This window comes from Marmota monax, unplaced genomic scaffold (assembly GCF_021218885.2).
Source record: "Marmota monax isolate L192 unplaced genomic scaffold, Marmota_monax_Labrador192_F-V1.1 WCK01_AAM20220418_F8-fsc00015, whole genome shotgun sequence".
Classification (NCBI taxonomy): domain Eukaryota; kingdom Metazoa; phylum Chordata; class Mammalia; order Rodentia; family Sciuridae; genus Marmota; species Marmota monax.
This window is the reverse complement of record NW_026692194.1, coordinates 2,550,934-2,839,291: the sequence shown is the minus strand read 5'-3', so window position 1 is coordinate 2,839,291 and position 288,358 is coordinate 2,550,934.

The window sequence follows — 288,358 nt, the reverse complement described above, 5'->3', positions numbered from 1 at the left end:
AAAATGAAGGGCACTAATGTCTGCCTGTTTTCTCAGGGATGTGGTTTGGGATTTCTTAGTTTATTCAGTTAGGATTTAGAATTTTTTTAAAAAAAATTTTGGTGAAAATTTAGGTTTATTCAAATCTACCCAATGTCTTTATATTTGTATTTTACCAAATATTTTATCAAAATTTAACTCTTCATGGTTCCACTTGGATGTAAATGATTTCCCCAATAATTAATAAGACCCCAAAACTGAGGAAAAGAGAGTGGTAGGTGGTTTTAGTGTCACTCTTTAAAATTTTACTTCACAAAATAAGGAGAAAAGGAAAACTGCCCAACTAATTTTAGATGTTAGTGTAATATAGTTCCACAAGATAATTATAAAAGCATTTCTTAAAATTATGTATGGAAGTCTTTTTGTTTATTTATTTATTTATTTTTGCGGTGCTGGGGATCCAAGCCTAGGACCTCATGCATGAAAGGCAAATGTTCAACACACCCAGCTCTATATATGAAGTCTACAGAAATATTAGCCAATTAATATAAATATGTATTAAAAACAATTCATTGTGATCCAGTAGGTTCATCTCAGAAGTGGATAATGTTTAACATAGGAAAAATTCCATCAATGTAATGTAATACATTAATTGATTAAAAGAGAAAATACCATCAGTATCTCAACTGATGCAGAAAATGCATTTATTAAAGTTCAACCCCATATTTATGATTATTTTAAATAAAAACTCTCCAAAAGTCAATAAAAGGAGAGGAACTTCTGTTTTTAGCTACTGTTGAGAAAGAAGGATTAAAACTACCTTCCCACTTTAAACAATAATAAAATTAATTAAAATATATGAAACGGTGGTTTTCAGACATAGGGAAATAGGCAGCATTTCCCAATAAGCAAGTTCCCTCATTTAACATAGGAAGGGGGAACCCAAATACAGCCCATAATCTCATTGAATTGAAGAGGCAGAAATCATAGTTTTCAGAGACTAAAGCATCTAGACTTTTCACACAGAATACTGGAAAGGAGAGGTTTGAAGAGAGGAAGATCTGCAGAAGTTCCCCTCAGGTCAGCTCTTGTCTAACTCTTGATCCATGTGTGTATATGAGGAAACAAAGTGAGGCTGTGGACAGAGCCACTAGAAAAATACAGGCAGGACAATCTCCAAAGCTCAGACCAGCTGGGAAGAGTTTGTATATCTAACTGAAGTATGGAAAGACCACATCATACACAAGGTATTCAGTAGAATCCACAATAGGGAATTACTCTAGCAAAGGATTAAATTGTCTTGATATTAAAGAGTCATCCATATCTGCTCTATCAAGAGTTCTGAGGCAAGCCTCAAAAATAATTAAATAGATTTGAATTATCTGTACACAAGAACAAAAGACAATATGCTCTTTTAAGAATCAACAAAATTTAGCAACAGCAATGTCTGGAAACCAACCAAAATTTATCTGGGAGTTATTTGTCCAGGAGAAATGAAAACATATGCCCATACAAAAAAGCATGTATTCAGACATTCAATGTACTTTAGCCACAGTGGCCCAAAGTGGAAAAGACAATCCAAACATCCACCAATATGGTGGTGGGATAAACAGAAGGGTAGTGCATCCATATAATGACTAGAATTCAACAATTAAAAATGCAGGCAGTATTGATCCATGTAGCAACAAAGGACAAATTCCAAAATCATTGTGATAAATAAAGGGAGCCAGACACAAAAGAATACATGAAGTTTCATTTAGAGGAAATTCTAAAACAGGCAAAACTACGATAATATAAATCAGATCAGAGGTTTCCAGGGACCAGGAGTTATGGAAATGGATTGAATACAAGGAGGTACAAGATAACTTTTCAGGGTAAGCAAGAAGCTCTATATCACAACTGAGGTGATGGATACATTGCTGTATAGAAGGGCAAATCTTATCAAAGTATATCCTTTAATGATTACTAGGTATGAAAAAGCACAAAAGCATAACCTTTACCCAGAAGAATATCAGTCCATAGAAACAGATCTAGAAATAATGGACATGATAGAACTAGCAAAGATCATAAGCAGCTTTTTATAAATAGAGTATGTATATATATTTAAGGAGGTAGCAGAAACTCAAGAACTATTCTTATTCCATTCAGAATGAACAGAAAGAACATTAGGCAAATGTACCTCATAATAAATTTCTGATAACCAGTGACAAGAGGAAAACAGCCAGAAAAAAAGAGACACATATGTACAGAGAAGAACAAAGAAAGAAATGATAGTAGTCTTGTAAAAGAGAAAAAAAATCAGAAAACAATGAAAAGTACTGAAAGAAAAGAAACCATAAACCTAGAATCTTATACCCTGTAAAAATCTTTCTCATGATTGAAAGGAAAACAAAGTTTAAATAAAGTCAAATCCTATTCATTGCCAGCAGACCTGCACTACAAGAATTATTAAAGGAAGTTCTTCAGGAAAAAGAAAAATGACACCAGACAGAAATTTTTGATCTACACAAAGAGATAAAAGCTCCAGCAATGGTAAATATGTCAGTAAGTCTAAAAGTTATTTTTTCAAAAATTTTAAACTCTTTAAAAAGATAATATACTATTTGAAGCAAAATTATTAACTATGAATTGAGAGATTTTCGCATATGTGTAGGAAAAATCCTATATTTCATTATATGAAAACTAGTGAAAGACAGAAGAAAGACTATGTTGTATAAGAGTCTAACTTTATACTTGAAGTATAGGATTACTTAAAGTTACAATATAATAAGTTAAAGGTATATATCATAACACCTACGGCAACCAATGAGACAACAATAAGAACAAACCCATAAAGAATGGGTAATTATCCAACAGTATGGGTAAGATGAAATGCTTACAAAGCTCAAATAATCCAATAGATGAAGAAAGTATAAAAAAAGCAAAGAGTAAATGGGACAAATACACAAAGACTAATAAGATGATAGATTCTAGTGGAAAGCACCAGTATCTACATTAAATATAAATGATCTAAATCCATCAAATAATAGGTTGTGATTGTCCATTTGGATGAAAAAACAAGACTCAATTATAGATTGCTTCAAAAACTCACTTTAACCTGAGAGGCTACAGGTTGAGATAAATTAATGGAAAAACTGATATCTTTTGAAAACAAAACAAAACAAAAATGCTAACACAGCTAAATTAATATGAGGCAAAGTAGACTTTAAATGGAGTAATATTACCTAGAATAAAGAGGGATATGTCATAATGATAAAGGAATTGACTTATAGGACAAAATATTGAATAGCCTAATGTGTTAGCACCTTAAAATATATACAGAAAAAGAATTCAAAAGAAAAATAGGTAAATCCACAATTACAGTGGGAAATTTAACATTATCAGTAACTGAAAAAAAGAAGCAGATAAGTAAAAACACAGATGTCACCAACTAAATGCTGACATTAGAAAAGAAAACTGTCTTCAAATCAGAAACCTAAACCTTATGCTTAGGCATCTAGAAAAATAAAAGTAAATTAAATCCAAAGCAAGTGGAAGGAAGAAAATAACAAGAAAAAGAAAACTAGTGAAAGACAGAAGAAAGACTATGCTGTAGAAGAGTCTAACTTTGGATGGTAGGCAGATCACGCGACCTACAGAAGGGGCCCAGTGGCCCGCCAGCGTGGTAGACAGACCACCCTAAGTGGAGGGGGGGCCCAGCTACCGCCCACGTGGTAGGCACACCATGCAACCCGGAGAAGAGGCCCAGCGGCCCACCTGCGCAGTAGACAGACCACCCCAGCTGGAGGAGGAGCCCAGCCTCTCGCCTCCCGCCTGCACAGTAGGCAGACCACGGGACCCGGAGAAGGGGCTCAGCGGCCTGCCTGCGCGGTAGACAGACCTCCCCAGTTGGAGGATCCCAGCCTCCCGCCTGTGCAGTAGACAGACCACCCCAACTGGAGGAGGGGCCCTGCCACCCGCCCGTGCGGTCACCTGATCGAGCTCTTGACAAACATAAGGTTTCCCCAACAGCCCCACCTCATCAAACACCTTATGAGAAAAACTGATGGAACTCATCTTGGAAAATCCCACCAACACTTAAAACCCACCAACCGGTTGGCGTGGCTACCAGTGCGGTTCTGCAGTGGATCAGGCACCTGGTTTACATATCAGAGAATAAGAGTACCGAGGCCACAGGTGGAAGCTCAAGTCCTCTCACACTGGCTACCACCACCATCCTGAACCCAGAGACTCAAGCTAGGAATAGACAACACCACCAACTGGAAGAAATGAAAACAGAGTTCTGAGAGACTTTTTTTTCTTTCTTTTTTTCTCTTCTCTCTCTCTTTTCATCCATTCATCCAGTCTCCTCTACCTTCCCCCTCTGGTCCTCACAACCTCAACATATGTGAAACCAAAAATTGTGCATGAAAAAGGTCTTTAACAACTGAATCACCAGAATAATATACTATAGAGGAATTGCATATGCCCCACCTCCCTCCCCCCTTTTTATTTCTTTTCTTTTTTCTCTTATTTTCTTTTTCCTGCTCTCTTTTTTCTCTTCCTTTCCTTGTTATTTGTTTTACTCCCTCTTACTCCCTCTATCCCACTTGCAACCCCCTAAATTTTACTATTCATAAGTAGGGTAATCTTATGAATACAGATAGGAATTTGAATCTACACATTCTTCCATAAATTACCCATCTATTGGTTAGAGCTCTCCAAAGTTACTAAGTTAGATTAACCCCATACCCTCACTCCTTTCCCCCTAAACATAACATCCTACACCTGAAATTCAGTTTTCTTCAAGCTACCAGAAACGGTATGCCTTTCATGAAACTAATGACTGTATTTTTAAATGATAATCGAAACCAACATTTGTAGACATAGAGTCTAGTTATAAATTCAGTAATAAGGAAAATGTGTGCTTAGATGATGTACTATTGATATTGAGAACTGTTAATTGTTAACATTGTCTTTCTCCACAAAAGGGAGGAGTATAAATATATAGGGGGAAAATTCAATAACACAACAGTTTCACAAAGCAGAAAGAAACGTGAACAGTATGAAAAGACAAGGAAAGAAAGGACCACAAGCAATGCAGGTCAACTCAACGTTAGAAGAAGTAATATCTGCAGCAAATGGAATGTCAGATAAAGAATTCAGGATATACATGCTTCAGATGATCTGGAGTCTCAAGGAAGACATTAGACAGCAAAATCAGACAATGAAAGATCACTTTGACAACGAATTACGCAAACAAATCCAAGAAGCAAAAGATCAACCATACAGGGAAATAGAGGTTATAAAAAACAAACAAACAGAAATCCTAGAAATGCAGGATGCAATAAACCAAATTAAAAACTCAAATGAGAGCACTATCAGCAGAGTAGAACACTTAGAAGATAGAACATCAGACAATGAAGACAAAGTATTTCAACTTGAAAAGAACATAGACAGCTCAGCAAGACTGTTAAGAAACCATGAACAGAACATCCAAGAAATATGGGATAACATAAAGAGACCAAACTTAAGAGTTATTGGGATACAGGAAGGTATAGAGGTCCAAACCAAAGGAATGAGCAATCTGTTCAACGAAATAATATGAGAAAACTTCCCAGACTTGAAGAATGAAACAGAATCCCAAATCCTAGAAGTCTACAGGATGCCAAATGTACAAAATCATAAGAGATCCACACCTAGACATATTATAATGAAGATGCCCAACATACAGAATAAGGAGAGAATTTTAAAAGCTACAAGAGAAAGGAAGCAGATTACATTTAGGGCTAAACCAATCAGGATAACAGCTGATCTTTCAACACAGACTCTGAAAGCTAGAAGATCCTGGAACAACATATTTCAAATGCTGAAAGAAAATGGGTTCCAACCAAGAATTGTGTATCAAGTGAAATTAAGCTTCAGGATGGAAAATGAAATTAAAACCTTAAACGATAAACAAAAGTTAAAAAAAATTACAGCTAGAAAACCAGCTCTTCAAAACATCCTCGGCAAAACATTACAGGAAGAGGAAATGGAGAATAACAATGAAAACCAACAGTGGGAGGTAGTACAGTAAAGGGAAAAAAATAATCAAAGAGGAAAAACAAACCATGTTAAGTAACATAAATAAACAAATATGGCTGGAAGTACAATCCATATCTCAATAATAACCCTAAATGTTAATGGCTTAAACTCACCAATCAAGAGACACAGGCTAGTAGAATGGATCAAAAAAAAAAAAAAAAAAAAAAGATCCAACAATATGCTGCCTACAGGAGACGCATTTGATAGGAAAAGACATACATAGACTGAAGGTGAAAGGTTGGGAAAACTCATATCACTCATATGGACCTCGGAAACAAGCAGGAGTGTCCATACTCATATAAAATAAAATAGACTTCAAGCCAAAGTTAATCAAAAGGGATAAAGAAGGACACTACATACTGATTAAGGGAACCATTCACCAACAAGACATAACAATCATAAATATATATGCCCCAAACAATTGTGCAGCTATGTTCATCAAACAAACTCTTCTCAAGTTCAAGAGTCTAATAGACCACCATACAATAATCATGGGAGACTTCAACACACCTATCTCGCCACTGGACAGATCTTCCAAACAAAAGTTGAATAAAGAAACTATAGAACTCAATCATAAAATTAATAACCTAGACTTAATTGACATATACAGAATATACCACCCAACATCAAGCAGTTACACTTTTTTCTCAGCAGCACATGGATCCTTCTCAAACATAGATCATATATTATGTCACAGGGCAACTCTTAGAAATTATAAAGGAGTAGAGATAATACCAGGCATCCTATCTGATCATAATGGAATGAAACTGGAAATCAATGATAAAAGAAGGAATGAGAAATCATGCATCACTTGGAGAATGAACAATAGGTTACTGAATGATCAATGGGTTACAGAAGACATCAAGGAGGAAATTTTAAAATTCTTAGAGATAAATGAAAACACAGACACAACATATCGGAATCTATGGGACACAATGAAAGCAGTTCTAAGAGGAAAATTTATTGCTTGGAGTTCATTCCTTAAAAAAAGAAAAAAAACAACAAATAAATGATCTCACACTTCATCTCAAAACCCTAGAAAAAGAAGAGCAAAGCAACAGCAAAAGTAGTAGAAGGCAAGAAATAATTAAAATTGGAGCTGAAATCAATGAAATTGAAACAAAAGAAACAATTGAAAAAATTGACAAAACTAAAAGTTGGTTCTTTGAAAAAATAAATAAGATCAACAGACCCTTAGCCATGCTAACAAAGAGAAGAAGAGAGAGAACTCAAATTACTAGCATGATGCTGGGAGCCATTAGCCAAGTAGGTATGACAATTTCCTTGCCAGCGTACCCCATGTTGCAGTGACATTGAATGTACGTGACCTTGCTCAAGGACCAAGGCAGATTAGGGTGTTCCCGGTTTTAAGATAATCGTGTTTAGGGCGTTCCTGGTTTAGGTTCCAGGTTTAAGGTTTAAGATTATTCCTGCTGGGAATAGGGCGTATCCTGCTGCCTGAGTTCCCCTTGAGTTCTCACGGGATTTAGACAGTATATTTTGGAGATAGAAGCCCAGTGGAGGTGGATTTGGGCAGAGAACGTGGATTTGGGCAGAGAACGTGGATTTCCCCAGAATGTGATTGTAGACGGCTGGTGTGAGTTCGGGAATAAAGAGTTGCTGTTTGAATCTACAAGGTGTGTGGTGGCTCGTGATTGTGTGCCCAGCCAGACTGCGGCATTTGTGCCCAGCCAGACTGTGGCATTCATGTTGCAGTGACATTGAATGTACGTGACCTTGCTCAAGGACCAAGGCAGATTAGGGTGTTCCCGGTTTTAAGATAATCGTGTTTAGGGCGTTCCTGGTTTAGGTTCCAGGTTTAAGGTTTAAGATTATTCCTGCTGGGAATAGGGCGTATCCTGCTGCCTGAGTTCCCCTTGAGTTCTCACGGGATTTAGACAGTATATTTTGGAGATAGAAGCCCAGTGGAGGTGAATTTGGGAGAGAAGGTGGATTTGGGAAGAGAACGTGGATTTCCCCAGAATGTGATTGTAGACGGCTGGTGTGAGTTCGGGAATAAAGAGTTGCTGTTTGAATCTACAAGCTGTGTGGTGGCTCCTGATTGTGTGCCCAGCCAGACTGCGGCATTTGGCGTCCCGTTCGGGGAACTTCTGAAGCTTAGAGGTAAGTGAAATTTCTCACCCTTGAGGAAGAGAGAAAGAATGGGTGAACATTTCAAAAAACAATGTGTTATTGTTTTGATTTATTTTGTTTTTATTTCAAGTTGCCTGTTCCTAGAACTTTCTCAGGCAAACTGGGGAAAATGGTTGACTCAAGGTTTGAAGTTGTTCGCCTCCGAGCAAGATAAATTGTTAGAGGAAGGAGGCGCCCCAGTGAGACCAAGAACAATTAGGGCATATGTTGATACAATACAAAAATGTAGCCCATGGCTTTTTAAAGACGAGTTATTAAGTATATCAATGGGACCACCATGGTATCCTGTAGAAGGATTTTTCTTCAACAAGAAAGAGATGGCTAGTTCTGTTTACTACATTTGTCTAAGATCTTGGTTTTTACAGACATCTGATTAATTTACAAAGCTAAAGTGTTAAAATATCAACCACTAAATATGAAATCAAGTACTCTTTACTTATTAAGTTCCATAAGGTAATATATTTAAACATTATGTGTGTTTTCATAAATTGGTGAATGGAAAATGTTTAATATTGCTTTGTGTCTGTGTCTTTGCTAAAACAAGGTTACTAAGTGTTAAGATTCTATCATGTGTAATTTATATACAAAGAGTAGAAAAATTTTCAGTTGGGTTTCAATTATAGTATTATAGTATCATAAAAAACATGAAAGTCTTTCATCTTATTAAAGTGGAGTAATTTGTCTAAATCAGAAATTTTATAAGAGTTGTTTCAAAATGTGAATTTATAAAATGGGTTAACGGTTAAAAAAGAAAAAGATTAAAAATGTGGAAATATATTTTAATATAAAAGGTTAAAGGAAAAAGAAATGTTTCTAGATGAGATAATCTCTGTGTGGTAAAGTAAAAAGTTGTAAAATGCCATTTAAAAAGATTTTGAGGAAACTAGACTTACTTTAAAAGCTTGAGAAAGGAAGAAAGAAGAAAAAGGTATTTGTACATGGCAGATTGAGACAAAGCTTCTCAATGGAGTTAAAAAAAAAAAAGCCTTTGGTTGAAGGGCAGCCATGTAAACTAACATTAAAGTGATTTAAACAGAATCTAAGCCTCGTTTAAAAGAGTGAAGTTGTAGGTGGTGAAAAAGTACATTTAAAAGTACAGTATAGATGATAATTGGAAGGCTTTAAAAGGTTAAATTGAAGGTGGTCGAGATACCTTCATGGCGGAAAAAAAGATTGCTTTATTGCATCATTCGAAGCCTAATTAATCTTAAAGGCATTACTTAAAAAAATGGGAAGATAATAGGATAAAAGATATTTAGATAAAGAAGATTAAAAATTTGAAGTGAAAAACTTTAAAGACAGAAGTATAGAAAGTTAAAAAGAAAAAAGATAAACAAGATGTAGAAAGATAAAAAAAATGTAGAAAGACAAGAATTTTAAACCCACAAAATAGGAAACAAGAAAACTAGGAGAGAAAATAAGCAACTAAGGGTAAATATAAAAACCTTAAAAAAAAATTAGAAGATAGAAATAATGGTTGAAAATGTCAAGTAAGGTATTACACAGATAGAAAATGCAAAAAGCTAAGACAACTATTAGATACAGACATATACTTATTAAAGCAAAAAGAGGGAATTGGAAGGGGGTATATATCCCCCAAAGATAAACTTAAAATAACCCTTTTTACTCTAAACTTTTTAAATTTGGATTCATCAGGACTTAGTGCTGCGGAAAGGCATATGTATCCAAAAAATGTACATAAGCCTAAAGTACTTTGGAAAGATATTCTAACAGGACAATGGAAAGGTCCTGACCCAGTGATTGTCTGGAGTCGGGGGTCTGTTTGTGTTTTTCCACAGGGAGAACAGCAGCCCATTTGGATTCCAGAGAGATTAACTAAAACAGTTTCTACAGATCGAAAAGAAGATGATTTGACTCAAATCCATAACAGCTGATATCCAGAACTCCAGCTTGGCCATTCTTACATCTGTGACAGTGATTAACCAGGATGCTTTTTTCAATAGCTATTTTATTATTGCATTTTTCCACATCATAAGGTTCTATTTTTATTTTTTGAGCTCATACAAACCTAGGTTAATGTTTTTCTGATCAGTTTTATTTTTTGACTGTGGAGTTTTTAAACATTGCAATGGAGATTTCACCTAGGTAAAGCTACAAGGCCTTTACTATTTTCTTATGTGTTGTACGTTTGTGTACACTCTTGTGTTTTGTGTTGTATGTCTGTATGTGCGTATGTCCATATTTCTTATATGAGGAGCGCTCATGAAAAAATGGATCCGAATTATTATTATTTTTTTATTCACGTGATTTAAATGGTTTAATTTAAATTATGTAAACAGCTGTTAAGGATTGTTTTTAAAGGTGGTTAACAGATCTGTTTGTTTACTAATTTAAATTAGGTAAAAAGCTGTTAAGCATTGTTTTTAAAGTAGGTTAACAGATCTGTTTGTTTACTTTCACCTTTCCTTTTCATTATATTTAATAATTCTTTTCAGGATAATGTCTTTTTAGCATCATTGCCAGAATTCCTATCTCCATCCCAGTGCCGGTGAAGAACTCAACAAGTAATGCTCAATCAAAGAGTCAACTTACTTTGGGAGGAGACAGATTTTGGGGAGGAAATGGACATATTGATAGATTCCTCTGCTTTGAACTGCTTGCAGAACTTGCCTGGACTATGTAACTATCGTTTGGTGCAGCGAATTGTGGTAATGCTGGCATATCTTTGCTGATGGTGTCACTGGTGATGCAATTTTTATTTCCTTGCCAGCGCACCCCATGTTAATTGTGGTAGTGCTGACATATCTTTGCTGATGGTGTCACCAGTGATGCAATTTTTCCCAAGGAGCCGTCAATTGGCTTGGTGTCGTGGCATTTCTGTATCCTCCTCCCTTCTGCTAGTGATGGTCTAAAATTTGGGGGCCAATGGCTTATGCTGGACCGGTAGTCAGTGACGGGTATGATCCAATTGCAGTGGTATCAACCTAAGACAGGAGGCTGACGCCTAAAGGTCAGTTTTCCGATGACGGGTAAGAACCATATGTTGAATTGGACAACCTACCAGGCACGGTCCATAAGCCACATTAACCTCACTCCCCCACTGGCACCAAGGCCAAATTTGGGGGCCAACAGAGGTGAGGCAAAGAACCTCACCCCCCCACTGGTGCATAGACCTATCCACAAGTATGGCTGTATGCTGGACCGGTAGTCAGTGACGGGTATGATTCAATTGCAGTGGTATCAACCTAAGACAGGAGGCTGACGCCTAAAGGTCAGTTTTCCGATGACGGGTAAGAACCATATGTTGAATTGGACAACCTACCAGGCACGGTCCTTAAGCCACATTGCTTGTTGTTTAATTAATCAGAAGGGGGGAGATGCTGGGAGCCATTAGCCAAGTAGGTATGACAATTTCCTTGCCAGCGTACCCCATGTTGCAGTGACATTGAATGTACGTGACCTTGCTCAAGGACCAAGGCAGATTAGGGTGTTCCCGGTTTTAAGATAATCGTGTTTAGGGCGTTCCTGGTTTAGGTTCCAGGTTTAAGGTTTAAGATTATTCCTGCTGGGAATAGGGCGTATCCTGCTGCCTGAGTTCCCCTTGAGTTCTCACGGGATTTAGACAGTATATTTTGGAGATAGAAGCCCAGTGGAGGTGAATTTGGGAGAGAAGGTGGATTTGGGAAGAGAACGTGGATTTCCCCAGAATGTGATTGTAGACGGCTGGTGTGAGTTCGGGAATAAAGAGTTGCTGTTTGAATCTACAAGCTGTGTGGTGGCTCCTGATTGTGTGCCCAGCCAGACTGCGGCACATACGGGATGAAAAAGGCAATATCACAACAGACACTTCAGAAATACAGAAGATAGAAATTATTTTGAATCCTTATACTCCAATAAAATAGAGGATAGTGAAGGCATCGATAAATTTCTTAACTATCTGCCCAGATTGAGTCAGGAGGATATAGACAACCTAAACAGACCAATATCAATTGAGGAAATAGAAGAAGCCATCAAAAGACTACCAACTAAGAAAAGCCCAGGACCGGATGGGTATACAGCAGAGTTTTACAAAACCTTTAAAGAAGAACTAATACCAATACTTTTCAAGCTATTTCAGAAAATAGAAAAAGAGGGAGAGCTTCCAAATTCATTCTACGAGGCCAACATCACCCTGATTCCTAAAACAGACAAAGACACTTCAAAGAAAGAAAACTACAGACCAATATCTCTAATGAACATAGATGCAAAAATCCTCAATAAAATTCTGGCAAATCGGATACAGAAACATATCAAAAAGATCGTGCATCATGATCAAGTAGGATTCATCCCTGGGATGCAAGTCTGGTTCAATATACGGAAATCAATAAATGTTATTCACCACATCAATAGACTTAAAGATAAGAACCATATGATCATACTCGATAGATGCAGAAAAAGCATTCGACAAAGTACAGCATCCCTTTATGTTCAAAACTCTAGAAAAACTAGGGATAACAGGAATATACCTCAATATTGTAAAAGCTATCTATGCTAAGCCTCAGGCTAGCATCATTCTGAATGGAGAAAAATTGACGGCATTCCCTCTAAAATCTGGAACAAGACAGGGATGCCCTATCTCACCACTTCTGTTCAGCATAGTTATCAAAACATTGGCCAGAGCAATTAGACAGACAAAAGAAATTAAAGGCATAAAAATAGGAAAAGAAGAACTTAAATTATCACTATTTGCAGGTGACATGATTCTATACCTAGCAGACCCAAAAGGGTCTACAAAGAAACTACTAGAGCTAATAAATGAATTCAGCAAAGTGGCAGGATATAAAACCAACATGCATAAATCAAAGGCATTCCTGTATATCAGCGACAAATCTTCAGAAATGGAAATGAGGACAACCACTCCATTCACAATATCCTCAAAAAAAAAAAATAAAATACTTGGGAATCAACCTAACAAAAGAGGTGAAAGACTTATACAATGAAAACTACAGAACCCTAAAGAGAAATAGAAGAAGATCTTAGAAGATGGAAAAATATACCCTGTTCATGGATAGGCAGAACTAATATCATCAAAATGGCAATATTACCCAAAGTTGTCTATAGGTTTAATGCAATGCCAATCAAAATCCCAACAGCATTTCTTGTAGAAATAGAGAAAGCAATCATGAAATTCATATGGAATAATAAAAGACCTAGAAGAGCAAAAGCAATTCTAAGCAGGAAGTGTGAATCAGGCGGTATAGCGATACCAGACTTCAAGCTATACTACAGAGCAATAGTAACAAAAACAGCATGGTACTGGTACCGAAACAGGCAGATGGACCAATGGTACAGAATAGAGGACACAGAGACCAATCCACAAAATTAAAACTATCTTATATTTGATAAAGGTGCTAAAAGCATGCAATGGAGGAAGGATAGCATCTTCAACAAATGGTGCTGGGAAAACTGAAAATCCATATGCAACAAAATGAAACTGAACCCCTTTCTCTCGCCATGCACAAAAGTTAACTCAAAATGGATCAAGGAGCTTGATATCAAATCAGAGACACGGCATCTGATAGGAGAAAAAGTTGGCTCCGATCTACATATTGTGGGGTAAGGCTCCAAATTCCTTAATAGGACACCCATAGCACAAGAGTTAATAACAAGGATCAGCAAATGGGACTTACTCAAACTAAAAAGTTTTTTTCTCAGCAAGAGAAACAATAAGAGAGGTAAATAGGGAGCCTACATCCTGGGAACAAATTTTTACTCCTCACACTTCAGATAGAGCCCTAATATCCAGAGTATATAAAGAACTCAAAAAACTAAACAATAAGGAAACAAATAACCCAATCAACAAATGGGCCAAGGACCTGAACAGACACTTCTCAGAGGAGGACATACAATCAATCAACAAGTACATGAAAAAATGCTCACCATCTCTAGCAGTCAGAGAAATGCAAATCAAAACCACCCTAAGATACCATCTCACTCCAGTAAGATTGGCAGCCATTATGAAGTCAAACAACAACAAGTGCTGGCGAGGATGTGGGGAAAAGGGTACACTTGTACATTGCTGGTGGGACTGCAAATTGGTGCAGCCAATTTGGAAAGCAGTATGGAGATTCCTAGGAAAGCTGGGAATGGAGCCACCATTTGACCCAGCTATTCCCCTTCTCGGTCTATTCCCTAAAGATCTAAAAAGAGCATACTACAGGGACACTGCTACATCGATGTTCATAGCAGCACAATTCACAATAGCAAGACTGTGGAACCAACCCAGATGTCCTTCAATAGATGAATGGATTAAAAAAAATGTGGCATTTATACACAATGGAGTATTACTCTGCACTAAAAAATGACAAAATCATGGAATTTGCAGGGAAATGGATGGCATTAGAGCAGATTATGCTAAGTGAAGCTAGCCAATCCCTAAAAAACAAATGCCAAATGTCTTCTTTGATATAAGGAGAACAAATAAGAACAGAGCAGGGAGGAAGAGCATGAGAAGAAGATTAACATTAAACAGGGACGAGAGGTGGGAGTAAAAGGGAGAGAGAAGGGAAATTGCATGGAAATGGAAGGAGACCCTCATTGTTATACAAAATTACATATAAGAGGTTGTGAGGGGAATGGGAAAATAAACAACAAGGGGGAGAAATGAATTATAGTAGATGGGGTAGAGAGAGAAGATGGGAGGGGAGGGGAGGGGAGGGGAGGGGGGGGATAATAGAGAATAGGAAAGGCATCAGAGTACATCAGACACTAGTATGACAATATGTAAAACAGTGGATGTGTAACCGATGTGATTCTGCATTCTGTATACGGGGTAAAAATGGGAGTTCATAACCCACTGAATCACATATATGAAATACGATATGTCAAGAATTATGCAATGTTTTGAACAACCAATAATAAAAGTGAAAAAAAAAGAGTCTAACTTTGTACTTGAAGTATAGGATTACTTGAAGTTTTTGAAAACAGTTAAAAACAAATAGATGAAAATCAATGAAACAAAAATTTTAATTTTGAAAACATCATTAAAATCGATCAATTGTGAACCTGACTGAACATGGGGGAAAAAAGGAAGGATACAAATCAGCCAATATCATCAAGGACAGAAAGGATATCATTATACATATCACAGACAGAAAATCTGTAAGGAAAGAACACTATGAGCAAGTCAATGCCCATAAACTTGGTATCGTAGATGAAACAGAAGAACGTCACTGAAAAAAGATGCAAATTCCCAAAACTCACTCAAGAAGAAACAGATTTCTTAATAGTCCTTTATCAGTTGAAGGAACTGAAGTCATGAGGAAAAGTCTTCTAAGAAAGAAAAGGTACAGGTGGCTTCACCAGTGAATTCTACTGAGGGAAGAAATATTCCACTTACATACTAAGTTTCCTAGAAATAGGAGTCAGTGGGTTGATTTAGAACCCATTTTAGAGGAACACCATTACTCTGGTAGTAAAACCAGATGAAGGAAAGAAACCCATGGACCAATATGCCTCATGAACATGGAGGAAATATCCTTTACAGAATACTGGTAAATTGAATCCAGCAATATATAAAGGAAGATAAGACATGATGACTAATTTGTCATGAGAATGAGTACTAACATTTGAAAACCATCAGTCAATGTAATCTACCATATCAACACATTGAAGAACAAAAGCCATATGATGACTGGATTGGTGGCACATACCTGCCATCTCAGCTGCTTGGGAGGCTCAGGCAGGAGGATCACAAATTCTACCCAGGCTGAGCAACTTAATGAGCTCTGTCTTAAAACAAAAGAATAAAAAGGGCTGGGGATGTAGCCCAGTGTTAGAGTACCCCAGTGTACTGCAAAAAACAAAACATATCATCAACACAATAGATACAGAAAAAAAACACTTGTCGAAACTCAACATCTACTCATGATAGGTGCAACTTCTTTTTTTTTCTGTGCAACTTTAAAAGTTTAAACTGAATTCATCCTATGGAAATGCAGGGAACTTAGAAGATCAAAAATACTTGTAAAAAGGAAAAAGAAAGATGGAATTTCAATGTTCTATAAAGTAAAGGAAAAGAGAGTATATGAATTGCAATGGATAGATATTTGCACAAGAGAACAAAATAGAAATTCCAGTAGTGGACACACACATAAAAGATCATCTGATTTTTAAGGAAGTAGCTAAGGTAATTTAATGGAGAAATGGATCATCTTTTCAACAAATCCTACGGGAATAATTGGATTTCCATATGCAAAAAAAATAAACTTTGACCCTTACTTCACACCATACACAAAAAGTAAGCCAAAATGGGTCATGTTTCTCGGTGTAACATCAAAAGGCATAAAAGTTGTGGAAGAAAATGTGGGCAACTTCTTTTTATAACTTGAGTTATAAAAAGATTAAATCTAGACAAGGTGTTGAAATCATGAACCATAAAAGACAAAAAATGATCAACTGGGCTTCATAAAAATCAAAATAGTTGTGTATCATGAGTTGAAATGCATTCTGCTACCATGTAGAACTAATTAGAACAAATAAAATATTAAAATAGTATGGAGAAAAAGAAAGCAGGAGAAAGAACAGGGGATATCAGTGAGAGGGCTGCAATTGTAAATAGTGTGATCTGTGAACTATTCACTAAGAAGGTATCATGTGAAAACAGACTTGGAAGATGAATGAGTTAGCCATGTAGATATCTGCAGGAAGAATGACCCACACATGGAAATAACAATAAAAATTTATACACAAGGCAAAGGGTGCCTAGCATATAAGGAATACATTCAAGGAGACCAGTGTGGCTAGAGCAGGGTGAGAAATGCAGAGGTAACTGTGAGATGGTGAAAGAGATCATTGAGGATCCTTGAGGGGAGAGGTAATGGGGACTTTAACCAGGGAAGCTGCAATGTTAGTAGGAACCAGTGGTCAGATGGTGGGTATATTTTTGAAGGCAATAGCTAACAGAATTTCCTGCTCATTCAGAAGTGGGAATGAGAAAAAGATAGGACTGGGCAACTAGGCAACAGGAGAATGGAATTGCCATCTTCTGAGATAGAGAAGAGATACTGATGGGAAAGATCAGGAGTTCCATTTGGAAGGTGAAAGTCAGTGATGTGCATACGACATCCAAATAGAGATGAGTCTGGTTTTCAGAGGAGAAGTCTGGGCTAGAGACATATACTTCTAAGTATTTAAACCCACAATTCAGCATGAGATCACCAAGGGAATGAGCAGAAATAGAGAAGAAGATAAAGAACTGAGCCTCTCTGGGCTTACAGCTAATATTCCATTTCAGTACATAGCTCCCATATTACTTTCATCCCATGATCTGACTTCCATACTTATGTTCTTAGTCAAAGGAAACAAGCCTGAAGGGTTATACCATATACTCTGGACACCACACTGCAAACACTCTTAGCCAACTCCTGCTCTAAATTCTCACTAAATCAAGGGTATTTGCAGCAGTGCAGCTTTATCTGCTGTATCCTCTCTGCCATTTATTGTATTCTGCATACCTTTTGATGTATAATGACTGACAGAGGGGTACAAGAATTGGCACTGGGCCTGCAGCAAAGAAACAAAGGCGGGTTGTCCTTGGGGGCATTAATTGCAAATTTTGAGGTCACAAGTGCCTTTGAAGTGGCTAAGGAAATAAAGATAAAGGTTAGTGGGGGAAAGTAGAAGCTCTTTGATATTAGGAAATGTGCTATAAATACTACCGCAGCCTATGGGAATTATCCAACAATTGTAATCAACAGTGGCTCAAAGATACTGTGAGAGGACACATTCCTAACCTCAGCCATGGCCAAGAACAAATTCCCATAGGGACAATGAAGAGTGGGATGCAGCTAGTGCTACCTAATCCAAACACAAGGAACCTGTCCCTCTACCCTACAGTAGCAGAACATGTGCCTATTAGATTGATTATAAATTAGCCTACCAATTTGCTTTTTGTTATGTTTTCTAATGGGCCAATATGTTACATTTTATATAATCAAATTCATGGATACTTTCTTTTTAAATTTCTTCCATAGTTCTGTAGCTTAAAAACAGTTCTCAATCCAAATTACTTCTAGTGTCTTAAGCATTAGTATTATGCTTAGCAATTGTATAATCTTTGTATTCCGTTAATCAAAAGTTTCCTTTTTGTTTTTGGTGTCCTGCTTGTTAACAGTGACTTCCTCTTTGGCTGTGGGGATGGTCCTTCTGATATGAGGGATTGGTCGAAGTCCTCAACTTAAATGCAGACTCCTCTACCCCATCCAGTCTCACCTTCACCACTGGAACCCAGTTGATCAAAACTCTTCCAGAAACAGAATGACTGATGATATGTTAGCACTGAGGAAGGGCATGTAAGCGACAAAGTTTATATACGCAAATGCCTTTTTAAATTTTTTTTAAAAAAATATTTTAACCAGGGATTGAACCCAGGATTAACCACTGAGGAATATCCCCAGCCCATTTTATTTATTTATTTATTTTTATTTTAAGACATAGTCTTGCTAAGTTGCTTAGGCTGGCTTTGAACTTGCAATCCTCCTTCCTCAGCCTCCTAAATTTCTGGGATTATAGGCATGAGCCACTATGCCTAGCACTCATTCCTCTTGAAGGGGCTGCTGCTCCTCAATATACTGATTGACTCACTTTCCAACCAGTTTCTTCTTCTTTCCTGTGACAGGCATAATTCCTCCAAGGACTTTCTTTTTTTTAATATATTATTTCGGATGTTGATGAATCTTTATTTTATTCATCTATTTAAATGAGACTAATAATAAAAAAATAAAAATAAAAATAAAAAAATAAATGCAGTGCTGAGAATCAAACCCAGGGCCTCACATATGCTAGGCAAGTGCTCTACCACTGAGCTACAACTCAGACCCCTCCTCTAATAAGGACTTTCTGGCTTGTTTGTTCTTCTCAGTGATGTCAGAGTCTCTCTGAATTTCAGGACTGTGAGAAACATACTTTTTTTTTAGGCAATGGATTCACATGTCCATAGCTAGAAATCTTCTGAATGGACCTGCCCCTCCTCTTCTGAAGGGCTCTGGGTAATGACAGAGCATGGAATCCTGGATCTAGCTCCCCATACCCCATAGTGTTATATGGCAGAATAAACTCTAGTCTTTGGGTTTGAAGAACACAACTGCCATCCTCTTCCCTCCCTGATTCAGTGTGTCACCCACAGCAATTTGTATCAACCCTCTGGGTCTTACTGTCCTCACCTGTCAAATGAAGTCAAGGAACTAAATATTTCTGAGGCAATATTTTGTGGTCCTGTGCTCTGGTTCCAGGAGAGAATCATGTCCTCATGCCTTAAGGTATTCATTGTGTGGAATGAATTAACTTTTCTTCTAGGCATCTAGGATGGCACTGATTAAAGTACCAGCCTTGGGAGAATGAGAAAACAGTCACTCAAAACATTCTCTGTGTTCAGTAGTTCACGTAAGTAACCCTAGTTGCAAAATTGAATAATGCTTTGATAAATCAGGCATGGCTACGGTTGTGTATATATCTGTCAATGTCCGTGTGTATCTGTGAGTACCTATTTGTGTATGTGTGTTTTGTAGGTGTTGAGATGGGAGGAAATTGCCTTTGATATAAACCAAATGCAGCCAGGTGGTGAAATCTGCTTCTGTGCTCTCTAGCACAATGAGCTGTGGTCCTAAAGTTCTTCTGGTTTTCCTCCATAGGAAAAACTCCACTGTGGCAGTTCATTCCCACAAAACAGATGTGTGGCCCAAAGTTCTCTTGGACCCTGTACATGAATGAATGTTTCATGACCAAAAGAAATATATCTGTGTGCAGATAAATATGGCCAATGCAGGGTTTGACAAGTTTCTTTACTCCAGATGTCTCGGGCCTTTAGCATGCCAGATTCATTTGCTTATTCACAAAAGGGCTTTAGCAATGCATGCTAAATTTTTAATCTGTGAAACTCTTTCATTAAAGGATACTTTGCCAGACTAATGCTCCAAGACAAAGAATGAAAACCAGTACACCATAGTTCCATGTGAACCATCCTTGGATTGGTTATAGTGTACTGGTTGCTTTTCTTCCTGTAGGTGAGACTGGCCCTGTTTTGTCAATGAGGGTGCACGTGACCTGTCTTTTAAGGCGCACCCCATTCCCCCTTCCAACTAGATTCTGTTATTTAGGTTTGGACAAGTTAAAGGCTCACCTGCTATTTTCTGAAAGAGCTCTTTATCATTTTCTTAAGGGTACAGGCAGAAGACTCACATTCGAGAACACTCCAAGAAGTAATCCCTACCCAAGGACCAAAGCTTTCTCTCACATAATGCTTCTTTCAGCTGTGGATCCTGCTATAAATGTAATCAGTAATACTGACTTTATTGCATTACCCCAAATCCAATAAAAACAATTACAAAAATGATAATAACAATGATAAAATAAGTGGAGTAGGTTGAATACATAAGCACTTCCACGAGCAAATCAAAGCAAAACCTGTAAATAAGCCTTATAAATGCAAAAGCTAGATTCTCATGAATATTGTTTCTCTAGATACTTCCTTGGATTTTAAGAAGTTGATAACTATATTTTAAGGCCAAAATGAAAACACTTTAAAAATGGAATTTTGCCCCTATGTAATAAGTGACAATTCAAACCTTAATGGTCTTAGACTTTTATTCTTTTGGTGGGGGGATACTGGGGAACTGAACTCAGGGGTACTGGACCACTGGGCCACATTCCCAGCCCTATTTTGTATTTTATTTAGAGACAGGGTCTCATTGAGTTGCTTAGTGCCTCACTTTTGCTGAGGCTGGCTTTGAACTCGAGATCCTCCTGCTTCAGTGTCCTGGGTTGCTGGGATTACAGGCATGCGCGTCTGGCTCTTTGAATTTTATTTTTAAAGAGATACTTATAGTTACTTGATCTGTCAACTCAAATTTTACATTTGAAATTATAATAAATTATCAAATTTGTATAGACACACAAATGCTAAGGCTCAAGAAGCAAAGGGTACCAGTAAACAGAAGCATTCAAAAAAAAAAAAATCTAACCCTCCTGCAGCTTCCCTGGACCAAGTCTGAAGGAGACATTAAAAGAGGCCTTTGATGAACAATTGGGGACCCGACCAAGAGGCCCAATTTCAGTTTCAACAAGTCATCAAATACTGTATGAGTCAATTACATAAACATTGGAATTTCCCAACATCTGATTCCAATAGCAGGAGAGCAGCCCAGGTTCACAATGGAGATTTCTCAATAGGCAATGCCGTTTTCCAGGTAATTAAAACTGTTTGTATAGGAGAGTAGATTTATCTTCTGAAACCATTTTAGCACTAGTGCTCTCCTGAGTGGTATCAGTTGACACACTGCATAATCTAGAACAGACTAATTGCCGCATGATTTCTAATTTTTCTGCAGCCATGTAAATGAGCTGAAGTCTGCACAGGTGGAGCCCATTAGAGTGAATGATTTCCCTCTCATGTTGTTATCTTCATTTGCCGTTGTCTTATCAAGTCCAAGTAGGAAATCCGCTGTCATGAAAAGCAGGCGAGGGAACAATGTCTGGCTGAAAAGTCTTGTTTCATTATTTTTTAATTCATACAGTCCTACCTGCTTAATGCAGTTTTCTGATTATCATGCGAGGCAGCCAGTAATGCAGTTTTATTCAAATAAGGAGGCAGGGCTTTAATTTAAACTAAGAAATCATCTCCATTTCTTATCAGGGAACAAGGATTCATGATTCAATAATACATGAATTTAATAATGCATAATGGTAGACTTCACAGGTACTAAATAGCAATACCAGTGTGGGTTAGTATGCTCCATGGGTCGCCATCTGAAACTCCCACTCTGGTTTATCCACATCCCCTCCCTTCATCTCTTCCATTATTTCATTTCAGCAAAAGAGTTGCGCCGTTTGCTTCTGACGCTGCCAAGAGCCCAACTCACAGGCTGCATCTTCACTTTACAGCCGTGTTTAATAGCTGTTAAGCTGCTGGACTTTAGCTTTTGTAAGAATTTCCAAATTGGACCCCAGGGAGATTTGAAAGGACTGGGAGGGAGAGAATTTAAAAAGGGAAGTAAGGAACTTCATTCCCTACTACTAATTGCTTTTTTCCACCAAGGTATCTATCCATCGCCTCATTTTAGTGTGGAAGAAGTCTAGAGTGTATTTGCAATATCCAGGGCTGCATAATTCCTTTATAATTCTATTTGTGTTTCACAGTTCACAGATACCGGAGCCTGACACTGCCATGATAGTTCAGCTCAGCATTCCTTCCTTTTATGGTTTGTGTGATTCTTCTTTTTGCTGTGGATTGCACATCATTCTGCCTGATCTTGAAAGGCAAATGTGCAAAGAATTCCAGGAGTCCCAGCTGAATTACCTGAGTGCTTTGACCCACAGGAAAGCCAAGTCAATCAGACATACATTGCTTTTCATCATCCATTTATTTGTTTTGCATTTTATTCAATTTAGAAAATTAGATAAAGCTGGTCCACTTCATTTTCGACTTCTTTCATCTGAACATAATGGGTTAAGCTTTTTTTAATGAATTTGGAAAATTTTATTTAGGGGGAAATTAAAATGCACATGTGAAATCTTGTTGGCACAAGTACACAAGCAAAAAAAATGTGCTAAGTTTGTAAGAATGATTAATTAAGATTTTAGAGGGTTCTTTTTGTGTGCTACAAAATGTTTCTCAACAAGCACAAATGCATGCTAATTTGGGTGGTCCAAATAAAACTACCTGGCTGGCTTCAGTGATTTTGTGAAACCAATGTGTAATTCGGTCAGTAATACAATGGATCAACTTCATTTTGTGTGTAGTACTACTCTAATTTCATTGCAAGAGGGAGGGTATCTGATATCTTTGTATATCTCACACAATTGTTCATCAAAAAAACATACCTATTGGGTTGGGATTGTGGCTCAGTGATAGAGCACTCGTCTGGCATGTGTGAGGCACTGGGTTCGACGATCTTCAGCATTATATAAAAATAAATAAATAAACAAATAAATAAATAGTATTGTGTTCATCTACAACTAAATTTTTTTTTTTTAAAAAAAACATACCTATTGTCTCTCAGTCATTTCAGGAAATGTTGGCCATTAAAATATAAACAAAACACAGGTTGTTGGGACTAATAAGAACAGAGAAAACACACAGTAGGTTGTACAGCCACCAGCTCATCAGGTTTTAACCTAGTTCTTGTCCTCTTTGATCAAAATAGTGAGTAAATTGGGTAAAGAAAGGCCCAAAGTAATTCTCCATGTTTTTTAAAATCAAATTCATCCTTCTTTCGAGTTTATGGGTTTGCAAACATATGCATGAAAGAAGATTATTCTATATTTACTTTTGTGTCTTTAGAATTTATATCCTGCAAACAGCCTTTAAGGTGAATTATAATAAGCATACACACATATACAATCACACAAGCATTAGGGTAATAAAATAGAAATAATAATAAAAACTAATAGAAGGAGAAATTGTGCCAGCATCAAGGCATCAGATAGATAATTATGATAACTAAGTGTAAAGCTTCCTGAAAGTTAGGTATATCTCTATGGAAGTACTTGAGAAAATAAATATAGTTCACAGTATAGTTCTTTTTGCTGGTCTTTGACCTATTTCTCCTGCTAGGGTGAGGTGGGAGGGAGAGAGGTAATAGGACAGAATACTCGTAAATCAACTCTAATCTCTAATGGCATTTTCCATGCAGAGTCTTTTAGAAGGTCATAGAAAAGATTTTTCACCCTCAACAGAATTTTGCTGCCCATATTACCCCCACTTAAGAAGATTGTATCCTGGGAATTTTTCCCAGGGAGTCAAAATGGGATGTCAAATTCATTATCCTGCACCCTGCTTGGAGCACTAATCCAGATTCCTTAGCTACAGAAACTTGCTTCACAGGTGGTTGCCGAAGTTATAGTATGTTTCTTTATATTTAAAGTTAATCCAGCTCAGTATCAATAGCAAATCCTCTTAAAACATGTACATAGGAGGCCAAGCCAGTATTTTGACATTCCTGGCTGGGAACTATGCCATTAACACCTTCAATTAATCTCCATGCAAGGTCATTTGGCGGCCCAGATTCAAGACCATATGTTAAGATGTTATTAGTTTTCCTGCAATGGGGATGTTTGGCCTGTTACAACTAGAAACAGATGCCCACCAATAGGATCAGAAGGGAACAGTTGCCTTAGTTACAGCACCTCACATCTCACCTGTAACTGGGAAGGGGCAAGGAACTCCCTATCTAATCATGGAGCTGGGAACTTGACAATGTTAGGCCTTTATGAAGTTCATTACGATCAGTGATGAACAACAGGACAGGAAAGAATGAAGATCCATAGAGGAAACTGATCTGCTGGCAAATTTGCATCTTAGGAAATTGCCCAATACACTTTAATAGAGAACAGGATTCTAGTATTTATTCTACAACTCTGTAGGTATGTAACCTAGGAAAATTCACCTTGCCTCCCTGGTCTTCATTTTTTTCATGCCTTATATTGGGAAGGATAAGGTGGCAGAGTGCCAGGATGATGGCGGGGGTATTATCAAATGAAATAATACCTGGAAAATGTGTTTTGAAAATATCACTTTAATTTCAAGGTGTGTTCTATTTTAATGACTGAAAATTTTATAGTTTCTTAGGAGTAGTATACTATTTGAATCTGACCCCATTGCAATAGTTTGAGTTACTTTCCAAATCCCTTAAAATAATCTATTATGGGGATCAAAATCTCTCTCTCTCCCTCCCGCTTCCCTCTCTGGTACTGGGGATTAAATTCAGGGGCACTCAACCACCAATCCACATCCCCAACCCTTTTTTGTATTTTATTTAGAGACAGGGTCTCACTGAGTTGCTTAGGGCCTTGCTAAGTTGCTGAGGTTGCTTTGAACACTTGATCCTCCTGCCTCAGCCTCCAGAGCTGCTGGGATTACAGGCATGTGCCACTGTGCCTGGCTCAAAATCTCTTGATTGATTGTAAATCATTTGTCTAGAAGAACCAAAATCTCTTGATTGATTGTAAATCATTTGTCTAGAAGAACCTCCATTTGAACTGCTTCCATTTTTTTTTTTTTTTTGGTTGGGGAGAGGTAACTGGGAATTGAATCCAGGGGTGTTTAACCCTTGAGCAATATCCCTAGCCCTTTTTACATTTTATTTTGAGGTGGGTCTTGCTATGTTGCTTAGAGCCTTACTAAGTTACTAAGGCTGGCTTTGAACTTGCAATTCTCCTGCCTCAGCCTCCTGAGCCACTGGGATCACAGGTGTGTGTCATCGTGGCTGGCTTGAATTGTTTCCAGATTTTTGATAGATTTAGAGTTCTTTGCAATGCTACTAGAGTGTATGGAATGGAAGAGGACTATTCCCAGGAGGGTGTGTACCCTGGAACCTCCGTAGTGTTCATAAAGGGTCTTCCTTGCCATCTATTGAAGCTGAATTGTAAGAGCCTGCAATATCCACTGAAAGGCCCTTGAAGGGTGGGTTCTCAAACTTCAGTGGGCTTGCATCAGAGTCATTGATGCAATGGGACTGATTAAGCACGAATTCTGGACTCTGCTTCCAGTAGGTCTGGAGTGGGCCAAAGAATTTGAGTTCCTAACAAGCTTCAGGACTAAGCTGAAACTGTGTGTAGGAGACCATGCTTTAAGAAAGTGCTGCCCTTTTCTAGTTATTTTGTAAAATATCAGAAGAGACCAAAGATTCTCAACACAGAGAAATGGTAAGTGTTTGAGGAGTGAAATGAAGATCAAATCCCTGATTTGATCATTACTTGTCTATGTGTATCATATCATTGTGCCACACCCCATTGTACGGACATTATGCATCAATTTTATAAAAATGATGACAGCACTGCCTTATTGTCCTCCCCTGTTCAGTGAAAATTAGATTAGACAGATGTGATTTTCAAAGGTGTTTCAGATCCCAGAGCTTTCCAGAGGCAACTTAGGAATTCTCCTCTCCCTTCTCCACCATGTGTATAACTGTACTTTCATTAGTTACACTTATTGGTGACCTGCATAGGAATTTGTTTGATAAAACTTGCTCTGTGCCTATCCCAAATAAGTTTGAAAACGAAGCCACTAAATTTGAGAATTTCTAAGCTTCCTTTAGACTCTAACCTGCAAACACCCGTGATTTGGTGGCCACAAGGAATCTTGCATGTCTTTCCATCTTGATATTACTAATATCCTGCAGACCCCATTAAATGCTATAGATACTCCAAAAATTCAGAAACCAGCCTCAAGTTTAAGAGCAGCTCAAAGGTAAAGGATGCTTTGCAAGCCTGAGTGACCCAAATGCAACATCATGTGTCATTGCAATAACTTGAACACCAACAGAGCTCTGTGGAAGGAAATGACTCAGATTCGGGAGGGGAGCTGCTGTTTTTCAAGATTTAAGTAGTCTCAGCCAGCCTCTCCCCTGTTACTTTGAAGTTAATTAAGCATTTGCTGCTTCAGGGTCTGCATGCATTTTCTCCTTATTACACTTCTCCTCAGGAGCAAAATAATCCCTTTGGGATTGTCAGTACCACTGACTCACAGGAGGCATAAGAAAGTCAGGGCAGGGGTGCATGCAGCAAAGACAATGGTGGTAGATGGCAAGTAGGCAATACCCTGGTAGACTTCAGTTGTCCTGCAGAACCATAGGGAGGTGTTTGAAATCCTCAGTCATTCTCTGAGAAAATTACTCTTCCTGGATGTGAGGATCTTGTTGCATAGTAATCAGCATTACTGTTATTGATATTATATATCAGTTCCAGGTGCCCTACAAGAATAATGCGTCATAATGCATCATTTTTCTTAATGACATTTCTGTAATTCTCTCCATAACACCTAATGTCAACTTTTCTCCTCCAGAAGAAGAAACTGAGGATCAGAGGGATAAGATGATTTCTTCATGAAGCACCTCAGTTGGAAGTGTTTATAATTGAGATTTAAACACTCGCCCAGGTGAGTCTGGCATTCAAGATCAGCTTGCCGTAATGGTTATCTGTTTCTAAACTGTCTACTGTCCCTCCCCTTCTGTCACAGCAATAGTCCCCATCTCTCCCAAAGTCTGAATATTAACACTGTAAAGACTGGTGACCATATGTCACATTTTGAGATTACTCCCTCAGGCAGGTTTCTTTGAGCTCTGTCCTAATTTCTTTCAGACTTGAGGCCCAGGGTCCTTGGGCTCTGCTGAGCTGTGGCAGTCTTCCCAAGTGAGTGCAGTTGGATCTCGGCTCTGATAGACGACTCTAAGCGAAGACCCAGTTCTTCATAGTCCACGGCACTCAGAAGCAGGAATCAATTAACTTTTAGGACAGGAAAAATAGATCACTTGGATTGCTGAAGCAGGAATAGCTTCTGTAGCAGCTGAGAGAAACGAGTCCAGAGAGTGAACTGCTGCATCTGCGGCTCAGCTCTAAGGGTTTGCTGAGTAGAGAGAGCTTTTAATGACCAAGGCCAGGATGTTTATGGACAGGCCTCACCCATGCAGAACACCCTTCAGAACACCAGGCATTGTTCACGGGACTTGGGGAAAAAAAAAGATGAGCTAGAAAATGCAAAAGTTATTTGTTTGATTCTTGGGGCAATTCTGAAATAGCATTAAAAATGCAAGAGGATGTCCCCTGTGAGCTGTTCCTACATATTTTCAAAATACCTCCTATACGGCTTGAGGAGCAAAAGAGATCTGATAAAGAATGACTGGTGTTGTTCCATGAAGGAACCATAAAAAAAAAAAAATCCTGGAACTTCATTTTAAATTAGTTGTGAGTCATGTTAGCTCTCTGAGGTAGAGAGTGTAAGCAGGGTTTACAAATGTGTTCCTGAATATGCTAAAAACTCTGTTATAAACCTGGCAATAGGCTTGGGAGTCTAAATGCCCGAACCTATCAAGATGCCATGCTGATGGGCTGACACATTCTACCAGATACCCTGGAGACAGATGGCACATTCCAGACAACAGAGAAATCAAGGGCCATTTATATGGCTGTGCTGTAAAATGTGGGCTGCGAGTCTGTGTTTCCATCTTGCTGTAAATCCTGACAAGATGCTCCTGTAATCTAAATTGTGGCCCTAATTCCCAGGCCTAGAAACAAGAATTGTTAAAAAATAATTTTCAAGTATAGAGTTATATAGCATTGCTAGGCCAGGTTTAATTCTTTTTTTTTTTTTTTGGGGGGGGGGGGGGGGACCAGGGATTGAATGAAGGGGCACTCAACCACTGAGCCACATTCCCATGCCTTTTTTGTGCTAAGCAACTCAGGGTCCCACTGAGTTGCTTAGCATCTCAATATTGCTGAGGCTGACTTTGAACCTGTAGTCCTCCTGCCTCAGCCTCCAAAGCTGAAAAGATTACAGGCATGTGCCACCAGGTCCTTCCCAGGCTTAATTTTTAACAATTAAAAATGATCATAGGGGGCTGGGGTTGTGGCTCAATGGTAGAGCACTTGCCTAGCACATGTGAGGCACTGGGTTCAATCCTCAGCACCACATAAAAATAAATAAAATACACCTACAACTAAAACAAATTTTTTTAAATGATCATAGAATGGAAAAGAATCAAGTTGCTCTTTATTGGCAAACATGAAAACATCTCTAAGATATGACATTAAATGAAAAAAACCCTGGTGTATATATATGAAGGTATACTGTTCACATTTTCAGAAAGGTTACATGAGAAACTCTTAGAATGATTACCTGGTAGAGAGGGATGAGAGATAGAGGCCAGGGTAGAGAAAGGAGACTTCTATATTTCTGTCACATATTTTTGTCAACTTTGAATATTTTGCCACTACTTGTATGTATTTTTACTTTTAGTTTTTGAAAGAGAATTGCTCTCTTCTACCATCAGCAGTTCATGATAGGAAAAAAAATAGATATTTTTTCAAATAGTAGAAAGAACATAGTTTATAAGAGTTTGTCCATAAATTTGCAATCAAATTTTAATTAACTAAAGCAAAACAACAAGACTAAAATAAGCTCACCCTATATTGCATACAGTGAAGAACTTAAAAAACATGTATGTAAATGATGGTTCTAAAAATGCTGTGTAAAAAAATAAAAATAAATAAAAGAACTGGCATATTCCCCCAATATCTGCCTCAGTGATGGCGTGTATAGCTCCAATTGTCCTCTCCAAGATGGCGGTGGCTTTGCAGCCTGAAATCAGTGATAGATATGGATAGAAAGCTATGCTGGTGCATGATTTCCATTTGCTGGCCATGATCTGCCTTCCTCCACTGGGAGAGAGAGGTGGCCCCTCATTTACACCAGAGGCAGTGCCACTCACCGGGGAGCCTCCTGAGAAGGATAGTTCCCTTCTAGTGTGTTTATTAAGAGTTCTTACCTTTCCTAGCACATAATGATTGGGGCGGGATGGTGTGTGTGTGTGTGCGCGTGTGTGTATACACACACATGTGCGCTTGCTAATTTCAGGAGAATTCTGCCAGGAAAAAAAAAAAAAGGAGCATCAAAGGATGACAAGGGCTGTGGAGATGCAGAATCAGAGATAAAAGGGATCAAATTTTACTAGCAATCACGGCAAATATCTAACTTGCATAAGTGAAGCCAATTACTGTATTATTGCCTCCTTTTGCACTGTGCACAGTAGGGATGTCACTGGATAATGGTTTGCATGTAGAGTTAATCACTTTGATGCATTTCTGACTGATCCCAGCAAATTATGTTTTGGTTCCACTATATTAAACACAAGAGCCGGGGATTATCATTAATAAATCTAAGGCACAGCATGCATAAATCTTGAATAAATCAAATATCAATTACATAGGCAGTATCTGCTGACATCTGCTTTCATCAAATAATATATTTGAAATAGGTGTTATTCCAATTTGTTGAAGTCAAAGGAATCTTCATACAGAGAGTACAGACCCTGGACCCCAAAGTCCGATGCAGCTGAGCGTTGCTGGAGGCCGCTGTGCGGCACTCAATTTTAATCTGTAAAGATTATGTTGAGATGATCCAGAGATGTAGAGGGAAAGCTGTCTTGCTGTGGCACCGGCTCCTGGCTGATGCCATTTTCATCTGGATGTTTTTCCAGTGAAGCAGGAGAGGCTGAGGTGCAAGAGGAAGAGGACATGCTAAGAACCTGGCTGTGGGTGCAGGAATAGAAAATGGAGGGGGATAGGGCGACCATGGCAGTACCAGAAGGCAAAGTCCATCCTGATCTGAGGAAAGGACCCTTTGCCACAGGAAGACCCCTCAAAACGAGCAGCTATGAGACAGCATCTAGGACTGATTCAGAAGAGATGGAAGTTGGCGAGGGGAAGAGGGTTGGAATTTACTGATCCGCACCAGGCTATGGACAAAACTCCATCTCTTCCCTTAATCCCCACAATCTCCCTTATGAGGGGTATATTCATGTTTATTTTTTTTTGTCACAGGGGTGGGGGTACCAGGAATTAAACTTAGGGGCACTCTGCTGAGACACATCCCCAGCCCTATTTTGTATTTCATTTAGAGACAAGGTCTCACTGAGTTGCTTAGTGCTTCGCCATTGCTGAGGCTGGCTTTAAACTTGCTATCCTCCTGCCTCAGCCTCCTGAGCCGCTGGGGTTACAGGGATGCCCCACCGCACCCAGCACATGTTTGTTCTTCTCATCTGAGGAAACTGAGGTGTGCAAAGTTAAATATCATGTCTAAGCTCCAATGGCACAAGAGGATTTCAATTCGGATCAATTTGATTATGCTACATAGGCCTGGAAGTGGTGGTAGTGGTGTCCGTGGTAGTGGGGTAGGATATAAAAAAAGGGAGAAATACCTGCACAAAGAGGTATTGAGAGTGTGTTCATTTTTAAAAGGCACTACATTCCTTGAAGTTGTGCCTCCAGAGAGTAGGATGTCACTGTCACATCCTGTTCCTTCTGTGCGGCCCACCATCAGCAGGCTAGAACCCACTCTCGGGGGCGTCGTTCATCACTCCTTGGGGACCTTTTAAGGAATCTAGAGTTAAACTCATTCTCAGGGAGGGTGGAGCTGGGTTAGGAAATGTTCCCCAGGGCACTGGCTCATCATGACAGGTAGAAAACGATTGCCTCATCTATACTCCTGGGCAAAGCAGGAGTCGAGACCAGAAATGAAATGAGCCGAAGTCGCACACCTGAAGCAGTCCTGAGGCCACGGCTCAGGGTGGAGATGGTGCTTCAGAGGGGCGGGTGAGGGTTTCACACACTGCTTGTCCCAACCTGAGCAGGTGAACCTAACAAAGAGCCCATTTCTGTTATCATGCTTGGCATCAAAGAAAAGGAAGAAAACCAAGAGGTGGGCTCTCAAATTTGGGCCATCCAAGAACCCCTTAGATTTACTTATTTGAAGCAGAAGTAGGTGAGAGTCAAGTTCACCTCCTATTGGGCCCAGGGACTGTGAGATGTCTCAGATGAAGCGCTGCAAAGCGGCTGAGTAGAAAGAGCTCTCAGAGTTCATCAGGCCGCAGTTCCCCTGCATAGGGAGCTGACCCACAGTGGACCTGCCTGGGCTCCTCGCCACATTTTCCCACTTTCTGCACCAGGCCTTCTGTAGCAGAACCTTCACAGGGATATCGAGAACCTTCCATTGTTGACAGATCAATAAAAACGGATGTGACATCACTGAGAAATGAGCACGTATTTTCAGAGCTGCAAACCTACTTGTATGCATATAATATTATTTTGTATGGTACAGATTCTAGATCATTTAATGTAAAATAGTTTTAGAATTTTAAATCTGACTCGTAGGTTACTTTTCTTGGTATCCACAGGGATTGGAATCTATAGGGATTGGGGGCTCTTTGTGGTTGTCATTGGATTTTCTGTTTGGCATCACAGAGGATTCATATGACCTCATCACGTAGAGCATCTGACTCAGATTGGGTAAATAGCAACATCCTGTTGTGAAAGAGGCTTTCAGGAGGCAAAATTACTTTCGAACAATCATGAAAATCTGGCCGAAAGAGGATTATTAAATGTCAACAGAAAAAAAGCTCAAGTATACCTCTTTTTTTTTCTTTTTTGCTTTCCAACCACACCCCTCAAACAAACACACACACACAGGCACATGCTGCTGATGCATGAACAAGGGAGCCAGAAATCTTGATTTCAATGGTGCCTTTCCATGCAGTTCTATTTTGTTAAATTTGAAGGTGCACATGCTCTGAGCCAACAGGATGGCAGAAGAGAAATAGCAGGGGCAGCCAGAGAGTTTCTAGTTCAATTCAGAGCGAGCTGGCTCAACCTGGAAAGAACGAAAGACCTCTCCTTTTACTTCAGTGCCACAATCCCAGTGGCACTTCCCTGAGCTCAAAGGAAGAGGAACTGTATTCATGAGTTTTTGGTCTACCTTTTCTCATTCACTAGTAGAAAATAAGGTAGGTCCTGGCTTATGAGGCAGTTGCCACTGGCAGATAACAACCAGGAATACTAGAAAGACAACTGAAGGGGCAGAAGATTTTATATAATTGTGGTTATTGATATTAGCTGGAGTTAGAACTACAGATAGGAATCCAATTGGTAAGACTATCACTGAAGAAAATGGATTCTAAGCTCTCTATATAAATATTTCCCATGAGGTAATTTTTACCACTTGTGATTGGCTCTCCTGAGAATCTGACCCTTGAAAAGCAAAATTGAATTTGAATGGTTTTGAACATAGGCTGTGTGTGTTAAGGAGGAGGAATCATGATGGTAACATTGGTAAGACCACTGCTGACTGAAAATACGTGCAAAAAAAAAAAGGAAATTCAAAAGATAGTTTATATTTGTTAAAAAAAATCAATTGATAGTAAAAAAGAATACCCTGGTGTAAAAATGTACATTTGAGAAAGGGAGATGGTTTGAAAAGATAACCAACAGACAAGATTCACTTATACTTTTGTTCATTCACTTAGTAAATATTGTAAAGAATGTTTTTTGCTAGTTTACTTTCTTCCAAGCTAGGAATTGGGGATATAGGATACACAATTCAGAAATACCATCATACAAATAAATATGTCAAGGTTAAGTAACCAAGGTGACACAAATCCTGTCTATTCTTGTACTTAGATGACAGACAGAACAAGTGCTTATATAGAGGGTGTCAAACTGGAGTCTTATTCCCAACTTTCTGGTTTTGCAATCAGCTAACTACTGCATGTGATTTTTGAACAAACTGACTTAACCTCAGTGTTTAGTAATCTTAATCTTAAGAGTTGGACTATGTGGTCCCAGAATGTCAATGATTTGGAAATCCTTTCTTAAGAAGCCTATCAATTCTCATAAGACCTAGGAATTTGTTAATTCGAAAAAAGGAATGAAACTACAGCCACTAATCAAGGCGGGCAGAGTTGGGCACGTTTCTTGGTTGTTTACATCTGTGTCTTGTTACAAGAATCTCTGTGTCACTGTATGTTGTTATGTCTCTATGCAACTCTGAATGTTTGTCTGCTTTGGAAAAGGTCAGAGGATGGCTGTCCCGAAAGCCCCTTTGATCCTCTATGGTCACATCCAATCAGCCTGTAAGGACTTGAGAGTGGAGAGGGTACATCTCTGCTGCTATGTGAATGGGTGTATCCAAGATTCCTGCATGTACATCTCCATCTTGCCATCATTTTCCTAACCATTTTGTTTTTAGATATTACTAACACATTGCCAGATGTCCCAATAGCAAAAGTCATGTTGTTCCAACACACAATCAACAGAAAAATGCATGCACACAGAGTCCACATTTAAAATGTCTGTTTCCCCCGTCGGCAGCATAAATTTCATTTCATCATCTCACCAAAACCTTAATAAGCTTTCAACACAACAAGGTCATTTAGGAATAATTATGTGAGTCTGTGCAAATGAGCCAACAGTTCTGGTGATACACACATAGTACAAGAAAATCCACATTTCATTCACTCCTTTACCTACTGCATGAGCAGGAACCAAATTGGACTTTGGGCTTCCTAACAAATATCCATGACAGAAATTCTGCTCACCTTCCAACATCTCAAGAAATCAACATGGAAGTTTCCATGGTCACAGCTTCATCATGTAGAGAGCAGATCTCTCTCTAGCCTTCCTTTCCTATTCTGTCTGACCCTTATTAGTAACCCCTGGACACTAAATTTCCAGGGATTAGTTAAGAACACTGACCTTGCTTACTTGTTCCTTTAACACCCTCTGAGAAGAAAACATATTAAAAAAAAGTTGAGGGTTCATAGTCTTTGGATATTTTCAAATGTGGCTACATTTCTTCTGGGGCTCTTTGGGAATTGGATGACTTTTCTAACCATCCAGATTAAAACAAGAGAGCTACTTATTTGGCATGGGCCTTGTAGCATCATTGCATTTTATAAAGATGCCATTTGTTACCAGGCTAAACCCAAATAAATGGTACCCTGGCCCAGCTAATTCAATAATAAATGGTATCCATATGTCCACTACATCATTTACTCTCTGCATATTATTATTTATTGGAGTCTTCCTGCAACAAAAACATATGTACAGTATTCTCCAGTCAGGAAGGCATTTTTGGAGCATGTCCTTTTGGCTGTTAGGGAGTAGTCTGACCAAAAATGGGACTCTGGGTCTTCATTACCAACTCCTAAATATGGTCACCATTTAGTTGACATCCTTCACTCTGATTATTAAGAATGATGAGCTATGTAGAAAACCGGTGCTTCCACTTAAATTATTCATTCCAGGCAATATTTCTCAAGACTGAACTAAAGACCATCTGCATTAAAATCATATGTGGAGACCCACTTGTTAAAAAATCCACATCTTTGGACTCCACTTTATACCTATGTAATCAGCATGTCCAGAAAAGGACCAAGCATCTGAATTTTTAAGCAATCTTCCACATGATTCTTGATACCCACTAAAGTTTGAGAAATCCTGCTGTTAGGTAAGTGGAAAACTATAGTTTTTAAACAATCATGGATGCTAGTTAAATATGTAACATGCCTAAAACAGGATAATTGTTGCACAAATGGACAGTCTCACACCCTTGGAAGTTCTTTGCTATTCAGAGTCTAGCTTCTCAATCAGCTCTACTAGCACCAATTAGAGTCTAATAGGAATTTGGAATCTCAAATGCTATCAGAACTATGGGTCAGAATCTGTGTATTTTCACAAGATCCCCAGATTTGTGTACTCATTCAACTTAAACTTTAAGAAGCACCATTCTAAGTGACTTACGCATGCCATTATTGTGTTTGCTCTTTATTTAGCAATCTCACCTTCTTCTTTCCTAGGTCCCCCAAACTTGAGAAAATGCAGCAATGTCAAGCCATAAGACAGGAAGACAAAGAGTAAGATCTAAGGATGAGTTCCTTTATGACAAAGGAGTTAACATATAATAATATGGATGTTTATAGAGGAAAGGGAGCCAAATAAATCTTCTAGCCTCACAACTTTGCCTCCTCCTAGATTTGTGACTAGACACTTCAGAAAGTTAACCGGGTCACTTGAGATCTATCATTACACTGCAGTTCACTATAAAGAATATACTCAACAGTGGATCCACTTGAAGAATATTTGGTTGTTCTGAAAGGTAGTGTATTTCCCCGAAGGAGCTCAAACTAAGTTTATATGATTTTTGTCAACAAATGCCTTCTAGCAGAGGGGATAGGGTGGATCCAGATGATTTTACATTTAAATTACTTCATTCCAGACTCTTTACAGCCTTATGTTTCAAATTTTAAATATCTATACACATATATATGTACACTTATATTTGCTAATGTGTTCCATATAACTAAACAGCACTTATTTTTATGCTTCTCTAAGATTTTTCATATTAAGAAATTTATTAATCAAGAAATAAATCTTGTGACCAAGAGTTCGAAGACAAAGTCTAATGTCTATACTTATAGATTAAAAAAATTGAAAACCTTCTTTAGTGGCACCTGTTTTGGATTCCTTCCCAATCTCTTCATCCATTCATTGGTTCATGAAAAAAATCATTTTTTGATTCCCTGCTGCGTGCTCTAGCAGTCGAGAAAACAGAGGCGAAATTCTGAGTGTGCCCACCTGCAGTCTCCATTCAGAAGTCAAATGATTGTGTTGTCTAACCTTTAAAGGACTATTGGACAATTCCAGGTCTCGGTTTTGTCATTTGTAAACTGAGTGGTATAGTAGAACCTGCCCCGTAGGATTGTCATGAAGAATAATGGGTGAAGATATGTGAGTCACTTGGGATGATGGCTGGCAGGTAGGACATACTATGTGAGTGTGTTTCCATCATCATTGTCGTCAGTTAACAACACTAGTGTTTGCAGAACACAAAGATGAACACAGGACCTCTTTCTGGAAAGGTGCAGTCTGACCCGCCTAGGGAGGAGAGAGCTGGTGTCATGGGGAAAGGTGCCACCAGCTTTGGCTGGGAGAATTGGGTTTGGGTAGCTAAGGGGGAAGTTTCCAGATAGAGAAGAGGAAAAGGGATCCAGGCTGAAGCAAGAGCCCTTGGGGTTAGTACCCCTGAGGTTGTCTTAAATTGGCCTCCATCCCTTCTGTTGAGTTGAAACCTGTGTTTTCTGACTTGCAATGACTCTTGGCCAGAGGTTACAGGCTCTTTAGTCAACTCAACAGTCCTGGTCTCCTGGGCATCCTGGGACAATGCAAAACTCTGAGAGCAGAGCCAGATACCCAGTAAGGGTGGAACATCGAAGACAGGAGGAAGGAGTGTTTTCCTAAGAAGGTCGTGAGCCAGTTGTTTAGAGGATGGACACACCTCCTCCAAGTAAGCAAATGGAAAAAACCAGAACACTTCTTTCTCCTGTATCTGCACACACTACACCACCACCCCCAGCAAAGTGGCTCATCCTCGTGATACTGCCCATCTTCCTACCAGACATTCAGCTCTCTCTGATGATGAGGCCACACAGTAACTTCTATTTGGTTGCCTATGGCTTATGCAATGCAAGGGCTTCTCTGCAGTAGGTTCCTATTCATAATGTCTTGGTCACTACCACCCTGTTCTTCAAGCTCTCCTTTGGGAAACAAAAGAGAACTTTTGCTGGTTTCACTTATGAGAGGAGCTCTTTTGCATGTTGCTGTTTTTATATCCCAATTTTACCTCTTGCTTGATTCATTTAGGTGGAGGAGGAAAATGAGACCTTTGGACCAGGTTGGAAATGGAAGAAAGGGAATGAGTGACAGCAGAAGAACGTCTTCAGCTGTCAAGTCAGTAGCACCCAAACCCACCCTGGAGCCAAGAGGAGTCACTTTGCCTTGACCTCCTCATCCACCCTTTCTCAACCTCTATGTCTCTGATGTCGTAAGTAATCAAGGACAAGGGTGTTGGGAAGCAGCAGGGGCAGGTTATATCCACCAGAGGTTTCCCTCACTGGCATGTTGGACAGGTCCTGGGTTTGGTATAGCCCAGTCTCAGTAAGTCCTGAGCTGGGAAGTGGGAAGTGGCTGGCTGACTGTCGCAGGAGAGGGTCACATATGGAAGAGACTGTCCTTATTAATAAAAATAAACAATGCTGCAGCTGTGATCTTGTTCCCTACTCCACCTGAAACTGCAATCAAGCCTTGTTCTGCGTCTTCTCCAAGCAATTGGAATCCAAGTTACTGAATCACTTCTGAAAACAAACTCAAATTGAGACAGATCAGCCCAGAGCAGAATTCCCTTTGGCATGTCTCCCTGGCAAAACTGTTGAGTGAAGATCAAAAAAAAAAAAAAAAAAAAACTATTGTGGGAACCACTTTTATTGCAAACCTAGGACGTTTTCTTCCCCGTTGCATATGATCAGTGTTGCAAATTATTATTATTTGTTAGACATTTCTGGATTCTCTTCTGCTTACTTTGCTGGTAGATTTTGGTTTGGGTTTAGTCATGAGTATCTCCCTACTTTTTCTTCTGGCTCTTAAGGAAAGTTTCAAATCAAAGCATAAAAAAATATGAGAGTGGGCAAAAAGCCCACTGGTTGCTGTTGAAATACCATGTCTGGGCATATGAGAAACCCGGTTTTCAGTCCAAGGAAGCACCATCTGAGGGACATGCAGTACCACAATATGGCTATATTTTACGCTCCCTTTCCATCCGCCCAGGATAAATTGTGTGTGTCAAGTTTGGCAAGCGTGGGTGAGCTAAATGGAGCTGTTAGCTGTCTTTTCAATATATTTGTCTGTTTCATTGCCTACTCTAGAATGTCTTTGTGATCATTATACAGGGATCATAGATAATAGACCATTTTAAATCTTAATTCAATTAAAACTTAATCCTCGTATGTCAATAGCAGCATCTTATATGGAAGGTTATGATGAAAGCATGTCTTTTGCACATAACATTAAAGCAAAAAGAGCAAGAATTTAAAAAAAAATGACTGAGCATTTCCCAAAACAAGATGCTGACACTGTCTCATGAACTTTTGTCACTGTGATAAAGTTATGGTTATGTGGCAATATTTGCTTATGCAAGTTGACAAAGTCATGTAAGATTTATAAGGGAAAAAAATCACATACATTTATTACCCTCCCATTTAAATCCATTTGCTATTATTGGTTTTTGTTTTATGTGAGAAATTTGACTGCAAAATGCTTTTAAGCATTTTTAATGCCTTTGAAGCATTTTGGGGGATTTTCAATAACTGAGGTACCAAAACAGAATTTCCTAGTTACAACGTACCCAAAGAGACTTGGAAAATATGTTAAAATAGGCACTCCTAGCATTTCTAAGTGATCCCACTGATTTCCTTGACACTGAGAAGGAACAAAATTCAGTTGCTACCAAGTCTTTGTACCTTTACTGAGTCAAAAATTGGCTCAAATCATTATAACTCATGTTGATCCACCCACTTGATTAGATGCCTCACCCTTCATAACCATTAACCTTTTTGAGCCTGAGGTTATTTACACTGACCTACATAAGTCACAGACTTGAATAATAGGTTCCAGGGCTCTCATGACCCAGCTCTAAACCACCATTGCATATTAGAAATGGCCTTGTTTACAAAATGAGTTTATGGTTTCTTTCTTTCTTTTTATTTTCATCCTTTCAGATCAGCAATAAGCCATCAACTTTAAAGCAACCAATAGAGGGCTAAGAGTTTTGGGGAGATCTGTCATTATTGTACATATATCATAGCATCACGAGAGTCACGTTCTTCCCTCTTAACTGAGGCTACAACAGCAGCAAACTTGAGGTCCTCGGTCAACCCACCTCTGTCACAAATGGAGAAATGGCCACTCTCTCCATCCCTACCCCTTGGTTAGGGATGTCAAGTCTGGCACTATTTTGCAGCTTCAGAAAATAGCACAAAAGCTACCAGGAGGGTGGACCAAGTCAGTGGAGGAGACAGAAAGGGCCTTATGAAAAGAGTTCATGGGTTTTTGGTGTCCAAATCCTAGCTACATCATTTTCCAGCTGCAAGATTTCAGACCAAAGGCAAACTTCATTTGATTTATCTAGAATGGATGTACTCACTATGCCTGCCTCAAAGCATTATTGTAAGGATTAAATAGGATTATTTATTTAAACTACAACAAAATAACAACTATATTCAGTTTAACTACTATGATTATTTTTTTAAAAAATGAGATCCCTCCGCAGCTGTAATTTCCACCTGTGTCTGCCCTTGCTGCACAGGCCCTAGTTGGATCACAGACACTCTTCTGATTTCCTGAACCATTAGGATTACAATTCCTCCTTATGAGCACAGAACATAACATTCTTACACAAGGCTTCTTTACTTATCAATTAATTAGGTCCTTCTTCCAAGAGAATCTCTAGGGCTTGCTCAGCAAAGATTCCAAGTTTTGCCTCTGCTAGATCACTCCCTCCTCTAGAGCACATAGCCAGATTTCAAGAACTTTCCATACCATGTTATAATGGTCTGTTTTTATGTCTATTTACCCACTATATTGCCATCTCTCCAAAAATAAATACTGTCTTATAAGCTAATTTTGTTTCTAATGACTAATGATACTCATATCATTGGAGACATTAAATTATTTGTGTTAGGGAAGAATGTAAATAAAGAAAGAGTAACTTCTATTGCATATGCTTCATTTCTTAGCATATTCTTATAGGTGGCTCATGTGCATCTTGATGCCTTGGTCAGAGGTAGTCTGAGAGGTCAAAGTGAAATCAGCCCCTAACTATCATCTACCTATCCCTATCTCCCTCCACCCATGCCATATGTCCCCAGTTATTTTCTCTTCCTTTCTGTCTTTTCTTCCTCCTCTTCTTTTCCTCCTCCTCCTTCCTCTTCTTTTGCATTTATTACAAAACAAATTTTTATTTTATGGATTCTGTAGGAGGCAACTTCCTTAGAATCGTGGAGAAAGTGAGGAAGATGCAAGGAAGTATAGGGCATGGATAATAAGAGACAAGGTATCATTTGCAACTCTTTGGGTCCCAGGATCTCCTATTTTGACCTTGATCAGAGCTCAATGATGGATTGTTTAGGTTTTTACACTTTCAAAAAGAAGGACTTTGATTGGGCAGGGTTGCCACCCTATGGGAAAGAGTTTATCCCAAGATGCTGAATAGGTTTCGAAGCCTTCTGTCTTTGTGTGTGTGTGTGTGTGTGTGTGTGTGTTTTGTCACTTTTACAGAGAGTTTCCATAGAAAGTATAGGTGACTTTGTAGGATGAGATACGGATGGCTTTGGCATACCACACTTCTCACTTTATCACTCACACCTAGGGGAACTTTCCTATATACTATATAATTGCCAGCTGAATGGAGCTACTAAACCCTACAATTTGGTTGGGCTGGGGAATAAGGAGTGTCATTGTCCAAAATGATTTCATACCAATGGTACATCCTAAGCCAGGAAAAGTGGGAGAATACACTATTCTTGGGGGAATAAAGTACATTCTGTGTGTGTGTGTGTGTGTGTGTATAATTGTGTAAAAGAGCTTCATTTGTAGGTGTTCAGCTAGTATCTAATATGCATTTGCTTTTTTCCCAAAGCCAATGGAATTATTTTAGTCATTTCTTCCAACCATATTATAAAATGTGTGCTCATCTGACATCTCAAATCCCAGTTATCTCTTTCTGCAAAATGGCTTCACTATTCTTTCTCCCAAGTTACCTTGAGCTTTCAAGGTCAAAAGAAATACTATAAACAAAGGCACCACCTTAGTTACAGTGACATTTTTCCACTTTCAGAGAGAATGGCAAAAGTGACAAATCAGAATAAGCAAATAAATCTATGTCTTCTCCATGTCTACAATTGGCCAAGTTATTCAAGGAATGTTTAGAACGAGCCGCCCTGGATTTATGTGTCCCTGGAGCACCTCATACATTAACTCTTTTCCTGCCTCTTCCCTGTACCAGTAGAGTCTCCTATTGACCCAAGATTTGGTGAGATTTCCAAGTCTTCTTCGCTTGCTATAGCCAAATTTTTTGAGTCAAATGCTTCCCCTTTTCCCCCCTGATCATTTCAACAATGAAAATATTTTAAAGGTGTATATACTTGAGGTATTTGCACAAGTCTTGGGGTGTATTCACTTGGTAAAGTCACATTTTTACTTTGGGCATTATCTTCAAATGACCATATGCTATAATTTGTCTATATGGTGTCACAGAAATATATGGGCAGTATTGAAAAAAAATCATACAAATAGAAACTGGATTATTTAAAGGATCACACTGCCTTTAGGGTACAATGTATTAGTATATATCTTTTTAATAAATCCTATAATTATCTTCTGAAGAATATGATGCTATTTTTTCTTAAAGGTGTTAATTTGTTAAACATAAACACTTAAAAATCTGCTACAATTCTTTGTAACCCTGTTTTGACATATTTTCATTATATATGAAACCTCAAAGAAATAAGAAAATTAAGAAAGGAGGTGATTCTGTCTTTCTGTCTTCTCTCACATAGAGAGGGACTACCTGCAGCTAGAGGACCAGGCCCCTCAGGTGTGGCTGGGAATTTTGAGTTGAGGGGACTTGTGTTTTTTTTTTTTGTGTGTGTGTGTGTGTGTGTGTGTGTGAAGGAGACAATGTACCAACTTGGTACAAAGGCCTCCTGTATTAAATAAGAGCCCTCCTGAGCTGTAGGATACCTGGTCCTGTTTTTCCTCTCCATTCTGTCCTCTTAGAACTCATGGAAAGCAGACAGCTAAACATTTTAAATAAGTAACTTAAAGAATTATGTGATTTTTTGAGCCTCTGTTTAAAAAAAAATCTATGGATTCTAAAAGCAAATGGTAGATTGCAGTGTAGAGAATTAGCTACTAAATTTCTATTAATTCATAAAAACTAAAATAGAATCCATTAAGAATGGTGGGTATTGGTGCGAAAGGAGATGTAAATTATCCACCATCATGCTTGAAATGCAAAACCTGATCGTGTTTGGCATTGGGCCAGCTCCCATTAAAGTAATTATTTTTAATCATCAGCACTTGGTGACATGAATACTCATATTTGTTGATTTACTGAGAAAAGCACTTTATATTGTAAATAAAAGGATGGAAAAATATACATTTGGATTTTAGAACAAATAACAATTATTATTCTTGCTTTTTAAGGGTCCTTCCATTGACAAAGCCACTTTAAAAAAAAAAAAAAGCCTGTTTGCAGGTGGTTCAGATATGGCCCCATTGTAAATGTCAGTGGGGACAGGTGCGAGTTTATTTTTATGCCCCATTTTCTAATGGCATGGTTGGTTCTATCCTTAAATAAAGATCAGAGAACAGAGGATTTCTGGTGGTTTCTTTAATAGGAACCAAAGGAGACATAGAAAATGGCCATTAAAATGTGCCCTAAGAACAGCCACAAGCACCCTCAGAAACCTTGGACAAATAATTGCTTTTCTTCTAACTCAATTTTACAGCCTTTGCCGGGATTTGAAAAATGAATCACGTTTACCAAAGAGACGGCGGCCAGAAGGCCATTCCAGGCCAGGCAAAGACAGGCATGCAAGAGAATCCAGGAGAAGCCCGGTGAGTGTCAGAGGAGAAAGAAAAGCCACAGTGGAAGGAGCCCAGAAGACGATGCGCCAGGGAAAAGAGTGGCGCTCATCCAACATCACTCGGTGATTTCCATTTTTAAAAATCACTCAAACTTGGGCTGGGGATGCCGCTCAGCGGTAGAGCACTCACCTCGCACTTGTGAGACCCTGGGTTCGATCATAAAAAAATAAATAAACAAAATAAAGATATTGTGTCCATGTATAACTAAAATAAATAAAATAAAATAAAAAAATCCAAAAAAAAATCACTCAAACTTGCTTTAAAATGTACATTTCTAAGTCTCACCCATTCATTTTCTCCCAAAGATCTAGACTCTACTGCCCCAGAATGGGGCGCAAGGATCTGTACATGAACAGGAAGGAGGTCTTCTACCCACCCCTCCCCAGTTCCCTGTGCTTGATTAAAGCAGGTGGTTTCCTTTAGAAAATTCCATGGTAAACTAGGGGAAGCCCCTGAAGGGTTTTGAACAGAGGAACAATCCCTTTGTTGGTCCCCCAGGGCGCAAGGCGGAAGGCAGGTCGACTGGCTATCAAGGTAAGTGAATTATGGCTGTTCTGCGAGGGATGGAGAGGAGCACACACAGTTGAGAGATACCTGGTAGGGAAAATTGAGAGGATGCAATTACTGATTGCGTGTGGGGCCCAAGGAGGAAAGAAAGTCAAAGTTGACCCTAGTCCAGCTGGCTCAGGTGTCTGGGGACACAAAGGAAGGATGCTATAACCGAGGCAGGAATTTGGGCAGGGCTTGCTTTCTTTTGCCTCCTGGGAGAGACAGGATTGGGAAAGACTGGGGGTGGGGGGCGGGGCATGAATGTGCTTGTTGGACAAATATCACTTTTTCAATTGCGAGACAAGCCTGCACGAGGTGTGAGATATGTCTGAAGTTTGGAACGATAATGTGAACTCGAGGACCCAATTTGAGACTCATCAACTTACATTCAATAGATGGATCCATGGGTAAGAAAAAAGTCACTTGGAGAGATTCATAAAGAGGACTGGAAGGAACGCTGGGTTTTACATGAGAAAAGATTCCAAGAAACCCACCATCTGCTTTTGCCTCAGAAGTATTGCCTGCCGCACTTCAATTTTTCTCTTCCTATCTGCTTCCCATTTGTGAGCCCCAGACCAAGCCGAATTATCAGCAATAGGCAGCACCAAGAAAAATCTGCTCATTTTTCTAGGAAGGCAACTTAGTGAAAGTGCTGTTGCATTATTTTCCCAGCCCCTAAAAGTTTCTGGAACCCTTCTCAAAATCTCCATGTCACCCTATCTAAAAATCTTTTTTCCAATTTACCCACTTAAAAAAAAAACTACACATATCATATTTAATGTTTTGAGTGTATTTTTTTCTCTAACCTTTCTGGGCTTTGTTTCTTCTTTTGCATTGCCATTTACTATCAATAATTTTGAAAACTTTCAGCTTTATCTTTAACCATGACAATTAATTATTTTAGACTTTTTTTTACTTCATTAAGCAGATTTTTATGACTTCTATGTGGAAACATGTCCCCAAAATTCTTTTTCACAACACAAATAAATTGCAGATGACTGCCAGTATTTGGAAGTATCACCATAGACTAGTTTTTAAAAATACCATGTTATTGTCCACAAACTAATACAAATATTATTTTTTAAAAAACAAAATATTAGTTTTGAGGAAAAGCATCTTGATTTTATAGACATATAATGCCTCATTAGGAAAACATGTTTGCACAGAAGTGATTGAGAAAGGCAAGCATATGACTTAACCGGAGGATGTTAAGATTGGAAAGAAATTCCACCTGCATTTTCCCATATGTGAAAACAGCATGGTCAGACTCTGGGGAACAGACCTCAGAGACCAAAGGGGGGCCCCTGTTCTTACAGCTCCCACTAAATCCTTAGGATGCTGCCCTCAAATCTATGAAAAATACTGCATTCTTACTCTTTAGTCCCCAGGGGAGCTCCTACGTCTGTGTTAAAGAAGAAAGGGGACTTATGCTTAGCAAAGAACATTAAGCTTACTTTTTATCCTTTCATTTTCAAGTTCTTGGGCAAGAAGCCAGAACACTAATGTTAAAACAGAGAGGGGCAAGTGGGAGGTGGGAGATGGATTTGAAGGGGAGTTTAATTTTACACAGGAAAGACTTGGTCCTGCCCAACTCGACTCTTCTCATAATTTAGTCAACCTCCTTCTATAAGCTAAAGTCACTTTATTTGCTTCCATATCAGTATTCTCTGTTCTGTCTTTAGCCCCATACATACAAATTGATCCTAATTTTTTTCAAGTGTGGAACTGCTTTCTGACTGAAAAATAAATCTAAGGTCACATGTGGATTTTGGGTATAATCCTTTATGTAAATTTTATTTACATGCTCTAAGTGGCAAAAGCACAGTCACACCCTTTTTTTCCACTGACCATGAATTTTGCTTAAAAGCACATAATTTTATTCAGTGCACCCTCTGGTAGAATATAGAAGTTTCTAAATTTGATTTTGCCATATTAAACCATTTTGGTCCCATTCTCATTTTCTCCATCATCACTTGCATTGATTCTGCTGCCTTGGACTTTCTAATCACTTCCTAACTAATTTTCCTGGTTGCTTATTCAGACCTTCCCTGATGATCCCCTGACTGTTGATTTTCTTCATAGCACATTCAACAATCCCTTATTATTGTATTCACTGATCTGGTTACTTGCTGTTTTTTCTATAAGAATGAAAGTTCTATAAGGGCAGGGATTCTTATTTCTTTATTTCTGTGTCTCAACCTATGGTTACAGTAGCCAGAAGCATGTGGGTGCTCAAAAAGTATATAAAGAAAAAATGCTATAGGAGTCTTATTAAGGAAGTTGGGGCCTAATCCCACATGATGGAGATTTGGGCCTACTTTTTCTTCTATTAGACACAGAGTCCCTGGTTTAATTCCTAGGTCCTTGATCCACTTTGAGTTGAGTTTTATGCATGGTGAGAGATAGGGGTTTAATTTCATTTTGTTGCATATGGATTTCCAGTTTTCCCAGGAAGACGCTATCTTTTCTCCAATGCATGTTTTTGGCGCCTTCCCTCACACATCAGTTAGAGCACTAATCTCTAGGGTATATAAAGAACTCAAAAAGCTGAGCACCAAAACAAACAAACAAACAAACAAAAAACACCAAATAACCCAATCAATAAATGGGCCAAAGGCATGAACAGACACTTCTCAGAAGAGGATATACAACCAATTAACAAATATATGAAAAAATGTTCATCATCTCTCACCATTAGAGAAATGCAAATCAAAACTACTCTAAGATATCATCTCACTCCAGTCAGAATGGCAGCTATTATGAAGACAAATAACAATAAGTCTTGGCGAGGATGTGGGGAAAAAGGCACACTCATACACTGCTGGTGGGACTGCAAATTGGTGCAGCCAATATGGAAAGCAGTATGGAGATTCCTTGGAAAACTGGGAATGGAACCACCATTTGACCCAGCTATCCCTCTCCTTGGTCTATACCCAAAGGACTCAAAAACAGCATACTCCAAGGACACAGCCACATCAATGTTTATAGCAGCACAATTCACAATAGCTAAACTGTGGAGCCAATCTAGATGCCCTTCAGTGGATGAATGGATAAAAAAAATGTGGCATATATACACATTGGAATATTATTCAGCAATAAAAGAGAATAAAATCATGACATTTGCAGGAAAATAGATGGTGTTGGAGAAAATAATGCTAAGTGAAGTTAGCCAATCCCCAAAAAACAAATGCCGAATGTTTTCTCTGATATAAGGTGACTGACCCATAGTGGAGTAGGAAGGGGGAGCATAGGAGAAATTGATGAACTCTAGATAGGGCAGAGGTGTGAGAGGGGAAGGGAGAGGGCAGGGGGTTAGCAATGATGGTGGAATGTGATAGACATCACTATCCAAAGTACATGTATGAAGACATGAATTGGTGTGAATATACTTTATATACAGAGATATGAAAAATTGTGCTCTATATGTGTAATAAGAATTGTGATGCATTCTGCTATCATGTATTTAAAAAAATAAAGTCAATTAAAAAAAGAAAAAGAAAAAATGCAAGTTATAAATTTCTGAATTTATAAAATCTTTGGGTATAGTTTTAATTTGTGGAGAAAATTTTCTAGAAATGAGATTTATGATTTAAAATAATTATATTCTTCTCTCTATTTTTTTGAGATTTTTGACATGTACCACCCTCTAGAAATTTTTGGCAATTTTCATCACCCCCCCCCATATTTATTTTAAAGTTATCTTTTAATGTTTATTTCATCAGATAGGTGGGTGAAAATTGTATCTTGATATTGACAGTTTTTGTATTTCTTTGTTGGCTAGTAAAATGCATAAGTTAGTGTGTTAATGTATATGTGATTTTGTTAATTGCCTAAATTTATCCATTTTGGAGAAGATGTTCCATTTAAAGTTTTGAATTTATAAGAGCCTATTATATATTAGGAGGATTTATATATTTCTATTATTAATGTTGCACACATTTTTCTAGGTTACAATGTAACTGTTAAAATTGGTAGTTTTCAAACAAATAAATGTTTACATAGTTAAATATATATCAAACTTTTCCTTTGGGAGTTCTACATTTATATCATTATAGAAAGCACTTTCCTACCCAAAGAGTACATGAATAATTTCTTTTAATATTTTAGTGGTTTAATGTATATATAATAAATTATTATTGAGTTTAAAATTTGGACCTATGGGATTCCCTCTTGAGGAAAAGTTGCTAAGTTTGACATATGTTTATGAATTATATGAATTACTATTCATTATATATTAATGATATATTATATATTTTTAACTCTAAATATAATTTTTGTTATGAAATAGAGATATATTTTCAATTTTTCAACTATATTTACAGAGTACAAAATTGTTTATTGAATAATTCATCCTTGCCTCAGCGACTAAAATATCTTATCATATTAAAAACTTTTATAAAGATTTGGTTCTATTTCTGTATTTTTCATTTGGTTCAACTAGTTTCTTTGGCTCTTCTTACACTGTTTATCATACTGTTTTAATTATTATAGCTTAAGATTATTAATTTATGGAAAATATATTTCTCCTCATTGCCTCTTTTTTTTAAATAAATAATTTTGTCATTCTCAAATATTTATTCATCCAGGTGATCTTTAAATCATGTTTATTAAATTTCACCAAAATCCACCAAGCACTTTGAGAAGAACTGCATTACACTTACAGATTAATAGTGATAATTTGCCTTTTATAACATTGAGGCTTCTCATTGAAATATATAATAATCAAAAGATGTATTGACATTTTCTTTATAATTTCGCTATGATTTTTGAAGTCTTTCATATTTCTTTTTTATTCTAATTTGTTACATATAATGGAAGAATGAATTACAATTCATATTACACATGTAGAGCACAATTTTTCATATCTCTGGTTGTATATAAAGTATAATCACACCATTCGTGTTTTCATACATTTCATATATTTCTTATGCAACACTTATTTAAAAGTTATCCAAAACTTTTCATCTTTTGCCTTTTGCTATTTGAATGAAACATTGACTCTGTTGTCTTTTTTTTTTTATGTGGGAAAACTCTGATTTTAGTACACATATTTTTGAAAATGGCCAACTTTAACTTTATATTCATCCTTACAGATTTTTCCCCCCAAGCTCTCATGATAGGAAAGATCAGAATCTGAAGAGATATAATCTTGCCTCTTCCTTTCCAACCCCACTTCCACTTCACCACAGTTATTCAAACACCTTTGCTTCACACAGATGCAAGAGCTTCCTATTAATCTTCACTCCAATCTACCCTACTGCTCACTCTAATCTACCCCACATATTGCTGACACTTCTAACCACTTGCTATTCAGAAATATCCAGAACGTTCACTTTGACACTTATTTGCTGATTTAGCAAATCCTATTGCGCACCTAGAATGTGACAAGTAATGCCAATGATAAGTAAAATAGATATGACCCTTGCCAGGTGTGCTTTCCATGGAAGAGTGGCAGCTGTTCAACACACCAACCAACAAGTAAGCATACTGTTATAAATAGTAGTGAGTGCTTTAGCGGGAAAGACCAGGTGCCATAAAAAAAAATTCTAGGTCTGAGAAGTTCCTAGAGGATATGACCTGTGGACTGTGACAATCAAGATTCAGAGCATTTGTTCAAAGAAAGAGCAGGAGAGTGTTCCTGAACGGTGGAAAGCAGGTGCAAAGAACCCAAGAAGAAGAGACAGTGGCTCCTCTGAGAAAGCGGAGAGAGGACAGGGTGCCCAGAGCACTGTGAGCCAGGGGAAGCCGGGAAGAGGCTCACTGCCTATTCCAGCTTCATATTGGTTGACTCAAAGACTCGAGCTTTATTCCAAATGCAATGGAAGCAGAGAAGCGAAGGCTCAAGGATGGGATAACACGTTGCAATTTGCATTTCAAAGGCTCCTTTCTGAATTAACTCATTTGATCAATTATAAATTTGTTCTTATTACTTACACCCCATTTTGGTGGTTCTCCAAACTGCGAATGTGCATCAGTTAGGGATTAGTTCTTGTTTGTAAAAGACTCATTGGCTTTTAATCAGCTTCAGGAACTCACTGAACATTTATTGAGCCACCTAATCTTTGCCAAGCATTATGATAGCTATAGGGATATAAATACATAAAAGAAAGAGTCCCTCTGGGAATTCACACCTAAAGGGGGAAGAGAATTAAATATAATTAGAATTTAATGTAATTTAAGACATACTCTAATAGTTACACATAATGTACCGCAGATCCAGAAGGGCCATAACTCTAGTGAGGATAGTGTTGCATGAGAGCTCAGGGATGGGACGGTGATGCCGAAGTTGAATTTTGACAATTAAGGTCCTTAGATGTAAAACCAAGAGCTAAAAGGAAAGCAGTGCAGATCTCTCTGAGGCATGAAGAAGAGAATGACTCATTCAAGGCAATGCTAATCACTTTAGTAAGATAAACTTTAGAGAGAGTAAGAAGAAAGGAAGGAAATTATTCTAAACGTGCAGGTGGGAATATAAATGAGGAAGGACAGTGCATCCTTATCTAGCAGGAAATGGACATCATGAAAGGAGTCTAAGCGGTGACTTGGTTAGATTTGCTTTTATAAAAATGTAAATCTAGTGGTCATGTAGAAATACCAGATCCTAGATGATAAATAGGGATCCAGGAACATGGTGGAGGAGGGGACAGATATAAGCAATGTCAGGTCTGAGGTCAGGTCTTAGGTGAGGGGGTGAAGGTAGAAGAAGGAGTCAGAGAGAGTTCAAAATTAGTGGGGAGTCAATTCAGATGGTCTGGGGAAGGAAAGGATGACTTCACCTGGGAATATGTTGGCTTAAGGTGGGGTTTGGAAAACCAGATAGTAAATATTTCAGGCTTTGTTGACCAGGCAGTCTCTGTCACAACTATTGGACTCTGTCTTTGTTGGGAGAAGACAGCTATAGACCAGATGTAATAGAAATGAATAGTTGAGGCTGCATTCCTCTATAATGGGGGATGCGGAGGTGGATCATATTTGGCCCATGGGTCGAAGTTTGCCAATCCAGATTTAAAATATCTGGGCTACTTCAGATGCAGATGACTACTATGTAGTTACCAAAACAAATCTGAAACTCAAGAGAAGAGCTCAGGTTTTAAGAACAATGGTATCCCAAATTCCAGCTAACAGAGGTAAATTGCTGAGCCTGAAAAGCATATACATATATTTAAACTTAAATCTGAATGCCACTAGGCAGGAAAAGAATGCTCCATTTCACCACAAGCCCCACTACTCTTAATTATATTCTATCTACTGATACACATTTTCCTGTCATGTTATATTATTCCTTATTAACATTTGCATTTTTTTTTTCTTTTTTAACACTGTGCTGGGGCACCTTTTTAATTTTTTTTAATTTGCATTTTGAACACAGCATATTGACAATGTTTGGATTTGTGCATAGAATTGGAAGACAGTCACATTCCAAACTTGAGGAATACCAACATTGCTATGCATGGTGGCGCATGTCTGTAATCCCATTGGTTCAGGAGGCTGAGGCAGGAGGATCACGCGTTCAAAGCCAGACTCGGCAACTTAGCGAGGCTCTAAGTAACCTAGTAAGACCCTGTCTCTAAATAAAATATATTTTCTTAAAAAGGGCTTGGGATGTGGCTCAGGGGTTAAATGCCTCTGGGTTATAAGTGCCTCAGTGGGTGAGGGCTGGGGATGTGGCTCAGTGGTTAAGTGCCCCTGGGTACCAAAAAGACAAAAAAAAAAAAAAAAGAAAAAAAAAAACCCAAAAACAATCAGCATAAAAGGAGAAAGTAGTACCGCAACCTGGAGATGGGGGTGGGGGGATGGGGGAGAGAGCAGTCTTGATTTAAAACAAAAATGGCTTAAAGTGGAATTTTTTTTTCCTACCAAAAATTGGTGAGCAAATAAAATCCTTCACAGCCCAAGTCAAATGCCACCTTCTCATGAAGCCTTTGGCAGCTATCCCAAAGTTTCCATGTATAAGAATCCTAGCCTTCACTGATATACTTGAACCCCTAAAAGTTAACACTTGCCCTTGATAGAATTACTCCCTTACAGCCTCTTATTATATCCAACCCTTGGTTCCCCAATGGGTTTATAAATTCCTTGAGGTCTGGGACTCCTCACACATCAGTGTTGCCCATCAATCTCAATATAGTAGTAAGTGTATAGCTCTCATTCAACAAATAATTATTGATTGGGTATGACTTGCTTTCAAGATAGAATGAGTACTAGGTGGCGCTTTAAGGAAATATCATGTTTGGTTTTATATTTAGGTTTCTGGAACTTCAATTGTTTAGCCAGGTTCTCATCAGTAACCTGCCCATCCTTCCCCCCCTCTTCCTGCCCTCCCCATAAATTCATTTTCCTTCGGCAATCCCCTGTAACCCTAGAATCAATCCATCCCACCACACGCAGAGTTCCTGTAAAGGATTCTGCTTTCTCTTCGATAACTTCTCTTATTTCCTACTCATTTATCCTAATGCATTGTCCTTTTGACCCAAAGAATTATTTAATGGTTTTCACAGGAGATGTGCATAAAAGTAACCTTCCTAGACCTAACCATAATAGTACTTAGTATAGCTTCAACGGCTTCTCAAGAAAGAATGAACCCACTGCTTTTTAAAGAATCCCTGCTAAACAGTTAAGCAAATGGATCTCCACTGGGAAGCTGGGGAGACTGAATCCATGGGTATGGGGTTGGCCAAACATCCCCGAGGAAGTCACTGCCTCAGCTGGGAAGTGTTTCCTGTTGGGCTCCCATCGTTCCTCAGCACCTGGAGTCATTTTTGACTGATTCCACATTAGACACAGATTCAGTGGATAAGGAGTTGGTGCCAAAAGTCTTAGGAAACTTTCAAGAGAGTAATTGCCTCCAGTTATAATGGTGACTTTACCCTTTCCAGGGTATAAAGATGGCCTTTAACTCAGGAGTTCCCTTAGAAGTAGACTTTCATATCTAGTATACATGAAAATTAATGTAGATTACCCTTCTGTAATTGTTGGATGGGCTTCAGATATTTGAATTTGAGAATAGAAATGAATGCCTACCACTTTATGGAGTTAACATGCTGACAAAATACTACCCCAAATTCTATACCATCCAATGGTAAAAACCATCTTCTTGCTTCATAAGGTCCATTTATATAAAACCAAAAACACTGTTAGAACTCAGCATCCCACTTAAGGTTTATCCAAAAGACAGCCTTCCACTCAGTAATTCGCAAATCTAAGATGTAACAAAAGGAAAGACATGTATCAATAAACATAAGACAAACCTTTTGAATAAATGCCATTTAACTCTATGCCCACAGCAGCTGGTAACCTTCTGACATTCTTATCTCCTAAACTTTTTGTTTTCTATCCATCTGTTAAGTATTAAACGATGTCAATTCTGGCCTCACAATTTTAGCTCTACCCCCATCAAACTAGACTAAATAGAAGTAAATTCAATTACTACATTAAGATATATTCTGCCTTACTGAAAAACAAAATATCTCCTTTTTACTTTTAAATCAAAAGGCATGCTTCAGCTATGCCCCTACTGATAACTGTGGCTTCTGAGAAGGAAAACAGAAAAATCAGAGGTACTTAGAAATTTGCCTATTTGGGCTACAACTGCACCATGTGATATCTAAGGCCGCAAACTGAGTTTGTGCTTTGATATAGTTTATAGGTACTCAAGGGGACATCTTGGGAGTAAAAGCTTTGCGATAAGAGAATGTCACTGGTATGGCCATTAAAACATGAGAGCTGATGCCTGTCCCAGGAAAGAGCAGGCAAAGGTGTGTAGAGAGAGGATGGGAAGGATGGATGTCAGCTCCAACCTTATGTAAGAAGATAAGCCCTGCCTGGTATGAGCCAAGGGACCCTGGCTAAAAATTCCTGTCCCATCCCACATAGCCTATCCTGAAACCATCAAAGTCCTCCAACACAAGACATTACCGCATTTAATTCACAGAAATCATTTTAGGAATGAGCTACAACTGCTCATTAGCAATAGCAATCGGCCAAATCCAATTCCTACTATTTGGGGGCTGTTAAGTGGTCCCACACCAAGTAACGATAAAGGCTATACAATCCTACTAACAGGGAACCTGGGGAATTCACTCAGCTGACCACAGGGGTGAGTGCTGGGTAGAGAGGGAATAAATAGCATCTTTAGACTCTCGTTGCTGAAAGGAAGACGAGGAACATTTGTTTCCCATTCAAAATGCAAGACACAGTTTCCTTTTAAGTACTTTTTTTAAAATATAAAAGTGGAGTGGGCATGGCAAAAAAAAAAAAAAAAACAAATCATAGGAGTAGTACATATAAATACCTGAAGTTTGGGAGACACTGACATTCAGGAAAGTGAAGTACCGGAAGATGGCTCAGACTGACCTGTAATTTCCTACCAAATGACCCTGTCACACCTTTCTCTGGGCCAGCCCCAGGCATGTGAGCTGGAAGCTGGAGCTCTTTCTCAGTTATGGGAAAGCCTGAGTTGCCTGTCTCCGAGACCTCATCGTCAGTTCTGGAAACCTTCCGAGTTTTGCCAGAAGAAAAATGACTTCTGTTGTGTCATGGGATTCTGTTGCTGCTGTGGCTTTTCATGACAAGTTCCCATAGCTCCCCGCCGTGGAGGCCACACTATAACGGAATCATCTTGAGTATAAAGGCCTGTGGATGAGAAGCTCCAGCAAAGACTCCCTTTTAGGAGTAGCCTACACTTCTAGGTCATGGACTATGGTTTTCAGGCCCACCGAGGTCACCCTCTACCTGGAACCTTTGGCTGGAGGAGCATGAACCCAAGACAGCCCTCCTTGCTCACAGCAGGCACCCCCTGGGTTTCTGAATCACCAGCCTCCTGATGGTGATCAGAGCACCAAGAAGGGACTAATTTAAAAACCAAACAATGTGGTAATTGCCCCTGGTCACCAGGCTGCCTTGCTTTTGGAGGCCCGCTGTTTCCGATTAGTGGGACCTGGATCTGATGAGGACTAACAAAGTGTAACGAATGATCAAAGTAACAGTTACCACAGCGCAAGTGCCCACTGATTGATCTGGATGACATAATAATGATGACCAATGAGGTGAGGCGGGTGGTGGTCCCCTCCAGGTAAGGACAGGAGGGGCCCTGGACAGGTCAGGACTTCCCTCTGCATAGGGAAAGAAGGTCATAGGGTGGGAGCGGAGGCACGTGGAAAAGAGAAAAGAAGCACTCATGCCCAAAGGTTTGAATGAGAAGAAAATGGGTCACCCACAGGTGACAATGAGGTCCTTGTTCAGGGACAGAGATAAAAGTGACTAGCCCTGGAATATCACAACCCTAGATTGTTACAAAGAAAACTCAGCTTTCTATAAATGATTTGAATAAAAATTCCTTTTATAGTTATTTTTATAGTCATGTTTTCTGAGTGACAGAGGAATTACCTCTTCACAAACCAATAAAAGATAAAAGTAGCTACTCAAATTTCCACCAACAGATAAATGGAGAAGTGAGATGTAGTGGGGTGGGGGGAGGGACGTGCATGTACAGGGGCATATGACTCAGCCCAAAAAGAGAAAAGGAAATCTCAGAAGGCCCACACTATGATATGGATGGACCTTGAGGATACCATGCTAAGTGAAATAAAAGGGGAAATACGATGTGATTGCCCTTCTGTCAGGTCTCTTAAGTAGTCAAATTCATAGAGAAAGAATGTAAGTGCTGGGAGGGAGAGGGAAAATGGGAGTTGTTCTTTAACATGTAGAAAAATGTCAGTTTTGCAAGTTCTGGAAACACAGCAAAGCGAGCATCCAGTCACACGCTGGGTAACTACATTTCAGTCGGCAAAGGGCCACGTCTGGGTCTGTGGTCTCTTAAGATGATAGTGACATTGTAACTGGGCAAGTGGATGATGTCTACACAAGGACAAAATTGCCACGCACCCCGTTTCTCAGAAGGTATCTCCTCCTTAAGAGATAGATGCCTGCACTTAGCATACTGAACTGTATACTTAAAAATAGGTAAAGTGGTAATTTTGTTTTTTACCATGATAAAAAAAAACAGTACAGCCTAATACATTTATTTTAATTATTCAGATAAAAAATACTTTTTCATTAATGCTATACATTTCCTGCAAGTAGTAGGTGCCAAGTCTAACTTGGGAGCTGAAGTATTGTAGAGGGTAGGGGAACAAAAGTCAAAGTGTATTGACATGTGTGATATCATTTGCCCTCAGACAGAATGGCCCCACAGGAGGGGTATCTGTAACTACTGTCTTGTGGGCTTTACACGGCTTTTGTTGTTGGGCTCTTAACTTTCACTTTTTTTTTCCTGTGGATCAAATTTGCCAAGAAAATGTTAGACACATGAATTCAAATTTTGCATTAAATGAGGACAAAGAGATGCCAAAACAGGGACGGGCCAAAATGGTCCTGCTAGAGTTTTGGTGCCTGGTCTTTGACATTTCTAATTTTTCTTTTTGGAAGCCCATGGTGTTGCCCATGACCCACCCACCTTTCTGAAGGTCTGCATGGGCAAAATTGCCAGCTCCAGAGTCGCAGATGAAGGCAGAGGGTGATTACCAACTTGTCTCAAGAATCAAAAGGTAGCAATATTACCAATTCCAAGGGTCATTTCTGATCAAGGGGAAGAGACTCCATTTGTGATGAATGGAGTCCAAGAAAAGACCTACTAGCTTTCCTCCGCATAGAATCAATGTTATGAATATTTTTATTTTTTAGTCTTTAGTGCTATTTTGCTTCTTATTGAACAAGGAAAATATTTTATTTTATCTATTAAAAAAGAAAGCTGGTAATTTTCAAGAAGAGGGCATCTTCTCAAGAACAAGTCTTCGATCTGGGTGGAGAAAGCTGAGATATCTTCTCATCCTTGACCAAATCTGCTCATAGTCTGCAGGCAGAAATTTTCTGTTGAATTTTATATTTTAGAAAGTTTATTTTGAAATCCAACTGAAGCATGCTCCCTCGCTCAGCCTGAAACTTAAGACTTCAAGCATCTCATACCATAGTTTTTTAAGTTCTGCTTCAGCTTCGGTCTTAAGGTGTTTTCCTCAGGCTAATTTCCATCTGGGAAGCTAGAGACACATTGCAGAAGAAGAAATGGAGAAGGAGAGGAAGGAAAGGAATGGACTGCAATGTCACAATCTTATGGCCCCACTCCTACTATCTCACTGAATCTGAGCATGGAGGGAAGGTCAGGTATGAATCCTCACACCAGAACTTGCTAGCTCTGTGATATTGTGCAAGACTCTTCATCTCTCACAGTCTCCTTGACCCTGTCTTTGAAATGGTGATGCCTTCCTGCTTCCTCTGTACTTTTGCCATAAGGATCCACTAATCCATAGCTGTGAAAACACACCACAGAGTGTTAGGTCCCTGCACAAACAGGAGGCGTTTTTGCTGACGACCATTTGGCAGATGCAAAATCTTGTGCTGTTGACACAATTGTCCTTTGCAGCAGTTGCCAATTTGGACTTTGCTGTCAAACACAGGAAAGGTGGGAACATATGCCCCTAAATTCAGTTTTAAAATAGAGCTTAAAAGGTTTTTCACGAAACTTGCTAAAGCTGTAAGCCTGTGTTTTGCATATGTCCTTGTATTTAGTGGCCCATTTTCCTTGAGCACCTTCTCAAGCCTTCCTGACCCCTCGCTGACCCCTCTTTCCACTCCAGCCTTCTTTCAAAACAAACAAACCAATAAGTAAACGCATATAATTCCTCCTTTTAATAATCCAAGGGCCGTTTCCAGGAGATCGGTACATTTTCACAAAAAGGCCATTGTGTGCAAGTAGCCTGTTGCTCTCGAGTCCCTCTGCCTCATCTGGTCTGGGCCACAACACTGATGCTACACCTTAAATCCGGTGATACCAGGCTCACCTGCAGTCACCCAGGTCCCCAGGTCACCCCTGATGTTGCTTCAGGAATTGCCCTGAATAGCCTCTCCCTGTCACACTATTTTTCTGAAGTGTCTTGGAAAACCATTAGCGGTGACAAAATATTTTCCTGAGCTCCCAGATCTTTCTTCCTGGTGACTTTTAAGCCTCTCTGAGACTCCCTGCTCCATCAATGCCCACCATTTGGGGCTACAAGCGTATTCGGCATAATCAGTTTTAATACTTTAACCATTTAAATGGTTAACAGTAGAACTCAGACCCGGTTGCCTCCTCCCTCCCACCCCACCAACTGCTTATGTATCCGAGGTTGTCAGACCAAGATGGAAAAATACCTCTAATTGTTTCCAGACAATACATGCCTCTCTCACTCTGGGTGAGAGTCAGTATACCTTACATTTTCACAAAGGACCTTGGGGAGCTCATGGGAGATTCCTGCAAACCATGCTTCTTTGTGTATGCCAATCCACTGGAAAATAAAACCCAGCTTCAAAATGGATCCTAGCGCTTTCACTTCCCTTTGGTTATTCCTGGGTGAGTAGCCATAGTTGGTTTTATTATTTTTTTTCCCAAGAAACTAAATTTATTTTCAGACCTTAATGGATTCTTATTTTGGTTTTGTAGTCCAGAAAGCAAATACCTTGGCCCACAGGATGTGACAGCTGTTCATTAGAATATGGCAAATGTTGACTCCTTGGCACCCCATTTGGACCTGACAACGAATCTAGGTGGTGTTCTTTTTCTGTCTTGAGGAATGTCTCCCTTTACAAGACTGTCCTCTGTGGATCTGAAATCCCATCACTGAAATATTTATTCATTTATGAATAGAAGGTCTGTTGGTTTTCAGAACTTGTGCAATCAGAATGCAAATACAATTGTTGACAACTCACATCTTAGTGAAACTTAGATGAACCAAATTTCCAAAAGAGCCTTGGAATTAGAACTTGGGGTAGAGAAGGCTAGTGGGATATATTAGTCAGATTTCTGCTACTGTGACAAAATACCTGAGATAAATCAACTTAATAAAGGAAAAAATTATTTTGGCTCATGGCTTTAGAGGTGTCAGTCTATGATCATTTGGCTCCTTTGTGTTTGGTCCTGTGGTAAGGCAGAATATCATGGTACAGAACATATGATAGAGCAAAGCTTCTCACCTCATGCTGTCTGGGAAGGAAAGAGGAAGAGAGACAAAGGAACTAAGGTTCCAATGTCCCCTTTTCAGGGCATACCCCCAATAATCTGACTTTCTCCCATTAGGACCAGCCTCCTAGTAGTTCTACCACCTCCCAATAGAACCACAAGGTTGCAACCAAGTCTTCAAAACAAGGACATTGGAGGATATTTAAGATCTAAATCCTAATAGGAAGGAAGAGAAAGAAGCAGAAAAGGAGGAGTAAACCCTACATCTATTCACACCTGTTATGTGCTAAACGTTTCCTATTCTCTATTTCACATAAACTTTGTGACACTCCAGTGAAGTGAGTATTACTGAACCCATTTTAAAGATGAGGAGACAGTGATGTCAAATGACTGTGGAAATTACTCAGGATCATAAGAAGAGTGTTTACTTTAACACTTTAACCCTGGTGATTTTCCGGTTTTCATACATGCAATTCTAATTCCAAATATTTTTTTTTCTTTCAATCAATCCATACTTCTTGGAGCACACAGTAATTAATTTTTCCATTTTTTAATAATATCAAATTATGAAATCAAAGAATGCTTACCCATGTGCCACATCATCAATCCATCTGGCATGCTCCTGGGAATACTAAGTACAACTTAGGAAACAGCCTGAAAATAAAGACTCAGAGTTCTTAGAGCAAGAAGGAGCCAGATCTTGTTGGTGTTGAATGAGCTTCCTGAGCAGTGTGCATAGACTGGCCCTCAGCTAACAGTTGCCCATTGGTGCCTCTGTAGAAGACACAAGGGTGGTGTGGATATGGCAAGCAGCTCAGGGAACAAGGGAAATGAGCCACCAAGAACTGGAATCCAGAGCTACCAGTCTTCTGTTGTTTTCTTTTGCAGCCCTAGTTGATTTAAGACATACTCATTCATTTCATATATATATATATATATATATATATATATATATATATATATATATATATATATATATATTTAGTTTTAATGTCCTGCTCAAGCAGTGGTTCCCCAAATCAGATACTTGCACCACGGCTCATCCTTGATGAAAATTTCACTGGTCTGCTATGAAAATATGATAAAGTTCCATCTATCATTTCTCAAAATTGACAGTCTTTTTTGTATTTTTTTTCTTTCTATAATTACGCTCCTTTTAAAATAGACAATTGTCCTTTTACATTTTTATTTTAGAAAACGGTGGAGAGAGTACATGGAAACTTGTTTTTCATTAAAACCCTTACATGGAAAAAAAAAAAGAAAAAAAAAAAAACCCTTACATGGAAAAAATGGCAAGCTGTATACATATCACTGTGAGAAGGTTTCTTCAGGACACCCACACATGTGCAAAAAGAAGAATATTCAAGGAAAAGGGAATGTTAAATAAACCATGATGGAGTCACACTATGGAATTAGGTACAGCAGTTTAAAAAAATGAGATAGAGCTGCATTTGTGCAGAAAAAAATTCACCAAGATTAAGGAAAAAAGAAAGAACCCAAATGACAATAAATGTACTGTGTGGTGCATCTACATAAACAACCCGTCCAAAGTAGGTACTGCTATAAAGACTTCCATATGTTTGTAAATACATACAGAAAGATCTGAAAGGAGGCACTGCAAACTGATTGTGGCAGTCCCCTCTTTGGGAGATACTGAGATTAGGTGAATGACACCACAGGCTTTTGCTTTATCTACATTGTTTGGTGTTTTTAAAAAAGGAGACTAGACTCAGCTGCTATATGTGCAATTAGGAAATAAAAGTTTTAAAGTTCCAAACTTTATGTCAGTCTCCACTTATTATGTGTATCATGTGTATTATTATCATTCAGATTTAATTTTACCATTTGGTGAAAGCTAAAATCTTGGTGCCTGCCTTCAAAGATTGAAGGCAAAGACTCAATGAGCACGACAAAGTGTACACAATGTCCCCTTTAATAATTACCACCCTAATAATCATGTATTTTAGAAGGGATTAAAAACTAGTTCAGTATTTTGAGCTCAATGTCATTGCTTTGATTCACATCACGTAAATGAATTAAAGGTTATTTTTTTTTTTGAAACTCAGCGTTGCATGTTTCGTGTATAATAACAGCTTGCAAAACTTGTTTTTCTATTAGCCCTGTTCCTGTAAGGTTTTTACAAAGCATCTAAGATTATTATCCCACATCTTGCATTTGGAGAAATCAAGACATGGATTTTTTAAAAGATGCCTCTGCTGCTCCATCATGACAGCATACCCCTTCAAGTTTGCAGGGAAAAAAATCACAATGAATGCTTGGTGTGACTTTTCCCTCGCCATCCGCTCAATTCCTCAAACCTCTAAAGCAAAGTCTGGCCATCAGCTCTGCCATAGCCTTTTCTGAAAAGGGCCCAATGCCAATTTTCAAACATTTGTCTCTTACATCATCGTCAGCCCTGTACACTAGACTTGGAATCAACATCAAGGTAAGCCTTGGGGAGAGATCAGGTTTGTAGAACTGGAAATTTCAGGCCAATACGGCGGCAGATCCTTGAACATTCAATCCAAAAGCCCGGTTGGGGGCTGGAAAGTTGGGTGGGTGGGGGAACTGATGAATCCATCCCAGAGACCAGCCTGCCTCTGGAGCTGTTCCAGGCCCTGATGCAACCAACAGCCATGGGCTTGGTAAAGAACAACATTGCTGCTTAGTGTGCATCCATCGTTGATGTTAGCCAGACCTGGCCAGGGGCCTGAATTCTGAACACAGATAGACAATTGCTTCCTTTTTCTGCAGCCTTAGATTGTGGATGATTTGGGGGATTATTTCATTCCCTTGGACCACAAACTCCAGAACTCTGTTATATTGTCTCCTAAAAATTAATCAAAATTTCACCCTTTTCTTTCTATTAACAAGTGTAAAACAGATGTTAGCAGAGACTCCAGGTCCCATAAGATCTAGGGAAAATGAGTTCAAATCTACATCCCAAAATCTGACACAGTCAAAGCCCTCATTGAGAGTCCTATAACTTAAATATTAACAGGGATCACTGAGATGCTGCATTCATCTTTGATCCCACGTCTACGTTTGAAACCAAATCTCACCATCTCTGCAGCTCTGAGATCTCTTGCGAGGTATTTAACATCACTTTGCCTTGATTTTCTCTTCTGTGTAACAAATATAATAATAGTATCTCACAGGGTCATTGTAATATTTAGAGGATAAAACGCCTGTGGGGAACTTGGTATAGAATCAAATATAGTAATTGTTTCATTAACAATATATATTCTTGGTGTCATGAGAGGTCCTCGGTAACACAATAGTTGCAACCTCAGTGGCATCAAAATGTTCATCTTGGTTCCTAAACTTCTGACCAAAAAGTCTGATAAGTGAAACTAACATATATCAAAGCCTTAAACAGATAAATTCATAAATATCAAAGCCTCAAATTTAATAGCTTAAGCTCTGTTGGTAGAATTTCTAATTGGTACCAATTAGTTAGTAGTAAGCCTAGTGAGACATGCTCAAAACCATTTCTGGTTTTATTCTACCTTTTCTGACTCCCAGAGGCTACCAGAGAGAGGTGCCACAAGTCCTTTCTTTAAAATCATCAGCTGGAGATTCAGTGGCTGGTACACAGAACTTCCCGGGCAGGTGTGTCTCCTTGACGTCCATCCTTAGATTGAACAGTGCTCTGTGCTTACCCACTGAGAATCATGATTATGACCTTGCCACAGGGTTCTCATGGGAGACCTTGAGAGTCATGTCCTAGTTGGTAATTTTTCCAAGGTAGGCCATATTTTTATACTAAGCATCTAAATATCATGTAATAAGGCAAGGGACTGATATTACCTACTTCTTACATCTAAAAGCAGCAGTTCAAAATGATTTTTCATTTTCCAAGTGGCAAACTCCGGTTAAAAGCCAATCTTGCAACTCTTGCTAACTGTGGTGATATGTCCCCCTGTAGTAGTCAGAGGTTCAATTGAGTCAGATCAATACTTTACCTCCATTAATGTCTTCCTGTGCCTTTTGGATTTCAAACCGTCACATTGTGGAGCAGAAGCCACTTAAATATTTGATAAGGGAATAAGCAGTCTCCGGGTAAATTTAAAATTGCTTCCCCCCAACCTCCTATGTAGTCTCAGGACACATTATTAACTAAGTATAATAACTAATAGCAATAGCACTATTAAACACACATCAGTGAAGAGTATTTTGCATTGAGACTATAACAAGTCTCAATTGTATTTCTCGACCGTGGCTTGTTTAAAATAGAAACTAAAACTGGAAAGAGAAGGAAAGGGTCAGAGGAAATGAATTTATTTTTGGAATTCCAGAAGTATGAGAAACTAAATGACAAAGACAAAATTCATTCTTTGGCCATTAAATATCTTGGGTAAATGATCATCTATGCTGGGAAAACACTGTACGATAATTATTTCAAAGAGTGGACTTGGGACAACCAATGGCCCTCTCATCTTGACAATTACAAATTTAAGATCACTGTCAAAAATAAAAGAAAAAAAAAGAGAGAAGAAAGGAGAAAAGAGAAAGAAAAGCCCCATTGTTGTGAATCATTATCAGAACCACTCATTGCTCCCTGTTCTGGTCCTGGGACAGCTCCACACCATGGGGGGGTGCAAGAAGCAGCTTTTTGGGGGAAGGAGCAGGTACACAGAGCTTGGCTATGGACAATACCCACATGTGTGTACCTAGATCTTCTGTGGTAAGACAGAGGAAAAATAAAGCAAGAAGAGAAGGTAAGAGGTGTGGGAAGGGAGGATTCCACTTCAGAGGACTTTGTTATGGTTTGGATATGAGGTGACCTTCACCATCTTCTACTAATGCAGGAATAATCAGAGACTAAATGATTAGATTATGAGAGCCATAACTTGATTGGTCCATCCTAGATTGAATGGACTGACTGGGTGGTAACTTCAGGCAGGTAGGGAGACGAGGCGGGCACTGAGGCATGCCCTAGATGGGTTGGTCTTCCTGTGGCCCCTTTCTCTCTTCTCTCTCTCCCTCTTTCTCTCTTCTCCTGATCCTGCCAATGAGGGATGCAACTTTCCTCCCCTGGGACCTTCCCCCATGATGTGCTACCTCACCTTGGGCCTAAAGTAGTGGAGTCAGCCATCTATGGACTCAGACCTCCACAACTGTAAGCCCCCGCTGTGATGTTTTGGTCACAGTGACAGAAAATCTGACTGAAACAGACTTCAAGGAACCCCAAATTCTAAATTTCAACTGAGTCTTTTGGGTCTTCATGCAGGTGTTTGATGTTTTGGCTTAGCAGTTGGTGTTAACTTTTAGAGATGGAGACAGGTGGCAGGTGGCCCCAGGCACACTCTTGCCTCCTACCTCATGCAACTTAAGAGCAGGCTGGACATTGGCCCACTGATGTCACATTTCACAGCTTCCAAAACCTTTTCATGCATGATGTCATCGAGTCCTCCCAAGCGCTCCATTTCAAACAAAAGAACAAAAACAGTAAACAATGGGATCCTAGGGGCATCAATGGCATATCCAAAATCATCCGGACAGTAAGACGTGTTGGTTTACTTCATCCAGACAGTTGGAATAGGCTAAGAAGTAAATCAAAATCACCTAAGCAACTGACTAATTATGAGCAGAAGAGAAATTGAGTGAAAAAACTAGCCACCTCATTTTTGGCTTTAGACTAAATCAATCATAGGATATTTTTACTTATTGCTTTATATTAATAAAAATTCTCATATCACGTTTGTACTTATTACTCTATATTAATATAAGAAGTTCTCATGGTAATAAATAAAACATAAATTCAGTTCTTTAAAAAAAAGATCACAATGGGACCATCATAGGAGGAGATGGACCTTGGCCTCTTATTAAAATATTCATGTACAAAATCTGGGAGTTCTTTTCTTGCAGAAAGGTTATGGGCAGAGAGGAATGAGGGACATACAGAGAAACCACAGAAGGGGTGCAGGCAAAGGTCCAGGAACTTGGAAGGATGTCAAATGTGAATGTCAAATTCAAGCCTTAAGCATCCTTGTTCTTGATTTACTAATCTGTCACTTAAGCAAGTGGCATAACCATTACTTTGTTGTTTGTACTCAGTATTTATATCCTAAGATTAACATTATTCAGAAGCGACACACTAGACTGACTCTCAGATCGCCACCTACCTTCTTCTCTCTTGCCCAACAAGGCACAAAAGTGCAGGTTACCCTACAGGGTCCTAAGTAATGCCCAGTCACACCTGGAGAGTGACACCTTGCTCGTGGTCAGGACCATGGAGCTCCTAATGGATCTGAGACCATGAAAAAGAATTATAAAAAGAATTATAGAGGTGGATGCTCCTTCTTATGGGTTTAATGAGTTTAGAGACCTTAGAGAACCAAGTTTAAAGACAAAGATGTCTTATGAAGTACAAGAAGGAATCATATTGCTATTTGAAATAAATCAATCAGCCCTTTAGAGGTAAGAGTTTTTCTTTAGAAACTTTAGAACAAAAATTGACCTTGCTGAGCCAAGTAATGTCATAGACTTTTAAATATTTCCCAAGATCAATGATATATTTTTAAACCACTTTCTTTAAGCAAATCATTCTCATCTTATAATATGGCAGAAGGAAACGTATGGAAGTCATTCCAGTGTGGGTCAAGGATGAGATCATAGTGGAGAATCAAGCAAACTCTTATTTTCATCAAATTGAAGCCTGAATGTCTGGAGAGCCAGGCTCTAAACCGGATGCCTGTGATGTCATTTCCAGAATGGTCATGCCCCACATAACCACCTGTATGCTCTAGTTCAATGTCAGAACCCTCCAAAAAGTATCAAAAACCAGAAACAAAAATACACTTGAGATAAGATGCTTTTAGGATGCTTCTTGCGCTTTGCAATTGATTGAAGAGTTTTAATCTGAGAGATGGGAGCAAGTTTTCTTCTGCAGTCCTATATCCACCCTTCTTCATTCTCTTAAATAGCCATGTTAGTTTTTATGTTTCTTTTCCTTCCCTTTTGTGCTTTTGCTCCTCTGCTTTGCATTTCCTTCTTCTCCATTTTTGTCCTTTTCGTTTCTCCAGTGAACAATTTGCCCTCCTTCTGGTTGGCATTTCTAGCTCTCCATGGAATTTCCAAATTCTTCCTACCCTTGCTCTGTTCTTCACTATCTGGGGTTCAGTCAAAGAGATGACCTTACATCATGTTTGAAGATTCCTCAGTCTGAATGACCACTCCCAGGTGTCTCCATTTTACAGATAGAGAATCCCAACCAAGAGCAGCCCCACTGAGGCCACAGCCAACTCAGCTGAGTGCTGGATTGTCATAAACTGGTGTCCACCTTGCAGAGTCAAAAGCTCTTTCTCACCAGCTGTGATGGAACACACCTCTAATCCCAGTGACTTGGGAGGCTGAGGCAAGAGGGTCGCAGATTCAAAGACAGCCTCAGAAACTTAGTGAGACCCTGTCTCAAAATAAAAACTAAAAAGGACTAGTGATGTGGCTCAGTGGTTGAGCACTGCTGAGTTCTACTACCCCTTCCTCAAAAAAGACTTTCTCTAAACTCCAAGAGCACTTACATTACCATCACTCTGGTGACAACATGGCTTCCATTGCTGGTTTAATAGGGTGCCTGGTATTCACATCCATTCTTGGACCTCGGAAAGGTCAAACAGGCTCCACTGTCTCTTTGGCAATGTTTCAGAACCAAGCAACTTGGAAGAAACATTGCTGTGTTCTTTGAGACTGATGATAGGGCTCCTAGATGGTAAGGATTAAGAATCTTAAACTAATGCAGGGACTGAACAGTACAGCAAAGACTTGGGAAGAAAGGAAGGGATCCCAGAAAAAGAAAAGCAGGTCTCCCCAAGGAGAAGTGAGTTATAAAATTGTGTGTCCTATCCTGAGACACAGAGAACCGAGGAGGGTGGCCAGAGGACCACTAGCCCACCTCTAGCAGTAAGTCAGGTGTACGTCTAACACCACAAAACTGCAATAATTAGGTAGCAATAGCAAATGTTCCCGCTAAACTAAATTCACGTCACCTCATTTCATCCTCAAAATGAAGCAGGGACTAATTTATGAGCCCTGTTTTCTGGAGAGGGAAATTGAACCTTTGTCAACTTGTGTGAAGTCACAGGTAGGGGTCGGAAGAAGCAAGACTGGAAGTAATGCATTGTGGCTCCAGTGTCTCACCTGGCACTCACACATCACTGTCTAACAGTGGTGACGTGAGATAGGTTGAAAGAGGTGCACCTTGGAGCACTTTCTGCTTTGGGCAAGGGTGGATTAGTAAGCTCCAGTGAAGCCACTGGAGACCAGGAGGGAGAGAAATCTCAGCCTCTGCCTGAGTGGGGCTGGATGAGCCATGGGAGAGTCCGCAAAGCCTGGAATCTGGTGGGGTGGGTGTCCCCAAGAAAAACCGTAGCCATGCTGTTACCACCAGCCAAAGAGGCACTCAGGGAAAGAGACTCCACACAAATGGTACGTGGGAACCATCTGACTTTAGGTGACTGATATCATATTGGGGAGCCTTAGTATCTAACTTAGACAGGGACAAGACTCTTAATGTCTTTATTCCTCATTTCTGCATCTGGATGATGTGTCTCTTGTCATCCGGCTTCACTGTGTGCTCAGTGAGGACAGCAGACAGTTTTCTACTTCATTAGCTCCTCCTAAATGAAGAAGGCTAACACTCAGTTACTTATTTAGAGACTAAGTATTCACCCATATTTTAGAAAGAAGATGTCTCTATCCACTTGTGTCTGCCTGCTAGGAACTGGTGCTTGCAAACTAAAGAAGTGGATCTTTTGAAAAAAAGTTCTTTGAAAATTATTCCAGGTGTGTGCATGTAGGTATCTGAAGAAGAACAGAAGTGTGGAGTTCACTGGGCAACTACTATGAGCCAGGCACCATGCCAGCACGCTGGAAATGTCTCCTCTGTCCTCCTTCAATGCTGGATTAGATAAGGAAAATGATTAATATGCACCATGAACAGAGACAAACACTTAAGGGACCCAAATTTACATAATTAATGAATCATGTGCAAGTCCACATCATTCTGGTTCAAAAACCCATCTTTTCCCTATTTCACTAAGAGGCTGCACTGAGAACAACTTTTGTGGGTAAACATTTCTAGCACCCTGAAGTTTCTGTGGCCACTTGCTTTGGGCCTCTCTTGAGTTCTTTTCCAAATTCTAAGCCTACTGTTGAGGTTTCTTTCTGTGGGGCAGAGAGAAGCATACATCCCCAGCTACATGAAATGGATTCACATCTGTGATGAATGAAATAGACACCTGAGGTTAAGTGTCCCCTTTTCCCTATCTGAATAATCGACATTCTTAGGATATATTTGAATGCATGCTCTCCTGCCCTGCAAGGCAGTAAGTTTTTAAGAGGCTTCCTCAGCCTCTTTCCCTTTACTTAAAGAATGCCTACCAACTATCCTTATATCTCCTTCTACCCGTGTGGCTCCAAAGAGGGCTCCAAGCATTCTTCTGAGCCTGGCCCCATGTCATGCTACAGGATATCCTCAACATTTACAGAGGAGGAGAATGGAACTTTCTGTCCATAAAATGATGTCATGGCAATGAAGCTTTCTCTGGGGCCCCTCAGTTTTGACCCCAGGAGTTGCAATAAAAGAAAAAGAAAATTGGGGCAATAAATAAACCAAGGAAAAAAGAGAGCCCTCTCCCCTACTTTCGGGAAAACTCTGAGGAAACATTAAACCACGTTCACTTGTCCCGTTTCTAACGTCTTCACTGAAGAACTGTAGCCAGTGAGCCTAATGGAACTTGGATTTTATGGCCAGCTGTGTCAAAGACGGTGATAGTCTACTTTGAGGTGAGATGCTGCTGGCTAAACTTTCTGTACGTGAACAGTGAGGGGGAAAGGATCCTTAGTAGTAAAGAAGCTCAAGAGGTTGCCAATCCAGCTCTCTACTTTCAAGCAACCAGTGCCCATATTTCCTGTCTCCTTCCTGGCTGGCCTCAGTGCCCCGTGGGCCTCAGCGATGACCTATGTCTAGCTAAAGAAGGTTCAGGCTGATTTCCAGGTAGAGGGCTAGCACTCAGCACACAGTGCTCCTGGCCTTTCTCTCCACAAGGTGCCTCTTCACCTGCCTTTAGGGTTTTCACCTCCTTCAGCTATCTGAGGGCAGTCCTTCCTTCTGAGAGAAGATTCATGGGCCTCTGGGTAGAGATGTGAGTGAAAAGGAGCAGGAGATAGGACCACATTGGTGTGTGAGGCAAAGGCTGCAGGGACTCTGGGGGAGCATTTTGAGGAGCAGTGGCCCCCTGCGGGCACAAGGCATGGGGAAGAAAAAGGCAGAAGGTGAGAGATCTTGGCCTGGTTTCTCACTCACACATTGCATTTGAGAAGTGAGGACTTGATTTATTTTTTTGAAATTACTTCTCATTGCATGGACTGTGTTCTTTCAGCCGTAACACTTCTCCAAGACCAAACCTCACGGGGTGTGACTTCATAAGCATGACGCTGGTGTTTCCAAAACCAGGTCTTTGAGGTGGTGGGCAGTGTGACAGTGCACGTGGAGGGCCCAGAGAGCCAGGAGTGCTGTACCTGAAGTACATAAGGGTCCCATACCACAGCCGCAGCCAACAGCACCAGAGACCTTGGGGGAGACCCATGATCCCAGGGCAACCCGGCATGCTTTCAATCCTTGTCCTTTCAAGAGTGATGCAGGGGTGGGAGAAATCTCTGAGGCAGGGAATGAAAAGAAAAAAAAATATATAGGATGAAGAAAAGTTGTGCTCAGTGAAAACTATTCCAAACAATGTCTCTTTTTACTTATTCTCCTGGGCTCTAGAATTGAGAAGGACTTCAGTTGGTCTACCCCGCCAGACTTTGGCTAGATAAATCTATAGCCACCACATAACAGATGAGCCAGTGGTGAGTGTAACAAGCTGCCAAAGCTCTGTAAAAACCAGGCCCCAGGCCATGCTGCTAAGCACAGTGGTGTGCCCCTCCTCTCACATAGGGTCCTAACCCCTGGCTGCCTTAGGAATCCCCCTGAGCAGCTTTTCCCTATACTGATGCTGGGCCCTACCCTCAGAGATCCTGGTCTCAGGATCTATAGGACACTCTCTAGGAGAATCTAAAGCCAGGCAGGAGGACACTCACCTGACCCTGAAGTCCAGTCTCAAGAGCTATCTCTGAGGAACTATCAGTAAGCATTGTCCCCTCTCTGAAAGCACCCATGGTCTTAAAGGCATGGATGCAGAGGTGAGTGAGGGAGTGGAAGAGGATCGCTGATGAGCTGTCAAGATCTCTATGGGTCAACTCCCCAGGCCACCACTCTGGAAAATGAGAGGGTTGGAAGACCTCTACTGTTCCTTCCAGCCTGCATGTTCTATAACTCTCAGTAACCCTTCTCAGCTCCAGTTTCTTAAAACTTTAGATTTGCATGGCTTCATTTTTCCCCTTTAATCACATTTCCCCCCCTTTTCTCGGTTTCTGCTCCATTTTCTACACCTCATTGAATAGGGCCCTGTATATATGAAAGCCAACAACCCCCCAGCTTGGCCAGGCTGTGGATCACATAAAATGGTATTAGCAGTTAAATCCACCTCTGACGAGCAGCTGTCCCCATTGGTTGGAACAGAAAGTCTAGTCTCTGCAGCAACACTAACAATTTTGTCTCTGGGCTTGCCACTTCCCCACAGCTATCTCACCGATGCTGTGAGCCAGTCTGCCCTGAGAATTTCTTACTTGAGCAGGTTTCCTTCTTTTCTGGAACCCTATTCTTAAAAAGCGCCCTAAAGAAGTTTTGCAGTTCTCACTCTTGTCCGCCCTGACCATGAGAACAGCCATGTGTAGACAGGGTGCTGCCTCTTGGAGTAGCCAAAGCTGTCAGTCCTCCAGGGGCAAAAAGAGAGCAAGGGTCCATGCAAAGGTGGAGACTGTGTCTCTCCTCTGCCACTGTAGTCTCCCAGGCATTGTTCGTTTCATTCTCAGAGCCCCCAGTCCTGAAGGCAACTCCTTCAATCTTCTGCCTCTCTCTCTCCCTGAAGATCAAAACCAATCCAAGATGAGTTGGTGTGTGTGTGGGGGGGGGGGATAAAGACAGAATTAGAATTTTCCTCCTCTATCCTTGTTCCATGTACTTATGTACACACACATACACACACACAATATAATATACATGTAGATCCATACGTACATTAGTGTATAGATACACACACAGTGGTTGGATAGATAGATAGATAGATAGATAGATAGATAGATACTGTACAGATAAGGAATGTATATTGATTTCCAGTGGGAGTGGAGGGCTTCAGGTCCCTAGTACTGCAAGAAGCCACTTCAACTCCCAGTCTGCTTTGGCCAGTGCTCTCTTGATTTAGGATGTGTCAAGATCTCTCCCTCTACTCTTTCTAAAGAAAGTAAATTTCTCATAGCTTCAAAACATAACTGTCACTTGTCAAGAGTTCTCAAAAATACTGATTCAAATATAATGATTCTATCCTAAGGAAGTATAAATGAAGACAAAGATATGCATCATGATGTTATAAGAAAAGAGGAAAAAAAATCTTACTTCCAAAAAGAGTATCCATATAATGGAATATTGTAAAAACCCTTTAAAGTAACATTTTAGGCAATTTTAAGATCATGTTTAATGAAGTGGGAAACTGTTCTTTATGTAACATATGGCAAAATGCTTAGGTTATATAATAACGTTCCAATTTAATAATTCAAGACAAAACCATAGCAAAGAGACTGGAAGGAAATATGTCAACATATATAGTGGCTATTTCTAGATGATGAATTAAGGTTGTTTTTTATCTTCTCCCTTCAAAATCCTTATAATAAACACCCAACCATTTAATAATTAGCAAGTGAAGACCATATATTTCTGTTACATTCCAAAGTGACAGTCTCAGGATTTATCTCTATAAAGAACAAATCCATGCTGGGACAAACCAAGGGCATTGCTACCTCAATCCTGGATAGAAATTACCCAGTGAGTCCCTGTCCCCTTGACAGCCAGCATTTGGTGATTACATACTAAGCAACATGATCCAGAAGCACAGGTCAGGCCTGTCTTACATTCACTTATTTATTCTTTCCAACTTGTCTTTGAGGTAGGCCCTGTTATTAGAACTCATCAACAGGGGGCCGGGGTTGTGGCTCAGTGGTAGAGTGCTTGCCTCACATGTGTGAAGCCCTGGATTCAATCCTCAGAACCACATTAAAAAATAAAATAAAATAAAGGTATTGTGTCCATCTACAACTAAAAAAAATTTTAAAAAAGGACTCATCAATGGATGAAGCACCCACACCTTAGATGCAGATGGGCTTGGTGATAGGCTGCAGAGCCAGGGCTAGGAGCCCACATCCCTCTCCATCACTACACTAGACAGCCAGGTTCCCCAGTCTTTCTCCCAAGGGGAAATCACTTGAAATGACAATCAAGAGTTGCCTCAAAAGTGAAACCAAGCATCAAAGATGAGAGAGAGAATAACGACCAGAGAAAAGCCATCTAACCAGATGAAAGAGGACCGATTTCAGCTGTGCCTGCTCCTATTACCCAGGGCAGGTGCCCACAGATCCCTGTCCTAAGGTGCTATTTGCTGCCCCTTGAAGGATGCTCTGCCTCCTGCCCCCATTACTCAAATAAGGTACTGAGGGACAATTGCTCCTGTCCCAAATAAGTGGAAAGTACTAAAATTAGGAGTTTCCCTTCTGGGATTCTAAGCTCAAAACCACAAGCCAAATCACCCAATGTAGAACAATAACAAAAGAGGTCCCATTACCATTGCCAGCTGGAAGATGCCAGTGGAGCGAGGAGCACCACTTCTTCTCCAGTCAAGACATCCCAGGGTTCCCTGCAGCTCAAATTGACAGAAGCAGGATAGTCTCCTTTCCAGACTTCCCGGATTAATTACTTTATTTTTTCTGGCCCACATTTTGAAGCCTTTCCAGACTGATGAACTAAAGTGGAAATTACAATCCGATCGAGTATGTCCAAAACAGATGCCACATAATCACAATCATATTAATAAAGCTGGCAATAGTGAGTATGAAGCATTGGGTGGTGCGGCGGGGTGGGGGGGAGGCTAACAACTTCCAGAATGTGTCTAACGGATTGAGCACTAGAAACAGGTTTCCCCGAGAAATCTGAAGTTGGCAGCCTCCTACCTAAATTCCAAATCAATCCTTTTCTTTAGTATATATATATTTTACAGTTTAGATGAAAGGAGAGAAAAGGGGAGGGGGGACATTTGCTCAAATCTTTTGGGTCCTCACAACCCTCCAGGTCTTATTGATGCGTGGGCTTATGTCCAGCTGTGCGTGACATAAGTCATCGAAAACTGGCACATCCTTCCATCAGCAAGCACAGCACAGCCACAAGTTTGGCAAGCTGCTCATGTTGCCAGATGCCTTCACTGTTTCTTCAACTATGTATTCAAGGCACTCCACTTTTTTTTTTTTCTTGCTGGAAATACTTTCAAAGAAGAACACAATGTTTTGGGTTGCCTGGCCAAAGTTTAGCTGTACTTTTGCATCTTTGCCAAACTTCCTGTTTTTAGCAAAACAATTTATTATCTTGCTGGTTCTTTAGACCCAAAAGGATTTGCAGTCACAAATAACTACTTAGTTTCCATGTCTTTTCCGAGAAGAATCTCATTCCCTTTCGCATAATTATCTTGTAGATGCTAGAACAGAAACGTATTTAACCTTTGGGAGTGCTACCAAGGTGTAGAAAAGGTTTTAATTATTCAAAACCTTTACAGCCTGAACGTTAAAGAACTGACAATTATTATTTTTTTTGTGTGTGTGTGTGTGTGCAAGGAAAATAATTCTTTTCAGGTGGTTTGGCAAGATCACAGATCTGCCGCATGTGGTATTGTAGAAGCAAGTTTTGGAGTGAGTTTGGGTTTGGAGGCCAAGGTTAGACTAAAGAGATTTGATTAATCAGCAGCAATCAAAGAAAGCATTCAACAAGACACTTTTCTGAATAGTTCATCTCTGATTACTAAGCCACACAGTCACCCTTTTGATACCATCAGAAAACAAAACAAAAACACACTAAGACCCTTCCCTTTCCCCTCCTATCAACAACTAGCCTGACTACCAACCAACCTGTGAATAGATTGAGAAGAAATTTCAATTCTGGACTAGATTGGACTGAGGTGGCCATACACCCTCTTGGTTTTCTTCTAAAAAAGTATCCTAGGCATAAAAAGAACAAATGTCATTTATAGCAACGCACATGTACAAGCACATCCAGTTCTTTAGACAGGCTTCTTCTCCAGAGCCGTGCATTGGTAACAATGTGGCCAATTCTTACAGCTGCTTGGGAGGCTGAGACAGGAGGATCACAATTCAAAGCCAGCCTCAGCAAAAAAGCAAAACACTAAGCAACTCAGTGAGACCCTGTCTCTAAATAAAATACAAAATAGGGCTAGGGATGAGGCTCAGTAGCCTAGTGCTCCTGAATTCAATCCCAAATACACCCCATCCCCCAAAATGCATTTCCAAGATGCTTCAACTCAGATAGACAAACCCAGCCACAATTTCTTCAGGTCTTTCAAAATTACTTCACACCACCTACAAAAAGACCAATGGACTAATATTGTCGATTTCCTGTATTCCCAGGATCTTAGAATTCTTTGATGGTGACTTAGAAACCACTTTGAAAATAGCAGCTTCTTGAAACACAGTGGGTCAAAGGGTAAGACACTTTAGAGGAAATGGTTAATATTAATGAGAGAATGCATTGTGGTCTAACAACAGACCGGCATCAGCACTTTGGGGTGAATGCATCTGACTTAAGCAAGACAGGGCCAATTTCTGTCTTTCTGTTTGTGAACTGTTTTTTGTTTTTCCTGGATTAAGGCAGAGAAAAAGACAGTATCTCTTAGATAAATGGATGGAGAGATAAATAGGTGACACACAGCTGGAGAGACACATGTGGAGATAGAGATGGATCAATAGACTGTGTCTTCTTTCTTTTTCTAACCACCCCTTCTCCTCTTCCATCCCTCCTCCTCTTCCTCTTCTTCCTCTTCTTCATGGATTGATATTTCAGTGATTCTCTTGAACAAAGCCTGACCAAAATAACAAGAAGAAAGACAAGTTAGTCATTCAATAAGGCCAAAGCACATATGTAGGGGAGAGAATTCAAAGGGAAGATTTTCATAAGGAATCATTGCTCAAGTCAAGCCCTCTCAGGCTTTGTAGCTAAGTCTATGGCTACAGAAGTTGCCCCAGAATCTTATAAACTTCTCTAAAGGTGAGAATGTGCCTTTATTAATAACTTTAGGGCATGTGGTTGAAAGAGTTATTTTTAACGTTTAAACATAAACAATATCAATTCTAAATATAAGATCAAAGAAAGGCTGTTTCCATGTGGAGTTGCCAAAGAATAGAAGCATGACTAGAAAGTATGAGTTTCCTTTGAAGGGGATGTTGCTACCAATATTGCTTATTCAGCAGTCTATTAATATTAAAGTAAAGCGAACATACAGCAATGCATATATTCATTATATTCTGCCTGGTGTGAAAAAGGTTTCATTTTCCCAGCCTTTAAAAACAAAACCCAATGTCCTAAACAAAGGCCTTATGGACGCCCTTTTCTAGCTTTTTTTCAAAACGAGCACATTTAAAGTAATGCTTGAAGCCTGTGCTATCAGGATTTATTTCTACAAAGTTAACTCTATTTAATATCCTTGGCTCTAAGTTCAATTTGCTAAATTGTGCTGTTTTTGAAATTTATTGCAAAATTATTGTTCTCTAGGGAAATAATTACCATTCCTCTTACTTCTATGGCTTTGCTTTCTCCTGCATGTGAATTTAAGTAGAGATTTAAAAAGCATCTCTGTTTTGACTAAGTATCTATGAAGGCAGCCCAATTCTGATACTATATTTGAATTTAAGAGAACACTCAGATATCAAATCTTTCTGAATGGGAACAATAGGACATTTAAAATTAGAAAAGAATAGTAAGAAATGATTGCATGTATCTATTTATTTATGTACTGCCTTGTTGCCAAATGGGTTCTCGGCAGCTTAGGAAGATAAACGAAATAGATCCCCATTACAAAAATTAGGTGAACATAAAGCAGAAAAAAAAAACAGGGTAAACATATCAAATGGAAACAGGAATGGATCTGATATAAACTCACAGACTTCTATATACCAGGCTCAAATTTGACTCAGACTTCTTCATTTCAAGGTAAAAATAAAACTTATTCAAGACTATGTGACTCACAAATAGCCTAGGCATTCAGAACTTTATCATTGAAGTTCAAAGCATTTTATAATTATGTGTTGTGATCTAGACAGTGGTTCTAGTCTTTTCCATTGAATGCTGTAGTGGTGAAGGAGAGACCAAGGATGGCCACACTGTGTCTGTTTCAGTGTCTGGGTAATGCATCCTGATTCCCTTTCAGAGAGTTGCTTTTCCTCTGGTTTATGTGAAGGTGCTCTGTCCCTCTCCCTTCCAAACTGACAGTTGGCCCAGTTTGTTCCTCCAAGACATTGAATCATAACTATGCAATAATAGGAGGGAAAAAGGACTGGGGCTAAATTCCTTTCCAATTGTTGAAAAAGTGAATTGTGCTAATGCCCTGGTTCCAGCCCTTCTCAGAGCTTGGTTCTACCACCTTCTCATCCCCGTGTTCTTTGAGCCTTCTAATAATCATTTAATAAATTTCTTTTTGGCTTAAGCTAGTTCCTGTTGCCTATAACCGCAGAACCCTAAGTGAAACACAATTTAGGACTAGGCAGTTTAGATGCAGAGGGGTTCGATGATGTGCCTGGAGCCCATAGGGAATTTGAGGCAAAGTTAAGCGTGAAATCTTGAGAACCTAATGCTCAATTTTTAGCCTTTGAAATCTTATTCACTACAAATTGAATACAAAACAGAAACAATCATTGGTGAAAAGCATTTATGTCCACAGCAATAATCTCTGTCAAATGATATGTATCTTCTGTCTTCATTACAGTTTTTAGAATCTGTTTCTCTTTCCTGTGTAGAACATGAGTGTATTTAGAAAAAGGTTTTGGGAAACTCTACCAGTGTACACTCACTTTCAGCATTATTAGTATTGCAAAATCTGCTCTTTGGCCTAATAAATAATGCCTAATTATAACATTGCTCAACCCAACACATGAATAATGCTTTATATGTTATAATTTTGTGTTGCTAATGAGAATTATTTCTCCCTTTGAAAATCCTGCACTACAGAAAGAGTAATTACCAAGTATCCAGAGGGTCCTAGAGGCCAGGGAGGTATGCTAGGTGATAAAAATTGAAATTAATTAATTTTAAAATAAAGCTCTGGTTTGTGCTTACAAGTATCTATAGCATAAGTACTCCAAACATGGCCAATGTCAAGTTACCAACATGACGTCACTGAACACACAGTAGGCATGCACAATGTATCCCACCCACTTTCTGATCCCTCTTCCCTGAGCCCAGGGAAGGACCTCAAGGGAACCAGAAATCCACTACTCTTTTGGTTTGAGTTCTTCTTTCAGAGGGAGCATTTGAAACTGCAAGGTGATTTCTATCAGTCAACTAATTAATAGGTAATAGCAGTGTCTCTCTCTCTCTCTCTCTCTCTCTCTCTCTCTTCCTACCTCAGACTCTTTGGAGCAAACAGAAGTGATTCATCATGAACAGACTAGCTATATAAAGAGCATTCTTTTGTCTCCATTCCAAAGAAATGTTTCCATTTAAAGACAAAGTGATCTGCTTTATCTATAAACAAAACAAAACAAAACAAAAAAAACAAGTTGAAGAAAATCTTTATTTTTTAAATTATTTTTGTTTTTATTTTTTACAGAGGGGGAAAAAGAGCCACAACTCAAAGGCAAAGTGTACTTAAGTGCAGAGTAAAGTGGGATAATGTCCTAGCGAGGAACATGGGCCCTGTATCCAGTAGTCTGGATTTGAACACGGGCCCAGCTTCTTACCAGATGCATCTACTCTCGGCGAATTAACTGGAATTTCACCACCTCAGTTTGCTCCTCAGCAAAATGAAAATGACAATAGGGTTTCCATGAGGACTTAGATAATGTGAGGCAAGTAATGAACATAGAGTCTGGCTCATGGTATGTTGCTACTGTCATTACCCTTTGGTGGTCCTGTATGGCCTTTCACAAGATCCAGTGTCTGGGTTCCCCTTTTCTAAGATGCAGCAGCTGCTGGGAGAATCCATTCATGCCAGAAGAAGAGTCTGGCAAATGGACTATTTGAAGAAAGCCAGGCCTAGCAGGGTGCTTTTGATGGGCAAAAGGACAAGATGACAGGCGCCCATGAGGCATTCCTCCCCACCTCGTGGGAAAAAGTGCAAGCCTGGAACAGGTGCAGTCGCAGGGCCCCAGGAGGGGATGGCCCAGAGGATGAAACTTCCATTATCAGGGTTTGCCTGAAAACAATCAGAGCTCCCTTTCCAATGGAACTTGTAACTGCTTACTCATCTCAAATAACTGAAAGCATGTCATCACCATTCCTGGCCACAGGAATGAATCCTGCCACAGAGAGGAGATCTGTTTTCTTCCTTAAACTCCTCAGAGTATTCTGCTTCAGTTCCCTATATGGGAAGTAGATATATTAAATACAAAAAAAAAAATGACCATAAAATGAACATTAAGGTTGAGAAATGAGGTCCAAGGATGCCAGGAAATTCAAATGTAAGTGTTCCCCCAGCACCTCTAATTCAGCCCTCTTTGCAGTAAGGCATCCTTTCCGATTTCTGAATCCTCAGTGGAATTCCCATTTCATATGGACTCTAGATCCTTCGGCTAAGCCAGGGGAGGGATGTTTGGAGTCCCTCCCCTCCTTCTCACTTCCCAGGTCGTGAGAAAATCCTGTCTAGGACCCTTCCACCAAGCTCTTGAATGAGGCCAGGCGTGGCAAAGCACTCTCAAGAACCCAGGGGGGCAGCTCAGCCCCAGGAAGCTGGACCAGTTCCCTTCCTCAGCCTCTCCCGGAGAGCCAAGACACACAGCAAATGTATCCATGCAGATATGCAGGATGCATTAGTGGTTCGACACAACTGATGTGCTCAGGCACCTCCGGGGTACATTAGTTGAAGTGGCTACAGCAGCTGGTGGCTTCTCTTCAGGCATAATTTATCTATGGCACTTTGCTTAATGTGCAAAATTAAATTTATGCTGAATCCATGTGTATTATCTACGGTGCATGAGCGGCATGAAATATACCATAAAGCAAATCAGCATAGAGCCATGCTCTTAATTGCTAATGGCTTTCAACACACTTCATTGTGGTCTAACTCAACTTGGAATCTATTCTACATTGAGAATCTTACTCAGATCAAGGTTGAAAGTGTTTATTGCAAGGACCTTTTGGAGAATAGAAGATAAAATGAGTGATGCTTTTAAGTCAATTTTTCTAGAGTATATGTTCTTACATTATCACAGATTCTGCAATTTTCACTAATACTGTGATCAATATTGTTTCTACAAAGAGCAATAGTTTGGGCTGTGGATGTGGCTCAAGCGGTAGGTAATGTGCTCGCCTGGCATGCACGGGGCGCTGGGTTCGATCCTCAGCACCACATAAAAATAAAATAAAGATGTTGTGTCCACCAAAAACTGAAAAATAAATATTTAAAAATTCTCTCTCTCTTTCTCTCTCTCTCTCTGTTTAACAACAACAACAAAAAAGAGCAATAGTTTGCTGGAAAATAATCAAATCAACATTAAAAAAAAATTTAAAGTAGAATAAGGGACATAACCCAAATCTCAATCCTCATTTTGTCACTGCCTGTTTGCAGGCCCTCTCTGGGTGACTATTTTCATATATTAAAACATAGGAATGCAAATAATTGATTTCTGTCCCTAACAAGAAAAAGAAAAGGTCTAAGCAAACAACTGAAGTGGATTTTATAAAAGCAAATCTCTCAAAAGAAGCTTAAAAAAATCTGGTGTAACATGCATTCCAAAACACTGTCATACATCTAAATTTGTAAAATAAAAATTAATTCAAGTTTGAAACCTGATTCCTAAAAGGAATTTAGTTCAGGAATCAAAAAGGAAGAGAATAAGTACATGGGCAAAGGAGAAATTTAAACATGATTATGTCTCCACCAACAATAATTATTCAAAGTGTTTTCCATGTTCCTTATAATTTTAAAGTATGCTTTGTACAACTACAGAGACCATTTCTCATGAAAAGAAAAAGTTATTTGCTCTGCAATTTACATTTGTGCTGGAAAGTACCCATCTGTGGAAATGTCATATTTCTCCCTTGAAAATAATTTGTAACTTTCCTCACCTAAAGGACAGAATAAAAAATAAGAAAACCAGTGACTACATTACCTTTTAGATTTCATCTTTACATGTTTTTCAGTAGTTGACTATTGGCATAAAAATTTAGAAAATCTATTGGCCTTTCGAAGTGCAGATTTTTTTTTTACAAAAAGGAGAAAATTCTGTTAGAAGGAGGCAGAATGGTAATTTTATTTGTTGTTCTTTTTCTTCCTTGTTCTGTTTATTGTATGAAAATAAGGACATTATTCACCAAGGATTTTCATCTGACATTTGAAATGTCTGTTCACTTCTAAAGCCTCTTTATTTTATGTGATTTGTGGTTGAAAACTAAAATGTAGGTATGAATCATTGGCATTCTCACAGTATATACACACGTGCATACATGTGCAAGTATTCTTTTCACTGTCCTATTGAATAATTATCTGAATAAATATGCATTTAGAATGGAACTTTCCCATTGCATCTATTTTTGAATGCATAAGATCCGTAGCTTTACTATTTAGTGCTAATAAATAAATTTCCAGAAGCGAGATATACTACAGGTATCTGGATCACTCTCTGTTTCTGGAAAAGATGAGTTTAGTCACATTACACTCAGAAGGAAGTATTAATTGAGCAATTAGTAGGTACAGGCCTCAAATCTGAAAATAAAACAGAGCTTGGTTGCTGCCCTACAGGAACACACGACTAAATGGTAAAAGTGGATATTTCCACAATGAACTCTAGTACTAGGTAAATAGTAATGTCTTAGGATAGGGTTAGGAGGAAAGTAGGTTATCCTGGGGCTCTGGAAGGTGAGGAGGTTACAGTGGAATGAAAGCTCATCTTGGGAAATGAATAAAACTTTGGCTATATGACAATCTGGGTACCAAGGGAGAAAAGAATTCAGCAGGCAGGGGTAATCACCAAAGAAACTTCTGGAGAAAAGAAGGGAAGACAAAATGTCACAATTGAAATTTTTTGGTGTAACCCAGAGCCCCTAACAGAGGTTGCTCTTGACTGACTTAGAAGAGCTTTAAATACACACACACACACACACACACACACACACATACAAACACGCACACACACACACACAGTCACACACACACAGAAGTTATTTGCCCCTTTTCCAGCTACAAAGACTGACTCATATCTTTCTGGTCACAGGTTTGCTCTGCCGCAAAAGAAAAGAATTTCCTTCCTAATCCACAAAGGTGCTGATCAACTTGTCCTTACCTTCATTATTTTAGAGAGCTTAACTACAAGGGTGGTTAGGGAAAAAAAAAATGAGGACCTTGTCCAGCTCATTTTAAAATTCCAAATGTGATATTTTAATGCTTTTGTTAAGATAGCTCTTTGCTTTCCCCCCCAAAAAAAGAATTTCTCTCTTTTCTCTTTCTATGTCCATCTCTCTCTTTTTCTCTTCCCTCCATCAAGGGCCATGAATTTGAGCTGCAAAATAATAGCAAAAGATGCTTTCTTTTTAAGCGTTTGCATGATATGGATTTTAAAACTCAAGGTTTACTTTCTTAAAACTGAAATTCTTGCTCTCTCCTCTTCTTTGGGGCACAAGGCTTATTGGCCATGTTGCCCCAGGCATGATCTTCCCATATCATTCAACACCAAGACTTTATCAAAAGAGAGGTCAGTAGCCTCTTGGAATCTTTGGGAGATAGGCAGAGCCTGGTAATCATTTCCCACAATGGGGTTATCTGCTATCTGCCAGGGTTGTTTGCCTGAATGATATCTGATCAAACTACCCTGCAGTCTCTGAAAGTACCCAAGGGGGTCTTGCTAACTTCTTTCTCTGCTTTCTATCAATCAGGCCAAGCCAAGATAATATGTGATCCAAATATTTTTTAAGTGTCAACAGAGCTGATGGTGATTGTATCTACATTTAGATAAAATCTCATTTATATCCTCTAACCTAGCTCATTATCCCTGATGGTTCCACTGATTTCTACTGTGTTTGTCCCTAATGTCAGGATCCAGCAGGAGGAACTCCAGCACATTTGCATTCTTTTCCTTCCTCTTGTTTTGACTCAGGCTTATTATTTATGGAAATTCAAGTGATAAGCAAAGGAAACAAACTACCTCACGATTGAACTGGTTCTCTGCATCTCTGACCCAGTACAGGGAAACATAAAGCTCTAATCTCCAAAATGCAAAGTGGTTTTCAAAATCAGAAGCAATGAAATTTCACTAACTTTGCAGGAGAAAATAAAGTATGCCCACACCTAGTAAAACGGAGAGAGTGTCCATAAAGAACGTTATTCTCATACTTCCCATTCAGATGTTCTCATATTGTCTTTCTATAAAATTAAAGAGTGCATTTTATTTTCTTTTTCCTTTGGGTTCATGAACATCCCATGCCCAAATGCCTCCATGTAATATTTGACATTTTCCAGGATCCACTTGACTAAAATCATTCTGTCAAATTCCTTTTCTTTCTGTTCCTGAAACAATGAGGAAGGTTCGGCACGAATCTAGGGCCCAATCCTTCTAAATCTGACCCGAAATGGACGTCTCCGGGCATCGGTCATTTTCCTAGATGATATGGGATTGCCACCAGCCACAAAGCAAGACCTCTGGCTTTCCCACACAGGACCTATCCAGAGATCAGCAGGCACATTCCTGTCTCAACCCTTCATAGCAAATCACCACAGCGCCTTTCATCAAGTTAATTATAGAATGGAGGGGCTGGAAGGGGAGCCCAAGACACCATCTTATCCATTCCCCCAGCTTTCTGGCATGACCACATTTAAATCATCCCAGACAGATGGAAATCTATCCCGTTTTAAAAGGACCTCCAGAGGGGGAGATTCCACAGGCCCAGTCAGTCACCCACTCTGCTGTTTAACAACCCCTGTCAGAGAATTCCTCTTTATCTCTAGTTTAAATCTCGCACACTGCACTTTAAGCCCATTTCTTCTCGTTCTGTATGTCAACCTTCACATACTTGAAGATCATTATTAGGGCAACTTTCCAACTTCTCTTCTCTGGGCTGATCAATCCCTATTCCTTCTACCTCTGCTCATAAATCTAACTTTCTAACTTTTAATCATCTCTGTGACTTTCCATTGAACTTTGGTACCTGCAAAGATTAAGGAGTTACAGGTAGCTGTTTAGGTCTTTGAGGGATCAGTGCTCAAACTTTCTGCTCTCTGGACCCTCTCCACACTCTTAAAAGTGAAGGACCCCAAAGACGTTATGTTTAGGTGGGTTATGTTTGTTAATATTCACTATACTAAAAATGAAGACTGAGAAGTCTTTCAGATTCAGGATAGGCAAGTCTACAGCCTATGATTTAATAGCACAATGATGTCATCACATCTTGCAGCTTCTAGAAGACTCCACTGTATGAGAAAATACAAATGAGCAATTAAGTAACATATTAGCTTTTTGTAAAAGAGTATGGATTCTGAAGACGTCCTGAAGGGTCTCAGGGATCTCCCCATGGGTCCAGGACCACACATCGAGATGTGTTGCTTTATGGGAAGCATGTGCTATTCTCAGAGAAGACGTAGTTACACAGGAAGTTGGCAAGACGTTGAGTCCAGTCTATAACAGCCAACTCAAATCAAATCACATTACACAGAAAATTAAAGCCATTAACTGTCAAAACATCCATTCTATCAACCTTAGAAAATAAGAGAAACTGATTTTGAGAAGAATAAACCAATTGTCATTATTTTTTTTTTAACGAGAATACAAGGTAACATGAAAGAGTTTTGGAAAGACAGAGGTAATTACTGTTGCTTGTGCCTTAATCACAAAAGCAGATTTCCTGACAGGTAAGCCTCTTCATCACACATATAAATCCTTGTGTTTATATTTTGTTGATTTGGGTGCAAATATTGTTTGCTATGAAACAACAGATCTTCTCGAATCTCTCACTTCACCACTGTTTGCACAAATAAAACCAGGCCTGTCTATCAGGTCCTACTCAGGTCTGCCCATCAATTCTTTTTCTTTTTTTTTAGATGGACACAATATCTTTACTTTATTTATTTTATTTATTTTTATGTGGTGCTGAGGATGGAACCCAGTGCCTCACATGTGCAAGGCAAGCTCTCTACCGCTGATCTATAGAACCCCAGCCCTGCCCACCAATTCTTAAAAGACCCTGAAGGAACGGGGCTTTGGGGGCACAGAAATGTCCATGCAAAGTCCTTTTTCCGGCCTCATCCCAAACTAAGCCAGATGCTCAAATGCCTTCCTTTGTCTTTATCTTCCTTTTCCCAGGTTTGTACTGTTTTCTTGTGTACCTGAGATGCTCCTGCTTTTTCTCCAAAGCGTCGGGTTTTTAAATCATTAGCCTAAGTCTTATTTAACCTATTTATAATGAGCTGGGATGCAGCTCAGTGGATGAAGCCCTGGGTTCAATTCACAGTTTCAAAAAAAGAAACAAACAACAAAACATGTTAAAAAGCATTATAGGTCTATCAATCAAGCAGTATTATTATCTACTCTAGATTCAAAGTTCTTCTAGTTACAGTTGCTACAAATCACAGAGGAATAAGTCTTATTTTCTATCTCTAGGGACTTACAGTCTAGTTGGACAAAATAAAATAAAACTCTCATAAAACAAAACCACAGACTATAACTAAATGCTAAACTGCACAGTACCGACTAAGTATTACAGGAGTTGTCAGAAAGAGTATCTTTGTTAAGATGTGAAATGCACTACGTCAGCTAGAAAATGGAAATATTTCAGTTGTGGCAGAGGTGAATTTTGAGATGGAGCTTGAAATGCACTGCTTCTGAAGACTCGCACAGTCGTTCTTACAAGTAGACTTGGCCCTGGTGTTTTTAGGACCTGTGGCTAGAGCACAATGGAGGTCCTACCCGCCTCTGCAACCTGAGGCTTACCTTCATCTCTTTCCATCCCTGGCTCCATTAAAGCCTCACATGTATGAAGAGGGAAACTAGCATCCAATGCAAACTCAGCCCCAAACCATGCTCCACAAAACAGCCACTCTTGCTACTCCCTGGGCCTACCAAAGCACCAAGACACCAGAAGCCTGGTCATCTACGAAGAAGGTGAAAGAAGCATTGAGGAAAAGGCCCAAGTAGGCCCTGGTAGCAGGCTCAGTCCTTCTGAACAGCCACTTACAGATCCCTGGAAACTGAGATGTACCTGAAAAGGGGTGGTCTCGTACAAGCTCCAAGGCAGCATTCCTATTCACCCCTGAGAACCCTCTCCTTGAAGGAAAGGAAGCATCTAGATTGGGCCAAATTGGGGTTTCTAAAGTGTGGAACCCAAAGCAGGAAACCCAGATGCCCAGATCTCACAGAGATAGCTTTAAAATAAAGGAACTCTAGAATAAATTTTTTTTTTCAAAATAAACATTCCTCATATTAAGGTTCTTTCAATAGAACTTCAATTTCTTAAGTCACATGTTTTCCTTCTCTATGAAAGGAAATTTGTATTTTGATTAGCTTTTCAAAGTAAAATATCATAAACTTTATTTTGCATAAACAACTCTGATTTACTTCCTAGTATTTGCACACATAAAAAATTTAAATGTACATTCTTAGGAATTTTCTGATCTATCTAGAGATACAGATCTGGAAAAGTATAGCTTTTCAAGTTAGGTAATATTTTGAATATATGCTAATGTCAAATTAAATACTAATGAAATCCTCCTTTTTTATAAAGTGGATTCTCAATTCTCTTTTTACTTTTTATTGGTAGCTAATCAGCCTCTAAATTAACTATCATGCTCTATTGAATATTTATACATCAGATTTTGTTGATTTCTTGATGGAAGTCAGACTTCTAATCTAGCTTTATTTATTTATTTATTCTTTTTGTATTGATGCATATTAATTATATAGAATGGTGGGCTACATTGTGGTACATTGTCACATGCCTGTAACATTCTTTGATCAAGTTCACTCTTTTTACCTCCCCCTCTTCCCTCCCCCATCTCCTTCCTTTCACCTAAGGGTCTCCCTTCTAATTTCAAAACATTCTTTTTCTTTTTTTTTCCTCACTAGCTTTCACATAAGAGAAAAAAACATAGATGCTTGTCTTTCAGAGTCTTATTTTTGCTTAAAATGAGGCTCTCCATTTCCATCAATTTTCCTGCAAATAACATAATTTCATTCTTCTTTATGTTTGAGTAAATCTCCATTGTGGATGTATACCACATTTTCTTTATTCAGTCCTCTGTCAATAGACACCTAAGCAGGTTCTATAACTTGGCTATTATGAATTATGCTGTGATCAACATGCATGTATTTTTTTAGAAATACATGTTGACTTTAATTCTTTCAAATGAGCACCAAGAAGTGGTATAGCTGGATTGTATGGTAGTTCCATTTTTAGTTTCTTGAGGAACATCTAGCCAGATTTCCATGGCAGCTGTACTAATTTACATTCCCACCACAATGCAGAAGAGTTCCTCCCCACCCATCCTCCCCAGCATTTATTGTTATTTGCATTCTTAATGATTGCCATTCCTACTTGAGTGAGATGGAATCTCAGTGTAGTTTTTATTTGCATTTCCCCAATTAGCCACATTTATTTAAAAACACATTTGTGTGTATGTTTTCCCTCAAGGCATCCTTCATCATTCTGAATTTTTCCTTCATCATTCTGAATTAGTGAGATTCCTTTTTTGTCCCTGGTGGGAAACAAAGAAAGGGATAGTCCAATAGAGGCATGGAATATGGAACCAAGAAAAGATGCATTAGAAGAACATCATTTCATTTTCATGAGTACTACATCATTTCCCATTCTAGCATAAGCAACATTCACAATTGCTTACCAATTTAACTTATTTCTACAGCTTCTCAGGAACATCCCTTAGGAAGAGTACAGTCACAATGTAGTGAAGAACTTCTTCAAAACCTCATTTTCTAAATGGACAAATAACTTGAAGAGACACTTCACTGTATAGATGGCAAATTATACATGAAAAGACGTTGAACACTATTATCCAATAGAGAAATGCAGATAAAACTCCAATGCCATATAAACTATACTCATGTTCAAATGGCTAAGGTGAATACACTGATAATAGCAAATGCTGTTGTGGCTACAGAACAACTGGATCTTTCATGTGTTGCTGGTAAGAATGTAAGATGGCACAGTTACTCTGGAAAATAGTTTGTCCAGTTCTAATGTAGTTAAGCATATACTTACCATATGAACCAGTAACCACGCTTAGGATACTTCTCCCAAGGAAATGAAAATTTGTGCTTATATAAAATCCTATATACAGATGCTCACTGAAATTTTTTTTTTTGTAATAACCAAAAACTAGAAATGGCTCAAAGGTCTTTTGATGAATGAATGGATAAGCAAACAGCAGCACATTTATACAACAGAATGCTACCCAGCAATTAAAAGGACTAAATTATTGATACATGCAACAGCTTAGATGAATCTCAAGGGTTTTATGCTGACTGAAAAACCAGTCTCCAAGAGTTGCATACTGTGTGATTCTATTTAGATAACATTCAGAAAGTGACAAAATTAGGTAATGGAGAATAGATCAGGTCAGGGTTGGAGGGAAGGTATAAGTATAAAGGAAGAAATTTTGGGATGTTCCACCTCCTTCCTGCAAAAATCATTTTATATCCTGATGATAGTGGCTGACAAAGCTACAAAATCTATTGCCAAGAAGAATAGGCACTAAACACTGAATTCATGTCTTTCCCAGGGGGCAGTCATTACTTGATTACTTGATTACTTGCATTTTTATCATGTGTCTGCTTTTCTCTGTGCATTCATTGCCCTGTGGTTCTCAGCACAGCCCTCTGGGGTAGGAAGGGCAGTGTTGGTACACATCATTTATTCAGTGAGTTTAACCATCACCTGGGTGCTTATGGTAATGAGCAGATAGAGAGTCCCCAGGCTCCTAGTGCTTTTATCTGCTACTCTTCTTACCACATTACCTCTCAATGAGACCCCATGAGGGAAAGTGGGACAAGAGGGTGAACCCTGCTGTTTTAGTCAGATTTTTCATTGCTGTGACCAGAAGACCTGACAAGAACAACACAGAGTAGGAAACAGTTCATTTGGGGCTCACAGTTTCAGAGGTCTCAGTCTATAGATGGCCAACGCCATTGCCCAAGATGAAGGAGAACTTCACGGTGGGAGAGCATGAAGGGGGAAAGCAGCTCAGGACATGGCAACGGGTAGTAGAGAGAGAGTCCCACTCACCAGAAACAAAATATAAACCCCAAAGGCACACCCCCAGTGATCTACCTCCTCCAGCCATTCCCTACCTGTCTATAGCTTAGTTAATCCATATTAGTGGATTAATCCACTGATGAGGTTAAAACTTTCCCAATCTAATTGTTTCACCTCTGAACCTTCTTGCATTCTCACACATGAGCTTTTAGGGGACACCCATATTTAAATCATAATACCTGCTTAGAAGAAACATCTTCACATAGTGAGGACAATGATCCTGAGATGGCCTTAACTGAGCCCTCACACTGTGATCAGAGGCTGTCCAATGCTAGGAAGGAACTAATGGGGTTGGAGTTTTCATCTTCGCAACATCAATATATTCTTATTGCCTTTGCATTTATAAAACTTGAGACTTCTTTCTCAAGGGTAAGGACATAAACCCTTGCCAGACTATAAGGGATAGAGTGTACATTGTATTTTTCTGGCTTCAATGCATGTGGTATTTCCGCCCCCCCCCCCCCATTCCTGCCACATCTACCTTAATGTCCAAACAAAAAGCTCTCGAATAGATCTGGGTAGCCTCCAGTAAAGGATGCTTTCTCTTTGTCTATTTAAAGTGCCCTTGCTATTTCAAAAAATTACAATCTATTAATAACAGATGCTTGGAATCATACTTCTATAATATACTGTAATTAACAATGCAAATGTGAAATAAAAATCTCATTATTTATCAGATAGACATGAGCAGGTGATTACGTACTTAGAGGTATAAAATGCATAATGAAAATGCACAGTGCTAATTGTTTCAAAAGGGCTTCTTCTCCTCCTAGGCCACAGATAGAATTTTTAAAGTTAACTAGAAAGTTTCCTTGCTTTTCCTCTGTTCTCTAGTGTTTCCCCATGCATAATATCATTTCTTCTCAATCCATCCAAGCCCAAGTTAAATAATTTAAGCACCTTGTTTAAACTCAAAGCCGACTAAGAAAAAGCACTAGAAAGCCTGCACAAATGATACATTTGTTTTTCCAAAGCATTCCTATAACTCAGGAAAATTAGACAGACCAATTTTATTAACTATTTTTTAAAAAAATTCTATTTGAAAGGAAAGCACTCCTGGATGGAGAGCTTTTATATCAAATTTCAGATCTAAGTAAACTTTTATAGCTGAGCTGTAAAAATAGTCATTTACTGTACAAGCACTGCCAAAATTTTAACTATAACCCTGCCAGTGAATGACTATCATAATCCAACAATAATCATCGTCATTATAATAAATCATCTGAGAGAGAGGCTGCTGCCCTCTCCAAACAAGCATCCCTCAAATGAGGGTGTGTTCCCACGGAGAGAACCCAGATCCACAGCCAGCCAAGTCATGAGGCCCTTCCACCAGCACAATAATGGTACCCTCTTGGAATAGATTCTTCAGGGAGACCACCCTGCCCCCATACAATATCCTTTTTGCATCCAAGATGACCTAAAAATACAATTATCAAAGGCGATTGTGTTACTTCTTAACTGAATTATCTTCCTCTTTGTCCTGTAACACCATAAAGCTTGAGCCCTGAAATAAGAAGCCCCGTGCCCTGTTTAATCTTTGCAAATGTTCTGTGGAAAGGAAGGGAAACTCTCAGAGCCGGCTTAACGCAAACCAGGACTGAATTCTGCTCGTGAGCACTGCTGACTTTTGGGGCAGCCTGACTGGCTTCCTGAGCAAGCCTGTGTTAAGGAACCAGCATCTCAGGCCCACCTGCCCCAGGCCTCTTAGTGCGCTAAACAAATGAAAGGTTTTGTTAAGGAAGGGATGGAGTAGAGATAGATTCCTTTGAGGGACCGGAAATCCAGTGGGAAAAAACCCAGAAAAGATCTTTAAGGTAGCCAGGTGTGTGTCCTTGTGACATAAGCCTGGAATTGCTAATGTAGCAAAGCAGCCCAAATTCGGGCAAATGGGGAGGCAAAGCAGGGAAATCTGCATTCACTGCCACGATAATCATAAATTAGAGACTATTTTGAAGAAATTCCTTTTTTGTTGTTTTTTAGTTTAGTTTAGTTTTGTTTTTGGTACTGGGGATTAAACCATTAAACCCAGGGGCACTCAACCACGGAGCCACATCTTCAGCCCTTTTTATTTTTTTATTGAGACACAGGATCTCACTGAGTTGCTTAGTCCTTGCTGAGTTGCTGAGGTTGGCTCTCAACTCTTGATCCTCCTGCCTTAGCCTCCTGAGCCGCTGGGATTATAGGCAGGCACCACCATGCCTGGCCATGCCTTTACTTCCAAAAATGTATAGAACCGTGGACCATCCTACTGTGTGTGGTCTGGCCATGCAGACATCCCAATGGTCCTTTTCCTGAATATGAAATAGTATTAACATATCCATTGTTTTATATGCTAACAAAGTAACTTTGAAAATTTTTGTAAGTCATCTTTTTTCCTTCTTTAATGACTGAAAAGAATGTTGAGCTAATAAATCTTCTTTAGGGGAGTTACTTTGACATTTAAAAAATATTTCTCTGTTATTATAATGTGAATTGGTAACATTTCCCTGTTGGTATCATATGTAAAACTCAAAAGAGATAACTCTTTCCTTCTATTTATTATTAACAGAATGATTATTCCTTATTTATATCTTCACCTAAAGGTATTTCTATGATGACAATTATTTTCTTAGTTTTTCTCCATTACTGTCTCAGATTGGCAAGTTGGAGAGAAGTAACTAAGCAGGAACGTCCCGGAACTCGCTGGTTCTCTCCTGAGGAAATATCTCCATGCCAAGGTGCCCACTCTCTGCTTGGAGGTTTCCCCAGCACAGGTGGAACCTGTGACTCACTGAATATGAACCCAATAAAGAGGTGAAATGTCCAAGAACCTAAGCCTCTCTCAAAGCTGATGTCCTGATTTCCATCTGTCTGACTTCTGCTTAGTACCTCTTACAATTGGCACTAAATTAAAGCAGAACCAAATAAGGGGGAAGCACTTCTTTTTACCTCTCTTAATTGGGATGTCTGTCAAGCGCTATACAAGTTGTGGACCCAGGGAAACACCACTTTGTGTCTATTTCCCAGTTAGGCAACATTTAAAAAGAGATTTTTAGGATATAATGTTTGAGGTCCTGCTTCCTACAGGAGAATTTGCAAATCAAGACATTTTGTAGACTGGGGACGTGTGATCAGCAGCCATTGGGCTCAAGTGCTTAAACTTTTGAAAACATCCTTGCAGGCTTCATAAAACTCTACATGTCATAGAAGACCTCTGCTCTGGCCCTGCCCCATGCTCACACCTCTCTCTGCCTGCCTCCTGCGTTTTTCCTGTCATATAATACCATTCCAGGATCCTGCCTGCTTTTCACCTGAGGATAAAACACCTCTTCCTCGGAATACTGAGACGTACAGGTTTCATTTTAGAAATTTCTTAGAGAGGGATGGTATTCCATCCTTGACATTCAGAAGTAACTAAAATCCTGAGTGATCTCAAACCTCCATGTGATTTAGCATGTTTAGTGACCAACCCTGGGCCTCTAAGTGCTTAGCAGGCAAACATTAAAGAACAGACAGATAATGCTGTTCACTGGAAAATTAAGTAAGTAAAAATCCAAAATTTTAGAAGAAATCATAAAATAGGAAAAGTTTGCTCTTATTGAAATCAACACGTGTTCAATGTCAAACACAACAAACTCATAATCAATGGTATAAAGTAGAATGATTTCAAAGACTATAAAAATTGTTGAGATTGAATGATGCTTTTGAATAATGCTTGATACAGAGAAAGAATGCAACAGTAAAAAAAGAGTCTCATCTTGGTACCACCAAATGGCAATCTGTGGGAGGTCTGACATTTATTTTTCCAGTGTAGATATTTTAAAAAGATCTTCTCAGAGATCCCTTTAACCTCCAGGTCTACTCTCAGAATATTTTGGAATTTCAATTTTCCTGATATGTGATTTAGAAGTCTCCTAAAATCTAGAGCTATAGTCTGAATGTTTTTATACCCACCCCTAAATCCATATGTTGAAACCTAGACCCCAACGTGGTGGTATTGAGAGATAGAGCCTCCAGGAAGTGAATCAGATTAATGCCTTTAAAAAAGGCCTGATGGAGCCTGTGAACACATTGCTAGAAGGTGCTCTTATCAAAGAAAAGGGTGAGTCTTCACTAGATACCTGCTGGTGCTTTGATCTCAGACTTCCCAGCCTCTAGAATGGTGAGCTGTAGATTTTTGTTGTTTACCAATGAGTCAGTGGAAAGTATTTTGTTACAGCCTCTGCCATGGACTAAGACAGCTAGCTTTCATCTCATTTTCAGTCTACAAGGGAAGTCCCAGACATGAATTAGGCAGTGCAGACACTCTTAGTATAAGAGTTCTGCTATCACAGGGACAGTGGCTTGTCCCCAAAGAGTCTTTGGGCAGGAATAGCTGCTAGATTTGTGAGGCCTAATTAAAAATATGGAGCCCCCTAAAGGTTTAAAGACACGAATTGGTGTGAATATACCATTTATACAACTAGAGATATGAAAAATGTGCTCTGTATGTGTAATAAGAATTGTAATGCATTCTGCTGTCATATATAAATAAAAAAAATAAATTAAAACAAAATATGGAGCCCCTTGTCCAAAACAAAAGTTTTCAAGATGGAGACAAGAGTACTTACAAACAGGGACCCCAGATGGCACAGTTCAGATGCTTTTTGAAGCCAGCCCAGCCTCTGGAGCTTTTAGTGGGAGGAGCCACAAAATGAACTTGGGTAGGGTTTCTCTCTCTCTCTCTCTCTCTCTCTCTCTCTCTCTCTTCCTCCAAGCACACTATCCATCTTACCAAGGATCTCAAACCCTTTATAAAATATTGGGGTCATAAAATCAAAATTCACAGTCACACATTGCCCTTTCCTTTTAAAACTCTTGGCTCTTATCCACCTAGAAGGCAAGGGTTGTCTTTAGGCCCTGACAGGTGAGGGAGCTGAAACACACAAAGATCACATGATATCCCTAATGCCAGATCCTTCAGTTCTAGGGGATGCAACCTAGAACTGGGCATCACAATTCCCAGTTGTCACCAAAGCTGCCTATCCTTCTGTTTAGTAAACCCTGGCACTCGTGGCCTGTAAACATTTTCCTTGCCAAGTCAGTTCTGCTTCATCTTTGGCACCGGTTTTTAACTAGAAAACATATCATCACATGGAGGTGATAATATCAAAAGAAAACCTGGTTATAGAGCTAGATTACTTCCCTTTACACAATAGGATATATCAACGGTTCTATTAATTTTTTTTTTTTTTGTGTGTGTGCCCTAGACATGACACTACCATTAAAAAAAAGGAAAAGCTTCATTTCCAGATGTGCTCTGCAAAAGCCTTATCAAGGGATTTCACTTTTTTTTTTAGGTAGTTCTGTTTTTCTGACTTAATTTTTCTTTGCATTTCTATACACACACAGGCACACACACATACACACGCAGTTCTGGCTCCTCTCAGAGCAAGTAACTAAGCAGAAAACATGATTCTGTATTTACCCAATTTTTCATTTCTTTTTTTCCCTCTTTGCCTCTAGCTGTCAACTGCCATGCTTAAGTTACTTGCAAGTCTTAAATTAAAAACGAGGAAAGCATCAATTTAGGGGTTATTCTAACCTTGTTCACTTTGAATCTCCCTTTCCATGACAATCTATGCAGTTTTCCTGATTCAAAAGCAGCTGTGAATTCTTCTGTGGGTGCAGTTGTATGTGGTTTAGTTGCATGAATGCACAGGTGGTCATGGAGCAAAACCACCCAGCTCCTTCTTCCTGCTACCATTTTTACAGACGTGTATTTTGAAGTGCATTGCCCAGCACTGGTGAATATCAGTGATGGGTGCAAGGGGGTTCCTTAAGTTGTTTTATTTTTGTGCATATTTTAAATTTTCCATAATAAAAACCTAATTTATTTTATTTTATTTTTTTTAATTTTTTATTGTGGGTTGTTCAAAACATTACAAATTTCTTGACATATCATATTCCACACTTTGATTCAAGTGGGTTATGAACTCCCACCTTCACCCCATACACAGATTGCAGAATCACATCAGTTACACATCCATTGATTTACAAATTGCCATACTAGTGTCTGTTGTGCTCCGCTGCCTTTCCCATCCTCCACCCTCCCCCCTCCCCACCTCTCCCCTCCCCTCCCCTCCTCTCTCTCTACCCCCTCCACTGTATAACCCTGAGGGTCTCCTTCCATTACCATGCAATTTCCCTTCTCTCTCCCTTTCCCTCCCACCTCTCATCCCTGTTAAATGTTAATCTTCTTCTCCTGCTCTTCGTCCCTACTCTGATCTTAGTTACTCTCCTTATATCAAAGAAGACATTTGACATTTGTTTTTTAGGGATTGGCTAGCTTCACTTAGCATAATCTGCTCTAATGCCATCCATTTCCCTGTAAATTCTATGATTTTGTCATTTTTTAATGCAGAGTAATACTCCATTGTGTATAAATGCCACATTTTTTTTATCCATTCGTCTATTGAAGGGCATCTAGGTTGGTTCCACAGTCTTGCTATTGTGAACTGTGCTGCTATGAACATCGATGTAGCAGTGTCCCTGTAGCATGCTCTTTTTAGGTCTTTAGGGAATAGACCAAGAAGGGGAATAGCTGGGTCAAATGGTGGCTCCATTCCCAGCTTTCCAAGAAATCTCCATACTGCTTTCCAAATTGGCTGCACCAATCTGCAGTCCCACCAGCAATGTACAAGTGTACCCTTTTCCCCACATCCTCGCCAGCACTTGTTGTTGTTTGACTTCATAATGGCTGCCAATCTTACTGGAGTGAGATGGTATCTTAGGGTGGTTTTGATTTGTATTTCTCTGACAGCTAGAGATGGTGAGCATTTTTTCATGTACTTGTTGATTGACTGTATGTCCTCCTCTGAGAAGTGTCTGTTCAGGTCCTTGGCCCATTTGTTGATTGGGTTGTTTGTTCTCTTATTGTCTAATTTTTTGAGTTCTTTGTATACTCTGGATATTAGGGCTCTATCTGAAGTGTGAGGAGTAAAGATTTGTTCCCAGGATGTAGGCTCCCTATTTACATCTCTTATTGTTTCTTTTGCTGAGAAAAAACTTTTTAGTTTGAGTAAGTCCCATTTGTTGATTCTAGTTATTAACTTTTGTGCTATGGGTGTCCTATTGAGGAATTTGGAGCCCGACCCCACCGAATGTAGATGGTAGCCAACTTTTTCTTCTATCAGACGGCACGTCTCTGATTTGATATCAAGCTCCTTGATCCATTTTGAATTCACTTTTGTGCATGGCGAGAGAAAGGGATTCAGTTTCATTTTGTTGCATATGGATTTCCAGTTTTCCCAGCACCATTTGTTGAAGATGCTATCCTTCCTCCATTGCATGCTTTTAGCCCCTTTATCAAATATAAGATAGTTGTAGTTTTGTGGATTGGTTTCTGTGTCCTCTATTCTGTACCATTGGTCCACCTGCCTGTTTTGGTACCAGTACCATGCTGTTTTTGTTACTATTGCTCTGTAGTATAGTTTGAAGTCTGGTATCGCTATACCGCCTGATTCACACTTCCTGCTTAGCATTGTTTTTGCTATTCTGGGTCTTTTATTTTTCCATATGAATTTCATGATTGCTTTCTCTATTTCTACAAGAAATGCCGTTGGGATTTTGATTGGCATTGCATTAAACCTATAGAGAACTTTTGGTAATATCGCCATTTTGATGATGTTAGTTCTGCCTATCCATGAACAGGGTATATTTTTCCATCTTCTAAGATCTTCTTCTATTTCTCTCTTTAGGGTTCTGTAGTTTTCATTGTATAAGTCTTTCACCTCTTTTGTTAGGTTGATTCCCAAGTATTTTATTTTTTTTGAAGATATTTTGAATGGAGTGGTTGTCCTCATTTCCATTTCAGAGGATTTGTCGCTGATATACAGGAATGCCTTTGATTTATGCGTGTTGATTTTAAATCCTGCCACTTTGCTGAATTCATTTATTAGCTCTAATAGTTTCTTTGTAGAGCCTTTTGGGTCTGCTAGATATAGAATCATATCATCTGCAAATAGTGATAATTTAAGTTCTTCTTTTCCTATTTTTATGCCTTTAATTTCTTTCGTCTGTCTAATTGCTCTGGCCAGTGTTTCGAGAACTATGTTGAAGAGAAGTGGAGAGAGAGGGCATCCCTGTCTTGTTCCAGATTTTAGAGGGAATGCCTTCAGTTTTTCTCCATTCAGAATGATGCTAGCCTGAGGCTTAGCATAGATTGCTTTTACAATATTGAGGTATGTTCCTGTTATCCCTAGTTTTTCTAGAGTTTTGAACATAAAGGGATGCTGTACTTTGTCGAATGCTTTTTCCGCATCTATCGAGATGATCATATGGTTCTTATTTTTAAGTCTATTGATGTGGTGAATAACATTTATTGATTTCCGTATATTGAACCAGCCTTGCATCCCAGGGATGAATCCTACTTGATCATGGTGTACAATTTTTTGATATGTCTTTGTATCCGATTCACCAGAATTTTATTGAGGATTTTTGCATCTAGGTTTATTAGAGATATTGGTCTGTAGTTTTCTTTCTTTGAAGTGTCTTTGTCTGGTTTAGGTATCAGGGTGATGTTGGCCTCATAGAATGAATTTGGAAGTTCTCCCTCCTTTTCTATTTCCTGAAGTAGCTTGAAAAGTATTGGTATTAGTTCTTCTTTAAAGGTTTTGTAAAATTCTGCTGTATACCCATCCGGACCTGGGCTTTTCTTAGTTGGTAGTCTTTTTATGGTTTCTTCTATTTCCTCAATTGATATTGGTCTGTTTAGGTTTTCTATATCCTCCTGACTCAATCTGGGCAGATCATATGACTTAAGAAATTTATCTATGCCTTCACTATCTTCTAATTTATTGGAGTATAAGGATTCAAAATAGTTTTTGATTGTCTTCTGTATTTCTGAAGTGTCTGTTGTGATATTGCCTTTTTCATCCCGTATGCTAGTAATTTGAGTTCTCTCTCTTCTTCTCTTCGCTAGCATCGCTAAGGGTCTGTCGATTTTGTTTATTTTTTCAAAGAACCAACTTTTAGTTTTGTCAATTTTTTCAATTGTTTCTTTTGTTTCGATTTCATTAATTTCAGCTCTGATTTTAATTATTTCTTGCCTTCTACTTCTTTTGCTGTTGTTTTGCTCTTCTTTTTCAAGGATTTTGAGATGAAGTATGAGATCATTTATTTGTTGGTTTTTTCTTTTTTTAAGGAATGAACTCCAAGCAATGAATTTTCCTCTTAGAACTGCTTTCAATGTGTCCCATAGATTCCGATATGTTGTGTCTGTGTTTTCATTTATCTCTAAGAATTTTTTAATTTCCTCCTTGATGTCTTCTATAACCCATTGATCATTCAGTAACCTATTGTTCATTCTCCAAGTGATGTATGCTTTTTCCTTCCTTCTTTTATCGTTGATTTTCAGTTTCATTCCATTATGATCAGATAAGATGCATGGTATTATCTCTACTCCTTTATATTGTCTAAGAGTTGCCCTGTGACATAATATATGATCTATTTTTGAGAAGGATCCATGTGCTGCTGAGAAAAAAGTGTAACTGCTTGATGTTGGGTGGTATACTCTATATATGTCAATTAGGTCTAGGTTATTAATAGTGTTATTGAGTTCTATAGTTTCCTTATTCAACTTTTGTTTGGAAGATCTGTCCAGTGGCGAGAGAGGTGTGTTGAAGTCTCCCATGATTATGGTGTGGTGGTCTATTAGACTCTTGAACTTGAGAAGAGTTTGTTTGACGAACATAGCTGCACCATTGTTTGGGGCATAAATATTTATGATTGTTATGTCTTGTTGGTGTATGGTTCCCTTAAGCAGTATGTAGTGTCCCTCTTTATCTCTTTTGATTAACTTTGGCTTGAAATCTATTTTATTTGATATGAGTATGGACACGCCTGCTTGTTTCCGAAGTCCATATGAGTGATATGATTTTTCCCAACCTTTCACCTTCAGCCTATGTATGTCTTTTCCTATCAAATGCATCTCCTGTAGGCAGCATATTGTTGGGTCTTGTTTTGTGATCCATTCTACTAGCCTGTGTCTCTTAATTGGTGAGTTTAAGCCATTAACATTTAGGGTTATTATTGAGATATGGGTTGTTCTTCCAGCCATATTTGTTTATTTCTGTTACTAAACATGGTTTGTTTTCCTCTTTGATTATTTCCCCCCCCCTTTACTGTCCTACCTCCCACTGTTGGTTTTCATTGTTATTTTCCATTTCCTCTTCCTGTAATCCTTTGGCGAGGATGTTTTGAAGAGATGGTTTTCTAGCTGCGAATTCTTTAAACTTTTGTTTATCGTGGAAGGTTTTAATTTCATTCTCCATCCTGAAGCTTAATTTCGCTGGATACACAATTCTTGGTTGGAACCCATTTTCTTTCAGTGTTTGAAATATGTTATTCCAGGATCTTCTAGCTTTCAGAGTCTGTGTTGAAAGATCAGCTGTTATCCTGATTGGCTTACCCCTAAATGTAATCTGCTTCCTTTCTCTTGTAGCTTTTAAAATTCTCTCCTTATTCTGTATGTTGGGCATCTTCATTATAATGTGTCTAGGTGTGGATCTCTTATGATTTTGCACATTCGGCGTCCTGTAGGCTTCTAGGATTTGGGATTCTGTCTCATTCTTCAAGTCTGGGAAGTTTTCTTGTATTATTTCATTGAATAGACTGCTCATTCCTTTGGTTTGGAGCTCTGTACCTTCCTGTATCCCAATGACTCTTAAGTTTGGTCTCTTAATGTTATCCCATATTTCTTGGATGTTCTGCTCATGGTTTCTTAACAGTCTTGCTGAGCTGTCTATGTTCTTTTCCAGTTGAAATACTTTGTCTTCATTGTCTGATGTTCTATCTTCTAAGTGTTCTACTCTGTTGGTAGTATTCTCCATTGAGTTTTTAAGTTGGTTTATTGCTTCCTGCATTTCTAGGATTTCTGATTGCTTGTTTTTTATAACCTCTATCTCCCTGTATAGTTGATCCTTTGCTTCCTGGATTTGTTTGCGTAATCCGTTGTCGAAGTGATCTTTCATTGTCTGATTTTGCTGTTTAATGTCTTCCTTGATACTCCAGATCATCTGAAGCATGTATATCCTGAATTCTTTATCTGACATTCCATCTGCTGCAGCTGTTACCTCTTCTAAAGTTGCGTTGACCTGCATTGCTTGTGGTCCTTTCTTTCCTTGTCTTTTCATACTGCTTGCGTATCTTTCCTGCAGGTGCGGGCGGCGGCTCTGCTCTCTCCTTATTCCAATTGGGGTGTCGTGGCTACCACGCCAGCAGGTCACTGGGCCTGTTCTGGGGCTGGTGGCGGCTCTGTTCTGCCCCTACTCCAATTGGGGTGACGAGTGTACCACGCCGGCAGGCCACCGGGCCTGATCCGCCGGTCGGTTGCAGGTTTGCCTACCCTGCAGGCGCGGGCGGCAGCTCTACTCTGCCCCTCCTCCAAATGGGGGTGACGCTGTCTGTCACTACTCCAATTAGGGTGGTGTTTGTACCATGCCGGCAGGCTCCTGGGCCTGATCCGCCGGTCTGTTGTAGGTCTGCCTACCTTGAAGGCGCGGGCGGCGGATCTGCCCTGCCCCTCCTACCACGCCTGCGGACCCCTGGGCCTGATCTGCAGGTTGATCACTGGTCTGCTCACCCTGCGGGCACGGGTGGCGTTTCCGCTCCGCCCCCACTCCAATTGGGGTCACGTGACCACCACACCGGCAGGGCCTGATCCGGGCGTGGGAGAAGGATCTGCTCTGCCCCTACTCGAGTTGGGGTGATGTGTGTACCACACTGGCAGGCCACTGGGCCTGACCCGCCAGGCTGTCACAGGTCTGTTTACCTTGCAAGCGCGAAGGGCGGCTCTGCCCTGCCCCTCCTACCACGCCCATGTACTACTGGGTCGTGGGTCTGCCCACCTGGCGGGTGTGGGTGGTGGCTCCGCTCCGCCCCCTCTGCAATTGGGGTCACGCGGTCACCACGCTGGCAAGCCGCTGGGCCTGCTCCGGGGGCTGGCGGCGGCCCGGCTCCTTCCCTCTGGCTCGAGGACAAATTGAGGAGACTCGGGTGACTGAGCCTCACCCCCCTTACCAGGAGACCAACTGCTTATGTCACCGCTGGTATTGATGAAGATCTCTCCTCCACCGCTTTCTGCTGACATCAGATCTCTGCCATGTTGGTATCCTATGCGAATGGCAGCATTTCGTTCCCCTTGCCGGGCAACCCAAGCAACGGGTGAGTCCTGACCGGCCCTCAGCAGGACCCGGACCGAGACGCAGTTTCCGCGGGCTCCTAGCCCCGGTCCAGGGAAGTTCCGGGAGCCGGAACTCGGCCGCTCCGTGCTCAGTGTAAGCTCCTATAAGTGTAAGCTCCAAGAAGCAGTCCCCGCGGGCTCAGTTCCGGGAGCCGGAATTCGGCTGCTTAGTGCTTGGTGTTTGCTCTGATAGTAGCAGGGTCCAAGAAGCAGCCTCCGCAGGCTCCACAGCCCTGAGCCAGGGCGGTTCTGGGACGGTTCCGGGAGCCGGAACTCGGCCGCTCCGTGCTCGGTGTAAGCTCCTATAAGTGTAAGCTCCAAGAAGCAGCCCCCGCGGGCTCAGTTCCGGGAGCCGGAATTCGGCTGCTTAGTGCTTGGTGTATGCTCTGATAGTAGCAGGGTCCAAGAAGCAGCCTCTGCGGGCTCCGCAGCCCTGAGCCAGGGCGGTTCCGGGACGGTTCCGGGAGCCGGAACTCGGCCGCCCCGCGATCGGTGTTCACTCCGATAAGATCAGATTTTAAGAAGCACCCAGGCGCTGAACCCTAGCAATCTGTCTGCAAGCCGCAGGCGAATTGCAGCCTGAAATTACCTGTTCTATGGCTGAATGAGCTGCGGTCAGTCGAAAACAGGTATGGTGACGTCAGTTTACCAACATGGTGGCTGCTGGCCTCCTCTGTGGTCTGACCGGTGTGGAGAACCGAGATGGACCGCTTCCTTCCCCCGTCTCGAACCCAGAATTCAGCCCTGAGTGCGGTGCTTGCGCGGCTGGCAGAAACTGCAGCACTGTAACCCTGCGTCTCTATCCCAGCGCGCGTTGCAGACTCTAGCCGCGGGGCGATTTGCTGAATAAGCAGTTTTACCCTCCGTGCGACAAACCTCTCGCGTTTGAGTCCCCGTAGCCGATCCTCGTGCAATGGAAATCCTTCCTCCAGGTTCCGGCGCACCCCACTATTGCTGGAAATTCCTAACAAGATATCCTTTAGCCGTCCTGACTTGTCATACTCCCACACAGTGAAGCAGCACACGGGGGTAATGCACTCCCCTCGCCGCCATCTTCCTTCAACCCTAAAAACCTAATTTAAAAGAGCAATGCTGATAAAGTAAAGCTCATCATTGTTGCTTTTGATTCCCATATAATAATATGTAATACAGGGAACATAAAACAAGATAGCGGAACAAAGCCTGTAGCCCACCAGGGACTTCAAAATTATTGCATTCCTTTCTCCCTTATTTGTTAGCAAGCAGCGTATCGTGTCACATACCCATGACCCACCTTTTCCTCCCAGACATCATCTTCTCTTCATATAGACCAGCACTCGCAAGCAAGAAGAATTCCACCTAAGTGAAATTTACAAATACTGCTGTAAGACCATCCTCCAAGTTCAAGTCTAAATAAAATATTAAAAAATGACAGGAGGGAGGAGAAGAAAATAATTTTATAGCTCAATTGCTAGCCACACTTTAAGTGAGGTACCTGGCCCATAATATTATAGGTTACTTTCATATTGTCGCCCAAAGTGGTTGTTTAAGACACCCATTGCATTCTCCTTGATAGACATGTGTCTGTGGCTTGGAGATGGGCGGTGGTTAATTTGGGAATGAGCCATTTGTCCTACGGCTCACATTCATGAAAGCTTCCAGTGTGGACTTTTGAGTTTCTCTTCAAATGAACATAAACACATGGTCATTGTATTTCTGTGTGTTTTACAATTATTAGTTTGTTAAATGTAAATATTTGGAATATACCACTGCTTTTTAATCTGTATTTTGAGCATGACTGCTTTCTTAATATACCAAGGATATCAAAAGAAAAACAAACACAAGCAAGTGGCTCTCTCTGCCTCTAAGAAACTCTGTTCAGAGAAAAGAGCTGATTTTCCCCATAAATAGAGGCCACTAACATATTTTCTTCTTTTTGCTTCTATTGCTTCCTCCCGTTATTGGCCATTTTGCTGCTTCCTGAGAGCTGCAGGACTCTTTCAAAACAAGGATCAGGAAACATATGAAGTAAGCAGTGACCACCACGTTATAGTAAAATAAGAAATAAAGACAAACAAAACATGCTTTGGGGAAGTGGAGTAATGCTAGGGAAAAAAAAAATATTCAATTCCTTAGAAGAGCAAATGAGTCCATACTGGCTTTACTATTTCCCAGAAACAGGGCTTTGAGGCTGAGGACACCTCTGTAACTGTGCTTCACCACGTTCTGTGACATGCTCCACCGTGTTCTCCTGCCCCAAGCCCAGTCCTTCAGGACCTCTCCTGAGGTCAAAGCCTGCATCTTTTACAAACCTTCCTCCTCTTCCTTCCTTTTCCCACGGACTGTTTCCTTTGCTTCCCAAGTCTCTGTACTCTTCCTAGTAGTATCAGAGTGAAAATATTCATTTTTTAAAAAAATCTGATTTCTAATCACACAGGTTAGTAGAGAAAGAGCTAAGAATGAAAAATCCATATGCTACCAAATAGTTGCATTCCACTTGTGTTTTTGTTTAATTGTTTTATGTTCCTTCTAATGGCGATCTCTCAGTTATAGTCAGTCTAGCAAGGAAGAACTGGTCAGGACTGCTGGGAAGCCCCATTAGTTCCAAATCTCCCATTGCATACTGCTTTGCAGATCCCAGAAAGGGACAGAAAGGGGCTAAGCAGAAAACATGATTCTGTATTTACAATCCCAGGGGCCCATTCCTAGAACTGCATCCTGGAATGCTCTCAGATGAAGGAGTCATTGGGTTGGGATATGAATAGGAATGAGAAGGCAGCAAGAACAGTCAATCAAGATGGTGCACTTTCTTGTCCATCTGGAAGTGTTGGTTACTAGAAGCGTGCCCAAACCATACCCCCAGCTCTTGGAGTGGGATACTCTGTTTCTTGTGGTGGCTCTGAGAATCAGACACAAACTGAAATTCAAAGGGACTCCAAAGCATGTGACTGGGGCTTCTTGGGTATTGCATATTATCATAAAATGATAATAAACTTTTATAAACATAAAATCACAGTACCATACCATGTTCCTATATTATTTTTATTGGCTGAAAAAATTAAAACTGAAATTCTGAATAAAGCATGTCAGTCCCAAATGCTTCCACGATACCTGCAAATCTTGACCAAAGCCGAAGTCAAGGATGAATTTGCATAATTGACACTGAGTTTTTAAAAAGTAATAATGAAAATCCCCTTCCCTCCTCCACTGCTGAGTTTTGGTCCTCATTACAGATTAGTAGTTTAGTGAGTTGATGTGGAAATGTTCCTTATTATCACAGTTTTATTGCCTACCTCAGTACATCTGTTCCAAAATTCATATAGAAATGGCCAGACACTTCAATAAACCAGTATGTCTTGGAATTTTCATATAGTTCCCACTGCACTAAAATCTGGATGGAAAGCTGGTTCTTTTAAAATTTACAATCACACAGACTGAGCAACATCTGGATAGCTTTGCTCTATTGCTTCTCCTGTTCCTTTAGATTTAGAATCAAGTTATGATGTGCATGAAAGGCCAACAAACCTCGTGTGTGGCAGGTGTGCGTTCAGGCTGACGGAGACCTAATATTTTGTTCGATTCACTTTGATAAAGCTTTTTACAAAACACATGGAATACTGCTTCCGCCCTTAACCAACACAGAGGACAGCAGAGCCAGAGGAAGGGAACTTTTTAAGGAATGGAGAAATGGAATTAGTTATTTAAACTACAGTCCTTGAGGTAATTATCTCTTATTGCTTCCCTGGTTAGTTTGCACAAGAGTCTCGGTGTGTATGTGCAAGCACGCGTGTGTGTTTACACAAGACCAATATCTAACACATGGAGAGAAACATGTAGGGTTCCCAACTACAAGATGCCCTTTCTGATTTGATCAGTCTCTGCCATGCATTCTAGAATTTCCTTTTCGGCTATTTGTATTAATAAAAGACAAAGAGGGGAAGAGAGAATGGGAGAAAAAAAACAGAGGAAAGAAGGAAGGCAGCATGTTTGGAATAGTGTGCAAATACAACTGTGACTAAATACTTAACGGGTGACAACTTCGTGGTTTTCCTATGAATGGTTATAACACTGTCTGTAGAAGCCAATGACATCTCCCCTCTTGTGAGGTATTATTAAAAGTGGTGTTGGAATAGCCTTGCTCTGGTGCTTTGCTTTGGATTTGAGGTAGGTAAAGTGCTCTTTTTGCAAGAATAGTTTAGATCAATCTGAATTTTCGACCTGACCTTCCTCTCACCCCTAATAACTTCCTGGTTCCTTGGTCACAGAGTGATTTATGAGCAAGAACAAAGAATGATGTGTCTATCCCAGCAGCAAGGGGAACTAGGAAACTTATTAAGTGGGGGAAGAGTGCAGAAGGGGAGAAAAGGAAAGGGACCAAAGGAAAAAAAAATGCTAGTTTCAGAAGGAAGCACCTTAGTCTCCAGGTCTCCGTAATGACCTCCTGACTGAAGAAATACAATGTGGAAATCCATTTCATAAAAAATCAATGTTCTAAACAATTGGAAGAGCTCTCCTGATTTTAAATCATGCTGCAACATCTGTGTTCAGAGATCTGATCACCTTTAAAGAGAGGGGCTCCAATAATTTTCAATTGTTCTTTATTGAGAAGGCACCAAGCCCCCATTCTCTCCCAAATGGACACAATCTTAATACTATGAAGCAGACCGATCGTTCTAAATAGCTTCCCCCCACACCCTTGTCTCTTTACGCCTCTTCTTTGTCTCTTCTTAACTTTTTAAGGCAATGCCTCTCCCAGTTTTAAATTTTAAAATGTTTTAAATGCACAATTGCCAGTTAACCTGCCTAACCAACTGAGTCTCTGGTGCCTCTTTTCTTAAAGAAGTCAGCATAACTTTTTTCTCAGATTAATGGTAACAAAAGCATAAGGCTTTCGTTAGGAAAGCCTCCTATGAATGTTTTTATTTAGCACTTGCAAAAAAAAATAATGTAAAATTAATGAATACGGATTTGATTATGTCTAACCTACAATTCCACAAGGAATACACTTTTATATTGAATTCCAGTCTCATTTACAAAGACCTTCCATAATTAAAATGCCTCAATCTTCTTCAAATTAGAAAAGCAAATTGTTACATATCATAAGTAGGTGCTTTCCTGTTTAATGACAGTCGCCCAGATGATTTATGACACACATTATTTTATATCAAAGTACAATGAAATAGGCATTACCAAAGGTAATCTCTGTAATGTCTGGAAAGGGATCAGAAAGCTCAGTGCAACAATGAACGCAGTATTTAAAATGCAAAACCCAAAGACATTATTATGGTTTTGATTTCTTATGGCGCAGCTTCGCCTGATCAGTTATATTACCAGTGCTGCACAAAGGGTGTTTGCGTATGAATGCCGCTAAGATAACAGACGGGAAAAATGAAATATAAAGTCAATTTTCATGCAGAAATTGTTATCAAAGGGATGATAAAGTAAAACTGTATAATCACAAGAAAAAACAATTGATGAAGAACATTCTAAAATAGACCAAGCCAACTATGTCTGATTCCGGCTTTTAAACTCTTGTCCTATTAAAATATGTAATCGAGTGTTAAGATAATGTATAAACAAATCCAACTAGAGCACTGTGTTGATGATTATTTAGACACTGCCCTCCAAGCTCTCTCTCTCTCTGCAAATGGAATAGGAGCGGCAGCTTAAGTGTGCATGTCATGAATGGGAAAGAGTTTTCATTAAGCTTAGACTCCTAACTTAAAAAGAAATAATTGTGAGCTGAAAAACTCACAGTTGCTTTGGTGTATGAGATTCCCACAGCAGGCAACTGGGGAGAAGAAACACACACACACAAACACGCACACATGCATGCACACACACTCAACAAAGTTCTTTAAGCATGCATGAGTGAAGACTCATAACGTTGGGGAGCATCTGACACCTTGAACTCTATTTTTCTAGAATAGGAAGAAAATAAAGAAGTCAGGGATGGTGGTACATGCCTGTGATCTCAGCTATTTGCATGACAGAGGCAGGAGGATGATGAGTTCAAGTCCAGCCTGGGCAACTTAGTGAGACCCTGTCTCAAAGTGAAATTTAAAAAGGGCTGGCAGTGTAGCTCAGTGGTAGAGTACTCGTCTAGCATGCATGAGACCCTGAGTTTCATCCCCAGTATTGCAAAACAAACAAGGAAAAAAGAGCAAATAATGTAAGCACACCCTGAAGTGAGGGGCTACTCATTAGAATAAAGTCCTCCCCACTAGAGTGCTGTTTATCATGCAGTTTACAAGCAGAGTGGTGGCTCTTCCTAATTCTTTTTAAAGACATTTTGCTTGGGGACTCAGAAATTAAGCAGAGAACAGCAGGGAAGGGGTTGACTATTTAATGCTCTGGGTTGTAATTTTTTAATTAGCCATTAGGAAGATGAAGGCAGGTTCAGACAAGGATGAAAAGAAAGACTTGGAAGAAATATGGCTTTCTGAAAAGAGTCCGTGAAGATTACAGGAAAGACCCCGTCTCCAGACAGGTTCCCAGCACAGGACAGGCTGGCCGGCTGCTTTCTTAGGTCCCGTGGGCATATCTAAACCTAGTTGTTTGAAAGCCAGGGTTTAACTGGATTTCCTAAAAGATGTCTTGTCTCAGCCTCAGATTCTTACAACTGAACAAAAAAGGGAAATTATGTTTTTTTTAAAAAATAAAAATGCTTAAAGAACAGATCTTGGGGTTTCCAAGCTCCTGGCTACATACACTTCTACATTTAGGAGACCATTCAAAAGACACAAAGACACTACAGTTTGGTTCCTGAAAACCTTTGCCTATTGCTTATTCTCTAATAACAAGAATGATAGGATAGTGGGGAAAGGCAGAGAAAAAAACCACAAAAGGCACTGGAGACACCAGAAGGTCAAGGGTACATGCCTCTGTAAATAGTGAATTAGATCAAATTAACTTGAAGGCAGACCTGCTGAAAACCCTGAGTAAAGACACATTCCTGGAAGACAGAGAAGAGAAATTGTTATTATTTGTGTACATTTTGAGTGTCGAGAGGGAATTAATAAGAAGAAAAGTGAGGGGGTAAAAGAAAATGGTATTAATGGAGGTGCCTCTGATATTTTTCATACTTGGAAAACTAAAACTGTGAATTCTCTAGTTTTCAATATGCGAATATGCTCCTTCTGTGTTTCTTACGCATTCAGTCACTGAGCTGGGGAAGAGTCACCTTCATCTCTGTCTCATCAGACACTGGGTCTTGTCTGCAGCTCACATGTGACCTTTCTCACCACCTCACTACCTTGGTCCAAACTCCTGTTGTCTCTCTCCTGGACAATTGTCTTGGCATTTCAGATCATTCCCCCAGCCTGCCTCCCATCACCCCTCCATCCAACACCTCCGTCACCGCAGAGGGAATTTTTCTAAAATCTCATCCTATTACATAGAGATTCTGATTTAGTAGGTCAGTGTGAGACTCAGGGAACATAGATTTATTTTTATTGGCTCCTTGTTATGACAATTTTAAACTTAAAGGTAGAAAACACAAAAAATCAGTCCCCTGAAGCCTACTCTCCAAATTCAACAGCCCTCAACATTTCCTTATATCCCATCCACTTTGTTTTTCAATATTCACATCCTCTTTTTTCTTTCTTTCTTTTTTTGCGAGAGTATTTCAAAGTAAATCTCAGATATATTATTTGAAACATATAAAAGTAGTGATGGTTTCTTAATGCAATGAATACTCAATCCATATTTATATTTTCTTAATTGGATGACAACTTTTTTTTTCATTTGGGTTGAATAAGTCAGCTTTCAAAGCTTTTTCTAGATTTTTCTACAGACTCAGCAGACTTCAGTGCCAATGTCCTATGAAATAAAAGTAAAACTCCCCAGCAAGGCACAAAGGGCCCTAGTGAACCTGAACTTGCCTCCCTCTCCAACCTCTTTTCTTTGGGCTCATCCACCCGGCTTGCTTTCTATACTGCAGTCACTCTCTCACCTCTCAGTGTCCCAAACTTTTCAATGCTATTCCTCACTTCTGAGCCTCTGTTTTCCTGTCCCCTTTGCCTGTGATACTTTCTCCTCTGCTTGAAGCATTTTCTTTGTGATGGTTTTTCAACCCCCCATCCAAATATACCTTTTCTTCTGCCCCACTCAACTCTGCTCCTCACATTGAAAATGTCACTTTGGACCAGACTGTCCCCTGAAGTAGCTGGAGATCATGGGCTTTCAATTAAATTGTGATTAAATTATGATATTGCAGTTCGAATTTAAGCACAAAAACTGACTTGGAATATAACAACTTTTAGTTAGGGTGATCATCTAATTTATTATCAAACTTGATAGCTAAAAATGAAGGGGCACAATTAATAATGAGTCAGGACATAAATGTGTGGGATTGTCCTATGATCAGCTGTATGCTCATATGATGAGTCTACTCTTTTGCTGTAGGCTTTCAAAGGGTGAATGAATTCTTTGTAACTGGGAAATCTTCCTTCTCGAGGATTGGCCATCTTCAATGAGGATCAGGCCATACCAACCTGGCTCTGTAGGGAAGAGCCCCATTGCGCATCTCCACAGGACAGGCTGGGGTGACATGATACAGAGCCAAGTCTGTGGTTATAACATTGAAACACACTATCAGATATATATTCTCCCTCCAGAATGGACAGGATGGATTCAATACTCTGAGGCCCTAAAGGATGTTAGAAGTATCCTGCCCTCCTCTTTTGATAGCGATCTACTATTTCTTCATATTGAATATCCAGGTGATATGACAATGAACATTTCCTGTCATCCACAGTCAGTCCTTTTTGCTGGGCCAAGGCCTAATCAAAGAATCCCAGATCCACCTCTGTAATGCTGCTGCTCCGGTAATCAGTTTCTCTATCTCCCATGACACCCCCTTGCACCTGCCCAACCCTTCAACTGGAAGGGACCCAGCTGGAACATGAAGAAAAATGGTCCCTGGTCCCTTGTCTCCACCTATCATGATTCCTCACCCCTCATCCTCCAAAAGCCTCAGTCCCTTCCCCTTCCCGTTGGTGAGATGCTCTGAGTGATCTAAGTTCACGTTTCTTTCTGAAGTGCATCTGCATATCACATAGATCTTTTGGTTGCTTAAAGATCTATTATGACCATCTGTCCTTCACAACTGGACCAAGTCAAAAAACAAGCAGGCAAGGGGAATTCTCTTATAGTGCAAGGGTATAATAAATTATGATGTCTCTTCACAATGGATTCAAATGGTCTAGAATTTGGTCTAAAGCCTGCTGACTGACATGCCATCTAACTAAAAGCAAGTTACAGTTTTGAAATTCTATGTATTAGCTCAAAAATAATGCTTTGGAGTATTGCAGATATTTGTATTTGTCTGTTTCTATTTGTTTTTCTTAAAGGTCTGAATAGGAAAACCTGTAATAATCTTGTGATAGCTTTGAGATGACAAAAATATACCAATGTTCTTTCCTGGCCATTTTAAGAATTTTTGTTTATTTATTTATTTGAGACTGGTTTCAATGGCTACTTCTTAAATAAGCCCTTGTTCATGGGCCCCTCGGACAATCTCCATGGCACTGTACAACTTTACTTAAAAAAAAAAAAATTAACTTTCTGTGGTGGGGAGAGGAGACAGAGGAGGTTGGATGATGGGTTCCAAAGCACAGTTAGATTGAAGGGAAAGTTCTAGAGATCTTCAGTACAGTGGGGAGACTGTAGTTCACAGTCAATATAAGAAAGGAGCTTGAGGACTCTAAACTCCAGTGATGATGAGGGAAAACATTAATTACCCTGATTTGATCAAACAAATTTATACTTGTATCAGATTATCATGCTGTACCTCATAAATATGAACAAGTAAAATAACAAATTGAAAATAAATATTCTTCTTGAAGAAAAAATTAAACATACAAAATAAACCAAGGACTCTAATGAACCCTTATGTATATTTTCTACCTTCAACAATTATCACCTTGTCCATTCTTCTATCATCTGTAGCTCTACTCATTTCCCACTTCCACTTAATTATTATTACGTTTATTTGATAAGAGTTATTGTAATGGAATGTACACATTCTAGTGGTATACTTTTCATAAATGGATACACCCATAGGACCGCTTTTTTAAAAAAAAGTCTAGGAGTGACACTTTCTCCACCTTGGGCCCCAAGAATTACCATTCTTTTTTTTTTTTTTTTTTTGGTACTAGGGATTGAACTCAGGGGCACTTGACCACTGAGCTACATCCCCAGCCCTATTTTATATTTTATTTAGAGACAGAGTCTCATTGAGTTGCTTAGTGCCTTGCTTTTTGCTGAGGCTGACTTTGAACTTGTGATCCTCCTGTCTCAGCCTCCTGAATTGTTGGGATACAGGCGTATGCTACTGCACCCAGCAAGAATTACCATTCTTTATGATTTTCTGTATCATCTTTCAAATACTTTTCTTTTGATGGAATTATACCAAACATACCTTTGTGTATAAACACATTCACACACATATGTATTTTTAATCTAGATTTCATCAGCACATATTTCTTTTTTATAGGTTGGTGTATTTTAATAGCAAACTTACAGGGACAGCACAGAAGACAGACCACATTAAAAACAGGTACTTGCATGTAGGCCAACTCAGAAAAGTATCACTATACTTGGATGGAATCTACTGTATGATAAAAATGCTACAAATACCATTTAGTTGCTGTCAATAGGAAATTTACTTGTTTTTAAAAAACTCCAAATGCTGGTATTGTCCAGAAAAATTTAACAGTTTTATTTATAATTGTTATAATGTTGAACTGCTGAAACATTCAAATGTTCACTGAAACATTCCGACTTGCATTCATGCTTTATATCCCACAATTATATTAAAAATTCACACACAAATGAATATCGAAAGATGGCCAATACTTGATTTCTGTCCCCCATTCTTCCACTCGCGATCATGTGTTTAGGTACCTTTTGAGCACCCGGGGGGGGGAATATAATAATATATTATTAAATGTATATTTATATTTAATATATTATATACTATAATATTATATATTAAATACAATATATTTAATATATTATATATTAATATAATTCAGAACCACCAATAACAGGAAGAAGAAGGAAAAAATATTTTTTTGAGAATGAAGTGTTTCCCGTCAGAGTGAATTCTTAAGTGCATTCTTCACGCATGCATCATGCTAGTTGGATGTCTTTTGGCATAGTTGTTACCCATTTGGCATGGATATAGCAGACAGGTTGGTGTCTTCAAAAAGGCCAATCAGATAGGTCTCACTTGTCTTCCTCAAAGTGCTAACAGCTGCACTCTGCAAACAGATATATTTTGAAGTCCTGGCTGGCACCAGTCACTGGAAGGGGAGTTTGTAAAAGTTCAGTGTTCTTGTGATAAGGTCTGATTTCACCAGGCCTGTAACCACGAGGTTTCTTCACCCCTCCAGTAGAGGGTGCACTCTTGCAAGCGGCTTTTGTAGCCAGTTGTTTCCTGGGTGCTTTACCACCGCTGGATTTGTGGGCAGTCTGCTTTGTATGGGTCATGGTAGAAAGACTTCCTCACTTACCCCTTCTCCTTCAACTGGAGCTCGGCGGTTGCAGGTGCAACCACCAACACATTTCTTTTGGGAGCAACGCAAATTGCTTTTCCTCATTTTAATGGTTATATTTTCTTATCCTACATGAAATTATCATACTGATTAATTATTCCCCTATTTTACATTTAGATTGTCACATACTTTTTGCTCTCACAATGGTGTGCTTGCATCTTTAGGTGCACTTATTATTATTCCTGTAGAGTTGAGTCCCAGCATTGGCTGTAGATCATTTTAGTGCTAAACTATTACTTGTCGTCAATAGAGAGTGTTCAGAGGACTCTTCTATGAGAGTCTTCTATTAGTAGAAGTTTTGTATAATGCGGTATGGATTCATATATCAGAGCGCAGATAAACATTATGTGCTTTGGATGGTGGTACTCTGTTAACAGGGAATCACAAAATGAAAGAAAAATAGAGTCCAGGGGCTGGACTGGACTGGCCAGTTGCCAGCGGTTTCATGGACTGTTGTGTCGGGTACAACCAGGCTCACATACTAAGTTTCACTTGATGAGCAGTAATTGCCCTGGGTTTGTGTAGGGAAAGCTGTGGTCAAGTATTGACCATACATGGTGTTGAAAATGAGATTTCAATTTGAATAATACTTTAGTAACATAAATGTTTTAAATAATGAGAGAGTATCAATAATACCCTTTCTTGGGCCTCTTGAAAGTTTATCCAGTGAAGTGTTTGGGATAGAACCATCTTGTTCCTAAACAGGGGCGCTGTGGAGAAATGGGCATGACTCATAGATGAGTCCTACTTCTAGTTCAACTTCTGAATTTTATTCATCTTTCAATTAGAAATAAATCCATGCTATTTGAAGATCCTGCTCATATTGGTGTTGGCAAGAATAGAGTCTGAAATTGATCTATTTGGGTGACTTGGATGTTAAAAATTGAATGAACCAATGGCCTTGGGGCAGCAGGTGACCTTATCCTCCATGATGTTGCACAGTTGCAATCCGGGAAACCGGCAGGACGATTTGACAGTGTTCAAGACCTCAATGAATGGAAACTATAATAGGAAAAGAAAAGCTCTGGGAAGTATTCTGAAACCTCAGAAGGGCTTTTTGCTGTTGAGATAGATGCTGAACCCTAATGGTAACAGCATTTCATTCTAAGAAAAAGAACTGGAAGACAAATGGACTTGGAAATTTCAAAGTCAGTTCCAGCCAAAGGAAAAAAAAAGCCCCAAATCAAACCAAACAAAACAAAAAACAAACAAACAAAAAAAAACCAAACTGCTACTTGGGGAAAGATGGTACAAGATGACATGCCTCTTCTATTAACCATACATTGATTGCCATGTGCCATTTCAATAGAGGAATCTATTGCATTTACTAGCATAAGTCTGGCCTTATGCTTGAGAAATATTTTGCTACTAAATGTAAAGGGAAGGGCATTTAAAGATTTGGTCTAAGTTAAAGAATTATGTTCTTTTATTTCTGACAAAGAAGGTCATGGCATGCCTCCTTTGATGTTCTGGCCAGGGATCAGAGCACTGTGAAGGTCAACCAAAGCCAGCTCTCTGTGGGAGGGAGGTGAGGAAATTGAAAAATATTTTTAAAAATTATATATATATATATATATATATATATATATATATATATGTGGCACATATGTCTCTTCCCTCTCAAAGTCACTTTTGGGAATGTACACATTAGCCTACATAAGTTTTGCAAGAAAGCTTGGATCCACTAAAGGTTGGCAGGCAATTCTAAATTAGCTCCTCTAGATTCATAGCCTTCTAAATTAGGGGTCAGAGAACTAAGACCAATGGGCCAAATTGAATTCTGCTTGTTTTTGCATGGCTTGTACACTAAGAGTGTTTTTTTCATTTTTAAATGATTAAAAAGAATCTCAAAAGAAGAATGCTATTTCATTCTGTTAAAATTACATGAAGTTCAAATTTCAGCATCCATGCACAAAGTTTGATCAGTACGCAGCCACACTCATTCATTAACATTTTGCCTATGGTCTTTTTGTGCTCTCTGGGCTGACTTGAATGGTTGCTACAGAGACCAACTGGATCCTCAAAGACATAAGTATTTACTAGCTGACCCTTTAGAGAAAAAGTTTATTGACTTGTCCTATTACAACTGGCCCATGAGGAGTGTTGTTATTGCAGGTAAGGAAAAGTGGAATGTGGGGCTTCATGCATGGAACCCATTGTCATATTTCCTTCACCAGGGCTCATAAATGTCAGTCTCTTTATTCCTTTTGCCTCCACTGCATGGTTCTGGAAATGTAGTGATCTGTACTCTTATTCTAACATAACATTAAAATGTCTTTATGTTGGGAACAGTGTATTTTATGGAATTGAATAGTATTAGTGTAGCATACACACTGAATTTCAATATAACAATATGAAAAGTGCACATGTAAGTTTTACTTTTGTATCACATTAATCCTAAGCTACATGATGACAATATTAAACTAATGTGACAAAACGATGCCAGCAAAAGATGTAAAACTGCTCTTATCACAGCAAGTTATTAATGCCTTGCCATGGACTCCGAAGAACAGTGTGACTAAACTTTCCCCGTCTTTTCCAGCCTTGGTTGGAACCACAGGGACAAAAGAGCATAAACCTCCTGGCAACCATCCATGCCAGACTATAACAAGTTTGGTTATCTAGTTTTGGCGCCAGGTCTCTTCAGAGAAGCCAGGGCTTTCCAGGAATAGAAAAATCTCTGACTCAAGTGGGAGACCTATCCCTGGGCTCAGTTTTGGCAATAATTAACTGTTTTATTTCTGAAATCTTAAACTTGGCTATCCCACACAATGACAAACTTGGGTCCTTCAATTTTCTTCCACTCTTTTTTTTTTGGGGGGGTGTGTGGGGGGGGGTACTTCCCACTTCCTGAGAACTCCCAGCCCAAACCCTCCTTCATTTCTCCTCAAGCTGAGACCTCCCTTTTGACTCATCTCTACCTCTTTGAAACATAAATCATTCATCATGCTTCTCCATCAAACCTGTCCTGCAATCTCCAGTTTTCTGGTGTCTTTCCTCCCTCGCTTGCACGTGGACTGCTGCTGGAGCAATCAAACCATCACAGGAACTGGCGTCACCATACATACAGCAATGGCTTTTCAGACTCAACTTGGCTTAATTGGTCCTATATTTCCTGCTCAGTCCTTCTTCTGGCCCTTACAATGTTTTTTGTTTCTTTTTTTTTTCTCTATCTTTTCTCTCCAAATCCCCTGTATCAGAGCCTTCCCTCTTATTTTCAGCAAAGGTTCTTGCTTCCTACCACACTAGGAGAAACAGATCCTCAAACACAAACTCCCCTCAACTTGCTGAATTTGCAACCACAACTCATCTTTACTGGCTTCCATCTTTGCCTTATTTCCTGCTGTTTCCATGGTAGCATTAGCCCTCTTTCTGTGCAAGGCTCATCCTTCCACCTGGACCGGGGAACTTGTATTCTCCTGCCCCTGCAGGACCTAGCTGGATCCATCCAGCCCCCTTTATCCTGTATCACTAATTTCTTTTTTCTGACTTAATTCACCAGTATGCCAAGTCTATTCTGGATTAAACACACAAGCAAAGAAATGACCTTTATTTGGCCCCAGATTCTTTTCACCTTTCTTTCTCTGACAGTTGGGTTATACTTAACTTTCTCTTCCCTTCCTAGTTTCACCTGTTGTCATCTTTATTTTGTTCTCAATCTTTTAGCTTTGATTCCTAATAATCTCCAGGCTGCCACATTCAATGGATGGTTTCCTTAACTTACACCAACTTTCTTCTGCACTCCATGTTGCTGATCATTCTGTGCACCTTGAAATTTCTTCCCTTCTTGGGGCCTAAATCCCCTGCTTACATACTCTCCTCTGGGTCTCTTCCATTTCTCTGTCCACTTTTTCCTGGATTCTTGGGAAGGCTCCTCTGCTTGCTCCCTATGTGTTGGTCTTCCCCAAACTAGAAACTTGGCACTTTCTTCTAACCACTTATATTCACCCTGAAAGATGTTATCTAAAACCTTAATCTCAAGTGTCACTTCTATCCTCCAAGTCCCTAAATCTATCATGCCAGGGTCTTTGTGGGGCTCCATATTACATATCCACATGCACTCGGATGTCTTCACTTAGATTTCCCACAGGTGTCTCACATTCAGCTTTGGCAAAGGCAATCCTCTTGATTTCTACAAGCAAATTCTATTCTTTTCTTTCTTTTTTTGCGGGGGGAGAGTACTTGGGATTGAACTCAGGGACACTTGACCACTGAGCCACATCCCCAGCTCTATTTTGCATTTTATTAGAGAGAGGGTCTCATTGAGTTGTTTAGCGCCTAAATTGCTGAGGCTGGCTTTGAACTCAAGATCCTCCTGCCTCCATCTCCCAAGCCCCTGGAATTACAGGTGTGCGTCACCACGCCCAGCCCCTACTCCCAAATTATTTTCTAATTCATCTATCTGAACATTTAAATCAGAAATCTTGCCTACACTTCAGCTGCTTCCCCATGTCCCACAGCAAGTCACCCTTTCTTCATAACCCTTTATCTATATATTTTTCTTTGGATTTCTACACTATTATCTTAGTTCAGGTTTCGGTTAGGTTTTACCTATATTATGCCCAGAGTCTTTTGACAAGCCTCCTCCTCTGGTCTTTCTTTCCCTTCAAATGTACCATTACTGTTGCTGCTTGGATGATCCTGCAGAACTAATGCCATCTGATAGGACATGACTCACCTGTTGAAGTCCTTCAATCATCTCCAGTGACTTTTGGAAGAAGAATTAAGCAGGCTTTCACAACTGGCCTCTGCTTGTATCCCAGTGTCGTCTTTTATCATACCCCACCCCCAACACGTGTCATCTGCTGGCAGAAGTACCTGTTAGTTCTTAGTAGGTTTTTTTTTTTTTTTGTGTGTGTGTGTGTGTGTGTGAGAGAGAGAGAGACTGTGAGGCCCTGAGACTCACTCCAGCCACTTCCAAATAAGGGGATGGGGGAGGTGAGAGTTGTTTATGCATAGAACTGAGGTAGACATAAAAAGTTTATGGGAACTGAGGTTCTGTGTTTAGGTGTATGTGCTTGTACCCAAGGGCATCTCATTCTCCACTCTTGACCAATAAGCTTCCTCAAAGCTTCATTTTTTTCCCTTGGGACCATGTTACCTGCCCTGTCCTGAGTCTTTATAATTATCTTTTCTCTCAGCCTCTTGGTTACTTTGCCCAAGTCTTCGATTGCCTATTTCATAACTTGTGATGACCCTACTCTGATGGCCCAATTTGTTTCTTCCAATCTAGGTCACATAAGTCATAAAACACTGGGCGCTTGACAGATATTCCACCCCGGGTCAATTACCCAACCCCTGTTTGACAAGGTATGACCAAGAGATGTAATTCATACGGAAGAGTTCACTATCTACAAATATTAATAATAATGACTAATATGTATGTAACTTTTATGTGCTAGGCATTGTCTGTAAACACTTTATATGCATTAATGCCCAAGTTCTCTTCAAAACATCCCTAGAAAGTAGGCTCTATTATTATCACTATCTTTCTACTATTGTAGAAAATAAATCAGAGAGAAACAAGTTAACTGCTGAAGATCTGAGAGGTGCTGCCAGGCCGAGGCAGGATATAATCCCAAGGAGCCTGCACTCTTACCAACCACCATATTCTACTTGAGTATAGATTCCATTAAAAGTGTACTGGGGACAGGTCCCACGCTCCCTGCTCATCGATCAACATCAGAAAATAGTCCCCTGGCCCAAGTTGCTTGAGTGGATGATGCAATAACATTAAGAACATTTGAGAGCAAAATTCTGGAGCACTTCTGAGGGCAACTGAAAACAAAGAAACCTGTATGTGACCCAGATTTATCATGGAACTGAGGACTTTGGTTCTGAAGACAAAGAAATGTGTAGGCAGGATATAATGCTAAGAAACTACCACAGAATAGCCCAACAGGTGCCAGGAGAGGCCCGATTCCCTGCTCCATCTGAGTAGCTAGGCTAATCTAACAACTACCACTCCCTCATCCTCAAGAAGCCTCACCTGGTTGTGTGGGTGTGCAGCTATGATGACAAAGAAAGTATACGAGATCTACTTGGGACCTGAGATCTGTGACAAAACCCAGCAGAGGTGGCAGAGGAAATGCTGTTCCAATCATGTTGGGCCTCCAAAATAATTCCTTGTTGGGGGCCCCCAGGGGCTTCCCAGTCAACAACTTCCAGAAGCATGATGGACACTTCATATTTTTTTAGCCAAAGGGAGAGTGTGATCACCCCAAACCAGAAACCAAGTTGGAACCCAAGGCAAGAAGAGCAATAAAGAAAGCACACACAGCCTCTTCTTCCATCTTCCTAAGACTGAACAAGAGTCTAGAGGTAAAGTCTCTTTCCAGTAAAACACAAAAGAAGAGAAATTTACCTTTAACTTGGTCTTTCCAAGATGGTATCCATTGCCTGGTAATTACAGCAGACATTTCATCGCCAGCATGCCTAAGCAAAATTCACCAAATGATTGCTTGTGGTTCTCCAAGACTTGTGTTTCAAGGGCAACCACCAATCTAGCAGATCTTGCAAGTTGGACCCCAATAAGCTCTATGAAAAATGAAAATCCTCTAATTGCAGGACCTACAGGAGGGAACAGCTGCTTCAGCATTCTGCCTCTGGGGTCCGTATGGATTAGAATGATCTACAAACATGGAAAACAAAGGTTGCTTTGGAGAAAACCCCCTTAATGATAACTGTTATCCCAATTATCCTTTCCTTCTGACCAACTGGTCTCGTGACTTCTTTCCTTTCCATAACTCTTCAGAATCCTTTCCCAGAAGATTCCACTGGAATCACTTGGCAGCCAAAACTTCCTGAAGTCCATTATGGCCAAATCCAGGAGGTAATCTTTATGAAGAGATGGTGCCCATTGATTTTGATAGTTACACTCCTTCCCTCACTCACTCTTCACCTCACAAAGACACTGTCCTCACTACAATCCTCGTTCTTACCAGCAAAATTCACTGCCAGGCAAGAGCAGCAAATGGGATTTGTAATGAAGAAATGATGTGCATGGTTTATATCACTGCAACAAGGAAGAGCTTCTAAACCTCTGATCTCTAAGATGACCCAGATCTTTGGGAAAAAAAAAAAAAAGCTATTTGTGGAAATGACTGGGAAATTTTTTTTTTAGGAAAACACTTTTCAAAACATAATCACAGTAAATGGGAATCATGACAAGCAGCAGGTCCATCTTTTTGTCTCTTCCACCCCAACCTAGTGCTTCCAGTCTTAGGAAGAAATGGGAACTTCTCCAATCGTGGTGCGAAATGACCTCTGCTCCTTTTCCTGCACATTGTTTGGGCTCTGTGCATTATCCGTTGGATTTTCATTGTCACTGAAGCATATAGAGCCAAACAGAGATGTGGAAAGCTCACCCCGCGGGGATCTCCCCTTTTGGAAATGGAGAATGAACAGATACAGAGGGGAGAAGAGATGCAGAGGAATGAAAGCCAGAGATTCTGCCACTGGTAGACTTAATACCTCGTCTAGTCATGGGATTAGCTTATAAAATATGTGTTTTCCAGTTGATTTTGAAGACTTGTCAAGACAAGGAAGATGACCTAACCCCCATTTTACTTGAGGAACAGCAAAATTAAAAGGCCACGTGAAGAGAAATTCCAATGGTGGAGATCTTTCTTTTTACTGACTTCCCTTCCACGAGGAAGTTAGACTTTGTCCCTTTTATTTTTATTCTTGGTGACACTAACTTAGGGCCAGCTTCATAATACGTGAGAAATGTTTGCTTAGAAATGTCTTTGCACAATCAACATGGCCAGGCTCAGTCAGGCATAAATGAATGCCAATTCCTCTTCTTTAATGAAGTACATTAAAGGGGGAAAAATCTGGACATAAAATCTGGGGGGGGGGGAATGCAATAAACAAGTATTTTCAAAAAATTAAAAAATAAATTTTGAGGGAATTTGGGGGAGCTTGGGAAGTGACCAGATAATAATTGGCACTTTTTGCTTGCCAACACATCATGCCAGTTCCCACCCTTGACCTTCACATGTGGCTGATCTCTCTACTTGGTAATTCCTTTCTCTCTCTCTCTCTCTCTCTCTCTCTCTCTCTCTCTCTCTCTCAATGTATAAACATTTGAGGATGAATGAACAAATACATTAGCAGCATAGCCTTGAGCTTATCAGTTCACCTTGCTGGGTTTCAAGTTCCTCTTCTGTAAAATGAAGGGGTTGAACTGGATTCCTCATGTTCTACAATGGTGTAATTTAAGAGAAGAACAAAGGCGGCTCAGAAATCAAAGGTGACAACGGTACCATTTTGATATTCCTGTCATCTTGCAGCAGAGGCTCTGTTGTTATGCTTGAAGGGAATGCGAGCATTTTAGTCAATCTGTAAATGTTTAATGACACGGGTAGCTCCTTAAGTACAATACCCTTGCAAGCAGCAACCACTTGTTCAGACGATGGTAACTGAGTGGGTGCTGATTCCCTTTCCACAGTAGATTCGGATTTGTCTCTAAGCCTGAAGCATCTCCTTTTAACTCCGTTACTTCAGAATACTGATGAGGCCAAATAGTGACTCTATTCAGTCACGACTTGTATTTTCCTTGTTGAATCAGATCACTGGAGGCTGCCAACCATCATTATGGTGGTGCATAGAAAACCAACTTTTATATGAAATTAAATAAGTTTACAGGGTCTGAGGCCTCAACTGGAGGCTCTCTTTTGTGGCTTTTCTTTTAGTGTACTATTTGTCAGATTTTTATAAGAACATTATTGCTTTAAGAAAAAAAAATTAAACCCTGAGAAATTACTCTCAGTCTAACGAGTTCTTTTCACTGACTTCAGACATCATTAGGGGAAGGCTATAGCCTAGGGCTGTGCATGAACTTTTTCTTCTAACTGTACACTTTATGTATAATTTAGCTTTCTTGCCTAAATTATTCAAGCAAATAGTGAGTGAAAATAATGGAGTTCACTGAAACCTTCCAGAGTATTAAAATAAAACAGTTTTTTACATTGGTTTGAATTTTTAAGCTTTTTAATCATGGATTTCAAATGGAATACACATGTCTGGCTTTTCCTCACTTGTCCCCTGTGTCTTTTTCAGAAGGAGAGAAGAAAGGAAATGAACTTTAGTAAATAATCCATTAATTAATCACTGGTGCTGATAATGGCTCAAAGATGAAGTAACAGCATTTGGAAACAGCATACTGAGTGGCCAAGAATATGGTTGGCATGTACTATAAAAGGCAGATACTTCTTTTCCCCATTTCTTGTGACTAGGGCCAAGCTAAAATTGAGTGGCATGTTTGAAAAAAGAGAGCTAATCTGCTTAATTTAAATAGGAAATTACCGTAGCAGAATTTGTACTCTAATCACCCCCAATGTATTTTTTTTATGTTCTAAATATGAATGTTTCATCTTCATTGTGCAAAGCCTAAAAACTTATCTTTAGATAACTCTCAAAGAAATTTGGAAATCATTGGAAGAATGTGATTTTTTTTTCCCTAGCATATTGAATATGTTCCCCAATCTGGAAATGTGACCTAAGATTAGGAATTCCAGCAGGATGTTTTGGTATTCTTAAATATCTTTTTTGGTGGGGAGGGGGAGAGGGTCAATCAGAGATCAGAAGCAGGATGTCTTTCTGTTGAATAAAAGGAAGTAGCTATCATGGTTCATTGTCTTTGGAGACAGCAAAGGCATGATAGCAGCCAGGGGTGGAAAAGAAGTCATGGTGTGTATCTTCCATGTGAGCTTCGGAAGGAGCAAGTGAACATTGGAGAGTAATGCATGGACAGAGACAATGGCTAAAGCTCTTTGTTAAAGGAAGGAGAATGACCTAGAGTAACAGACCTGTAAGTGTAATTTATTGACCTGATTAGACACAGGAAAGGATTATCACAAAATCAATGTTTTGACACACGTTAGTAGAAGGTGTTAGGAAGTGGGCACTGTGACATTACGAATACTATTAAAGTCCCTTCCAAGCCTCTCATCTACTCCTAGGATAGTAAAAAATACATTAAACTGAGGGAAATTGGGAAACACAACCTATATTGGTTTTAAATAACATATTCAATTCCCTCCAACATGACATTTTAAACAATTACGTGAAAAAAAAAATATTTAGACATTCAATTATTTTATTTTAAGCATTGAAAAAAAGAGTCATGAAATCTAAATTCAGATTTAGCCCTACCACTGAGGAGTTGGAAGGAAGTTACTTTACTTCCCTGGGTACTGCATATCTGATTAGCAAGAGGAGAGAGTTGGATGTAATTATTTCTAAGATCTGAGATTATTTGATTATTCATCTAGAAATGTCACTCGCTGAATGTGTTTGCATAAAGAACAAGTTACTTAACTCTCTAAGACTTGATTTCCTTATCCAAAAATTGAGGTGATAGGGCTGGGGTTAGGTAGCTTAGTGGTATAGCACTTGCCTAGCATGTATGAGGCAGTGGGTTCGATTCTCAGCACCAAACTTTAAAAAGTAAATAAATAAATAAAGGAATTGTGTCCATCTACAACTAAAAATTTTTTTTTTAAAATTTGAGGTGATAATGCTCTGAGGGTCTAGGTCAGTTAACAAGTGTTAGATTAGATAAATCTCTGATGCCCAGTGCCTAGTGTCTATGACCCTTCAGCAGACACCAACCTCTGCTGTCTAATAGAAAAAGTCACAACACCTGGGTTCCAGTGTCAAGTCTGCTCCTGACAAGCTAGGATAAGACAAATACTTTAGCCTCAATAAATCTTGATCCTTCCTCATGCAAAACAGTCTGTACAACACCATCCGTGAGTTGAGTGTACCTCCCAACACCTCTCATCCCCTCCTCTCTTCCTTTGAAGAGGTTGCTAATCCTTTCATCTTAACATGAGTGAAAGTCATTTCTCTCTTTTTAAAAAATATTTTTAGTTGCAGATGGACACAATAACTTTATTTTATTTATTTTTATAGGATGCTGAGGGTTGAACCCTCAGCACCAGGGGGTTCAGGCAACTTTTCTACCACACAACCCCAGCCCCTAAACTCATTTCTCTTAACCAAGTCTTCTGTTTTTCTTATTCAGTAAACACAGCCTCTATTCACCCATTCTTTCAAGTTCAAAATCTAAGCATTCTCTTTTTTTTTTACTTTACAATTTCCCATCCATCAATGGATCCTGTTATATCTAAATCCAAATTATACCCTGAATCTGCCCCCCCTTCTCCCAGCACCTTATTCTACCTACATCTCTCTCACCTGGCAGGCTGCAATAGCTTCTTAATGGGCCTCCTGATTCCACTCCTGGACACTTCACAAGGCAGTCTGAGTGGTCACAGGTCTTGTCCCACCTCTGCTAAAGATACTCCAATAGTGTCCTCTTGTATTTGGGGTTGGGGAGCCATGCCCCTTGACATGGACAAGACCCTAAAGAATCCTGCTACTTCCCCTACCTAATCTTCTATCCCTCTCCACCACTCACTGTTCCTCAGATCACCCTCCCAATGATCACTGCAGTCACACACTAATAGAGACCCAGAAGGACAGATCTCTGTAAAATTAACTTAAGCATCCTTATCTCGTGTTCTAATGAGGATTTCTTGAAATTTCAAGGTCTACAAATTCTTGTGTTCACCCATTCTTGTCCCTAACTTTCTGCTTCCACTAAATTCTTGGTGTCATTTGGATCTTTGAATGCTCTCCAGGTCACCCAGATTAGACTCAGCCCCTGAAATGTAATCACACAAGGCTCTGGAGTAATAGATTTTCCTGAAAATTTGAATCCACAGAGGGGTTTTACATTACAGAAAGCAAACCAAGTCAAATTAGACCATGTACTTCTCTGCTCTTAAGAATTCCTTATGGCTCCCTGTCCTGGTCTCCCCTGTCCTGGTCTCCCCTGTTCTAGACTCTTTGCTGGGACCTTTTCCACTGCTCAGCCTGCTGCAGATGGCTCTTCATTTCTGACACACAACCTGGAGCTATGTTTATTGTCCCCTTCTAACCCATTCTCAGGACCTCATTTTGCATTTCATGTGATGTACCCAAGTAAGTTTTTGAGTTTTTCTATTTTCACACTTTCTATTTTTTAACTGTCACTTCTTTTTACTGACATGGTGCTTGCCTCCAATATTTATCCATTACTCTTTAATTTTTTGAATCTTAGGTAAAATTAGCTGAAACACTTACTAGGTGAATTAGCTTAAATTTGGGAAATGCCAAGTGAAGCAAAATTAAAGGGATTTTTTATTTCAGCCTTTTTTGGTCCGCTGTACTCACCATGTATCCTTTACAGGGACATGTATGTGGTATACAGATTCCCAGTGGCTCTGATCTTCCAAAGACCACATTCCAGGATGCCAAGTACCATTCTACATTATTATGGAAACTAGTCCATTGATTTGCTAGTAGATGAGAGCGAGACTGTCCCAGAATAATACTACTTCTACATACCACTTGGTATAGTATAGTAGAGAAATAAGAGCATAGGTTTAACACCAGGTTGCCTAAGTTAGAATCCCAATTCCTCTACTTTCTAGTTATGAAACCTTGGGCAAGTTGCTTAACCTATCTATGCCTGATTTACCTCATTTGTAAAACAGGACTAATAATAGTATCTACTCTGATAAGATTATTGAAGTTGATTCTATTATTATAAATGTGTGCATTTAGAACCACCATTTGACTCAGATATCCCACTCCTTGGTCTATACCCAAAGGATTTAAAATCAGCATACTATAGTGACACGGCCACATTAATGTTTATAGCAGCTCAATTCACAATAGCTAAACTGTGGAAGCAACTTAGATGTCCTTCAATAGATGACTGGATAAAGAAACTGTGGTACATATACATAATGAAATATTACTTAGCATTAAAAGATAATAAAATTATGGCATTTACAGGTAAATGGAGGGAGTTGGAGAATGTCTTGCTAAGCGAAGTAAATCAATCCCCCCAAAAAACAAAGGTCAAATGTTCTCTCTGATAAATGGATGCTGATTCTTAATGGGGGGAGGCGGGATGGGAAGATGGAAGAACTTTGGTTGGGCAAAGGCGAGGGAGGGGAGGGGTATGGGGGTAGGAAGGTGGAGGAATGAGAAGGACATCATTACCTTAGGTACATGTAGATTGCACAAATGGTGTGACTCTACATCGTGCACAACCAGAGGAATGAAAAGCTGTGTCCCATTTATGTACAATGAAACAAAATGAATTCTGCTGTCACATATAACTCATTAGAACAAATAAAAATATATAAATGTGCACATTTAGATAAGTGCCCCACTTATGAAGTTAGCTGTTTTTTTATAATAATTATCATTCTAAAGCATATGCACTTCTCTTTAGAAAAATACTATGTACAGTCAACCCATTCCATTCCCACTGAAGATGCTAACAGAACTCATCCCATGAAACAAACTCTCAGTTAGAAGGTAGATCATGGGAAGTGAGAATTGATTTCAGCTCTCCCTGTTTGACTCTCTCTTTCCTTCCAGAATTAGCACCCAGTTTTCTGATACCCTGATGCTTATTTTCCCAGTTCCCTCCCTCCCTCTCTCTCCAGCCTCTCACTGATCCTCTAGGCAATCCTTCACCTCTAGTTTAACTCTGGATCAAACAGGAACAAGGTCCTTCCCTGGGCCTCAGGAGAGCAATTTCATCTTTATACCCTCATCCCATCTTTAAGTCATCCTATCAGGCTTGGATCCTGCTGTGATCAGTGCTTCTCTTTATCTTACCTATTTACTTATTCATCTCTGCTTTTCCTATAGCGCTTGGAACAAGGTCTTCCATCTGGTGGGTACCTAGTAAATATTTGTTTAATTGAACTGAGTTGAATGAAGTTGGAAAAAGAAATCCAATACTAGTCACGGTGAGTGGAATACCAAGTGTAAAACATGGCATCTAGCAGTTCTTCTCTAGTGTGTTACGAAGACAGTGCCTAGTGTATTTTCTTCTCTTTGCCTGTTTTTCACATTTTAAGAGATGCATTGATCACTGGTATAATTTCATTCTCTTTTTCTCTCTCTCATAGGCACACAGAGGGGTCCAAGTTCAGAAACTTCTGTATGCTGCCTTTTTTCACTTAAAATTATAATCACAAGCTTCACTGAGTCATTAAATATTCTCTTATAATATGATTTTAATGATCACATGAAGTTCTAGCATAGAGCCACACAAAAATGTTTAACCAATATCCATTGTACAAGCCATACAGAATATTTCCAGTTTGCCAATGAACATGCTTATACAAAATATGGGTGGGGTGATATAAATATTTGACTACATGGAATATGAAATATAAATAATAGGTGAGAAGATGTAAGTATTTTGGTTGTTATTGATACTTATGAAAAGACACCCTTTAAATCGCCAGGAAACATGTACGAGTGATTGTGAACACTATTATTTTTGTTGTTGTTTGCAGTGCTGGGAAAAAAATATGGCATTTCAAGGTAAATAGTTGGAGTTGGAGAATGTCATGCCAGGATCTTGCATGTGTTAGACAAGTGTCCTACCACTGAACTATCCCCCAACCCCCAAACTATTACCTTCCTTTTCAAGTTGCCAATTTCATTCACCAAAGGCAATGTACCTCTGAAGCTGTTTAATAAATAGCTTTATTGAAGTAAAATTTATATACCAAAAATTCACCACTTTAAAATGTGCTAGGAAGTAGTTTTTGATATATTCACAGAGTTGTATAACCATCACTGTGAATCCAGAACATTCTCATCATACCTGGACCCTATGTATGTTGTCAAATTGTGTGAATATACAAATATGTAATAACAAATCCCACCATTATGTACAATTATAATGCACAAATTAAAAAATGTGAAAAAAACCCGGTCACTTCTTTTACCCTCCCTGCCTGTCTCCTGGCAACCACTCAATTACTTTCTGTATGTATAGATTGTCCTATGTGGAACATAACATAAGCATGATCATATGTTATTTGCCCTTTTAGGTCTGACTTCTTTAACTTAGTATGGTTTAAAAGTTCATCCAGATTTTGGTATGGGCTAGTACTTCATTCTTCTTTTTAACTGAATAATATTCCTTTGTATCATATCACATTTTGTTTATCCATTCATCACTGGATAGAAATTTGGGTTGTTTTTATTTTGGGGCTATTAGGAATAATGCCAATATAAATATTCTTTTGCATGAGCAGTTTTTAATATATTCACATATGTTTTTAGTTCTCTTGCATGTATATTCAGGAGTGGAAGTGTTGTGTAGTCTGGTAATTTTATGTGTAACTTTTAAGAATTGTCAAGTTGTTTTCTGCTCCATCTTTTCACCCACACTGGCTACTTTGCATGCTAGTGTGTATAAAGTTGTACCTCATTGTGTTTGTGATTTTTTCTCTCTTAATGACTAATTATATTGAACATCATGTGTTTATTGGCCATTTCTATACATTCTCTGGAGAAAGATCTATTCAAATCTTTGCCTGTTTTAAAATTTAATTATTTGTCTCTTTATTGTTCAATTGAATTTTTTGTTTATTTATTTATTTATTTTTCATGTGGGAGAGTACAGGAGGTTGAACTCAAGGGCATTCTACCACTGAGTCACATCCCTAGCCATATTTTGTGTTTTATTTAGAGATAGGATTTCACTGAATTGCTTAGCACCAATCCGTTGCTGAGGCTGGCTTTGAACCCGCCATCCTCTGAGCTGCTGGGATTACAAGTGTGCACCACTGCGCCCAGCTTGAAGGATTCTGTGTGTGTGTGTGTGTGTGTGGTGATGGGGATCAAACCCAGAACCTTGTGCATGCAAAGCAAGCACTCTACCAACTGAGCTATATCCCTAGCCCCCTTGACGGGGTTCTTTATGAATTCTTAATACAAGTCTGTGATCAGGTATATGATTTGCAAGTATTTTCTTTGATGTCATGGATTATTTTCTCACTTTTGAAACATAAAAATTTTAAATTTCAATGAAGCCATTTTATCCCTATATTTTTTTCTCTTCCTGTTTATGTATTTGGTGTTAAATCTAAGGGATCATTGCCAGGGTCCAAAGTCATGAAGACTTATACTTATGTTTTCTTGTAAGAGTTTTGTATTTTTTTTAATCTCTTGCCTTTGCATCTCTAATACATATTAAATTTTCACTCATTAATGATAATGAAATTATTCATTTTTGAACACTTTTCAAAATGTTAATTCACAATCTGAGAAACATTTTATGAAAAAAATTACTTTCCCTACCTATTTGTAATGCTACATTTTCTCAAATACAATGTTTGAACTCTATTTAATTTCCAGAGATGTTTGTCAATTCATGCACTAGTATGGAACCATTTTATAATTTTAGAATTAAAATATTTTAATATTGTAAATCACAAATGCTCTTGCTTTTTCTGTTTTTTGAAATTTCTGAAAGATTTGTATCCATTTATTGTTAAAGGTATATTTTAGTATCATTTTGTCAAAGCTTGATTCTAAAATAAAATAAGAATTATATTGGGATTCTTTGTGTAATTACACTGAGTTTATACTGAAGCTGAAATTTTGCAATATTTAATCAGCAAATTAATATTCCTTTTATTCATTTTTCTTTTTTGGCACTCAGTGAAGTTTATAGTTTTTTCCCCAAAATAAATCCAAAGTATTTTATATGTTTATTCCTAGATAATGTGTATCTTATTGTTTTTATTATTTTGTGAATATTATTTCACTAGGTATTTCCTAAGTATTTTTCTATTATAAATGGAATGTGTGCAAATTTATTATAAATGCAATTTTAGCTAATGTATTTTGAATTTGCTCAATTGTTCTTGGTAGACATTTCTATAATCCACAAATAATGATACCACTTATACTCCTTTCCAAATAAAGCTATTCATTCTTTGTCACCAATTTTATTCACGAGGAATTTCAGAACAGTATTAAATATCAGTGGTGACGGCCAGCCTCTCCCTTGTTCCTGACTTTATTAAGAATGCCTTTCCCATTTAATTCTCACAAATGGCATTGCGTCTTGGTTTGTGTTCCATTTTCTATACTGAATTAAGGAAAATCCCCTCTAGTCAGAGATTAAGCATTTATGATTTCTAAAAAATCATTAATGAACATTCAATTTTAGGAAATGTTTTAAAGGTCTGTAAGGATTATTCTATTATAATTGTTTTCTTTTAACAATTATATTAGTAGACTTCCTATGATAAAATGTTTTAAAATTTGCTTAATAAGTTCTGGTTTTCATAGTAAATCATTCTTTATATAGTACTAGATTGAATTTACTAGAATTTTATTTAGAATTATTACTCCTCACTATTCATGAGTGAGATTGATTTGTGGCTTTCTTTTTATGTCATTTTTATGTTGGGTTTTGGTATCAGGAATGTGCTAGCCTTGAAAAATCAATTGCAATGGCTTTCTTCCTTTGCTTTAGAACAATTTATATATAATGGGAATTTTCACTAAAACTTAGAAAAAAAAAATCACTCCAAATAATGATCTGGGGTTGAAGTTTCTTTCAAAAGCAATTATTGGACAGCATTTTAGATTTATGCCTTATTTATAGTTCTATTTTGATTTACTGCTTTTCTTAGGTCAATTTTGGTTACTGGTATTTTCCAAGAATTAGAGGCGTCAAGGAAGGAATAATCTCACTCCAGGAATAAAAACAATTTACCAATATAATTCCCCTTTCTGATTAACCTGAACACCACATGAATCCATTGGGCTTCTTATTAAATATAGATTTAGTCAGCTTGGAGTCTGTGTTGATTACGAATGACAAATTGCTGTGTGGCAATTTCCACTGTCTCTGAGCCTGTCTCAATGGTGGCTTGGTAAACAAAATGATCATGGAGCACTTTGTAAATGCTCTAACGAAACAACTACTGCAAACTACATAATGCATGGGGAACCATGAATACAGTACATTTTTTATACACAAGAAATGACTGCACTGAAAAACCAGCAGATACAGGTGTGAAGAATGAGATAAAGAAAGCAAAGCCCAGACCATGAATGATAGCCAGGTCTAGCTCACATTATCTTTATCACATCCGAGCTCAAGTCCCACCCCTCCTAGAGATTCCCCCAGATGAAATATTTAAGGGTCTGTGGAGTTTCTGACAAGTACAAACTCTCCATACCTAAGTATGGCTCTAGGCAAAGGAAAAAAATTAACAACGATAAACTATGTTTTCCCACAAAACCTAGAATGCTCATTGGAGGGAAAAATAAATTTAAAAAAAAAAATTTAAAAAGACTTCCCCTTGAGTCAACCAGAAATTCACTTCAAGATTCAGGAACTCAGTTATCTGGGCACTTGGGCTTTTTTCAAGTTCCCCACTTCACAATTTCAGGATTTACAAAGTCTGGGCCCTTCACTCAGTCTGGTTTAGCCAAGAGATCAAATCTACTGTTATGCTGTTTTCATTGTAAACAAAAAAACTGAACAAGTGTGTTGTAAAAAACCGATTGAACCAGGATGAGAAAGTTTCTTTCAAAAGCAATTATTGGATAGCATTTTGGATTTATGCCTTATTTATAGTTCTATTTTGATTTACTGCTTTCCTGAGGTCAGTTTTGGTTGCTTGTGTTTTCTGAGAATCAGAAGAGTCGAGAAGGAATAATCTCACTCCAAGAATAAAAACAGGATGAGAGAATGAGGGTCCAGTCTTGGGTTCATAGTCACCAGGTGGGAGATTTGAACCTGCACTTTGTACTCTATGGACCTCAGTTTCCACTTTTGTGAAATGGAAAGCGTTGGGCTGCACAGGGAGAGTGCTGTCTTAGAGTTTCAGTCTGGAGAGTCAGCTAGGCCCCAGGGTCTACCCCCCTCAGATTTCTAGTCCCAGGACCTGTTGGAGACACCTTCCAAGTGTGGTTATCCATTGGCCTTGATGTCCCCCAATTGGGATTTCAATTGACAAGAAAAACAACCCACCTGAGTTCACCAACTAGTGCAGACTTGCCAGTCGTGCCTTTAAGTATTTCCACAAACTGCCTGGAAGCCTTTCTTCCTCTTTAAGAGGCTTGTTTGTTGTGAAAAGCCCACAGGTTAAGGAAAGGTGAGTGCATGCTTGACATCCGCAGTCTCCTAGGCGGGCTCCTGAGGGGACAGGTGGAAGAGATGGAGGATGGGGGAGACAACAATGCTGGCTTCTCACCCCTCCTCCCCACGACCTGGGATGGAGTTCATTTTGCAGGGAGGGGGGACTTCTCCAAATCTCCCTGTTTGTGTAGTCAGTCAGGGAGAAAAAGAAATGCAGGTGTGCACTCTCCCTTCTCCAGGGCAGGAAAACGAGTTTCTCCCAGAGCTGCCTCCAAAACTATGCTGTATCCGTAACCACAAGTTTCTAGAAGGTCCCCCCCAACATAACCCCTGCAGTAGCAACTGATCTCTTTTAAAGGAAACTCAATAGTTAAAAACTCACAAGTGGACCGGAAGAAAGACTATTAGGATCAAACTTGGAAGGACACACCAGAGCCCTGTCATGATAGCACTTATATTTCAATAAATAAGCAAAAATTATTTGTGACCCTCTTATGTGGAAACAAAGCATAGGAAACAAAACCAAATAGCCCGGTAGAGAATAGATGTGTGATCAGAGGGGAGGCACATTAAATGTAGTGATTTTCAAGAAAGACCTCTTTCAATAACAATAGCTACCATTTTGTGAACACTTGTTGTATTTCAGTAAGTTCACATTTATTTCATTTCATCTTTGCGACAGATTTCCTGAGGTAAGGGCCATGGGGTCTCTTTTACAGGTTAGGAAATTGAGATCCAAGGTCCACAGTGAATAAGCAGTGGAGACAGGTTTCAAAGCCAGACGTGTCTAATTTCAAAGCCTCGCACATCCCAACAACCATGTGAACTTGGTTCATGGGAAGAAGCTGCTGGATGCACTAGAATAGTGCAAGCTGTCTGCCTAGGGAGTGAGAAGATGCTGGCACTCAGATGCAGGCCCAGCAATGCTGATTTAATTGGGTCGAAATGCAGTCTGGGCATTTTGATATTTAGAGGTGATCCATGAGCGCTAAGATGAGAACAGAGAGCAAGTTCCTGAATATATAGTCACCCTGTGCTACGGTCCACCCTGAGGCCCCAGGCAGCCACTCATCTTACTCTGAGAGAGTGCCCTCTCTTCTATTTCTGCTCTTCCTTCAGGTAAACCTGGCCTGACCCTAAGACTACTGGGATAAGGTGGCCTTTCACCTGTCTATCAGACAATGATCATTCCATGTTAATTATACACTGCTGCCACTCCCTTTGAACAGACAAGAAAACCCAGACACAGCCAAGTGAAGTACTGTATTTCAATGCATATTCATTGTCTGTTACATGCCAATTTGAGAGTGGGGGGCAACAATGGGGTGTGACCTTTATATAAAGCTGTTTTTTTAATTGTATCAGAATTACATAAAAATCATTTATAACTAAACACTCTTTGGTGCAAGATTAGAATTCATAGGATACTCATGAATATACATTAAAGTTGAGTCGTTCAAATCTATGCACATCATTTCTTCGTCACAGTTTAGGGAATATTTTCCCAGTCTGAAAAAAAAAAAAAAAACCATTTGTTGCTATCGATTTGTGCATGATAGTCAAAATATTACACTTGAGAAAATTTACTGCGGTATTGCAAAGTCTGGACTTACAAAATTTAATCTTCTGTGTGTTGAAAGATTCTGCGCCTGTCATTGGTTTTCTTTTCTGATGCGCTATCCTCAGCGCCACTCTTTAAGCCGTGTTTGCCTTTATATTGTTGCTCTGTTTACCTTTTTAACAGTCTGAAGAACAGAATGATGCCATGCCATGATGACACAATGGTGCAAGGATTGGGCAGGGGCAACAACTATGTGTTAAAATACAATAACCATCCCAAGGTCACACGGCCGCTCTGTAAGTAGCAAAACAGAGGTGTAAATGCAGGTCCATGTTCTCATGCTCTGAACTACTAGTCACACCTCCCTGCCTCCTATTCAGTTCCCTGCTTTAAACTCAGCTGATTCAAAGACCCAAAGAAACAAGCATCTGGAACACAACCTGAATTCTGGGAACTTAGATGCCCCCTAACAAGCTCCTGGACACATCTGTGCCCCTAGGCTTGCTTTTCCCCAGAGGGGAACCCAGTTTTCAAATTTCCACCAAAACTGTCCTCTCCATCATGAATTTCTCTGTCTGCCTTCAGACTTACAAATACAGACTTCTTTATGCTTATCTTAAAACTTATTCTTCCAAACCCACATTTGCATATAAGGATTAACCACTGTGAACCTGTAATTCGTTGTGATTCCCCCTCATGCAGATGACAGATGTCAGTTTCACTAACTCTTAGCTCCAAGTTCCGGTTGCAGGTAGCACAGCACTTGACAGTTCATGGAGTATTTTTCATCCACTGTCTCATTTTATGTCCCCCAAACACTGGGGATGAACAGAGTGGATAATTACGATTTTCATTTTTTTACAGAGAAAGATGCTAAGGTTCAGAAAGGCCAAAGAATGAGTGGAGTTGAGATCCAAACCTGAATTCTCTAACCCATAATCAGCTCCTACATAGAAAGAGTGAGCAATATTTTGACTTGTAAGGACTTTCACATCCTGCTAATTAGAACAAAAATAAATAATTTAAGCAATGCATTAGTTTTCTAATTACTTCTCTCATCATTATGAGATCCCAGGTCCAAAGCAACCTTTAACCTCCGGAAATACTGGGATCCAAGTTGTAGAATGGTCTGCATTTGCTAATGGAAAACTGAGGCCCAAGTGCTGAGGACCAATGAGTTCATTGGTCCATAGATCACCCCCTCAGCAAGTCATAGACACAGGATGTGGCCTTTCATCTCCAGCTCTCTTGTGTGTGTGTGTGTATGTTTTTTCACTGGACTAAAAATTCACAATGAAAATTATTTACGATAAACGATGCTCTGGTCATCCAAAACTTAACTAAAATAATGTAAGTTTCAATGCCTTGGCTTACAGTTGGAATGAATGTGGTACTCTGGTAGTTTATTTTATTGTCCAGCAAATATTTACTCCCTCATGCCTCCTTAACCCTCATTCACCACCTGCTTTGGCTCAAGGATGGATGGAGTTGGAGCCCCTTACTTTGGATTTAACAGTGTTTCTTCTTTGGCCAATGGGATGTGAATGGGTGTAACTTAGGCAGAGACATGAAATAGTTGCCTAGTTGGACTAGATCTTTGTGTGCTTCGGGCACACAAGGTAGATGAGAGCCACATGGAAGAGAGTTTCAGCTGCTTGAAGCCAAAGCCAGTACAAATCAGTTCAATGTGAGCTCATCCACAGATGCAGAAGTGAAATAAGTGTCAATCATTAGATATCTCTGATAGGTTCAGAATTAATGAATAATTCTTTTCACTGAGGACTATTTAATCACAGTGCTGGAAACATGGTAGATATTGATTTAAAAAGGCTTCACAGTGTCAGAGCCCAAGAACAAGCCTGGGTGCTTCTGGGCCTTCTTTATTCCCTGTAGCTTCTGCAAGATAGAAGATTCTCTTTCCACAAGGAGCAGTGTTACAGTTTTAGATCATACCAGCCACAGGATCAAGGCCTGATTGCTCCTTCCAAGAAACAGCAATCGGGAAGAAACATTCCATCTTCAAATTCATCTCAACCTAAGGGACAAACTAACCCTTGGCTCTTAAAACCAGAAGGGATTTGGGGGTGGGGGGAAATGGTTTAACGTGTAACATTAACATGTGCCACGGCTCTGAGCCTGGTACACTTTCCTCCATGCCATTCATCTCGAGCTCTTACTGAATAATCCTTTGGTGACTGTTAAACCCCAAACATCAGTTACTCTTTTTGAAAGCATAGTTCCTGTCACAGGAAGAAATAGGCAGCCCATGTTAAACACTTTCTGCTTGAGATTCAAAGATCTGAATTATGTAAAACCTAAGTAGGTGGGGCCTATGGCTGGCTGATGTGTGTTCCTACCCCTATTTGTACCCTGTTTCCATCTCCTTAACTGGTGTTGTTTAGCAAGTATTTGTGCAGAAAAGAAGATTGGCTTTATATGGCTACTATTCACAACTCTATTAGGCTGTATTAAGTTGAAAAATTTTTCCAGGATCCAAAATCTCACAGAAAAAAAGCCCAAGCAACACGGCCTCTGCCTGCACCGAGGGAAGAGGATTGTGTGGCTTGCCAAGAAGAGTCATTCAGACTTTACCCAGATAGCCTCTAGACCTCAGCCCTGTGTTTTTTCTCCATAGGGAGAAATAGCCAGAATGGAGCGCAGTCACAAACACAGGCTCCTTTGCAGTCTCAATATCTAAGAAGAGAGGTAACCCAATCACATCTTTAGCCCTCTCCCCTCCTGTTTTCCTAAACACTGAAAAAAGGTAGAAAGTCACCTTCTGTTCTGGAAGCTTGAGGCAAAGCCTTGGGTGAGGAGGTGTACACTCAGTAAAAAAAAAAAAAAAAAAAAAAAAGTTGAGTGGATGATTCAATTAATTATATAAGTATAATTATTTAAGTATAATCACATTAAATCCTATAATTAATTACATTAAATTGCTTAGCACAATGAAAACTTGCCAAAAGAGTAGGGTAGAAGCATTCAAATTACTCTTTTGTCAGATGGTTAAATGGAAACTCTGATGTACTAGAAGACAACCTGGGAGGAGATAGCAGTGAGAGAGGGGTACCTCTCTTGGTTGTGCCCATTGACACTGACAGTTGGTCAACGCTGTACATCACTCTTGCCTCCCCTCTGCTAATCCTCCTACTCTAGACAGCTAATGCATACTGACCCTTTGTGCCAGGCCTGGTGCTTAATGCTGCACAGGTACTATATCATAAAGACCCTACTATGAAACGACGAGAAAGGCACTATTGTTACTATCACATTTTGCAGAAGAGAATTGTTGAGAGCCACAGCCGAGTTGGGATGGCACCTAGCATTTTGCCAGTACTTTTGAGTTCTCGTGGAGTTCCGGTTGAGTTCCGGTTGGGCTCTCGCGGGGATTCCTGGAGAGTTTGCGTTGATTGGTGAAGTTCGGTGGAGGGAGTTCCGGTTGGTGTGTGGTGTGTCCCGGAGAAGGCCGCGTGGGTGGCGTTCTGGGGAGTTCGTAAATAAAGTTTGTTCCTGCTTGAGTGGCTCATGATTTGTGCCCAGCCAGACTGCGGCAGAGAATACTGAGGTCCACAGAGATTAAGTAATTTCTCTAAGGTCAAACTAAGATAGTCTGACTTCAAACCAGGCCATCCATTTGCAGCCTCCTACCATATAGAACTCTGAGGAAGGAGGGAGTGGTGGGGGCTGAACAAAGCCTGGGGAGAGCGGTCAGGGCAGACAGGGCAGCTCTGGGGGTGACTGACAAAAACATACCCTGGTTCCTGGAGAGGAAACAGAATGGCATCTGTCAGGCATCCTCAGTGTGCCAAGCTTTTTTTTAGGGGGGGGGGGCAGTATTAGGGATTGAACCCTGGAGCGCTCAACCACTGAGCCACATCCCAAGCCCTATTTTGTATTTTATTTAGAGACAAGGTCTCCCTGAGTTGCTTAGCTCCTCACCATTGCTGAGGCTGGCTTTAAACTCTTGTTCCTCCTGCCTCAGCCTCCTGAGCTGCTGGGATTATAGGCATGCACCACCGTGTCTGGCTCCAAGTGCTTTCTTATAGAGCACCTAGTTTCTTTCCCATTTCAAACCTGTGAAGGACGTGTAATACCCCTTCTTTTGCAGATGAAGGGACCAAGACACAAAGATGTGGAACACCTGGTTCAGGATTGCACATTGAGAAAAGGTAGGATCAGGATTTGCTCCTGTTGTCTCTGGCCCTTGTCCTTCCCCAGGACAGTGTGTGTCCAATAGAGAGCCACTGAGAAGCCCACCGTCACCACACTGAGGATGCTGTTAAGTGGATCAAGTTTCTGCCAAAAGAAAAAAAAAAGTTAATGAACTCTATTTTGTGTGTATATGTGTATTGATAACCCTTCCTTACCTCTTAACCTTATCTCTTACATTACTTGAGTCTCTGAGAACACTGATGTCCATTGTCTCCTGATGCATGTGTCAGTGCTGGTTGCTGTGCAAACACTGAGGGGAACATTGAAGGCAATGGGCTACAAGCTCAGTTTTTAAGAGGTTCCTCCCTGGGGGTGGTGGGGAGAGGAACGGGCTGGCACATAGGCAATTATCCCAGAAGGCCCCAGGTCACAGGGGGAGGGGGTCATCATCCACAGTGCTGGGCTGTGGAGCATGGAAGAGGAGTGCCAGCCACCAAGAAAGTCTTCCCCCACTGGACAAGAGAGCTGGCTTTATACCCAGACACTACTCCAGCTCCAAAATAGGTGCTGTAAGAATGATCCATGGGATACAGGAAGGAGTGCAGTGCATTTCTTACAGTGGGAAAGCCATTCAAAAGGTGCCCAGAAGGGAAAACATGAAGAAAAAAATGACAAATCACCATGATAAGGGAGTGGACTTGAACTTGTAGGTAAAAAGAAGTAGGTGACTTTTTTTTTCCATTTTTTTTTTTTTAATACTGGGGATTGAATCCCCAGAGGCATTTTACCACTGAGCCACATCCCAAGCCCTTTTTTTTATTTTTAATATTGAGATGGGGCTCACTAAATTGGGGGTCTCATTAAATTGCTGAGGCTGGCCTCCAACTTGTGATCTTCCTGCCTCAGCCTCCTGAATCTCTGGGATTACAGATGTGAACCACCACACCTGGTATAGCTGACATTTTTAAATAAGGGAGAGACATAATTGGGTGTATGTCTTAGAAAACTCTTCTGGCTGTTGTAGGGTGTCTGTTGGCAGGCAGGAAGTCAGGAAAGCAGGGGCAAACCAGGGGTGGGGTTTGATGAAGGACTCATTTGCCCTGGGAATGAATAAGAGGAGTCAGGATTTCCAGTATTGCCTTTTCACCCGGCTACATGTCCAGAGCTTCAACAAAAGACACAGAGGCCTGGCCCCACCCCAAGCATACTGAATCACAATCTCCAGGGTGGTGCCAGCAAGTGTAGGTTTCTGAATGCCAAGGTGATTCTGATGTGCCTAGTGACAGTAAAGATGAAGAACCAATAAGATGATGTGAAGGAGTAGACCAGCATGCAAGAAAGGCTGGGGACAGGGAGGAGATGACAGCCATGATAGTAAGATCTCTACCTGGGCCTTCTGGGTGAAGAGCTGAGACTTTATCCCCAGAGGAGAATGGGTCAGTCCAGCACTGACGTGAAAATCATCCCCTCCCAGACACCAGCCACAGGCACATTCAGTAGTAAGAAGTGAGCATTAGAACTAAAACCAGAAATATGATAGAAGCCATAGGTGGTCATGTTGGAAGAGATTACAGAGGAGAGAGTTTAGCACCAGAGTCAGAAGGCAACCCAAGAGCTACAGTCACCAAAGAGGAGAATTAGCAGTGACAGAAGTCAAAGTCAGAGGATATCTAGCAAGGAACAGTGGCAGAGACCCCTGGGAAAAATGCTTTGTGGAGAGTATGGAAAGAAGTCAAGGGTTTGAGAACCAAGCAGACATTGTGGAGTCATCTGTGGTGAAGGATGTGTGCCAAAAGCCAATTGCAGGGGCAGGGGGTGTGTCTTGCTTAGCACTGGGGAAGCCCTGGGTTCAATCTCTGCATCCCCCAAAAAAAATAAATAAATAATAAAAAAAAACCAATTGCACTAGTTCAAGGGTGTGGGAGGTGGGGGAGAGAAAGGAAGTTTTATCCTCTGGTCTCAAGACTCAGAGTTGATATCATGTGTTTAGAGCTGGTGAAAAAGTAGCATGGATGTTGAGCTTAGAAATCATCTCACTTTGGGGTTCAGAAGGGGACTGGTGAGCCAAGGTTTGCCTTCATGGGAGGCAATGTACCCCAGAGCTGATTCAACCAGGAAGCCAAGATGAAATGCAGCAGGATTGCAGGAGAGGAAAAAGAGGAAAGGGACTCTGGAGACAGTAGAGTAAAAGTATCTAACTGCTTTTATTTTTAATAGCTAGAATGCTGATTGTGGTATCAGGGGTGCAATTGCAAACCCAAGAAATGCGTGGTAAGTGTCTACCTAGTGTGTGCACCATCTTTAAATGCTTCCCCTTGTTTTCTGATAAATGTTAAAAGTGGCTTGTGTCTCTGGGGAAAACCATCTGCTCCTGTTGGGACTAATTGCCTAGTCTTTGTGCATGACAAAGAGGGTGCTACTAAGGAATAAAGAGAGGGGCTTAATGAATCACAAAGGTACATAATTTATCAAGTAAAAAGAGTATGACATTTTAGAGTAAATTCCATGGAAAATGAATGCACTGTGTTTCAATGAAGCAGGCACTGAGAATATTTCCTTAGAAACCAAGTCCATATTTTCATTAAGAGAGAGAGAGAGAGAGCGCACAGTGGAGTGAGAGAGAGAGAAAGTGAGAGAAAGAGAGAGAGAGAGAGAGAGGTGCTGTGGGATTCAAGTGCACCAGTGAATTAACATCTTGTGGTAAAAATGCTGCCTGAGAAATTAAAATGATATTTGAAACATAAATCCCGCGTGCTAACAACTCTCGTTATAAGCACCCGCCAGAGTCAACAGGCAGAGTTTGTTTGTTAGAAGGTTGTTTCTGGAGGCCAGTTCTTGAGTTCTCAAAAAACATCTGTGCAAATGCAGGGGGTGGAAACCACAGCAATAGAAGCCATCGGTGGTTAGGTGTGTTATAAATACATTATTACTTCATTGTAATGGCACACGGGGCCTTGGCTAGACTGCAGAATGACCTCACCAGCTGTCAGCCCTGGAGTTAGTCTCCTTGAATGAGCATTCAAGATACAGCAGCGACTCTGAGGCTGTACAGTGTAAACACAGAGGTAATCATAAGAGAGGAACCAGGCACAAATTCATCAGCATCCCACGAAGCAGGAGCTCCAGCCAAAAACCAGAAAGACTGAGGGCTTCTTCTGTCACACAGAAACACCGTTCAAGCCAGGCCTGAAGGAACTTTTTCATGGAATCTCGAAGCCAGGGTCCCCTGAGCTTTTTCTCATTCTGTCTTCCCTCTTGGAAAAGGAGGCCTCAGGGCCCAAAGGAAGCAAGTCCTCCTTCCAAGGAATCTATTCCTGTAGTGGAAATGCGGAAATGCAGGCAGAGGCTGTGTGGCAAGGGTCTGAAAGCAGCTGGGTTCCTGGCAAAGGTTGCCTGTTTGTGCAGGGAACCAGGAACTGTATTCAGAGGCCGGCTTCCCTTCGCCAGCAAAGAAAGCCACTTTGAAGATAAGAAGACTGCCCACCTCCAAATGGAAAATGATGGGTGGCCAAGAAGTGTCAGGAGTGGTGGAAAGAAACCAGGAAAGAAGAGAGGAGCACCTGGAGGCCGGCTGTCCTCACTCAGCTCAAGTTCCCCAGAGTCTGGACTGTCACACAGCAGCTGGAGCAGTTAGGATTTGGCCAGAGACATGCGCGGTGTGCATGTGCACAGACCTGGAAATCAGGACGTCTGATGTGGGTTTGGGGTCCTTCCACAGCAGCTTCAGGGTGACCTTCCCGATCAATGTCCTTGGCTGTTTTTGACTGGCGAAGGCAGGGGAGGGGAAACTGATTTCTAATGAACTTGGGCATGTCTCAAGAGTGGCCATGGTACTCGCTTCTCCAGCATGTATGCTAAAATTGAAACGTTGTGGAGAAGAATGGCTCCTGCCCAAAAATGGAATGCAAATTTGTGAAACATTCTACAAAAGAAGGAGGAAGGAGGAGCAGCAGGGGGAGCAAGAGGAAGGGTAGGGCACTCCTATCATCTCAGCAGGAGGCTGAGACAGGAGGATCCCAAGTTCAAAGCCAGCCTCAGCATATTTTTTTAAAATATATATTTTAGTTCTAGATGGACACAATACTTTTATTTGTTTGTTTGTTTCTTTGTTTTTATGTGGTGCTGAGGATTGAACCCAGTGCCTCACACAGTGAGGCAACCTCTCTGCTACTGAGCCATAATCCTAGCCCAGCCTCAGCATCTTAGTGAGGCCCTAAGCAACTTAGTGAGACTCTGTCTCAAAATTAAAAAAAAAAAAAAAAACACCTGAGATGTTGCTCAGTGGTTAAATGCCCCTGTATAATTAACAAATAAATAAATAAATAGATTTTTTTTTTTAAAAAAGGAAGAGCAGGAGGGTCTTTGGAGATGTTCTATTGTTGAGTGCTGTTAATAAAGCTTCTAAAATCAGAGAATGGTGGGAGTGAGCGAGGGAGGTCAAAGTGGCATTTTTTTTTAAAGCAAAAGAAACTTCTTCATCCTTTGATTGACACAAACTATGTATATAGTTCTGCATACAGAAACCCAGAGATTTTATTTGTTCAAAAATAATTAAACATGACAGTAGAATGCATTTTGATACATCATACATACATGGAATATAACTTCTCATCCTTCTGGTTGTATATGGTGTAGAATTACATTGATCATAGGGTAATAATGTCCAATGCATTCTACTATCCTTCCTATCCCCGTACCTGTCCCCTCCCTTCACTCCCCATTGTCTAATCCAAAGTACCTCTATTCTTCCCTAGCTTCCCCCGTACCCCCACTGTGAATTAGCATCCATGTATCAGAGAAAACATTCAGCCTTTGGTTCTTTGGAAACCCAGAGATTTTATCTCCTTTTGTACCCCAAGATTCTGAAGGAAACAGCCAGACTGTAAGTCCCATGAGGACAGAGAATATTTGGGGACTTTGATCACCAGTGTCTCTCCACAGCACCTATTTGAGTCCCAGCATATACTGAGTATTCAAGAGATATTTGTTGAATGAGTGAATGAATGACCTTGGCAGCCAGGAGGGTCTGGGGTCTCAAGCCGCATACCACACCTAGCCTGGTGTCTCACTTCTCTAGCACAGCACCCACCAGCAGGTCAGCTGTGACCACGGAGCCTTGTTGCAAACTCAGGCCCAGTGTTTCCAAGATGAATGTGTTTGTATTGTAATGTTTTGTGGGGGAAAGACAAGCATTTCATTCAGTGAAAACTTTTCCCTAATGACTTAGGAAAAGTTCAACAAGAACTTTGTTCACTTAGTCATACAAGGAATATTGTATGAATAAGAATATTGTGTACTAGATAGAAGACTTAAGCCCCAGAGAAAGACCTTGCTTTCATGGAGCTTGCATTTTAGAAAAATGGACAATGATGGAAAGAAACATGTATACCTTCTATTTGGGTAAGACTGCTTCCTGGCCTTCATCTGGTAAACAGACTGCCTTTGCCACCTGTTCCCACCATGATTTTCTGTGCTACCACAGGTCCAAAGCAACAGGGCCAAGTGGTCATGGTCTAAAAATCTCTGAAACTGCACCAAAGTAAGTTTTTTCTCCTTGTAAGTTGTTTATCTCAGGTATTTTGTCACAGTAATGAAAAGCTGACTAACACAGCTATAAAAGAATTTGGTCCTGTCAAATACTTTCTTGCCATGATTTCATCTCTTCTTTACAAATAGCCTGTGAGGTGTGCAGGACACAGATTTTTTTTTGTCCCTGATTTATAGAAAGTGAAACTGAGGCAGAGACAGGTTATAATCACACAGCATCTCAGTAGAAAAATTGAAACTTGCTTGTGAATTCCTTACTCCTGGCCCTGGACTCCTTCCTGTATATGCCCTAGATGTTAAACTTTTTCTAGAACTGCTTCAGGTATCATTTTGGTGACAAATTACAAATCTCAATCTGAATAATCTTTTAAAATTTAAGGTACTGTGTGAAGTACGAGCGTCATGACTATGATTTAGAATCTAAATAAGAAATTACTATCTATGTATTCAAAGATGTTTGTCCTAGTTACCAGCAGAGTTAGCCTTAGCAAACCTTTAATGCTAAGTATTGTTAATTGCAGCAGATCTGGGTTGATGAGATTTGATATGGTGCCTTAAGGACTAGAACTGCTGATGTTCCTGTCACTGGACAGGACAATGCACTTGAATATAGGAAACCCCAAAATAAAGAGTTCCCTTGTTATCCAACAACTGTAGACAGCAGGGGAGAGCCCGGACCAGTGTGGTCTGAGATGGCCATGGACAAAGGAAATGGGCAGGACTCTGAGCTCTCTGATACCTATTATCTGAAGAATGAAGCACAACAGCAAAGACACCTTATGAGCCCTGAGGTCTGCTGAACTGACGTTTGCCAACAGTGTTGCTCATCTTGGGTTTCCAAGGAAGACTGGAATCCACACCTACGGGGCCACTCAGCCTTGGAGGAAAACCACTCACACAAAAGAAGAGTGACCATACATTTGTGTTGCAGATACTTTTTAAATACGCTGAAGACCTTTACAATCACTCCTGATTTTAAAACCTACCCTGTGAACAAATTAACCGAAAATTAAAGGGAAATAATGGTTTTCTTCACCTCCTAAAACTTCCAGTCACTGTCAACGAGTTTGGGGGGGGGGGGGCGGGGTTCAGGGCTTCATCTAATACTTATTGAACATGGTCCATTTCTCAAAATAGACTTCTTTTTTCTAATTTGAACTCATAGAACTTCATGGAGATGGTAGAAGGTTGACAGTAGAGTTGGGACCAGAAACAGGATATTGACATCTCATACTGTTAAGATATTCCTCTATGGCACTGGATGAATTGTCCTTGGACATACTCAAAATTCCCAGTACTGAGGATCTAGCACTGCCTTGTCCAAAATGGTTACTATGCGCCACAATTGGCCTTTGAGGATGGGAAAGGCAGCTAGCCCAAATCAAGATGCACTGGAATTACACACTAACTTTTCTGACTTAGCACACAAAAAAATGTAAAAATATTTCACTAATAATTTTATGTTGAGGCTGGCGTGTGAGGACCTCAGTTTGATCCCTAGCAACACACACACACACACACACACACACACACACAGATTGTTGATTATATATTGAAATGATATCTTAAATATATAAAGTTAAATAAATAAAATATGTTATTAAAATTAATTTCAGTGGTTTCTTTTTACTTTCTTGAATGTGGCTATTCAAGAAGTTTACTCACAAATATGGCTTGCATTATATTTCTATGGGATGGTACTTGTCTGGACAGAGGACTCTGACCTGTCTTTGAAAAAACTGTTCAGGATATAGCCACTCATTTTATATTTCATTGAAAGATCCCTAGCAACTGTTCACTTTCCTTTCTAGAATTCTTTCTATTCTGACACAACTGGAAGTAGGCATTAAGGTACACATTTTCTTTTCCTTTTCTTTTTTTAAATTTTTTTATTTTAATTTGTTATATATGAAAGCAGAATGCATTACAATTCATATTACACATATAGAGCACAGTTTTTCACATTTCTGGTTGTTTACAAAGTATATTCACACCACTCTTGTCTTCATACATGGACTTAGGGTAATGATGTCCCTCTACATTTTCACATGCTCCTGTAACCCTGTCTATTTGAAAGACATAGCAGGTAGGGAGCTGGGACTACATTTTGTTACAATAAATTAAGTAAAATTATGAATATAACAGCTTTATTTTACTTCTTCCTTTGGTGTCTATATTTAAACAATCCAAGGATTTTTGTTTCAGTCCATTAGATTCTCTTCTAGACCCGCTCTCCTATTAAATTCCTTTTCTCTGCTAAATAAGCGTATGACTCTCTATTACCCACTGCTTGGCCATCCTTGACCCTCTCAAGGCCACATTTTGGAAGACATCCATGGCATAGGTACACAGAGGACAAGGATGGGTACCGGATGTTCAGATGTTAACATCTGACTCCAAGCTCTAGCTCGTAACGGGCAATGGTCTAACGTGGTATTTACAGCTCAAGGAAAAAAAAATTTTTTTAAAAAAAGCAGATTGCTTCCAGAAGCTGTGCATCTGCCGCCCAGTAAGCCTGCTGGTTTGACGCACTCAGCAAAGTGCATGAGGAACTCTTAAACATCACAGTGATTTGGTTAATTGGGTAAAGATAAGGGTTTCTGAATAGCAGAGTCAGTTTGCCATATTGGCCTGGTACCCAGGGACGTGTGATGAAAAAAAAGCTCGGCTGTCTGGATGCATCTGAACGCTCAGTTATTTCATAAAGCCTGCACTGTGTATTTGGAATGCACATTTGCTCTTATGAATAACAGTAATTGTTTGGCTTGGCCTGTCTTTGTGTGACCGCCAGCTGGCAATGACTGGAACCGTGACACATGACACTCCAGCTGTGTCCACATGTTTCTGCCTTGCAGTATCCACTTATATAATTTGCTTTTTTGATCAACAGTTGAGCCATTTAAGGGAACTCATCGTGTTACACATGCCAGCTACTTCTCTGCAAATACTTCTATTGCAATTTCAAAAAAAAAAAAGATTTTCATTATTCCTTGCTTATTATGGTGATGTTGCGACTTCATTAAACATAGTGCAGGAAAAGATACATTCCTAATTGAACCTGAGTATTTTTCCCTTGAATACACATAATTACAAGACAATAGCTTAGCATTTAATCAAATGAACCATTAAAATAGTAACTAATGATGGTCTTACTATGACTGACAGACCTGACCCAACTATCTTTAACTTTCCTCCCCATTTTATTAGGCTTACTATATTAGTCGCTGTAATTAGGTTTTGTATTGGGGAGCTGATAACTACCTGGGTTGTATAAAGAATCTTATCTGCTTGGGTGTTAAAGTTCGTGTTGTGCTACCATCTATTTTCTTCATAGAGATTTGGGAGAAGCAAGCAGAAATTGAACTTGACCCAAGATATACTTGTATTTTTATTACCTTTTCCTGTGAAACTGAAAACATTCACTTAATCCCTCCTTCCTGATACCGAAGAGTGGGGAACACATGCAGTCCTGTCAGCTCTTGGGAAAATTCTAAATTATGCAACCTTGGTAATGTATGGCCCATCCAGTGAAACTAGGCCATTGTTGTTGTCTAAAATTCCTCTTTTACTTCTTCCCTTACCATAACTTGGGCTTCATCAAATCACTGAGTTGAATACATGTGATGAAATATCTGAGTCCCTGACCAGAGAACCACATGTTGACAATCTCTGCAGCCCAGAGAGACAGGTACCAAGCAAAAATGACTCACACCAACTACCACAGAATTTGTATCTCAAGGAGGGAAGAATTTATTTCATGCATTCCTTCTATATTCAGACTATATTCATGTAAACAAGCAGAGCCTTAGTGATATTGGAGGAATTAAAAAGACTATCTGTAGAAAAAAAGCTTGTGTGAGAAATGGAACGTAGAAGAGTCAAAAGTCCATTAAACTAGTGTCAGCTTTTCAAAGAAGAAATAAAGATGGCCAAAAATACATGAAAAAAAAAAGTTCACTATCTTTAGCCATCAGGGAAATGCAAATCAAACATACAATGAGAGTCTAGTTTATCCCAGTAAGAATGGCTATTATAAAAAAAAATTTTTAAAAAAATGCTGGCGAGGGTATGAAGAAAAAAGAACCCTATACATGGTTGGTAGGATTTATAGAACATACACTATGGAAAATGGTATGGAGATTCCTGAAAAATTAAAAATTGAACTACCAAATGATTCAGCTATACCACTTCTATATATAGATTCAAAGGAAATGAAGTCAGCATACAAAAGAGAAAACTGTATGCCCATGTTTGTTATGGTATTATTCAAAATAACAAAGATGTGAAATTAGCTTAGATGCCCATCAACAGATGAATGCATAAGAAAAATATATATATATATTTGTATATATACATATATATATTTTTTGTATATATATATATATATATATATATATATATATATATATATATAAAATGGTACATTATTCAGCCATAAAGAAGAGTGATAAAGAAGAGTGAAATCCTTTTTCCCGTCACTTGCAAAAAAAATGAATGAAACTGTGCTAAGTGAAATAAGCCAGATACAGAAAGACAAGTATCACATGTTTTCTCTCATATGTGGAAACCAAAGGGGGCGGGGGAAAGATGACTTGAAAGTAGAAGCAGGACCATTAGGAGCTGGGAAGGGGAGAGAGGGTATAAAAAAGGTAGACTGGCATGATCTACTCTTGATATATGCATGTATTGAAACAGTACAGTGAATTCTATTAAATTATACAATCAATATATATTCATAATTATAATATATAAATACAAATAAGGTAAACTTGAAGGTGAAAAAAACTAGTAGTCAGGAGATCTGAAATTCTAGTTCAGGATATGCCACTAACTAGTTGTGCTACCTTGGGAAACTAAATCTCTTACTTTGATAAATTTTATTTTTGTTTAAATGACAAATAATTTGTATATTTATGTAGTGTAATGTGATGTCTTAATCTATATATACCCTATAGGAAGAGCTTACTGAACTAATAAACATATCCATTTCCTCAACAATTTATCATTTTTTTAATGAAAATGTTAAAAATCTTTTGAAGTAACCTTGAAAAAATTATACATTATTACTAACTTTTGTCACCATGCACTGCAATAAATTTACTAGAATTTATTCCTCCAATCTAACTGAAACTTTGTGTCCTTTGATCAACATTTTTCCTTTCCTCCCTTTCCTCATTGCCCAACCCCCACAGCTTCTGGTGAAATCATGTTTTAAGATTCCACATTTAAGAGATTATGCAGTAGTTGTCTTTCTGTGCCTGGTTAATTCAACCGGGAATAATGTCCTTCAGTTCCATTTAAGTTTTTGCTAATGAAAGAATTTCTATAATTTTAAAAGCTATGTTGCATACTAGAGTGTATATATATATATATATATATATATATATATATATATATCCTGTTTTCTTTATTTATTTGTTCATTGATGGGCACTTAATCTGCTTCCATGTACTAGCTATTTTGAATAAGTTTGCAATGAACATGAAAGTACAAATATCTCTTCAATGTACCAATTTCAATTCCTTTGGCTATATACCCAGAAGTGGGATTGCTGAATTACATGGTAATTGTATTTTTAGTTTATTTTCTAAATTGGTTATACTAATTTACATTCCCAGCAATACCATACAGCATTCTCTTTTCTCCACATCTCACCAGAACTCATCATTTTTCATCTTTTAAAAAATATTTGAATCTCTCTGATGGTCAGAGATGTGGAGTGCTTTTTCCTTTGTCAGTTGATTAATATCTCTTCTTTCAAAAATCTGTTCAGATGCTGAATATATAAATATTGCTTCTCCATGCTTCAAATACTTGATTCTTTTAGAAGAACAGGAGTAAAAAGAAGAGAGAGAGAACGAGAGAGGAGAAGAGAGAGAAGTAAGAGAGAGAGAAATGGTGTCCTTCCTAACACATGAAGTCTATAGGAAGATCTGGTAGGATAATAATCGCAAAAGAATTGGACAAGCATAAAATATTCTTTAAGCTTAAGGAATTGTTAATGTTTAAATATAACAGAATTGGAAGTCAAAATTGATGGATGTATAAATATTATTTAGAAACATATTTCATCCAAAGCTGGAGAAGTGTTCATTGACTGATATTTTCTTGCTCTATTTTTTTTAGTTGTAGGTGGACATAATACCTTTATTTTAATTATTTATATGTGGTGCTGAGGATCGAAACCAGTTCCTCACATGTGCTAGGTGAGTGCTCTACTGCTGAGCCACAGCCCTAGCTGATATTTTTCCTGATGGGCATGGAAGAGAACAAATCACGTTGGGAGTTGCTTACAAAACAATTATTCTCGGCCAATTGAATGTCAACAAATTTGTGAACTAGCTGGAACCAGAAACCTTGTAGCCGACCCTTTTCATTTTACTGATGAGGAAACTAGGTCAGAGCAAAAGGAAATTACTTGTCTAAGGCCACATAAACACACAGTAGGAGAGCAAGGAAACCCAAGCCTTCCAACATGCCCTGACTCCAGCCCTCTCTGTTGGATCCTGGGAGAAAACATGCCGCCAAAAGACACGCAACAAGAATTAAGGGAGCTGTCTGGAAAATCATGTCGCTGTGGGAAAATAAGAAGAGGTAAATAGATAAAGTGCCAGACGTTGGCTCATGAGATCCAAGACAATAAAAATCAGGATTAACAACCAGGAACAAAAGTTTGTCACAGCCCTGGATGGCTTTGATGAGAGGCATGCTAAGACTTAGCAACCGGCTGTTGGGGAGGGGGAAGAAATAGAAAAAGGCAGAAATGGAGATGGAAGCTTTACCCAATAAGGAGGAGTAGTCCCATGGGGAGTGGCCACCAGCACAAAGTAGTATAGGAAACAGTCTCCCATGGGGCACTTGCTAACGTTGAAGGGATTTGGAGGACATGGAATAGCAGCAGCAGTATCCAGACAGCAACGATGCCTGGAGTCAGAAAGCCAACAATGTCATGGTTCTGGGTGGTCCATCTGTTTTGGAATAAGACCCCAGCCAGCAGCTGGAGTTACCAGAAACAGGGTCCAGCTCTTAGGGGAAGAAGCTTGCAAGAACTAGAACTGTCACCAGCATATATTGAGTACAGTAATGAAGAGCAAGGTAAGATACCCATCTCTCAACCACAGGAACTAGGGTTCAGGGGAGATTCTGATCTCAACAGAATGGTTTGGATGCAGATCATGGGAACTAGGTCAGCCCAACTCAGAAGAAAAAAGGCACTGAAAGGCTGGGATTGTCTTCAATCTCATTTGCAACTCCAGGTTTAGGATTGTAGATAATTTCCACTACAAGTTTTGAGTCTCTGGAAGCACTAGTTTCTTTCTTGTCAGACAGGTTGGCTGAAAGATTACAGCTTGAATATCTATAGTGATTGCTACTAAAATGTAAGGAATTCAGGACCTAACATAGCTGCAGTCACTTTTTCTCAATCATGCAATGACCTAATCTTGGATTATTCTCTAGGCTTTAAGTGTTGTGAGGGCAGAGATCATTTCTATTTGCCATTATGCTCCAGGCACCTAGCATAAGGCCAGGTACATAGTAGTCATTCAATAAATATATGGGGGGAAATGAATAAATACTCAGACCACACTTTTCCTCCACTGGCTATTCCATCATTATTTCTCTGACATTGAGAGGCACTGCCTGTTTTATAGTTGCCCAGGTCTGGCTTGTAGCCATAGCAAACTCAAAACTCAGGTTGTAAAAGAGAATCTTAACCAAAGTGAACATGTGGTTGGGAGGCGGTTGTATGTCTTCCTTTAACCACTTCTTGCCTCTTTTCTTACTTGGAATATTTACACAGTATAGAGACAACCCCAGGAGAAGGAAAAATTACAAGGAGGAGAGCAGAACTCCAAATGCCTGAACAATAGCTTTTATTTCCCTCTCGAGTGTTTTTAAGAGGAGGTATCAGAAAGGAAGGGATGGTTTAGATTCAAAAAACATACATGATTTCAGTCTCTTACTTAATATGCCTGAATGATTTAGGTAGTGAAACTCATTTATTTATATATTCATTTATTTATTCTTCTCTATGTCTCAATTTCTCCACTGTAAAATCAAGATAAAAATAATGTTTATCTCCTAGGATTGATGTAATGATTATAAGAGCATATTAAAATCTGGGTGTGGTGCTGCACATCTGTAATCTCAGAGGCTTGGGAGTCTGAGGCAGGATTGCAAGTTCAAAGCCAGCCTCAGCAACTTGGAGAGGTGACGATACTGTCTCAGAATAAAAAATAAAAAGGGCTGGGGATGTGCCTCATGGTCAAGAACCCCTGAGTTTAATCCCCAATGCTCCCCCCAAAAACCAGGAGAGCATATTAATAAAAAATTTTGAGGGGTTGGAGTTGTAGCTCAGTGGTAGAGTACTTGCCTAGCATGCGTGAGGCACTAGATTTGATCCTCAGCACCACATAAAAATAAATAAATATAAAAAGTATTGTGTACATTCACAACTAAAAAAAAATTATTTTTAAAAATTCTGAAAGTTACTGACACATAGTAAGTACTCAATAAAAACTAGCTGTCATCGTTGTCATCATCATCATCATCATTTCCATCATCACCCCCATTGCCTTCTCTGAGGAATCACTTGTTCAGATAAGAAGAATGTCACCAAATGCTGTAAAAGCAAGTGTGTGGCATGGTTACTGTGAGTCCAATTAATCAATGCCAAGCACATAATGAGAAAGGTAAAGAGAAGGTAAGAGAAGCTCACCACAAATTTTCTCCTAGGATTATTTGTAATAGCATCATACCTAAGTTTATCTTAGCATAACGGTTGAAAACCAAAGTCAGAGAAAGAAATCTCAAAAGTATCTGAATAGAGAGAAAAGACATATTACCTTCAAAAGGCAAGAATTAGACTTATGGTTGACTCTGAAACAGAAAATATGGAAAATAGAACATGGAATAGCATCATCAAAGTGTTCTTAAAAATAACAGGGCTGCGGTTGTGGCTCAGAAGTAAAGCACTCGCCTAGCACATGAGAGGCCCTGGGCTCTATCCTCAGCACCACATAAAAGTAAATAAAGTATTATGTCCAACTACAACTAAAAAAAAAAGAAGAAGAATATTTTAAAAAACCCTTTAAATCCAGAATTCTATACCTAATAATAAAGTATTTCTCAAAAATAAATACAAGATACTTCTTCTTTTAATTAGGAGCCAAAGATCACTTTTCTCGTGGTAATAATAAGAATGGCCTAACCAACTAGAAAAGAATGCTATTGGTAAGGAGTCCTTAGTAAACTGAGTTCTAGAAGGAAATGACTCCTTCACAGTGAGAAAAGAACTTTCATACCTAAGAGGTGACCACCTGGTAGATAGAAGATCCAGCTTCTCATAATCAGAGAGACTGCATTAATGAGGAGAAATCAGATAAGCCTTAGAAGATCATGGAAGCTGGCAGTACAAATCAGAATCTGTAAAAGTCCCAATTGCAAAAATAAAATTGGTAGATCTTGAAAAATATTCCCCCTTTCCATGTCCCTAAATGTTTGCCAAGAAAGCACTAGTGGAGTGGATCTGGACGTCTGATATTGTTCATTGTCACAGTAATTTGATTCTTGTGTCCCTGTAATCCCAGGGACTCAAGTGGCTGAGTGGTTGAATTGAATCCAAATATATCTAGAAGTGCAGTACCAATCCCTCTCAGCTCCAGTACTGGAAACATCAAAAAGATAGCTATGAGAGAAATTCAGGGTTGAGCTATTCACAGGTGAACTCAATATAATTAAAACTGACGTTCAATTTGATTCTAGGAAGAATCTAAATGACTAGTGATTAACCATAACTGTCCAAAGAAAAGGATTAAATATCTGGTAGATAAGCAAAACAAAGTAGTATACTGCTTTAGCACTCATTATTCTCTTCTTTACAATGTCTAGAACAAAAACATTAAAATATAAAGCTTAGAAAACAGAGGGAAAATGGAAAATTAAAACAAATCATAGTCATTAAAAGCAGAACCACAGATGACATGATTGTAGAAATTAATGGACAAGAAAAAAATATATACACACATATGTGGGTTTATGTTTGTGTGTATATGAATATATAGGAAAAGATGGATATAAAAGGGTAAAGAAATAAAATATTTCAGAAAATCAACAGAAAGTATAAAAATCAACAAATGCTAATTTATGTATTCATTTTGGTACCAGAACTTGAACTCAGGGGCACCTAACCACTGAGCAACATCCCCAGTTCGTTTTATTTTTATTTTGAGACAGCGTCTCGCTACATTGCTCATGACCTTGCTAAATTGCTGAGGCTGGCTTTGAACTTGAGATTCTCCTGCTTCGGCCTCCTTAGCTGCTAGGATTACAGGCATACACCACTGCACCTGGCAACAAATGCAAATTTTATAGCAACTGAAAATTACAATTCTGTATTCATTGAATAAGTTTAGTAACAGATGGGACACTACAGAATATAGCTTAGGTGAGTTTGAAGTTAGGTCAATAGAAGTTACCCAAACTAAAAAACAGTGAAAAAAGAATGAGAAAAAAGAACAAAACAAAGCATGTTATTTTGAGATAACATCATGAAGGCTAACATACAAATATTAGGCATCCCAGAGGAAAAGGAGAGAAAGAATAGAAGAAAAATATGTTTGAAAAAACAATTGCCCAATTTTTCCCAAGTTTAATGGGAAAACAACCCTCAGATCCAATAATTTCAATGAATCCTAAGCAGGATGAATAAAAACAGCAAAAAAAAAAAAAAAATCAAACCTACACACATCATTATCAAATTGTCGGAAAACTAAGATAAAGAGAAACAGTGACAAGTCAGCCACAAGAAAAGAATACACATTACATATTGGAAAACAGTGATAAGAAAATGATTGATGTTTCCTCAGAAAAACCAGAAGACATCTTCAAAGAAGTGATAAACAATAATGCATCAAACAAGAAATATATATATCCAGGTAAAATATCCTTCAAAAATGTAAGTGGAATAATAAAGTCAATGTCAGATAAAGAAAAGCAAGCAAATTTATCACCAGATGCATATACTACAAAAAAAATGTGAAAGAAAAGTCTTCAGGCTGAATGAAATAGTTAACAGAGAATCACACCTGAATAAGGGGATGAGAAACACCAGAAATGATAACTATGGGCAAATAAATTATCCCTCAGTCTCTTGAAAAGTAATTGTTTAAAGCACAAATAATAATAATCATAGTGTATTGTGGTATTTATAATACATGCAGAAGTCAAATATAATCACCTAAAAAATGTGAAGGAGATAAGTTTTGTATAGTGACCCAAAGTTATAAAACTTGAATTTAATGAATCAAGGAAAATTATGTTAAGGATGCACACTTAAATCCCATGGACATCATTTTAAAGGCCAAAATAAATAAGAATAGCAAAAAAAAAAAAAAAAGGAACAAAAGAACAAGTATCTGATAGAAATAATAATAATATATAATAATAATAATATAATATTATTATTATAGTGTCTATCAACATGATGATAGACACAACCATATCACTAATTACAATAAATGGAATGTGTTAGGAATGGCGGAAAAGTTCAATAAATTCAAGAAGCTGAACAACAATTTACCTGTCCGAGTTTTATTAGCGGGACCATAGTGGCTGGTCGCAGAAGAGAAGAGAAGGGGGTCGAGAGAATGAGAGAGAGAGAGAGAGAGAGAGAGAGAGAGAGAGAGAGAGAGCGCATGAACAAGGTGTTGATATGTATGGGCTCAACGTGGGGTGAGGGGAGCAGGGGTGAGTGGGCTGTTACTTCTTTATTGGTCAAGAGTTTGTGCCACTTCAGGGATTGGAGGTGCGCCTTCAAAGTTCGTGCAATTCACAGGGATTGGAGGTGATGGTTCGGGCACCATTCAAAGTCATGCCATTTAGTGCATCATGGACCTGAACTCCCAGAAGAGAAGCACTCCGGGTGCTATCTTTACCAACACTCCTCCATTTTTTGTTTTGGTTTGGTGATGCAATACTCGATCTGGCTATTTCCTGCTGAGTTGGGGCATCATTTAGAGGAAGGAGGTCAGTTGGTTGGAGAAGGAGGGCCAGGAGGCCCCATATCTATGCACTGAAGGCATGGATTTCCTCCAGGGAGAAGTCCATGAACATGCACTGGAACCACAAATTGTTGGATATAATGAGCCATTCATTGGGGTGGCTGGGTGGGGGGATAAGCCAACTATCTTCCTGTAGGGCTTGTAAGAATTGCATGCATCGGAGGGCAACAGGTGTCATCTTCACTAGGAGGAGGGTCATAGGTACAACATAAGCCACAAACCTGCAGCTATGAAAAGAAACAAAAGAGACAGCATTAATTTCTGGCATGTCGTCCATTCTGTAGGGCTGGTAGAAGAAAGGCCTATGCCCAGGAGAAGGCAGATTAGAACATATAGAGCTAAAATCCAAGGGCTTATTTCTTTGGAATGGTGGAGTAGAGATGGCCCTTCAGTGGAGTTGTCATTTGGTATCTTCATCTTTCAGCACTTGGTGGAGGTTTCTTGGGATGAGTGGACATGAGTGTCGTCCAGCTCATTGGCAAGTAGCTGGTAATCCCTGAGGAGGAACTAATTGAAAGTTTGGTTAGAGATTTTGTTAATTTGTCCTTGAAAAAATTTTAAAATGCAAGGAAGAAAGACACAGAATAAAAAGACCCCAACTGGAGGTCCCAGTATCTGGAGAATGCAATGGATGAGGGGGTTTGTGAAGATGTCCCATTAGTATTGCTGTGCCAATTGCAGCTTTCTTTTTTCTAGTTGTTCCTGTAGCTGTTTAATCTTATCTTTCACTGACTGATTAACATAAAAACAACATTCTTCCTGTAAGAACAGGCAGAGGCCTCCTTTCTCTGCTGTGAGTAGATCTAAGCCTTGGCGGTTTTGTAGGACTACTGCCACTAGGGAATCTAATTGATTTTGGAGGGTAAGTATGGACTCAGTCACCTGTTGGAGGTCATCTATGAACGATTTAGACAATTGATCATAGTATATGAAGAAGGTAGCCAAACCCGCTGTACAATACCAAGCCTGCTGTAATTCCTAAAGTAGCAAGGAGAGGTATGAATTGGATCGCCTATTTGGGTCTTATGTGTGTCGTGAGAAGGATTGGTATTTCTGTATCTCCTGGAACTATGTCTACATAGGGGAACAATAGAGCAAGAGTACATGCGCCTGTCCAGTCAGGGGACAGATAGCGGTATACAGTCATCCCACATAAAAGTGATGCTTCAGAGACTGGTGGACAGTGGGTCTTACTACCTTTTGGTAGAGAGGTATTTTTTGTTGACATTGCTTCTCAAATAAGTTTCCTACTGGTACGTTTCCCAGTGACTGAAAACGTAATGGAGCAGCCTGGTAGAGAGGGACACCTGAGAGTTTGGCTGTGGTGTCCTGAGTTGAAGAGGTCTCATTGAGTGTAGCCTGAGAACTATTTATCGGATGTGCTATTAGTTTTGGGGATTCAGTTCTAGCCTGCAAACACAGGCCAACATCCCTGTACATAGTTTGTATTATTAGTAGCCTTTAACAGATTGAGAGACATACTGACAAGTTTAAGAGAGAGAAGAGGATCTTTGACTGTTTTTGCCTTAACCAAATCAGGCAGCCAATTGGATATATCAATTGTCCTCTTCCAGCAATTCTTCCTGTTGAATGTCCAGCCACTTGGGCATGGTGTGGGGGGAGCCAGGCCTGGGTTTTTATCAATGGCCTTCCAGTATTTATTGTTATTGTGCTCACAGGCGTGGGGATCACCATGGTAACAGTACTTTGGAGGAGTTTCATTGAAGAATTTAAAACTCCTCTTAGGAGGAGTTTGGCTACAGTTCATGGAACAGGGTGGTACAGGGTTTGGCTTTCCCTGCACTATGCTTTGAAAGAGAGTTAGCAGGTATAAAGTCAGTAGACATGGGTCCCAAAAGAGTGTGGGTGTACTGTGTTGTGGGTTCCTAGATCCTATCAGGAGGCCCATTCTTATGTGTGTTCTTCTCCTCTGGAATGGAAGGAAGGGTGGTGCGTGACTGAAAAGCAGAGCTTGAGAGGGTAATCTGGGGATATCTCACAGGTAAATCTGGGCAATTGTGGGGGTCCTGCAAGCTTGGGAGCTGTGGTGGGATTGTCCTCTGGAGGGCATGCCGCTGGTTTTAACCTAGAAATATGAATCCAGGGGTTAGTTTCTTTCCTCCCTGTTGGAGTTTTGCGGCATTGGGTGTACACAGGACTACCTGTAATGACCCCTTCCCCTTTTGGGGTTAAGGGGGATCTTTCCCCTGGGGAAGAAAAGTAGACCCATTCACCTGGTTTGAGGGGAAAGGAGGCAGTTGAGTTCTCTGGATCCAGAAGCAACAAATGTTGTTGCTTCCATAGCTCATAATGTATAAAGAAGAGAAGGGGAAGAGCATATTGGTAGGGGAGGGGCCAAGGCTCTGGTGAGATTCCCTGGGGGAGAGAATGACATTTTGGTAAAGCCCTCAGGTGTAGTAGGGCAAGAGGGAGGAGCTTAACCCAATGTAAATGAGTCTCTAAAGACAGCTTTGTTATGATGTCTTTCATTGTGCGGTTGGCTCACTCAACCTTAACCTGAGGCTTGGGGGTGATAGGGACAATGAAAGTGACAAGGGATGGACAATGTCTTTGCCACATTCTTGGTTGCTTGAGAGACAAACTCAGGCCCGTTGTCAGATTGGATTGGAGAGGGCATCCCAAACCAAGGGATTACTTCAGTCAGGAGGATGTTAGCCACCATGGTAGCCTGATTATTTGAGGTAGGGAAGGCCTCTACCCAACCTGAGATTGTGTTTATTAAAACTAGTAGGTATTTGAAGTTTTTTATTCTGGGCATGTTGGTAAAGTCGATTTGCCAATCTACCCCAGCAATATGGCCCCTAGCCTGATAAGAAGGGAAGGTTCATGGTTTTAAAGATGTTTTGGGATTCACCCTTATGCATATCTGGCATGAGGCTGTGATTTGCTATATCACTTCTTTATACTGGGGAGTCACTTAAAGGGAGAGTGGAGAAAGGCTTTGAGAGTCTGCAAACTGGTGTGGAAAATGGAGTGGAAGTAAGTAAGGAGGGCATGTTTAGGTGGGTCTCCATTATTGGGTAATGTTGGAATGCATGTGGTGACGAGAGATTCCATAGGGTCGGAAAGGGCAGCTGACCTGGCTGCCTAATCTGATTTTGAATGTCCCTGTGTGATGGGGAGGAGTCATTTTGGTGTGATCTGCAATGGACAACTCCAAGTTTTTTAGGAAGCTGGGAGGCTTGTAGAGGTGCCCATTGAGTTCAGGAGACCTCTCTCCTTCCAAATTGCTGTATGAGATAAGAGAATATGGAAAACATATTTGGAATCAATATAAAGCATAAGATTTTTCCCCCATTGCCAATTTGCAGGCTTGTGTTGCAGCTACCAGCTTAGCCTGTTGGTTGGTGGTATTTGCAGGCAGGGGATTAGCTTCTATTACTTATGATAGGGACACTATGGCATATCCAGCTTTTCTGATCCCCTCATGCATAAAGGAGCTTCCATCAGTGAACCATGTGTAATCAGATTGGTCTAGAGGTCCCTCAGTGATATTAATTGAGCATGGGAAGAAAATTTCTAGAATTTCCCTGCATTTATGTATTGAGGGTTGTGTTTGACCTTGAGCCTGAGTGGGTAACAGAGTTTCCAGGTTGAGAGGGGCACAGGTTTGGAAGGACACGGAAGAGTCATAGAGGAAAGAGACAAGAAAGAGAATTCGACGGGAAAGGAGGGTTTGCAGTCCTTTGTAGATTAGCAAGTCCTTGAGGTGATGAGGAGAGGTGACAGTGATTTGAGCTCCAAAGGTAAGCTTTTGTGATTCTTTCAGTAAAACATAGGAGGTCACCAGGGCGTGGAGACAAGGAGCCCATCCCCGGACAGTTGGATCTAACTGTTTTAAGAGGTATGCCACCAGAGCGAAGGTGGGCCCATACGTTTATCTCAGCACCCCCAAGCCTTGCCCTTTGTTTTCATGAACTTAGAGAGTAAAAGGCCTATTAACATCTGGCAGGTGTAGAGCCAGTGCTTATAAGAGGGACTTCTGGAGGGTTCTGAAGTGTGATGCAGCTGAAAATAACAAGGGCTCATGCTTGTTTCCTTTTGCTGGGTCATATAGTGGTCTGGCAAGTAATGAGTAATTTGGTACCCATGCCCTAAAATAGCCTTCCAGACCCAGGAACGAGAGAATCTCCTCTTTATTTTTTGGTACTTGGAGGCTTTCAATAAGGCCTTTTCTATTGGTTGTGATAGCTTTCTTCCCTTGGGAAATGTGGAACCCTAAGTAAGCAACCTCAGAGAGAGAGAGAGCTGTACCTTTTGTGGAGAAACCCTATATCCTTGGTGAGCAAGAAAATTCAGGAGGGAGGCTGTGTCAGACTTTGAGGTTTCTAATGAGGGACTACAGAGGAGAAGGTCATCAACATATTGTGGGAGGGTTGAGTTGGGACATAGAGGGAAAAAAAATCCTTGAGATCTCCAGTGAGGACTTGTCCAAAAATATGTGGTCTGTCTCGAAACCCCTGGGCAGGACAGTCCAGGTTAACTGTCGGGAATGTCTAGTTTCTGGATCAGTCCAGGTGAAGGCAAATATGTCTTGGGAAGAGATGAATAGTGGAATCGAAAAGAAGTCATCTTCAAGATCAATAACTGAAAAACAGGTGGAGTTTGCAGGAATGGAGGAAAAGATAGTATAAGGGTTTGGAACCAGGGGATATATGGGCCTGGTTGAAGAATTTATTAACCTTAAGTCCTGCACCAAACTGTATGTTCCATTAGGCGTTTTTACTGCTAAAATTGGGGTATTGAATGGAGAGTGTAGGGGACAGAGGAACCCCTTTCTTAATAAGCTCTGAATAATTGGCTTTAAGTCCTTAAGGCTGGCTGTCAGCAGCAGGTATTGGGCCTGGTTTGGGAAGTGTTTAGGGTCTTTAAGATACACTTCCATGGGGGAGCAGAGGATGGGGTTTCAGTGTCCCATACAATTGGATCTACTATTTTACAGGGGAGGGGAAAATGTGTGTTCTGGTATTTGTTGGGGTCTCCACACCAGACACAAAGAGGTAAAATCTCTTCTTCGTAAGGGAGTAATGCCATGACAAAGATATAAGTAGGAGAGGACAATAAGGGTAAGGTTATGGAAGTCTTCAAGATGGATAATATATCCCTTCCCAGCAAGGGGACTGGGGAATTGGGGCATAACCAAAAAATGATTGAAAAGGAGAACTAAATAGATAAGGAGCTAGATAGATAAGAGCTAGATAGATAAGAACTAGATAGATAAGGAGCAAGTGAGGGGAGGAGTTCTGTGCGGGATGATGGTTTGAGCCCCTACCCCAACAATAGGAGACTCAGAGGGATAGGTAGTTCCCCAAAACTCTCTCAGAACCGAGAATGTGGCCCCAGTGTCTACCAAAAAGTTCATGGGACGCCCATCCACTCAGATAACCATCCTGGGTTCCTGTTTGGTAATTGAATAGGTCAGGACAGAAGATCCAGGGCCCCATCAATACTCGGCTGCTAGGCCCAACAAGTCACTGACGGGGAGACTGACCTCAGCTGCCCTCTGGGAATTGGGGCATTGTGATCCCCATTGGCCTGGAGGTCAGCATCTGGGCATGGTCTGGGTGGTGCCCTGGGGTGGGAAAGTCTTAGCCCAGTTTCCTTTATTACCACACTTAAAGCAGGGCCCAGGGGGTCCTCGTTGTGTGGGTTGTTGTCTCCCCTTTTCCATAGGTTAGAAGGAGCCCTGTAACATCTGGACCAACATCTGGCATTTTTGGCGTTTTGCTCTTTCATCTCTGTTGTGGTAGACCTTGGAGGCCGTGGCCAACACCTTGGTCTGAGGAGTCAAGTGTCCCTACTCTAATTTTTTAGCTTTGCCCGTATGTCGGGGTAGCTTTGTGAGAAAAAATAGGTCATAAGAAGTTGCCTCCCATCTGGGGATTCAGGGTCCAAATTAGTGTACTGAAGGAGAGCCTTTGTTAGTGGGTCTAGGAAGGCCGAGGGGTTTTCATTCTTCTCCTGGACGACTTCCTGGAGGTTATCAAAGTTAATAACCTTTTGTGCTGCTGCCTTTAGGCCAGCTATCAGACAGGTAATAAGGTGTTCCCTGCATCCCAGGTCTTGGGGGTCATTATAATCCCATTGGGGGTCTTGGTCTGGAACCGCCTGGGCCCCTAGGGGATGGTGGGCATCAGTCTGATGAACCTGGTCTGCATAGGCCCTAGCCTGGTCCCAGACTCTTCTCCTTTCCTCAGGGAGGAGAGTATTGGACAGAATCATATAGAGGTTATGAAAGGTGAGGCTGTAGGCTTGAGTTAAGTATTGAAACTCTTTAATATAAAGAGTTTGGGGGAACTGACCAATCCGCAGTGTAAGATCCCAATTTTTTTTCTACTTGAGAAAGGTCAAGCATAGAAAAAGTAACATAAACCCTTAAAATCCCATCCAGCCGGCGACCTCTCTCGAAGGGGGGCCACAACATGTGAAGTTTGAGTCGGGTGATGAGATGTGGTAACTTGTGGGTTAGGTGCTGCATTAGCGCGTGAACAGGTGGCGGGTGGACTCAACTGAGGTGGAGGGACTGGGGCGGAAGGAACAGAAGTGGGAGGAGGTTGTGGGGGAATGTGGGCAGAAGAAGAATCTACAGATGTAGAGGATGGGGAAGTGGGCAGGGGTGAAAGTGGGGAAAGAGGGGCTGAGGGCAGGGGAGAGCTGTATGGAGGTGGTTCATCAGGTGGGTCGAAAGTGGAGACAGAGAGCAGAGAAGAGGAAGAAGGAGGAGAAAGTGTGGAGGCAGAGGGTGGAGAAGAAGAGGAGGAAGGAGGCTTGAGAGCAAGGAGTAGATGTTGAGGCTTGCATTGGGTGCAGAGATTTGGGTGAGATCCTAGCAAGGAAAAAGCCTCCACATAAGGAATCTCTTTTCACTTCTTTGATCGCTCACAGTAATTAAAAAGATCCCCGAGTAAATTGAGATCCAGAGACCCACACTTGGGCCAAACGTTTTGGTGGTCTAGGGGGTATGTAGGCCAGTCCCGGGTACAGAATTTTATGAGCCTTTTCGGTTTAATATCAGGGGCAGGCTCAGGGTTTTCAAATTATCTAAGAGGCCCCGCAAGGAAGAATTGGCAGGGAGAGACAAGGAATTTCCCATGCTGGAAGGGCGAGATGGGAGTCAGAGAAAGAGGGAGAGAGAGAGAGAAAACCTGGTCTGAAAAGAGCTTCCTGGAAACTCCGGAATGGGCAGAGGGTCAAGTGGGTATTCCCAAAATGACTGACCACTGCGGGGAAATAGACAGAAGGCACTGCCCAGTGGTCACCAGGGAAGTGCGATCTGTGAGACCCAAATAGAGCCGAGGCCACGGGCAACGTCAGGAGAGTTTTTCGAGCGGAATGAAAGAGTCAGAAGGAGACTGTTTCCAGGCAGAACAGATTTCCGGGCGGAACGGAAGAGTCAGAACTCAGTCATGCTAACCCGTATGCCAAGAGTGAGGGGAGACAGAGGAGTTAGAAAGGGTGAATTAATCCTACATCCCAGGCTGTCGATTCCCAGGGGTGTCCTTGCAGAGCTCCTGGGGGCCACTGTGACCCTGACGGGTCTGAGTGGTGTACTTCCCCTCCTAAAACACCTGGAATGATTGCCCGACACTCAATGGCCAATTCCCTGGTTCTGGTGAGTTAGGGTTCAGGTGCTCATGGGGTGGGGGAACTGACCAATCTGCAGGCTGGTGGTGGGTGTCAGGCAGGTGATCAGAGGAGTGGACTATGACAGGAACGGTTGGGCTAGGAGTTTGGGAACGGGGTTCCACCTTGGGCGACAGAGATCCCTGTCCCCGGTTTCAGCACCAATGTAGGAACGGTGGAAAAGCTCCATAAATTCAACAAGTCAAACAACTGCGAGGGTGAGGGGGAACAGGGGCGAGTGGGCTGTTACTTCTTTATTGGCCAAGAATTCGCGCCACTTCAGGGATTGGAGGTGCGCCATTCAAAGTTCGCGCAATTCACACGTGTGGACAGAGGGTCAAGTGGGTATTCCCAAAATGGCTGACTGCTGCAGGGAAATAGACAGATTGGAGGTGATGGTTCACACACCTTTCAAAGTTTGTGCCATTCAGTGAGTCATAGACCTGAACTCCAGAAGAGAAGCGCTTGGGGCGCCATCTTTACCAACAGAATTAACTTGAATAAATAAATGGAATGAACACTATAATTAATAAAATAAGCCTCAACCTTACATTGTTTGAAAGAAAATGCACTTTACATAAGAAAATAAAGCTTTTTTAAAAAGTAAAAACGGGAAGATTTAGCATTCAAATGTTAATTATAAAAAGTTGGGATGACTATGTTCAGAAGACATAGTTCTGAAGACTAATTTAGAAGACAAAGTATCAAATACAAAAAAATATATATTTGATTATGCTAAATTGGTTAATTCTTTAGGAAACTATGAACGAGTATACCCCTAATAACAGAGCTGCTAATTATGTAAGACAGAAATTGACAGAAATAAATTGAGAAAGAGGTAAATATACAATTATAGTTTTTGTTATAATAGTTATAACTATAATTAAGAATTTTAACACTTCTCCTTCAAGACTTGATAGAGTAAATAGAAAAATAATCTCTAAGGATCTAGAAAGTGTTCCCCCAACACTCTAATTTCACCTAACCGATATTGACAGAACTACAACCAAAATCTGCAGTGTGCACATTTTTTCCAAATATAAATGGAGCCGACAGTACTGATCAACAATATAGATCATATGCTGAGCTAAAACAATGCCTCAAAAAACATCAAAGAATTGATATCATAAAATGTGTATTCTCTGCTTCTAATGTGATCAAATTAGATATAGATACAAATGTGATATCACAAATATTTGGAAGTCAATAAACTTACTTTTAAATAGACCATGAATCAAAGACTAACGTTAGAGAGAAGGAAAGACGGTAGAAGAGAGGAGGGTGCTCCGTGGCTCAGGGTTCAAGCAGCAGGAGTACACCTTCTCAGTGAGGTAAGTAGGAGAGGGAAATTCACTGAAATTGAATATTTGACAGTAAGAGACACAGAAACCTCAGTGCTGTTAACATGGGATAAGACAGAGTACATTAGAACCAGGGCAGTGGTACCGGTGGCACCAGCTTACCTCAGAGGGGAGGGGTAACCCAGGAGGAAATGGAAACAAAATGAACAAATTTGGCATGGAAGAACCTGTGGAAGCAGAGGCTGCACAGAGAGCTGGTTTTTGAAGAGTGCTCTGGGCTTTTCACCTGGTGAGCAGAGTGCTGAGGGGGGAGCCATCTTGAAGAGGAAGCTGCAGGTCTCTGCTATAGGAGCTTAGGAGAACACAGCAGGCATTGCCGGACTATCCTCACAAGTGCCTGCCATGAGGCCTAGAGTGGTCTGCAGCAGTCTGGCTGGGCACAATTCAGGAGCCACTTGTCAAAAGAAACAAACTTTATTTTTAGAACACACAGGAGGTACCACACAGCTCTTCAGGAATTCCCTCAGAGCCCAACTGCCACTACAGGCTTCCCACAAGCCTCTCAACCTCCCCCACTCCTCCTGCTCTTGAGGCCGATTAGCTGGGTCACATGGGTGGAGCCAAAAAAAGTCCCCCAATGAGCAGCTCCGTGGTCTGAAAGGGCGGGGAAACAGCCCAATGAGCATCACCGCAGAGGAGCCAATCAGTTGGCAGCTAGAAGTTTGCTGGCGCCGCTGTGAGCCAATCATCAGCTCCAAGCTGGAAGTTTGCTGGGGCCCCTTTTGGCTGTGGCTCTCAACAGTGGCCTGGGTGGGGCACAACTTAAACTGGCAGAGAGACAGTTGTGCCCAAGGGGTTTCTGGCTGGGGATACGGAAGGCAATGCCACTTGCTTTCTTTTGAGGTCTGGTGGTTCATGGAACCAGCCACCAGGGAGAGTCCAGAAGTTGGTCAGGTGGGTACAATTGCACCTGGGGTCTGATCCAGGGAAGACCACACTCCTGGGCAACTAAGTGTGAGACCTGTGGAGGGTTGGTTACCCTGCCCTATGACTGGACCTCTAAGGAGACCCCTGAGATCCAGACACCCAATAGAAATTGGCATATGCCTGGCCCTAGGGCTGTGTAGATCTCATCTCTCCAGATCAGATACCACCTGACAAGGTTCTGAAGTTCCAGTCAGAGCTAAATGCCAGCTACCAGCCACCAGCCACCAGAACATCAAAGCCATTTAGAACTCTGCATGAGCCCTGTGCTGGGAGTGCATAAATCTAGTTAGTCTGTCTGGACAAAACTCTAGTTGTCAGTCCTTCCCATTCTGTCCTACCTTATACTATTGAGAAGGGAAGTTGAGAACAATTACAACCAGATTTGGTTCCAGGCCACTCCAGCTGGCAGATTGATGAGCAACACAAAGAGGGAAGATTTAACAATCCCCAACCCTTGCTCTCTCTAAAGAGCACACAATTCAAGTGAAGCAGAAAGAAGGACAGTCTGGCATAGCCAGAAACATCCATTCTTTCCCACACCATTGTCCATCTTAGAGGATTCAATTCCTTCATTTTTCATTATGATTTTTTTTCACTGTTTTCCCTTTTTTCACTGTGTATTTGTATATGTTCTTGCTGTGCTAATTGGTTCATGGATTTTTTAATTGCTGTTTTTCACCCATTTGATATTTCACCTTGATTTGCCTTACGGAAGTTAGGATTATTTGTTTACTTTGGTTTATTATTGTTCATTTTTGCTTTTTGCTTTTTTTATTTCACTTGTTACCCTGTTAATCAGGAACAAGATGAGGACATCCACTGCCGCAGTCTGGCTGGGCACAATCAGGAGCCACTTGTCAAAAGAAACTAACTTTATTTTTAGAACCACACACGCCAAACAAAACAGCCTCTCAGGAAAAACCCTCAGAGCCCAACTGCCACCACAGGCTTCCCACAAGCCTCTCTCTCCAACACAAGCTTCTCTCCACCTCCCACAATCCTCCTGCTCTTGAGGCCGATTGGCTGGGTCACGTGGGCGGAGCCAAAAAAGTCCCCCAATGAGAAGCTCCGTGGTCTGAAAGGGCAGGGAAACAGCTCAATGAGCATCACCGCAGAGGAGCCAATCAGCTAGATGTTGCTGGGGCCGCTGTGAGCCAATCATCAGCCGGCAGCTGGAAGTTTGCTGGGGCCCCTTCGGCTGTGGCTCTCAACAGTCCACTCTCACCATTTCTGTTCAATATAGTTCTTGAAGTTCTAGACAGAGCAATTAGGAAAGAGGAGGAAATTAAAGGGATATAAGTCAGAAAATAAGAAATCAAACCATCTCTGTTGGCTGATGACAAGATCCTATACTTATAAGACCCTCCCCCCCAAAAAAAAAACTCTACCAAAAGTCTTCTAGATTCAACTAAAATAAATTAGCAAAGTTGCAGAATGCAAGATCAACATACAAAAATCAATAGCTTTTCCATACTTCAACAATGAATCTGGTGATAAAGAAACCAAAAAAAAAAAAAAAAATAGTCCAATCACAAGAGCCTCAAAAAATAAATAAAACAAATTACCTGCGAATAAATCTAAGGAGGTGAAAGACCTCTACAGTGAAAATTATAGAAAACTGAATAAAGAAATTTAAAAAGACCCATGTTCATGGATAAGCAGAATTAATATTGTCAAAATGCCATATTTCCAAATGCAATCTACAAACTTCATGGAATGCTCACCAAATTTTGAGTGACTTTCATCACAGAATTAGAAAAAAACAGTCCTAGAATTCATGTGGAAAAATAAAAGACCCCGAATATCCCCAACCATCCTGAGCAACAAGAGCAATACTGAAGGCATCACAAAACCCAATCTCAAAAGTTATACTACTGAGCTCCAGGCGTGGTAGCACTGTAATCTCAGTGACTCAGGAGGCCAGAACAGGAGAAACAAAAGTTTAAGGCCAGCCTCAGCCATATAGCAAGGCCCTAAGCAACTTAGCAAAACCCTATCTCAAAATAAAAAAGAAGGGAGTAGGTTTCTCAGGATGTAGCTCAGAGGTAAAATACTTCTAGGTTAAATCTGCAGACACCTCACCCCCCAAATAATTATACTACAGAGCTATAGTAACCAAACCAGTATGGCATTAGCATAAAAGCAGACATGAAGACCAATAGAATAGAATAGAAGATACAAAGTTACCATCATCTGATCTTGAAAATGTGCCAAAAACATATGTTGGAGAAAAGGTAATGTTTTTAACAAATGGTGCTGGGAAACTGGATATCCACATGCAGAAGAATGACACTAGATACCTATGTCTCACCCTGCCCCAAAATCAATTCAAGTGGATCAATTTAGGAGATAGACCAGAAATACTAAAAACTGCTGGAAGAAAATATAGGGGCAACATTCCAACATATTGGCACAAGCATTGATTTCCTTAATAAGATTCCTAAAGTTCAAGATATAAAACCAAGAATTAATAAGTGGGATGGCATCAAATTAAAAAGCTTCTGCACAGCAAAGGAAACAAGGGTGTAAAAAGAGAACCTATAAAATGGAAGAAAATTCTTTGCCAGCTACTCTTCCAACAAATCAATATCCAGAATATATACAGAACTCATAAAACACCATAAGAAAACAAATAACCCAATCAATAAATGGGCAAATGAAGTAAACAGACATTTCTCAAAAGAAGAAATTAAAACGGCCAACAAATATATGAAAAAATATTCAACATCCTTAGCAATCAGGAAGATGACAATCAAAACTACAGTGAGATTTCATCTCCCCTTCATCAAGAATACAGGTAATGATAATCGCTGGTGAGCATGTGGAGGAAAAAGGACACTTCTACATTGCTGGTGGGACTGCAAATTAGGTTGGCCACTTTGGAAAGCAGCGTGGAGATTCCTCAAAAGACTAGGAATAGAAGGGCTGAGGTTGTGGCTCAGTGGTGGAATGTTTATCGTGCACTTATGAGGCACTGGGTTTGATCCTCAACACCACAGAAAAATAAATAAAAAATAAAAGTATTGTGTCCATCTCTACAACTAAAAGTATTTAAAAAAAATACTAGGAACAGAAACACCATATGACCCAAAGATCCCACTCCTTAGTGTTCATCCAAAAGAAGTAAAACCAACATACTGTAGTGATACATGCATACCAACGTTCATAGAAGCACAATTCACAATAGCCAAGTTATAGTATCAGCTTTGATGTCCATCAACAGATGAATGGATAAATAAAATGTGGTCGATAGACACAATGGAGTTTTACTCAGCCATAAAGAACAAAATATGTCATTTGTGCATAAATGAATGGAATTGAAGAACATCATGCTACATGAACTAAGCCAGACTCAAAAAGGCAAGGTTTGAATGCTTTCTCTCACATTCAAAAGCTACAGAGGCGTAGGAAAGAAAAAAAAGAAATAAATATTTAAAAAAATAGAAGGGGGATCTCATGAAAATAGAAGGAAAATCAATAAAATAAAGGAAGGGAATCAAGTAGGAGGGAGGAAGGGTGAAAATGGGAAAGTACTGGGGAGTGAGATCTACCCAATTATGATATGTCTATGTACGAATGGATCACAATGAACCATATCTATGTAATTTTAATTAGTAATTTAATTCATAAAATCAGTGTATGTGTAACATTTTAATTATATATGTGCAGAAGTATATAATTATAAAACACTAATTAAAATCACAATAATGAAAGGGAGATCTGTAAAGTAGAACAAGCAGATTAAGGGAGGGGGAGGGGAATGAAGAAGAAGGTACCGGGGAATGAGAGTGATCAAATTATTATGTGAATTTACGAATATGGCCTAATGAAGACTGCTGTCATGTTCATTTATAATGCACCAAAAAGTTTAAAGTAAAAAAATACAAATTTTTTTAAAAAATCACAATTAAAAGTAAAATATTTTAACCTAGCCACAACAAAAAGTGAACATTTTAATACTGGAGAAATAATAAGAGAAAGACACAGTATTAAATGTTGAAGTGAGACAAGAAAATAGCTTTCTATTTATTTATACATATGACCTAAACTGTCTATGGAAGAAAAAGAGTGGGACCAAATATACATAAAAAGGAAGAGATAATATAGAGAGATGAGAAAAGAAACAACATAGAAAGCAGACAGAAAATTGAAAAGTTTAAGCAATCCAAAAGTTAATTCTTTAAAGAATCAAGAAAATATTTTTATCTTTAGCCCAAAATAGAATAAAATTCAAATAGATAAAACATAAACCAATATGCCAGGAATGAGGAGAATTGCCACAGATCTTATAGACATTAAAGAAAGTACTATGAAATATTCTGAAAAAAAAAAGTTTGCCAAAGAATAGAGCCAACTTACATAGCCAAATTCCATAAGACCATAATTTATGAAAATCAACTCAAGAACGAATAGCCTTGATTTGTTCCATTTCTGGCAAAGAAATTGCATTTGAGACTTTAAAAACCTCCCATAAAGAAAACCCCAAGTCGATACAATTGAAAGAAATATCCCAAAAGCCTCCTAGAATTAATGAGTGGATTTAGCAATGCCACATGATGCAGTGACTATATATGAAATTCAAGTATGTTTCTACTCACTAGCAACAAACATTTAGAAAATGAAATTTAAGTCAGGTGCAATAGTACACACCTATAATCCCAGCAGCTCAGGAGGCTGAGGCAGGAGGACCTCAAGTTCAAAGCCAGATTCGGCAATGGCGAGGAGCTAAGCAAATCAGTAAGACCCTGTCTCCAAATAAAGTACAAAATAGGGCTGGTGAAGTGCCTCAGTGGTCCAGTGACCGTGAGTTCAATCCCCAGTATCCCCCCCTCCAAAAAAGGCTGGGGATATAGTTTAATGGTAGAGCACTCCTGGGTTCAATACCAGTACCATGCCAGTACCAAAAGAAAGAGAAATGAAATTTAAGATGAATGCCATAGCCGATCAATTTTTAAAAAAAAAATTTTTAGATGTAGAAAAAAAATAATGAAAAGAATATAAGACAATTATTTTGAAATTCATATACACAGCTAAAAGAAATTTTACAAAGCAATTTAAAAACTAAGAAAGTACCCTAAAATTAAAAAAAAAAAACTGAATAAAAAAAATAAGTCACAATATATTTGCTCAGTGGAAAACTATGCAGCCATGAAAAAAATCCACTTCTGCTGTGTCTCATGGCAGTAGACACCATAGTTAGCTAAAGAAGCTAGACACTAAAGAGCACACGTGCATAAATCCTTTCATAGAAAGTCAAAAAGGGAAAAATTAAATTCTGACCATAGACATCATTAGAATAGCTATCCTTGAAGATAAGGAGTGAAATGGAGGAACAAAGGAGGTCTCTGGGTCTCCTGGTGATGTTCTCTATCAGGACCTCAGAGATACACCATTGTGCACCCTTTACAAAATTTCACACAACTGTGCACTTGAGATTTTGCACTTAAGGTACGTATGTTTCACTTCAACTAAAATGTTTCTAAGAAAATACTCTCTCCAAAGCAAGAAGCCCATGCAGAGAAACACACCTGGAGCAGCCAACAGCCCCATCAGGGTCCAGCTGAAATACACCAGAATGAAGGCATCTCCAGACGACTCCAGGTTCAGCTTTCATGTAGCAAAGGTAAGCTCTTCTTGCTCTGTCCTGCCCCCAAATCCTAACCCACAGAAACCAGGAGATAAACTAATTGGTGATGCTGGGTGATTTGTTTTGCAACAAAATAACTGGAAGAGCATCCACTTGCAGTGTCACTGACAATGTGGGAAGAGGACTGTGAGACTGTAGCTCACCTGAGCCAAGGTGACCATCTTCAGAATCTTTGCTGGTTTAATGATTGAAAAACAGTGCATTTACTGTGCTTTAATTTCTTACATTTTGGGAGAGCTGGTGGATATGTTAATTTGATTGTAGTCAGTATTACACATTGTGTATGTATATCGGATGTTCTGTGTCTTGAATATATCCACTTTCCTCAATTAAATATTGTAAAATTTACAAAATGATGAGGGCATAGAGTAAGACAAAGAGTAAGACTCTGGATCTAGATTGAAGGTAGAACCAGTAGGACTTGCTCACAGAGTTCATGTTGGCTTAGAGAGAGAGGGGGGCCAAGAATGACCTCTGAGTGTTTTGACACTCCTGAGCAACTGACATGGGGAAGACTCGTGCAGTGTGTGTTTGGGGGTAGGCTCAGGAGTTCATTTTTGAACATGTAAAGTCTGAGTGTCTGTTAGACCTGCAGGTGGGCTTATGTCTGAAGTATAAAAGAAAGGCCTGGGTGTAAGGTATAATTTTGGGAACCACCTGCACAAGCATAGTCCTTTAAAGCCATCAGAGTGAAGAAGTTCCTAAGGAGGTAAATGTAGAAAGAGAGGAAAGGACCAAGGAGCTAAACCCTGGGAACTCTGACAGTAAAAGGTCGAGGTGAAATGAACAATGCAAAGTGAGAAAGAGCCACCAGGAATGTGGAAGAAAAGTATGGAAGGGTGTCATATTAGAAGCTGGGTCAAGAAAGTACGGAGGAGGAGGAGGAGGATGTGATGTCTACAGCAACTGGGCCCCTGGATGAGACCCAACAGATCATTTTCTCTCTCTGTTACAAGTATTAATTGATCTCCTTTTCCTTGCTTCTCCTCCTTTTTCCCTGATCCAAGCAAAAAGGGCAAAGGTGAACAAACTATCTCAGGAGGGTTCTTTAACAGATGAGGCACCAACCAGTCTTAGAAAACTTGACCATTAAACATAGGGGTCCTAGCCCTCTGAATTTTAGCAAAATGTTGAGTTCATTTTACAGAGAGCAAAGACTCATAATAATAGTGTGTGGAAAGAGGTCATGCTACTGAGTGACAACTAATTTTTTTTGTGTGTGGAGATGGACACAATATCTTTATTTGTTTGTTGGTTTTTATGTGGCACTAAGGATAGAACACCTGTAAGGCAAGCGCTCTACCACTGAGCTACAGCCCTAGCCCATGCTACTACCTTTTTAAGGCTGTCTCCTCTCCTAAGGATTTCTCTCCTGCATGTGGTGTAACAAGAGAGTAGAGGTCCTGTAAAGTTTCTCTTGAGGTCATGGAAATAGTGAGACCAAGTGGAAACACGCTACCATGGGTACTAGCATCCTTGCTGGTCAGAGATTCCATGGGGGCTTGTTTACACAGGTATCTCTCTTCTGCAGTATTGGGAGAATGGTATAAAGCAAAATGATTTTTACTGTGTTCATAGAAAATCTCAACACGAATTTGGATATGACATGAGCAGGAGTCTTATTAGCCAAAGGTGAACTTGATCTCATTAGAGGAAGAAGCCCTGGGGCCAGAATGAAAAGGCTTGAGTCTTAGAGGTAACTATCAATTACTGATGACCTTGCTCAGGTCATTTAACCTTGGGAGCTCCTAGAAGCACAGTCCTCCTCATAGCAAAAGTGGTGGTGCTGATTTGGAGTACCTTTCCATCCTCTGGACTGCAGAGGTAGCGTGTTCAGCTCCAAACATCACCTAAAATGAAGAACATGGGCATAGTACAATTCCAGAATACCATGACTCGGAAAGTAGTGAGTCTGAGACCCCCATTGTTGAAGAATGGTTGGAGGAAAAGTCACAGGCTCGTAGCCTGAAATATATAAATATCTAAAATATGCAATATCTAATATGTGATGTATATAAATATCTAGAATAAGATGCACTTTCGGCTGCTAGGTGCACATGTGCATTTTTCTGATTTTCCCTTCCAACAAAAAGACCTTGAGCAAAGGGATACTCCAGTAGAGAGGTTGGCAGGATTTCCATATATTTTTCAAATATCGGGGAGCAATACTTTATAAAAGGATTAAACTCAGGCAGTGTGTTCTGGTAAAGCAAGATAGATTTAGGTTCAAATCTTAGCTTTTCCATTGACTAATCATCATCTTTCCTTATTTAGTTTAATCTCTTTGGTCATCTGTTCCCCTGTTGTTAAAAACTGGAAGCTAGCACTCATCTTGAGAGGGCTCATAAGAACCGGAGGCCCTACATGCAATACTTGGCATATAGTTGACATTTCACACACATGATAACTAGTATGCTATCAAGTACTATCAAGTGATAACTGTCACACTCACTTGAGCCAAGATTAATGAATAAAAGTCACAAAGAAATAGGTTTAAGCCTAGTATTTAAAATTTTTTTTTTCAACCAAAACTTTGTCTTTAATGGAATGAACTGCTTTGTAGGATCCTGAGTAACCATCTCCGAGATATTCCTGTACAGACTAGATATGTTACCATTGGAGTTGGGGATTGGGGACTTAACTCAACAATTTCTGAGATCTTTTCCAAAAGTAGAAATCTTGATTTTAGGTTTCAGCCTCTGATATTTATCAGAGGATCTCTGATAAATGTTTCTTGCACTTCTTTGTGCCATTTACACTCCTGGAAATATCCTCACACTGTTCTGAAGGCTGAAGAGACCCCGGATGTGAAAGTGTTTTCTAGCCATTATGCATCATTTACAGATAAGGGATTGTTTTCTGAATTTAAACCCAGCAGTCCACACAATCACTTACAGTAGGTCTTTTTTTTTTCTTTCCCACAGATCCATAGTAAGAGAAAAAATTGGGAGCCTTCCAAACACAGATTATCTCAACAAGGCTTGTTTTGCATATTTAAAGAGTTCAACTCCATAAACAGGAGGGTTGAAATCATGGTTGTCTGTTGTTTCTCATTCATCCAGAGACAGTGATATTTTCTTTCGTTCTTTCTGTTCTTTTCTTTCTGCATAGTTTAAATGGAAAATCTTTATAGTAAATTGTGTCAGGTGAGTGCCAAGTCATCCTTTTATGCCTCAGATTTTATGCCTTATTCTCATCTGAGCTATTTGTTTCTCATAAGGAAAAGAAAATTAGGAGAATATTAGGGATCCAAGCCTGGGTGAACAGCCACTAATTTTTGTGGTATAACTTAGCAGACCATTCACCTAGGAAAAACACTTCAATTATAACTACTTGTGTAACTGATATGTAAGCCAATAACCCAGACCATGGCTAAGTGGTGTCGATAATCTTCAGCAGCAGAGACCTGGAGTCACCGGCTCTGACATGGCTAAGCAACTGTGCAATCGTGGCTTTGCTTCTTCAAGTTTTATGCTCTTTGGGGTCTTCCACTGAAAATGAAGATTCAGAGCTATGAATTAAAGGCAATTCCAATCTTCAATATATTTTTTGCCTCCTGATGAAAAACACAGCTTTTTACCACTCAAATTCATGGATTTGACCTAAGCTGCCGTGGCTTGCTAATGTAATCCTTTCATGATACATAAACACAGAATATGGGCAGTAGCCTCAGATTCCAAACATCTGGATTTTTTATAAGGTAGTGACTAAAGGTGGGGGGCAATCCATCTACTGACACCAGGGCTCTTGTACCACTGCCCAGAGCCACGGCTTCCTCCTTCCTCAAGTGGATGGACCAGTTTCTCTCTTCCAATCCTACGATCTCATCCTGCGTGTGATCTTTATGTGATGCATTTTTGCTCTCAAATTTGTCTCTGATTTATAAAAACGTCTGCTGGGTGGGAGTTGTGGAAATAAGTGACATAAAAAAATGATTTGCTTTGTGTTCTACATGCTCGGAAGATGGCTCCAAATACCCACCCCTCAGGGTCAGTCAATCTTAAAACCACTTATCACTTTCTTCATATCACTTATTACTTCCTGACATGATATGTCTCTCTGTCATCTGTCTTCCCACTGGGATGTAAACTTCTTAAAGTTACAGATTTTTATCTCATTTGCCAACACACCCTCAGAGACTAGAAATTAAAGTGGCTGTAGATGATAGGATAGGAGGGTCCAGAGCCCTCTAGTGTCTTCACGTCCTTCCCTCCATTGACCAAGGACTCCATGGCCCCATCTCTTCTTGTCACAGAGGAGAAAACAGAAAGCCAGAACTGTTCAGTGTTTGTTTAAAGCCACAAAACCAGACCATGGCAGGGATGCTGGGGCCCTGCTCCTGGCAAGCCTTCCATGCTGCCAAACCACCAAGAAGCCTTTGCTGGCAGATGGACACATTCCTCAGAGACTCTTCTCATTGGCTGGTGCATCGAACAGCAAGTTTGTTTTTATGAAACATTTTTTTGTCATTGGTACCCAGTGCCAGAGTTCCCACGGCTTTCCACCTTCATGAAAGGATCCAGGCTCAGACCCCCTTCTGGGTCTCCAACCAGGGCCATTTATTCTCCAGGGGAGAAGGAACCCCAACTGCTCCATTGCTGCCTTCCAGAATGTGGCTGCTCCAGCAATTCCCTGCCCTCTCCCATTGCCTCGGATTGTCCTTGGGCCGCTTGGGGACAGAGGGATGACAGGGGCAGAGGCTGTGGCATCTCTGCTGACGAAGAAATCTTCCAGATCCCGAGGCCAGCTGTTAACACAAGTAACAGTCAACAAGGAGGATTCACAGAAACAGATGCCCCAAGCTCCCAGTTTGGGTGGTTTTGAAGGAGGAGGGGCCAATGCCAGGGCCCACCATTTCCCCTTTTGGTTTCCCCAAAATAAAAGCCTACAACCTGAAGATTTAATGGAGGTTGACAAGAGTGGAGATCTTCACATCATAAAAGTGCAAAAGACCCAAGAAGATCCCTTAAAAAGAGATGGCCCTCAACTGAGAGGAAGAGAGAAGGGATAAAAAAGAAAGAGGATTGCTGAGCTTTTAACAGGCAAGCTGCTTTCTATTTAAGATATAAAAGATGGAACGTGGGCATGACAACAATGACTGTTGTGACTATTTTAATTAGAGAAAAATCAATAATATGTGTTATGGATGAAAGATGGCTTGGCCGTGTTTACTCCCACCGTCTGTTGCTCGTAAACATGCCGGCACAGGGCTGTCAGTTCATCTTGTACCGGCTACATGTCATTTATCAACCGGCCAACAGGGAAGGGGGGGGGTGGGCACAAATCATGGCGAGGGGGGGGAAGAAGCCAAATGCCTTTCCTGCCACCCACTGGGACCCCGCCTTTCATTTCCCTCAGCCCCCACTTTTAAAGAGGCGATATAAGAAAAAAAAACAACCCTGGGGTGAGGGATAGGAAATGCAGAAGAAAAAAACAACAATTGGGAAACAGAAAGGAAAAAGAAGAGCAGAAAAGGAAGAAAAACAACACTAACTGACATTACAGTGACATTAAAGACACTTGACAGTCTGCTACTGCTCAGACATTTTGGAGCTCAAAGCAAGTACACTTGGGTCCAAAGAGATGATTTGTGTTATTTATGGAGAGTGATATTGTAGCCGATTTTTATTCCCATTTTTCTAAATTTTCTCCATTCCCCATTTTCTTCTATGATGAGCCCGAGGCACTTATATTAGAAAAAGATGCCTCTGCCACGTGTTAGCCCTGCTTCCTTGGGTGACTCTCACAAATTCTCTATGCCTTAGTTGCCTCATCTGTAGAATGGAGATAGACAAAGTGTCACAGATTTTGCAGAAATTATAAAGATCTGAGTGCTGTCTGAAGCATACAGTATGTATTTAATGAATGTTCATTGAGACGTCCCCAAAATGATATTTTACTTTTCAAGAAGAAATGAAGTCCCCAAAAGACAGAGCATGCAGAGAGACCCTTTCCACTGGTTTGGTCTGATCTCTCAATGTTTGCTGCATTATGAAACTTTGCTTCTTATATGATTTTTTTCTGAGAACAACCAAAAGAAATACCAGCCACTCATACCTCATTTAGTGCCACTGAGCATGGAAAACAGAACAGAATCCTCTAGTGTCTCCCAGCCCTATGCACACAGGGCAGCCTCCTCCTCACCATTCTGTGTTTCTAAGGCAAACTTCCGCTAAGGTTGAAACCAGGCATCTACTATGTTAAATGTGAGTTCTTAGGTGCCCCTCTGAATTCACGTCTTTCTCTCTCATTGAAAACACGGCATGTTAGCCAGATAACAGCAGTTGTAGAAAGTACGAAATACTCTCTCTCTCCTTGGGCCCCACTTCCTTGAGTAAAACCAGGGACTGAATGATGTAATATAACTTCCTACTTTAATATTCTGTGTGGTGATTGAAGTTACAGTTTTTCCCAAAAACTAGTTCATCACTTCTCCCAAGGAGTGTTTTAACTCTGCATTTTTCCCCCAATGAAAGAAGCCTTATTCTTTGTGCTATGTGAGTATTTTCACTCATCATCAACTTAAGAAGGTTGAAATGCTGGGCCTCACACCTTTCCAGGTGGAGGGGCCAATGAACTCTAAAGTCACAAATGACCTGATGGAAACAAAACCAAGACTCCCCTTGGATCTTCCATACAGAGCCCAGTGGACACCAGGAATATGGAGGCACAGGTATGTCACCTTGGTTGTAAAACTTGGTGTGAAATATGGCTAGGATTTTTTTTTTTTACTAAGATCAGCATAGAGACTGGGATGTACCCAATTTGTCTGACAATAGGGAGAACAGAAGGTAGTATTTTTGCAGAAATAGGACAACCTAGCTCCTTCTCTAAGCTGTCATTCATATTTTAATGACTCCTAGTAACTAGTACCACTAATGTTTCTTAGATTATTTTCCGAAATAATAATCTGAATGTGGTGCTGCTAAAAAATTTAGACTTGAATATTTCAAATAACGGAAAGTAAACTGTCCTTGAAGCTACTCCTTGACAAATAATGCTTGAGAATTATGAGAATACAAAAATCATTTCTCATGAAGTTTTTGGGTGACTGCAAAACTTTAAAACGACAAGGCAATTTTTTTTTCTTGATTCAACTTTTAAGAGCAAATTCTCTTTTAATATCATTTTCTTCTTTTTTTATTTACTGGTTCTTTTTAGTTATATATGACAACAGAATTCATTTTGATATAATTATACAAGCATGAAATAGGTCTTATTCTAATTAGGGATCCCATTCTTGTGGATATACATGATGGTGGGATTCACTGTGTTGTTCTCATATATGTACATGGAAAAATTATGTCAAATTCATTCCACTGTCTTTCCTTTTCCTATCCCCACTTCCCTCCATGCCCCACTGCACTTCTTTTATAGCGATATACCATAGATATATGCTTGGCGATTTACATAGATTTTAGGTCTAATAACTGCTAGGAATAAGAAGTAGGGGAATCAAAGATCTGGTTCTGAATTGTAAACTCATCATAGGGCTTATCAAGAAAGTTCGTAGGAAGTTGGGGACTCACCCTTTCCTGAGTTCAAAACTTACTACAAAGCCACTGTGATGAAAAACAAATGTGGTACTGGCATAAGAATCGACATACAGGCCAGACTCTATATATCTATGGCCAGTTGATTTTCAAAAAGGGTGTCACTCAATGGGGAAATAATAGAATTTTCAACAAAGCGTGCTAGGATAGCTAGATACCCACATGCCATAGGGTAAATTTGGAACCCCAACTCATACCACAGAAAAATCAAATCAAAGACCTAAATATAAGAGCTTAACTGATAAAACTTCTAGAAGAAAACATAAGGGTAAATCTTCATGAATTCTTGGATATGACTTCTTCAAAATAGGAGCAAAAAATAGATAACTTGGATTTAGTCAAAATTAAAAATTCTGCACATCAAAGGACATTATCAAGATGGTGAAAAGACTACTGCATGGAAGAAAATAATTGCAAATCATAAGGCTGATAAGAGCCAAAGATTTAGAATATATAAAAAACTCTTATAAATCAACAACAAGATAATGAAATTAAAAAATAAACAAAGGACATTTCTCCAAAGAAGATATATCATGGCCAATAAGCACATGGAAAGATCATTAGTCATTAGAGAAATGCAAATTAAAACCACACTGAGATAACATTTCACACCCACCAGAATGACTATCACAATAATATTTTCTAATGAAAAATAGCAAGCATTCTTGAAGATGTGGAGAAATAGAAACATTTGTTCATGGTTTGCAGGAATTTAAAGTGATACAACCACTATGGAAACAGCTTAGCAGCTCCTCAAAAAACAGAAGACAGGGTGGAAGTATTGGGAATTGCATTGGAGCAGGTTGGATTCCATGCTTTTAATTAGAGTATATCCTGATGTTATACCATACTCAAAAGAGTAAATGTTTAAAAAAAAAAAAAAGAATGACAGACTGTAACATCCATACAAAAAATTTTCGGAACATAGAATTACCATATGACCCAGCAATTCTACTCCTAGGTCTACACCAAAAGAATTGAAAGCATGTACTCAAATACTTGTATACCAATGTTCATAGTAAGACTATTCACAATGGCCACCTCACATGTCATTGGTGGATGAGTAGATAAATTATGGTATTTTACATACAATGGATTATTATTCAACCACTAAAAGGAAAGAAGTAGATTTATGCTACAATGTAGTTGAACCTCAAATGCACTATGCTAAGTGAAATACACTATGCTAAAAGGTCACATGTCATATGATTTCATTTACATAAAATAGCAAAATAGACTGTAGAAAAGGGAAATCCATAGCAACAGAAAGCAGAAGAGTGGTTGCCATGCAGTGTGTGGGAGGAAGAAATGGAATTACCTGCTTAATGGTACAAAGTTTTCTTTTGGAGTAATACAAATGTTTTAGTATGAGATAGAAATCCTGGTTGCACAACTTTATGAATGTACTAAATGTCATTTAATTATCTACTTCAAAATTGTTAATTATGTGTAATATGAAGTTCACATCAATGAAAATTAATTGATCAATTAATTACAAATCATTTTGACAAACAGAGAGAGAGAGAGCCATAGAGAGAGCTGGTAGAAGAAGGTGGAGAGAGACCTCAGGCATTAGACTCCCAGGCAGCAACTTTAAAGCATTCCCCAGTCACCCTGCTTTTGGGCTCTAAAAGCACATAAGTAATCTTAAGGAAAAAAAAAAAGAAGTAAAGTGGATCATTTTCTCATAATAATAGACCAAGCCACCAAGGCCAGTAAGACTGAGCAAAAAAAAAGTACTGAGGTTATAGGTTAAGGAATTGAAAGCTGGGTATTTTTATAATTGCGATGATTATAGCACTGGTATTTAAAACAATTGTCACCTTTAAAAAAAATTAAGACACAAACCCACACACTGAAACCTCATTTTCAGTTTGGTATAGAACATTCCCTCTGCCTGGCTGGTTGCTGCTGATTAACTTCTGTGGAAATAGCTCCGCTTGATAACATAAGTAATGTGTGAACATCTCTGGCTCAGGACCTTGAGATTCACAAAAGTTTCCATGGCGGGTCTCATTGCTCAGCATGTTAATAATGTGGGCTAGTCGGCCTTCCTACTGTTCAGAAAACTTCACTCCTGTGGCTTCTTGGCTGGTTTCGAGGAATCACTATATGAGGTGAGTGAACTCGTCAGTGTGTTGGTATTCAAACTGTGGTCAGATGGTTTAAAAAAAAAAAAAGAAAGAAAGAAAAAAGAGGCCAGTTCATAAAAGACATTCATGACCTAGCCTCTTTTCCTTGTCTTCCCTAACAGGAGATCTGTTAATATCCAAAATAAAAATGGAGGTACCAAGGATGATTATTTTTAAGTGTCTCGCCTTAGGAAGAAGAAAGGAAAAGATACATTAAATAAAAAGATGTTTAAGACAATGTGGTGATTTTGTTCCAGAGAAACATTTGGGCTCTTTCCCTGGGAAAGGGGGTTAAAAGGTTGTCAGTGCTTTCTCCGGGGGCTCCGTCTGACGGTGAACATGTGTTTCCTCCCTTTAATCGACTCGCCAGTAGCCAGAAAGCTGCTTGTTTTCTGCAGAGGTTGTCAAAAATGATTTCAGTCTGGAGACGATGAATGATAAAAGAGGTTTTCAAACACGGTTTTGCACTGTAGCATTCGCAGCCCCAGAGAGGAAAGATTGTATTACAATCGCAGTGCAAAGGGCCATGTTCCCCTGGCAAGAAAACAGAGCCTCCTTCAACCTGTTTGATGCATCCTGGTGTCTTAGGGAGCTGGAAGATGCAGGGCAGGACTCAATTAAATGGATGCTCCAGAAAAGTGAGGCGGTGCAGCTGCATCATGTGGGGAAGTACACCCCAAAGCTGCTCCAGGAGCTCTTCTTTTCTGCTGTCCACATGTGTCTGGCTCTGTCTGAGAGCGACTTTCAGGGCCAAGGGCGGGACAGACTTCAGAGACTGGAGCAGCAGCAGGAGCCATGCCTTGGGCACCGCAGGCTCTCGCAGCGACTGGGCTCTGCTGTGTGTGCTTGCTGCCTTTTCCCTGTTCCCTGAGCAGTGCAGGGTACTTGAGTGCTATCCATATTTCCTCCCCTGGATTTATGGGCATCATAAGCCATTCTTGATGTGGTTTATGTTTAGAAAACTCAAGAGGTTAGGTATGCCTTTCCAAAACACATGACGCCACCTAAGCATGCAGAGAAAAATGAGGTTTGCCATTCTCTGAGAGTCCCGTTTTTTCAAGAAGGGGAACCATAAAGCTGCGATCATTTCAGTTCAGCTGCTCTCTTCTCAAGCGCTACCCCTGTTCCTGTTTTGTTATTCCAGCAGAGCCCACTTTGGGGAAGCCCAGCAAGATTAACTTGGAACATACCAAATGCATTTCAAGCATTCATTAAGTTAAATCCTTCACTTTACACACAAGTGAGGATTCACTGTAGAGTTCCTTTGGCCTAAAGAAGCTTCCGGGGCACGTATGAGATTCAGTTCAAAAAAGAAAGAATAAAGAAAAGAAAAAATTTGATTTATTTGCAGCTCTTCAGGACCACTTCAATCATATAAACCAAAGTGCTAGACACAACTACTCTTAAGAACTTCTCATTAAGCCCCCAAATGGCAAAGAAAAAGTGTAGACAAAAGTTTTTTAGAACCTAATACTGAAAGCATGCTTCACACAGACAGTTTTTATTATTATCTTCTTAATGATATACATGGATGCTATTTAAATCTTTTCCCTCTGCTTGCATAGCCACACAACATCTCCCAAGCAGCAACTTGTATTCCTTCCTTTATTGTTTCTGACAATATTTGAAAAATGTTTAGCTCATCAATGGTAAATATTTCTGCCATTGTAGAAAGATCAGGCTGATAGGTGACAATTGTATCCAGTAGCCCAGAAAAACCAAATAGAGGAGACTTGGGTAAGCTAAGTGCTAAACTGGCTTTGCATCTGATTCCAATTTCTCTTTTAGCTACACAATTTTATCACCACACAACTCATTCTCTGTACATAATCAGAAAGGAAGTGTGGATAGGGAAGGTCAGAGGCACTGCACAACAGGTGCATGAAGAGAGTCGGGAGGTACATTTCAAACAGTTATGCCAGACTCCAACCCTGAAATACACTGTTGGTTCCAGCATTCACTGCCTAAGCTAATAACATATTCCATGAGCTGATGACTGTGACAGTCACGGAAAAGGACACACTTTCAACTGGTAAAGTCCTCTGTAGAGTCTGAGCCACAATGATCTTCTCAGCACCGACATATTTGGCCAATGTCAGAGCATTTTGGCTAAGTGAGCTCAATCAACTGTTCTCAGTCTATTATAGTTCATAATCCCTATTCAGGATAGAGTGTGCTGCAGCCTAATGAATGTGGTAATGGAATCCTTGTGTGTGTTTTTCCACAGCAGGGCGCAGATTAGCATAAGTGTCATATTCTGTGGGCTTGCCCACTCCATTCTCAGGCATTGCATATGCTGGGGATTTCTCAACTGGATAATCAAAAGATGAATCTGACCCACATAGGCAGAGGGAGCACACCATTTTTGGAAAGCAATCTGTAATAAATCTCACCTGGAAGTGAACCATGATAGATGAACTTTGCACTTTTGCTTAAAAACGTAATATTTTACACCAAGGTTCCTGTAATTGGAGAAAGGAAGAGTTAGATTGAATTTCACGCGGAGTTTTACAGAATGCTGTCATTTCTGACCATGGGGTTGAGGAACACTTTACAGTTTTTCCAGTTTTCCTTACTTGTGGCAAGTTCAAAGCTCTGTTTGCCAGGGGACTACTCAGAATTGATGTTTTGTACTCAGAGATGCAAATGGAAGGGGGAGGGAGATTGACAGTAAGCTCCCTCTTTCTTTCTGCTTTAAGGATCAGTGCTGAGAAGTCAGGTGAAAGAGCAAGCTATAAAGAAAATTCCAGAAGGCATATCGTCCTTAAAAGGCATGCCTCAACTCAACACTAAGGAGATTATTTAGAAGTTTCCTTAAGACATGGGAGTGGCACTTCTCAGCACCCACACCATTTTGCTTTTCTAGGAAACTGTCATTGAACTTTCAGATTCTAAATGATTTCACAATAACCAAGATATGGAATCAACCTCAATGTCTATCAACAAATGAATAAAGAAAACATGGTCTATATACTAAACAGAATACTATACAGCTTCTATAGAAAGAAGGAGATACTGTCATTTCCAACACCATAGGTGAACCTGGAGGATATTACGTTAAGTAAAATAAGCCAGGCACATTTTCTTACTTACATGTAGAATAAAAAAAAAAAAAGAATTGAACTTATAGAAGTAGAGGGTATTGAGGAGTTTTCCAGGGGCTGGGATGTGGGGGCTGTTAGGCAGAAGTTGGAACAGAAAGATAAGAGATCTATTGTACAATATGGTAACCATAATTAATAACAATAAGTTTATTCTTGGAAATCACCAAGAGTAGATTTTAAGCATTCTCACTACAAAAACAATTATGTGAGTTATTAATATATGTCAGTGAGCTTGATTTAGTCATTCTATCATGTGTATATGTATATATGTGTGTGTATGTGTGTGTGTATAGGAATATATGTATATATTTCAAAACATACATGATAAATAAATAGTGTTGTGGTTTGGATGTGAGTTGTCCCCCAAAAGCTCACATGCAAGACAATGCAAGAAGGTTCAGAGAAGAAATGATTGGGTTATGAGTGCCTTAACCCAATCAGGGACTTAGTCCCCTGATTGGGTTTAGCTGAGTGGTAATTGAAGTGGTAGGGTGTGGCTGGAGGAGGTGGGAATTGGGGCATGGCTTTGGGGTCTATATTTGTGTCTTGAGAGTGGAGATTGTCTCTCTGCTTCCTGATGATGTGAGCTGCTTCCCTCTGCCACACTCTTCTGCCATGATGTTCAGCCTCACCTCAAGCCCAGAGGAATGGAGTCGGCCTTCTATGGACTAAGATCTCTGAAACTGTGAGCCCTCAAATAAACTTTTCCTCCTTTAAAATTGTTCTGGCCAGATCTTTTAGACACAGTAGTGAAATAGCTGACTAAAACAAATATACTGTGTCCACATCAAATAAAATTCAAATTAACATAATGGTTCCAGTGTCTGTGACCTCGACATGAGTAAAACATAAGGTAAAAGTTGAAGCCCCCACCCCTCACCTCCCTGTCTGTTCTCAGTGCAAAGGTGGTTTCTTTGGTCCAAAACATTGACCTTGTCGGTCCTCTGGATGAAACTCCAGAGGTACATATTCCAGGAAAGTACGGTGAGTTAAGAGTGAGCGAACTCCCGATGAACCTGCCTCCTCCACATCTCCTTAGGGAAGGAGGTGCTGCCCTGAGAGTCCCCAAATTTATGACTTGATCAAGGAGAGTGAGGGTCTGTGGCACGCTCTCCACTTAAGTGGCGGTTTAGCCTGACTAATCAAAGAGGCTTTCCTGGCACCCAGGAAGTATCAATATATATAGGCCAGGAAAGAAAAAGCAGGTCTTGTTGCTTTTAAGCCTAGCAGCAGGGGACCAGCCCGAGCCTATTAATCAGTCCAAGGTAAGTGCTTGCCTCTATCTCATATTTTAATCTCCTCCTTTCTGCTGTGTTAAAGAAATTATATCTGTGGCTGAAATAACATTTAGAAATGAAATTGTTTGCCAAGCGAATAAGACAATCAAACAGGCCGTTTAGAGTTGGGGATTAAATACGAATCTCATTTACCTTTATTATCCGTACATTTCCCACTAATCATCATAACTCAGACTATTTAAACTTCATTGAAAATGTAGCCAGTAATGGAGCATTATTAATTTGTTTGCCATGGTTTCCAGCCTGGGCTAAGCAAATCTAAAGAAAGCCAGCCTGTCTCTTTGGTGTCAGGGGGCAATGGAGAAGGCGCCAGGAAGATGGAGGCAGTCAGCTTGCTTCAGCACCGTCAGGGACCACCAAATTCCAGGTATTCACTTTTCTCCCCAAGTATTTTTTTCCTGGTACTGTGGCTTCTGCAGAAAGAGACTTTTCAAAAGACAAATGCACCAGCTTCTGCCTCCACACCGACCTACCTTTACAAATCAGCTTTCTTGCAACAAATGCACCTACTGCAGAAGGAAATCATGCTGGCGAGTTCCCTGAGAATGGGCGCTCCAGGCCCCATCTCCGGCTGCTTTTAATCTCATCACCCATTCCCTCCGGTGTGATAGGAGGAGACTGGGTGGCAAGTGCATTTAAGACTGAGGAAAAGGGCTGTTAAGTCGACCCTGGTAACAACTGAAACAGTATATGTGTAAATCCATCGAAAATCCCTGGCCTTTTACAACTCCGGTCCCAATGGAAATCAGATCATAGGACTGTTTACAAGAGACCACGATTCATTTGGATAAAGACCCATGACCGCACTGCCCAGGATTATTTGAAATGTTAGTAACTTAAGCTTTAAAAATATTCTAAAAGCAAAATAACAAGGGACAGGTAATTGCCACAAGCTAATTATTTGTGATATTTCATATATATAATCGGCGAACAATCTCCGTTAATGTCAGCTCATGGCACTTTGGCAATCACTTGTAATTTTTATTGTTTAAAGAAATGTCAACATTTCCATTTTCCCCAACTTTAGTTAACCTGGGCCCGGCACCAAGCTAAGTGGGCCATCAGAAGAGCACTTCCCTCTCTGGTTTCATGAAGCTTCATAGTTTCAAGGCAAAGCAAATCTTCAGTTTATCTACAGTTTTAATGTCTTAAAAAAAAAACAAGGATAAAGGCATACAAAATAATAATAGATTTTCATTCATGTTTCGGCTAGCCCTTTATACGATTGGATGAAAAATAACAAAAATTTTTTTATTCTATTGGTTTACTACTTTTTTTCTTCCTCACCAGCTGCTTGGTAGTCAAGTAAGGTCCACTAGAAGAATCCTGAGCAGTGCAGAAGGAAGCAAACAAGGCAGTAGATAATAAGTTAAACAAGCCCTGAGGAGGTAACTCAGAAGTCCACCATGGTCAGCAGAGTAGAGTAGTTCCAAGTCTCTCACTTTCCTTCTCTGGGTCTCTGCCTTCAGGACCAATGGCTCAGAGATCCTCTAAGTCATCTTTGAATCCATTTATACTTCAGTGAGAATCCAATGTCTCCTCTGATTATTTCCTGAGTAGGGTTTCACTAGAGAAGGCATCTAAGCAAGGTGGGTTCCCATCACCAAAAGAGACTTAGCAGGGTGGACAAAGAGAGACAGGGGCTGCCCTTCTCTTCTCTGACCTGTGGCTGAGCCAGGCTGAGATCAGTGCAAAAGCTCAGAAGCAAAGGGTTTTAGGAGGTATCTGAGACCTCAGGAACCAATTGGGAGCCAATGTAGATGGGAGCAAGAGCCTGGGAACAGCCCTGGATTTGCTGGAGCCTTTCCCTTCCTTGGCATGGAAAAGCAGGGCAACCTGTGAACAGAGAAGGATAAGAGCTTTGGGGAGACAGGCAGCGGGACTGCTCCTGGACAGGGCTGTCCTTAGGTAGAGCCAGAAAACGGGTAAAGATCAGTGTTCTCAGAGCCCATTCACCCTGCCCTGCTTTCTCCAACCTCCTCAATTAAGAAAAACCTAATCATTGCTATATTCTTCTCCATCCATGGATGGTAAAGTCTTATCATTAAAACAGCTCTTATCCTTAGGCTGAACATTCGTACAAAGTTTGAAAGCAGAAAAAGAGGACAACGTGGAAAGAGGGGGCAGAAGAGATTGCAAAAAGGCTTTCAGTGGATGGGAGTAGAAAAAAAATCAACATTTGTACTGGCAAATTCTCACCTGCTGGTAATTCAATGGGGGAAAAAAGGGGGATTATCAGAGATTATTGTTTGACTAAATAGACCCAAATCAGACCAAATATAGAATTAGATTAAAGATTAAAGGAGACCTAAATTGAAATGTGTAGGCTGTGATATTACCTTGGTACCATGTGTTAGAGTCTGTAAACAAGTCAGGATGGCGACTGGGATTTTGCCAGAGAAATGTTAGAGTCTGTAAACAAGTCTGGATGACGCCTGGCATTTTGCCAGAGGGAGTGGTTTGTGAAGTAATGCCAGCGAGCCATTAAGTGTGGAGATTCCTTATTGGTTGACTGCTGTATCTAGTTTATGTAAATTAAGATAAGCTGTGTGGAATGTATAAATACCTCTGTTGTCCTACAATAAATGGCTCCCTCTCCTGCTATATCAACGTATACAAGTTGTTCATCACCCCCCGGTTATTTTGCCCAGCCAGCCGGACTGCGGCACCATGTTTTGACTAATTTTTTAGCATTCCAAATTGAAGTAACATTCTATGAAAATTTGACTCTGCTATTTTTTCAAGTTTAGCTTCTAAAGGTAATTATACCTTTCTTTGCAAATTTGAAAATTAATCTCTTAACATGATTTTATATTTACAAAATGAAATTCTTTCCCCCTTAAGAGCTCTGTATTGTGTTTAGTGCAATGCAGAGTTGGGCAATTTTCAGGTGTGGAAGACTAGAGGCACCATGAAAAAAGAGAACCTCCCCATGTCCTAGCCATAAAATATAAATTCTCTAGGACATCACTAAACCCCTACTTAACATTTTCTTCTACAGCCTCTGGTGATAGAATGATTCAGGAAAAGAAGAGCATTTGAAATGAATGATAGAAGAAATCAAAAGTGCTGGTAAAGAAAGGTTCAGTAAAAGGTGAAAGATTTATATGATCTGAAGAGAAACAGTTCAGTGGTAGAGCACTTGTCTAGCATGCATGAAGCACTGGGTTTGATTCTCAGCACTGCATATAGATGAATAAATAAAGGTACATTGACAACTAAAAATAAAGGTCCATCAACACCTAAAAAAGTACTTTTAAAAAAGCATATAGTTTCTTAAAAAAAAAAAAAAAAAAAACCCAGATAGAAAGACTCAGTAATTGAGGAGTAAATGAATCTAGGGAGACATTAAATCATGAACCAGTGACCCACAGATTATTTCTTAAATTCCTATGTATTTCAGGAAAGCACAACACTTGGATCTTGAATCTGGATAGTGCAAAACTTTTAAAAACAAACGTATTTTAGACTTATGCATCTTAAAACTTTTTTTCCTTCAGGAATACTCAGCTTATTTCTATTCTATTTTTTTTTTTTTTTTTTGGTACTGAGGATTGAACTCAGGGGCATTCGACCACTGAGCCACATCATCAGCCTGATTTGTATTTTTTATTTAGAGACAGGGGTCTCACTGAGTTGCTTAGTGCCTCGCTGGTGCTGAGGCTAGCTTTGAACTTTCAATCCTCCTGTCTCAGCCTCCAGAGCCACTGGGATTACAGGCATATGCCTCTGTGCCCAGCTTCTCTATTCTATTCTAATAATAATTTTTGTCTACTTATAACAGAGTTTGGTTTGAAGCCATTGTAATTTTCTTTGGACTACAATTGAAATTAACTACTAATATTACAAAATCTATGAAAGAACATATTAGTGAAGTTCAAGAACTAAGAAAAATGTGTGTTGGAGCATTCATGTTTTTCAGATCCACCCATATATACTTTTTTGAAAATTTTCTCAAAATTTTTGGTCAAATATGGAATAATAGTGGCAAAGCAGTAAATTTACATGTTGATTTTTAAAAACTTTTTCCATCAAGGCAGAATATTTTTGGTTTCTTCAACTCTTTTTGAAATAAATATGTTGTATTCATCTCTTTACATCTCTCATTCTAGAAAGTTAGGCTTATTTTATTCTCTTATTATTATTATAATGAAGAGGCAATAACCCTAGATTGGGTCTTTTGATTGTTTTATATCGGGTTTCAGTCAGGATAAGGCACATGAAGTTGCAGTAACAAATGACTGACAATCTCATTGACTTAAAGTAAGTTTATTTCTTGTTCATGCTACTTTTCCTGTGTAGGTCTGTAGGAAGGCTCAGGGACCCAGGCTGATAGATTCCATATTGACACCTGCTTTGGAATACACTATGCACTAAGGCTTAAAGCTTTCCCCTGGAAGTAACATACACCTCTGGTATGCACTTCTCATTGGCAAACAGAATCCTTAACTTCAAAGGGGCGCAGAAATGAAGTCCTTCTATAGACCAGAAAGGAGAACTGATAATTACGAACAGACTTAGTATCTATCTTTCGTATTCCCCCAACCAGATTTGACTTTCCCAAAGACTAGACAGCAAGTCATATATCACCTGAGATTTGTGTAGCACAGTGTTTTTACAAGACATATGTTATTCATTTAAATATTTATTGAAATGTGAATAAAAATCAAAAGGAAGGGTCATTTTGAAGATCAGGACACTGCAGTCTCCACATCAATCATTATATATTTATTAAGTGCCTACTGTATATAATAGCAGTGGTAATCCACCAAGCCCCTAATATATAGCAAATACTAAGCTAGTTACTTTTCATGTATTTTCTCTAATCTAGAGCATAACCATGAGAGGGAATGTATCTTTTTTCAATTTAAGACATTGCATTATCAAGAGACTGACTAAGTTGCTCAAAGACTTGCAAGTGGCTGGCAGAGGCAGAGCAAGAACTTGGAGAGTCAGACTTCTACAGCCTGCTGCATCCACTCCTTCTTCCAGCTTCTCAAACCCCCCATCCATCTGCTGCCTCTGTGTCTGTGTGCCTTCTGGAACAGAAAAGCAGCCACCTGGAATTCTGATCCCCCATAACAGTTTAGTCCCTGGTCCTTCAAGTCTTTGGGCAAATCCTAGGTCTCATCTGACCATGGGATATAAATTCCCAAGTCCCAGCTCCTCCCCAGCCCCGCATTCACTGTCCCCTCCTCCAGCTTTCCTCTGTTCCCTAGTCTTGCCACCCTCTGACATGTCAGGTACTTTTTGCTTTTTCTTTTGTTCGTTGTCCCAACTAGAACATAATAAGAGCAAAGATTCTGTCTGCTTTATTCACTGCTCTATTCCTCCTGTCTAGAACAATGCCTTATGTACAGTAGGAACTCAAGAAATACTCATCAAATAGATCACCGAGTGAATGACACCATAACAGCTCAGGTCACAAAAGATGCATTGAGATGAGACATAAACATTTATCATTTGCAATCATTTATTTTATTATTTAATAGAAAACTTTGACAAGCAGATCAAATTATGCTTTTAAAGTTATTATTGGTAATTTTATGGTACTTCCTTTTTAAAAACAAATAAGTGTGCTCTTTTTTGTCCTGGTTAGCAGTTGTAGAGTATATGCATATATGAAATTTCATTGCATAGTACCCTTAAGATCAACTCATCTTACTCTGTTATTGCTCAATTTTAAAATAGAAATGTTTTTTACTCTATGGTGAAGAAAGCTAACATAAATAAAACTATAAGAGATAATAGACTATAATAGACTACTATAGAAGACTACTACTTTGGGTAGTAGTTAGATATAGCAAATATCACAACTGATGAAAATTTGGTTACCATGTTGCTAGATCTTGCTATCTGTAACATGGCCTTGATGTGGAAAGGTTGGGACATATTGCCACATCAGACATTTGTCATCTGCTATTATCAAAAAAAAAAACAAAAGAAAAAAATAACAATATTTTTTTTCTGGTGAGGATACAGAGAAGGGGATCTCTTCTGCATTGTTGGTAGGAATGTAAGTTAGCACAGCCATATGGAAAATAAATGGAGGTGCCTCAAAAAACTAAAAATATAACTAGCATACAATCCAGCATTATGACTTGTTTTAGACAGCTTGTTTGCTACTGTGACTAAAAGACCTGACAAGAACACTTTTAGAAGAGGAAAAGTTTATTTGGGGGCTGACTGCTTTAGAGGTCTCAGTTCACAGACAGCAGGCTCCACTCCTCAGGGCTTGAGGTGAGGCAGAACATCATGGAGGAAGAGTGTGGCAGAGGGAAGCAGCTCACATGATGATCAGAAAGCAGAGAAAAAGGTCTCCATTTATCAGATACAAAAAGAGTCACAAAGTCACATTCTCATTGCCCACCCCTCCAGCCACACCCTACCTACCTTCAGTGAATCCCCATCAGGGGATTAATTTACTAATTGGGCTAAGGCTCTTATAGCCCAATAATTTCACCTCTGAATGTTCTTACAGTGTCTTGCACATGAGCTTTTGGGGGACAACTAATATCTAAAGCATAACACCAGTACTGAATATATATCTAAAAGAAAGGAAATTAGTATGTCACAGAGGTATCTCACACCCTTGTTTATTGCAGCATGATTCATAATAGCCAAGATATAGATCAACTTAGGTATCCAATGACAAATGAATGGATAGGTAAAATCTAGCATAGTGCACAATGGAATATTACTTACTCAACCATAACAGAAAATGAAATCTTGTCATTGTTGGCAACATGAATGGAACTGGAGAAACTTATGCTAAATAAAATAAACACAGAGAGATAAATACTGCACATTCTCATTTATATGGAAGCTAAACAAGTTGGTTTTGTAGAAGTAGAGGGTGTAAGAGTAGTTCCTGGGAAGGGGTAGGAGGAGAGGAGGATAGGGAGAGGTTGGTTAATGGACATATAAGAGGGGCTGAGACTGTGACTCAGCGGTAGAGCGCTCGCCTAGCATGCACAGGACTTGGGTTCGATTCTCAGCACCACATAAAAATAAAGGCATTGTGTTGTGTCCATTTACAAAAAAAGATTCTCTCTCTCTCTCTCTCTCTCTCTCTCTCTCTCTCTCTCTCTCTCTCTCTCTCTCAAATAAATACATAAATAAAAGTAAGAGGAATAAGTTTTAGTGTTCCATAGCACAGTAAGGCAACTAGAATTAACACAAACTTATTGTATATTTCAAAATAACTACAAAGAAATGATTTTTAATATTCCCAACACACGAAATCATAAATATTGAAGGTAGTGGGTGTGCAGATTGCCCTAATTTGATCATTACACTTCGTGTACCTATACTGAAATATCACTCACTCCAAAACCCATAAATAAGTATAATTATTGTGTTGATTTATAAAAAGACACTTGTCCTCTGAGTGATTCAGACAATAAGTGGATTTCAAAAGAGGGCAAGAATCTGGTGGGGCACAGTGGATGGGTGGGGAGATGAAGGGAAATTCATCCAAGAAGGATGAGCAGATTCCATGGGGGCAGTAGTACCTCATTACCACCTCAAGTTGGGTGCGGAGGTGGCGGGGTGGTGATGGGGGGCTGTGTCTCTGTTTCAAACTCCAAACTTTCTATTCAACTCACTGCATGCTATACCTAGCAGGTTCCCAGAGGAAAATGCAATACCAGCTTCTTTCTGTTCCTGGCTGAAGACCTCAGATTTGGATGCCACATGTTCCACCCTCTCTGTTCTAGATCCAGGGCCATGGGCAGCACTTTGTTCCCTGGGAGACCTCCTATTGGAGGTTGAGGTGGGTGGAACCTTCATCAGTGTTTAGAGTGTTGAAAGCTTGATTCCCAATGCAGCAGTGTTCAAAGGTGGTACTTCAGGGAAAGTGACTGGATTATGAGGGCTCTAATCTCCTTGATGGCTTAATCTATTGATGGATTCATAGCTGAATGGACTATTGGGAGGTTGTGGAAACTGTAGGAGGTGGGATCTGGTTCGAGGGGAGTAGTTCCTTGAAAGCATGCACTTGGGGAGTATATCTTCTCCATAGCCCCCTTCCCCCTTCCAGGCTGCCATGAGGTGAGCAGCTTTATTCTGCCATCCCCTTCCTTCTACCATGTTGTTTCTGCCCTGGAGCCAGCTGACCATGGACTGAAACCTCTAAACCCATGAGCCAAAATAAATCTTCCCCCCTTTAAGTTTTTTTTTCCTTAGGCATTTTGTCACAGCAACAACAAAACAACAACAACAACAACAAAACCTTACTAACACAATCAGCCTGTGAACTAAACACTGCCTGTTTAGCAAGGGGACCCAGGGAGGAACTGGGTCTGTCAGCACCATTACTGATTTCTGGCTATTGTAGAGAAAACTGCATGATAATTGAACCACTAAGGCAAAATAACTATTGCACTCTAAGAAGGACATAGTAAAATCCCTCTTCTTAGATGGTTTCCCTTCTAATGACAGCATCTCCTGGTTCAATAACTGGGACTGAGATCTCCACAACAGTCTATTAGAGCTATGGCTATGAAAGTCATATTTCTTTGCTATGCAAAGCCACTCACCAATAGTTGGCACCAATATAGCACCCCCTTTTATACAGACTCACCAATGGCTCCTTTTTAATTTGCATGATACTGGCGAATCCTTGACAAAAGATAATCACTGCTTCCCTTGAGAATGTCTTGGTTTGTGTTCAATTAAAACTAGATGCTCGGATCTGGCACTTGATTCAATGCTCCAAATGGGTTCTGTGACCTTGGCTACATTCACACCCGAGGAGGAGACCACTGGCAGAGAAAGTGAAAGTCACCAGGAGTCACCCTCCGGATGGCTGCCCTTTGAAGCCACCTCCCAAATGCACCTCCATGTCTGAAAGAAAAAAGAATGCGACTTTCAAAAATATCTATGAAAGAAGTGCACACCCATTTTAAAGGAGGGAACAGAGAAGAGGGGTGACACCAAGAGCCATCTGATTGCTCTCAGTTCTTCAAGCCTAATTGTTTAAAGGAGGTGGGGGGCGCAGGAGGTAGGACAAGGCATGCATGCTGCCATCTGTTTCAGCAAGAAATTCCTTTAGTCTGATGCAACTTTTGGATTGTTCTTTTCAAATTGTGGGTACATTAAGCTCTTTGGCAATGATTTCCAACCTCATCTGACATTCTGTTTATTCATATCCAAGGAAACCTTATCATAACTGACCCCAAGCTTTCTAGAACATGTGGCTTCCTGGTGGTGGTGGTAGAGATTGTTACTCTAGATGCCAGAAAATGTTAACTATCTAAGCCCATCTCACAGTCAGCACTGTGAGCACATTATTCTCCCTGCTACTCTTTCATATTCATCTCTTTGTGCCCAACATGATGAGTCTCAAGGATAAGGACAACAGGGGTTTGTCCTTGGTGGATTTACCACTAGCCAGTAGGAAGATCCCACGTCAGGGTTGCTTCATATATCCACAGGGCAGTGGCATGTCATGGCTCTGCTGGGGAGTTTCAGGTAAGCCCACCCACTCAACCCTCTTGCTGGGCCAATCCTTTCATAAGATTCCATTTCAACAGGAACCAACAAATGCCAGGTTCATCCCAATCACGTCAGATTTAACACATATCCCAGTGAACCTCGCATACACCTGCTGATATTTATATGCATATACACCTTGCAGACTACCTTTCTGTTCACCATCATTAACCAAAATTACCATCAAGAAATTTCTAGAAATCCTCTTCCCTTTAGAAGTTCACCATTATGAACCTCAACTCCTTTCTCCTTACTTTTTCTCTATGCCCCAAATCAGTTTGCCTGTTTTACCATTATTTGGGGGGATTATTCTCTAGTCATTTCAAGACCTTAGATGAGATGGTTCATATTAAAATGCTGTGTGAACCATAATGTGCTTTTGAAAGGCATATTACTTTCATTATTGTACTTTGAATTAAAGGACATGTCTCCTACTTTTTCTTGATGCATTAGCATTAGAGTGTGATTACAGAAAACACTTCCATACTAACTAGCAAGTCATGGAAAGTAGGGACAAGCCATCTTGCCAGTGACTTATGGACCGGAGGAGCCTACCCTGGGGTACCTTGTGATGTGGTTAGAAAATGAGTATCCAAATTTGACCACTCTGAGTAAAATTATGAAGCTACCCCTTTCTACCAGTGAATTCAGACCTGTTATTTAACATTTCTAAGACTCAGTTTTCTCATCTACAAGATAGAATAATAGCAATGTCTATCTCATAGAACATTATAAAATTAATACCACAATTACTACTATGTAGGAATTTTGTGAGAAACAAATGAGCTAACCTGTATCAACCAATCAGTAAAGAACCTGGTAAACAGTAGGCCCCCAGATGAAATCACAATTATTCTTATTTTTATTGGAGACAAACATCACAGGCATCAGCTGTCCCAGGCCCTATTCTAGAAATGTTCATGTCACCAGTCACCTTTACCAGAAGCTAAATATAGTTACAAAGGTGCCTGTGTACCTCTGAGAAAAGAATGTGCATCTAAATCAAGGTATCAAGAACCCAGTCCTGACCATAGCAAATGAGGCGCTCTATGGGTATAGAAGAAAGGCCTACACATGGTAGCTAAAATATTAAATGTGGGTATCTCTAAGTAAAAGGAAGTATAGCAATACCTCTCTGGGATATAAACTACAAGCAACAGAAAACTTTTCTACTGAGTAGATATTAGGGATTTAAGCAGAAAAGGAATGTACTGAGTAGATATCAGGGAACCCATGGGAGCATAGAACAGGGGAATTTGGATGACAGTACCCAAGAAGATGCCAATTGTGCTACCAGGCTGCCAGGACCACAACCAAAAAATCACACCACGGGGTCCACTGGGTGATGACCCTGCCATTCTGCCATTCTGCCACCTGACACTGGATGTCCCAACTGGAACCACATCACGGCCAACACTGCCATTGCACATCCTCATGGTGAGGAATGGAGAACAGACATGGCTGCTCCCCTGCCAGCATCAAGCCCTGTCCAAATCTCCTTCTGGGTCATTCCAGGAATACGTCTGCTTGTACCAAGGGAACATGCTGTACCCTCCCTTAACTCATGAAAAGACTCACACAAGGGTAAGTACTCTCTAAAATGGGAGCTTCAAAAACTGAACATATGAAAAATGGCAACTATTTCTACCACTCTTGTGATCTTGAGGCTCTTTTCTGATCTCTCTTTTTTCTGTAATATACATAAATATGTGTGTATATGTATATAGGTTATTTTGTAATTATAAACGTACTTTGTTGTTAAAGCCACTTCTGTTTTTATGGTATTTTTTAAGTCTTCCTGTACATCATTCAAAGCCAAGGAGTTCTCAAAGAATAAAGGAGAACTAGTCAAAGGAACAGCTGACAGACCAGTGGGGCACCGGGGGCATATGTATATTTGGATTTTAAGATGTAGCAAGAACGAAATGATCAAGAGACCAAATTGAAAAACTATGTTTGACACCTTTTTTCCTTCCCCAGCTCTGAAAGCAGGGGAATATCTAATTGCTTCTGTTTCCTCCAATAATAATCCCATAAATAACAAAAAGGCCTAGTGTGGCTCTATTCCCTCGGTATCAGATAACTATCTTGAATGTTTATGCAGTCGATGCATTAATTTTAGTGCAGCCTGGCTTTTTATTTCTTTGAAAGGAGCCTCGGACAAATCCTCTTTGAGCTTTGCATTGAGCTCGGCTTTGCAGCCAAAATAAATTAGTAAAGTCTAGAACTTTGTTTTCGGAGTTTGTCAAGTTCTTTCCAGTGAAATCTTTCCTCCTGTTCCAGATGTTGCGGTTTTCTTGACTTCAGCTTCTATTTTCCTGCCATGTGAAAATGCCAACGGCTCATTTGGGAGATTTCACGGAGATTCATAGGAGGGTGGACACAGCTCATCTGCTCAAAGATGTTGGAGGGGTGGTGTAGATACAGCGACTGCTCTGCCCCTTCAGGTTCAATCATTATATAAATATATTAATGTAAGTTTTTTTTTTGGTAACAGCACTTATGTAAATTCAGTTTATTTTATGTTCTGCATGGACAGATTAAGGTGAAGAAGTGGGGCAAATTGGGAATTACTCTGTTACAATCAAAATATTCAGATTATTGGGCAAATGTTAATTTGAAGCTTGAGCTGTTCAGGGGAATAGTTTTAATTTTTCACTTCTGTGTGTATTAGTAACACAGATGAAAATATGAGCATGGCCGAGGAGAGCAGAATCGAGCCAGCCGCCTCAGAGTGACACTATTTAGTTCTGAGGCTGGTTTGTGATGTGCAATGAGGGACCCAGCTCGCTGTATCATATATGACCACTATATTCTTACATGAACATGGCCAGTTAACCAAAAGTGCACAAATAAATTTAGACCTCTCTGCTCTCTCTGTAAAATTTCAGAGGCAGTATTGTCTTCCACTGGGAAATTCCACACAATGTAACTTGAGAAGAAGGAAATGATTGAAAGGGCATTGGCGAATTTGTTCAAAGAGTAAATTTCTTTGAAGTCTGACGTTTTCTAGTTTAATATTCTGTAGCTTTTAAATGTGGTTTATGGTCCATGTATTTTATAAATGTTTATAAGTATATATGTGTGTGTGTGTGTGTATATATATATATATATATATATATATATATATGCGATTTTTACTTTCATAGTTTTTAATGAACTGCCTCCACTTGTTTTCCTTGATGTACTTATCTCTGTCTTGTTTTCATCATGAAGCTAGAATGCTAGCATCATTATCCTCTTTGAGGGTGGTTTTCTGAAGACCACCACCTGCAAGTCTTTTAGGAGGTGCCATCGCTACTCTTTTTGACATTTTAATAAATAGGAAAATAAATGCTGTCCACCAAATTGTCTAATGTCAACACTTACGTCATCCCAAATGAGTGAGTCACTTTTAATAGATTTTACAGCATGTGTTGAGTACCTACATTTTTCTCAGTACCAATGGATCCAACTTCTTTTCTCCTCAGGCTTTAGCCTGCAGGCTATAGCTCATTTAATTTCTCTGGGGCTCAGTTTCTTTATCTGTCCTATAAGAAGGATGGACAAAAACAGAAAGCTATGCTAGCTCAAGGGGAGATTGTCAAATGCTCAGAGGATAACAACCCCGGTAGATTCATCGAGCAAAAAACATGCCTGGCAGCAGTGCTGGCCTTCCAAACCACACGAGAGAGCTTTGGGTTCTTGTGAAAGGACCAGGTAGCCCAGGATATCCTGAAGGTGCCAAGCTTCATTTACATCTGTCCTCTGTTGTCAATACATGACTGCCAGTCAACACTCAATTATCCACATGAGGATTACCCATGTCAAAATTGTCTCCTGCTAATTTTTAATCCCCAAATGAATTTTTCCCTGTTGCCCGGGTGGCCTTTCCTGCCAGCCATGAGTATCTGTTCTGAAAGTCAAGAGCTAATATTGACGATAATGTGCAAAGGATCTAATTATAGGACATGAATCTACTGCCAAAGGCGGGGGGGTGGGGGGGAAATGTATGATACCTCCTGAGGCCAAAGAGCAATGATTTGGGGATTATCTGTTGCCTGGGATTTTCTGCCCCACCACTCCCTCCCACTGGCACGTACAATGAAGAACTGGCTGCCCAACATATTTTCAATGATGGCTCCAAGAGCAAAGCTGTTGATTAGCAAAGACATGTTGTCCTAGCACATGTCTAACGTGGTAATTATGATATTTTCCTACAACAAGTTCTACAGCTGCCGTTCTATGGTTCATTCGTTTCCAAAACTTGAGAAATAATTGCTTTCAGTCAGGAGTTTACAAGAGCAAAACTAACTATTAGAGCCCAAGTGATTAGATACTGTACATTTTCCAGATGATAATCAAATCATGACCTGAAGGGAATTTCAGGTCTTCTGAAGCCATACCCAAGCTACTCTTTTATGAACATATTACATATTGGAACCAGAAACTTCTATGCCAAATTATACTAACCCTTCCACAAGAGAATGTTCTGGTGAATACCCAAAAATTTTCAGCACACTGCCAGACAAAATTGCCCATATCTGGGCCCTTGCATTTTTTTGAACCAAAACCAGTAAGCTATCCTAGCTCAGGAAGGAATTCTCCCATATTCAGAGGGTGAACACCCCACCAGATCCATTGAGCCTGGCAGCAGTAATGGCCTTCCTAACCAAATAAGAGAGGTTTGGGTCCTTGTGAAAGGACCAAATAGCTCACAGCAACCCAGAAAGTGCCAAGTTTCATTTACATCTTTTGTGCAATCGTTAGGGCCCATGCAAAGTTAGTATCCTACTCCATAATGTTTATGTTAACTTAAAATTGCTTCTTCTCTTAAAATTTTGTCTTAAATTGATGCCCTGAGGTGATTCACAAGATTTATCCTACAGTTCCCCATACCACCTGGTGCACAACCTCATCTACCACCTACCGGTCTGAGGACCAGAAGTCATAAAGCAAAGCTGTTTTTTCAAAATCCCTGTCTAATGATGTGGTTTCAGATATCAATTTGGACAGCAAGGGAGACATCACTGGGCCCTAAGTTGCAGGCACGGATGCCAGCATTGTGATTTCCTGGTTCTCGGCTGTAGGGGAGGCAGAATTTCTGATTGCTCCTTTTAGTGAAGACTGGCTGGGGACATGAGCATCCAGGATGCACTTGCACCTGGTCTCCAGGTTGACCAAGATCCTTGAGCTCTTCTTGTTTTCTTGTGGTGGAATCTGTTCATAGCCTGCATTCTCCCTCCTTGGACCTATTTGCCAACCTGGTGAACAAATACTCATTTCCTTATTTATCTAGGGTTAAAAAAAAATTAGAATTCTTGTCACATCTAATTTTTTATCACCAGAGCCAGCAACCATGCCTGACACATAGTAAGTACTTAATAAATATATGTTAACTGAATGATTTTTTTTATATGCACGCACACACAAGCTAATGGGGAAAATTTTAAAGACATAGAAAAAGCTGAAGTACTTTAGAAGTTTTAACTAACAGCTAATCCATCAGTTTAATTGAACACTTACTCGTCTCTTTTAATCACCTCCTCTGCATCCAGCAAATGCTCAGATTCACAGGAAATAGAGGAAGTAGATACGACATGGCTTCTGCGTTTAAGAATCTAGTTGAGGAGGACATTGAACCATACATTTGAAACCAACCTGATCAATATAAGCCATGGTATGTGAAAGGGCTAAATCTTATGGTATAGACTAAAGCACAGAACTCCCACATGGAAACAGAAAGCTATAATAAACAATGGAACATGGCTTCATGGGTGGTGTGAGAATTGGAAGGAAGGACAGAGGGCAAGGCTGAAGGGAGTAGGACTGTGTTCCAAAAGAGGAACAAAGGAGAAGAGCAGGACTCAATATGCAGGCACCAGCATGGGCGTGGGGGTACTTCACAGGACCAAAGAAACGAGCTGAACCAGTTCACCTCTGCTGCTAGTCAGCCTGTTGGACCAGATGACCAGCCTGATGAGAGCACATTTCAGGAAATATTTCATCTCTGTAACAAATAGATATATAATGACTGCCTCATTTAAAAAAAAAGGTAGCCCAGGTAAACTGTCATCATCCTATTCCTTTCTTTTCAAGTTTTATGACTTTAAAATCCATCTGTAAAGAGAAAATGTTGACCATGGACATCTTAATTCCTTCAATTAATACCAGGCATTCTTGAGGCCCTTTAGAGTGTGCATTGTGGCTCAGGCCAGCCTGAAAATCTTGCCACAATGGATCTTGTGGTGGGCCTGAGTGTTAAAGAGTCAACAAGGAATGATCTTACCCAAAAATTAATCCAGTGTTTATTTTCAAAAATAAGACAAAGGGAGTTAATGTTGTTTCTATTGCCCCATTATCAAATCAAATAGAATAAATCCAGCTACTGATATTCTTGATAAACTTACAACAGGGGTTTGTTTTCTATTGGAAGTATAAAAACTAGAGTTTTGGGGGGTTATGATGTTATGGGTTCAATTATGTATTTATCATGTATGTATTTTTCCACTTCACATTTGCTTGAAGGACAACACTCAGGCACCCTCTCTCAGAGTTCTGCCAACCCCAGGTATCTATAGTGACATAGGCAGCAGTGCTACCCTCCTCTCTCATAAGGATGTGTGTCATTAGGTCTCAGTGCTTGCAGAAGGAGTGGGGCTCTGGTCTGGATGACATACTGGGGGTGGGGCGGTGGCTCATGAAATGCGTTGCATGTTTAAGCACCATATTCAACCATGGGTCTCTGACACTTTCATTTGTCTACCTAAAATCCAATTGCAAGTTCAAAGTCAGTCTCAGCAAAAGCAAGGTGCTAAGCAATTTAGTGAGACCTAGTCTCTAAATAAAATATAAAATAGGGCTGGGGATGTAGGTCAGTAGTTGAGTGCCCCTGAGTTTAATCCCCAGTTCAAAAAAAAAAAAAAAAAGAAAGAAAGAAAAAGAAACTAAAAATGGAATAAATGACTTACAGGTAAAATAGTCTTAAAATATGATCAATATATTCAAAAAAGGACCCAATTATTATGTTCTTCTGGATTAAACAGGAGGCTGACAGTCAGGAAGTCCCAGGAGAGTGCAGACTTTGGAGGCTAAGGCTTGGGGCAAGGAGGACAGTAACCAATAGAAGGGACCCTTCCACAAAGGGCATGGCTGATGGATTTAGGAGTCTGACATCCAGATTTTGATGCTTAGGTTATTTAGGAATCTGTCATCCAAGTGGTTTTCCTTTCTTATTTTATAATTCCTCTGAGTCATCTTCAACTTGCCACCCTTAGTACTTAAGAAATGAAGGGGAGGGGAGGATCATATTTTTGAAGGAACAAAGAGAAGTAATTATTAATGGGGTAGATATGAACAGGGGAACAAGCCCGAAGGAGCTTAGCTTCAGAGCTAACTCTGAAGGAGGGGTGCAGCATATGCAAGAGAATGGAACCCTCTTTGGAAAAGTCCAGCAATATTTGAGAGAGAACTTTTTTCAAGTTATGCAAGATGAAGGACTAGGATTTTGTTACTTGTTAAAAAGTAATAGAAGATGGAATTGGGGGCAGTCATACCACATGAAGCAGTAGAGCACTTATGCACTAACTGGAGATGGATCTGGTGTTTAGCATCACCTCTTGGGCAGAGCTACCACTCTCCTCTCTATCTCTCTCTCATTCTCTCTCTTTCATTCCCCTATGCTCTTTTTTGTTTTATGCTCTTATATGAGCTGAGACAGACCCAAAACCTTTAGTTGGTCCTCTTCTATGGATTCCATAGATGCTTCAGTGTCCCCCTTGGATCTCCTTCTGAAGCAAGTACATCCATCTAGCAGGAGCCAGCCCCTCTGTGCACAATTACCCTCAGAAGAATGGGAGCTGCCTTACCTGGGAAGCTGTCCTCCTTTCAGCCAGTCACCAACACATGGCTAACATGGAGGTGCAAAACACTAGACCCTTCGCTTCAGGATTGGACCTATTTTGTGGGGCAATGAGCTTCCATAGGATCAGATTGAAGCTAGTCTCCAGGTGAGACGCTGTCCTTGCTTGTCCTTCCTCTAGTCCTTCCTGCATCTTACCACTGTCTTCCCTAAGAGCATTTTCCCATGAAAATCCCCTGCCAGGGAACACCCATCTCAAGTACTACTTCTCGGCACCCTGCCTTGCAACACCACACAACACAGGACAGAGCAGGAAGAGAACATATTATCAGTCGTGTTCATAGGGGACAGGAGAGGTACAGGAGAAATCCGGAGGCTTGTTAGTGGCAGGAGATACAGGAAACTCAGGAGCCAGTTACAGATAGGAAAGGCTGGAGGGCAGGGCCAAAAGACAGAGGCAGAAGTAGATGGAGAGGAGGGGACCTGTGAAGTCAGCAGCATCAAGAGGCACCCTGTCAGCAAAGCTGTGTCCTCCATGACCTCCACGGGACACACCCTGCTTGGTGCCTGATAGGTGTTGTGTTGTTAGCTCCCAGCAGAACCAGACATTTCAGGGACTATTCCTGCTTCAACTTGTCTGTCCTTTCACGGTAAGAGGAGGTCTCCAGCTGATCCATTTGTTAATCCCCTGGATTACACTCACAGAAAGAGTGAAAACACCACTAGGGGAGAATTCCTACAGCTTCCTGCTTGCAAACAAGATTTGCCTGCAGCTTATGGGCATGCCCAGGTCTGACAGCTACTATAAACTCTGAGTTTGGGGGGAAAAAAACAAAGGAAAAGAAAAAAATAAGTCAAAAGGACTGTGGGAGGGAGTGCAGAGGGGGAAAGCCAGGTGAGAGGTAGACGGAAGGATGGTAGGGGGGTCTCCATTACTCTCCTACAGTCCCTGGATTGCTTGCTCTGCACCAAAGATAGTGTGCTTTGGTCCTTATACCTTTTAGCACTACTGATGATAAGATACTGTCTCTATGCCCCCTCCCTTACTTGTTGAATGAATTAATGGCCCTGTGCCTTCCTACAAATGGGTGGCAAAGCCTTTCTTCAATCAAATGCTTTCTGCTAATGTGAAAAAAAAAAGATAATATCTCTAGCAGAAGTGCTCTGAAGAGTTGGGGTGAGAGATTTTTTTGCCACTGCTCTATTACTTGGATAATCATAAAGAAAAATAAAACAGGGATATAATCATTTTTTAAAAATTCTAAAAACGAGGAGTTGTCCTTGGTTTCGTTGCACATTAATGTGTCTCTCCACGAACTTTTGAAAGTCAGAATGGAAATGCTAAGGGAGGTTCTTCACGAAGTTTCTTACTCCTTGAAGCAGGGTTGAGAGGTGGGGGATGTGTTTGTGAATTTTGGAAGCTGCTGAAGGCAGCAGTAGTATGTGTGTATGTGTGTGTGTAAGTTCAGACCAAGTGAAATGCTTCATGTGTCCAATCAGTTAACCATTTATTGAACATCCCCTATGAACAAGGCACACAGTTCCTTATCCTCCAAGAACTCCCAGTGGAGGAGAGTTGTGGAGCAAGAGATGCCACTCGGTCAACTTGAAGCTCTATGGCTATCCTCCAATCTATCCACCCAGATCTGGGCTTTCCAGTAACATGACTAGAGTAAACTAGGTGCACAGGAGAGAGTGAACTCTCCAGGTGTTTGTGACTGGCACACCTAGCAATGTGGCCCAGGGGAAATACAGCCCTGCATTGCTCCACGATGACCTGCATCATCTCAACCTGCAGTTTCAGCTCCCCAGGGAAGTATCACCACAGTGGAGACTCAACAGAAAGAGGACACGGCAGGACCAGAGAGTGCAGTTCATCCATCTTTTCCTTTACGTCTTCAAATATGTTCATCACAATTTCATTAAAATCCTTCTGTGATTATCTTAAAATATAAGTCCTCTTGTGGTCTTTTCCTGTTTCTTTTAACCCCTGGATTCTGGGACTGAGTTTTCTTCTTTATGTGTTCATGAATGCTTATTTATATGCTGGATTTTGAGAAAGATATTTTGTAAGATAACTGAATTATATCATCTTCCTTTTAAGAGTGAGGAACTTGTCTGAACATTAAATTATTCAGTTAAACGTAAGAGGATTCTTTTGATCCTCTTATGTTTGGCTTCATTCTTAACAGAGTGATCTATTTTATTGGGTTTTTATTTAGTCAGTCTTAGGGCACGAAACTTACTCTAAGGCATAGTTTTGATTCCTTTATGAAGTATGACGTTTCTAGGGTTTCACCTGAATGTCCAAGCTCTTTCCTTTTCTATTGGCCAGAACTGCAATATCCCTAAACTGCATGACCTGGGTTACCACTGTTTAGTTTCATGTCCATAGCATTCTCTCTAGTCTGTGTCTCATGAGTCTCCACCTTTATCGACTTCACAGCCCATTCCTCAGCCAAGGAATTTTTGTAAGTTCACCTGCAGACCTCAGGGGCCCCCAGTGCACAGCTCCATCTCATCCAGTATCCAGGAAATGCCAGCAGTAGGAACCTGGAACCCTGATCCCCTCTTCCGCAGCTCAGCAATACCATTGTTTTGTTTGTTCTCCACCTCCTTGTGCTGCAGCAAGAAAGTGTCCCTAGACTGAAAAGTGTGTCTCATCTAATGTGCTTTTCAGGTCTCAAGGACCACAGTCCCATGCCCATTACTCAATGTCTGAAAATTAGTTCTTCATGTGTTTGTCCAGGTTTGAAGTTATTTTCAGTGAACAGGCAGATTTGGTACCAGTTACTCTGTTCTGGTCAAAAGCAGAAGTCAACATGCTTTCCTTAAATGTTATTGATTTTGTTTTCTGCATATCCTGGTGAGAACTATGCCATCTCATGGTTGAGAAATAGGGACAAGTCAATTTCCTGGCAGAGGATGGCAGAGCAGAAAGCATAAAAGAGCCTAGATCTTTAACCAGACTACCAACCCTAGAACCTCTCACCCTCAAAGTTCTTATTACATGAAATTGTAAATGTACCTATTGCTGACACCACTTTCAACTGGATTTTTAGTCGTTTGCAGCAACTTAAACTTGAAGTAATTGATACAAATCGTCATGACTGTCTTCCTTTCTTAAGCCTAAGCAACTCCAGCTTTTGTAGAAATTCCTTATATGACAGCATGTAAACTCATGTCCTCTCTGAGATCTTGCCTCAGTGAGGCACACAGTGAACTCAACTTCTATGGTGACTGTGTGTGTGTGTGTGTGTGTGTGTGTGTGTGAGAGAGAGAGAGAGAGAGAGAGAGAGAGAGAGAGAAACAGACACACAGACACTGTGTGGTCATTAATCATAGAAAATTCACCCAGAAATGAAATCATACAAAATTTTACTTGAAAGGCACCAAACTGCAAAACTATCTAGTTCAGGTTTCTTGTCCTGAAATCTATTGGCGTCACAGGATGGGCTTGTGGTGAAACTAGATGTAACACACTTGTGTGTACAAGAAATCCATAGATTCTGATTTTGTTTTATCTTTTAATGATCCTATGACCCCATGCCCAATAGTTAAAAACCACTAATGTAAATCAAACTTTCCATTATCTTTCTAAACAAAGAAAGATAATTAAAATAAACTACGGCTTACCCAAAGTCACAGTACAAGTTAGGTTCAGAATTGAGACTTTAATCAGGGATGGCAACCTCTTTCTTTTTAAATTATATTCAGGCCAATGTCACTTACTGGTCCAATCTCTTCTTCCCTGCTTGGATAAAAGATGTAGATGAATCTGGGCTTTCAAGTCACTTGGACCCTAATACTTTTTGCTTGACCTTGAACAATGTGTTTGTTTCTTTAAGTCTGATTTTCCAAAACTACAAAACAAAAGTAAAGTAACATCTCTGTATCTACCATGATTCTGTGTTTCAAGTAGCATAAACTAACTATGGACAACTGGTTAGTAGGGAATTCACTGCCAGGATATGAGAAAGATCAAGGATATGGCTTCTCTGTGGCTCACCTCCAGGAAGGTTGTAATTTATGATTCTAAAGACATCAGGAAGGCTGGAGAATCAGATTCAAAAATGGCAGAAAGAAGCAGCTTAGAAACAATCAGAAACACAGCCCAAATGATACTACAGAGATAGGCAAGTGGGGACTCAGTCACTAGTGCAGCTGGTCCCAAGCAACAGGGATTATCCACCACAACTACTGGCCTTGGATTTGAGATGCCATAGTCAACACCACAACTCTTGCATGCCCTGGAAACTGAGGTTTGAAGCCACCTCTGCCACCATTCTCCGCTTTCCTGCACTTCATTTCCCATGCTAGCAATTCAAAATCTGAGGCAGGTATGACTGTTTGTATGAATGTAGGTCATATGTCCACTTCCTACCCAGAAGGGAGTCTGGAGCAAGTATCTGAATGTTTCTTGCTTCTGTGCTGGGAAATTCCATTAGAATTTATGTTATGGGGCTGGGGATGCAATGCAGTGGTAGAGCATTTGCCTCCATATGTAAGGCTCTGAGTTCAGTCCATAGTTCCTTAAAAAATTCATCTTATAGAGAATGTCTCAGACATTGGAAATTAGTTCAAAGGATGAACAACACTTCCCAATCAAATGAAGATGAATCTGCTGCTCTATTCCATAGGGCTGATGTGAGCATTAAACAACGCATGAACAGTCTAGAAAATAAGGTCACAATTAATGTTTAGTTGCATTGTCATATTATTATTATAAGAATTAAGTCATCTGCTGTTCAGTTGGCAGTCCATGACACCTATAACTGAGAAAGGTAAGGTAAGGACTTAAAGTGTTTTATATTAAAGAAAGGAAATGTGTAGGGGAAAATAAGGAAATAAGAAGGAATGACCGAAGACATATAGGGGGAAAGAATGATAGACAGGGCAGAATAAAGAAACTAAATGAGGGGCTGGGGCTGGGGCTCAGCAGTAGAGCACTCACCTAGCACAAATGAGGTGCTGGGTTCAATCCTCAGCACCACATAAAAATAAATAAATAAAATAAAGATATTGTATCCAACTACAACTAAAAAATTTTTTAAAAAGAAACTAAATGAACATTAATAAGAGGATTAGTGATTCCTGGGAAGGGATGGCTTATCCAGGGGAAGGTGAGAGGTGAGAGGTGGAGGTCTACAGTGAGGATGGTGTGATTCAGGGTTCTAGTTCCTAGGAATGGCCCTCCTTGTCACAGGAGCCATGCCAGGAGACAAGGTATCTAAAAGCAAGTTGAGAAGCCTAAAAGTCAATGTTCCTGGTCTTTCAGGAATTAAACCCCATAGTGTGTGTGTGTGTGTGTGTGTGTGTCTGTGTGTCTGTGTGTGTTTGGTGGTGGTGTGTGTATCTGTATGTGTATGAGTTTATTTTGTTTTGTTTTAAATTTACAGAGGAAAATTGAGATTTGAATTTTAAGAGAATTTTATTTTTGTTTCTGACACTTCATCCTTCTTCTTCTCAAACATACAAACCACAATTGGGGTTGGCTGCAGAAGCAGTGCCTCTCAGAGTATTCCCAGTGATCTCATCAGGGCTTAGCTGACTCAGTCTAGATCTGGTGGAGGAGGCTCCTAGGGAAAACAAAAACAAACAAGCCAAAATAGTAGTAACGATAATTCCAGAACAACATCATAAATATGGGTGTAAATGTGAGGACCCCTCTTTTAGTGGGCGGGTATTGCTAATCTACTCATCCCTTTCTTTTGTGTGTGAAAATTCTCCCCTCCTTCTCACCATATGACCCAGGTAGATCTGCACTCAGTGGGCTTCCCCTGTTTTCCCCTTGCAAGTTTGAGTATGTGATTTGCACTGAACAACCAGTTATGTTCTCTGCCTTAAAACTGTGATTAGTTCAGAGATGGATCCATAAAGTAAGGCTGGCCAATTCAAACTCTGCTTTGGCATAGAATATGGATGTTGGGATGAAGTCTCTCTTGAGTCTGAAAACCTTCAGGACTATGTGATAATGTGTTAAGGACAAGGAACCTTTTGCTACCCGTTGGACAAAGCCTGCCAAAGGCAAATAGAACTCAACAAAACTCTGAGCAACCCAGAGCCAATCATTTCTCTTTTTTACTTTAGCGTGAGTTTTAGGGTTTTTATTATTTGGCACTTGATGGACTTCCATATGGTGTTCTCTACCCCTTCAAAAAAGTTTCAGACTAAAGTGACATGAGGTGAACTTTCAGTATAGCTTGAGAAACCATATATAATGATGAAAACGACTATAATCCCAATAGTGCTTTTTAAAATGCTATTTACCCAGACTCTATACATGGGTTAATAAACACCTGGCAATAACTATTGGTCCTCCCTCCATCCAAGACTGAAAATCATTGTTTTCAAGCTTATACACTTTCAATACAATGCTTAGGGAAAAAGCACTTCTAAATTTCACCATATTTTAAAGAGCTATAAATCCTTTGTCTACCACTTTGGAAAAAGATGCAAAAAAAAAAAAAGAGAGAGAGAGAGAGAGGCTTTTAATAAGCTTTTATATCCAAAAAAGTAGAATATGGTTTCAAAGCTCCAAAAACATAAGAATACCAAGGACATGAGATCCACTATGAGCTGTGAGAGTTCAGGAACTTGCCTGGGAACCTCTGGGATCACCACCAAGGAAGTCATAGACATTCATGGAGAACTGGATACTCAGTACTGTGATGGCATACAGGTCACATGCCCCAAACAAAACTCTTCCTGAGTTTTGACTGTGGTGTCAGAAGACATTGATGATACATTTGATATTCCATCAGAAAAATTCACCAAATTCCCCTTTTCTATTAAAAGCAACTCAGGAAAAAAAAAAGTGGAAACTCCCCAAATAAAAGCAACCATTTACTAGGAAGACCAATACAGCCTTTCAAAAAGCTGACTAGTATGAAACTCACTAGCTGTTCAATTTCCTTTTTGACCTGTTTTTAAAGTTACAACAATTTTCAAAGCTATTTATATAGCTGAAGATCTTTATAAAATTTTCTACCCATTTTCAATTTAACAAAGCACAGACTGCAAGACCCTGTTGGGGTCAAGAGGGACTGGAGTGAGGTGAGGGAAGCCCATTAATGCCCAACTTCAATTTAGCTGTTCGAAAGGGAGTTCTACTGCCATGGAGAAACATCGATCCCTCAAACAAAAATGTTAGTAGAAAAAAATAAGGGGCAATCGGTGCAGGTCCAAGTCCTGTAGCGACTTGATCAAATGTTACCTGGTGCCTTTGGCATCTGAGTGGCCCTGCAGAGCTGCGGTGATTTCAAGTGGCTCCTTTTAGGCAATTGCTCCTTCACTAAAGTCGAGGCTGGGCCCCCTTTTTCTGGCAGCACCATCCTCCAATCTCTCACTGTAGGCACTCTTCCTGTTGTGAGATCAAATATTAGGATTTTTAAAAACTAAAATTTGATGTGGATGAACAACTGCCTATAAAACGCATTACGCTCATTCCCTGTAATGTATTTAATTTCACAATGACGCCCCACCCCCGCCCCGTATCGCCCCTGAATGGATTACGGCAGGGGGTTGCCCTCATCTCACTAAACCACACGGGTTAAATAATACCTTGGTGTCTAGAACTGCTTCGGGACCATTTCATACGGGTTAATACATGAAATGAATACCCAGCTTTTCTGCAAGTAATTTAGTTTGGTTAAAAATAAGGACACATTGAATTGGTTTCCAGTGCGAGATCATTTACGGCACTATTTGGATTGTACTTTTGCCTACAGAAATGCTCGCACCTGCATCTCGCCACTTGCAGCAGCAGGATATAATCACACACCGCTCCCAGGCATTTGGTGCACCGAGTCTATTTACTTAACAGCCCCAGGAATAATACTCCACTGCAGGGTCAGCCACTTAAATTTGGCTTTGTGTTTAGGTAATGATACTGTATTCTTGTCCAAGCAGGGGGAAATGCTATAGATAAGCTCCAACACCGCTTCCAACCGACTTGGTTCCTTTTCAAGTGCACTTTCAAACTTGAAGCACATTTCCAACGTTATCCCCTCACGTAGTCAGGATAATCACCTCGTTTCACAAAGCACTTCTCAGGCCATCGACACTGGAATCATTTGAGGCTGGGCCAGATGACGCCAGGAGGAGGTTCACAATGAAGCCAGTTTCCAGGGTCCCTCCAGTCGCACCTGTAACATAAACAGTCATGGAGGGGAGAAGGACTCTCAAAGCCACTTATCTGGTCTTCCCTCACCACAGGATTCCCCGGGTGTCCACATGCTAGTTTGTGATTTGTCCCAGCCCTGGGAAGCAGGGTGGCATTCTGATACATGCTTGAGACCCTGAGCAAGCTCACCTTAAGGCTAATTATACAACTGCAGATGCTTATTTTTAAGAGGTTTCAAGTGCCAGAGAGTGAAGAGTTCTTTTATTTCCTCTGTATTGTTGTTAATAAAAAAAAAAAAAAAAGAAGAAGAAGAAGAAGAAGAGAGAGAGAGAGAGTAGGAAAGTACTTTTTTTCCCCCTTTCCCTTGGCTTTTGAGTCTGAAAAGAATGCTGGAAGTCATTGGAGGCCTGGTTGGAATAGAGAGTGTTAATTCTTCCATATCTAAGCCTCTTTGTCGAAATTCCCTTTGTCTCCTGCCCCAAGTCATTAAACACTAATCCCATCACTCTACCTAATCCGATGCAGTGGAGCTGGAGTTCAGTTTCCGAAACTGTTTTTGTGGCACTCCTAATAGACAGCTCCTCTGGATTGTAGTTGGTTCAGGCGCATTTAGAGCTTCCCATTTCAGCCCCTTAATGAAGTGCCCTTAATGAATCTTTTCCTCCTTCATGCAGTGAGCACCGGCTTCAATTGGTTTAGTGTTAAGTAGGGGAAGATGCCGAGTCATCTCAGGGGCCTTTGCAAAATATGACTGTCAAAGGCAAAACCTAGGAAACAGGCCATTGAAGGCTACACAGCCACTGAAGTGCTCATTTAATTACTAAGGATTTTCAAAAGAAAATCTGCCCTTTGTAGCTAACAAAGGACAAAGAACTAAGAAGAGATAGTAAAAGGTTTTTCTAATAAATGATAAAAGAGGAAACATGGTTGAAAAAAGCCACCAGGGTGTGTTGGGGAAAACTCTTTCACATTTGCTACACAGGCTGTCCATCTTTCTGCATATTAGGTGTGCCCAGAGATATTGAAACAGGCTTTTCAGTCCTGCCAAGTGATGGAGGCTAGAGAATGTAATAAATTCTTCATGGGGGAAAAGCTACCACAATGACAAACCAGTCCACTAAGTTTCAAACAAAGCATTATACATGACATGCTGGTAATCCAGGGGGACTAGAAAAACAATGATGGGCGAAAAAAAAATAATGTTTCTAAGGTAGTTCTGCTTACTCTCTCTTTCTCTTTCTATTTGAGTATATTGCTTACAGGTTCAACAATTAACCTCAGCTTGCATTTAACATGCTCCAAAATACCAGATCGGAATGAAAAATCGGAATGGCACTTGTTTACTTTGTGTTTTCAAAATATGTTGAGCCACTTAATGGATAACTCAGTCCTATTTTATATTTAGTGAGACTATTTATCTCACTAAATAGGCTAGAGTCTATATTTATATCTGTACGAAATAACCTATTTATTATACGATGAAATTATTTGTATGATAAAAATTAGTCCAATTAATAGATGACTTTGGTCTTACAAATATGGATACATTATTGCTCAATGTTAAAGAATAAGAAGAAAAAACAAGCTAAGGAAAGAAATGTTATCCTAATGGTCAAAATGTATTTGGTACTGAAATACAGAAGAACAATTGACCACAATTAATGTAACTGTGGATTAATTTTTTGGTTACAGTATCTATGAGCCAGCACAGTCATAGAGTCAACTGACCCAGAAAACACCTCCAGATAGAATACATTCAGTAACTATTTCTTATCAAAGTGAAGTAACTGATTATTTGGACCCAAGGAACCATTCCTGCAGAATAGACTCAGATGAACCTCAAGCTTGTAGGTGAATATGTGTTACCTAGACCTCATCATGAAATCCTTTAATGCATTAGACAAAATTGAGATCACACAGCACAAAAGCCTTAGTATTTCTGATTTGGCAACCCAGGATAGTCTTGTAAAGATGTTGTCAGATACTGACAGCAAAGTCCTGGGCTTCTGAAGTCCCAGGTTTCCCTCTTACTGCCAAGACTCCCACCCCCCTTCTTTATACTGGCAGCTGACATCTTGACTTTATCTTTATTGGGCTTTTCAATAAAATTTTATCTTCTCTTATTCCTACCATTATCTTGTCTTATTCTGATCCTTTTCTTCCCTGAAAAAATGACAACAACAACAACACAAGGCAAACAAATAAAAACAAACTTTAAACTCCCTAATGAAAACAACTCAGATAAATTTACTAACTGGATAAATTGGAACAAAGTGACTCATCTCTGAATGAAACCGCAGTGTTCTCTTCATAGATAAAAACAACTGCATTTAGCCTTTGGGCTTTGTTTCAAATTCCAGTGCATGTCTACTGTTGGCAATGAAAGTTACACTGGACCTTGTTAAAATGTGCTCATGTGTTCAGTGCTTCTACTTTCCTCATAACGGACTTGCCAAGCCTTTTTCTTTGGGGAATCAAACAGCTCTTACATGCATTGAGGAAAAATTTCCTGTACCGCAAGTTTTTTTAAAAAAATCTAAATAGCATCAGTGCAGTTTATGAGAGAGACATTGAGGCAATGTGCGACTAGCTGCATAACCAGCTGAGTGCCAGCTGTCCCTGTGAGCTCCAGCCCTTGAAAGTCAGCATTCCCTGAAGCTCGGCTGCCCATGGTGCATTAGATCATGATGGCTACATCCTAGCAGAACTCTGTATTTAATCCTTCTCTTCCTTTCCAGAACTTTTTTTTTTCATTCTCATTTCACATGAGCAAGTTGCATGAATCCAGTTACAAATGAAAACAACGTTATAAAAATGGAACCAGAGTGGTGCATTGGCAAGATTTCCAGAAGGCTCTACACTGAGGATTTTTGACATCGCTCTGAACTTCATCCTCTCAACTACAAAACTGGGGGAGGAGTGTATTAGATTTCAGCTCCCCACCTTCCCACACCCTGCTAAGGAGAGAATATACTGGTACTTGTGATTTTCTTTTTAAGAAAAGATGCTTCATTGAGCTTTTGAATTAATGAGCACTAGAATCAGTGAATGTTCTCTTTTGTTAGTTGTTACCAGCAATTCATAGCTCAAACTTACTAAGGGTTCTGCAAATTCCACTGAGAAACCCAAGGATAAGAGAGGGATCTCAGCATTTATCAAGGTATGAGTTGGTAACACTTTGATGTTTGCTCCTCCAGAAAGTAAAATAACAAAACACCGACCTATCCCTTCCATCATCTCAGAGACTTCACAAGGGCAGGTGTCTGTAACATAGTACATCTGTATACAATACAGGGCCCAAAATGAATTTCTAGAATGAAGAGATGAAAGAGTCCATGAGATTATAGAAAACCTGTGACAATATCTGAGGAAGAGTTTAAGCTGGACATCAGGAACAGCTATGATGTATTTTTCCACACTTCCTGCAGGATTTTCCATATGGGTTATGAGGAAATTAAAAGATCCTCACACCCCAACCCCCCCCCCCTTTTTTTTTAATCTTTTACTTTAAAAGATAGTAAGACTTGAGGCCAGTCTCTCTTTGTTGCTGAGACTGATCTCAAGTTTGTGAGCTTCCTGCCTCAGCCTCCCTGGTAGCTGAGATTACAGGTGTGCACCTGGGATCTGCTCTTTTGTCTTTGAAACACAGGCAATTTATAAAAAGGAAAGTCAAATAACATAGTTGTTATTTAAGAGATGGCACCCATTGTTAATCACAGCCATGTGAATTAAAACAAAAATGAAAGTTTACACTGCATCCATCAGAATGAGAAAAAACTTGGAAAGGATGATAGTGCCAATCAGTGAGGAGGAATAAGGCCATGCAATCTCTCATGCATTGAAAATTGGTGCTACGTTTTGAAAAGTAACCTGCCGGTACGCAGGTCTGATGATTGTAATCCTACATATATCTCCCAGAAAATTCTCAAACAGTCCCATAAAAGGCACATACCACTCACAACTGTATCAGTTGTGGTGAGCTGTTAAAGTGGTGAGTTGAAGGCAGTCTAGAAGTCTATCTCTAGGAGAAAATAGAATGGAATTTTGTGTATCAGGTAGGAGGAGGGAATATCAGAGATAAATATACAATACAGCTAGGTATTGAGATCAATTTATTGAGTGGAAATAATAAGAAATGAAATGAAATCTATAGTAAAATTTTATATAACTAAGTGAAAAATACATAATGATATAAACAAATGCTATGCAAATGCTTGCAAATCCAAATAAATATATTGAATGTCTCAGAATGTGTATCTACTAAAGGAAAAGAAAGGAGAGTATCAGAAATGAAGGAAACTATAACAAGAGGAGATTTTTCACAGACCCATGAGAGCAAAGTACCAGGAACCCAGAGAATGACTAACTTACCTTCCTGCCATTGAATACAAGAAGAAATAAAATACAATGACTAAATGAGACACAGATAAACTAGACTGTCATTTTACTTCTCCACAACAAAATGGCATATCTCAGAGCAAATATTAGACTTATGCAACATTGATTTAAATGAACATCAGTACAAAGGCATCTGATTTTCATGATCTATGAGAACGAATCCAGCAGATATGTTGATGGTCTTCAAAACATGTAAAACAAAAGTCCAAAGTCCTTGTATTGGTTAACATGATGTCAGCTGCTGTAAAAAATAAGCCTCAAAATTTTAGTGGTTTGACATAATGTAATTTCATTTCTCACTCAAGTAATAGTTCAGTGCTGGTGTATAACTAGTTAACAGGTGGTATCTATGCAATGGTTAAAAGGTGCTGTGCCATCTTCCAAATAAGGTTTCCCAGATCTCCACAGAGCTTGTTTCTATTCCATTATTTGAAAGGAAGAGAGACATAGAAGTGTGCACATAGGAGGTTTCTACTGGTCAGACTCACTCACATGTCATTGGTTAGAACTCAGTCAGATGGTCACAATGAACTGCAAGGAAACCTGGGAAATGTAGTCTAGCTGAGTGCTCAGGAAAAACAGAATAACAGACTTCATTTAGCAGCTAGCAAACTCTACCACAATCTTGTTACAGTGACATTAGCAGTCAGACATGTAGATAATAGGGCCACGTAATGTATATCTGATCCAATGAACATCATTTTGTTGTTTTGTTTTTAACCCAACAAATAAAGAAAGAAATGGAGGGGAAGAGGAGAAAGCTGTACCTACAGGATTAGTTTCAGCAACAAAATGGAGACTTTTTAAGGAAAAAGTATTTAAATTTTTTTTTCAAGAAGGGCAACTTTTGTAAACAGTAAAAAATATTCCAAATCAAACTTTCTTTTTTTTTAATTTTTATTGTTGGTTGTTCAAAACATTACATAGTTCTTGACATTCATATTTCACACTTTGATTCAAGTGGGTTATGAAACTGATACGTTTGCTGCTATTATTTTTGACCAGGAGGCATATATGAAAAATGCTAGAATCTTTGACTAAAGCAAGATGATGATGTATATCTAAAATCTCCACAAGGTTCAAAGCAATTCCACTTCCAGAGCACATCAACAGGGAACTTGGTGTCTTGCAACATGAAGTTCAGGGACCACTAAATACGGGTTTAAGACTAAGTGTTTACTTCAGCCTTGTTTTTATCTATAAATGAGAGTAGTAAAAATACGTTCCTCATAGGTTAGGAGATTAAATAAGATAATTCATGTGAAGCCTTCATTGACTACAATGCCTGGCATATAGGAAAGACTCTAGTGCTTCTGAGGTAATAATCACAGATGAGCATGGTTCGGGCTCCAAGAATATTCCCCAAGGATTTGTTATAATCACTATATATTGGGAAAATCTCCCACTGTCCTAAAATGGGATAATGATTCAATAAATAATGACAAATCAATGTGTATTTTTAAGTAGATACAGAAAATGCTTTAATAACATGGAAAAGGGCTTACTATATGTGAAGTTTTAAAAAATGATTGCAAAATGACCAGTAGAATGTGGTCCACATTTACAAAAGTGTATGAATTTACACAGAACACTGAAGAGAACACAGCCCCAAAATGTTGGGAATATATTTTTTTCTAATGGAAATGTGAACAGATTATGGTTATTATTTTTCTTTTATAAATGAATGTTTTCAAGATTTTCATCAATGGGGCTAAGGTTGTAGCTCAGTGGAAAAACAGCCTAGCATGAGTGAGGCACTGGATTAGATTCTCAGCCCCACATAATAAATAGATAGATAGATAGATAGATAGATAGATAGATAGATAGAAAAGATTACACCCTCCCCTCCCCCCAAAAAATTCATCAATGAAGATATTTTAGTCTATGAGGTAATAGAATAACCTGTTAATATGATTTTCTTCACTTTTTATAAAAAGTCTTTATACCAAAAAGTAGAGAAAATCACCACCCTTTCCCATTACCTAGATTTAGCAACTGTTTTCATTGTGCTATTTGTTTCATCTTTTATTCTTAAAATCTTTAAAAATAAATTCTAATCATGCAATTTCATCTTTGTAAACTTCCACATGCATTTGTAAGAATAAGGACTGTCTTAAATATAGCTAACAATATTTTAAGTTTTTTTAAATATGACTATTTTTAGATATGTTTGGACTCTTCTATTCTTTGGTGAATTTGATTTATTTTTAAACAAATTCTGTGTTTCTATATTTAGAGGCAAGAGCTGAAAACCCAGCTTTCAGAGTGGTCTATATATAAACTAAATCTTTGGGGTTCCCTCTTTACATTTCTAAAATAAAGGGATTGAACTATATAATACTTTCCAGTTTTAAAAAATCATATTTTCTTTGGGGTCAAAGAGAAGAACAGTGAATTTCCAAAATTAAATTTGAAGATGGGAACAACCGCAATAAGCCATCATGAGTCATTGGAGGGAGGAAAATTTGAAATAAGAGAATTTGAGACAAAAGATATTAAAAGATTTTTCTAATTTGTCCAATAAATAAACATGCATGTGACCTTTTATTTAACTAAATTAAAAAAAAATACTCTTCTCCTGGAGATAAGTTTCTGCATTTTAATTTTTCCCAGTCTCTGCATCACCCCTTGACTGTTTCATTCTTGTAATTTTTTTTTTTTTTTCTGGTAGCTGGGCACTCTGGGTAGACCTTTGGCAAGAACATATCCAGGGAGCCTTCTGACATCCGGTGCAATACAAAGAAGTGCTGGACCAGGGCCTCTATCTCTGAATTTACATCACAAAGCCCAGCGTTTCTGCACATCTTTTTCTCAGTAAGAGGCTCCCTTGGAAAATGTCAGATTCCGACCCAGCTTGGGGCACCACTCTCTGCGGGTCTGGATCTTGTGCAATTCTGGTAGGGCACTCATCTTAATTCCTCAGTTTTCCTACACCTAAAATAAAACTAATCCTCCTCCTGCAGGGAGCAGGGCAAGAATTCATTGTTTTAAGCTTTATGCTTATGTTTGATTCATTATTTAACAAAGGGAAGCCGCAGCTCCAGCCTAAGTACGAACAGCAATAAACTTGATAAACTCTTAAGAGACACAGGCCACCTCTGCACACAGGCGAGACCACCACCTCCGAAGGGGCATCTCATTCCAGGCTGCTGCCTCGTGATGGGAGAACAGAGGTGAGATCTCTGGAAACCTAGATTCTTCCTTGCGTGCTCTCAACAACTCTGTGGGCACGTCTCTGAACTTCCCAGGAACTGTTTCCTTATTTGCAAAATGGAGCAGCTGGATCTGATTGTTTTGAAGATGCCTTTAAGATACTGATTTGATGTTTCTGAACACAATTGTTTTATTTCTGTGGGGAAAAAGGTATCCCACAAAGCATTTTAAAAGTCATTTAAAAAAATATATACACAAAGAATATTCATTCACCAAGCTCCCTAACCTAGAGGTATTACTTCAGGAGTTCTTTGTGTTTCCAAATGCAGTGAATCAAATTTAAAATGCACATATCCTGAGATCTTATCCCGAAATCTTCAATTTGACTCTTAAGAATTGATCCTGCTGATAGACTTGAATATCAAGGGCACTTGCTGCAGTGTGGTTAGTACTAGCAAGGACGGAAGTGATCTGAACCTTTTGTTTAGTACATTGTGATGTATTCATAAGGCCACTAAAAAAAAAAAAAAAAAATGTGGTAGATTTATATGTACCTGAGCCAGTAAGGAACCTTTTTGCTCAAGTTAAAGAAAATCCATTGCAAATTGATTTAAATAATAAAGGAGATTTACTGGGTCACATAAGTGTGAAAAATCCTCAACGTGTCAGTTTTTTTTCATCTCTCTGCTCTGCTGTCAGGGATAATAGCTTCATACCAAGAATGGTTTTCTCATGTTCGTGGGAGACTTATCAACCATAATTAAAGCTACACATTTCTTGCTCCATTCCAAGAGAGGAGGGAGTGGTTCTACCCCAGCATTCCAAGCAAGGATCCTCAGATTCACCTTGATGGTACAAGCTTCAATGACATGCCAGGAGACTAGAAAGTATTGATTCACTTTAGCCACTCAGCCCAGGGTAGTGTGCTTCCCAGAAAGTTTGTAGGCGAGCACAGACACACAAACAAGACCCTGAGTATTTCATATAGGAGAATGGACACTGAGTAGTCAGCCATCAAATGCCTATAGTATGGGAATATGAAATTATTTGCAAGAGACTTAGTTAAATTGAAAAGACCAAGTCCAGAGTCCTGATTTATGCTACTGTTCACGTGGAAAGCATGTTTATGTATGCATAGACTATTTCTAACAATGCTTCTAATCTCACACACATATACATATACATGAAATTATCCATAGGGGGAAAAATCAAAAGAAACCACTCTTCTAAGATTTCATCATATGTTGAATATTTTCAGATAATCGTATGGAACAGAGGGTCCTAAAACAACATTAGCAATGCATGAACAGCCCCTCGACTCTGAATGATACTGTTCTTCAGGGCTCTCAGGAAATGAAGAGTATTCAGCAGAAGAAAACAAACTAACTCATCATGCAAATGACAAGGTAATAAATAATATATATGTGTTTGCACAAATCAATTTACAAACGTCACTTATCCTGAAAGAGTTTTTAAACAATGCCCAAGAGCTAATCACTGGGAACTCTACAGGTGACATAAATCCAGGGATATTTCTTTTCATACCGAGTCTCAAAAATACCTAGGGCTACTCAATCAGTCATTCACTCAAAACTGCAAGGAATTCTGACAGTTTCTGATAGTCTCCCAAATGCCTTCTACTCAGTGGGTATTATATATTCATGAAGTTAGATCATTGGTATAAATTGAGTTTCAGTAAACTGAAGAAGAATTGAAAAACATCTGTGCTATAGGGGTACCCGCCTCCACAGGGAAGGAGAAATGAACTTTACATAGTCAGCCTACAGAGCTTCTGATTAGGAAGCCAGTAATGATTTCAAAAACCTGTTGCGGGGGCTAGGGTTGTGGCTCAGTGGTAGAGTACTTGCCTAGCATGTGTGAGGCACTGGATTTGATTCTCAGCACCATAAAAATAAATAAATAAATAAATAAATAGAATAAGATATTGTGTCCATCTACAGCTAAAAATGTTAAAAAAAAAATTGCAAATTGCCAGCATTACTTTTGAAAAAACAATTGAGATAAGTGTCTGTATGCATGTATGTTACATTTAGTGCTGAATCGACAAAGCTGATTTTTACAATAGGTAACAGAGTTTCAAATATTTTCACAAGTGGAAAACATGTCAATAAAGAGAACTGAAATTAAAAATGTAAGGCAGTCAAAACACAGGGCTTCTTTTTGACATATGAGAGAGAAGGCTGTGCTTGGGGGAAAAAAAGAAATAGATGTTCACTCATTCATTCAACAAACTTTTAATTTAATGCCTGCCCTGAAAAGAACTATGGTGAGAAGTCTGATAAAATGGATCCATTAACCACATGGGTAGCAATACAAAAAAAATGCATTTGGGAAGTAAAAAAGTGTGAAATATCAGCCAGATAGAGGGAAAGTTACGAACTTGCCTGAGTGCCAAGCACTTATAAGAGTGGAAAACATTGCAGAGGGGTAACTGTTTCTCATTTCCATATTCATTGGGAAATAAATATGGATAGGTAAAATGGTATACTGATTAATCGTGTGAGCTCTAGGGTCAAGAGGGCTGGATACCCCATGTGCTACTCACCAGGCACATTAACGGGTAGTTACTTCACCTCTGTTCCTTGATCTATGCACAAAGAGGGCAGCTGGATGGTTCCTAGCATTTTATTAGTTCTGTCCACAAGTTATTTCTTCTTATTATTTTTATTGAGTTTAGTTGAGCTTGTGTTTACTCCGTTTTAGCATTATCTTTTCTCTGTTTCATTTATTATACATAAAACAAGATACACTACTAACGGACTTACAGATGTTTTATTTAAGAGAATAGGAAGTAAAAGAAAGATGGCAAAGGAATCACCTATTTACATTAACATTGTGTTTACATATAGATGCTCATTAGCAGGCCAGCAATTTTACCTCTTGGATATTGTCCTGGCCTCTTAATAGTGGTTCTGTGGCATTTTAATGAGCTATTTATCTCAAAAAATGGTTACTTATAATTTAAGTACTCATTTGGTTTGCTCTTACTTGAATTTTGCATCTAACGTGTAGGACGATTTTCATCTGATCTTCATGCACAACCTTAATGCAGTTTTCGATGGCATTCATTGTGCAGCACAGCAAATTTCTTTCCGTGGTCTTCTTCAGTAGGGGTAATGGAATGGGAGAGAAAGAAGCAATTTGAAAGCAATTAATCATAAATGAAGTGTATGTCAAAGTATTTTTTCTGGAAGGCTGATTTTATAATACTTTGTTTTTATGAACCTTATAATAGAAATGCCCTAGGACCTCCCAAAACAACTCTTTATAATGGGACACAATTCAGTTTGAAAGCTAAAGGATGCAAGATCATTTTTGATGAGATATTGTCCGCTGATAGAGCACTGATCTCCAAGAGCGATGATACAAAAGCTTCAGAGTTAAGTCATCAGTCCTAGCAACTGAGGGCTGAGGAGAAGAGGAGAGCCAGGAATCAACCATTCAATGTAGGAAATACCATGATCTATGACTTGTTCCAGCTGCCCTGTGAATGACTAATGCTAAACCTCATAGAAAAGTGCCTTGAATTAGGAGGACAACTTTTCTCTGTCAGCCTGGGACTACACATTAAAAAAATGTGAGGTGACTCATGACCATTTTTAACATTGATTAAACCCCCACATATAGAAGAGTATGACTTTGAGTTCCCCAGAATGTATCATTTGAGAAAATAATGAGAAATACTATACCAAAAGGAGGTGCCCAAACTACTGAGTCGGAAGGGAAAAGATCAAACACACCCACCCCACCCCCACCCTCCCACACAAAGTATTGGCACTCAATTTATTCCTCAGTACTACTAATTTTTCTGCTCCCTTTGCTTCTTAGCTTCCCTGGTATATAGCCCACATATGAGAGAGAGAGAGAGAGAGAGAGAGAGAGAGAGAGAGAGATGGCTAGATCATCTGGATCCATTTAGAGACTGAATTTCCTAAGTGCCAGGGAGATAAACAGACCCTATAATATAGTTGTCACCTGAACAAACCAATGTTTGATCAATGGTCCATTTGCCTGGTGGAGTGTGAACCTTGCCTGAGAGCTGAAATGACAAATATTAGTAAATTATTATCATCGGCTATCATCAGACAGTTGGTTCATTGCCCTGCCTGGAGTGAATTACGAATTGGGATTCTATATGTAGCTATAAATGGTGCCACAGAACAACCAGATCATTGAACAATTGATTCAGCTGCTCCATGCCTTCTAAACAGATCAAACCTCTCTTCTGGAACCCTTGAACCTGCAGTGCCAATTTTCCTGCAGAATCACTTAATGCTGAGGCTGGTACCAGTGGGATTCGATCATTTTTAATGATTAAATCAGTTTAAAATGGGCATGCACCATCAATAGATGCATACTTGTAAATTAAGAATCACATGTTGTAAAGCACAGTAAGTAAAAATTAGAAAAGGCTGAGCTAAGATGGAAAAAAATATTTGAAGTGATTTTTATTTATTAACAATGTAGAAAGCATTTTTGTTCTGGCCTAAAATATCATCCAAAATCTTGGTTTCAGTTTTAAGATCTTGATTGTATGATCTGTCAAATCCACAAAAGTTCCTTCGTAATATGTGTAAATCTAAATGGGAAAGGCACTTGGTTGGCTCTACTTCCGGAAGCATCGTGTTTTTGCTTAGTTTTCAATCACACTCTCTTAGGATCAAAGAGTTTTTGTTGCAGTTCAACAAGTGAATTTCCATGTTCCCTGTTAGAAATGAGTGAGATGTGGGATGTTAATATTCTTAACACACTTAGTTCAAAGCTCATGAAAACTCTTTATTTGGAGGATATTTAAACAGATCAGAAATTTTTAGTTTTCAAGGTTTTAAGCTAAAGGAATTGAAGGCATTTTATGGGCAAAGACATGATTTTTTTCATGAATAAAAATCACATAATGCTGTAAATATTTCCGAGCATCTATTTTCAGAATGTTCCCTTCCGTGCACTAAGTGTGTTTCCAAGGGCAGTTCACCCTGAATGTTAAAAGATCACTAACTTAAGGGAAGAGTCAAGGTGGCTGCAAATACATATTTCAAGCAGTTGTCATGATCCTTTTGATTCTTCCTTTGTCTAATTGGGCTAACTCCTGATCAGATCTGACCAGGTCACCATTTTTCTTACCTTGTAATAAGACCTTTCTCAGTATGATTTGTTCCAGAATCGGAAGGCCGACTCTGCCGAATGCCTGTTGCTCATTTGTGCATGCATTATTCATATGGTATTATTTTCAGTTTATAATTTTCTTGACAGAGTCTTTTTAAGCCAGTGGTCCTTTTAGTAAGAATTAATTTAAACAGATATTATCCACTATAACTGCCACTTAGGAAGGTGCAGGTATAGACTACTGTATACCTACATACAGAGTGAACCTACATGCATCACCCCCTAATCCAGAGGTTTCCAGAATATTCATTCTTTCTTAGGATGCTCACTTATCCACAGAAAACTGGTAATGAATAAATAAGACTGCCTATGTTGCATATTAATTTCTACTAGAGGTTAATTTTGCTATTGTTTTTGTACAAAATACTTGTAGGGGATTAACGGTTAACTGTTACTTCCTTCAGGTTTCAAATCTCATCTCCAACATCACTTTCCTTTTGGACACATTCCCAGATTCTCCCTGCCCTCTCAGGTTAGGCTAGTTCTCTTTGTTCGTAACAGAATCTGTTGCTTTTCTTTAGCGCCCTTCATAACTTATAGTAACAGATTTACCTGAGTGATTGAGAATGGTTTCCCTCCCTGTTCTTTAGAAACCATTAGCTCTCCAAAAGTTCTACAAATAACTAATTTAATACATACATTGTTTCTATTCTTTTGTAGGATGCTTGTAATATGAGGTTTGTGGGCATGCCACACAACCCTTTTTAGATTTCCTATCAATGACATAAGAATGAAAATAGATGATTTATGATATCTCATATGTGAATAAGTCCCAGATTCAACCTACCAATCACTAATTCACTTGTTCTGCAAATATATAATACATTCTACAATATATAATACATATATAATACATATAATATAATATATATGGCATTATATATTGGCAAATATATAATACATTAATTTATTCTGTAAATATGATACTTATAATGCATATAATGTAACATGTACTACATTATATATTTGCAAATATACATTAATTTATTCTGAAAATATATGATACATCTAAAATACATGCGAAATATGTATTACATTATTTACAGAATAAAATGAATGATTGATAGACTGAATTTGGAAGTTATTCATGTATGGAATATCATAAATCATCTAGTTTCACCCCCTCATGTCACTGATAGGAAAACTAAAGAGTCCTGTGGCATACCCCAGTCACACTGTTGGTTAACAACCTGGTGAGAAGAAAGCCTGAGGTTCTTGATCTCCATGGCCAGAGCTTTCTCTATGCATCCCAGAAGATGCCTACAAAAATCCAATAAAGAAAACTATCTTTTATTCAGATAATTAGATTTTTTTGACACCAAAAGCTATCTTGAAAGGATACCTAAAATAAATTCATGGGAAAAGGATTTTAAAATATGAGACAAAATTCCAGTAGAATAGCGGAGCAAATACCATGCAATTCATGAAAAAAGAAACATTACCAATTATTATGGGGAAAAATATGTCATCTTAGAGAAGTAGAATATACACAAAAAGGCATTGAAAGATTGACAATGGATTTGGGGCATAGTTGGACAGCAGGAATCATTTCTGATGTTCTATGGAACAGTAGAATAACTATGGTTGACAACAATTAATGTATATTTTTAAATAGCTAGTAGAGAGGATTTTGAATGTTCCCAGCATGTATTATGAGGTGATAGACCCACCAGTTCCTCTTGATCTGATCATTACACACTATATATTGAAATGTCACACTATACCCCATAAATATGTACAAATCTGTGTCAATTAAAAATGAACATTTTTAATTAAAAGTAAACACTTATAATTTTATTTAAATTTAAATTTGCTCTTTCCCCCATCAGAGTCCTAAAATTTAGAGAAATTGATCATAACACATATTGGCAAGAATGTCAGAAAATGGGTCCTCTCATAAATCTTCCTGAGTGCATATATTAATTCAGAATAAATTTAGCAATTTTTTTAAAATTTTAAATGTTTACGCTGTGACTTAGCACTGTTAAGAACTAACCACAGAGATGATTAAACAGGTGAGCCAAAACATGTTACAAGATGTTCACAGCAGTATTGTTTTACATTATAAATTAAAATATTATATTGAAATAAAATATAATGAAAGTCATGATACAACCAGAACTTCCAGCAGGAGAGGCATTAAATAAATCCCTGCTCAATCAAAGGATGGAAAAGTATTCAGCTATTAAAAGAACATAAGAGATCTAAATATATTGATGTTGAAAACTAAGTTTTATTGCTAATTTTTTTAAAGTTTTTATTTTGAGACAGGGTCTCACTAGTTGCCCGGACTGGCTTTAAACTTGGAATCCTCCTGCCTCAGCCTCTGAGTAGCTAGGATTATGGGCATGTACCACTACACCTGGCTGCTAATTTATAAAAATGTATCATTAGAACCTATTTGTGTTTCACTTAGTCTTATATAAACAATCTATAATGATGGTCACCTCCAAGGATGGGAGACCAGAACAGCAGGGACTTCTGCTTTTTACCATATATATTTAAGGGCTTTTTCATGTGTGCCTATTGTGTACAGTCTCCAGTGCAGAAGAAGTAGACCCTTCTCATTCCCTGGCCCTGGTACTCATTAAGACCCTGATGGATGGGGATACCCACGTTCCAGCTAGGGGGAGCCGCAGGGCACTGATAACTTTCTGTACCTTCCCATCAAACACACCAAGACAGCCAAGTAGACAGCTGAGAACATTTCCTGTACCAAATGAAGATCCCCGGACTTCCCATGCCTTCCCTTAACTAGGTCTGGACAGAACTGTGCATAAGCATGGAAGACATGGGCCAAGTCCCCCTGCACTGGCATCCTCAGAAGACAAGTGCATTGTCCCCACTGAACTTGTGGAGAACAAGGTAGAGCATCCAACATGACCTTCCAACATCCATTTCCACCCAGGGGGGTGGGACAACCAACTCAAGGGGAATAAATATCAGAGATTTCTTAAGGAGCATGGAGAGTTTCAACTACTATTCAATGAATGTGAGAGATCCTTTAGTGGTATCAAAATTAGTACAGTATAATAGGATCTTTATGGTCCTTAAGACTGGGCCTTCTTCCTCTCTTCTCCCAGCAAACCATACACCATACATACACTTCAGTATCTACACATAACTTCCCTGACTCTAAAATGTCCCTAACTACCACAGCCTAAAGTAACTGCACCTTCTCTAAACCAGACCCATTCACATTGGTTAAACAGAAACAGAACTGACTGGTGATATCCTGTCTCTTGCTTCCTTCAGCGATTTAAATCTTTGCTTATTGTTTAACTTTATGTATGTCTTCTTTTCCAGACAGGTCTGGGACTTTGTGTTAAATTGCTACATATACAACCTTGTCATAATAGACATCTAATAAATTGCAGATTTGAAAAACTGCAAACAAGAAAGTCAAGAAAGGCATAAATTCTGTTTTTCCCTCTTGGATGATTTATGTATTTGTGCTACTCTTGTCCCTTCCAGAGTTTAATGTTTATTGCTTGTGAAAAGAAACTCAACATTCAAAGTTAATAACCAAATTCAGAAATATTTAATATCAATTTATTAGCCCAAGAAGAGTGAAAAATTCTCAGTAGCCAAAAAAGTGCACAAAAAGAGGAGAGAGGAAAAACTGGTTTCAACTGTAGAATGATGTTCATATTTCAGATCCAGCAAAATATTATGAGGTAAAAACTGAGAAAGGTAATTAGTCTTGTCAAATAGAAGTAGGTGTGGTGTGTGCATGTTTTAAATTTGTAAAATGAAATTCAAGGCTCCTTTGCTTAGTGAAGCCCATTTCTTTCATCTTTGAAAATGACAGTTAAAGTAAAAACTGGAGTTGGTGGGGGGAGATCTAGGACCTCTGTTCAGACATTAATAAACACTCTCCCACATTCTAAAACTATTAGACATAATTTGGCATAATTGCCAATCTTTCCTGAGCAAAGGCACGCAACTCAGTTGTTTTAACAGCTACGCTCTTTGCACAAAGGGAACAATCACCTCAGTTGAGCACTCAAGGTTCCTGCTTTCAGAGAGGTATCCGGATGAATCATATTCTTGGCTCTGTATCTTGATAGAATTCTTATTTTCTCAAACTCGCCATAAGAAGCATGAAGACACATATTTGTTAAGATCAAAAGATATTTCGTATGAAGCCGTATGGAAGAAAATTCATGTGAGGAGGATGAAGACATTTGTTTGCATTCCCTCTTGGCCAAATTCCACTCTAAATTTCTTGAATTCAGAAATTGGTTAAACCTCAAAAATATTTCACTGCGAGGACATATGCTCTCTTTACAGTGACTTCCTGTCCAGCTTATCTCATTTGTCTAATTTAGATCTTTACCCCTCAAGGCAGATACCATGCACTTCACAGTGTTTTCTTTAGAGCAATATTGTGCTGACAGGTTCAGTACATCTTAAATAGAGATAGATTTTCCACTGCCATTCTCTGCTAACTCCTGTTTGTCTATGCTGGCCCCTAATTTCAATGACTGTAGATTGTTGTCCTTTTACTGAACTATTGGAGTGGGTAGGCATTGTCTAAGTCAAGTTCTGATTATTCACATGGGATCTATTCCCTAGTAGATAGCAAAAGGAAAGATGGACAGAGGCAGGCAGGGAGGGAGGTAAAGGGTCATATTGAACAATATTGATTCTAGTGAAACTAACAATTGCCCTTCTTTCTTACTTGGGTGAGACAGTTTGTCAAGGGCCACCAATGTTTGTGAAAAACACGTCTAACCTATTCTGTCTCTAATGTATTTTAAAACTATTCATTTCCTATTTCTCACTGCATTTGTAAAAAAAAAAAAATCAGCAAGTTAAGATAATCCAGTGCTGAATTAATTCAAGGAAATATTTGATGGATTTTTTTAAACTTATTTTGCCTTGTAGGTTCAGAGACACATCAAAACTGAATGTAAAAAATAGGTACTAGAAGTTTTTCTAGATGAACAGAAAGCTCTCCCTGGTCATCCAAACTTGTTAGAAGATCTTTCTTCGGGATAACTTGAGAATCTTCACAGTAGAAGATGCTGGTCGTGTGCCGATTATAGTACTTACAATGATTCATTGAATAAATTATTACCATCCACGGAGGCTGCCTATTAGGGTAATTAGCAGCTTCAATCTAAGGAAGATACTGTAAAGTACACTCCAGCTTCAACATCAGTAGAAAAAACGCTGGGGTAAGTAGTGATATTAGACTGCTTTAAATGCTATGCAGAACTTCTATTTTCCATTATATGCTCTTGTAAATTTCTATCTAAAACCATGTTATATATAATCCTTTTGAGCAGAAAATTGCAAACTGAGATTTCAAAACACAGAAACAGATTACACTATAATTTAAGAAATTTGCTAAATAAAAGACTTCAAGATAGAATTTATATATGTGCGTTAAGCAGAATGCGGAAAATTGTGTGTACCATTTTCTTGGGGTTTTTTCCCCCCTCATTTGTGTACACACCTATACAGATGTGAAACACTCCCTACAGTCACTAATTTGATTGTATCTCAGTTTATGAATTAAGTTGATGGGTGCATTTCATTTGGGAAATTCAGTGCTATAAAGTTGAAGTACAGGTTTTATGACCTCTGTACCAATCTCTATTTTGTAGCTTAAAAAGCGCTTTAGAAATTTAGCAGTAGGCAGAAGATTCTCTAAGACCTGTATTATTGCTGCTTTGTGACTAAGACTTAAACAAAAATATAACCATATGCTTTCCAAGTACATATTTCAAAAATTATTATTACAAACAACTATAAAATAAATTTAATATAAATTCTCAGAATTGCTATTTCATAATTACAAAAAAAATACAGAAAAAAGTTACATATATATTATATGCTCCAGATTTAGAAACAAACTGGGGGAAATTTTCATTTCTCAGCCTAGATAAAATTTAACCGCACACTTCTTTTACTTCCTTAGGCTTTCAAAATACGAAGGAAGCTTACCAATTATAATTACAAAAGAAAAAGAATCATTTAATCAGATCATTACAGTGCAGTCTCTGAGACAATTTTCTTAGTTGTTTATAAGAGAGAGTATTATAAAATAAAGCAGAAGTAATTTATAATTATATGTAATTAAAATTATACTACTTTAAATAATATGACAGTCTCCAAAAAGCTCCAAACATTTTTTTTTCAAATTAGAATCTCAAAATTATTATGAAAGGTAGGTATCCTATCTTTGACCACTGGGCTTTACTCCTTTGTCTTCCACTCTTTGAAATATATGTTAAAATTAAGTGACCAGAAGACATTACTATGGGCAAAGCATTAGCAGAGGAAGAGACCTCAATAAAATTACCAATGAGACACTGAATCATTTTTTTCTGTTAGTGAAAGTCATAGGCAAAAATTCTAAAATTATACAATTACAAAAATAAATCAAGTCATCGTGTCATTTCTGCTTTTCTACATTAATAAATTAACCATGTAACATTGTTCAAAATTATGTCAGTTACGCATATAATAATCTTTTAAATTAATGAAGTGATGAAGCAGTTTGATGACACCCATGATTTACAGGGCTGCTTTTAGCTAATGTTAAAAGCCTCTCTTTTAATAAATTACCCCCTTGAGAAATTACCAAAAATGAATATTTTCAATGCTAAATGTTTCAAGGTTTACACTTTTTCAATATATTAACAAATGGCAAGGGATACACATTTTTCAAAATATATCTTCTTTTACATATATTTAATTGAAATTAATTAGTATCTTACTTGAGAAGGAAATTATTATACGAGATCATTTATGAGAATTTTTGTGAAGCAATAAAGCTGAATTTAAACAATGAAATCAATCATCTCTTTACAAATTCTGTATGATAAATTGAGAATCATTTCAAGCTTTCTGATTAAAGAGGAACAATTCCACAGAATCTACATTCTTCAAATATAGCTAGAGCACTCCACTCTTGGATTAATTATTGTCTTAGTTCTTTGTTTGCATTATTTATCAAGCTTAAAACTATATTGCTAATAGGCTTCATAATTTTATAATAATTCTCGTTTCCTTCAACTTTATCTAAACATTTCTTTTCGAATTTTTACATGTGATTTTAACTCCAATAGATTTCTCAGCTCAATCATGAATAATAACAATCAGACCTTACAATCAAAGTTTATCATTTCCATTGTCTTGTGGTTTTATGTGGCCTCAGAGACATGTCTGAATACAAGAGAATTAATATCTTATGGAAAGATGTTATATAAGTTCATTAGGAAAGCAAAATAGATTTCAGTCAGCCCAGGATATGCTTGCAGATGATAATAGCAAGAAAGAAATGGAGCTAAATATAACTAGCAAAGAAAGCCGAAATTGATGTTCCCTGTGCTTATGGATTTGTTTTCATAATGTAGAGTCTGATTTTTATTCTACTTCTGAATTAGTAATGTGCCTAGTACATTGGGCCAATTTCTTTTCAAAGCATTTGCAGCTCCATCCCTGAAAACAAGAATAATTAATTCGTGCTTCTTGAGCCCAATGGATGTAATTTTAGGCAGGCAGATGTCAAGGAAATAATTTTTAGAATTCTTATAATCGATGGCAATGTAATGGAGAATTGCCTGTTGGCATTTCAAATGATTTTAAGGAATTTAAAACTTTCATCAATGAATTTTTAATGCATACTAATAATGGACTCTCAAGGGTTTCTAGTCTATGTGCAGTGAAACAGAACTTAAAGCATATTATTATTTTCCTTTAAAAATGGCTTGAAGAAAGTAATGAAAGTGTTGGAAATGCAAGACATTCTTTTTTTCATAATATATAACTGCATCAAACTAGTCATGAATATAATCACTTGAGTGAGCCACATTTTCAAAAAGTTAATAAAGAAAATTTAAGAGAATCCGTGGTCTTTCAAATATACATATCCAGTGTATAACATTTGCAGATGGGTCTTCATTTATTACCAGAGCTCTATTTAAATTCCTGACCACTGCACCCCACTGATCCACAGAAATCTCCTTGCATTTTTGAGAAACATTACATGAGCTTTAGGATTACAAATTGCAAAATATTACACATCTTTAAGTTTGAAATATTTGATATCATTAGCATTGATATTGCACTCTTCATTCTTATTATTGAGATAATTTCCAGGAGGTAACTTCAACAAGTCCAAAATCATACAGGTATTTAAATTGATAAAAAATCCTCGCCTGGATGAAGTAAAACCTACTGAAATCACAAGAAAGGTAGCAGGGATACCCAGGGCTTACAGGGAATCTAGGATAATCAACAGAAGAGGAGCTGACCCTATTTAAGGATAATTTCTTAAATAAAAGCTTAACTTTAGGCAGATCAAACATCATGCTCTAATCCATACTCTGTGGAATGTGGCTTTACATCTCTGGACCTTAGTTTTATCTATGTTTAAAAAAGAATTATAACATCTGTTTTTAGCAAGAATGATGACATCTTTTTTCCCTTTCCAACATATAACTGTAGAAATTCAATAAGATAACACGTGAAAGTATTTCTAATTCTTTGAAAAATCTTGCTATACAGACTTGAGCTTCAACTCACTTTTAATTTTCCAGGGTTTTGAAGTACTTGTGGTGTAAAAATAACAGACGTAGTATAGGTGTATATTTAATATATATTAGACATTTTTTTCTATGGTTTTATGGCAGATTTCCTCTCTGTAAGCATGTTCAATTGGGCTGAGTGTATAACCCCAGCCTACTCCAGCAATCCCCCAGAAGGAGGACAAAGACCCTTCCCATTTGGAGGAGGAAATACTTTCTGTCCCCATCAAGTTCTAGATGGAACCCTAAATGGAAACTTTCCCTCTTAGGTTTACTCCTCATAGAAACAGACACACGGTGGCTGCGTGGCTTAGAGATGTATCAGCACTCTGAAATTTCAAAGCTGCACTTTGGAAGTCAAACAAGTCTTTTACTTTTTACAACATAAAGGACAGCAAACCAGCCGCTGTTTTTCAAAATAGAGTGCAGTCCGCCTCACAGACACGGATCCAATAAAATGCTCTATTTATTGGCTAAGCATTAACAGCGTCTCTTATTTTACTCTTGTGACCCTCTTTGGCAGTTAGTCACACATTCCAATTGAGCAGACGCCACAAAAGTATCCCTTATGTATAAGGAAAGAGAAGAAGCCTAATTGGCCATCGACCTCTCCTTGCCAGCTCCCCTGGAGCCACAAACCAGTGGCTTCCAATTCGTCACCGCGAGGGCCAGACAACCAGGACTGAGAAGTTGAAGCCGGCAAGGCTAAGCATCAGGTTCAGGGTTGGCGGGTCCCCTGCCCCCGCATAGAATCACTTATAGGGGCAAATCCCACAATGACCATCCGCAGCACCCAAACCCAGAGCTCAAATCGCGGTGCACATGCCTGTAATCCCAGTGGCTCGGAGGCTGAGGCAGGAGGATCAGGAGTTCAAAGCCAATCTCAGCAACTCAGCGAGACTTTGTCCCTAAATACAAAAAAAAAAGGGGGGGGGGCGGGGCTTAGGATGTAGCTCAGTGGTTAAGTACTCCTGGGTTCAATCCCTAGTCCCCCACACACACCAAAAGAAAAAAAAAAGAAGCAATCAATGCACACAACTTTGTGTATTATTTATTTTTATTTTATTTACTTTTATTATTACCTTCTATGTATAGCAATGGTATTGAAATCCCATTTATCATCATGACATTAAATTCCCCTTTAAAATGAATGTATTTATATTTTGAACAGTTAAAGGAAATTTGTGACCAATAGCTCAGGGAGGCCAAGATAATGGCACTAATCATGAAAATGATTTGTGAATAGCTGAAGATCAGAAAAAAAACAACCAAAAGAAAGGGGAAGGAGCAACCACTCTCTCCTTTTAGCTATATTTTTATAGTAATTACAGGATTTTATATTAATTATTAGCATTTTTACTTGATCTCTTTATGGCACTATCAAAGCAAGTAAGATGCAATATCACCACTTTACAGATGGAAAAACTGAGGAGCGGAAGACTGAAGTGTTTTACTAAAAGTTACACAGTCACAAATGCGGAGAGAGAGATATTATGCCTTCAAAATGAGGGTTTCAGCCCAAATAGAATGCTCTTTTCAGTTTATTAGACTATTCAATGAAAAGGGACATACTGGGGGCAGGAGATGAGATGTGGCTTTTGTATTAAATTGTATATTTTCTTAAAGAGCAGTACATCAGTATATTTCTTGATTATACAATAGATATGGTAGGAAAATTCCTTTGAGTAATATAGAATATGAACCCCACTGAAGTAATTAGTTCACAATGGTGTTAGGAGGTTAACTATGTAATGGTGATAAAACATTTTATTGATGGAAAATGCCATATTAAATATCCAAAATTACCATTACTCGTATCACTGTTCAGTATTTATATTCAATGAAATTATAGGTAAAGAAAAAATATGAATACCATACAGTGATTACTCTTCTGATCAGTCCTTGGAGAGATGACATTTAATCCTGTCCGTCAAGCTTGTGGGGCGATCAGCATTTATCAGTGAGAGCTGATGGATCTGGAAGTCAATAGACATTTAGAGATGACCAACTGGTATATTTGAAAAATGCTGCTGCTTAGTTGTTTTATAGGCAAGAAGGAAAAGTATTAAAATAAACCCTGGTTTTCCACTGGGTTCATCTTAAAAAAGCAAAACAAAAGTCTTAATTGCTGAAAGCAGATTTTGCAGTCTTCATCTCAAATGTCGACGTAAGTCTACAGTGAGACTACAAATTGTATGATATCCTTAAATGAAAATGATTCTTCAGAAATGTAAATGTAATCCTCCCTCCATATTTGTGGGTTCTACAATCCATGGATCTAACCAATCTCATGTTGAAAATCTTGGATAAAAAGAATAGTGTCTGTGCTAAACACATACAAAAATTTCCTTGTCAGCATTTCCTCAGCAATCCAGTGTAATAACTATTTACATGATGTTTACATCGGATTCGGTATTATAAGTAATCTAGGGATGATTTTAAGTATGTGAGAGGATATGTGTAATTATATGCAAATACTAAGCAATTTTATATAAGGGACTTGAGCATCCGAGGATTTGGGTATCCATGGGGGTCCTGGAATCCATCCCTATGGACACTGAGCAACATATTATCATGGTGAAATGGTGAATGCTCAGCTCTGAGTCAAAGTCACAAAAGTATACAGAGTACCAGTAAAGTCTCCAATATCACCAGCCAGTCCCTTTATTCAAGATCTCAGCCATAGTTTCCAACAAGCAAAAAGCACATGAACAAAGATTATTATACTCCTGTGATTTTCCAATACAATAACCAATCTGAAGGTTCTCTAATAGGAAATTTGTTTTTTCATACAAATACTGTTTTACAGCACAATTTGTGTTTTTTCTCAAAAGAAGAAAATCCCTGCATGTTTTAACAGTGTGCATCTGCATTTTTTCTAGAGGATATTTCCTTTAGACACACGGATAATATCTGTTTGACATAAAGTACGCGTGGGATCTGAAATAAAGTTCTGAAATAGAAATGTCACCTAAACTCAAAGTGAAGGGCTGGAGACCACTTATGCAAGCATAATTATTTGAACCCCTGACCTTTCAGACTGAAATTAGCGAGCATTTTCATTTTCCATATGCAATCACTTACTGTCCTTTTCTCCGCTATTATTAGTGCTTCAAGAAGCAAGAACATTTAAATGAAAAAAAGAACGGGGGTGGGGGGGAAGCATCTCTTAATTTGAAACTGAGCATTTGATCCACTAACATTGGCAAAAGAATCCCTTTGATAACTGCCACTTTCCAGTACAACAGGAAGGAGAAGTAGCCAGTCACGGTGACTCTCCGGGAGTCATCCTATCAGCGGAGAGTAAAGTCTTTCATCACAAAGTTACTTTTCAGTTCTTCTGAACAAGGCTCCTCTTACAGGTAGAACTACATAGGAAGCTCACTTGTCAGTTTCCTATCGGAACCTTTTCCAGTCTCTCTAGTGCTATTTTGGCACCTTGTAAGTAGGAGTCCTTTAAAAACGCAGATGATGAATTGTTACATGACATGCAAACAGTTCAGAACCTGCTGGCTTTGAGCAGCTCGGGACAAACACCTTGCCTGTCTCGAAGTGTCCTGGTTCTGAACAATCAAGGAGAAAGAAAAAGAATTAAAAACTGCTGGTGCCCTATATGTAGGCTCTTTTATTTAAGGTCCACTTGACTGAAGCAGGGAACTGACCCAGACCATCGGTCCAATGTTTTCCCACCCCCCACTCCCCAGCTTGGGACAGCGAGTCAGAGCCTGACTGCTTATAGCCAGGGTATTTCCCTCCCTTTCTCAAAGCAGCTGGCAAAACTCCTCAAAATGATTACCTCTCACAAAATAATAGTGAGGCAGTTATTAGCTGTTAAGCTGTCAAGCCCATCCATATATTTGGAAGGTGAGTAATTCCATTGACGTAAAACATGATCGTGGCCTTGACACCACGTAAAGCAAGGAAGCGATCACCTCGTGGAGGTTCCCACCAAGCAGAGGGAAGAGATTCTCCCCCACAAAAGGGAAGGAGGGACTCCACCTGCTTTCTGCCACATTTTACCTGGATTCCTTGACATCCAGAGTGAACCGGATTACATGGCATGTGTGAGCGCCGGGCAGACCTGGACATGTTTGTAATCAGGTAGAATGAGCCTCACTGATGTTCCCACACATACTTCAGCTGTTCCCACTGCTTTCCCCCCTCCCTGCTGCTGCCCAGACCACCAGTCCCCTCTGACTGCTCTGCTATGGCATCTCAGAGAGCTTTAAAGAAGGTGATGGTGGAAAACTAGAAGAGTCTGCTTGATTTTGGTGAAAGTAAAAGAAAACCCCATTTTTCCCCCATTAGCTCCTCTCTCTGTTGTAGCCAAATTGGTGACATTTTAACTAGAAAGTTTAATTAAGCAGCTTAGCTAGGCAGGTACCTGACTAAGAGCATCAGGATAGGAGGAAGAGAAAATAGTTTTTGAATCTTTTCAATTCTGCTAGAGTAACCTTAAGTAAATAGAAGTAGGAGCAGCAGAGCAATCAATCCCAGAATTAAATTTGTATAAGATTTATCTCAAAGGAAGGGAGAGAAACCAAACCTTCATTTATTAACATCATTGACCAAATTTTATAAGGCTGGTTCTTAACCAAGATCTCATAGCAGAATCACACACACAAGGATTCATCCCGAAACTTCTGAATCAGATACCCTGGGGCTGGGAACAAGTCATGTGAACTTTAATTTTTTTAAAAAAACATTTTGGCCTACACCCTGGGTTAGAATAACCCTAAACCTGTTATCCTCAAATCTGAATGATTAATCATATGAATCACCTGGGGGCTAAAAACCATATGAATTCATGTTCTCTCTCTCTCATGCTGAAGTGGTCAGAACATTTGGAGGTGGGAGTCCCAGATTTTGTGCTGTGAAAAGCCCCTCATGCAATTCTAATTAGCAGCCAGATTTTGGAACTATTGCTTTATATTATGCCGCAAATTAGTCCCAACATGGAACCCAGAGCCCAACTGAACAAGTCCACATTGGCTCCGTGAGTCTGCATTTTTGTCCAGCATCTGCTGGGAGTATTGAGAAGACTAGACTGTAAGAATACTGTGAAGGGAAAAATCAAGGGTCACAAACTCCAAACTTTATTTAAAGCCTTTGTCCTCATCCAATTATTTATTTATCTATTCCAAAAATAGATAAAACAATTTACCAAGCATCACTTAGGAAGCTCACCGTCCAGGGATGGAGATAAACACATAAGTAGTTACAAGACACAAGAGCACACAGAGATATAAAGAGGTGGGGGATGGAGACAAGTGTAAACCAAAGGAGAAAGTCGGCGAAGGTTTTACAACAGACAGGTTGGCTTTACAAGTAAGGTCCAGCCGGGCGCAATGGTACATACTTGTAATCCCAGCAGCTCTGGAGGCTGAGGCAGGAGGATTATGAATTCAAAGCCAGCCTCAGCAACTTAGTGAGAACCTAAGCAATTTAGTGAGACCCTGTCTCTAAATAAAATATAAAGAGGGCTGGGGAATGAGGCTCAGTGGTTAAGTATCCCTGGATTCATACTGGTACCAGAAAGAAAAAAAAAAGAAATAGTATGTAAAATAGCTGCAATGATTCTTTTTTGTATGGTCCTCAGACCACCATTGTCAGTATTACTGACAAAAACCATTGCCATTTTTCTGGATTCATCCCAGAGCAATGCAACCAGAACTTCTTGGAGTGGGACACAGGAGTATGCATGTTTATTAGGTTTCCCTGATGATTCTGTAAAACATTGACATGTGAAAACTATTGGCAGAGATACTTGAAAAGGCCACGTTTCATCTGAGCCCATGATGTTTAAGTGGGGGCTGTTTTTTCTAAGGTATTGAAAACCAAATGAGACTTCTGTTTCTGACCAACATGGAGTACCAAGGATCAGATTCACTCTCCTTCCTGAAACAACCGAAAAACTGGCTAAAATTATGAAACAAAAGAATTTAAGGCACTGGAGATCAAGCAGGAAAGGTCAGTGGTCCTCAAAGGAGAGGGAAAAAAATGGAATGAGTGCTGTGGTGGTGTTGAGAGAGCTTCTAAGCTTTGGTGCAAAGAGCAGGAACCCAGGCAGACTCTCATATTGAAGAGATGGAGCAAGAATCCAGGGATACCAAGACACTCAGAATTGGCAGGAAGAGTACTCAAGGGGAAAGAGTGAGACAGGTAGCCACGTTATGAAGGGAATGTTTTTAACATCTTTATGCCAAAATATTCAACAACTTGATTAGATGAACAAATGTGTTGAAGGGCACAATTACCAAATGTAATGAAAATTCTAAAAATCTCTACATCTGTTAAAGACATGGATATCTATTAAGAATCTTCCTACCAAAAAGTCAACAAAAAATAAGCAGTAACAAATTATAGCAGGCCCAAATTGTTCCACTTGTGAATTCTATCAACAATTTTTTTTTTAAAGAGAGAGAGGAGAGGGAGGGGGAGAGGGAGAGAGAATTTTTTAATGTTTATTTTTTAGTTTTCGGCAGACACAACATCTTTGTTTGTATGTGGTGCTGAGGATCGAACCCGGGCCGCACGCATGCCAGGCGAGCACGCTACCGCTTGAGCCACATCCCCAGCCCTCTATCAACAATTTAAAGAAGAAATAATACCAATTCTACTAAAACTATTCCATAGAATTGAAAAGGAGGAGCTAGGCACAGTTATGCATGCCTATAATCCCAGCTACTCTGGGGGCTGAGGTAGCAGGATCGCAAGTTGGAGGCCAACCTGAGCAAGTTAGCAAGACCCTGTCTCAAATAAAAAGGGATGGAGATGAAGCTTAGTGGTACAGCACTTGTCTAGCAAGAATGAGACCTTGGGTTCAATCCCTAATACCACACACACACACACAAAAGAATACTTCCCAAACATTCTGTGAAACTTGCATTAACATGATAGAAAAAAACATGTATAAAGATTATAAGTCAACTACAGATCAATATTCATCATTAACAGAAAAATTTGTGAATGAAATTGTAGCAACTCTTATCACCTAATGAAAAGATAACACATTATAATCAAGGTCTAATACCAAAAATACCAAGAATGTAATATTGATTTAATATTAAAATATAAATTAATATAATTTATCCTCATATAAATTAATAAAGAAAAATAAATGACCATTTTAGCAAACAAAGAAAAATTGGTAAAATCCATCTCCATTGCTTTTCTGGTAAGGTACCAAGGATTGAACTCAGGGGCACTCAACCATTGAGCCAACATCCACAACCCTATTTTGTGTTTTATTTAGAGTCAGGGTCTCATTGAATTGCTTAGTGCCTCGCCTGAGGCTGGCTTTGAACTCAAGATCCTCCTGTCTCAGCCTCTTGAGCCACTGGGATTACAGGCATGCACCACAGCACTCAGCCAATATGCATTTCTAATAAAAACTCTCATCAAACTAGAAATAAAAACTGTCATGGAGTCAGGCACATTAGCACTTGCATGTGAGCCCAGCTGCTCAGGAGACTGAGGCAAGAGGATAGCAAGTTCAAGGTCACCCTTAGTAAGTTAGCAAGTCCCTGCCTCAAAATAAAATAACATTTAAAAAGGCTGGGGATATAGCTCAGTAGTAAAGCATCCCTCCAGTAAAACCTAGCACTGAAAAAACAAAACATAGAGTTATGGGTTGAATTATGTTCCCCAAAATATGTGTTGAAGTTCTAACCTTTAGTACTCAGAATGTGAACTTCTTTAGAAATAGGGACAATGAAGATGCAGCTAATTAAGTTAAATAAAGGTCATACTGCAGTAAGTTTGGCCCTTAATTCAATATGATTGGTGTCCTTATAAGAAAGGGACAAAGAACAGGCAGGTAAGGATTCTACCCAGAATCTCAGAGAGAGGGCATGGCCCTGCCAACAATTTGGTTTCAGATTTCTACACTCCGGAACTGAAAAATAAGTTTCTATTGTTTTAAACCTAGTTTGTGATATTACAATAGCCAGAGAAAACAAAGTCTAACTACCAGGATGCCACAAAGTCTAACTACTTTGAGGCCACTTTGGGCAACTTAATGAGGTCCTTTTTAAAGGTAAAAAATTTAAAAAGCTGGGAATTTTTCTCAGTGGTTAAGCACCACTGGGTTCAATCTCTGGTAGCACACACACCACAAAGAGAAAGAAGTAAATTTCTTAATCCTGATAAAATGCACCTATGAAGACCCTATAACTAAGGTCATACTTAATGATGAAAGATGGAATGTTTTCCCCATAATATACAAATAACACAAAGATATCTGCTTTTACCACTGTATTCAACATTACACTGGAGGATTTAGTTAGTGCAATATGACAAGAAAAAGAATTATAATTCATCCAGATTGGAAAAGAAGTATAATTATCTTTATTTACCTTAAACATGACTGTGTCTAAAATTTAAGGACTTTACATAAAAGTTACTAAAACTAATAAGTGTGTTTAGCAAAGTTACAAGATCAAATTAGAAATCTTGATTGTATTTCTATATACTAGCAACAATCAGAAATTGAAATTTTTTTTAAAAAAAAATGCTATTACATGAACATTAAAAAAACTATAAAATACAGAACTTCTGGTTTTATCTCCAACATATAAAGAATTTGGATGTTATCACTCCCATCCTTACAATAAGAAAAAGACTGAAAGAATTTGAAAATCAGTAATTCTTTCCTGGGCTCATCAAGAAACTGAGGTTATAGGAAAAGATGTCATCCAAAATCTGTAGAGACAGATACACAAAGTAATGTTGGCATATGTTTACCTAGAACAGAAGCAACTAGAACCACAAAGTTGTAAGACCACTTAGATTATAATTTTGATGAGCTCCTATGGGTTGAATGTATACTAGTACAACAAAGAGAAACTCTGGAGGCCATAGTCTTAGGATGTAAGTTTTACGTCTATAAATCTTACCCAGTTATTATGAAAAAGAATCAAGAAATATGTTCTGAGACTACAGGAGGGGGAAAAAATAACCATTTGAAATATACCCAGAGTGTTCTGCATACCAAAGGCCTACTCCCCACATTTGATTTTACTGGAACCTTCACTTAAGGGAGACAGCGTTTATCCAACTTCTGCCCCCTCTAACTTTCCATTCTCACCTAAAACTGGAAAAAGCGGGGGGAAGGCGGGCTGAGAAAGACTTGTTGAGGTCATAGCCCAGAGGCAGATAAAATACTGAGATTTAATCATAAGATGATAGAGTGCTTCCTCTCTCCCAAACACTGTCACAATAGTAGGGTTCTAATAAAAAGCATAAGAGTGGATTACAGATGAAAGGGCTAAAATGCACAGACTCTATTTGAAGAATAGTTCTTAGAAAAGCCCAAAACAACAAGAGAGACAAAGAAGAAAAAAAAAGGGACAGTAGAAGATTTTGAAGCCTTTGGCACCTACATCCATAGGAAACACCAGACAGTCCAATTCCAAGCCAAATTCACAGAACACATAAGTTCATAATTAAAGTGATCACTGATATCATTGAATATCTGTCTACCATATTTAGAACTTTTCTTTTTGTTGCAGTTATTTTTCTTTTTGTTCCCTCTTTTTCTATCTTCTCTGGTTGATTAAACATTTCATGTGATTCTATTTTATCTCTTCTCAACATATCAAGTATAACTCTTTTTTAAAACAATTTTTAGTAGTTACCCTGGAATTTGCAATATATGTTTTCAACTAACACTAATCAAAGAGAGATAGAGTCATGTTAATTTTAGACCAAGAAAACAAAAATTATCAGGCATAAAAAGAAGCATTACATCATAGTAAAAAGGTCAAGTCTCCAAGAAGCTATAATAATCTTTACTGTGAGCCAAGCATGGTGGCACATGCTTGTAATTCCAGCTATTTGGGAACCTGAGGCAGGAAGACCACAAGCACTAGGACAGCCCTTAGAAATTTAGCAAGACTCTGTCTCAAAGTAAAATATTAAAAAGAACTGGAGGATAGCTCAGTGGCAGAGCACCCTTGGATTCAATCCCCAGTATAGCAAAATAAGTAAATAAATAAATAATATCTTTAAAATACATAAGGCAAAAACTTAAAGAACTATAAGGAGAAATAGACAAAGCCACTCTTACAGTTGGAGACTTCAACACCTCTCTTTCGGCAATTGATAGATCAAGCAAGCAGAAAATTAGCAAGAATATAGTTGACCTGAACAGCACAATCAATCAGCTTCTAAAATTGACATTTATGGAATACTCCACTAACAAGAGCAGAATACAATTCTTCTTAGGCTTATGTGGAACAGTTACCAAAACGGACCACATTTGGAGCCAAAAAATATATCTTAACAATTTTAAAGTATAGAAATCATATAAAGACTATCCTCAGCCCACAATGGACTAAAATTAGAATCAATAATAGAGAGATGTTTGGAAAATCTTCAAATACATAGAGAATAAACAACACACACTTTTAAGCAACACATGAGTCAAAGAAAATGTCTCAAGATGAATTGTTATATATTTTTTACTAAAGAATAAAAAATACAACTCAAGAAATACTATGAACAACTCTACACTCACAAAATAGGAAAATTCAATGAAATGAACACAACCAACAAATTCCTTTAAAGAAGCAAAAGAATATAATTCATATTATAAGTATAATCTGAATATGTGTATATTTGTTAAATACACTTAATCAATAACTTGTAGTCTCCAAAAAATAAACACCAACAATAGATGGTTTCACGAATGAATTCTACCAAATTTTAAGAAAAAATTGATACCAGTTCTTCAGTCTCTTCCATTAATTCTTTAGAATTTATTCTATAAAGCTAGATTTACTCTGATTTTGAAATCAGTCAAAGCTATCACAAGAAGAAAAAAAGTAAAGAAAAATATTTCTCAAGAGACCAAATGTAAAAAAAAAAAAACCTCAATAGAATATTAGCAAATTGAATACAACAACATTTAGTAAAAAATATATACTATGACCATATAAAATTTATTCCAGATATGCAAGATTGATTCAATATTCAAAAAAGAAATTATTGTTAGAAAAAGAATTAATGTAATCCACCACCAGCACATTAAAAAAAATCTCCATGATCTTATCAACTGATGTATATTTTAGTCAACTTTCTATTCTATATAAATCAACTTAAAAAGAGGAAATGTTTATTTGGACTTGCAGTTTTGGAGATTTCAGTTCATGATTACATGACTCCATCACTTTTAATTCTTTGACAAAGCCAGCATGTCATGGTGGGAAGTACATAGTAGAGCAAATTTGCTCTCCTCAAAGCAGCCAAAAAATGTAAGAGAAGAAGAGGCAGAGACTAGAGTCCCACAATTGCCTTCTGAGAAATACCCAATGACCTAACTTCCTCGCACTTGGCCCCACCTCTTAAAGGTTCCACCACTTTCCAATACTGCCAGGGGCTGGGGATCAAGTCTCTTTAACAGGTGGATATTTAGGGGACATTTAAAATACAAACTGTAAGAGTGCCAAAAAATGCATTTGGGAAAATCAGCACATTTTCATGACACAATCTCTCAGCAAACTAGGGGGGGCGGGGAAGGAAATTTACAAGAAATAAAGATAAATTACAATGAATACCTATGAAATCCTACAACAAACATTATACTTCATGGTGAAAAACTGGACATTTTCCTGCTAAGACTGAGAACAAGGCAAGGATGTGTTTTCTCTCATGACTCCCATACATAACCCTGGAAATCTCAGCTAGTGCCATTGATAAGGAAAAAAGAGAAGGAAGGGAGGGAGGAAAGAGGAAGAAATGGTATACAGATTGGAGAAAAGAAAATTATACTGTCCTTCTTCACCAGTAACATGGTATTCTGTGTAGACAATCCCAGAGAATTGACAAAATCAAAAATTCCTGGAAGTAAGTAAATTAGGTCATTGGGTATTCCCAAGGGAATTCTGGAACTCCAAAATCATAAAAAGCAAAGGTAAGACACAAAAATCATACCAGCAAGGAATAATTGGAAGGCAGCTATGCCCACCACTATACCACAATGCTTACTGAGCAAAGAAATAATTGGAATTTGAAATACAGGACATCATTTTTGATGGCACTCAAAACATGAAATCCTTAGTTTTAAATATAAAAAACAAAAACAAACAAACAAAAAATACAAGCCAGGCACAGTGGCACATGCCTATAAGGAGGCTGAGGCAGGAGGATCAGGAGTTCAAAGCCAGCCTCAGCAAATTAGCAAGGTCCTAAGTAACTTAACTTAGTGAGACCTTATCTCAAAAGAAAAAAAATATATATATATATAAAGGGCTGAGGATTTGGCTCAGTGGTTCAGCACCCCTGGGTTCAATCCCTGGTACAAAAAAAAAAAAAAAAAAAAATATATATATATATATATATATATATATATATATATATATATATATATATATATATGATCTATGTGCCCCAAAACTATGTGGATAATTGAATAACTTAAAAAATCAAAGGTCTAAATAGATGGGAAAGTGTTCTGTGTTCATAGATTGTAAAACTCAATAAAGTTAAAATGCCAATTCTTCCTGACTTGAACTATAAATTCAATGAAATCAAAATCAAAATCTCACCAAGTTATTTTGTAGATATTGAGAAACTGATTCTAAAGTTAATATGTAAAGGCAAAAGACCTCGTAATAGCCAACACAACATTGAAGAACAGTTAGAAAACTCATACTACCTGATTTTAAGGCTTACCATAAGGCTACCATAACTGAGACAATGTGCTATGAGTGAAAAAATAGACAAATGGGTCAACAGAACAGAAGGGAGAGCCCAGAAACAGACCTACATAAATATTGTCAACAGATCTGTATCAAAGGAGCAAAGCTAATTTAATTTAAAAAAACAAAAACTTAGTCTTTAAACAAAAAAAATCAAACAACAACAACAAAAAACAGTGATGGAACAATTGGACATCCATGTATTAAAAAAAAAAAAAAACAGAATCTAGACAGATTTACACCAGTCACAAAAACTAAGTCACAATGGACCACAGATCTAAATATAAAATGCAAACCTATAAAACTTTCAAGAGAAAATATAGGGGAAAATCTAGATGAGTGACCTTGGGAATAGAGGTAAGTTTTTTTAATTAGATGTTAATGAAATTATTTTTTATTTTATTTATTTATTTGCATGTGGTGCTGAGAATTGAACCCAGTGTCTCACACATGCTAGGCAAGCACTCTACCACAGTCACAATCCCAGCCCTTAGGGGTAAGTTTTTATCTATAATGCCAAAAGCATGACCCATAAAAAAATTGTTATATTAGACTTCATCACAATAAAATTTTCTGCTCTGTTAAAAAGCATTGTTAAGAAAATGAGGACAAGCCACAGACTGGAGGGAAAATAGATATATGACAAAGGATTTGTGTTCAAAATATACAAAGAACTTTTAAAACTCAAGATAAACATCCCAATTAAAAAGTGAGCAATAGGAGCTGACGTTGTGGTTCACTGGTAGAGCGCTCACCTAGCACGTGTGAGGCACTGAGTTTGATCCTCAGCATCACATAAAAATAAATAAAATAAAGGTATTGTGTCCAACTACAGCTAAAAGAAGAGAATTTAAAAAATGGGTGATAGATATAATAGACAGCTTACCAAGGTAAATATATAGCAGGAAAATAAGCATATTGAAAAAAAAATCATGTATCATCAGGGAATTCCAAATTAGAACAAAAATGTGATACCACTACACTCCTATTAGGAAGACTGAAAATGAAAAACTGTCCTTGCCAACTGCTAAAGCTACAAGACAAAAGGAGCCCTCATTCATTGCTGGTGGGAATACAAAATGGAATGGCCATTTGGAAGATAGTTTATTACCTTCATAGAATGAAATGTACTCTTACCATACAATCAAGCAATTAGAGTCCTAGGTATTTACACAATTATTTTAAAAAACATTTGTCTACACAAAAACCTCAAGGTGAGTATTTATAGTATCTTGTATTTCCCCAAATTGGAAGCAACCAAGATACCTTTAGTAGATAGATGAGTAAACATACCATGGTATGTCCATACAATCCAATTTTATTTAGTGGTTAAAAATATGAGCTCTCAAGCAATAAAGTAATGTGGTAAAAACCTAGATATATATTGCTAAGTAAAAGACACTATTTGGAAAGGCTACATACTCTATGATTCCAGCTATATGATCTTCTGTGGGCAAAATGATAGAGATGATTAAAAAAAAATCAACTTGTTTGTTTCTGTGATTGTTAACAACTTTGTTGGCCTCTAGGGCTTGGGATGTGTGTCAGGGTCAACTGGTGGGCAAACTGGCCATAATGACTGAAATGGCTGTGATCCTGTCTAGCTCTATCCCTATGCTATGGTTTGGCGCAATTTATCCCTCAAAGCTTCATGTATTGGAAGCTTTGTGTGTTCTTAGAAAGGAAAGGTTCTCCTGGGATGCTGAGTCAGTCCTTCTGAGAGTTGTTTACAAGCCTGACCCTGAGCCCTGGGTTGTTCTCTGGCTTCCTCCCATAGGCCAAACCAAGGGGGCTTCCTGATTTTGGTCTTGTATCTTTCAGAACTGTGAGCTAAATAAATCTCTTTTAAAAAAAAAAAAAAAAACAATGGTTTCCAGGGGGGGAAAAAGGTTTAATAGGTGAAGCGCAGAGCTTGGGATTTTTTTTTTAACTCTTTTATTTGCTACTGTAATGGTGGAAACATGATACTGTATATTTGTAAAAAACATTTACAACACAGAGAGTAAACCTCAAAGTATTCATTTTTAAAAAAAAAAAATCATAAAAAGATTTTGCATCCCAGGATGGGATTCAGGCTATGAAAATAGAATCTAACTGCTGAGTATTAAATGACCATATTGAGAGAAGGGGTGGTGGGGAAGAGGCTGACCTAAGTAACTTTGGGGAAAAGTAAAATGTACAAGACAGAAGGCAAAAGAATCTGCTCCAAAGCAGATAGTTAATAAAGGAGTATCCAATGGGAATGCAGGTTAGAAATTCTGATAGTATACATGTATCTTACCGAAACCGATCAGTTAAGTAAATGGAAGGCAGATAGTAGGATCTGGGTTTCTCACGGCTAAAGCAGAAGTTTACAGATCAGCATGAGAAGAGGCTAGAATGGTTCATATGATAGTAGGATCAGAGTTGAAAATACCAGTATGAATGCATGTTTAGCTTAATATAGATACAGATGGTTTTTATATACAGGCACAAATTTCCTTGCTCTGGCAACTGAGAGGGCTTTGAAGCAGAGACAGAACACCTCAGTAACAATGAGCATACCTAGCTCCCAGCTCTTAGTTTCTAATATGGTTCTTCAGTAAAAGATATCAGGGTTCCTTGGAGAACAGGCTGACTCTAGGATTAGAACAGGATATATACATGATGGCCCTGGAGCATTTGTAGCACAGAAAGCAAGGACTTGTGGGGGGAACACACACATGTACACATTGATAGGAACATGTTAAAGAGATAAGATAGCCAACTAAAAGGGCTCCTAATGGCCAAAGCTAGAGCAATTTGTGCAACAAGATAAAGTAGTATTAAATTTGAATCCAAAGTATAAAATAAATATCGTTAGTACTTATATAAGTAAATATATAAATAAACCAGAAATAAACAAATCTCCCATACAGAAGTATTCTAAATAATTTATGTTAATATTTAGCCCTCAAGAAGGAGGAGCAAAAATCCTCCCCCATTGTTAATCTGGGACTGTGCATAGTGACTCCTCTCCAAAAGGAGGGAGAGAAAGTGACTTGACAGTAGAGAATCCTGGTAAACTCTAACTTAGGCTGTAATCAGGGCCAATACTGATAATCATAAATCTGGTATATACCCAGGGTATGATGTGATAAAAGGACACTTCATCTCTATGGTCTTCTTTCCAAAGATACATTAGCCCAATTTAATCATGAGTAAAGTATCAGACAAATTACAATAAAAGGGTGTTCTGCTAGGTATCTGGCCAGTACTCCTTAAAATTGTAAAGGGGATTGGGGCTGGGTTGCCCCCCCCATTACGGATCAGCCTTTGGTTTTGGGGGATTGGCTTACTTCACTTAGCATGATATTCTCAAACTCCATCCATTTACCTGAAAATGCCATAATTTTATTCTCTTTTAATGCTGAGTAATAGTTCATTGTGTATATATACCACATTTTCTTTAACCATTCATCTATTGAAGGGCATCTAAGTTGGTTCCACAGTTTAGCTATTGTGAATTGTGCTGGGTCAAATGGTGGTTCCATTCCACATTTTCTAAGGAATCTCCATACTGCTTTCCAGATGGGTTGCACCATTATGGATTTCCACCAGCAGTGTATGAGTGTGCCTTTTCCTCACATCCTCGCCAACACTTACTATTGTTTATATTCTTGATACCTGCCATTCTGACTAGTGTGAAAAGAACTTTTAGAATAGTTTTAATTTGCCTTTCTCTAATTACTAGAGATGTTGAACACTTTTTCATATATGTGTTGAACAATTGTATATCTTCTGCTGAGAAATGTCTGTTCAGCTCCTTAGCCCATTTATTGATTGGGTTATTTGCTGTTTTGGTGTTGTTTTTTGAATTCCAGAAAAAGGATATTTGATTTAAAAAATAAAGTAAGAATAAAGAATAATAGTGTATTGATAATAATGTATCAATTTAATAATAGTGTATCAACAACGATTCTTTAATACCAGCATGAAATGTTAAATATGAAAGAAACAGGGTATGGGGTAGATGAGAAATCACTGTACCATCTTCTTAACTTTTCTGTTACCCTAAAACTGTTCTAAAATATAAAATTTAATTTTAATGACAAAAATATGAACCATTCAGGGCTAAATCTAACAAAAGATGTAGGACCCATCACTGAAAACTACAAAATATTGCTGAAAGAAATTAAATAAGACCTAAATAAATGAAAGGGCCATGGTCCATGGTCCAAAAGACTCAATATTGTTAAGTGGTCCATTCTCTTTGAACTGATTTATGGACTCAATACAATTCTAATTTTATAAACTGACAAGCTGATTGTAAAATAAACTGCAAAACTCTTAGAAGAAACATCTTTGTGAAGATGTTAGGCAATAGTTTCTTAGATACAACATTAAAAACTTAGTAACAACAGAAAAAATAGGAAAATTGGACTTTATCAAGATTAAAAATGTTTGATCTTCAAAGGATCTTATAATTAATGATGGTGGAATGTGATTATAGCTACTATCCAAAGTACATGTATGAAGACACGAATTGGTGTGAATATACTATGTATACAACCAGAGATATGAAAAATTGTGCTCTATATATGTAATAAGAATTGCAATGCATTCTGCTGTCATATATAAATTTTAAAAATTTACATTGAAAAAAGAAAGTCAAAAGACAACCACAGAAGAAAATATTTGAAAATCATCTATCTGGTAAGGAATTTATATCTAGAACATACGAAGAAGAAATTTTAAAACTTAACAATAAAAATAAGCCAATTTAAAAATGTACAAGGACTGGGGTGTAGCCCAGCCCAGTGGTAGAGTTCCTGCCTAGCATGTGCAAGGCTCTGGGTTTGATCCCCAGCCCTGCAACAACTAAATTAAATTGGGTAAAAGATATGAGTGCACATTTCTTCTATAAAGACATACAAATGGCAAGGAAGCACAAAATAATCAATATCTTTAATCATTATATAAATTAAAACCATAGTAAGAAATCATTGCACACCAGTTAGAACAACTAAATTAAAAAGCCTGGAAATATCAAGTGTTGGCTAGTGTTGTCGTTGAGATATTAAGTGTCGTGTCCCCGAAAAGCTCATGTGTGAGACAATGCAAGAAGGATTAGAGGTGAAATGATTGGATCATGAGTACATTAAACCAAACAGTGAATTAATCCCCTGATTGTATTAACTGAGTGATAAATGAAGGTAGGTATGGTCCAGCTGGAGGAGGTGGGCATTGGGAGTGCAGTTTGGGGGCATATATTTTGTATCTGGCAGATGGATTCTCTCTGCTTTCTGATCATCATGTGAGCCACTTTCCTCCACCACACTCTTCCTCCATGGTGTGTTCCCTTACCTCAAGCCCCAAGGAATGGAGCCTGCTGTCTATGGACTAAGACCTCTGAAACTGAGAGCCCCAAATAAACTTTTCCTCCTTAAAATTCTTCTTGTCAGATCTTTTAGTCACAGCAGTGACTAAAAATGAAAGAGCTAACTAAAACAGGTAGGATGTGGAGGAACCTGAGCACCCATACTCTTCAGATGGAGTGTTAACTGGTACAACCTCTTAGAAAATGATTTGGTTGTCTTCATAAAAAGTTAAACATACACCTATCTTATGATCCAACTATTTCACTTCTTGGTATTTACCCAGGGAAAATTTAGGCATACATCCATACAAGGACTTGTACATGAATGTTCTTTGTAACTTTATGTGTAACAGCTCCAAACTAGAGTCATTCCAAGTGTCTCTCAACAGGTGAATGGATTAAAAAAATGTTGAGAAAGATACTACTGGAGAATAAAAAGGAATTAATTGCTGATATATAAGCAAGCCTCAAAATAATTATATTGTGTGAATTAAGTTGGACAAAAATGAGTATATAATGTATAAAACCATTTATATAACATTTTAGAAATTGCAAACCAATACACAGCAATAGAAATTAGATCAGTGGTTCCCTGAGATCAGGAGATATTACAAAGGAGCACAAAGGAACACTTGAGGGTGATGAGTATATCCACCATCTTGATCACCATAGTGGTTTCAGAGGTTTAAATATATGTCAACGCTTACCAAATTTTACACTTTAAATGCATGCTCTTAATTGTTCATCCATTATGTCTCAATAAGGCTTTTTTTATTAGTTACACATGACAGTACAATGATCTTGACAATTCATACATTTGAATCAAATGGGGTATAATTTCCCATTTTTCTGATTGTACAGGTTGCAGAATCACATTGGTCATACAGTCACCTATATACATACAGCAATAATAATGTCTATTTTATTCTGCTGCCCTTCCTAATAAGGCTGTTTTTTTAAAGGATGATTTTCAAGACATCCTTTATAAAAGTGGGTTGGGCATTTAAAGATGCCATATCATCTTCTTCTTCCATCTTTCTTTTACCCATCTTTCTTTGACCCCAAACAGCTAAGTGTTATCAGACAAACCTCAACAAATTCTTTTCTATCACATGCCATTTTCAAGGATTTCAGGATACATAATCTTTTTGTTCTTATTGGGCATTCAAAACCAAGAATCAGTGAAACATCCCACAGAACAGCAATAATCCTAACTGCACATCAGTAAGTCTTCATCCACCTGCCAATAGGTGATCTAATTTATGCCCTTGTATGTGCATTGGGGATAAAGTGGTTTTCACTCTATATGACCACTTGACAACTGAAAGCAAGTGGGAAAAAAATAAGGAAGTTCAAAGGATTTGCCCAGGGTATATATGGCAATGTAAAGTTTCCTGGTTAAGTACTTTCCAGGACACTGGCTGCCATGTAAGTCAAGCCATCTCCTCAGTAAGAGTCTACTTTTATAACAATAAATGAATTAGAATTCAGGAAAGGAAAGTTGAGTGAAGGGCATCACCTAAGCTCATGCTTCTACTGCAAGGTGCCCACTAATCCTTTTATAGGTCATCTCACAGCCTCATTGTGATCTTTTAACACAATTACAATAGATTGCACAAATTGTTATTATTTCTTGGGGGATCCTGGAGTTAAAGTACACTGAATAGTAATTAATGACAGTTAACATTGATTGGATTATTTACTGAGTTTTTTTGTTCGTTGCACTATTGCTTGCTTACTAACAAGTTTAAGAGGTTAAAACTGTGATTCTCTCCTTTTTGACAGATGAAAAAGCTTAGGCTCAGAGTTTTAGTAGCTAGAGCAAAATCACAGTTTATGAGTGAAAGAGCTAGGATTAGAACTCAGACTTTGACTTCAAATCTTCATGCTGTGCCTTTAAATCATTTTATCTAATACATGGGCATGAAGACACCCACAGACTCATTGTGGTTTTTTTTTTCTTTTCTAAGATTTATTTTTTTTAATTGGTTGTTCAAAACATTACAAAGCTCATGACATATCATCTTCCATACATTTGATTCAAGTGGGTTATGAACCCACTTTTTTTACCCCAAATCTCATTGTGTTTTGAAAACACCAGAGAGCAATAAATTAGATTGGAAAGAGTAGAATTTTGTCTGATTATATGATGTGGAGGCCTGCTTCCAACACCAGCTCACCCCTACACACACACACACACACACACACACACACACACACACCAGTGTTGGAGTGAGGCAAATGGAAGGCTGATAGTTACAAAAGGATATATACAAATAAATCGGAGAAAAAAGGAAGGAGAACTGACCTTCCCCAACATTTCTGCCCTTCTCCAATCCTCTTGCTATACTCAATCTCATTGGTGCTATGGCTTTCAGAGACTCATCCTTTGAATAAAAAGAGACAAAACATTTCAAGGGTTTCAGACTTCTACTTCTCCATCCTCCCTAGTTATTTAGCAGAAAAGTTTACTTCTTCCAAAAGAAGGGCAAATTTTGTACACTGCTTCCTCTCTGTGGAAGAGTTGTTCCACTCCCCAAATCTCTAAATTCCCCTAAAATGGTTCGATCTAAAAATGTTTAAGTCTTAAAAAGCTGTGATAATCAGTTTTTTATTTCTACAACAAAATACTTGAGATAATCAACTTAAAAAGAGAAAAAGCTTATTTTGGCCCATGGTTTCAGTCCACAGTTGCTTGGGTCTGTGGCCAGGTAGTACATAATGGTGAGGATGCATGGTGAAGGAGATCTGTGTACCTCATGGCAGCCAGGAAGTGAGAGACAGGGAGAAGAATTCAGGGTTTCCCTCTTCCCTTCAAGGACATACCCACCATGACCTAATTTCCTTCAACTAGAACTTCCTCCCATCTTCCTAATAATGCCAGAAGCAGAAGACCAAGCCTTCAACTTGTGAGCCTTTGAGAGACATTCAAGATGCAAACTACAGCAGAAATACTCGAAAGGAGTAAAAAGAAATTCAGAAGGTGATTTTTAGACAGCTGATAATGTTGGGATCTTTGCAAGAACTTCCACAACAGAAATTATATTCTTAGATTTTCATTTAACAATGACAAGAATGATTAGAAATTAAATTTAAACATGATTCATATTGTCTGTATTTCCTGGTTTCTCTTTCTTGCTAAACAAAGAACACCCAGGATAGTGAAGAGATATAATTTTTTTTCAAATGTTCCATAAAAGAATATTAAAAACTTCCTGGAAAAATATATGACGATTACCCAGGAGGTAAAGATTAAAAAAGAAGAAGAAGAAGAAACTGGGCTCAAATACAGTAGCTTCCAATTTTCAGTGATTATAATACTTTTTTTTGAAACTATAAGAGATTAACATTCTGACATATATAGGTATTACTGATATATTTTGTGTTAAAAATTTCAACATAAAAATTTGCATCACATAGATAAATTTGCATCATTCATTAAAATGAATGAATAAAGTATATTATTTATGTGGAAGTTTTAAAAATACTGGAACACAATGAAGACATTCAGTTCTTTTAACTATATGTATATTTGGTTCAGGCAGAGATTACTTCTCTACTTTTTTCATATAAGAAAGACAGTATTGCCTTTTGGAAAATGATCTTTGCCGTAACAAGAAATGTGCAACAGCTGGGTATCATGGTCTACACCTCAAATCCCAGCAGCTTGGGAATCTGAGGCAGGAGGATCTTAAGTTTGAGGCAGCCTCAGCAACTTGGCAAGACCCCATCTCAAAATAAAAAATAGGGATGAGATTCCAAAGTAAATTGCCACTGAGTTTAGTTTCTAATACAAAAAAAAAAGAAATATGCAATAAACAAGAGGATCTACCAAAAGATAAATTGGCTACAATGAACTAACAGCACAATGTACATTATAATCTGAAAATAAAATTAGAAGAAAAATTTAAATAAATGCTGCATTTACAAAAATAATTAGAAAAATGTTAGTATTATTTATAGTTTTAGAGATATAATATTTTATATGTGTTAGTGACAATTTATTTTAAATATTTATTATAAAAATAATTTTTATAATGTTAAAAAGGAGAAATCAAAATGTTCAGAACTGTATGAAAGAAGTGTTCTAGATATTTTCTCTGAACAGTGTATATAGTTTAGTTTCAATGAAGCTATATGACATTTCTTCAACTTAACTTTTTTCCCTTGAGAATATACAATGATTCCCTTTCCCTTCACTGTCCATAGGTTTGATTAATGCATTTAATGATTGACAATATGCTATTTTACAGGTAATATTTACTTAAAGAATCTGTGATACAAGCAAGGCATTTCAGCCCTATTTTCCTTCACAGGAAAGTTCCTTCGAAGATATTTTGGCTTACTTGTACAAGGATCTACATAGGATCATTTCCTTGTTACATTAAGTTCACAGATGTGAACATTTAACAATTGGGATAGATAATGCTCAATGGGATTAAACATGTTCTCCCAAGGCAGACTTTACTAAGAAAATAGGAAAATTCCTGTCTCCTCAGCCTCTCACCCACAACTGGATCTTAACATTTTCATCCTTGTGATACCAATACGTAAGATGAGTTGTTGTTTTGTGTTTTTTTTTTTTTTTAGTTTTAATTTTGGGTGAAATGGATAATTTCTGTTATGATTATTATTTGGAATTTTTCTCTGAAGGCACTTATCCCTTCTTGTGTCTACTTTTCAACTAGATTTTAGGTCCTTTTGTCTCTAATTTGCAAAATAAATTGTTTATTAAGGAAATTAGCCTTCATATCATAAACCACCATCATCCACACCCATTTTTTTCACTTTGGGTATAATGCTCTACATAGCACCACATGGCTGATTTTTATCCAAATGTCATTCGTTCATTTATTTATTTATTTATTTTGTGTGTGTGTGTTTAGATTTTCTTTTTTTTAATTTTTTATTGTTGCCTGTTCAAAACATTACATAGTTCTTGATATATCATATTTCACGCTTTGATTCAAGTGGGTTATGAGCTCCCATTTTTACCCCATATACAGATTGCAGAATCACATCAGTTACACATCCATTGATTTACATTTTGCCATACTAGTGTCTGTTGTGTTCTGCTGCCTTTCCTATCCTCTACTATCCCCCCTCCCCTCCCCTCCCCTCCCCTCCCCTCTTCTCTCTCTGCCCCCTCTACTGACATTCATTTGTCCCCCTTGTATTATTTTTCCCTTTCCCCTCACTTCCTCTTGTATGTATTTTTGTATAACTCTGAGGGTCTCCTTCCATTTCCATGCAATTTCCCTTCTCTCTCCCTTTCCCTCCCACCTCTCATCCCTGTTAAATGTTAATCTTCTTCTCATGCTCTTCGACCCTACTCTGTTCTTAGTTACTCTCCTTATATCAAAGAAGACATTTGGCATTTGTTTTTTAGGGATTGGCTAGCTTCACTTAGCATAATCTGCTCTAATGCCATCCATTTCCCTGTAAATTCTATGATTTTGTCATTTTTTAATGCAGAGTAATACTCCATTGTGTATAAATGCCACATTTTTTTTATCCATTCATCTATTGAAGGGCATCTAGGTTGGTTCCACAGTCTTGCTATTGTGAATTGTGCTGCTATGAACATCGATGTAGCAGTGTCCCTGTAGCATGCTCTTTTTAGGTCTTTAGGGAATAGACCGAGAAGGGGAATAGCTGGGTCAAATGGTGGCTCCATTCCCAGCTTTCCAAGAAATCTCCATACTGCTTTCCAAATTGGCTGCACCAATTTGCAGTCCCACCAGCAATGTACAAGTGTACCCTTTTCCCCACATCCTCGCCAGCACTTGTTGTTTGACTTCATAATGGCTGCCAATCTAACTGGAGTGAGATGGTATCTTAGGGTGGTTTTGATTTGCATTTCTCTGACTGCTAGAGATGGTGAGCATTTTTTCATGTACTTGTTGATTGATTGTATGTCCTCCTCTGAGAAGTGTCTGTTCAGGTCCATGGCCCATTTGTTGATTGGGTTGTTTGTTTTCTTATTGTCTAATTTTTTGAGTTCTTTGTATACTCTGGATATTAGGGCTCTATCTGAAGTGTGAGGAGTAAAGATTTGTTCCCCGGATGTAGGCTCTCTATTTACCTCTCTTATTGTTTCTTTTGCTGAGAAAAAACTTTTTAGTTTGAGTAAGTCCCATTTGTTGATTCTAGTTATTAACTTTTGTGCTATGGGTGTCCTATTGAGGAATTTGGAGCCCGACCCCACAGTATGTAGATCGTAGCCAACTTTTTCTTCTATCAGACGGCGTGTCTCTGATTTGATATCAAGCTCCTTGATCCATTTTGAATTAACTTTTGTGCATGGCGAGAGAAAGGGATTCAGTTTCATTTTGTTGCATATGGATTTCCAGTTTTCCCAGCACCATTTGTTGAAGATGCTATCCTTCCTCCATTGCATGCTTTTAGCCCCTTTATCAAATATAAGATAGTTGTAGTTTTGTGGATTGGTTTCTGTGTCCTCTATTCTGTACCATTGGTCCACCCTCCTGTTTTGGTACCAGTACCATGCTGTTTTTGTTACTATTGCTCTGTAGTATAGTTTGAAGTCTGGTATCGCTATACCGCCTGATTCACACTTCCTGCTTAGCATTGTTTTTTCTATTCTGGGTCTTTTATTTTTCCATATGAATTTCATGATTGCTTTCTCTATTTCTACAAGAAATGCCGTTGGGATTTTGATTGGCATTGCATTAAACCTATAGAGAACTTTTGGTAATATCGCCATTTTGATGATGTTAGTTCTGCCTATCCATGAACAGGGTATATTTTTCCATCTTCTAAGATCTTCTTCTATTTCTCTCTTTAGGGTTCTGTAGTTTTCATTGTATAAGTCTTTCACCTCTTTTGTTAGGTTGATTCCCAAGTATTTTATTTTTTTTGAAGATATTGTGAATGGAGTGGTTGTCCTCATTTCCATTTCAGAGGATTTGTCGCTGATATACAGGAATGCCTTTGATTTATGCGTGTTGATTTTATATCCTGCCACTTTGCTGAATTCATTTATTAGCTCTAATAGTTTCTTTGTAGAGCCTTTTGGGTCTGCTAGGTATAGAAATATGTCATCTGCAAATAGTGATAATTTAAGTTCTTCTTTTCCTATTTTGATGCCTTTAATTTCTTTCGTCTGTCTAATTGCTCTGGCCAGTGTTTCGAGAACTATGTTGAACAGAAGTGGTGAGAGAGGGCATCCCTGTCTTGTTCCAGATTTTAGAGGGAATGCCTTCAATTTTTCTCCATTCAGAATGGTGCTAGCCTGAGGCTTAGCATAGATTGCTTTTACAATATTGAGGTATGTTCATGTTATTCCTAGTTTTTCTAGAGTTTTGAACATAAAGGGATGCTGTACTTTGTCGAATGCTTTTTCTGCATCTATCGAGATGATCATATGGTTCTTATTTTTAAGTCTATTGATGTGGTGAATAACATTTATTGATTTCCGTATATTGAACCAGACTTGCATCCCAGGGATGAATCCTACTTGATCATGGTGCACAATTTTTTTGATATGTTTTTGTATCCGATTCGCCAGAATTTTATTGAGGATTTTTGCATCTAGGTTCATTAGAGATATTGGTCTGTAGTTTTCTTTCTTTGAAGTGTCTTTGTCTGGTTTAGGTATCAGGGTGATGTTGGCCTCGTAGAATGAATTTGGAAGTTGTCCCTCTTTTTCTATTTCCTGAAGTAGCTTGAAAAGTATTGGTATTAGTTCCTCTTTAAAGGTTTTGTAAAACTCTGCTGTATACCCATCCGGTCCTGGGCTTTTCTTAGTTGATAGTCTTTTGATGGTTTCTTCTATTTCCTCAATTGATATTGGTCTGTTTAGGTTGTCTATATCCTCCTGACTCAATCTGGGCAGATCATATGACTTAAGAAATTTATCTATGCCTTCACTATCTTCTAATTTATTGGAGTATAAGGATTCAAAATAATTTTTGATTATCTTCTGTATATCTGAAGTGTCTGTTGTGATATTGCCTTTTTCATCCCGTATGCTAGTAATTTGAGTTCTCTCTCTTCTTCTCTTCGCTAGCATGGCTAAGGGTCTGTCGATTTTGTTTATTTTTTCAAAGAACCAACTTTTAGTTTTGTCAATTTTTTCAATTGTTTCTTTTGTTTCGATTTCATTAATTTCAGCTCTGATTTTAATTATTTCTTGCCTTCTACTTCTTTTGCTGTTGTTTTGCTCTTCTTTTTCTAGGATTTTGAGATGAAGTATGAGATCATTTATTTGTTGGTTTTTTCTTTTTTTAAGGAATGAACTCCAAGCAATGAATTTTCCTCTTAGAACTGCTTTCAATGTGTCCCATAGATTCCGATATGTTGTGTCTGTGTTTTCATTAATCTCTAAGAATTTTTTAATTTCCTCCTTGATGTCTTCTATAACCCATTGATCATTCAGTAACCTATTGTTCATTCTCCAAGTGATGTATGCTTTTTCCTTCCTTCTTTTATCATTGATTTTCAGTTCCATTCCATTATGATCAGATAGGATGCATAGTATTATCTCTACTCCTTTATATTGTCTAAGAGTTGCCCTGTGACATAATATATGATCTATTTTTGAGAAGGATCCATGTGCTGCTGAGAAAAAAGTGTAACTGCTTGATGTTGGGTGGTATATTCTATATATGTCAATTAAGTCTAGGTTATGAATTGTGTTATTGAGTTCTATAGTTTCCTTATTCAACTTTTGTTTGGAAGATCCGTCCAGTGTCGAGAGAGGTGTGTTGAAGTCTCCCATGATTATTGTATGGTGGTCTATTAGACTCTTGAACTTCAGAAGAGTTTGTTTGATGAACATAGCTGCACCATTGTTTGGGGCATATATATTTATGATTGTTATGTCTTGTTGGTGTATGGTTCCCTTAAGCAGTATGTAGTGTCCCTCTTTATCCCTTTTGATTAACTTGGGCTTGAAATCTATTTTATTTGATATGAGTATGGATACTCCTGCTTGTTTCCGAGGTCCATATGAATGATATGATTTTTCCCAACCTTTCACCTTCAGCCTATGTATGTCTTTTCCTATCAAATGCGTCTCCTGTAGGCAGCATATTGTTGGGTCTTGTTTTGTGATCCATTCTACTAGCCTGTGTCTCTTGATTGGTGAGTTTAAGCCATTAACATTTAGGGTTATTATTGAGATATGGGTTGTTCTTCCAGCCATATTTGTTTATTTATGTTACTAAACATGGTTTGTTTTCCTCTTTGATTATTTTCCCCCCCTTTACTGTCCTACCTCCCACTGTTGGTTTTCATTGTTATTTTCCATTTCCTCTTCCTGTAATGTTTTGCCAAGGATGTTTTGAAGAGATGGTTTTCTAGCTGCAAATTCTTTTAACTTTTGTTTATCGTGGAAGGTTTTAATTTCATCTTCCATCCTGAACTTAATTTCGCTGGAAACACAATTCTTGGTTGGAACCCATTTTCTTTCAGTGTTTGAAATATGTTATTCCATGATCTTCTAGCTTTCAGAGTCTGTGTTGAAAGATCAGCTGTTATCCTGATTGGCTTACCCCTAAATGTGATCTGCTTCCTTTCTCTTGTAGCTTTTAAAATTCTCTCCTTATTCTGTATGTTGGGCATCTTCACTATAATGTGTCTAGGTGTGGGTCTCTTATGATTTTGCACATTCGGCGTCCTGTAGGCTTCTAGGATTTGGGATTCTGTCTCATTCTTCAAGTCTGGGAAGTTTTCTCGTATTATTTCATTGAATAGATTGCTCATTCCTTTGGTTTGAAACTCTGTCCCTTCCTGTATCCCAATGACTCTTAAATTTGGTCTCTTGATGTTATCCCATATTTCTTGGATGTTCTGCTCATGGTTTCTTAACAGTCTTGCTGAGCTGTCTATGTTCTTTTCAAGTTGAAATACTTTATCTTCATTGTCTGATGTTCTATCTTCTAAGTGTTCTACTCTGCTGGTAGTATTCTCAATTGAGTTTTTAAGTTGGTTTATTGCTTCCTGCATTTCTAGGATTTCTGTTTGTTTGTTTTTTATAACCTCTATCTCCCTGTATAGTTGATCTTTTGCTTCTTGGATTTGTTTATGTAATTCATTGTTGAAGTGATCTTTCATTGTCTGATTTTGCTGTCTGATGTCTTCCTTGAGACTCCAGATCATCTGAAGCATGTATATCCTGAATTCTTTATCTGACATTCCATCTGCTGCAGCTATTACCTCTTCTAACGTTGAGTTGACCTGCATTGCTTGTGGTCCTTTCTTTCCTTGTCTCTTCATACTGTTCGAGTTCCTTTCTACTTGGTGAAACTGTTGTGCTATTGAATTTTCCCCCTATATATTTATATTGGTCTTGTATAGTTGCAAAGTCTCCCTCACAGGCGCGGGCGGCGGCTCTGCCTCTCCTCCAATTGGGGCAATGTGCCTACCACGCCGGCAGGCCGCTGGGCCTGCTCTGCCGGTCGGTAGCAGGTCCGCCTACCGTGCAGGCGCGGGCGGCGGCTCTGTCCCTCTGCGGGCCGCTAGGCTTGTTCTGTCGGTGGTCCCAGTTCTGCCTACTTTGCAGGCGCAGGCAGCGGCACTGCCCCTCTGCAGGCCTCTGGGGCTGTTCTGCCAGTGGGTCGCAGGTCCACCTACCTTGCAGGTGCGGGGGGGGGGGGCGGCTCTACCCTTCCTCAGGCCACTGGGCCTGTTCTGTCTGTCGGTTGCAGGTCTGGCCTGTTCTGTTGGTGGTCACAGTTCCGTCTACCTTGCAGGCGCGGGGGGAGGAGGTGGCTCTGCCTCTCAGCAGGCCGCTGCGCCTGTTCTGCTGGTGGGTCGCAGGCCCGCCTACCTTGCAGGAGTGGTTGGCAGCTCTGCCCCTCCGCGGGCCACTGGGCCTTTTCTGTCGGTGGTCACAGTTCTGCCTACCTGGCAGGCGAGGGGGTGGGGGGCGGCTCTGCCCCTCAGCAGGCCGCTGGGCCTGTTCTGTCAGTGGTCACAGTTCCGCCTACCTGGCAGGCGCAGGGGGTGGGCTAGTTCATTTATTTAATGAAAATTCATTGGGCGTTTACTATATGCCAAAGATATAGCAATATAACAATGATAACCAAAACAGACATTGACCTTGCATGAAGCTCAAGCATATAGTAAAGAAGCCAACATTGATCAACAATTTCAAAATCACATTGTTTCAAATGAAGGGCAAGTACCAGCAGCAATGTTTTCCTTTCTGGCTTCTTGGCTGTGCATGCTGTATACTTTTTGTACCATAATTATGGTTTGGGAATTTTTGTGGTTTCTTTAACTCATACATTTAAACAAATGCGGAATTTGCTTTGGGATAGGGAATAATGTGGAAATTCTATTTTCTTTTTTAAAACAGGTTTAGTCCATGTGTCCCTTATTACTGGACCATCTATTCCCCAGTGATTAAGTATGTCACTTTTACCACACCTCAATTATTACTTGGCTGCACTTTGCTCTTCTATTTCATATCCCTGTGCCTGAATCCATACCATAATATAGCAAATAATGTATTTTCATAATTGCAGTTGCTTGCAAGGGCAACTCCATTTTTATTTTCTTTTGCAATTCGTTCTGGATATTTACATGTATTTGTTTCTCCAAATCTTGTTGACATTCTTATTGCCATTTCATTGAGTTAAAGAGTAATTGAGTGATTTTTTTTTTTTAGAGTCTAACTGGTTATTTTTAAAATCTTGTATAAAGGTATATCAGGAAATGGTGCATTTAGTTTCAGGTGATAGATATTTTTCAGGTTATGTAGCCACATAACAGTGGCTACAGTAAACATGGGTACTTAGGGAGAAAGCTCAGGAGGAAGTACTCATGGCCAGGAGGCAACTCAAAATATCAGTCAAGATGCAAGCTCTTGAATAAGAACTAACATAGAACCAATATCTATCACTTAAAAATCTTGACACATGGCTTTTGTTGCATAAATCACTTTTAGTAAGAATTAAAATAGTACAAATACTTTTAAACCCTTCATGTCTCCTACCATAAAGTGAAGCATTATCTTCCAGTTGATATTTCCAACTATTGCTCTTTTGACATACGTGTATGTCCATAAACATAACCAGTATTGTTCTACATGCTTTTTAATATTTGTACAAATGTTATTATACAGTGTACCCTTAGCAAGTTGATTTTTTCACCTGACGTTGCTTTAAAGTTTATCCTTGTTGATAAATATTACTCTAGTTAACTTATTTTAAAAGCTGTAGATTGTAGGACTATAACTCAACTGTAACACAGTCCTCTGTCTAGACTCCCTGAGGCTAATTCCGCAAACAAGGCTGCAATAAGCATTATTTTAGCACATGTCACCTATGCATGGTACAAGACATTTTCTAAGATCTTTATGAGCAGAATTGTCAAGTGCATGGAAAAATGCTTCTCTATATTTGATCTGGACAAGCTGTTTTCCAAAGTTGCATATTAATTTAAGATCCTCCCCAAAGTACATCAGAGTTTTCTTTGGTTCACTTCTCTCCCACACTTAACAATGCCAATTTCTTAAATATTTTGCCCAACATATGGGAAAGAAATGGCATCCCGCTGGGCTCTTGTTCGTATCTCCCTGCTCACCAAGAGATTGACCGCCTTTGTATTTCTATATATTTAATTTCCATAAGGTTTCCTTTTATGTGAAGTGACTGCTGTACACTTTGACCAATTTTTACTGGATAGTTCATGGGTTTACAAACAGATTTGTAAAGTGAACTTATACCCCCAAATTGCCAACCTTTACACAGTTTTCTAGCAGGCATTACCTGCCTTTGTGCTTAGTTGCCATTTGTTAAAGAGACTCTTTTTTAAAAAATTACATCAAATTTATCATTTTTTTATAGTTTGTGCTTATGTGTCTGTGTAAGAAATGTTTTCCTACCCAGAAATCATAAAGACATTCTTCTATGTCATCTGCCAAATGTTTTGACAATGTTTTATTTTAACATCCTTAAGTCTATGTGGGACCTTAAGGATATACAAAAGGAAAAGCAAAATACAACAAAATCCTATGCTTTTCCTTCCCAGTTCTATTTCTGAAAAGTATATCTTTTCACACAAATAAGTCAGACATTTTCTGAGCTTCGTCAGATGTCAGACTTCCATAAATGGTCTGTCTAGTATGTTCCATTGGTCTGGCCTTGTGTTATTGCCACATGGTTAGTTTATTATAGCTTTATAATGAGACTTAGAATTTAGGAGAGTTAATCCTCCATCTTATTCTTCTTGAAAATTACCTTAGTTTTTTCCCCCCTTTGGAGAGAATTGATTTTTTTTTAATTAAGACTTTGAATCCAAAGTATTTTCTGAATTACTATTTTTTTTCCTATTTTCCTTTAGATATAAAAAGTGTATATTTTGCTGGATGCAGTAATCACAGTGGCTCAGGAGGCTGAGGCAGGAGGATCTAGAGTTCAAAGCTAACCTCAGAGAAAGCAAGGTGCTAAGCAACTCAGTGAGACCTTGTTTCTAAATAAAATACAAAATAGGTCTGGGGATGTGGCTCAGTGGTCAAGTGAGTTTGATCCCTGGTACCCACCCCCCAAAAAGGTATATTTTACTATGGTCATGTTCACCTTTTGTCAGATTTATATCTAACCATATTATAATGTTGATGATATTTAACATAGCAGCTTTTAAATTACATTTTATTTATTCCTGGTACAGGGAACATAATTGATTTTTTAATATTGACATTGTACCAAGCAACCCTGTTGAATTCTTTTTTTATTTGTTGTTTTTAGATAACATAACAGTAGAATATATTTTGACATACTATACATACATAGAGTACAACCCATTCCAAATAGGATTCCATTCTTTTTATTGCACATGATGTGGAGTTACACAGGTCACGTATTCATTTATTAGCAAAGGAAAGTCATGTTCGATTCATTCTACTGTCTTTCCCTATTCACATCCCCCCTCCCTTCCCTTCATTCCTCTTTGTCTAGTCCAATGAACTTCTATTCTTCCCCTCCCTATCCTCTCTTGTTGTGGGTTAGCATCCACATATCACAGAGAATATTTGGCCTTTAGTTTTTTTGGAACTGGCTTATTTCAAATAGCATATGTTCTGGTTCCATCCATTTACCAACAAATGCCATAATTTCGTTCTTCTTTATAGCTGAGTAATATTCTGTTGTGTGTGTATATGTGTGTATATACATATATATGTATACACACACACACACACACACACACACATATATATATATATATATATATATATAAAACATTTTCTTGATTCATTTATCTTTGTTGAAGGATATCTAGGTTGGTTACAGAGCTTATTGAAATTGAGCTGCTATAAACATTGCTGTGGCTGTGTCATTATTGTATGCTGATTTTAAGTTTTTTGGGTATGCTGAGGAGTGGGGTAACTGAGTCAAATGGTGATTCTATTCCAAGTTTTCTGAGGACTCTCCATTCTGCTTTCCATAGTGGCAACCCTGTTGAATTCTCATCATTCCTATATCACACAGATTGCGTTGTTAAACAAAACACCAGAGACTGAGAGGCTGAGGTAACAATTTGTTTTCTCACAGTTGTCTATACTGGAAGTTCCAGATCAAGGTCTACCAGGTTTGAGTTCTGAAGAGGGCTTTCTTTCTGGCTTTCAGATAGTCATCTTTTTAGTGTGTTCTCACATGGCAGAGAAAGAGCAAAAGAATGTTGTTTTTCCTATAAGGTTATCATCCTATTGAATTCAGACCCCATTTTTTTTTGGCGGGGGGGAGTACTGGGGATTGAACTCAGGGGCACTCAACTACTGAGCCACATCCCCAGCCCTATTTTGTATTTTATTTAAAGACAGGGTCTCACTGAGTTGCTTAGCATGTCACTTTCACTGAGGCTGGCTTTGAACTCCTGCCTCAGCCTCCCCAGCAACTGTGATTAGTGGTATGTGCCACTGTGCTGAGCTGGGGCCCCACTCTTATGACCTCATTTAACCTTAACACCTCCTGAAGACCTATCCTCAGACACAGTCACTTTGTGGGATAGGTTTTAAACACATGAATGGGGCCTGGGAATGGGCACAGTTCAGCTCCCGGAAAATCCTGATATTTTGTTTATCTCGTCCTTTTGTTATCCTGTATAAATAATTGTACACTCTGTAATTTATTTATTTTTTTTATCTTCTGACTACACCTGTTAGGGCTACAATATTAAATATTTTTTTAAAAATAAAAAGCAAAAATTGTCTTTTTTTCTGAACTTACGGGAAGTTTCTTGTTTCACCAGAAGCTATGTCTATTGCATGGATTTTACTGAATGGTATCAGTCTAATGAAGTTCTCTTCTTCTATTGCTAATACTTCCTTTATTAACTGTAAGTGAGCTTTCAATTATATCTTAGATATTGTCCATGTCGTTCTGAGATTTTCTGAAGTTTTCTACATTTGTCTATTATGCCAATAAGTTTTTTAAACATTAAGTCACCCTTGAACTCCTCAGAACACAAGATATCAATAGAGGAAACAGAAAATAAAAGAGCCTTGAAATAAGAACATGCTTGGTATGTTCCAGCACAGGAGGAAAACTAGATCTAATGGTATGCAGTACATGATAAAGAGTGGTCGGAGATGAGGTCATTGAGATAAAATGCAAAGGGAAGCCATTCAGCTGCCAGATGGGAAATTCATTAGAGGGAGACCAGAGTAAAAGCAAGGAACACAGTTTGGAGGCTATTGCAGGTGTCCAAACAAGCAAAGATGAGCATGACTTGGAGCAGAGCAGTTTCCATGAGGAGGTAAAGAAGTGGGAGATATTTTGGAAGAAGAATCAGTGGAGCCTACTGATGAGCTTCATGCAGGTGAATGAGAGAAAGACAGGACATAGGTAACTCCTAGGATTTGGCCATATTTTTTATCCTATTTATAAATATGCTTCCCATACTAAGGTGGTTTTCTAGATGTTCCATTATTTTAATTTTTAGTTAATGACACTCTGATGTGTTTGAGAAGCTTTAACTTCGCATGACCTTTACACATACTGAATGTTTTAATTGATATCTGATCTGTTACATTGTGATCAGAAAAACATGGCTCATGGTATTTTTAACTTGTGGCTTTTACTGATATATTAATGGCCTTCTACAAAATTAAAATTTGTAAATGAACCAATGACACTTGTATTTCTTAGAGGTTTTGTTTACTGTAGCCTGATGCTGCATAATTTGGTTCCTAGACATTCATAAATGTTTTCTCTTTCTGTTGATCCTCTTTTTCATTACTATGTGATATTTGTTGCCTTGTTTAAGACTTTTTTATTAAGGTCAAATTTGTCTGACATTAATGTTGTTATTCTAGCTTTGCTTGTCTGATAGACCCGTCCACATTCTTTCATTTTCAATTATTCTGAACCTCTTGTTTTTGGTTGCAACCCTCATACAGAATATAGTTGGTTATGTCTCAATGTGACAGGCATTGTTTTAACAAGTGAACATTTTTTACATGTGTTGATATAATAGACTTCATCATAATTTGTGTCAATGTCTGTTGATGCTATTTTTATTCTTGTTTTTTAAACTCCTTGGCTATTCTATCTTTTTCTTACTTTCTGCAGTGTAATGTATGTTTTCATTTCTGTATCTGTTAAACTTCACGGTGAATCTAGAATCTGTAGTTACTCTAGTGTTTTTTTCCCCCCCTTGGCACGAGAGACTGAACCCATGAATGCTTAACCACTGAGCCACATCCCCAGCCCTTTTTTATATTTTATTTAGAGACAGGGCCTTGCTAAGTTGCTGAGGCTGGCTTTGAACTTGTGATCCTCCTGCCTCAGCCTCGCGAGCAGCTAGTGATTATTTTTTTGGGTTAAATATATCTTTGCACTTCAGCTTCTTGAATATCATCTTGAGTTATTGACTTGAAATCATGAGACACCTAACCCATCTCTCATCCTTCCCCATGCCCACCCATGGGAGCCCTTAGGATTTGTGCCTCATTCCAGTGATATTAAATAATCAACTGATACAGTGTGTCTTGTCATAGCATATGTTTTTAACCTTCCTACAGTTGTTTCAGTTTGTTTCCACATTTGAATAGTTTCAGTGCTCTCTACCTGTCTTTCCTATCTGAATTCTTCATTTTGACTCACAACTTATTCTGTTAGGATTCTTCAGGATATGGGAATATTTGAGAAATGCTTATCATTGTCACAGTTCCTTGCATGTTTCATAATGTTTTCCTGTGGTATTTATGCAGCAGGTATTTAAAAAATTGGAGGGAGAGCCACATTTTTCTATCTTTATAACCATCAAAATTGTTCCACACTAATATTGGGATAATATCAAAATAAAGAAATATGAAAGCAGGTATGGTGGTGCATGCCTGTAATACCAGCAACGTGGGAGGCTGAGGCAGGAGGGTCACAAGTTCAAGACCAGCCTCAGTAATTTAGCAAGGCCCTAAGTAACTTAGTGAGATGCTTTCTCAAAATAAAGTAAATAAATAAATAAATAAAAAGAGCTGAGGATGTGGCTCCATGATTAAGTGCCCCTGGGTTCAATCCCAGATGAAAGGAAGGAAGGAAGGAAGGAAGGAAGGAAAGAAGGAAGGAAAGGAGGCAGAGAGGGAGGGAGGGAGAGAGGGAGGGAGAAAGGGAGTGAGGGAGGGAAAAGAAAACTGAGAACACTGCACTACAATTTTCCATTTGCCCTTTTGCAGATGACCCTAGTATAATATTTTGAGTCTTCAATAATTTCGCCAGAATAGCACTTGAAGTTAATTCTGAATCAATTTTTGCTGCAGAGTGGCCTTCCTCACTGAATTAGACATAGTGTTCTTCCTTTATTTCTGGAAAGTTGCTTCTAGTATATTGCTGAGTATTATGTTCATTTGCATTACTGGTTTTTTAACTATACAAAGAGTGATCCATTCGTTGAATCTCTGTTGCCTGTCATTTCTACCATTACCTCTTCTCTCCCCCTTTTTTATATTTTATTTAGAGACAGGACCTTGCTAAGTTGCTGAGTGTCTTTTTCTTAATCATCAAAATCCATTTTCTATGTCATCAATTCTGCTTCTCTAATACATGTACTGCTTCCATAATAGCATAATAACATTACCTAACAGGTTTCTCAGATTTTTTTTTAGTTTTATTTACTCTTCAATTTTCTTTTTTAAAAATTTTTTAGTTGTAGATGGACACAATACCTTTATTTTATTTATTTACTTTTATGTGGTGCTGAGGATCAAACCCAGTGCCTCACACATGCTAGGCAAGCACTCTACCACTGAGCCCCAGCCCCAGCCCCAGCCCTCTTCAATGTTCTTTTTTTATTATTATTATTAATTGCTCATGACAATACAATGATCTTGACATATCATACATTTGATTCAAATGGGGTATGAATTCTCATTTTCCCACGTGTACAGATTGCAGGATCACATTGGTTATACATTCAATGTTCTTTTTAGCTTGTCATATTTCTATATGAGCTTTTGATTCCTTATCTCAAAATTTAATTTTTTGAATGGCACAGAACACTTGCAAACAAATATTCTTCTATTTTCTATGGCATCTCTTTCAGATTCTAGTTTATCACTAACCCATCATGCCTCTTCCTTTCTTTATTTCTTTTTTACAGTAGTTCGTTTTGTTTTGTTTTTGCAGTACTGGGGATTGAACTCAGCAGTGCTTTAACACTGAGATACACCCCCAACTCTTTTTTAATTTTTTTGTTTTGAGACAGGGTCTTGCTAAGTTGCCCAGTCTGACCCCAAACTTGCAATCTTCCTGCCTCGGTCTCCTGAGTCACTGGGGTTACTGGGGTTTGCCACTATGACTGGCTCTTCCTTAGAATATTTTCAATAGATCCTAACTAACTCATTTCTTTTTGGATTGGTATTATTTGATGAGGGCAGATCTATCCCTTTGGGTCTAGATGCAGTGTAAAAGGATTCTCTGTGCTCCTGTGGACTCTGTCTGGGCCCTATTTGCAGACCACTTTGATTTGAAGTCTGAAGGTTAAGGTCTTCTTTTCTGGAATCTGCATTTCGGTCAACTGAGGGAGACCGAAAGCTGGCTGGATGCTGAATCAACCATGATTACTAGATTGGTTCTGCTTTTTCTTCTATAATGAATGTTAGAGTTTCCCTCCAATTCAGGAAACAGTAGACACTTGCTTTCATCTGAAAAAAAATAGCACTTAAAATTTCTCCCCCAAACTTACTCATTCTTCCTAAGGGCCCCCTGCTCTTCTTTCCCCATCCCTACAAAATGGAAACAGGGGAATATTGGCAAAGGGTGTTTAAACAGATAAACCCCAGGATCTTTGCACTGATGATATTAATCCACACTAGAGACTGAAGAAACCTTATGTTTTTACTCTGCTCTTCTCTTCTTGGCCATTAATATCTCTAGAGGTCTTTGCCTTCTTCTCTTTCTGTAAAATCTGAGTTTTTTGGTACCCCTTTCTGGATAATCCTATTCTGGGTTGTTTCCCATTCCCTTCCCAAAACAAAGCAAAGCAAAATTGTGAGTCCAGATGGATCTCCCCATATTTGTGAGTCACTCCCTCTCCAGCAAGGACTTCTGGCAGGACTTCTGCTCTGGCAGGGAGTCTGGATTTTCCTCCTCTGGCTGATTATGTGCCCTGCCAATCAGGGGGCCGACCAGGAGTTTTTGCAAATACATCCACTCTTGTTTCCTTTGGTACTGAATCCAGAAGACTGTCTACAGATCCCATCCAATGGGATATATTTCCGGTACCTTCCATCCTCCCACCTTCATCAAGACTTACTCAATGAGCACTGCTGAGTTTTGCTGCCATTGAGTGTTTCCATGGTCTAAGGGGTAAGAACGAGTAATCCTGCAAATACCCTGCCAGCTTCTCTGGGAAGTACTAATGCTGACAATTTAGGCATACTGACTTGGGCCATCACTCAGACTTGGGATCCATATGATCTTTACGTCCATTCATGAAGATTGCATGTATTTGTAAGGAGAAGATACTTGTCCCTTGTTGTGTCTGTAGAAGAGGGAGGTCCATTCCCACTGGGTAATAGTATGGGAGAAGAACTTCCAAAGTCTCTCTCACTTCACTCTCCATATTTATTTCTTTTGGGGATTGAACATGGGGGCACTCAACCACTCAACCACATCCCCAGCCCTATTTTGTATTTTATTTAGAGACAGGGTCTCACTGAGTTGCTCAGTGCCTTGCTTTTGCTGAGACTGGCTTTGAACTCAGGATCCTCCTGCCTCAGCCTCCTCAGCCACTGGGATTACAGGTATATGCCACCATATTTCTTTGAAAAGGGAAAGCGGGATTTCCTGATCCATGGAACTATAGGTGAAAAGAAACAGAGCTTGGAAGCTCAGCCTTGATGAACCTTCTCTTTCAGGCTGTGCTGAGAACGTACATACAGCTCTGGACTGAGAGGTCTCTACTGGTAGGTTTGCTTCATTAAACAGAAGTGGGCTTTAGCTAGCCTTGCTTGCCAATCCGTGACTTTTACCCTCTAATGCTGGTATTTCTCCATTGGTCACATTCCTGTGTGAATCACTCAAGCTGGTCCCTAGCCAGTGTTATTCATCAGTCCCCTAAAACCCAGCATGCCTCAGGTGTATGGAATTTACATTTCAAAAGAAAAAAGTGCTGTTTTCTTTGGCCTAATCCAGGAATGTGATCTCGAAGAAGAAGACAAATCCCAACTTTAAAAATATACTCTCATGGATTATGGATTTGTTGTTGTTGTTGTTGTTTGTTTGTTTGTTTGTTTTGGTGGTGCTGGGGGATGAACCCAGGGCTCTGTGCATTCGAGGCAAGCACTCTACCAACTGAGATACAACTCTCATGGAGAGCCAGCTATTGAAATGTAGAGGACCCAACACACTCTTGAGAAAGAATGAATTTGTTATTCCTGTGAAATTCTTCTGATCATTCCTTGTCTACTGTGGAGACTGAGAGGAATTTCTGAAATATACACCCCTGTGACATTTTTGGAAATCAGCCTTTACCAAGACGCTTGTAACTCTAAGACCAAAAAGTTGTTTTGTCACTCTCTGGTATTTACCTGCAATCAGAATACAGCACTGACTGCCAGGTGACATGTGGTGGAGAGGTGGGAGCAACAGGCTTCAGCTGCTCTTCTAACCAAGGAGAAAATCAAACATACTTCTATTTATTATTCTGTCAACATTCACTTATTGATTTAAATGAGCAAATGTGGAAATTCTAAAGTTAACCATAAACACACACACACACACACACACACACACACACGATATTATAAATTAAGGGTAAACTTTTTAAAAATGCACATAGGTGTTTGTTGATGGGCCTTTCTCACTTGTGAATTTGTCAAGGTGAAAACTCAGGCTGAAGATGACACAGTGACCCCACTGTGCGGAGCAGCACAACCCCAATAACCCCAGGAGGAGCTCTGTCAATACCAGATCTGCCCCAGGAAAAATCTGTGCAGTATAGCCTCTGCCTACCTACAGGAAAGGATCTGGTCTCTTCCTTCCAATCATCTTTTTAGAAATTTTTGCCTTCACAAAAGAAAGAACCCTCTGGAAAGTTCTTTATCACTTGCCCCTACTCTCCAAATTTCCGTCTTCCCACCACTTTTAACAAGACTCTAGGTCTTAATAATGTCCAAGTGAAAAATGTTGAGTTATGAGAAAATAGACATTACTCAAATGATCTGCTTTTACTGGCTTAAAAAAAAGTCCACACTTATTTTAGAAATCTTGAAAATACAAAAAAGTAGAAAAAAGAAAAGAAATATTACTTACCATCTTATAACCACAATTAATGTATTTATATTTCAGTTGATTTTCCCAGGTACACTCAAGCACATGCAGAATGATGATGTCTGTTTTTAGTCATGTCTTCTTATTTTTATTTTCATTGCAAATAATATTGTTTCATCAAAAATATTGTACATATTAGCATCATATATTCCTTTATATAACAAAGCAGATTCTAAAGTTTCAAAGCCACAAAATCCCTAGGAGACAAATTCACAAAGAAGGTAAAGAGGTAACTCAGAAAAGAAAGAACATGAATTACTAAATGGTGATATATTAAAATTTGCATGTAATAAAATACAATTGTAAAAATAAGAATGCATTTTTACTTATAAATTGGAGGAATGCTTAAATTATTATATTCAATGCTAACAGGTAACTCAACAAAATGCCTTTGGAAGCATAAAATTTTTAATATCTTTCAGAGACATAGAGTTCTAACTTCCAGATATCTGTCTAAAAATGTAGGGAAATCAGGGCTGGGGTGGCTCAAGAGGTGGCATGCTCGCCTGGCATGCGTGTGGCCTGGGTTCGATCCTCAGCACCACATACAAACAAAGATGTTGTGTCCACTGAAAACTAAAAAATAAATGTTAAAATTCTCTCTCTCTCTCTCTCTTTAAAAAAAATAAAAAATAAAATAAAAATGTAGGGAAATTATATAATGTACATGTGAGTGTGTGTATGTGCGCGCACACACACACACAAAACAGGCTCTGTAGCTTAGCTTTTAATAGCAAAAAATAAAACTAACAACAAACTAAATATCCAAAAATAGGGGATATATAACTATATTACCGGCATACTGTAATATTAGGCTAACATTAAAAATGATACAAAATATATACAATAATTTAAGAGAAGCCATAATTCTATAAAACTTTTACATCTAAAGAGACATTACTCTTAGCTTTGAATGGTGAAATTATAGATTTTTTTTCTTTTTCTTTAATGTTTCTTTTTCTGTACTAACTTGATAATCTTTAACTTCCTGGTATCCTTTTCTAATCTTTAAGGCACTACAATTTTGATAGGATCATAAGGGATTGTGGTTAAGAAAGGATACAATTTTACTGAATGTATGAATAGTCACACACACACTAAAGACCATGGAATCCTTCCATTTCACTGGCCATACAAACTTCAGATGTTTATGTCCACAAATACAAGCCATTATTTTCTTTTCTTATTTTCTATACTGATGATGTCAAATGATTTGTCTTTGACTGTAAAGGATGTTCATGAGGGGTCTGATGAGCTGACCTCAGCTGCAGATTTTTATTTTTTATTTTTTAATATACTGGGGAGTGAATCCAGGGGCACCCCACCACTGAGCCACATCCCCAGTCCTTTTTCTATTTTATTTAGACAGGGATGCACTAAGTTGCTTAGGGCCTCGCTAAGTTGCTAAGGCTGTTTTTGAAATTGTGACACTTCTGCCTCAGCCTCCTGAGCCACTGGGATTACAGGTATGCACCACAGTACCCAGCCCAGCTATGGATTTATATGGAGGTAGGGAGTCACTTTCTTTTAATGTGACAATCTAGCTCTTAAGCAACTAAATCCAGCAGTTAAAATGATATTTTATGAACACAGAATGAAATTCATGAACATGGACCAACCAAGAAGAAAATTACCACTGATCTCACCCTTCCCCAGGATCCCCACCCTCCCATGTCCCTCTAGGTCTTCCTTAATCCCGTATGGCACATGGATAATTGATAATTTATTGGATGAACACACTAATTAATTAACTAACTGTATTAATTAATTAATTAATTAAATGCAAGCAACGTCAAGCTGGGCATGGGTGGTGCATACCTATAATCCCAATGAGGCTGAGGCAGGAGGATAGGAAGTTTAAGATCAACCTCAGCAACTTAGCAAGACCCTGTCTCAAAATTTAAAATAAAGGGGCTGGGAGTGTGGCTCAGTGATAGAGTGCTTGCCTCACATGTGGGAAGTACTGGTTTTGATCATCAGCACCACATAAAAATAAAATAAAGTTATAGTTTCCATCTACAATTTAAAAATTTTTTATTAAAAACAAAAAGTGCTGGGGATGTAGCTCAGTGCTAAAGTGCCTCTGGGTTCAATCCCCAGTACTAATAAATAAATAAATAAAAGCAACAGCTCACATTTTAGAAATTGACAGGGTAATTACCATGATGGGTAATTTCTTGGCCTTGTTAGGGTACACTGAATTCCATGCCTTGGCATTTGTTTTAAAAAAGCAAATACCACCAACTGATTATGAGAATCTAGTTTAGAGACTGGGGCAAATCTTACAGACCAGCTTGACCATTAGCTTCTACTATCCCATTCAAATTAGTGGCGTGCTGTACCCAGTTATTAATTATACAGCTGCTACTAGCATGGTTAATGGAATTGCATAAGATGCAACCTCAGAGATTGAGGTCCTTCTGCCTTGCCCTTAGCCATCACACCAAAGCATATTGTTTTTCATTGTGATGTCCCATCAAAGTCAGTGTTGCAAATATCCTGTTCCTTCTAATGGGACTTCAGCTCATGGGAACATGAAGTGACCTAAGTACAGTACAAAATAATTGCAAAGTAATAACAATGTTTCCTACCCAGGTGATAGCTCAGAGGAGATTTAATTGGATACAATTACCCTATTCCAAGAATAATACGTTATACTTTATGTCATAATTATCACTCCAGGATCTTGAAGAAATTTATGAACATTGATTAAACATTAGCATAGCATTTTGAAGAAGGTAATATTAACAGTAGTATACTGAGCCCAGAGAGGGATGGTTTCCTATTCCAAAGTGCACAGCAAAAAGTCAAGAAATAACCCCAATCTGCACTGACTTGATGTTAGGAATATTGCTAAGTTAGTTTATACAGTTTTGGGAGCTCTTTATTTCCATAACATAACTAAGATGGTAAAAGGAAAAAAAAGTCTCTTATTTCCCAGCATATCTTATAATTGCCACAAAGGAATGCATTTCTGATTGTCAGAGTCAGAAAATACTTGAATCATTTCTCTTGATTCCCCTGAGGTTTTTAATCGGGAAAGTTCTGTTTATAATTAGTTTGTCCTCCCCCTTTCAGTTATAAACATTTGGCATCAGCAGAATCAAATATGAAATTCAAAAATCACTGGAGCTGGGAGGAATATCAAAAAATAGAGTCAAATCCTTCTGATTTCCAGATGAGGAACCTTGGGCCTAAGCAGGAATGAAGGATGAAAAGAGATCTCATTCCAAGTAATAAAGAGTCTCTGCATTGTTGAAACATCTCTGATTACAAAGAATGCCCCCACATGGCTCCTAAGGCCTTGACTGCTTCCTTGGTTTGCTGGGTGACTGAGCTTCGTGAGCTGAATGGGTGCAAGTAATTCTGTGGCCAGGCGTAAAAGTGAAACTGATGGCAAAAGCACCAAGTTTTCAGCTCCATTCAATCCAATGTAAAAAAAAAAATATATATATATATATATATATATATATATATATCAAACTCCAAATTTCTAATGTGACTGTTCTAATAACCCCAATCCACTTGGATGCTACCAAAATGAAATAATGTCTATAAATGCATCCATCCCAGGGCTTGGCATAGAGGAAGCCCTCAATAAATGCTCCCTCTTGCTCCCACCCTCCTCTCCCCGCTCCCAGAGCCTGAGGTCTAAAACTGCTTGATCCACAGATCTCCATGTGCCTGAAATACTGCAAAGCAGATTGGGTTTATATTTGCAGAAGTTTCAAGTGCCCTATCAGAAGCTTCTTTAAAAGCTTATAAATTATTCTCTAAGCTTTCTTTAAAAACAAACAAATGTTAAAATGAATATGTATGCATTAAAGTTTATAATCAATAAAGTGTGATCAGGAGAGGAGTTAGAGAAAGCTTTCCAATCAATTAGTCAGCTGTCTTGTGAGCCTGTGTTTGGGACCCAAAGCCTGAGGACCTCCCAAAGATGCAGACCCTCCTCAATGCTATCTCTGCCACTCCTGGCTGAAGTTCCTGCTTTCGGGAACTGAACGAGATTTGCTCTCCTTACACCAAGAGTGAATTTTTTTCTATTTGCTCAACAAGCCCATGGAAATCAAAACACGGGAATCGAAACTATGTATGTTGTTGTTGGTGGTGTGGTGGTTTTGTGTGTTGTGGCTGCTGCTTTTATCATTATTAAGCTGACTGCTATGATCCCCGAGACAAATGAATCACATTAAGGACAGGTTCTGATGACCCGCTGACCTCTCCTTTATTATACGACTTCAAAATATCTTCCCCTCAATAACAATTTCAGAAATTCTGTTAGGTAAGAAGAAGATGCTGATGATAATGAAGAAGAAGAAGAAGAATGGGTAATGTGGCTTCATCTGCTTAACTGAATTTTAAAAATAGTAACTATGACAAGGCTGATCATTTTTGCTATTCTCTTTCGGAAGACACAAAATGTCTAATATATAAATCTTGGTCCCTCCACCCTCTTTCCTACCCCCCAACACGACAGAGAATTCAACCCACAATCAAAAGATTTCACTATATTGAAGGAGAAAATATTTTGGAAGTGAAACTCCGTCTTTAATATTTCCAAGTAAAAGAATTCATATCTGATAAAGCAATACTTTTGATATGTTATATGCAAAAAGGGTACCATGTAATTAGAAGTGAATTTAGACAGAAAGACAGAAAGATGAGATGTAAAAGCAGATAATTAGCGCACTGTTATAATTAGCAAATACTTCTCAATCCCATGGTAACTGTGCTCTGAAAAGGACTCCTGCCAGTTAACTAATATTTCCCGAAAGTAGTTTTCTTCTCTCTCTTTAAGTGGAAAGTTTGAATTGCTACCTTCTTGAAAACCATGCCATGATATGTCGTAAACTGATTTATGTCTATTATGCTGTTTTAAAATGCAAAAACAAACATGTCAACTATAAGAATCAAATAAATATGATATCTGTTGAATGAAAGAACTATAATAAATCCATATAATAATAATCTTATAATCTATATGTAATTTTGAGCATGATCTTTCAAGTATAAACATTATTTGCACAATGAAAATTACTTGGAAACATAGAGAAGTAAATATTTCTTATTGAATATGGCTAAATGCCTGGACACTGGAAATTGTGAAGCTTTCTAGGAATTTATTCCAGAAGCTTAAATATGTACAATAATGCAGTAGACAATAAGGAAAGTAAGAAAGAATTTAAAATTTCTTACAAAAAGAAATAGTTTCTGTTTTTTTTATTTATTTTTATTCTAATTTGTTATGTATGACAGTAGAATGCATTACAATTCATAGTACGCATATAGAGCACAATTTTTCATGTCTCTGGTTGTACACAAAGTAGAATCACACCATTCGTGTCTTCATACATGTACTTAGGGTAATGATGTCCATCTCATTCTGTCATCTTTCCTATCCCCGTGCCCGCTCCCTTCCTCTCTCTCCCCTTTGCTCTGTCTAGAGTTCGTCTAATTAGTTCTCATTTTTCCTCATGTCCCTACCAAATGCTTATCATAATATAAGGATACAGAGAGAATTTTTTCAGACTGATACCAGGATTCAGTAGGCTGAGTTCTAGGACACGACCTTTGATCCTAAGAAATTGTGTGACCTTAAACTTCACCCATGAAATAAGGTTGATGATATGTTCTCACAGATTTTGGGGGAGTAAATTAAGATGGTAGATCTGGTGTTGAAAAAGGGAAAGTCTTGCTTGGGTGTAAACTGTGATATTTTATTAAGTTAAGCATAAAAGTAGGATTCCAAATGTTTTCCCTAACCACTAAAGACTTGTTTAAAGCATATAAAAACCTTCACCTGAATAAACCTTCTTCTGAATGGAACAGTGTAAAACAAAAAGTTGGTGAAATTACAAATTACGAATAAGAGGAACCAAAAGTTACTAAAACACTTTCAGTCCAACTGCTATCGGCTGGGACAAGCAGTGACATATGGTGACATTAGTGAGAAGGGTAACCTGACAGTAGAATAGAAAGAAAGACTGATTTATGAAATTGGCAACAGATTTACCTTTTTATCTCTACCCCCCAAAAATGTCAGTGACAATGAGAAGAACAGGTAAATTCTAAAATAATTTTTGGAGCTCATGTCTTCTTTCAAAAGTTTCCCAGAAAACAGGGGTAAGATTATGGAAAATAGCTTTGGTGTGTGATTTAATTGGAGAATATAAAGTATTAAGTGACCCTGACCTGCTTCCCTCTGCCTTTCTCTGAGACTATTAAGGTTTTTTTTTTTTTTTTTTTTTTTTTATGAAGAAGATATCCGTTGTGCAGTTGAATGGTCCCCTCAGCACAGGAAGAACAACAAACCTGATGCATAGGTTTGGGATTATTGTTCACATCTGCTTCTGGCTTGTACATGGCTTTAAAGAATTCTTGAAGACCACTGGCTGTTTCCTGGAATTATTCTAACATAGTAGGTCCATTAAAGACATTCTAGTGAGAAGGAGCCCATATTAAAAAGAACTGGGTATACAGCTTTTAATCATGCTCATTTAGAATTACTAGAGTGGAAAGATTTTGATAAACCAACCAAGCAACAAAAAAAAAAAAAAAAAGAAAAGAAAAGAAAAGAAAAAACAGCGATAGGGGGAAAAATGCTGATTAATGCCAGCAATAGGAATAGACATTTTTAGAAAGTGTTTTTAATCAGCTCCCCAGTATGGGGTTAACCAACTGTGTCAGCAGAACTAAATTACAGACTTACAGGAAAGGAAAAAGCAAATAAAAAGAAGAGAATTTTGAAACAAATTCAAACTATTCCCTCCTGGGGTAAAAAACCAGAGAGCCCTGAGGAAGGTTTGTTGGTTGAGTACCTCAAACGAATAAGCCCTGAGCATGTAATGAGTAAGAATATCCAAAAGCATGTGCTACGTCATCTATATTAGGTTAGAATTTTTTTAAAGGCTAAATGTCCTAAATATAGAAAAACACAAAACTAAAGACAGTTAACACTCAAGGAATAACACAGTACATACCAGGTACAGAATCGTAAGTCAGGAAACTGGTTGGCTGTGAGTATTTGGTTCTTATCAGGTGAGAAGTGTGGCTGATTCCATGGAACCAACAACTACTATAGCACAGTATTGCTGGAAATGTAAATATGGCTGAATTTGACCTTCAAAGCAGTAGTTTCCAGAGCATTTGAAGCTCAGCCACAGTTGCATCATTTTGGGATAACTATCAAGAATCAAAGTAGAGTGACAGGTATAAAAACAGCCATCGCTATCCATATTTAATTTTGTCGCTTTCAAGTTCTCAAGCATTCTGGTTGTGTTAAACAGTGTCTTTGGATTTTGATTTTCGTTCCTTTTTAAGATGGTCAAGTGTTTACATTATTTCAAAAATTTAATATTTTTGCCATGATTAGAAACAAACAAAATGGAACAGAAGCTTCAAGAAAATGGCACCCAAAGTTGTCTGGCCAGTAGAGAAAGGACCAGGTATTTTAACTTCTAAAACACGCCAGCAAATATCCAGACAATATATAATGAATGATAACAAAAATGGTAACCCTCTGCTTTTGACATCTTTCTGTTTACTTTACCTTCAGGTGAATCTTTCAACAAAGACTTAGCCTGTCATTTTCGAATTAGAGACCAATATCTGGAGGTTACAGTGCCTCAAGGTATTCAAGAATTTTTGACACTTGATTTTCCTGTCAGGATACTCTCAAAAGGGGGTGGGAGGGGTGATGAGAGCAAATGAATTGAGAAAAAATACTAAGAAGAAGCAATTTATGTTTTCCTTCTTTGGAATATAAAGCTTAAGAATTTTAGATTTCAGCATTTTAGAGGCTTTATGGGAAATTATTGTTATTTTTTATAGAATAGGGTATATTTTCCCCAAATTGCCTATTATTATCATAAATTTGGGCCTTACAAATGTCTGGAATTGTAGTGATTATATTTCAAAATGCTGTCTTATAAAGTGGAGACTTCATAGCTTACTTGATATCAACAATTTTGCTGTTACAGTTTTACAGGATACAATTTTACTTTAAATATCAAAGCCAAACTGTAAAACATTGGTGTTGATTTCTCTCTAAAATTGGCGTTCACTTTTTCCTACTTATTAGTGTTCATTTCTTTCTATAAGAACGATCTTTCCATAGTCACTGTGCGGCATTTGTTGAGTAGTACTTAGTCATGCTGATATATAACGTAGAATCTGTTTAAAACATAGCATCTTCAACAGATAAGATGTCTTTACGTTACTACCTCCCAAAGTAAAGATGACTTAGAAGTGTACATCCACGCAATCTTTCAAAAACTTATTAGCCTATTTATTATACTCTGCATTAGGGAAAATATGAAAGGAATTCTAACTACAGTATAAAGTTTCACTTTAAAATACATTTATGTGTTCTATTTTAGGTGAGACTGTTTTTTAAAGAATAACTAAATAGTAATTCATAGGGCATCAGGACAGGCCAAACATCTTAAAGCTGGAGATAAACGGCTGAACCTATGTCAGGGCAATTTAGCATTAGGATAAGTTTCTCCAATCCATTTCCAAAATATCAACCTCTTTAAATTTTACTCTGAAATAGGTCACATTGCAATGTCCTAATACTCAACATTTTTGTTGATTTTAAAGCTACACATTTGCTGTCTAATTGTATAATACATAATCACTAAATACAAGAATCAAAAGAGCACTTAGAGGGCTGGGGTTGTGGCTCAGTGGTACGGGGCTTGTCTAGCATGTGTGAGGCACTGAGTTCATTCTCAGCACCACATAGAAATAAAAAAATAAAGGTCCAGCAACAACAATAAAAAAAATTTACAAAAAAAGAGCACTTAGAGATCAAAATAAGATAATCATTTTGCAGGTGATTCACTTCTTCAAATTCAATCAGCCCTTTAGTGGCTAACTAGAATTTGAGCTGAGTATCCTAACTTTGTTACTCTTTCTCACTGCCACTACCAGGAATCCTGGCAGGGAATATTTGCATGTGCAAAGAGCTAAAGAGCTTTTTCTAATAGAATTAATTTCCAAAATTATTTTCCAGTTTCAGCCTATGATCAGTAAATAATAGCAAATACAATAGCTTCTAATCCAACAAATCACAAGGTGGTGGGTTTCTGAAAAGATTTTAAACCAAAAGTTATGTGAATCAACAAGTACCTATGAAAATGGCACTAAGCTTATCATAAAAGCTATGCTAGGGCATGGCTAGGGCATAATCCTCATATTTAAACCTCAGATTATTAGGCTAGTATTTTTTTGTTTTGCTATTCAATGGTATAAAAATAAACTTGGTAGTTTAAAAACAAAACAAAATGAACAGGTGACTACAGCTAACCTGCCTTCAAACAAGTCCTCTGTACCAAACACATAAATCAAGGCAAAATTCAAGGTAATAAAAAAATTAGAATAAAAGGCTATAAAATAACTAGGAAATAAAGGAAATGGAGGAAATTAAAAACTGATTTGTTTTAGGAGCAAAATTCAAATATAAAAATAAAAATATTTCAGAATAGAAGTACTAATTCCAAATTTATTTTGCCCACAGAAGATACAGATGACTTTGCAAAGGATACAGTAGCTTGGTGGCAGTGGGGTTCAGGGAATCAGGGGGAAAATGCTGTTTTTGTAAAGTTAATATTAAATATCTCTAGGGGCACCATACCTGTTTGGACCTTATGAAGTTTCTTCCAGAATCCCTGAGAGACAAGATGCTAATAGGGGACAGAGTTAGAAGGGCTGTAGTTTTAAATTCTGGAGTAAATAATGCCTTGAATGTCCTGTTCCTGCTCTGGGAGACCTGGCCAGTTTTGTGCTGAGGGTCACTCAGTCACTGGAAGTCAGTGAAAACAGCCTGAGGTGGTTGCTTGTGTTATGTTATTATCCTTTGGGGTTTGTTTTGATTAGGGGTAGAGTGGTAGAAGAGATAAATAAGCAAGTAGGAAAAGAGGAGCAAGCCAGGGCGGGTCCACCACCAGCCACCATCATCACCAAATGCAAATCCTTCCTTTCTTCAGGCTCTGCCTGGAGGGGTCTTTGCAGGTCAGTAAGCCTTCTTGTCTGTAAGCTCCTGGCCTGCTGCTCTCTGACAGAGACTCAGTGATGGAGTCAGTGTCCAAGCAGCAGAAAAGGAAGAAGCCCCCTACCCAGGCCTCCAACCTTGAACACCCATTCACCACCATCACCATCACCCCAAGATGCTTCTGATAAGAGGGGCTCCAGTCTTCTCAGGAAAGAATTCTTCTATGATTGTGATTTTTTTTTTTAAAGAATTGGAGGAATGTACAAGAGAAGACTGAGGTGTGCAAAAAGGAAAGGAAAGAAATCAGATCTGTAGCTCTCTGGGCTCAGTTTGCTCCTCTATGAAATGGCAAATGGAAGGAAGGGCCTTGACTAACCCTTAAGTTCTTCAGGGTGGGGAAGGGCCTGTGTAAAGTGGTCCCCAGGCAGAGCAATCACCAGACTCCCATGTGACAGTGATTCCTACTGCCCAGAGGAAGATGGTCATTTTTGAGTTGGCTTAAGGGAGTGTTTTAGTGTTTATTTCTGGCTTCAGTCCTCATCCTGGGACAGTCACACACACACACACACACACACACACACACACACACACACACACACAATCCCCCTCCTTCCACAAGGGAATTGTTTGCAAATGTGAACAAGTGGAAACACAAGCAGCTCTGCAGAACTATTTAGGAAAGTCAATATGCAATTATGCAAACGTCTGTGATAAGGCTCTTGCGAAGCAGAAAGCAACACGCGGGAATAGAGCACTTTTCCCCTTCCCCAGCGAATACCAGTGCGGGAGGCTGTTTTACAACTGTCCTGGTGGTGGGACAGGACGCAATCAGATTACAGATCCTGGTCTGTTTCCTGACTGTTTCTGCCGCTCTCCGTCTCCACTGTCTCCGACTCTCTTTTCCTTCCACTGCTATTCTCTCCCGGCATCGCTTTCCCACTCCACCACGTACCCCGCCCCCTCCTTCCCTCTGCTCTCCTCCCCGGGGCACCTCTATTCCACGCCTCCTTCCGAGGTGCGAGCGCCGTTTCGGGGCGCTTGAATCACAGCCAGGCGGTGCCTCCCCTTCCACTCGGCGGCGGCTGGAACCCGGGAGAGGGGAAAGCATCCATTCGTCTCTCCCGCGGCCTCCAATCCCATTAACACACCCGAAATCATAACCTCCAACACAAATGCGCGCTGGTTCCAGCCCCTCCGAGGGGTGCCGCCACGGGGAAATCTCGGGGGACCAGGACCCGAAAGGCTTCTGGGTCCAAACAGACTCGCAGAACACGCGTAACCTCCAAGGAAGAAAGGGGAGGCGGGCGGCACCCCGGGTCCATGGCGCCTCTAAAGAAAAGCCGTCCAGGAACAGAGGGAACAAGCTTCTAGAATTAGGCCAAGAGGCTAAGACCGGGGTTATCTGGAGTCCCTGAGTCGCACAGCAAAGACAGGCGCCCTCGGGTGCTCAGCCCCAAGCAGCAGAAGACAGGCGGGTGAGCTCAAAGGCGCCGCGCCCCAGTCTGCGGGTCCTGGCGCTGCGTGTCCTTGGGCTCTGGCTCTCAGATCGCCACCCACCGCAGCTGCCAGGCCTGATCCACTCCATCCCCCAGAGGCTGAGGCGAACCCCCAAGAGACAGGATGACAGTCAAAAGTGAGGAGAGGGGCAGCTTGCAGGAAATGGGACCTTTTCACCTTTTCTTCTTACCAGGGGACATGTTCCCCCCAAACTCCTCCCCAGCTCCAATCCAGGTGCGAGCAGACTCCTCAGCCCCTGCTCCTGGTGGCGAAGCCTGCCGCTATCCCACCAGGCACAGGGAGTCCGTGCCCCGCGGGGTGCAGGCAGGCTCCCCCAGCCTGGCACCCGACCGCGCTGCGGGGCGCCGGGGGACGCGGGGACTGGCGCCCGACACACACAGGGTGTCGCGTGGGGCAGCTCTGCCGAGGGCTGTGCGGTGAGAGATTCCCCTCTGCAAAGAGTACCGGAAGTTGCCGCTGAACTGCCAGTAAATGAAGTTATCCTCGGTGAGGATGGAAGAAGGGGCGCCTCGTGGGGCTGTGGGCTCAGCTTCCAAGAGACTTGTTTGCGGCTTATACGTGGGCTTCTCCTATTAGTTACACTTTTTCAGTTTGGTCCTTTTTGGCATAAATTACCCAGAAAAAAAAATATGATTTGTAGCAAGTATAACCATAGTTTAACGTTATTTTTTTAGAAGACAAAGAAAGATGTTATTTATGTTTCATGTTTAAATAAGGGCACAGAAAAGTATGTTTTCTGATGTTCACAAAATGAAAAACTGCTCAGCAGGAGTCCCTCAGGTTTTTGTTGTTGTTTGTTATTGTTGTTCTTTCCTCCTAGTGTTTTTCACACTACTAGAATACTGTCTGAGCTGCAGGAATCCCTCCTCGGTGTTTTTCTTATTCATTAGACAACTCAATGAAATGTTAAAATATTTATTTTTGAATAATCAGTATGATTCTACGTGAAAGTTTTCATTAAATGCTCACCTTTTTTTTTCCAATCGAACTGGACGCCGAGCATGACCAGTTTGGCTCATTGAGTTGTTTCAAAGGTATTTACCTTTGCAGTTGGTTTGCAATTGGTGACTACAACATAGCCACCAGACCTCTTCCAGCATTCAGTACTTTCATTATTAGTTTAGAATATATTAAACGTGTGTTCACTTGTGATTAGTTCCTGGAAGATTTTTTTTTTTTTTTACATTTTCCATCTATTGTTAGTAGGGGTATTTGTTTGTTTGTCATGTTAATCTGGATCAAACAGCAGTTTATAGAATAATACCCACTCACAGTTTAGTTGCTTCTGCTGACATTTAAATGACATCCTCCTCCCAACACCACCATTTCTGTAGAACAACTGAAACTATCCTGAGCTTTTACACTGCTGTGTTAAGCAATCTTACTAGTCAATATCAGTCTAGGCTCCCTGATATATCTATATTTAACCCACTATTTAAAAGTCACTCTGATGTAGTGCCACATCAAAATGTATATTTGAAGTACATCATTGAAATATATTTATGTATCAATAAGATGTCCTGAGGCTGTCTCCTTTTTACTATTATGTTTTCATTAAAAGGCACCCTAATAACTAGTCATGTGCTGTAGGTTTTATTAAAACACGATACTGAATTTTAACTTCAGCAAAGCAGATGAAGTTTTAAGAGCCCTTTGTACCAAGGTCTTATGTCTCTTACTCAAAACAGCTTGACTTCTCCTTATTTTTTTTTCTTTTGCATTGGGCTTTGTTTCTTAAATCATAAAATTACTTCTTTCCATTAATTGTGATTACTTCAGAAACAATGTCAATATTAAACAAAGATCCTATTTAGCTTCATGGCCCCCCAAGCATTCACAATGCTAGGACTCTATAACTATTTTTAAAATTATAATCAAAATGCATAAAATATTTTTGTTACTCAAAAGAACATCTAGCAGTCCCAGCTACACAAAGGCTTCTGACTGTGAATTTCACCCACACTTTCTTCTACTTCTACTTTCCAGTGAAAATTCTTAAGTTTCAAGTTTTCATCCAAAATTGCCAAAAGGGAATTGCACCAACATTTTTCTGATTACCAAATTTATTTTCCTTGCCCTAAAAAAATCTTTTCTTGATTATTGGAGCAACGTCATGCTCCAGATTCCAAGAAATAACTTGTACATCCTGTAATGTACAGGTAGTAGATTCATTTATCTTGACTGTCAAGCAAATTCACACTCAGAGTCAAGCAAACACCCCTATTTTTTTCAAAGATGCTAAGCCTTTCCCGTCATCTTCTCTTTCTGCCTTTTCCCAAGCTGACTGTACATACACTCATACACAGCCACATTAAATGTGGGTTTTAGCCTTGTGTCTTAGTCAAGTGGTTAAGGTACCCTGTCTTTGGTGTAATGTCAGTTTGAAAAACCTGATTATACCATAAGACCTGTCCTGTGAATTTCAGGTCCTGTGGTCTTCTTTTTTTAGTTATTAGCACCAAATCACATCCCACCAACCTTTTCCTACCAACCCCCCATCCTCCTTAAATACTGGTAGAGGGGAAAATTTGTCATCCAGGCTGCAGTTTTTCCATTGTCCAGTAGACGGCACAAAAGATCAAGCCTTCAAACACTAAACAATTCATGGAGCCTCTTTGGTTAGATTTGGAGCATATCCTGCTATTTTTTTAAACAGTTATCCAGCATTGGATCTTTGAAGCAGAGAAATATCTCAACACTTAGGTAACTTGCCAAGGTTTTTCAATGTAGTGATATGAAAAAGTTTTTGCATATCTGCCCAATAAAATACTGCTTTAGAAAATACACTGACTTATAAATGAGGGAAATGTTACTGAGGTATTTGTTATTTGAAAGTTACCGTTAAAAAAATAAAATTAAAATACAAGGCATTTTATTTTAATTGTCTTCCAGTGGATAAAGAAACAGTTTGCAACCCAAGCCTTCAAGTTTCTGTATTAGAATTTTACATAATATGATGATATGTTTATGTCTTTTATTAAAAACATTCAAATCACAATTCAATCCAGAAAACTGAGATCTGTATTTCAAGTGGACAATATATGTGTTCACACACATACATACACACACACACACACACACACACACACACACATTCTGAGAGCTTTGGGGGGATAATGGAAGATAAAGCCATTAGAAACAAAATAAAAGTTGAGACTTTGCCTCTTCTAGTGCAATATGTGAGACTTTGGCTAATATTTATATTTTACTAAAAGCTTTTTATTTCTTTTCATTCTACAGACCTTCCTTATGTCAAAGTTGGGGGGAGGGTAAAGTGTGGGCTAATAACTCATTTCCCAGTTAATTTTATTAAGAATTTATAGCACTGTTTAGAAAGTTTTAAGACAACCATAAATTTTATTAGGAATATTTTATTAAGCCCTCCATTTAATTAATAAAAGACCTCTATAACTTCTGAAAATGTCAGAGCCAGTAATTATGTTAACCAGTGTAGTTTTTTTCCCCTCTAGAGACCAAAGCTTTTAATGATTTGAAATAGAAAAATAGTAAGGAAAGCAATTCTCCCACCCCCCAAAAAAATTGTTTCCTAAACTTTTGTGTAATTCAGTCAAAAAATAGTGCTTTAGGTATTTTCCCTGTAAAAGTCAAAGAGCCTTAGCTGACCTCTCATTGACTTCTGAACTGGACCAGACATTCTTTGTTTTCTGAAGCAAAATGCAGTAAACAAATCTCCCAGTCCTCAGAGCCTGGATTGCTTTGGGGCACTTGATTAACATCCTTCCTAATCCTCTTGGTTAACCCCCTTTCACATCACCTAACCAGGTTTCTCCCTTTAACAGACCTCTAAATAGTTTATTTCACTTTTCTCACAGCCACTCATTAGCTTTGACTTCTTGGTACCTATCTCATATCACATGCAGTCTCTTATCTCGGCATTCCTCTATTATCTGAACTAGATTTCAAATCTATTTTCTTTTAACTGTCTTCCCCTCCCCTTATTTCTGTTTTTTTGAAATGAAAATGCTAATGTGGAGGATGAGATTCCAAGGATGGATGCTCTTGAAGTACAAATCCCAAGCTCCCACACCACAGGACAATCTAAAAAGCAATCATAACATTTTAACAGGCATCTTAAAGTTAGGTGGCAGATGATAAAACTCTTATCATTCTGTGAACACAGCTGCCAAACTCTATTGATTAACGGGCTTTTGTTTATTCTGGGCTAGCAAATACACACACATTTTACCTTAAGAGGTGCCTCTTTAATTTCAGAAGGTTTTTGAGCTGACTCATCGGTGTGAACTTTTGAGACAAAAGCTTAACTCAGGATATGGGCCTTTCCAAAGGCACAATTCCCTACAGGAGAACAGAGAGTTACAGGGGAGTTCTCCAAGACGACTGTACAAACAACCCAGAGGAGCACTGCTTGGTTTAAATGCCTCCCTATAGAAGGGTATAAACAATGGAGACCAAGGGCTCAGCCTGCCTCTTTTTAAGTCCCTGTTCTTAGTCTTTGGGAAGATGTTCTGTAATATCAAGGGAAAGCAGAGAATTATCGAAGGCCTGCATTACAAGAGCTAGTGCTAAGTGCCAGAATGCTTCACCAGGTCAAGTTATTGCAGAATAAATGTGCTTATTGCCTTTTAAAAAAGCAACTATTTGAAATAAACTTAGAAGAGGTACAGTCACAGACCAGGCATAAACATGGGCATAGTTTACTAAGCTAAGATACCTAAAACTGTCCCTTCACTTTTTCCTTTTAATAGATGATTAACTGCTGCCCTGCTAAAGGAGTAGCTTTTTTTTTTTTTTTTTTATGGCTACTATATTGCAACTCTAGATGTCCTCTGTGCAATTTCTCTCAGCAAGCCCCAACTGTAATAACTGTTTGCTAATTGTAAAATCCTTATCCAGAATGAGGTTTGGGCAAACAATTTGTACTACTGTAATTATATTGTAAAAGTGTTTTAGTCCCTTGATTGTTCAGAATTAATCGTATAAAGGCCTAGAAGTAGTATTAGGTTCACAGTTATAAAAGGAAAGACACTTTTCAAAACTCACAAGAGTTTATTTTAAGCTCACAAACTCAAATTATCTCATTCTTCAAAGAAAATTTCTGTGTGGGTATTTAAAGTGCATTTTTGAAGTAATCAGACGTATCTTGGTTAAAATACACCTAGTTTTTTTTTCACCACCTTTGAAGATTTGGGTTGTGTTTGAAAAGAATTAATTAATTGAACTTTCTTATTTAATTTCTGCTAGGAGACAAAAGAAAAAAATACTGGAAAGCAACAATACAAAATAAATCCTGTTGTCAAAAATATATACTGGAAATCAAAACTGACCCTTTTTCAAACTTGAAAACTTGGGCGCAGGGTTGAGGTAACTCCAAGCCCATTACCTAAGTCTGCTAGAGAAACTCTGGGGCTGTTAAAGACCACGTTCAACTAAAGTGTATTTCGAAGTAAATTCTCTCAGTTAAATTACAATTACACAATTCCCCTCGCAGTTCATTTAGGGATCATAAACATAGATGTGCCCTTGTCGTTGTCTGGTTTGACACCCTCGCTCCTTCAGGTCCCCATCCTACCCCAGGTCGGGTTGATGCCTGGCAGGCAGGCTAGAGAAGCAGCGCTCGCACCCCAGCTAGCAGCCGTCCGGAGGCGCTCAGGTGTCGGCCGAAACAGTCTGGAGTTGGGGAAAGACTCCCAGGCTGCCAGCCCAGCTTAGTCCTCTGCATATTCAGAAAAGAAGTGTGCTGCCTGGCTCTGCCAAAGCAGCTTCCCCCAAATTAAACAAAAATCGCCTTCGGGAGATCAGGAGGTTCCATCTTGACCTGAAATTCTGCTTTCAAGTTCATATGAATAGGCCGAGGGGTTGGGGTAATAGATTCAGGCACAAAGGCGCAGGTAATTCACCTGGCTCCCCTGGTCCTTGGCTTTGACTCATAGGCCTATCTCAACTTCCCAAAGGAGTATTGTGGGTATTTGTAATAGAAAATGCTACACAAGAATGTGTGTGGGGAGGGAAACACTTAAAATTTGAGTGTTGAAGACAAAATAAATAAATAAATAAATAAATAAATAAATAAATAAAGAGACCCAAAAGAGGAAAGCAAATGTTAAGAGATCCGGGGAATTTTTTTTCCCCCAACAGTTGGATCTCTTTCAAGGCAAAGCGAATCTGTAGACTTGGGGTGAACTTGTGTCAGTCCTTCAGGCTTACATAGAATAAGTTCGGTGTTGGGGTCAGGGGTGGCGTACAGGAGATTGGGAGGTCTCTGCTCCGCTCTATGGACACGCTCCACTATTGGGGTAAAGCAACCCGTCATTGTGTGGAATGCTAAAAGAAGCCATAGAAGTCGCCAAGGGAGGTTACAGTGCACTTGGTGGAATCAGATTCCAGCTCTGTGTTCTGGAATAGAGCTGTGTCCTCAGTTTCTCAGAAGCCCACTTAACAGAAACTTGAGTTCTATCTCATCGACAGATGCACCAGTCTCTTTTACTTTGCGCCTAAGAGTTGACTTCAATACATTTCGGAACTTCTAACCTTTTCCAAACAATCTCTGCCTGAAGAGACTCCTTAATCTTTCTCAAAACTCTTTCCACTACCCCTCTTCCCTGGGGTGAGGGTTTGGTCCGCAGCTGGCTGGGTGGGATGGGGGTGGGGGCGTTGGGAGCCAGGGCCGGCTGCTTTGAGGGAGTCAGCCTTTTGGCCACCT